General features: G+C 20.6%; 21 protein-coding genes across 66 annotated transcripts; 10 read left to right on the top strand and 11 right to left on the bottom strand.

The window, feature by feature from the left end:
• The first annotated feature begins 950 nt into the window (after positions 1-950).
• On the top strand, positions 951-7,770 carry LOC108001368 (growth arrest-specific protein 1-like). Of its 5 annotated transcripts, XM_062075700.1 has the most exons (8): positions 951-1,148; positions 1,472-1,560; positions 1,642-1,763; positions 3,322-3,488; positions 5,350-5,617; positions 6,497-6,702; positions 6,875-7,179; positions 7,436-7,770. In XM_062075700.1, the coding sequence occupies exons 5-8, from the start codon at positions 5,354-5,356 to the stop codon at positions 7,438-7,440; spliced, it is 780 nt and encodes a 259-aa protein (XP_061931684.1). In that variant the 5' UTR covers positions 951-1,148; positions 1,472-1,560; positions 1,642-1,763; positions 3,322-3,488; positions 5,350-5,353; the 3' UTR covers positions 7,441-7,770. The 5 variants fall into 5 exon arrangements, with proteins under 5 accessions (XP_061931684.1, XP_016917825.1, XP_016917824.1 ...); XM_017062336.3 differs by lacking the exon at positions 951-1,148 and having other exon boundaries at positions 1,558-1,763; positions 3,382-3,488; positions 6,887-7,179; XM_017062335.3 differs by lacking the exons at positions 951-1,148; positions 1,472-1,560 and having other exon boundaries at positions 1,570-1,763; positions 6,887-7,179.
• A 488-nt stretch (positions 7,771-8,258) lies between these two features.
• LOC108001369 (probable 26S proteasome non-ATPase regulatory subunit 3) lies at positions 8,259-11,014 on the bottom strand. Its single transcript, XM_062075696.1, has 3 exons — positions 10,862-11,014; positions 9,550-10,370; positions 8,259-9,128 (listed from the first exon to the last, which is right to left on the bottom strand). The coding sequence occupies exons 2-3, from the start codon at positions 10,360-10,362 to the stop codon at positions 8,457-8,459; spliced, it is 1,485 nt and encodes a 494-aa protein (XP_061931680.1). The 5' UTR covers positions 10,363-10,370; positions 10,862-11,014; the 3' UTR covers positions 8,259-8,456.
• A 186-nt stretch (positions 11,015-11,200) lies between these two features.
• Positions 11,201-16,224, top strand: LOC108001370 (golgin subfamily A member 2). Of its 2 annotated transcripts, none has more exons than XM_062075692.1 (12): positions 11,201-11,539; positions 11,957-12,043; positions 12,209-12,643; positions 12,726-12,921; positions 13,002-13,309; positions 13,380-13,556; positions 13,624-13,842; positions 13,998-14,183; positions 14,270-14,521; positions 14,664-14,967; positions 15,062-15,259; positions 15,882-16,224. In XM_062075692.1, exons 1-12 carry the CDS (start codon positions 11,495-11,497, stop codon positions 16,067-16,069), a joined length of 2,595 nt encoding a protein of 864 aa, XP_061931676.1. In that variant the 5' UTR covers positions 11,201-11,494; the 3' UTR covers positions 16,070-16,224. The 2 variants fall into 2 exon arrangements, with proteins under 2 accessions (XP_061931676.1, XP_061931678.1); XM_062075694.1 differs by having other exon boundaries at positions 12,726-12,903.
• Positions 16,225-17,605: 1,381 nt separating this feature from the next.
• Positions 17,606-19,374, bottom strand: LOC108001296 (uncharacterized). The gene is made up of 3 exons (XM_017062244.3): positions 18,264-19,374; positions 17,909-18,056; positions 17,606-17,820 (listed from the first exon to the last, which is right to left on the bottom strand). Exons 1-3 carry the CDS (start codon positions 18,846-18,848, stop codon positions 17,768-17,770), a joined length of 786 nt encoding a protein of 261 aa, XP_016917733.1. The 5' UTR covers positions 18,849-19,374; the 3' UTR covers positions 17,606-17,767.
• A 261-nt stretch (positions 19,375-19,635) lies between these two features.
• LOC108001274 (FACT complex subunit Ssrp1) lies at positions 19,636-25,821 on the bottom strand. 2 transcript variants are annotated; one of them, XR_009829895.1, is made up of 15 exons: positions 25,678-25,821; positions 25,154-25,339; positions 24,718-24,933; positions 24,447-24,622; positions 24,195-24,330; positions 23,996-24,099; positions 23,801-23,929; positions 23,379-23,670; positions 23,117-23,275; positions 22,379-22,519; positions 21,979-22,170; positions 21,673-21,891; positions 21,443-21,511; positions 19,902-21,307; positions 19,636-19,834 (listed from the first exon to the last, which is right to left on the bottom strand). XR_009829895.1 is itself a non-coding variant. In XM_062075695.1 (14 exons), exons 1-14 carry the CDS (start codon positions 25,726-25,728, stop codon positions 21,188-21,190), a joined length of 2,190 nt encoding a protein of 729 aa, XP_061931679.1. In that variant the 5' UTR covers positions 25,729-25,821; the 3' UTR covers positions 19,636-21,187. The 2 variants fall into 2 exon arrangements, 1 of the variants encoding a protein (XP_061931679.1); XM_062075695.1 differs by having other exon boundaries at positions 19,636-21,307.
• A 285-nt stretch (positions 25,822-26,106) lies between these two features.
• On the top strand, positions 26,107-35,305 carry LOC108001415 (uroporphyrinogen decarboxylase). Of its 3 annotated transcripts, none has more exons than XM_017062413.3 (7): positions 26,107-26,247; positions 33,532-33,834; positions 33,949-34,107; positions 34,231-34,392; positions 34,601-34,738; positions 34,822-34,995; positions 35,108-35,305. In XM_017062413.3, exons 2-7 carry the CDS (start codon positions 33,538-33,540, stop codon positions 35,246-35,248), a joined length of 1,071 nt encoding a protein of 356 aa, XP_016917902.1. In that variant the 5' UTR covers positions 26,107-26,247; positions 33,532-33,537; the 3' UTR covers positions 35,249-35,305. The 3 variants fall into 3 exon arrangements, with proteins under 3 accessions (XP_016917902.1, XP_061931681.1, XP_061931682.1); XM_062075697.1 differs by lacking the exon at positions 26,107-26,247 and adding an exon at positions 32,505-32,730; XM_062075698.1 differs by lacking the exon at positions 26,107-26,247 and adding an exon at positions 32,724-33,294.
• A 1,356-nt stretch (positions 35,306-36,661) lies between these two features.
• On the top strand, positions 36,662-43,503 carry LOC108001418 (eukaryotic translation initiation factor 5A). Of its 4 annotated transcripts, none has more exons than XR_009829901.1 (5): positions 36,662-37,838; positions 39,291-39,575; positions 39,861-39,995; positions 40,840-42,764; positions 43,110-43,503. XR_009829901.1 is itself a non-coding variant. In XM_062075715.1 (5 exons), exons 3-5 carry the CDS (start codon positions 39,300-39,302, stop codon positions 40,909-40,911), a joined length of 483 nt encoding a protein of 160 aa, XP_061931699.1. In that variant the 5' UTR covers positions 37,489-37,580; positions 37,746-37,838; positions 39,291-39,299; the 3' UTR covers positions 40,912-43,503. The 4 variants fall into 4 exon arrangements, 3 of the variants coding, with proteins under 3 accessions (XP_061931698.1, XP_061931701.1, XP_061931699.1); XM_062075715.1 differs by having other exon boundaries at positions 37,489-37,580; positions 37,746-37,838; positions 40,840-43,503; XM_062075714.1 differs by having other exon boundaries at positions 40,840-43,503.
• A 1,267-nt stretch (positions 43,504-44,770) lies between these two features.
• On the bottom strand, positions 44,771-51,232 carry LOC108001391 (F-actin-capping protein subunit beta). Its single transcript, XM_062075708.1, has 4 exons — positions 48,050-51,232; positions 47,132-47,343; positions 46,635-47,007; positions 44,771-45,095 (listed from the first exon to the last, which is right to left on the bottom strand). Exons 1-4 carry the CDS (start codon positions 48,050-48,052, stop codon positions 44,862-44,864), a joined length of 822 nt encoding a protein of 273 aa, XP_061931692.1. The 5' UTR covers positions 48,053-51,232; the 3' UTR covers positions 44,771-44,861.
• A 438-nt stretch (positions 51,233-51,670) lies between these two features.
• On the top strand, positions 51,671-56,151 carry LOC108001389 (1-acyl-sn-glycerol-3-phosphate acyltransferase gamma). 2 transcript variants are annotated; one of them, XM_017062376.3, is made up of 7 exons: positions 51,671-52,798; positions 53,464-53,730; positions 53,928-54,100; positions 54,199-54,360; positions 54,528-54,866; positions 54,926-55,145; positions 55,226-56,151. In XM_017062376.3, the coding sequence occupies exons 2-7, from the start codon at positions 53,550-53,552 to the stop codon at positions 55,309-55,311; spliced, it is 1,161 nt and encodes a 386-aa protein (XP_016917865.1). In that variant the 5' UTR covers positions 51,671-52,798; positions 53,464-53,549; the 3' UTR covers positions 55,312-56,151. The 2 variants fall into 2 exon arrangements, with proteins under 2 accessions (XP_016917865.1, XP_061931691.1); XM_062075707.1 differs by having other exon boundaries at positions 52,452-52,497.
• A 1,207-nt stretch (positions 56,152-57,358) lies between these two features.
• Positions 57,359-64,545, bottom strand: LOC108001392 (uncharacterized). 4 transcript variants are annotated; one of them, XM_028668410.2, is made up of 5 exons: positions 64,374-64,545; positions 60,561-60,713; positions 58,983-59,115; positions 58,823-58,904; positions 57,359-58,498 (listed from the first exon to the last, which is right to left on the bottom strand). In XM_028668410.2, exons 2-5 carry the CDS (start codon positions 60,657-60,659, stop codon positions 58,327-58,329), a joined length of 486 nt encoding a protein of 161 aa, XP_028524211.1. In that variant the 5' UTR covers positions 60,660-60,713; positions 64,374-64,545; the 3' UTR covers positions 57,359-58,326. The 4 variants fall into 4 exon arrangements, with proteins under 4 accessions (XP_028524211.1, XP_028524210.1, XP_061931696.1 ...); XM_028668409.2 differs by having other exon boundaries at positions 58,823-59,115; positions 64,374-64,539; XM_062075712.1 differs by having other exon boundaries at positions 58,823-59,115; positions 60,561-60,766; positions 64,374-64,534.
• LOC107996029 (odorant-binding protein 59a) lies at positions 60,775-67,269 on the top strand. Of its 2 annotated transcripts, none has more exons than XM_062075709.1 (6): positions 60,775-61,850; positions 65,744-65,982; positions 66,418-66,634; positions 66,740-66,775; positions 66,847-67,038; positions 67,162-67,269. In XM_062075709.1, the coding sequence occupies exons 1-6, from the start codon at positions 61,788-61,790 to the stop codon at positions 67,183-67,185; spliced, it is 771 nt and encodes a 256-aa protein (XP_061931693.1). In that variant the 5' UTR covers positions 60,775-61,787; the 3' UTR covers positions 67,186-67,269. The 2 variants fall into 2 exon arrangements, with proteins under 2 accessions (XP_061931693.1, XP_061931695.1); XM_062075711.1 differs by lacking the exon at positions 60,775-61,850 and adding an exon at positions 64,624-64,715.
• An 85-nt stretch (positions 67,270-67,354) lies between these two features.
• On the bottom strand, positions 67,355-72,988 carry LOC108001295 (IST1 homolog). 8 transcript variants are annotated; one of them, XR_009829900.1, is made up of 7 exons: positions 72,720-72,988; positions 72,303-72,579; positions 72,100-72,246; positions 71,899-72,027; positions 71,777-71,830; positions 71,298-71,540; positions 67,355-67,552 (listed from the first exon to the last, which is right to left on the bottom strand). XR_009829900.1 is itself a non-coding variant. In XM_017062241.3 (6 exons), the coding sequence occupies exons 1-6, from the start codon at positions 72,986-72,988 to the stop codon at positions 71,361-71,363; spliced, it is 1,056 nt and encodes a 351-aa protein (XP_016917730.1). In that variant the 3' UTR covers positions 71,269-71,360. The 8 variants fall into 8 exon arrangements, 3 of the variants coding, with proteins under 3 accessions (XP_016917730.1, XP_016917729.1, XP_016917731.1); XR_009829898.1 differs by having other exon boundaries at positions 72,085-72,246; XR_009829899.1 differs by lacking the exon at positions 67,355-67,552 and adding an exon at positions 70,545-70,856.
• LOC114577986 (uncharacterized) lies at positions 72,984-78,403 on the top strand. 3 transcript variants are annotated; one of them, XM_062075704.1, is made up of 13 exons: positions 72,984-73,121; positions 74,041-74,148; positions 74,376-74,503; positions 74,588-74,630; positions 74,790-74,931; positions 75,078-75,160; positions 75,332-75,495; positions 75,582-75,664; positions 75,786-76,022; positions 76,177-76,363; positions 76,555-76,786; positions 77,105-77,250; positions 77,704-78,403. In XM_062075704.1, exons 2-13 carry the CDS (start codon positions 74,090-74,092, stop codon positions 77,805-77,807), a joined length of 1,608 nt encoding a protein of 535 aa, XP_061931688.1. In that variant the 5' UTR covers positions 72,984-73,121; positions 74,041-74,089; the 3' UTR covers positions 77,808-78,403. The 3 variants fall into 3 exon arrangements, with proteins under 3 accessions (XP_061931688.1, XP_061931689.1, XP_061931687.1); XM_062075705.1 differs by lacking the exon at positions 72,984-73,121 and adding an exon at positions 73,272-73,402; XM_062075703.1 differs by lacking the exon at positions 72,984-73,121 and having other exon boundaries at positions 73,869-74,148.
• Positions 78,404-78,632: 229 nt separating this feature from the next.
• LOC108001394 (charged multivesicular body protein 1b) lies at positions 78,633-80,684 on the bottom strand. Of its 2 annotated transcripts, none has more exons than XM_017062381.3 (4): positions 80,284-80,684; positions 79,549-79,869; positions 79,171-79,315; positions 78,633-78,996 (listed from the first exon to the last, which is right to left on the bottom strand). In XM_017062381.3, exons 1-4 carry the CDS (start codon positions 80,303-80,305, stop codon positions 78,885-78,887), a joined length of 600 nt encoding a protein of 199 aa, XP_016917870.1. In that variant the 5' UTR covers positions 80,306-80,684; the 3' UTR covers positions 78,633-78,884. The 2 variants fall into 2 exon arrangements, with proteins under 2 accessions (XP_016917870.1, XP_016917871.1); XM_017062382.3 differs by having other exon boundaries at positions 79,549-79,836; positions 80,284-80,579.
• Positions 80,685-82,800: 2,116 nt separating this feature from the next.
• On the bottom strand, positions 82,801-91,091 carry LOC108001276 (protein phosphatase inhibitor 2-like). The gene is made up of 4 exons (XM_062075718.1): positions 90,311-91,091; positions 89,583-89,753; positions 85,813-85,892; positions 82,801-85,529 (listed from the first exon to the last, which is right to left on the bottom strand). The coding sequence occupies exons 1-4, from the start codon at positions 90,385-90,387 to the stop codon at positions 85,285-85,287; spliced, it is 573 nt and encodes a 190-aa protein (XP_061931702.1). The 5' UTR covers positions 90,388-91,091; the 3' UTR covers positions 82,801-85,284.
• Positions 91,092-91,671: 580 nt separating this feature from the next.
• On the top strand, positions 91,672-102,110 carry LOC108001395 (mitogen-activated protein kinase kinase kinase 7). Of its 2 annotated transcripts, none has more exons than XM_062075735.1 (9): positions 91,672-91,925; positions 92,734-92,959; positions 93,182-93,299; positions 93,430-93,759; positions 96,291-96,415; positions 96,532-96,821; positions 96,926-96,998; positions 100,288-100,541; positions 101,012-102,110. In XM_062075735.1, exons 1-9 carry the CDS (start codon positions 91,848-91,850, stop codon positions 101,174-101,176), a joined length of 1,659 nt encoding a protein of 552 aa, XP_061931719.1. In that variant the 5' UTR covers positions 91,672-91,847; the 3' UTR covers positions 101,177-102,110. The 2 variants fall into 2 exon arrangements, with proteins under 2 accessions (XP_061931719.1, XP_061931720.1); XM_062075736.1 differs by having other exon boundaries at positions 96,291-96,403.
• A 2,140-nt stretch (positions 102,111-104,250) lies between these two features.
• On the top strand, positions 104,251-125,243 carry LOC108001278 (uncharacterized). The gene is made up of 11 exons (XM_062075719.1): positions 104,251-104,700; positions 106,845-106,898; positions 107,691-107,778; positions 108,753-108,962; positions 109,314-109,566; positions 112,025-112,373; positions 114,511-114,867; positions 121,961-122,158; positions 122,653-123,534; positions 123,714-124,229; positions 124,381-125,243. The coding sequence occupies exons 1-11, from the start codon at positions 104,638-104,640 to the stop codon at positions 125,188-125,190; spliced, it is 3,780 nt and encodes a 1,259-aa protein (XP_061931703.1). The 5' UTR covers positions 104,251-104,637; the 3' UTR covers positions 125,191-125,243.
• A 454-nt stretch (positions 125,244-125,697) lies between these two features.
• On the bottom strand, positions 125,698-135,646 carry LOC108001294 (bestrophin-4-like). Of its 15 annotated transcripts, none has more exons than XM_062075725.1 (12): positions 131,977-132,224; positions 129,782-129,995; positions 129,387-129,513; positions 128,967-129,249; positions 128,613-128,747; positions 128,380-128,546; positions 127,860-128,029; positions 127,505-127,735; positions 127,344-127,424; positions 127,092-127,243; positions 126,857-126,982; positions 125,698-126,586 (listed from the first exon to the last, which is right to left on the bottom strand). In XM_062075725.1, the coding sequence occupies exons 4-12, from the start codon at positions 129,143-129,145 to the stop codon at positions 125,794-125,796; spliced, it is 2,034 nt and encodes a 677-aa protein (XP_061931709.1). In that variant the 5' UTR covers positions 129,146-129,249; positions 129,387-129,513; positions 129,782-129,995; positions 131,977-132,224; the 3' UTR covers positions 125,698-125,793. The 15 variants fall into 15 exon arrangements, with proteins under 15 accessions (XP_061931709.1, XP_061931716.1, XP_061931705.1 ...); XM_062075732.1 differs by lacking the exon at positions 129,782-129,995 and adding an exon at positions 130,772-130,839 and having other exon boundaries at positions 127,860-127,966; XM_062075721.1 differs by lacking the exon at positions 129,782-129,995 and adding an exon at positions 130,772-130,839.
• Positions 135,647-137,379: 1,733 nt separating this feature from the next.
• LOC108001307 (RNA polymerase II-associated protein 3) lies at positions 137,380-140,513 on the top strand. 2 transcript variants are annotated; one of them, XM_017062256.3, is made up of 9 exons: positions 137,380-137,655; positions 137,730-137,939; positions 138,008-138,139; positions 138,508-138,752; positions 138,860-139,070; positions 139,172-139,498; positions 139,663-139,929; positions 140,036-140,228; positions 140,309-140,513. In XM_017062256.3, the coding sequence occupies exons 2-9, from the start codon at positions 137,802-137,804 to the stop codon at positions 140,401-140,403; spliced, it is 1,608 nt and encodes a 535-aa protein (XP_016917745.1). In that variant the 5' UTR covers positions 137,380-137,655; positions 137,730-137,801; the 3' UTR covers positions 140,404-140,513. The 2 variants fall into 2 exon arrangements, with proteins under 2 accessions (XP_016917745.1, XP_028524245.1); XM_028668444.2 differs by lacking the exon at positions 139,663-139,929.
• On the bottom strand, positions 140,507-144,065 carry LOC108001279 (TRAF3-interacting protein 1). Its single transcript, XM_017062218.3, has 10 exons — positions 143,659-144,065; positions 143,463-143,580; positions 143,257-143,369; positions 142,241-142,516; positions 141,804-142,174; positions 141,601-141,726; positions 141,280-141,526; positions 141,065-141,184; positions 140,910-140,995; positions 140,507-140,820 (listed from the first exon to the last, which is right to left on the bottom strand). The coding sequence occupies exons 1-10, from the start codon at positions 143,791-143,793 to the stop codon at positions 140,670-140,672; spliced, it is 1,743 nt and encodes a 580-aa protein (XP_016917707.2). The 5' UTR covers positions 143,794-144,065; the 3' UTR covers positions 140,507-140,669.
• A 2,257-nt stretch (positions 144,066-146,322) lies between these two features.
• Positions 146,323-236,421, bottom strand: LOC108001314 (paired box pox-neuro protein). 4 transcript variants are annotated; one of them, XM_062075737.1, is made up of 7 exons: positions 235,791-236,421; positions 235,338-235,434; positions 177,824-177,862; positions 166,022-166,242; positions 150,493-150,739; positions 148,993-149,161; positions 147,470-148,478 (listed from the first exon to the last, which is right to left on the bottom strand). In XM_062075737.1, the coding sequence occupies exons 3-7, from the start codon at positions 177,834-177,836 to the stop codon at positions 147,962-147,964; spliced, it is 1,167 nt and encodes a 388-aa protein (XP_061931721.1). In that variant the 5' UTR covers positions 177,837-177,862; positions 235,338-235,434; positions 235,791-236,421; the 3' UTR covers positions 147,470-147,961. The 4 variants fall into 4 exon arrangements, with proteins under 4 accessions (XP_016917751.1, XP_061931721.1, XP_061931722.1 ...); XM_017062262.3 differs by lacking the exons at positions 235,338-235,434; positions 235,791-236,421 and adding an exon at positions 188,948-190,964 and having other exon boundaries at positions 146,323-148,478; XM_062075738.1 differs by lacking the exons at positions 235,338-235,434; positions 235,791-236,421 and adding an exon at positions 180,135-180,403.
• Positions 236,422-288,358: the final 51,937 nt, after the last annotated feature.

The raw sequence follows: 288,358 nt of genomic DNA on the forward strand, positions 1-288,358 counted from the left end.
TGCAACGAATTAAGAACGAATTGAAACATGTATATATCTATATTTCGTATATATTATCGTTTATATAAATATTTTTCTTTCAGAACAAATTATTTATTTATGATATTTATTTTAGTGCAAAACATTTGTGTTGTATCAGAATTTTTTAATAATCATTTCTTATGATATTCTGAATTAGGAGATATAATCTTGACATCAATCTTAATTTGATCAATTTCAAATTATCCTCATTGAAAAAGTAGTTCATTATGAATCTTAAAGAGATTTTTATAATACTTTACACTTGATAAAGTATCATAAAAAAGAATGAAAAAACATATTAGTAAATAAATTAAAAACAAATTTTTTTTATTTATTTAAAAATAAATAAATAATAATAAAAAATTAAAAAAATAATAAAAATAATAAAAAAATAATTCTTTATTTAAATGAAACTTTTAAAATCTTCAATTTTATTTGAAAATCAATTTCAAATAAATAATGACAGAAACACTTATTTAGCATTATATTTTAAATAATCTTAAATATGTTCTTGCTGATTTATTAATCCAAAAACAAATATCTTGTTATTTAATCTTCTCATTCATTTAATATAATATTCATATAATACAAATTATAAATTATAAATATTATAAACATTTATTTTTGTACAACTTCATTTGATAATAAAATCAAACAAAAATATGAATAATTTTAATTTAGAAATAATTTTTATATAAATCATATAAATATAATAAACATAAAAAATTTATGAATTATATTTCACGATTTCGTTTCTTTTTAATTTTTCTTATAAAATCACAATTGATTTAATTTATAATCAAACAATTAATTTCATTGCTGTTCACGGCTTCTCGTTTAAAAGAAGTGAAATTGAGTTGAGAATCACAGCTGTCTGGTGAATGTTTGTGGTAAGGAATAGAAGTAGTAAGGAGACTGAAAGGGAGCTCGATGGAAGGTCGACAGTGGAAGAAGAAGAAACGTAAGAAAGAACTGAACGCTTCTAAATGCTGGATTGTTCAACGTCGTTCTTCGAAGGACTTGGTTGAGGACGGGAGTGAAGAGGGTGGTGTTGGAACCAGGCTGGTGTCTCAATCAGCCAAGCAGGTTGGGGCACCTTGGACCCCTGTGGATGGAGGATAGAAGTAGTAATGGCTATGAAATATTCTCGCAATGAGAACAAATTTTCTTTGTAGACTTTTATACAATTGATTCTAAATTTGATAAATACAAAATTATTACAAAAATCTAGATAAATATTAAGATAATATTTATATTCTTATTTGCAGAAAATTTTTTATAATTTCTTGTAGAAATTTTTTTTTATTTTAATTCGCAAATTAATTTTTATTTTTGTATAAAATATAAATTATATATATAAAATAACAATTTTTATAAATTTTACATTAATTAAATATATATAAATTCTATATTAAAAATAGTCTTTACAATAATATTTTTCAAATTTTAGTTTAAATGTATCAGTAAACTTCTCAGCTTGGGCCAGTAGACCAGTAGAAGGGGAAAGAAACGACGCGCGCAGCTTCTCGACACAGCGGGGTAAGCCGTCACAACTCAATCTAAGTAGTGCCTCGGTGATCGTGTGTTTATTAGTTTCTCTTTTCCTTTCTTTCTGTCTAGTGTATTATGATTTCTTAACAAGAAATCGTAATTTTTAAATCATTGACGAATAAGCTTATATTTGGAATTTTAAATTTTATTTTTCACGGCTGTTATCATAAAACAATGTGATTGTTTATAAGGTTCGTATAGATCTTTTTATTTTAATTTTCTATCAAACGAATTTATAAACATATTTTTTTATTATTTTTTTAGATATAGCCATATTGATATTTGTTTTTTAGGCTCGATTTTTGAAAAAACTAAATTGATGTACTAGATTGAATTATTTTATTTATATACATAAATATTAAGTACAAATGAAAATAATATATAATAATGATTAAAATTTTTTATTAAATAGAATAATATTGAATTAATCAAAATATTATTTGTATCATTATTTTACATATTTTACATATTTTTTTATATTTTATATATTTGTTATATATTTACTACAAAGAATGACAATATATTAAATTTTGTAAAATAAGAAGTTTAATATTATTATAATATTATTATAATAGAATTCAATTAATAATATCAATTGACATGATTAAATATAACATATTAATTAAATATTAATCTTTTTATTTGTATTTTTATGATATTGCAAAACATTTTATAACAATATAAAATAAATTATACATAGTATAATATATAAATTGTATAATTTATATTACATTTTCAAAATTATAAATTGTGAAAATGAAAAAAATTATATAAAATAAATAAAAGATACATTTATGAGAGAATAACTAAACAATTTCAAGCAAAATGAAGTACAATCAAGATAATAATATTAATATAATCAAAATAATAGTATTAATAAATTATAAAAGATTATAATAAATTATAATTTTTTTCTCATGTTCTATATTGATATATTATTGCATATTATAATAATTATTATATATCGAATTATTATATATTATTATAAAATAATTATATTCATAGTTACTATATATATATATATATATATATATATATATATATATAATAGTATATTTAGTATTTAGTTTATTAATATAATATAATAAAAAATTAACAAATATATGTTGTAAAAATTATTTTCATTTTTTAGTTTGATTTGCTATCATGATTAATTATATAAAGCAATAAATAATAAATTAATTAATTGATATTTCAATATAAGATAGATATAATTATTATTGTATTAAATAAAATATAATATTGTATTAAATACTAAGATAAAAATAATATAAAAAATTTTTTTTTGTCGTTTTTATGTCAAATATTTTTCATATTTGATAATTTATTAAAAAGATATATATATATTTTAGATGATTATAAATTAAAAATTGCATTTCTATATAATTAAAATAATATTTAATTTCAAACACAAACAAAATTTTGTAATAAAATTTCATCAATTATTATTTTTTTATTATATTCTTTTAATAATTTTCAAATACTATTTATGAAAAATAAATACTAAACTACAAATATTATATCAGGAAGGCAGCGTTCCATTTCAAATAAATATTTGTCTTCTTCGTCAGTATTTATTTAAGTACTATTTGCTCATAATAAACTGTTTTCCTGAATCAATATCGATTTAATGTCTTAAATAAATAAAATTATCACGAAAATCATAGGCATTAATTGAACATTTTTAAATCGCAAATAAATAATATATATCATATGTAACTATTTCAACATTTCTTCTCATTACATTAGTTCGAAATAAGATTTAAATTTGAGTATAAAGTAAAGTTGATGATCACTGAGGGTCTATAGGGCTGACCATCTGTCCCTCGTTGCCACGTCTGCAACGTCTTGGTGGTCCATTTTGGGGCTGGTGCGCAACAGCATCGGCATTAACGCTGGCAATGAAGCGCTCTCAGGTAGAATCTCCCCCTCTCTTCTTTCATTGCATGCTTACGCACGTGCTTTCCTTTACCCCCACTTTTACTATACATACTCCGTTTTTCTAATATATAGTATCTAGTTAAGAACATAAAAATGGAGATTTAAAACAGAAAACATTCAATCATATTATTCCATTAATATTAACAGCGATATCTTTTTATATATAGATATTTTTTTCATTATTAATCGCAATCATTTGAATATTAATAATATATAATCAATATTAATTTTGGAAATAATTTAATTTTTTTTTTTAGTAAACGAAAATAGTTTTAAATAAATTGATAGACATTCTATATATATATATATATATATATATATATTATAAATTTATAAATATATATACATAAATTTAATATTTATTGCATTGAGGATAAATAATTAAAAATATTCATGTAAAGTTGTAAAATCTTTTTTATATCGAAAAAAAAGACTTCCAAAAAATTTATATTAAACTCAGAATTGTTTACATCGAATCATTTTAGATTTGCAAATTATTTTAAGTTTAGAAGATACCAATCTATAGTGGTATTTGTAATTCCTAAAGTTGAGCAAAATTTTTTTATTAACTTAAATGATACAGATTATTTATTTTAAGAATATCCCTTCAAATATCTGTTTAACAAGAATTTGTAAACTTACTTTTCAGTTTAATACAATGTTAAAAATTATATTTAATAATACATATTATTATAAATAATAAATAATGATTAAATAAACACATATATAAGATACAATTTTAGTTTTTCTTTTATGCAATTGTATATAAAAAATTATTAAGATATTTTATGATATTAAAAAATAAATGAATTCTTATTTACAATTAATAAACAAATAAAATATATGTGATAATAAAAAAAATAATAATAAATAATATTTTTATTTGATTTTTTATAACATATACAATTAAAAAATAATATAAAATTTTTCTATTCTTAAAAATGTTTACTCTGTGCATAATCAATTAAATAAAAAATAATATTAAAATAAGTTTATTGAATTATTTAAGATAATAAGTATATTAAATTGTTAAAAAAATAGAACTTTATATAATAGTTCATATAAAAGAAATTATATGTATATTAATATAATGAAAAATCCTCAAATCTATTTAAATCAAATCAATAATTTTTAAATATAAAATGAAATTGAATTTAAATATAAGACGAAATTAAAGTAATAATTAAATTAGAATTACAATTTTTTAATATTTTTTCTGTTTTTATTATGTATACATCGATTTTATATAAATATTATGTATAAATCGATTTTATATAAATATAAAATTAGTAAAGATAATCTTTCTTTTTTTCTATCATACATTATTTTATATATATAAAGATTATATATATTATCATATAGAGCGTTATATTAGTGAGATACTTTTAAAAGATCTATTCTAGAAATTAAAATAAATACAAAAGTTAATATATAAAAAGTACTGGCGAGACTTAATTAAGCTATAAGTAATTTAAGTTCCCATTAGATGAAGCAATGAAAATAGAATACGATAACAGTGTAACAGAAACAGAACGTTTTTTTTTTATCTAATGTAAACTATAATTACTTATAATTTAATAAATAAGCGTATTAAATAATTAATATTTTTATGTATCATTTTTGTATTTATTTTAGACTTTATATTCAATCTTTCAAATATATATTATACAAAAAAATTAACATTCTATGTACTTCTTAAAGATAAGATATATAGACACAAACAGTAAAATTTTAAATTTGAGTTAAAATTTATGTAAATTTTGAATTCAAATTTGACAATTCTTTAATTAAATCTTTACATACTTTACATTTTGAATTATTTTATAACTATTTTAGAAAGATGTCACGTTGGTTCGACCGATTGAACATACTCTTGTTGAGTATAATATTATTTAGTACAATAATGTGGAATACTGTAAAAAGTTCAATAATAAGGTGTGAAGAAGCAAAACTAAAATGTGCCTTCAGAACAGGCTGTGGCACTGCTCTACAACACTATTTTACAGGCTGTGCACCCGTTCTTGAAGATAATGATTGTTCCGAGAGCTGTCAACATGCCCTTATTGCTCTTACAAGTACCGATGAGGGCAAAGAACTTATGACGGTATATATTATTTCTGTTTAAAATATAAATAATATTTATTTTAATTAATGTCAATATATGTATATATATATATATATGTTAATTTGATGATGCACTTAATAATTATTTTAATATTTATTACATGTTACAAATTTATTGTAAATTTGATAATTTGTAATGCAAATTTATACAAAATATTATTTATAAAAAATTTATATAAAATTTATATAAAAATATTTATAAATAATATATAGAAATAACTAATATTAAAAATAAATAGCGATTCTACATGCAAAAATAACAAAAAAGAGAATAAAATTTTAAACTTTTCAAGTAAAAACTTTGAAAATTTTTCAAATACAAGCAAAATTAATTAATTTCCCATTAAACATGAATTATTGATAATTATTCTATTATGCAAAAATAATTTTGAATATAAAAAATAATTTTTTTTTTAAATTATTGTTTAAAAATAGAATTTGAAAATTTATAGATTATTTGATTTTTAAAAAAGTTTAATGAAATTCAAATAAAAATGAAAATTCGTCAACTTGATTCATAATGTATTCATTCGTGATTTTTTCAAAAATAAGTTAACTTAACAAACACTTAACAAAATTTTAATTTTTTTATTTATTTTCATATAAAAAAAATAATTCATATAAATAAATAGCTTAAATAAAACTAAAGCTATCATATTAAAAATTTTTAATTCAAATTTATTTCTTATATTAGATTGCTTATTAAAAATTCAATTATTATATTAAATTAAAATAAGTTAAGAATTTTTGAATATTTTAAAAAATAAATTACAATAAAATTATAAATTATGATTAGATAATGATGTTTGCAACATATGCAAATGCAAGTTTTTAATGAAAAATATTTTTATTTATATAGTGTGAATGTGAAAACGAATTGTGCCTACAATCAAAACAAAGAGTAGAAATATGTAGATCATCTGTAACAATGGCAATGAATAAGACAAGAGTATCTTGCAGAATAGCGACCTGGATTTGTAATGCAGATGCTCTTTGTCAAACTGCACTTGCATATTATAATAAATATTGTAAGAGTATGTTTCAAGGACGAAAATGTACTCGACGGTAAATAATATTTTAATATATAAATATAAAATGTTGATATATTCGTGAGATATTTAAATATAAATAATAAAAGATTAATAGAAAGCAAAAAATATATATAAGTTGATATATAAAAATGTCTGTTTATATGTAGTTATAAATAATTGAAATATACATGTATGATATCTTAAAGAAAATATTTTAGATGTAGAAACTCGATAAATATTTTGACAAGACAAGAAAAAGCTGCAAGATTAAATACATGTCAATGTGATGGTTTTGAAGAATATGATTGCAAAGGAATTCATAGAAATATGAATCTTCTTTGTTTTGGAAAAATACATCATGGTTATCGTGATATTAATATTGAAGATGATAGAAGAAATAAATTTTTGACACCAAATACAAGTCTTAGAGGAGATGGTGTTCAAATATTAGTGAACAGAAAATTATTTTTATTTTCCTTAATAATTTATCATTTTCTTAAAATAAAACAAGGTAAGATAATTTATTACAAATTTAAAATTTATATATATTTTTTAATTAAAAATTTAATTAATGCATAAAATTTAATTATTTATAAATACTATATTTTATAATAATACTTCTACTTCTATTGCTTATAATTTATTTTAAATTTATAATATTTTCAAAAATATTTTAAAATATAAAATTCTAATAATTATATATGTAAAAGAATTTATTTATTATATTAAATTTATTATAATGAATAATAAAAATTTTATTATTTCAGACTGAAAAAATGCAGAAAATTTCCAAAAAGCAACAGTATTCCATGAAATCAATGACCAAAGATCTTTATTAATTTTTTAATTATCATTATATGAACAATTTAATGATGGGATGGATTACTTATTATAAATAATTTAACAGTTAATTAATACATAAAATTTACTTAAATTTATTATTAAATTTGTACAAATGGAAAGAACAGAAAAAAAGTCTTTTACAGTGAAAGTATCATATAATGATTATAGCATAGTTAATGTAATTAAATAATTTGTTACAATTTAATAAATCAATTTTATTTATGGAGATATAATTGTAAATAAATATATATTAAAATAATCATCATTCTTTTCTTTTTCCCTTTTATTATTTATGTTCTTAAAAATTCTTTTCTTATAGAAAAATATTTTTTTAAAAAAGTCAAAAATAAATATTAATAATACTAAATAATGATTTATTTTTTAAAAACTATTAGTTAATATCTAATATCATTATATCTATTATAATTATATATTACATCTATAATGTTTAATTCCTTTTTTTATTAAAAAAATTAAAATAATAAACATATAATAAAATAACAAAAAGACAAACATATTTTAAATTATTTTATAAAAAGAAATTAAAATGATTACATGAAAGAAAGTAACTTCTTCAAAAATAAGAAATCTCTAGAATTTATAATTTATTTTTTAATAATTTATAACTTATTTATATAAAAGATTAATATTAAAATATTAATATAATAAAAATAAAAAATTTCATTTATTAAATTTGAAATATTTAATAAAAAAAAATGTATTTATAATTGATTCTTGAAATCCATATCATTTATAATTCTTTTTTATTTCAAAAAGTACATTTTTATAAAATTTTTGAACATTTTAAATTTTTTAATTTTATTTTTTAATTTATATTTATATCGTATAATTGTCTTGTACAACTATTAAATATGAGAAAATATAATAAGAAAAGTGTCTTTAATAAATCATTTTATTAATTAAATATATTAAAAAAAGAATAATTTAAGGAAATCCATCATCATCTTCTTCTGCCATTTCTTTAGCAAGTTCTAAATCTTGTTGTTCTCTTTCTCTACGTTCTTCAGCTGATTCAAGATCTTTGCCATATGATTTTGGAGGATACCTCATAGCTTTAACACTTTGATTATGTAAATCTAAACAGAAAGTAATTCTTTGATGAAATGCAAGTAATGGTTCTTTAGTGCAATAAATATCTGTAGTTTCTTTGCTACGCATGTATCCATTTTCTGGTTCTAAAGTAGCTTCAATTACACCATCTCTAATAGCTTTAGCAACAATAAATTCTGCATCAACACTAGAATCTAAACCAAGTTTCTTTGCAATATCAGCAGGAGAAATTCTGGAATAAGATAGTCCAATTGATCTAATTGCAGTTTTAATAACATTATGTCTCAATCTAAGAATTAAAGTAAATGTATGATCTGCCCTAAATTGTGGACCAAAGTTTTCTAAAACTTCTCCAAAACGTTGAAGATTTCCTAAACGCACAGCTTGAGTTAATTGAAAATATGGAGCTAATGCACGACGCATTGCAGCTTGTCTGAAAGTTTGACGTTCTGGAATATCTCCAAGTAGAAGTTCCACTGTAACAGCTAATTTTTGAACTGTTTGGCGAAAACCAACTGCAGTACTTTGTGGAGCCTTTCTAAGAGCCTGTAAAAAAGATATTTTCAAGTAATATTAAGTATAATAAAATTATATAATTTTTATTTTGAAATTAACATTGATGTATTATAATTTTATATTATATATTGTTATATTTATATCTAAAAAAAAATAAATATAATAAATAAATATATATAAAAAATAATATAAAAAATATATAAAAATATAATATAAAATAAGATAATATAAAATAATATAATATAATAATATAAAAAATAAGAAAATTATCTAATTTTTATTCTAAATTTTTAATTCATTAATATACTATACAGAAAGAAATTTTATTTTATTAAAATATTTTATTTATTATAAATTATTTAAACAATTATTTAAACAATAAATTAATTGTTTACATTTTAAAAAATTTCATAAAAATTTATATATCAAAAAAATTATTAATTTAATTTACCTGTACCAAATATTTGTGAGCAGCAGAATATTCTAATCTAGCTGCTTTAATACGTCCCAAATAATATAAAAATCTGGCCCATTCATTATTACTAGCAGATTCTGGGAAAGTTGATTTCAATACAAGTTTATCTGCTTGATCATATAAATTATAATGTAAATAATTCCGCAATAAACAATTAATTAAAACAGCTTGTCCTTCAAAATCATTTCTAAGTGTTGCTGTTCTTAATCTCAAATGTAATAATCCACGTATTTTATCTAATCTTCCAACTAATTCATACGCTCTTGAATAATAAAAATAACATTTGGCAGCAATCAAATCAATTGTTCGTCTATTTTGAGCAATAATTTTTTGCAATAATGTTTCCGAACATTGAACAGCTTCTTCATGTTTTCTAGCATCAATTAAACGTACAAGAACTAATAAATGAATATAAGCATCAATTTCAGGTAATGGATTCATAGTAGAAATACGAAGTTTTTGTGTTTCTTCAGATTCTATAGATTCCTCTAACCATGATAATAATGCATCACGTTCTGCACATGGTTTTGAATATAAACTTAATATTACACCACGTAAAACATTTGAATTTAATCTACGACGTGTATTTGGTAATGCACGCAAGGCTCTTAAAATAAAACGAGGTTCTTTACTCTGTACAGCTTTTTCTATTTGACGGGTATGCTCACGAATATCATATACTGTTTGAAGATCAGTATCTTTTTTTTCACAAACATCTCCATCACCATTTTGACCATCAAAAATTTCAACATCCATAGCTTCGGGATTTCTAATTGAAGGAACACCCATATTGATACCTTCAAAAAAATAAAATTTGTAATCTATAATTTATAACTATATATAATATTATGATAAAATATTATAAAATATATTATATTATAATATAATATAATATATTGAATAATAATATTAAAAAATTTGCTTTAATTTTTATGAAATTTTTAATCTAAAGTATTAAATATTTATTTTTATAATATTTATATAATATAATATTCATTATATATGGTTTTTAAGAAAATAATTTTATAAATTTTATTAAAAGTGCTAAAAATAAAAATAAAACTATTGACATAATCTAAGACAAAATGTATATAATAAAGATATTATAACCATTTTTATAACCAAATTTTTTTTTTAATAATAATATATTATAACTTAATTTTAATTAGTATTCTTTAAATAAATATTTAATATTTTATTATTTATATTGTGATATATAAATTTATATGAAATAATGTATAAATTTATATAAAAGTAATGAATATAAAATAAAATGTTAATATTTTACTTTTGTATTAATCTTTTGCACAAAAGTTGAAAATTCTCAGGAAAGTTTTACACAATTTTACGTTTTCATCGTACCAATTCACAGTTATATTACTAACTAAAATTATTAGTGAAAAACTTCAAATTTCTAGCTAGGGTTTTCTGTTACAATTATATAAAATATTTTTATTTTTAAAAACTTTTTTCTTTTTTTTATCAAAATAATTTAGAACTTTATTATTAATAATAAAAAATTTATATATTAAACACTCTTTCTTTCTTACTTCTTTCTTTTTAAATATATGATATAGTATATAAATATATAATAGTGAAATATATTTATATAATTTAAAAATACATTTTTATTATTACATTTATAAAAAACTGTATTTTTATGTCTTTAACTGTATGTCTATATTTAATATTTTTTATAAAATATTTATTTTTTTATAGATGGCGCAATTTATTAATGTTTATAATATTATACTGTTGTACATCTAAGTAAATAATTAAATCAATGGATAGAAAAGTAATTAATAGGCATGAGATAACCTTGATGATTTATAGTACAATATTTTTAATTATGTTGATGTAAATATTTGTGCTAAAACAAAATTAAGAATTTCATTTATTAATTTTTGTGTTATATTTCAACATGAATTTAAGTAAAAGTGAAAAACTTTTGGCTGCTAAAAGAAAGGTATAACATTATATACCTTTTGAAAAATTTTTAAAAATAGATAATTATATACATATCTTTATTATATTTGATTTTTATATAAAAATTTATATTTAAAATTATATTATTTTATAAATTTTTAATTTAATATTAATTTTAATACAATATTTTAATTATGTATTTATTCTTCATTTTTATGTTTATAAATATTTAAGTTATTTTAGCTCTCAAATTATTTGTATATTATTTGTTATCAATAAGTATTAATGTATTAATGATAAATATTAATGTTGCATATAATATTTATATTTTAAAACATTAAAGAATATTTTTAAGAATATTTATATATTCAAGAATATTTTCATAAATTTGAATAAATTATTAATATATGTAATATTATAATTAATTATATTTTATAATATTTTTAATTTTATATAGCTCAGGGAATTTCAATTAAGTAAAATGCAAAATAATCAAGATGGTTCCATAAAACAAAAATATACATTGGATTTATTATCTTCACAGGTAAATTAAATTTATATATTTTATTTTAATTTAGAACTTTATATATGCAATTTCTGATTATAATACAATTTCTATAATACTAATTATATATATATATATTGAATATAAAATTTGTTTAAAATATTTTTTTAAAAAATCTTATTTATTATTTTTTTGAATTTATAGTGCCAAAATGCAGAAACCAATAAATTGAATTTAGAAGTTATAAGCAATGTATTAACAATGGAAACTTCAAAAGATAATAGTCAAGAATTTCAAAAAAATGATGTAGTTATGAATTCAATGGTAACTTCAGAAAATATCATAAATTACAATGAATTAAACTGTTCTATGGAAAATACCAATTCCATGAAAGATACACAAGAAAATAATGTAATATCAAAATTAGAAGAAAAATTAAATTTAAATGAATTTCCAAAAATACAAAAAGAACATCTCTTAGAAATGGCTTCTGCAGTTGAAAATGTTTTAACAAATGAATTTGAACATATAGAAACATCACTTGATTTTGATTTAATGAATCATAATCAATTTTTAAATTCCTATTTGGAAGAACAGAAAAAAATTGTTAATGAATTGCATATAAAACTTAATAATGCTGTAAGTATATACATATAAATTTTATAAAAACTTAAAAATTTTAAGAAAATATTTTAAAAATAAAATATTTTTAATTGATTAGCATAGCAGAATTTCAGAATTAGAAACCAAGTTAAAAGAAAAAGAAATAGAATTTCAAATACAATTAGAACAAGAAATAAATCCTTTAAAAGATCAAGTTCAAATTCATACTCAGACTACTGGAATTTTAATAGCAGAAAAAACAGAACTTACATCTGCTCTTTGTCAAGCTCAACAAAGTGCAAAACAAAATTCTGGTTTATTATTTCAATTTATTAAATCTTTTTGATTTATATATAATCATGAATTTTTAATAAAAAAAATAAACATTTTTCAGATGAAGCAGAGGAAATATCAAAAAAATTAAAGAATTCACAAATTCGTATACTTGAATTAGAAAAAGAAATATTGTTTATAAAAAATAATAATGAAGAACTAAACAAAAATTTTCATCAATTGCAAAATAAATACGATTCTCTCAATGAACAATTTTTTCAATTGAAAAAAGAAAAAGAAGATTTGGATTTAGAAGGATCAGAATTAAAGCAAAAACTAAATTTGAAAAAAACAGAATTAATTGCTATTCAACAAGAACTTCAAGAAAAAACAGCATTGCTTTCATTAAGTGAACTTAGAATACAACAAGTATATAGATATATATTATATATAATATATCATTAATAATATATTAATATTAATTAATTATTTTTTATAGATGAAAGGTATGTCAATAACAGAAGAAGAAAAACATACAGCAATTCTTTTAGAGCAAGAATTGGTACAAACTAAAGAATCTTTGAAAATTGTTAATAATGAAAAAGATGAAATTAATAAACAATATCAAAATTATGTTAAACAATTAGATACCCAGCAAACAAAATTGTTAGAAAAGGTATTTTATAAAATTTGAAAATATATAAAAAATGATAAGATTTTTAAAGATTTAATATTATTTATAGATAAAAATACAAAAAAAAATTATAGAAGATTTACAATATAAAGAACAAAATCGTGTAGAAAAAATTTCAGAACTTGAGCAACAATTACAACAAGAAATAGAAAAAGTAGAGAATCTATTACCTTTACAAGATTGTAAAAATCAAATAGATAATTTACTAAAAAATATAGATGAACTTACATTGGAACAAGAAAGATTTCATATTATATTATCTGAAAAGGTATTATAATTTTATAACTTTTTTTTCTAATTTTAATGTTAAAATTTAAATAAAAATTATTTTAAATTTGTTATATAATAAAATTTTATTTTTAAATATTCATTAGGATATATAAATTTTTAAATATTTATTGAAAATGTTCTTTTTATATTTAGGATTCACAAATTGAAATCTTAACAAAAAATTTAAATGATTTACAAGAAACAAATAATCAAGAAACAGAAATAACAAAACTAGTCAGTGCTCTTGAAAGTGAACAATTAGGAGCATCTAGAGCAATTCAACAAAATCATCAATTAAAAGAACAATTGACTGATATGGAAAATGCTTTTGTTTCTTTGGTAAGTATGATATTAAACGTTATTAAAATATATTAATGATTCAATAAAATTAAAGAAATTATATAAATTTTTAATACAATTTTAAGAGTAATGCTAAATTGGATTTGACTGAACAACTTCAAGCAGAACGTTCTATAGGAAGAAAATTAAATATTCAATTAAATAATATAGAAAATGAATTGGAACAATTAAAAGCAAAATTAAAAGAAAAAGAAGCTATTCTTCAAGAATTTGAAAAAGAAAGACTTCAAAGTGCACAAATAGCAGATCAAATTCAACATTATCAAGCACAATCACATCATGTAAACACTTTTCAACAAGAACTTCAACATGCCATAGTAAATCATTTTTTTATATTTCATCAATGTCAAATATTTAATTAATTAAATTAAAAGAATTCTTAATTTAATACTTTAACTCAATATTAATTTAATAAAACATTTTTCTTACATTTATTTATAATTTTTTATTATATTTTAGATTACTATAGAAAGATTAGAAAAAGAAAAACAAGCACTTACACAGAAATTAAAAGAAAACAATTCAGAGAATTTTGTTTCAGAAGATAATTTATATTCTATAATCACAAATAATAATATTTCAAGTTTAGAAGAAAATACACATGTAGAAAGTCTAAATAAAAATAGTGTTATAGTACCAGAACCTATAAAACAACTTGAACAAAGATTTAAGGAAACAATGGAACAAGTTGCAGAGCTTACAGAAGAAAAACAGAAGCTTGAACATGTTGTTTTACAACTTCAAAGTGAAACAGAAACAATAGGTACAATAGATTTTAATTAATTATTTAGTTTTTTTATTTGATTCCAATCTTTTCATCTTTTTGAAATTTTTTTTTATTATATTTTATTTTATAGGGGAATATATAACGTTATATCAAAAACAAAGAGCAGTTTTACAAAATAGAGCAATAGAAAGAGAAAAAATATTTCGACAGTTACTTGAACAAAGAAATCAACAACAAGAACAATTGCATAAATTAAAAGTTTTGGTTAGTGATTTTCTTAGAAAGGAATATATACATTCCAATGAAACAAATCGTTTAATTGAAACAGGTATATGATAATATTAAGAAATATAAGATATAACATAGAATACCGATATATATATTATATCAAAGGTTTTAAGTATTTGATATCATTTTCCACTAAACTAATTTTTTAGCTCTTAAAAAAATATCAAATCAATACTACCACCAAATCAATATGAAATCAAAAATCATTTGATATTTCGGTATCAGTATCCATTTGAGAAAATTTCATATCTTAGCTTTCATTTCTAATATCATAATCAAAACCAAGTATTAATGCACTTATTTATTTCATTTTTTTTTTGCATGTATTTTCTTCATTAAACTGAACTGGAATCGATACTTGATTTTGTAAGATTTAGAAATAAAAGATTGATATCAAATAGGTATTGAAATGTTTATATAAAATATCAATATCTTTGTGAAAATTTTTGATTTGATACAATATTAATTTTAAAAATATCTATATCGAAAAATGATATTAAATAGTTAAATTTTTTATTGATCTTCTATTAAATACTTTATTGAATACTACATATTGAATTATTTAAATATCATTAATAATATTAATACTGATTTTATTAATCTAAATTTTATATAAAAAAATTGTGTATTAATTAAGAAAAATTAATTTAATTTTTTTCCAGAAATGAATTCCAATGATTCTCTAATTTTAGAAACAAGAAGAGAAATAATAGATTCTCAAATAGAAAATAAAAATGTTTCAGAACTTTTAGATGTTTTAACAGAGATAAAAGATTGTAAAGATTCTTGTATATTTGAATCAAATTTTCATTTATGTCCTTGGTGTTCTGGAAAATTACTTACAGTATAAGAATACTCATATATCATATATTTTTAGCATAAAATATTAATATAGAATTTTTAATTGGTAACAATTTATTGTTTGTAGAATAAAATTGTATATAAGATAAAATCTATAACAATTTGTAAATGATTGATGTGAAAAAAAAAATTCTTCAAACATAATTATTCTTTTTTAAAATATAAAAAAAAATCATTTGATCCTAAAAATATTATTTAAGAAATCATTGAAATCATACAGAATTATACAGTTCTAATAATAATATTTATACTCAGGCACAATTGCTTCTTTATAAAAAATAAAAAGAAAAAGAAAATTGTTTCATTTGAGATTTAATTTTTAAAAAAATTAAGTATAAAAATCTGTTGTGTCATTGTACAAATACGATTAAAATATGATTGATGTTAAACAATATTCTATAACTTCTTTTGATATATTATTATTAAATAATTAATTTTCAATAATTAATTTTGAATATAATATATTTACTCAAATTATACTGCATATAATATTTTAACTATATCTCTATATTTACACAATAATTTTTCAAACAAAAATCCTTAAACAAAAAAATTAAATCTATATATTTTCTTTATACATTGAATGCCGCATCACTCATATTCGTATGACAGCAAAAGTTCTCATCGGACCGCGTTACCCATATTCGGGTGATGTTTATTTGACTACTTAGAATCTAAAGATTACTAAAGAATCTTCGTAAGTATTTGGAAAGATATTCCATAGGATATATTAAAACTATTAAATTATTTATTATATATTATTTATTATTTATTATAAAAATAATAAAAAAATAATTTATTAAAAAAATTATTTTGAATATAAAATTTTAAAACATTCTATACAAAGCTGAAATTGATCCGGACAATTTGAACAAAAAGTTATTTTTTTTAAATTCCTTTGTGCGTTTGATCGGTCCGCTTGTCGTCTTTTATTTGAATAGTAATTTGCATACACATTTAATACTTATATCAGAATTATTTTTCCGAACGGCGATATTGTTGACTCCATTGAAGATTTTGACAGATCTTGTATTTTCAGATAATCCTAATAATTTTGCAGTTAATAATCCTCTAAATTCTCTAAAATCTTCTATCTTTTTTATATTTTTTTTGTTGCAATTTTGTAAACTATTAAAGCATTTACAACTGAAATCCCTAGAAAAAGTTGAATATCAAGTTTTTGATACCATTTGATGCCTTTTTTAATTGTACTAGCATAAGAAACTATTATCAATACAATTACTATTATCGATATTTCTATTGTGGATGAGAACAGTTATGATAAATGATGCGAGATATTCTTGCAGCCATTAGCGCGAGTCATTAGTAAAATATCGGTAAAAGTACTGGAGTACACTTGATACAGCGGCGCGCATAGCTTGAACGAGATTTCGTTAAAAACACCGTGGCAGTCAACGTGTTATTCATTTAAAACATTTTATAAAAAATATTTTTTCAAATAATTATTTTTTTTGTATTTTGTATTTGTTTTTTTACTTCTTTTATATCTTAATAAAAAATATAATTTTATTTTTTAAATATTTTATTTAATTAATTAATAAAATGTGAAAAAATTAATCTTATATATTTTAATATAAAAATAATTTTTTTATATTAATAATTATAAAAATAATTATAAAAATTTTAATTCTTTAAAAATTTAAATTATTAATCTTATTTAGTAAGATTAAATCCTTTGATTTTCAATAATGAAAACAGCTTTTCCTCTGCGTCTTCTTTCTAAAATGAAAAATAAAAAAGTTAATTATCTTATTAAATTTTATTTTTATAAAAATTTTTATTTTAAAAATATTTAATCATATATTACCTGCTCGTAATAAAAGCTTTTTACATTGATGTAATATTGAAGCTTTTGCTTGAATTTCATTTAAACCCAATAAATATGCTAAATTTATGAGATCATACGGATTTCTAATCATGCTAATATCATTTAAACCACTTGATATTATTATATTCTGAATAAAAAAGAAAAAAATATTTTAATTAAAAATCATATTGTAATTTACATATATATATATATAATTTTTAAGTAAACATTTTTTTTTAGTAAATAGAAGAGTAGTTAGAATTAATATCTATTGGATAAACATAATAATAATTTAATTATTAATACTATAATTATATGAAATATTAAAAAAATATTTTTATTTTCATTTGGATACCTTACTTTTTCCATAAGTATGAAAAAGATGAGAATAATGAATAATTTGCTTCCTAGATTCGACATTTAATAGATCTATCAATTGTATTTCAAAATGTATCCCTCTTTCAATTGCTTGATCATATAGTTTTTTATTGAGTTTAAAAGTTATATGATTTGATTTTAATGTTATTATGTCTACATTTAATTGAGAACATACAAATTGTAAAGCATTTTGTGTTTTTGGAGCAAAAGCATACAAATCATACTTCTTTAATGTGGAACAATGATTTAATATATGTGTTTTAGTAAAATCGGAACAAAAAAAAGTAATTCGATTAAAAATTTTTAATTTTCCATCAAATTTTTTTCTTATATTTTCTATGTCAATTGTTTTGAAAATAATATCCTGTGATATTTCACTATCGCCTTTCTTTTTTTTTCTTTTATCTGTTCCAAGAACATTTTCATCTATATCAGTATTTATTGCAATTGTTTTAAATCCATATTCATATAATTTTAATAAAATAGGATATAAATTTTGTATTTCATTTTTTGGTATGTTCACGCATAGATCATAAAATCCTGTACTTTCTCTAATATTCATTTCTATGATATATCAAATTTATATATAAATATTATAATTTATATATATTTATAAAAATTTAGTTTATTATATTTTTAATTTATTTAAAAAAAAGCTTAATTCAATTTAAATTTTTTATTTTATTATAATCATATTAATTCTTTTTAAATTCTTTAAACACTAAACACTAAATTATTATACGAAAAAATGATTAGGTGAAAAGACGAGCAAATGCGATATATTATACTATCTAAAATGGCTTAATTTCTCTGCAATAAATTTTCACAGAAAAAGAATACATGAATATCATACTACTTCCATTGACAATGCTACTAATTGAGAAGAGATGTAATATGTAGCTAAGCTTTTTCTAAAACTAAGCATAGCATCATATAATTTCTTTTACAAAAATTCGCCACAGGAGAATTAAGCCATTTTATAATAGTATAATAGTAGTTAATGTCTAAATTATTATGCTATTGTTTGAATTCGGTTTAGTAACTTTTTTAGTAGCTTTTTAATAATATTATAAACCATACTTAAGTAACTAGCATGCGACTTCATAATGAGATTTCTTTTTTCATTCCTTAAAAATATCACAAAAATTGTACATTATGAAATAACTTTTTTCCCCGATGCGTTCGAAAATAGATTGAAATCTAGAAAAAAAAATACGAAGTACAAGACAGAATTTAACTTATCATTGGGATAGAATGATTTAGGAAAATTCAAAATTTTGGGAAAAGAATTAGAAAGAGTTAACTAGCAGAACTTCGTAACTAGCGGAAAATTGCACAGAAAAAAATCATTTAATTGATCAAACATTTAATTAAATATGAAATTTTTTTATAAATTTCAAAATAATTTTATAAATAAAAATATCAAACAATAAAATTTAATTTATATTTTATAATATTGTATTTTGAATATCTCCTGCATATTCCGATAAGTAGAATGAATCCATAAGCTATCAATCCACATTTTCAGTTTTCTAAATCCTTATAAATCTGTAACAAGATCAGCCATAAAAATTCCTTTTTAAAGAAATATATTACTTATTTCTAGCTACATTACCGTCGCTACTTATATTAATAATTTTTTCCTCAATTCTCAAAGAGCAATTCTGTTCTAGATTTTTAGAATCTGACACTACATTCTGACTGATTTAATAATACTAAAAAAAATGCTAATTAGATGCTAATTAGAATTCTAATTCAATATATTCGAAAGAAGTATAAATTCATAAATTTTGATGCAGTATTTTCTAATATTATTTATTTATCCTATATCTTATATTAAAATACTTAATGTCATGAATTAAATATTTTTAAAACTCATATTTAAAATTTGTAAATATTTTTTAAAGTTACTTCTTTGTTACTAAAAAAGACATATTCTTATGTGTTTACTAAAAACATTTTTATATAATTATAAATTAAATGTGTAATAATAAATATGTATATGATGAACTTGTAAAAAAAATAAATTTTCACTTCGATTTCAAAGATTTTTAAATATATTGTATACAACAAGATTCTAAACAACTTTTTTCTATACAACTGGCAACTGGCTATTATTATATTATAAAGAATTAAAAAAAAACGTCCAATTTTAAGAACTTACAATAATCATAAGAAGCAAAAAATATCTAATCAATATAGATACAATTGATCTTTCGATATAAAATTTATTTTTATTTTTATATTTATTGATGAATTTGATATTGTAAATGAATTTCTTTACAACATATTGAATATAGAGAAATTTAAAAGAACATTAACTCAGAAAGAACATTAACTTAGAATATCATTTTATAGAAATGCAAATTTTTAATTTATTTGATATTAAACGTAAAAAACTGTTATTTTCAAGTCAATTCACATTTTTTTATTACTCGAACATAAAAATAGTTAATATGCATTTTATACATAACTCTGACAATTTTTATCTTTGGTAATTTTGTTTACTATTATCTATGAAATAACTTCTATTAATATTAATTAATATTAATAATAATTATATTAAAATTTTAATTTTAATGTTTTTCTAAATTTTTCTATTTACATTCAATGTGCCACAAAGAAAATTATTCACAATATCGAATGTTTGTTAATAAAAAATACAGAATGTTCTTTTTTGTTCTTGATAAATATTATTAACTTTTAAAATTTTATACTCTTTCTTTTTAACATCTCGTTTGTATATTATAATATTCTAAACACATTAAAAAGAATTTACATAAATGAATAGTCAACTATAAATATTCAGTATATTATTTTAGAACACATTTTAATATTTTTAAAAAAATATGTACTTGTATATAGAAAAAAATTAAAAGAAAAATTACAAAATATAATTAATTAATCACTATCTTTAAATTCTGCTTCGCTAGAAGGTGGAGTACTTTCAATAGGTTCATCATCACTACCTTCATCAGATTGTTCTTTCTTTCCTTTCTTCACTTTTTTATCATCATCTTCCTATATAATAAAATCACATATAATCGAATATAAAAAAAAGTACATATAAGTATTTATACATATAAAAATTACAAAATATATAGCAATCTTAATTAAAATAAAAATAATTTATTATAATACAAATAATGAAATTACCGCAGTACGCTTATCTCCTTTTTTTTTTTCTTTATCACTATCTTCATCCGATCCTTTCTTTTCTGATTTCTATAAAAATATTTAATCAAAATAATATGACTAATATAATGTTTATAAATTGATTTCATATAAATTGTTTATAATTTATTAATAAATAAATTATATTTATTAATAAATAAGTAAATAATTTATAAAATGTTTATAAATTTATTTTTCAATCATTAATTTACCTTATTGTCCTCATCGCTACTGCTCTCATCATCACTAATATATTCTTTACTTTTAAAACTGGTTCCTGACATAAGCTTGTTAGGAGATTCTTTTTTGTTTTCTTTTTTTTTCTTTTCTCCCTTTTCTTTTTTATCTTTCTGACCACTTGCACTAGCTTCATATTCTTTCATTGATGCAGAATAATCTTTCTTTGCTTTTGCTGCTTTTTGTTCCCATTCCTATATGCATTTTAAATAATTATTCATATATAAACTGATTTATATATAGAAAAATATGCACAAATAAATTAATAAATTTAATCTTACAGATTTATCTTTAAGTTCTCTCCACATTTCTCCACCCTTTTTTGCAATTTCTGTAACTGCAATTCCAGGATTTTCAGCTTTAATCCTTTCTCGAGCACTGTTTAACCACATCATAAATGCAGTTGGTGGTCTTTTTGGTTTATTTGTATCCTTTTCTTTTTTTTGTTTTCGAGGTTTCCTTGGTTTTTCTGACTAAATAAAATAATATATATTATTAATCATCTAAAATCATTTTAGTTCATTTCTTTAATATAAATAATTTTTTGTATTTTATCATAATATAAATATATTACAGATAAATTGCAGATTTCTCCTTAAAAAATATAAAAATAATTTAAGTAAAATATAAATATAAATATAAATATAAATATAAATATATAAATAAAAATAAAATATTTACCACAGTTTTAGCGGATTTTGATTTCTTTTCTTTCTTTTCCTTCTTTTCTTTTTTTTGACTTTTTCCAGAAACATCTGAATCATTTTCACTTTCTGAACTATTTGGATTACTATCATATTCTTCTGCTACATCACTCTCATCCTAAAATATCAATTTCATAAAGTAATATGTGTAAATTTTTAGTTTTTTTGTGGAAATAAACAAAAAATATAGCATTTAGAAGTTATTTTTTCATCGAAAATCATCGATTCTTGATTTTTTCAAAAACAAAAACTATAGCAATAAAATTTTATTTTACATTTATCTATTTTCATATTTAAAATATCTCTTATTAATAATTATATTCAATCAAATTTATCAATTTCATTGAAATTTTCAAACTTAATTTATATAAATAATATGTAAATAATATAATATAATATTTATATTATATAATTTATATAAAAATGGAATTCTAAATGAAAAAGTTTTCTTTTTTTTTTTATTTACTTTTTCATAAAAAATTACTTCCTAATTATTTCCAAATGTATATACATATATATATAAATAATAGGACATTATACTCAGTTGAATGTCATTTAGAAACCAACAATGAAATTCTCGCAAGATCATTCTAAAAATTGATTGGAATATAGTTTAAATTTAATTAGAATATAGTTTAAACCAAGCAATACTGTATGTAAATTTTTATACAGTTTCCTATATTTTTCTTTTTCTAAAATTATGATAAAATAATACTTGATTAGGATTGAAATCTTCATCAGTAGATTCTTCTTCAGAATCTTGATTTTCTTCTGCATCTCTTTCTTCTGCTTCAGCTTTAACTCTTGCTAAATAAGCATCTGGTTCATCTTCTTGATCGCTATCTCCAAAATCATTATCATAATTTAATTTATCCTATTGAGAAAATAAAAAATTTATCTTAATATAAAATTATCTAAATAAAATCTAATTCTTAGATTAATAAAAAATTATATTTATATTAAAAATGTATGCTTACACTCTTGCCTCTATTCTTCACTCTTAATTTTTTGGAAGTAATAAAATCAAAAAGTTTCCCATATTCTTCTTTTTCGATACTACTAAATGTATGAACAACACCACTAGTCAATTCAATTTCAAAATCAAATGACCTAGTAGAACCTCCACCACGGGCAAAATTAACTGATGCGATTTCTTCAAAACGAATATGAATTGGTGGTTTATGAACATAAATGAAACCTCTTTCTAAAGGATATAAATAACCTGCAGCTGCTTTAAAAGAACAACTAATTGCAAGTGTTCCAGAATGGCTAAAATTTAAAAAAAATAATCCTATAATAAATTGAAATATTTTTACATACTACATATTTACATACTTACATATATTATATATATATATATATATATATATATATATATAATTTATTTAAAAAGATTTACCTAATGAAATTTCCAGGACCAGTAAGTTTCCTATTAATAATGACTTTCATTACTTTTCCTAAAACTTCAAAAGTTGGTCCAGATAATTCTTTTGATAATTTATCCTCATATTTTTCTTTTAGTTCTTTTCTATGTAATATATAAAAAATATATTACAATATTATTAATGTAGTTTAATAAAATTTTGATACTTACTCAGAAAAAGGTAGTTCAATTGAAGTTTCTTCTTCTTGATTAAACAATAATACTAAATAATGATAACGTGTTTGACCCTGTTTAATTGGTGGATCTAAACTGACCTAAAAATAATAATAATAATAATAATATTAATAATGAATAAAGATAAAACAAAATATTAATAAAGAAAAATAAAATTGATTTTTTAAAAACTTGCCACAAAATACATTTGTCTATTATCTTTATGTGGTAATAAGAATAGCCTTAAAACAGTTGACATTGGAATTTTGTAATCAAAAGTTTTTCCATGTAATTGAAAAAATGATTGAAATATTTTTATATCATAACGACCACTAAAAATAAATATTTATTTTTTAATATATATCTTTACTATATAACTATTAAATGTTTTTTTACATATTTTAAAATTAATTTTCAATGTACATATTTATTAAATATAAATACATACCGAGGTGTAAGACACTGAATTTCTCTAAATATGGCAATGGCATCTCCACTGACACTAATAACAGATGCTTTTTCCATAACTTGTTGATGAAATGCTTCTACTGGATCTTGATCTGCACTATCACTAACCGGAATATGAAATCTCATTTCCATTAAACTTACAGGAGCGTCATCATTCTATTACAAAAATTTTAATATTATGAACTAAATCTTTATTCATTTTAAAAAAATATAAATATAATAAAAATATTAAAAATATAATAAAAATATACCTGATGAAATTCCAATGTAACTTCATTTTTACCAGTGTTACATTGCGATACATCATACAATGGAATTTCAAAGGCAGTATGATGACCAACATCAAAACTTAATACAGAACCATTAAACCTAGCTGTGCCCCAATTCCAACCTTTTAAACTAAGTTCTTTTTCTAGCATATCTTTTTTATAGTTTTGAGTAAAGAATTTTGCAATTTTTTCTTGATCCTAAAAATAAATTTTGTTTAAATAAATAAATAAATAATAATATTATATAATATATATAATAATAATTATATATTATATATATAATATATAATAATAATACATATAATAATAATAATATATTATATAATAATAATTATATAAAATATATAATATTATTATATATAATATATAAAATATATAAAATATTAAATAAGAAAAATTTAACTAAAATTTAACTTACACCTTCTTTAAATCCACGAAACCTATGTAATGTTCCATTTTTAAGAAATATTCTAAGACCCCAGGTACCAATAAACTTCTGATAATTTACCGTTTCCATATCTGTCGCTGAAATTTGTTCAACTTTTCCTGTTTTTTGATTTTTGAAAATCAAATGTTGATCTGTGAGTTTTAATCGTCCAGGAGTCTATATAAAAAAGTTAAACAATTTAATATTTTAAATCAACTTCTTTTCAATTTTAATAATTATAACTTGAACATCTAATTACAAATATTTTGATTAAAATTTTATTATTTAATATTTATTAAACTTGTATTTTTATTTATATTCAATATTATTAAAAATTTTATTATAATAATTATTAAATATAATATTTAATTCAAAATTAAAGTTCTAACCTTAAAAAAAAATTAATTATATAGTTAACAAAAATTATTATAAAATACAAATATAAAATACATGTATCAAAAATTGAAAAATATTTTTATTAATTGATAAAAATTTAAATATTATATTATATTTACCATAGCTCCTTTAACTTCTGCAATTACATCGGTATATTCTAAGAAATCCATTTTTGAGAATATTTGATATCAACTTCTTTTTTTTTTAATAATTATAACTTAAACATCTAATTATAAAATCAAACACTTAATTCTAAATTATTCTAAATTAGTTCTAAATTATTTTTTTACAATATCAAATAAGAAAATAAAATAATATATTAAAGATAAATTTTTCCTGTGATATGTATCACGTTATTTTAGAATATTTTCGATAAAGATAAATAATGGAAACTATAAAACATAATAAAATACATTTTATATATTACAAAAAACAAATTTTATTTTTTATTTTATTTTTAATATTTTTTTAATTATTAAATATTAAATTGAGATTTATGTATAATCTAAATCTTGAATATAATAATTAAAAATTCTAGATTAAATAAAATCACTGATCTCAAAGAAAGTTCTTTTTGTCAGCACAATTACCGCGTATATTCTCACATTAAGAAATTAAGGGATAGTATAAGAAATAACGGATGTTCTATTTTATTGTATTATTAAGTTTTGGATTATATTATTATAAAGGTATGTTTTTATATAACAGTAAATCAGTGATAATATAAATCAGTCATGATATTGTATTTTTTTCATGAAAATTAAAATTAAAATTAATATATTATATTAAATTTATTGTTATAATAATATTATATCATAATCAATTAAAAAAAAATCATGATTTTCTAATAATATTGTCGTGAGTTTTCTTTATTAATCGATTTTGTAATAATATTATTGCAATATTATGCGCCCATATAATTAATTTTTTAAATGATTGTAATAAACATTCATGCTTATAAAACAAAATAAATCCATAATTCATAAATAAAATTATATAGCAAATCAAAGAAAATCCTTATGAAAAAGTTATAATCATTTATTTTTTTATTTTTTTTAATTTTTAAATTTATAATTTCTAACATGAATAGTTGTTGAAATTTATTCGATATTATATTCGAGAACAGATATTATGACATATTAAAATCATATAAATGAATGAAAATGAATAAAAAACTATTATAAAAATTATCATGAAAATCATTAATATAAAAAAGTGATCTTTAAAGATCATTTATGAATTTATTATTGTTATTTTTTAGTCATATTTTTAAGTTAATCTGTTAATTCTACCATAAAACAATATAAACAATCATATTATTATTTTTTGCTTTGTTTTCAAAAATTAATACAAACTAACAAGAGAGTACAAATAATATAAAAAAATAATAGAAATAAAATATATAAGAAAAGGAAAAATATAATTAGTATGGTTTACAAAAAAGTAAAATAAAAAATATAATGCCTAAACAAGTTTGAGAAAATAAATAAAGATGAAATAAAAATAGATAAGAAAAAGAATGAAAGAATAAGCAAAAAGAAAAGAAATTTGTCTAAAAATATAGGACATAACAAAAGATAAAAAAAAGCTATAAAAAAGATAGTAAGTTAGGAATGTGTGATTGCAAAACTTAAAGAAAAATTTTAGAAAAACAAAAAAAAACAATTTATTAAAATTTTATAAAATTATTCATAAATTCATTAATATATAAAAATTATCAGAATAATGATTTTTTTAATAAAGCAAAAATCAAAAATCTATAAAAGGAAAGGATTTTTTTTATTCATTATTTCATAAAAATTTCAAACAAAAAAAATAAATAAAAAAGATTCATCAAAGAATTAATATCTAATTAGGATCAATTTGAAATGAAACAACTAAAGAAAAAAAAAAGAATAATAACATGACATTAATAACATTAATAACATGACAAAAGATAAAAACTTTTGAATCTAGATTATAATAGATAATTTAAATAAATAATTTAAATACAATTAATTCAAAAAAAAGAAGGGAAATAAAGAAAAAAAATATAAAAAATTCTGAGGATTTATTAAAAAAGAATGATAGAAAAAATTTAAAAGAAAAACAATCAATAATCAAAAAGAAATAAGAAACAAAACATAAAACAAAAATATAAAAGAAATATATAGGAATGATAGTACATAGGAATGATGAAAGAAGTAAATGATAAACAATCATAAAATCATATCAAAAACAAATCAAAAATCATAAATAAGAAAAAATTCACATCAGAACATGATATACTTAAACTATCGAAAAGTTTTAGATACATAATAAGAAAAATTCTTGAAAAAATACAACAAAAAATAAAAAAAATTAGTAATAATATTAATATATGTTGATGTTATAATATTATAATATTATAATAATTTAATAAATCAATAAACCTTCAATCAATAGCCCTTACAAATTGCTTAAAGAAAATTATGGAACAAATCATCAAACTAAACAGAAAATTACTGGACAATAATCAAAATAAGAAAACGGAGAAAAAAATATTATGATTTTCATAATATTTCATAATAAATATTAAAAATGGTTTTAAAAAATGTAGAAACATTTGCAAATTTATAAAAAATTAAGTAAAAAAAAAATAAAATATATAAAAAAATTATGAAAAAAAGAATAAAAAAATTACTATATAAAATTACTACTATATATTTATTATAAAATTATTATAATATATTATTATTATAATAATATATATATATATATATATTTTTATACATATTATATAATTATATATATTAAAAAATTAAAAAAATCAAAACACTAAAGTATACAGATGATATTTTTATGTAAGATAATTGATAATTAATAATTGATATAATAATAGGAAAGAAGATGAATCTATATAAAAAAAATATAAAATAAAATGTTTTTGTATGAAGCTTTATTTTTGAAAAAAATCAACTTTAATATTACTCAAATACATGTATACTTGATTCAACTTAACTTAATATATCTCATTGTAGCTTATTCTCTCTTAGATTTCTATTACTAGATAATAGAATATTAATTTATGTTAAATTGTATTATAGAAATTATTAAAAATATATCATTCTGTTAAATACACAATTGTGCTCTATAAGCAGAATTTCTATGAATGTTTTTTGTTATTTTGATTGATTAAACACATTGATTTTTTTCTTGTATGAAAACTTGTAATTTGTTTGGAATAAACAATTGATTTGATATGATGTTATAAATAAAAATCGAATAATGTGAGATCAAAAGAATGTAATGGTCAAGTTATTAGTCCATCACAACTAATCTAATCTTTAATAAAATCAAACAGAATTTAATAAAACAAATCAAAAAGCAAAGGAAGAAAAAGAAATTTCTAGCAAGAATAAAAAGAAAAAGAAAGAAAAAGAAAAATTATCATTGGTACTTAAAATAAGCAAAAAATTAAAAAAAAAGTATTTTAGTGATATATAATATATATATGTATATATATTATATATAAATATATAATATATATATAATATATATAATATAAAAATGAAATATGATACAATATAATATATAATATATAAAGTTTAAAACTTGAGAAAAAAATATAAAAATATAAAATACAAATGTATACATATATAATGAATTTATATATATAAATTTATAAAAGTTAAAATATAAATTATGAATTTATTAAAAAATATAAAATTTTATAAAAAATATATAAAATTATAAAAAAATATAAAGTTATATAAACAGATAAACTTATAATGAAAATATCATTTTGGTATTTTTAATACTTTGAATATAAATGTATTTAAATATAAAAAAAAGATTGAAATAATACTAAAGAATACTAAATAATGTAAATGATGTGGAAGTACATAATATAATTAAAAAAATTATAATTACAAAAGTGAATATATTTTAAATATTGATATATAAAATGTTTAAAAGATACATATAAATAATATAATAATAATGAAATAAATATATTTTTCTCGTAATGCTTTTTCTTAGCAAAATTTAAAAGGGTAATAATAAATTGAAATACTATAATACTATAATAAAGAAATCCATTATTATATATTTTATTTTCTTTTTTTCTATATTTGATTAAAAAATGTGAAAAAAATTATTGAAATTTTAACATGATTTAAATATGATTTAAATATGATTTCATTTCCTTTAACTGATATTTTTTTAATGAAAATATCTTTATATTAAAAAAAATTGCTATCTATATATATAATAATCTATATATATAAATATTTTACATGTTCACAATGTTTATTATAAATTATTTTTCTTTTTATTTTTAATTTTTCAAAAAATTTGTTTATTTTTAATAGACTTTTATGAATATGTAGAATTGATAATATATATCTCATTTTATTTGATATATATATATATATATTATTTTTTTTATTTAGAAACATTTTATTTGAAGGAAATAAAATTACTTATAAAAATTTAAATAACTTTTTCATTTTTTAAAATATAATTCTGTAGTAATGCAAGATAAAACAAAACTTTTCAAATAAAAAATATTTAATTTTTCATATTGTAAAAAAAAAATCAAGCAAATTGAATATAAAAATTAAAAGAATTTTAAAAATTTATAGGAAGATTTCAGCTCAAAAAGATTTTTTATAAAAAAATCTTTATATATAATCCATTATGTATATGTTTCGTATATAATCCATGTATACAATATATCTATTATGTATTACAATATATAATAATTCTATGTATATACTTTTATTAAAATCTGAAATTTTGATATAGATAAATAGTAAATGTAAAAAATATTCAAAGATTTTTTTGACTGATATTTTATTCATGTATTTTAACAAACAATTCACAAAAAAAATTTTAAATAAAATGAAACATTTATTTATATTCAACAAAAAATATAAAATTATATACTATTTTTTACAAAATTGAGAATATATATAAAAAAACATATTTTATAAAAATTATAATATGATTGTTGTTTACATAATGGTTTTATTATAAATATAATGTAAATTTATTAAAACTTATATTTTTTTTTATCATAATCTACAATTTTTAACAATGGTTTCTGAGAGAAAACAAACAATTCTAATAATATAATAAATCCAATATTGTTAATCGTCATACGTTATTTTTATTATAATCTTATTTTGTTATTGCTACACATTTTATCTCTAGAAATAAAAATTAATTTTCATTTCATTAAACATGATGTTATTTTAAAAATTTATATTATAATTAATATAATATAATTTTTTTATGAACTTTAATCACTTTATTATTATTTATTATTAATCTTAAAAATAAAAAGCTTTCTGCTATTAATTTTGCCATTGTACTTTTCTTTTTATAAAATTTAATAAATTGTTTTTATCAATATATTATTATTTAAATTTATTAATTTCATTTACTAATTGTGATACATTTAATTTAGAGTTAATATTAATTTGTTTTTATATTTAGTTATATTAGTTATAATTTATTTGTTTTTATAATTGTATTTATATTTAGTTATTGTTAGACAAAATTTTTTTCTTCTGACATGATTATATTATAATATATTTCTAATTATTAATTTTTTTTATAGCGAATTCTAATATTTTTTTCAATTTAATAAAAATTTTTTTTACAATATTTTATTATTAATTCTCGCGCATAAATATTTGGTTTTATTTCTTCTCTTCACTAATTATTAAAAATTAAGAATTATAATAAAAAGTAAAAATATAATATTTCAATAATAAATTCAACAATAAATTATTAAAATTTTTATACGAATTATTTGTTAAAATATATGAATAAAATAAAACATTTGCGTTTATTTTTAAATTTTATTATTTTATTTTTTATCTGTGTTTGTATTCGTTTTTTGTTTTCATTATTAACTATTAGGTGTATTTTTTTTAACTATATATCTTGAAAATTATAATTTTGAAATGTTGATAATATTTAATCTGTAACTATTTCTTTTTTTAAAATTTATTTTAATTAAATAATTTTAATAAATTTACTTCTTATGCAAGAAAAATTATTTATAAGGAAATATTTATAAAAATTTTTAAAAATTATTTATAAAGAATCCACTATTTCTTTAAATTCCACTATTACTTTCTTTTATTCTTTCAATGATCCAATTGGAAACTTCACTTTAAGAAATAATTATTGACCTTTCTTTGTTATTTATTAATTTTCGATGCATGGAAAATGAAAGTCTTAATTTTACACTTTAATAAAAAATTAGGTAGTATTAGGTAAAATCTAATATTTTTAATGTATTTGATATTTTATTTTGATGTCATAGCTTTGAGTTATCCAGTAAATAAAGTCATTAATTATAAACAAAACTCGTGGACATTTTGACACGTAAATCAAATGTATATATTCGTATATTTCAAATATTTAATTTTCATGAAAATATGTATCTTATTAAATATAAAAATCCTAATAAATAATATCTTAAAAATTATTTAGTTAAGATAGAATTTTTCCTCGACTATTTATAGTGATCGATAATATCAGCAATGATTAAATTTTAAAAATCAATTATTATATTTTTAAATAAAATAAAATAAATGGAAGTTAAATTATGAATCATGTGCGAACCAATCAGATTATAGATAGAAAGATAGAATATGATCATACTAATCTATAAGATACGATAAAAAACACTTGATTTTAAATACAAATAATTTTTACATTAAATCAATTTATATTAAAACTTGCATTTTTAGATTTTATATTTATAGATTTATAAATTTTATATTGAAAACTATAAAAAAAAATTAATACTTTTTTTATTTTCCAAAATAAATGGAATTTCTTTAGATTTTTAAGTTTAAACAAAGTTAATTTATTAAAATTATAAATGTAAATTAATAGATAATTCGAAAATTATATTCAATGTTATTTATTTAAAAATATATATATATATATATATATATATATATATATAGTTATTATGGTTGCGTTTTTAGGAAAAAAATGAAAATTTTATTAATGATTTTTAATAACAGATTTTTTTCTTAAACTTTTAAATTTCATATATATAATCTTTTTGAATTTACTTGAATTTACTTAATTTTATTTAATAAATAAATCTGTAACTTTGTAATGAATTAAATTATGTAATAATAATTAAATTTATTAAAATGAGTTTCTAATAAATTTTAGTAGATGTACGTTTTATCATCGTATCGTATCGTATTGAATGAATAATATAAAACGGATAAACGAATATTTTTATATCATGCAATGAATTTTTTTTAATTTTTTTTAATATAATGAAATTTTTTATCGTTAAGTGATCAGCATAAACAATAATATTTTATAAAAATAAATAAATTTAAAAATAATTTAAAATTTTGTACCAAAAAAATCAATAAATTTATAAATAACAGATTTATAACTATGTTCATGGTCTAGAGTAAAAGTGCAATTCATACTAGAGTATTTTATTATCATTTTTAATATATTTACATAAATGATACAAAAAAGTTTATTAAAGAATTTAAGATAAAATATTCTATTTTATATATATATATATATACATATTTTATATATATATATATATATACATATAGATATATAGATTCTATAGATATATATATCTAATAATTTTATATTTTAAAAATAAGAATTTTAAGAAAATTCGAAATAAAAAATATTTTAAAAAGTGCAAAATTCATTTCATATAAGCTTATTGTTATATTATTGTTTTTATATTTTTTTAAATACTTTTTGTAAGTATATGAAAGAAATAATTTTTTAAAAATATTTATTGAAAAAATATTATAAAAATAATATAAAAGTTATTTAAAATATATTAATTAGAAATATTTTTATAAATTTTTTATATAAAATTTTATTTCATATAAAAAATTGTTTTTCTTATATCATTTATCAAATGTATATCTGTAATAAGTAATTCTACAAATTAATATGAATCAGTTTTTTTAAAATATTAATATTTTTTTTAGATAATAATGACACAAATAAAATTTCCACCATTAAAAAATGATCTGATTTTAAAAACTATAAGAGGAGAACCTACAGAACGTATTCCTATATGGATAATGCGTCAAGCTGGGAGATATCTTCCAGAATTTCAAGAGATCAGATCAAAATATGATTTTTTCTCTATTTGTCAAACACCTACATTAGCTTGTGAAGTAACTTTACAACCTATAAAACGATTTGATTTAGATGCTGGTATTATCTTTTCTGATATCTTAGTTATTCCACAAGCAATGGGTTTAACTGTTGATATGATTCCTGGAATGGTTTGTTTCTTTATTTATATATATTTAAAAAAAGATTTTTATAATTTTATATCAAAAAAATCTTTTATTAAAAAAAATGTAAATATAATAATTAAATTTTATTATAAAATACAGGGACCAGTTTTACCCAAACCATTAAAAGATCCAACAGATTTGGTTAGATTAATTCAACCAAATGTAGAAAAGGATTTAAAATATGTAGGAGATGCTATAACTTTAACAAGATATAAACTAGAAGGAAAAGTACCCTTAATTGGATTTACAGGCGCAGCAGTGAGTAAAATAATTTTTATATGATTTATATTATGATTTTTAAAAGACCATATCATTGTAAATTCTTTATGTTTTATGTTGTAAAACAAATTTTTAGTAATATTCATATTTGTGAATTATTAGTGGACATTAATGAGCTACATGATCCAAGGTGGAGGTAGTTCAACAATGATAAGGGCACGAGAATGGTTATATAAATATCCAAATGAGTCTCATAAACTTTTACAACTTATTACAAATGTCATAATAGATTATCTTGTAATGCAAGTAAAAGCTGGAGCACAGGTATTAATTCTTTTTTATTTATTAACATAAATTTTATATTATTTAATATATTATTATTTTTAAAAATAAAAAATATGTAATTATATTCATTATAAGTTAATATAAAAATAAAACAAAATATAATAATACCTCCATAAATGATAGGTTGTGTAATCTAATTATAAACTAATTTTTAATAATAAAACATTATAAACTAATTTTTTCTTAGTTATTGCAAGTATTTGAAAGTCATAGTGATTTCCTTAATGATGAATTATTTGAAAATTATTCATTTAAATATTTAAAAGAAATTAGTGAGAAAGTCAGACAGCGTCTAAAAAAAGAAAATATTCCTGAAGTACCAATGGTAAATAAAATAAATACTACAATATATTTATAAATAAATATATTTATTTTATTTTAAATTGCTAAAAATAGAACAAATTTTAGATTGCTTTTCCTAAAGGTGCAACTATAAATTCCTTGGAACTGTTAGCAAAATCTAAAACTTATGAAGTATTAGGTTTAGATTGGACAATTGATCCTATAGAAGCAAGAAAAAAATTTGGTTCTGAAATTATTTTGCAAGGAAATTTTGATCCATGTGCACTATATGGTTCTGAGGTTTATAATATAATAATATTTATAAAATTATAATAATTTAAAATGATTAGTACATAATTATTTTTAGTTTTTATTTATTTTTATTATAAAATTAATCAATCTTTTTCTATAGCAAGAAATAATCAGTCGTGCACAAGATATGGCATTGAAATTTGGTAAAATTCGATATATAGCAAATTTGGGACATGGAATTTTACCAGATACACCAATTGCATCAGTTACTGCTTTTATCGAAGGAATTCATTCAATATAATTTATTTATTTGTGTATTTATTATAAAATTTATAATAAAATACTGTTGATATATTTATATTTTATTATATTAATTAACATATTTAGATAGTTATATTAATGTAATTATATTAAAAATAAAATATACATATCTTTAAGAAGATTTTATTTTATGAGAAATCTATCGACAAAATTGAATAATAAAATTCTTAATATTTAAAATATTTTCGATTTTGAAGAATATAGAAAATTTGTTTAATAATATTGATAATTGATTTTATGATGAATATAGAAACTATTTATATTTTATTGTATTTCATGTATTTTGCATATGGAATAGAAATATCAACAAAAAATATCTTATATAATTAAAAATTCACTTAGAATTCTTTTCTTTTTAATTTTAATTGTATATATATCATTGAGCGGAATTTTTATTTTGTTTAAATATTTTATATTGATGAATATAATATAAATATAATATAAAATAAATTCAAAAATTAAATTAATAAAAAACCATATGACGAAAAAAAATATATATATAATATATATATATTATATCATATTATATCATATTATATCATTCTAAATCAATTTTATAATGATAATAATATATATATATTATATATATTATATATATTATATTATATTATATTATATATTATATATTATATTATATATATTATATATATATATATATATATTATTATCATTATAAAATTAAATGTAACTAAAATCATTTTTTCTATTTTATATTTAAAATTTAAATAATTCCTTACATATTGCTTGTATTTAATGAAACAAATCAAACAAAACAAATTAGATGTAAATAAAACAATATAATTAAAATCTATGAGAAACAAAATTGAATTCATTATATTGTATATATTAAAATATTTTCTATAAAAAATATTATAAATATACTTAAAATCTTTTCAAATAAAATAAATCAAGATTAAATTTTAGAAAAGAACAAAAATTATTTGAATTTTTTATATTTTTATAGATTTTGACGTGCAGAATTTTAAGATAATTATTTTAATTATTAGAAGAATTATTAGAATTATTAATCTAATAGTTAAAAAATTATTTTGTATATAATATTGCTGATATTATTATTAATTAACATTAATTATTGATATTGATCATTAATTAATCAAAGTGAATTTATAATTTAAGGGAAGTTTTTCGAATCATTAATAATACACAGTATTTCTAAACTCTACTTATTCAATCAGTAATCAGTTAATGATTAAACGAGATTATGAATTTTATATAATATAATAATATAATTGATGTGTAAGTAAAAATGTGAATTTTTAAAAATTTTTTATAATATGATATTATTTGATTATTATTGGATTTTTATTTAATTTGATTGGATGCGCATAAAATTCAAATTACAATTAAAAAATTTGGTTATCATATTTATATTTTTCATGCTATCTGGATAATAAAAGCATCAATATTGCTAAATTAAATAGTTTTTTTGAATAAAAAAATTATATTATAATCTACAATTAATTTAGATTAAATCATTACCATTTTATATAAAAACAAACTTAAAATCTAATTTAAAAACTAAACTAGATACGAGAAAAAAAAATAATATTATGGCTATGATATATTGTTTATACAAATATTTATAATAATACAGTTTTCATTGAATAAATAACTATATATATTATAAGTAGTAATTATATTATATGGAATTCTTTGATTGAAAAATAACTTAAATTTAGTACACATTAATGCTTCTATTCTTCAAGCGGATTGGATAAAAATTTAACATGAAGCATGTAACTTATGAATATTCCTAAAAATACAAAACTTTGTAAATAATTTTTAAATTATTAAATTTCAACAATTAAAGCATTTTTAAATTAAATGCATTAAAATCGATAAATATACAAAAAAATTTTAATATCCAAAAAATTTATAATATTTCTAAAATTTAGCTTAAAATAAAAATGAATTCAATTTAATAAATAATTTTTTATAATATATCTTATATTTTAATATTTTAATATCGATAATTCGTCAATCAATAACTATAATATATTTATTATATATTTGATTTATTTATTATTATATTATTATTATATTTGATTATTTATCTGTTTGTTTTTTTAAACGAATTATAGTATTTAATTTAACCAAGTTTTTAGTCACTATGCAGAATAGCGCTTGCGCATTATACTAAATTTTCAATACATGAAATTTCTCATCTAACTCTACCCCCACGATATTCCCAGCCGGAATCCGTGAATCTATTCGGGTGACCCCCGTCTCCGATTAGCGGTTTGCGCAAGCGCAGCCAGATCTTCTGGTTAGAGTGTCCATTTTGATCACATGTGAGTATCTCCAGTCTGTTCTCCCTTTTTCACGGTGAATTTAGCTGATCGACTTGTGATCACTTGAACAAGTTTGTAAAACGTGCATTAAAAAGTCTTGAGAATAAAAAACAACAGTAATTAAGATCAATTTATATCCGTGATTTCTTTAATATATTCCGACAGTCGGCAATTTCGACGACGAACTACATACAATCCTTTTCGCGCCATCTTCTTAAGGAAAACGGTCAAAAAACCGTAGTAAACTCGTACTCGAAGGTAATTCTACTTTTATAAGACTGTTCAATTAATTTTTCACAAAGAAGCTTTAACATTGAGAGAACTGTCAGCCGGGTTAAATCTTTGGTTAGATTATGCTCGCACAACGTGTTCAATATCTCTTTCAGTTTTGGAAAAGTTTTTCGAAATATTTTGTGTTTTAAATTTATTTTATAAATGTTTCTTAAAATTAATTATTTATTTATTTAATGTTCGAATTTTTTTTTCGTTTTTATTTGTGATAATTTGAAAATCTTTGATTTTTTTATAATTTTAAAAACATTCTAACAATGAAACATAATATCATAATATTTCAAATAATTTTTTATAATATGTTATCAAATTTATTATTTATAATTTAAAAAATTATTATATATTAAATATGTCATTGTGATTATTTTAAAAAAGTAAAAATAAAACATTTAGTATTCTAAATATTAATATTTCAAAGCATATTGTGATATGTAGTTCTGTTTTCATTAAAAATTTATATTACATTATTTTATAATAGTTTCAGTTTTCAATTTTTCGTAAAATATATTGGAATATTATATCATATAGTAGCAAATATTTTATAAAAATTTAAAAAGATATTTAAATTCAGATATATATATATATATTTATATTTGAAATATTAATTTTAGTAATTTTTATTAATATTTTGTCATAAATTAAATTTTTTCTTAAAGATAAATTATATTTTATTCATTTTTTAATTTTTAACATTTATAAAATTTGAATGATCTTTAAATAATTATAAAATTTAATAATAATAATTATAATAATAAATTTTTAATTCTTGTTTTAAAAACAAAATATTTTGATTTTTCAAACAAATATTACCAAAAAAGAAAATTTTAATGTTAATTTTTTAATATTATATTATGAATTATAGTTTTATATATATTATTCAAAATTAATTAATTTATTAATTTATTTTATAAATATAATAATAAACTTTATCTTTTTCTTTTTTATTTTTATAAATTTTCTTATTTTTCTTTTGTTTTTTCTTTTTGAGTATAAAAGTATTAAATTTTATATAATATATTTTATTTATAAAGTTATTTTATATAATGTTATTATTAAATATAAAAATATTTAGTAAAAAGATAGTATATTATATATTTAGTATATATAACATATTAAATATATTTAGTTAAAGATTATAAATCAATGAAAAATATTATGTATTATAAAAATAATATTAAAATTTGAAACAGTGAAATATATAGAAATATTTTTTATTGTAATTTCTCTATTGATTAAAATTTAATTGATTTACTTTAATCTAATGGAATTATTAAAAAGTATTAATTTTTGAGTTTTTTTATAAATAATTATATAATTAATATCTTATTTTAAAAAAATAAAAATATTTTATTTTGCAGTTTTTATGTTTTATCTAATGTTTGAATACAATTGTCAATTTATTTTAAATTGTAATTTTAGAATAACAGAATGGCAGATATAGAAGATACTCACTTCGAAACTGGAGACTCTGGTGCTTCTGTAACATACCCAATGCAGTGTTCGGCTTTGCGTAAAAATGGGTTTGTTATGTTGAAATCTCGACCATGTAAAATCGTAGAGATGTCAACTTCTAAAACAGGAAAACATGGTCATGCCAAAGTACATCTTGTAGGCATTGATATTTTCACTTCAAAAAAGTATGAAGATATTTGTCCATCTACGCACAACATGGACGTACCATTTGTTAAACGAGAAGATTACCAGGTACTTAAAAACAGTTATATAAAATTAATTTACATTTGAATAATATTCTATATAGAATATTTTATATTATTATATATTATTATAATATATATATATATTATTTATATTTCATATTCTATTTCAGTAGAAATTTTTTGAAATAATTATTTATAGAATTATTTCATTATTTTAAATAATATAGAATTTTTTTAATAATATGAAATTTTTTTGTTTATTTTTATTTTTGATTATTTGTATGATACATTAATTTTTTTAACATGTAACATAATTGTTTTTATTTTATAGCTAGCAGACATATCTGACGATGGCTACTTATGCCTAATGGCTGATAATGGAGAACTCCGTGAAGATTTGAAGATTCCTGATGGTGAACTGGGTGCTCAATTACGTGCTGATCATGAGGCTGGTAAAGAACTTCTTGTGAGTATTTTTAGTTTTCTAAATGAATAATAGCTTTTTTTAAAATGTTTTTTGAGATAATATAACTTAAATTATATTAAATTATATTAAAATTATATCTGAATTAAATTAAATGAATATGTAATAAATTTAAAAACTCATTATAATATATATAATAATATAATATATATAATAATTAGTAAAAAATTCAAAAATAGTTATAGAAATCTATGCAAATTTATCATAGAAGTGATAAAAATAAAAAAAAACATTCATTAATAAAATATATATTTACTTTTTATATTTTTCCATTTTTTTTATATTATAAGGTATATTAAATTTCAGTATATTTTGTACATATATATATTATATATAAAATATTTATTTTGTTTTTTAATTAAAGATTTTTTTTATAAAATTTTTAGATTTTAGATTTTTATATTAAATTATATAATTATTAGAATATTAATTGTTATTTATAATTTTTCATTATAAATTTTAATTTTTTAATTGATATTAAAAACAATTTATTATTCATATTATTAAAATTTTTTTTAAAAGGAAAAGATTTTAAAACCTTCAATTTTTTAAAATAAATTTAAGTTTTCTTTAACAAAATATTTATTGTATATTATCACACAAATTTTAAGTGATTATTTAAAATTATATTGTAAAAGAAATATATCCAATCAAATTATGAAATTATAATAGAATTTTATTAAAAATTGTAAAATAATAAAAATCTTTTTATTATAAATTTTTTTATATTTAATAATTTAATATTTTTATAATTGTAATGAATAAAAATTTATGTTTATATTAATAAAAAAAATGAAAAATAAAATATAAATTTTTATTCTTTCAGTGCACTGTGCTGAAGGCATGTGGTGAAGAAGTCGTAATCGCCATTAAAACTAACACTGCCATCGATAAATAATTGTGTTCAGTCCAGACTCCACCATCACATTAAAGAAAAAACAAAACATTCAGTTAACATATTATTAAGAGAAACCTAAGATACAATACAAGATGATCAGTGGTTAATATAAGAACTTATTACCAACAACAAATAGAGAGGAAAAAGTGAGAATCACTTGAGAAAAGAATAAGAAGGGGAAAGAAATGACAAGGAAAGACAAAGAGCCAGAATACAATTTAAAAAACTGAAAGGAAGAGAAAAATGTGCGTTAGCATATATAGTTGAGTAATTAAAAACAAGTGTGAAGGAGGAGGGGATTACAAATAATGAAATAAATATAAAAATAAAAAAAATAAAAAAATGAATAAAAAGAGAATAAACCAAGAAACAGTATCAGCTTAAACTTGAAAAATGGATGTTTTTGGCGGCTTAAAATATTGGAATTAAAAAGCAGTTTTGATAGTGAGAAATTTCGAAAAAGAACTATTTCATCTTGATTTGATTTAAAAAATTTCAACATGATTAGAATTCTATTTATATTGGAATTCCAGTTACTTTTCAATAATATATAATTTTATTCAAAATATGATTTTATTGAAGATTTCAATATTTTCAAAATTTTTATTTCCTTACAATAATTCCTTTGTTCTATATATACTTCAACTGGAGCATCTTCATACAAGTTTGATTTTTTAAATTTTTTGTTATATTCAAATTTCAATTCTATTCACATGTAGAATTCCAATTATATTAGAACTCTATTCTTACGATATCCTATATTTATTAGAATTCTGTTTCTTTTTTCAATTCAAGTTTGTCACTTTTTTTATTAAAATTATATGTTTTAGAAAATCCAATTTAATCTAGAATTATCTTGTTTCGGTTTTTTATATCATTATAATCTTTGTTAGAATTCTATGCTATTGACATATTGTTAAAAATATTCATGTCTGAAAATCCCTAGAAATTATTTTTTCAAAATCCTTATTTAGAATAATCTTAGAAATTTTCATTTTTTGAAATTAAATTTTCAATTCTTTAAATTTTAGAGAGATATATTTATAATCTTAATTTGATAAAAATCATTACTATAAGTATATATAAAAATATACTTTCTAAATTCATATGAAAAATTCAAATGTTTCTTAAAATTTAAAATATAATTTTACATTTTTAATTATAAGAAATTACATTTTAATTACAAAGAATATTCAAAATTGTAAAATTTAATTTGTTTGCATAGATCTAATGAATATTTTTTAATTTCTTATAACTGTTAAGAATTTTATTTAATTCATATTGTAATACCGTTTTGTATTTAACAGTTTTTAAATTTTGATATTTTCAAATTAGAATCAATACTTCAAACTTGATAAATATTAAACTCTTGAATTCTAACACAAAATTTTAGAATTCAGTTTGAATCTCAAATTCCTTACATATAATTTAAGGATAATTTCAAATTTGAGTTCTAAAATTTTAAATTTCATGCACTTAATTTTTGATTTCTGACTAGAAATTTGAGTTATAATGTAACATTTAAGTTACATTGAATACTCGATTTCAAGATTATATACCATCTATGAAAATATAAGAAAATTTAAAAAATATAAACAATGAATGATAAGAAACAACTAAGCTACTATAATCTAAGCAAACTAATAATTTAAGATTAAGACGACCTAGATAAATGAATTAATCGATAAAAGAAACTGAAATAAAACGAATCAATCGGCCTCACGGTCGTATTTCAACCATGAGAGACGGAAATCTTTTTTTTCTGCTTCTCAATATTTGGTTTAATTAATTATACACCATTGCTGGTCGTTAATTTGAATTCTAACAATTTTTAAGATAAAGATAATTTTCAGGTACGCAACAAATTTAAATTAGTAATTTTCTAAACATGTGAAATAATATTTCGAGAATATTATTTTTAAAAATAATTTTAATACTAAAAATCTTATTTTTTAAATTAACTCTATATATATAATTGGTAAGTAGTTATTAGTATTTATGTATTAATAAATAAAATCTAAACAATTAATAAAAATTATTTCAAATATGAGATATATACTAATTTCTTAAGATATAATTATGTCAATTTAAAAATATTCTTGAAATATTATTCTTTGATTTTATTATGCACGCATTAAATTAATGTGCAAAATATTAAACTATAATACGATAAAATCTTAACATACAAAAATATATAGATATTTTTAGAAAATAACCAGCATTGGCGTATATAGGCGAATACTACACATGGATATACATATACAAATACACACTGTGGTAAAGTATATGAAAATACACAAGTATATACGAAAGTACACAATTATGAAATTCGAAATAAAACACAAACATAAAATATAGAAAATAAATGGATACCAGGAGCATTTGTTTATACGGCGCAAATCAATGGAAGATAAATGGATAAATAAATGAAAAAAAAGCCATGGGTGCTTTTGTATCAACCTTCGACAATATTTTGTTCTCATAATGGTATATTATGAAAACTCTGAATCTTAATAATTTTGCTATTTTTTTATCTTGTTAATTAACTTAATATTACACTCATTTAAGTTAATTAAAAATATCAAAATTTAATTGAAATTTTTATCATTTTCCTTCACAATTTTATATTTGTATTGTTTAAAAATTTTACTTTTCAAAAGTTTACTTATTGTATTAAAAATATTAGTACAAAAATTACCAGAAATAGTAATTATAAGAATATTAAATTTAATAACATTAAATAAACAATTCTACGTAATGACGAAGGTATTATGTAACATTTTTGTTTAAGTTCAATTATCTATCAAAATCAATCAATTTTCATTTTATAAAATTGAAAGTTAAAAAAATAAATTTTTTTAATTTAAAATAATTTGAAACTTAATGAAATTAAGTACTTAGGCAGAAAATTATTGAACAACTATTCGCAAATATTCTCTTTAATATTGTTACATTTTAAAACATTAATACTCTTATATTTTGTATTATTAATAATTATTAATGATTTAGAAAACATTACGAGTGCCATTATATATATATATATATATATATATATATATTTGGCTCATATTTATATGAATATAGCATACATACCACATACATACATATACATTGAAATATATTAAAGATGTAACACAGAACGAGAATGTGTAGTAAATATGTAACTTTTTCTTAAAAATTTATTTGTTGTAAAAATAAGATACGTTCATACAAGTATAAAACATATTTTATACTTTTTTTTTTTTTTTTTTTTTTGCTTTATATCTACATGCATTACAAACTATATATTAACATAAAAATGAATAATTCCATAAAAAATGCGAAAAAAATAAGATTATGAAGGTTTCATATGTTTGCATAGAATTATATTTGTATCAAATTCAACTGAGTATATAATGAAAAATTTATAAAATATGAAACTATGACAATGTACAGAAACTTCATAACAATACTTTATAAATTAATATTAAATATGAATATATTCAAAATAATAATAAAGTAATACAAAAAGATTGTTTAAAGAGATAATAGCATCTAAATTTGTTTAGAAGTATTTGAAAACAAAAATTTTAAGCATAAATATAATTTATGAATATTATTAAAAATCGATTATTTCAATGATTAAACATTAATTTAAAATGTTACATACCTTTAAATATATCTTATATATATATAAAGCTTAGACACTCGTAATGTCTCTTAATATTTTATTCAAAATCTCGACATAATAATTGATATTCAATTATTTATTCTTTAATTTTTCTTTAATTAATACTCCAGGAAAAATTCATCTTTACCGTTGCACCCTGTATATCACAGGAAATTGTCTTTTATATCATAATAATTGCAACAATTAGAATTTTAATTTCATTATTATGATTTCTTTGTTTTTTCTTTTTTTTTTATTGACAATCCTCACAATTGAAAGAAAGTTGATCTTCTTTATAAGATCAATTATTTGCATTTCTCCTTTGCAAAGCTGCCGCGAGATCCTGCCTAAGAGCGGCTTGTTGTCTTTGATCAGCTAATGATTGAACAGATCTTAAACCATTTACAATATCTTTTGTTTTTCCAAAATAAATTTCGTTTAGCGTATTTCGGATTTTGTTTTCCATATCTTCAACCATACGACCAATATTAGCAATATGCGGAGAATTTTCACTTATTTGAGCATCTTGTTCAACCTAAAAAAAATTTAACTATATTTAAATAATAATTTAATCTTGAATTAATTTTGATAAATATACAGATATGCGTGTGCGTGCACACAGTACCCTAAAAATATAGAAACATCCATTAACTAATTCCTGAGATAATTTCAAGCAATATTTTCTTTTGTAAAAACTTTCGTATGGCCTTATTAATGAATTGTTAATCAAAATATTAGCCAATTACGGAATGCATAGCTTAGTCAAATTACGATAGTAGCATTGGCTACATATGTCGATTGAACACGAACAAGTTTAAGCAACATGTCAAAAAAAGTGTGTTAAAATAAATAATTTTTTTATCAATAAAAAATTATATCAAATATTATATCACAAATAATAAATAAAGTATAATATTAGTTTATAATATTTTTTGTTAATAACTCATTAACAAAATCATAACAAAAATTTTTATAAAATGTTGCTTGAAATTACTTAGAAATCTCTAACGAATGTTCCTACATTTTTGAAATATACTATATATTCATTGGACATTATACAAGATATTTTGCAACACATAATACTATTAAACAGAATATAACTCTTTATAAAATATAAAAAAAAAATAAAATAAAATTTTTTAAAATAAAGTCATTTTTGAAAAAATAGATTCTTAAAATATACATAAGATTTCTTAAAATAAATAAAAAAATAAATTTAAAATAAATATTTTAAAGGTAAAAGGTTTTGTTTTGAAAATGTTTCAAATATATTAAATATATATAATTTATTAAATTATAAATATATTAAATATATATTTAATTTTTATCTACATAAAGTAAATCCTAATAATGTTTAATTTCTTTTTGTTTATACTTATGTTCGTAATATGATTTACATTTTAATTTATTTTTTAATATTTTTGATTTCTTATTAATACAAATAAATTTTTCCAAAAGCAGGATAGTTTCAATAATTCATTTTGTTTTACATATTTATTAAAAAAATTAAGGAAAATAATATGTTTTAAGAATTCTTTTAGCTCAAAATTTAATGAAAATATTTAAACATTTTATATTAAATTTTAATTGAAATTTATTTTTTCTGTATGAATATTCTGCAATCTTAAATTTAAAGATATAATATAAAGATTGACTTCTATAATAAATCTCTTTAATTATATATTAACATATGTATAATCAAGATAAATAGTAAATAATTTACAAAATTATATATATTATTATTATTGTACATACTATTAAATCATGTATGCAAATTAAGTATAATTTTTTTAGTATTTCACTAAATCCATTTAATTTATAAAAAATATGAAATATCTTGCATGGAATCTAATTATTTTATAAAATTTCTTATACAAATATATAAACGTATAATTTATTTATCACAAAATTATTACTTCTCTATTTACTTATTTAATAAATTATTTATTTATTTCTTTAATAAATTTCAGATAAATTTATCTGATAACATCTAATAAAACATCTTGTATAAATATTAATTATGAAAAACTTATAATTAAAAAGTAAAAAGAAATTACAAAAAATATTCACAAACCTGTCTAGTAAGACTTCCACCAAGATTCATTGTTCCAGATCCATGTTTATTAGTTTGTAACCAAAGCATTGCAGTAGAAGTTAATTTATAATGTGCGATTCTTCCACTAGATTTTTCTTGAACTTCTACTACATGAATTGAATCCCAACAACCTTTAATTTTCTTTGAACCATCGCCTGCTTTTTTAATCAATATTACTGCTGCAAAACCATGATCTAAATCCCAGAGATAAACAGAAGAAACTCCACCTTCAAAATAGAGCTCTCTATATTGATCAAATGCGTGATTTGCATCTATCTCTAATTTTCTAAGTCTTTCAGATGGCATTGAGCCATCTTCTAAAGGGGGATCATATGTATTACTCCAAGGGGATCTACAAAATAATTTTATAATAAATATTATATTTACAATAGAATTAATATAAGAACTATAATAAAATAAATATAATAAAGTAAATATAATGTTGCTAGAAAAACAAAGCACTTTTTTATAATTACCTGTAAGAATCTCCATCTCTATTATAATCACAAAGTAAATAATCTTTTCCAGATTCTTTATCTTTTGCAATTTTTAAAGGTTGATCAACAGAAGATAAAAGATCTTCACAAAGAGATGGCACTAGATCTATTAAATCACTTAAATTCTTTTCAATTTGTTGCGGTGGTAATCTTCTCATTAAATCCAATGCACAATCCATTTGTTGCTCCGTCTCCAAAATTAAAAATTAATTCAATTTAATTTTTATTATTTTATAATTAGAATATTTTAATTATTTTTTACAATATCAGTTATATATTGAATGAAAATAATTTGTTTTTTTTTATATATCCATAATAAAATTAAAAAATTAAATGAATCAAATGTTAAAATGAATAAAATGTTAATTTTTAAAATATAATTGATTTTATTTTTAAAATTTTATAGTTTTAATTCGATATAATTAAAAGAGCGATAGATTATAAACTTTTATTAATCACAATTAATTGCCAATAAAAAACAAAAAAATATATTTTAAATTATTAACTTTAATTCATTAATATGAACAGATTATACATAAAATATTTATATAAAAAATTATTAATATTAAAATTATAAAGATATATATAATAAATTTATATTTTCAATTTTTTAAAAATTCGGAAAATTAAAATTTCCATATATGTCAATGAATAACGCCATTTTGACATTTATTTCATTTGAGGTTAAATATAAATTTTTCTTAAATTATTATGATAATAAACATTTTTAATAAACTTTCTCAAAAGCTAATTTAAAATAATAAATTTTATATATTTTCATATATATAAATATAAATTTTATTATATTAAACATTATTTAAAAATTTTAATATTAATTTTGATTTTTATCAATAAAAAAGAATAATATTACAGTTGGTAAAAAAATATTTAACTTACCATTTTAAATTATTAGAAGATTTTATGAAAATCAATCAGAGCATTAATCAATAAAAATTATAAAATCAATGAAAAATTTATCAGAAATGTTTATTCTCTGACCTGCATTCACCGAAAACGAATATTCAAGGGGCGTGTCAAGATAACTGTTGATTGGCCAATAAGTAATACAATTCTATCAACTTAACATGAATGAAAATTATCATATATATTATATAATAAGGAAAAAATTTAAAAATTTTTAATAGAATAATAAGTATTTTGAAATAAATAATTATTAAAATAAATTAATTAAATGAAAATTAATGAGTTTGTTATATATAATATATTTAATTCTTAAAAATGTATAAACAATTGCTATTTATAGAAAGTTTCAATTAAATTTATTATTTGAAATATTTATTAATTAAATGTTTATTAAAAATGTTTCTTATAAAAATAATCTAATTTCGTAAAAATCAATATTAAATATTAAATAATAATAATATTAAATCAATATATTAAATCAATATATATTTTAATAATATTTTTATATTCTTTAAGAATATTAATGAGATAATAAGTTTGATAGTAAATAATTCAATTATAAGATGACATTAAATTGATACCGAATAGATATTAAATCTTTACAAGAAATAGGAAATTGTTTTCATTTATGTAGTCTTTAAATGATAAATATATATAAATGTGGGCTATGTATGAGAATATACGAATCAAATTGAAGCAAAGATAATGAAGAAATATGATATTATTTATGAATAAAAGATATGATAAACATGCTACTTCTTCATTCATTGATACGATGTTATATGATATTTGTAATTTTTAAATTTTAGTCAATATATATTTCCTATTTTTATTTTGATTATATTCTATTAAAAATAATTAATCAAATTCGCATTATTTTTAAAATCTTATTAAATATATTCAATGTCGTATAAGCTTAGAATATATATATAAATCAAGCTATATATATCTCAAAGAAAATGAATTGAATATTATCTTTTTTTTCGTAATATAATATTTATATTCATATATCTCATATTCAATATACTTTTTATGACATATGTTGCTTTGGACTTGTTCATAGTCGGTTACATGTAGTGAGATTTGACTACGCGCTCCGTAATTGGCTAGTGTTTTTGTTAATAAATTGTTAACAAAGACATAATGAAAGTTTTTACAAAGATAAAATGTTTGAAATTATTTCATATATATCTTCAATTTATAGATGTTATAAGATTTTTGGAATAATATAACATTTTGAATATAAGAATGATACTTTAAATTTAAGTAAGAGAAAAATGTAATATCATTTGTGAGTTTCAACAAAAGATAATTCAAAATAATGAATACTGAATAATGAATAATGAATAATGAATAAAATGAAAATAATGAATAATGAATACATTCGATATGTGAGACAAAAATGAAATTATATATTTTTCTAGGAATAATTTTTAAATAATTACTAATAATGATACAAGTATGAAAAATTTCAAAAAAATATAGTATTTTATATAATTTTATTGAAAAATCTTTAAATTTTTATTTATTAAAAGTATATAATTATATTATGATTATGTATAAATACATTTCATGATACTTTATTTCATTCTTAAATCTAAGAAATAAACTTACCAAAACTATTTTATCTTAATCAATAATTATAATAATGCAATAATATAAATAAATAATTTTTTTGTAAACTATATATTGTTATTATTTTATTTAAATTTAAGTAAGAATATAAATATAGATTAAATATTATTAATATTTCAATTTTTTTGAAATTATAATTTTTAAAATATGTTATAATAAGCATATTTAAAATTTTAAAAATAAAATTTTAATCTACATTTCATTTTAAAAATTTTCACTTAATCATTTCTTATTATATATGATATAAGTTTGCATTATCTTATCAAAACTACATATTTCTTGTTTTTTATAATTCGATATTGATATAAATACACAATCAATTCTTTTTAGAACCATCATGATATATAAATTTTATTCAATAAATTCAATCTTTTCATAATGTAATATTAATACTGGAAAATTTAAAAATTAATAATTCAATATTAATTTACGAAAAATATATAAATAGTATTTTAAATACCTTAATATTAGCTATAAGAATGTGCAATAACATGGATTTTATGAAAAAAAATGTATTGTAACTTTCATACAGTTTTTTCCATTATCTCAAACAATTATCATCATATGTTATTATCATATTTGAGATGTCATATAATGTTTATTTAAAATACTTTTTCATATTTTCAATATTTAAAAAATAATCATGAATAAATATTAAAAGAAACATACTGTATGTAACATATTTATAAATAAATATAATATTTATATTTTAATTCTACTGATCTGACTTGCAATTTTCATTCTACATTTATTTTATATATTATTATCTGTAACAAAATGTTCATGTAAATATATAAGATTAATATAAATATGAATATTTTGAAATCTTGAAATATAATAACTACTCCAAATATATTGGTTTTTATAATTTTCTCTTGAGAAAATAAGGTTTCATGATTATTCTTATTTCCATTACTTTTCTTTGTAGATTTTTGAAATCTTTAATACAAATTATCTTTAACCAACATATTTTCTAATCTAACTATTATTTTTTTTTTTCAAACTTTTTTCTTTTTTGGTTTTTTCGATGGATTTGTATTTTTCTTCAAATGTTCTAAAATATTACCAAAGAAATATAAAATATTACAAGATTTGATTATCAAATTATGTTAATGAATTGAAAAAATATATAAAAAATATATCAAAGTTTATATTATATCAATTTTGTATGAATTATAGCAAGTTCTATAAACTTTTAAAAACATGTTAAACTTTGATGATAGAAATATATTAAATTTTATCATATATTTTCCAGTTTTAAATGTTGTTTCAAGTTTCAAATTCATATTTTTTTATAATTCTAAGATTATTATTATATAATATATATATAACAATACAATATATTTTATATAATGAATATGTAATAATATAATATATTTATATAATAATTTATGCATATTTATGATATTCATAACAAAGAAAAAAAATAAAAAGTAAAAAAATAAGACTTGCAACTACACATATTTCCTTTTTAATATGCAAAAATAGATTTTAAATAAGAAAAACGTACAAAATAGAAAAAAAAAATTAAAATAAATTAATTAGTAGTAGTGCTAAATTTTAATGTTAGTTGTAATTTAATTATTATCTTATATATATATATTGGTAATATGTTGAAATTGAAAAAATAAATAATTATAAATAATATTGCATATTTATTCTTAAAAATATTTTTGAATTAAAATATTTAAAAGACTAATTTAAATTTTACAGAATTTACTATAATTTGTAATCAATTTAAATGATTATTTGTAGTATTCATTTATAAAAAGAGAAAAATATTACATTTGTTCAATATATTGGTTTTCTAATAGAAAGTAATTAAAATCATCTATATATATATGTATACAATATATATATATATATATATATATATATAATAATATATAATAATAATAATAATAATAATAATAATAATAATATAAGATAATATAATATATATTATCTCAATAATTGCAATGTAAATTTCTATATTTATGTAATATAATATATTTACATAATATAATAGTATTTATATAATATAATAACAATATATTTTATTTATAATCAGTACAAATAATTTTTTCATAATTTATATTATTCTTTTCTTTTTTTCCATAGTTTTGTATAAATTTTAATTTATGAAACAATATTGTTTAAAATATTTTGAAATTTAATATTTTCTATATTATATTTTCTATGTATATATATACTTCGTATATATGATAATCAAAATACTTAATATTAAATTTGTTATTATTTACCCAAAATCAAAAATAATAATTTATTTATCAAAAATAAACATTTCATAACATTTCGTTACATAGAAATATCTGGACACTGTTACCAAATTCATTATGAATTGTATCCTAAATAAGCTGCATATTTATATTTTTAAAGAGTATTTTTATTTAGAATGTTTGAAATTTAGTAAATTTTTATTTAAAAAAGTATATGTATATATATATAATATGTATTATATATTCATATCGTTTTTAGAGATTACTATATTATAGATATATTCATTCACTTTTTAGCAATTGCGAAATAAGGAACATTAAGTCTGAATGAAATAGAGAGACATGTATATTATTTTTTTATCATTATATAATGCATATAATTCAAATTTATTATATTTAAATAATTTAAATATGGAATTTGATATTATTTTTATTAGAAGAATCTTATAAATTTGAATACAATGATCTAATAATTATAAAATAAAGAACATAAAAGTTTTATTTTTCTAATTTTTCATATATTACTCTCTTATTAGTAGACATTATCGATGATAAGGAAAAAATAACGTAAGTATTCCTTTCGTTAAATCAGTTCCAGGAAATGGTGGGGATAACTTTACTTTTGTTAACGAGGATTTCTCATACAGAAAAGAAATATATTTATTAATAGATAATATTATAATTCTCTATATCAATAATTTCGCATAAATATTAATGATGTTATTAATAAATTCAATAATTAAAAATTGAAGTTCCTCCGATTAATTACTTTTCGCTACGTTTTCACTTCGTGACTTTAACAAATATATTATATCTACCTGGATTTCTATAATAATACGAATAAAATTTTAAAAATAATTTAAGTTCGGTGAGTTGAATTATAAAAATCTGTTAAACAATTTAAATATTTTTTTCTAAAATTAATTGAAATTATAATTTTATTTTATAAACTATATATTATAAGTTTTTATAAAAAATTTTTATTGTATTTTTTATTGAATAAATATTTTTTTTATCTTCAATAATATTAAATTATGCAATTGTATAGTATTTAAATTAAAATAATTTTCTAATATTTCTTAAAATAATTTTATTTTGTAAAAATATTTATATTATAAATAATTAATTAAATAGAAATTTTAATTATTATTTAATTTAAAAATAATTTATTTTAAATAAATTATTTTAATTATTATTTAATTTAAAAATAATTTATTTTAAATAAATTATGATTTTTTAAAATATATTCTATTAAATAATATATAATTAAACTTTTTAATGTTCATAAGATTTAAAATAGTTTTTTTTAAAGATTATTGTATATAAGTAATTATATTTGATAAAATAAAATTTTAAATTTCTACATTTCTTTTTTCAATTTAAGTATATATATATATATATATATAATAAGAATTAAAGAATTAGAAGGATTAAGAAAATTAAAATAATAATTTATTAATCACAATTGAATTATTATTAATATTTAAATTTTATTATATAAATTTACATACATTATTAATTCTTTTATTACAGATTTTAAAATTTGGTATTTATGAAAAATATTTATATATGTATGCTTTATCCTTAAAATTAAATTCATATCCAAAAAATTGTGGAAGATGGGATTATTATCAGTGTTGAAGCAATCCACCGTGATTCATCTGATATTTGCCATAACATTTTTTACTACGGGTTTGATAACCAATTTCTTCCAGTGTCTTTTGTACTTTGGTCTCAGACCTTTTTCCAGATATTGTTATCGCAAGATTAATTATTATTTTTGCTATTCTTTTTATAGTCGTAAGTTGTTATTTTGAGATTCTATTCTTATTTTAAATTTTTTGATTTTTATTTTAATTTAATTATATTTTAATATATAATTCTTTAAAACTATTTTTTTTATAAATTTTTGATATTTTAATTATTAAAAAAATTAAGAAAAAGAATTTTTCTAATATTATATTAAATTTAGTATTAAATTAGTATTAAATTTTCAGAGTTGGTTTTTTTAATAGAATGGTGGTCTGGATCAGATTTTATATTGTATATGGATAGAAATGATCTTGAAAAACATTTTGGAGAAGAACATGGATATATATTAATGAATCATAGTTATGAAGTAGATTGGCTTATTGGTTGGGTTCTGTGTGAACGTAAAGGAATACTTGGTGTTAGTTACATATATATGAATCATAAATAATTCTTTATAAAAAGAGTAAATAAAAAGATAAGTTACATTTTATTGTTATAAAATTTTGTATATTTCAGAATTGCAAAGCATATGTAAAAAAATCATTACAATATATTCCAACATTAGGTTGGGGATGGAAATTTTCTGAATATATTTTTTTGGAAAGAAATTGGGAGAAAGATAAAGAAATAATTCGTTCTCAAATTCGTGAATTTGGAAATTATCCAGATAATATATCGGTAATTAAAATTTTTTGTTTAACATTTAAATTTTAATTTAATTATTTTTTAATTGTGACATTTTTATTGTAATTTTTAGTATAATATATTTATTATATTATCATAACTTAATTTTGGAGCTTTCAGTTTTATATAAATTAATTTAAATTTTTTATTTGAAATGATAGTTACTTTTATGTCCTGAGGGAACACGGATCACACCACAAAAATTAGAAGCTAGTCAAAAGTTTGCCCAAAAAGAAGGTCTTCCGATATTAAAATACCATTTAACACCACGAACAAAAGGTTTTACAGCAAGCATACCATATATGCGGGATAAAATACCTGCAATTTATAATATGCAAGTGCAATTCAAATCAAATGATTCTGTGAAACCAACAATAACAAATTTGCTATTAGGAAAACGGATTTTAGGGCACATATATATGCAGAGGATACCTATGAAAGAAATACCAGAAGATCAAGAAGCTGCTGCAGAATGGTTACATAAACTTTATGAGAAAAAAGTATGATTTTATTTAAAATTAATAAAATTGGTTATAAAATTTATCTTATTTTCTTTTAGGATCGTATGGCAGAAAGTTTTGAAAAAACAGGTGATTTTTTTGCAACTAGTGGAGTAGCCAAAGTAGATAAAATTACATTAAAGAGAAGATATTATTCACTCATTAATACAATTTGCTGGACAATGATAGTAGTAGTACCAATGATTTATTATTTGATTAATCTTTTTCTATCTGGTTCGACTATTTATTTTTCGATTGGAATTGGTACTATTCTTTTATGTAAGAATATTTTAATATGATATAGTTTTGTGCAATTATTTCCATTGTTAATATTAATATTTAACTTCAAATTTTTTCAGTTTACATACTTATGCAAAAAACGATAGGAATATCCAAAATAAGTAGTAGTTCATCATATGGAACTGGTGATAAAAAATTGAAGTAAGAAAAGAGCAAAAAATTATATTACTTTCTTTTTTTCTTTTTTTTAAGTGAAAAGATAGATAGCATGCGCGCGTGCGCGAAAGAAACAAAGAGAGAGAGAGAGAGATTACATTACAAAATTACAATATAAAAAAATGTTTGTAATACTTGCAAGAAGATATATAGAAAAAAAACTATGTGTGTGTGTGTGCGCGCGCGCGCGTGTGTATTATAAACATATAAAATTTTTAAACTATATTATAATTTTTAATTATATTAATTTATTGGATTAATTTTAATTAATATTTTAGGAATATATACGTATGTAATATTAGATAAAAGCTTTAAATATCAAACAATTTGTAGTTAATTAATTATATATATATATTCAGTTTTTCTATATGAATTGTTAGTTAGTTAATATATGTAATATAATATATAATCTTTGTTTTATATCTCTGTGTGTGTGTGGGCGCGCGCGCGTCTTTCTCTTTCCTCTTCTTTCAAAGTTTTAAGTTTTCATTTGCTATTATATATTTAATACTTTCTATTTTTGTTTTTTTGTTCCAATTATATAGATCATATGCCTCTTACATTATCATGAATAATAGATTTCTTTACATACATAAGATTTATATTAAGAATTATATTTGTAATATTGCAAAAATCATAATTATCGAAAAAAATATAGTATTTAAAATGCAAAAAAAAAAAATATATATGATTTTGCAATAAATTTTTTCAAAAATTTAATGGTTTAAATGAAAAATTCAATGAAGCATATGTTAATTCAAAAATATTTAAATATTTTAAGAAAAAAATTTTGATTACAATAATTATAAAATATTTTTTAAGTACTAAATTTGTTTTTTACTCTTTTACTTTCTTTTTTTAATATTATAAAAATTTAATTTCTGAGAAGTAAATAAAATTTATTTTATATAAAAATTTAAGATAATAAATATAATAAATATAATAAAGATAATAAGATAATAAAATAGATATAAGATATAAAAAAAGATAATATAAAAAAGTTTCAATTAAAAAAAAATTAATTGAAGATAAATAAAATATGAAAATAATTGTTTTAAAAAAATTGAAATTTTTTATTAGCATAAGTCAACGTATAATATTTCGAAAGAAATTAAATTTCTAAAAATATAATTTTAAAACTTTATTTTAAATAACATATTTTTTATACGAATAATTCCACTATGCATAAATATTAAAAATAATCAACTTTATTAATTCTAGAAGACATATATGCATAGCGGACATTTTTATTTATAACAAATTTTTATTGTTTAAATTGAAAATAAATTTTTATATAAAATATTATTTATACATATTGATCTGCTTGCTCTAAAAATAGTTGCGATCATAACATTGTAGTGACATCAAAAAATGATATTATCTTTGCTAATATGATTTCAAATTACGCTTAATTCTAATGAAAGAATTTTTCATAATTTCTTCTCTTATTTTTTTATAAAATTTTAAATAATAATAAATAGTCATTACTTCAATTTCGCAAGATCTAATATTTGTTAACGAAGAGTTAAAAATATATTTTATCTTTTATTCAAATTTTTTTGAAAACGGTTATACACATATATGTACGAATGTTATATATATATATATATATATATATATATATATATATATATATATATATATATATACACGTTATAAAAGTCCGAATTCAGTCATATTCCGATTTTATATGTAATATCACTTATTATTTATGTTACACCAATTGAAGAATTTATTTCATGTTTCAAATATTGTTTTTGTTACCATTGATGTAAATTTATTTTATTTCTTTTTTTTCCTATAATAATATCGTATAAAATTGATATTTTTTTTTTTATTTATAATAGAAAATTATTTTAATTTTAAATTTATTGATTTAAAATTTATTAATAACAAATCTATTAATATCAATTTCAATAAATTTTTTTTATTGAAACTCTATTTAATTAAACTCTATTGAATTCTATTTAATTAAATAATATTTGGAAAAATTATTTATATAATATATAGATTAAAATCAATTATTTTAAAAAGTATTGAAATTAATACATTTATTATATTATATTACATTTATATGTGTTTATAAATATATAACATATTTAATATATTTGAAAAAAGAGAAATAGTATTTAGTTTTATATAAAAAGATTTCATTTAATCTTAAGATTAAATTTATATATCGTTTTATATATAAGGTGCAATCACATATCAAGCTGACAGAAAATTGATTTTTTCTGAAAAAATAGCAAGAAATATAGAATAAAATTATGTACAAAAACAAATACATCGTTTTCGATAATATTGTTAATAATAAAATATTTCTAATAAAATATTATTTCAATTTCAATTGCATTTAGAATCTCTGGATTATGATGTAAATATTATATAAACAAGATAGACATTGCATTTCGTACTTAAAGTCATATTTTAATCATAATTTCATGCATAATAGATATATATGCATGATTATATATATATGATTAAATTTTAAATCAAAAAATTTTATTTTTTTCTTATTTTTTTACGAAAACTAATATATGTTATAAAAATTTTTTCAATGAAATTAATTTCATTTAATTGGATCGAATATAACAGATTTCGAGATTTGATTTCATGTATAAAAATATATATACGTATACATACACACACGCGCACGCGCGTGAACGCGCGGATATATATATTTTCTTAATAATCTTCTTGATATTAACATATTTATCTTTAACTTTGATTTTTGTTTTTTTTGTATAGTTGTTGCTATTGCCAAATAAATGATTTAATCTATAAATTGTTTTTTTTAATTTCTACAATATTCAATTTTTAGTTTCCATTATACATAAAGTTATAGAGAAAAAATTCTTCAATTATTCAGTTCTTTTTAATCTTATTTTATTGATTTATTGATTTTATTAATTTTTATTAGAAGCGAATTGTTTTATTTATATTATAAAATATATAAAATTTAAGATCTTGAAGTATTATATAATTGAAAAGAATGAATAATTTCTTAATTTTTTCTCTTTTGTATATTACTTTCATGATGTATTTCAGTATATCCTTTAAAAGGTGTAGCTAAATATCGAATTTTCTTTAATTTTCCTTTCGCATCATAATAACCATATTGTCCTTTTATTGTACCATTACGATGTTTTTCTTCCAATCTATATTGTCTATTATTTCTGAAAGAAATATATAATATCTATATGATATATTTTTAATTAAATACATCTAAGCAAAATTTTTATAATTTTATGTATATTTACACATGTTACACATATATTTGCACATATACTCATATATACAAAATGCATTATTTGTAATAAATAAATTAATTTTTACAAATAATAATTAGAAATTTATTAAATGATAATTATCTAATCATAATTATAATCATTTATATTATTCATTTATATAATTTAATAATCAATCATAATTAAAATAAATCAATTTTATTAATTTAATTGTATTGTGAACAAAATTCAGTTAAAATTCGAATTACAAACCCATATCCAGTATCAAATCCAAAAATATATGTTTGTGGTCCATCATAGCCTTCTATTTGAAATTGTATTCGATCTCTATGTTCTAAAAATTTCCAAGGATCAATATTTTCTTCTTTTTTTATTTTTATATATTTATTTATTGTAGTTTTAACATCTTTACTTGTTTCTAATAATTGTTCATTATTTTTCTTTAGTATTGGTTTTATATTGTCATTTAACAATAGTTGATTTTCTTTGTAAAATTGCTGATCTTTGGCCCGTGAAACATTGGTCATCATTATACTCATTAACAGCTAAATATATTTATAAAAAATATATTTTTATAAAAATATTACGTAATTATTTTTTTTAAATAATATAATACTTATTACTAATTTTTAAATAATATAATACTTATTACTAATTTTTTTAATTTATTACACATGCTTCATTTATTATTCATGCTTCTGATTTTTAACTAAAAAAAAAGAAATTCTAATTATCAATTAATTTTTATTTGTTTTAAGATAAATTTTAAATGTTTTTGTTATTCATTATTTTTTTTATTGAATTATACTTATTATTATATAATAAATTTCAACAAATATATATAAGTTGAACAAAATTTCTGTTTTATTATACTAATAAAAATAATAACAAATTTTTAAAGAAAATCATAAACTTTTATTTTAAAATTTAAAAAATTTACAATCTAAAAAGAAAATTTAAATTTATAATAAATAATTTAATTTATTTATTGATTATATAAAGTTTTCAAGTTTCCAATTTCTGAAAAAAAAATTATAAATGAAAACAAGAAAAAAATATTTTAAAATAGTGTTTTATAAAATTATAAATAAATATTGAATATAAGATAAAATATTCATTTAATAATGGATTTTCATAGAATATGAAAGATTAATAATATTTATATTATTTTTATTTATATATTTTTTTTGTTTTAAAATAATTTATTGATGATGATGATAATTTATAATTTATTATAAATGATCATAATAATTTAATAAATTATTATATTAATAACAGTGTAAAATTAACATATGTATTAAAATTCTCAAAATGTTTTAAAAAAAAGAATTATCACAATAAGTTATTTTGAAATAAATTATTATATTTTATAATAATTTATATTTTATATTTTATAATAATAATTTTTTTTTATTTTTTCTTTTATTTTATATATATATATATATTTTAATAATATAATAATAATAATATATACATGTAACATATTTTATTTAATTTAATATAGTTGCAAAACGAATATTAATTAAAAAATATAAATATTAATAATAATAAAATATTAATTCGCAAAAAATGTTATAAAAATTATATTTTGTTTTTTATATTTATATTTATAAAAATAGAAATTTTGTATATATTTTGTATGAATATTTCAAATTTTCAGTATATACGATATAGTATATTTATATTTTTTTTATTTTACATAATTCTTTTTGCATGTTTTTTTACGATTTAAAAAAATATAAAAAGAGATAAAACTTTTTAATATATTTATAGCACAATTTATACCACAATTTTATATACAATATTTTTTTTTATTTTTTGTTATTTTTAGATTTATATTATATTCTTATAATTTATTTATATGAAAAAATTAAAAATATCAAATAACTCTTTATCTTTCATTAAAATTAAATTATTCAAAGATTATTCAAAGATTTAATAATGGATTTTGTAATTTTTGTGAAAATAATAGAAATAAATTTTTACTTACAAATAATTTAAAACACATTTTGTGTTTCTGATGATAGAAGAACAACAATTCTCTGTTAAATTTGTCAGTAATCTTTCTTGTTTTCCCAATCACTTTCATATTCCCTTTCTCTTCTATTATTCTCCCCTCCAATTTTTTTTTAAGATTTTTATACTATTGAATTTTTTAAATAGCAGTAAATTATATGAACTTTCTTTCTTTTCTGTCTATATTTTATTTATTGAAATTAATCTTATATTATCCGATTAAATAAATTTTTGTTATTTAAATTTATTTATTTGAATATCGATTTATCCAATTCTTATTATTTAAATGAAAAATTTCTATTATAATTATAATTACAATGATAAACAAGAACAAAAAATCAATTTTGTATTTATTTTGATTTTTTAATGATAAATATATTATACACATAAATTTTAATTATTATTATATTATTTTAATATTTATTCTCCATATTCAACTTCAATCAATTAATCAATTAAGATAAACAACTTTTTTTCGTATATATAACTATTACTTTGTCTTTTTAATTAGAGATATTTATAAGTTATATATATAATTAATATTTATTATAACAAATATTTATAAAAAATTATTTTTAGTACTACATTGAATTTTTTTCTTGGATTATTTAGATTATTCTGTAGATTTTTAAATAAATAAAAAAATATATATTTTATTTATTTGAAATTTTATTTCAATCAAATTTTTATAATGTTTTTAATGAAATTAGTTATTATATGAATACTTTCAAAATCTATATTTACTTTGCAATAAATTTAAATAACTTAAATTCTAAAGATTATTTCTTTTATTATTTTTAGAGTTTTTTAATTTTTATACTTTTAAATACTATTTAATTTTTTAAATATGTAAAAAATAAATAAATATTTTTATCATAAATGTAATGTATTATTAGTTATTATTTAAAAATACATTTTTCTGATTACAAAAATAATTTTAAAAAAACAATGAAAAATATGATATTTTCTTCAATTAAATTACACAATTTATATTTGAGTGGAAGGAAGTAATTCAGGATATGTCATGTCATTGAAATGCACATTGAATTCAAATTTTTTTTAATAGTAGAATAACATAACATGCAATTATTGTCATCACTTTTTCCTGTTAATTTCGTATATATGTTTGATTTTAAGCGAATATGGTTTCAATAATTGTAAGATAATTTAATAGAATATTGACTGTATATATAGAAAAATTATGGAAAATTTTGTTTTCTTTATTTTCTACTGCATTATTTTACTTTTTCTTCATAAGGGAATAGTAAGTTATTTTTATAAATTAAAAATTTATTTTATATATATGTATGAAATTATTAAATAAGTAATTGTTATATATATAAAATTATGAACTAAAATTTTACTTAAAATTAATTTTAGAATATATATAAATATTTTATGTATATTTATTATTTTTGAAACGTTCATTTATATTTTTCATTAAATATTAAAAAAAAAATAATTACAATATATCTAGTATAGAATGAGTAAGAGTTTATTCAATATATTCTTTTTTATATAAATATTTTAATTAATATACATTCATAATTTCAATAATTCAATTTCAGAGACAGATTTATATATATGTATATATAATTTTATGATAAATAATTTATGATCATTATATTTATATGGATCAATTTATCGATTAGTTTCTTTCCTATCAATCTTAATAAACTTGAAATATTATTTTGATTTTAATATTCTAACTTTTTTTAGACATAATCAATCTGTTTTAATTTTCAAATTATTCGTAAAAAACTTTTGATATCAATGAATTAAAATCTATAACCTAAATGAGGGATCTCAATAAGCAAATTCACATTAAATAATATATAAATATGCAGTAGAATGAGTTGTAATTTCGGTTTCGTTGAAGATAGAGAAAAATCTTAAACGGAAAAATTGAGTTGATAAGGAATATTTTTCTAATAGAAGATATTCACTTTTTTTTATTATATATGATATATATCAAAATAATGCAACTCTAATAAAAAGATATTTAAATATGTCACAGTTATAGATTTTTCGTATTGTTTTTTAATATTTTTTATCACAGTTGATTATATATTACATTAGAATAAGTCATTTTAATTCATTTTTTTAAATTTTAAAGAGAATTTTTATGAATAATTATGTATTTTTCAACAAAATTTTAATTATATTTTAAATCTTAAATTTTTTGAGTATTTTATATTAATTTTTTAAAAATTATAAAATATTATAAAATAAATGTTAAAAAGCAATTGATTTATGCGAAAAAGCATAATTTCATTAAAAATAGTTACATTTTTCTAGTGTGTTATTGCATGTTAAAAAAAATAGTACCTACATCTTGAGTATATAAATACAAATGAATATATAAATCTTATCAAACCATACAATTTTTCTTTATCTTTGATGAAATAAGCAAAAAAAGATTATTCCAGTTATATGTTTTATCGTGTATATATAATTATATGTCATTTAATTTATATTTTTGTAATTAATGATGATTTTCTCTGATAATTCTTTGATACTAAATATATAAAATATTCCAAAATGTGTAAATACTGGTTAATTGAAAATTTCTAAAGTAATTTTAAGCAATATTTTTCTTACAGAAATTTTTGTTACAGCATTAATAAATTATTAATAAAAAAATATGTCAATCACAGAGCGCGTACGGAACTGTGATGGTAATGTAATGTACCGTCAATAGAGCAAATAAGTCTAAGAACTATATATCGATAAAGACATATTTATTCGTTATTCAAAATGAATAATGTCAAATTATGATAAAAACAATATAAAATTTTTCTAATAAATAAATGATAAATAATATATATTTGAAATAAAAAAAATAAACATTTTATTACAAATTATATTAAATTAAAAAATAACTTGGTCAAATAGATGAAATCAATTATTCACTAAAAATTCAACTTAAACTTTGATATTTTTCTTTAACATTGACAGTATACTGATATTCTTTCTTAATATTAAATTAATTCTTGATAAATTTGCGCTAAATACTACTGAAAAACTGAATATAGGTCAAAACATCATTAAAAAATAACACATAAAGATAATATATCTTCAAATTAACATATTTATCATTCACTTCACTGCACAGTTATCAACATTGATAAATTGTAATCATTTATAATCTAATTAAATTTAATTTTTTTCCGCATTATTATACTTTAATAGTAAACACTTTTATTTAAATCTTTGCAATCATGAAATTAAATAGATAATGAATGCATTCGCGAATTGAAATCTTTGGCTGAAATTGAATAGATGAAAAGATGAGACGATGTTTTTTCTTTTTGATAATATGAACTATATTATAAGTACAATATGTGATCATATCTAGTGATCAAAACATGACGAAATCTTTAACAAATTCTAAATTTATATTAAAATGTAAAAGAGTAATATTAATTGGGACATATTTTTTCTCCGATGATAAATTTGGATAATCTGTAAGGCATTTCATAATCAATGACATCTGTGAATCAGCCTCTTGATAATATTTATTTGATCAATTATTTTTTAGTTTATTTTTTAATTTATAGATTATAACGTATCGTTTATTTTTTTATTCTAAATATATATTATTTATCGTTTATTTGTTAGAAAAATTTTTATTCTTTTTATATCAGAATTTGATATTATTTATTTTCATTAATAAATAACAATTAATTAGTTAATTAGTTATTTTGTTAGTTTCATTATTTTTAAATAAGATATAATTCGATATAATTTTTTGTCAATAAAAAAATATTTGTTATATTCAACTTACTTTTTTATTTGTGTTACTTTAACTTATTTGTATTTAAACTGATGCACATAACGAACACTATCATCATAGTTCAACTAGTCTATTTGCTCCGTAATTAACCAATATTTTTTGTTAATAACTTGTTAAGAATGTCGTAACGAAAAGTTTTTGCAAAGGTTGCAAAATATTGCTTGAAATCTTCAATTATATGTACATATATAATATATATGTAGAATGATACGAGTTATATAATTCAAATTCCACTTTTTGTCTTTTTACAGCTTATTTCTTATCCAAAGTTCATTAAAAGTCATAAAAAAATCATATTAATATTATATATGCACACTTATGATAATTTGTGACGTAAAAACATTTTTTTTTAATATATAATATGTTATACTTAGATTTAATTAATATAGAAAAATAGAAAGAATGACTTAAAATAAATAGAATAAAAAAAATAAGTTGATATTATTGTTATTCAATTAGATAATATTGTTCAATATGTAATTTTTAATAAATATATATAGATTCTTATAGATTTTAATATGCTGAATATAAATTTGCAAATCATTTTTTCTCTAAAATTCACAAGTTTGAAAAAAATTTCAATTTTGAAAAATTTTTTGTAGAACCTACAATTTTTGAATAATAATTATTCAGTTATTCTTAATACCATATGATTCTTGATAATTATATGATTCTACTTTCTCAAATAAATTAAAGTTAAAAGTTGAAATGCATCTGTTTTTATTAATATTTCTTTAATTTGAAATAAGCAAATTTTTTTGCTAAGAAATCATCAAGCAATATTATAAAAATATTTTTGTTTTAAATATAGAAATAAAATAATTTGGTATTAATTAAAATTAAAAATTCAGTGACGATAATAATTTATTCGATGATGTTAGTTTCGCTGTGATGTCGATATATTATACAGATTAATAAATAATTTATAAAAATGAATATTAAAATATTATCTACAATTCTTATCTGCAATTCTATAATTTTATTAGAATATTTAAAATTACTTTTCGAATAATAATCTTGTATCATTTTTACATACAATTTTCACTGTGATATGAAATATAAAATATATGATAATATGTGAATGATGATATTTTTTGAAATTATAAAAAAAAATATAGATAAGAATTCAAAAATATTTATGCGATCGAAATACCTATCGAGATTAATTTTTAAAATTATATGCATATATATGTAATTTCTAAATCGTTTCTATCAAAACATCACTTGTTCATTCTTCTTTCTATTTTTATATAATTTACACTTATAATTTACACAAATTTCTATTTGTATAAAATTATACTATATTAATTATAATAATATTTACATTAAAAAATTGATTTAAATTCAAAAATTTATCTCAGTCTTTAAGATGTCATTCTGGAAATCAAGAAATGAACGAACAATTTCAAAAAGTGTTGAAAACTTGTAAAAATCGCCATATCGATTTAAATACAATTAATTCGAATGATTCTATATCTACAGAAAACAATGATATAGGAAGTGACTTTATTTTCGATGAAAATGTATACGACAAAAATATTTTTTATAAAAAAAACAATAATCATTCATATAATGAATTTACAAATAATCAAAAATACAGGTATGTGATTTAATAATTTAAATTTATAAAAATTAATCTTTTTTTGAATGAAAATTACAAATCATATAACATAATAAATACATAATAAAAAAAAATATAATTTATTTTATAAGACAAATTAATATAAAAATATTAATATAAAAAATCATTTTATTTTAAACATTTGTATCTTTAGAAAATTATTATATATAACATTAATTTTTTTTTAATATTTCTTTTATTATATTTAGAGTAGAACTTAATGTAAAATGTTATATAATTATAATATATTATATTGTATTATATTATATTATTATTATAATATTATATATTATATATTATATTATATTATATTATGTCATTATAAATATATCATATTTATTAATTATATATATTTAATTTTCTATTGTATTTCTATTATAACATTCATACATTGTAATTTATTTGTTGGCATAGAAATTCTGACAAAAATAGCGATACAAATATTTATTCATCTGATCAATTAATTAAAGCAAATACAAGATATTTACAAAATATAAAACATATTCATGAAATGAATAATCGAAATTTCTGGAATTCTAAAAATTTGCCCAATAGAAAAAGTGATTTTAATAATAAAGATATGAATAACGGAGATATGTATTTCAATAATGATACTAATCAAGAACAAGATGTAAGAATTATAAATTATTCAAATTAAATATTTTAATTTTTAATAATAATTTAATTTTTACATATAAGATTACTTTATTTTAATATTTTATCTAATTTGTTACAGTGTATTATACAATGTTTTTTTAATGAATTAAATGTCGTAAGTATTATTGAATTTAAAATAAAAAACTTATCTTATTTAATTAATTATAGCTATATGTTAAATAATAGGTTGATCAAAAAGGATTTCCAGAAAGAAATTCAGTAATTTCATTAATGAGTCAAAATATTCAAGATCCAGAATTAAAGGATTTTGTTGAAGAATCAATTATAGAATGTTTTCATTATCTTGAATCAAATAAACGAGAAAAATGTGAATTCTCACAAAATTTAATAAAATGTTTAAGTGAAAAAGGAGAGCAAGTAAGTTTTAATTTATTAAAATTTATATTAATTTGTATTATATTTTTATAATTTTAATTTTATGAAAAATAATTTTATAAATCGCTATATATATAATTTTGTAAATCATATATTTTATTTCAGAAATGCGAAGATTGGGAAAATTAAAAAATATATTTTTATAAAATTATTTTAAAAATGTCTAAATATTTATATAATTAAATATGCAAAATAGTAAAATTTGAAAAAATACTTGAAAATATCTTAACATTTTCATATATCTAAAAATTTGATATTAGATCTAATTAATTATTAAATTTAATTAATTAAAATATTATTTTATTCATATAATACTTTTATTTACTATAATATTTTATTTTATTATTTTACACTTTTCTTAGAACGAATTTTTAATTATTTATTTCTTCTTTTCCAAAAGTCAGACTTGGATAACTTTTGATTAGTCAGTCCTATTGTTGTCAGCTATACAACTCCCACTTTTAATTAATCGATTTTTCCATTATGAGCAAAATAACTATTAAACAATAAAACAAAATATGTGAAATATGATTGTAGATGATTGAAAAAATATTATCTAATAATAGTAATTCACAAGGAATTTTTTAAAGAAGTTTTGTATGGAAAGAGTCATCCTTATAACTTTTCTTTTCAAATAGAATTTCAAATAGACAAAGAGAAATGAAACACAATTGCGTGAATTCATTTCTGTTTTAAATTATAATATTACAATATAATATTATAAAAAATATAATAATATAAAATTATCTCAATAAATCATTTATATACAAATTGCAAATTAATGATATATGTTGACAAAATTTATTATATTAATCCATAATAGTCATCTGTTTCCACATTAGACTTAGATTTTGCAGACAAAACATTGATATTAATAAAATTAAAGAATAAACAACAAAAATTGAACAGATTTTATTTATATAATCTATTGTCAAATTGAAGATACAAGCACAACAGAATTTGCATAGTATAATGGTAAAAAGAACAGAAATGAGCAGATTCTTTTTCAATTAATGAAACAACATAATTAACATTTAAAATCTATTTTATCTATAAAATATGTTATTGATAAAATTAATATTCATTTTAGTAAAAAAAAAATTGAATTCATAAAATGATTTTTATTAATATTTATAATATTTTTATTCTAAATATTCTAAATATTTTTATTCTAAATATTTGTGTCTCAGAAAAGATAACAAATAAATAGATGCTAATTACGTGTTTTTATTTAAAATTGAAATTGAAATTGCAAGATTTGCTTGATTTTTATTCTTTTTCTACCATTAGAATTTTATATTATTTTCAATTTAATAAAAGATTATATTATAAGTTATTTGCTTTAATAAATTTTGTTATATTTTGTCAATTAATTTGCTAATATTGCTATAATTGCTATAATTTGAATATATAACACATTTTATAATTTGTAACCATTCCATTTATAAAACTTACAATAAACATTCAACTAAATAGAAATAATTTTTATCAAAATTTTAATATTATTACAATATACATAATTTAAATATATATATTATTATAATATTCATAAATTATTTTATTTTTTATTATTTTATTATTTTTTAATTTATTATTTTTAAATCTTGTTGCCTTGATATTGATATTGATATTTTATAATTCATAATGTAATAATATTTAATATTATATTAAATATCTTATATTGAATATATAAATATTATATAATAATATTATCATTCATATCTATGAAATGTTATAACATTATTGAATGATATTAAAAATATAATATCATTTATAATTTTTGTATTTTGTAAAATATTTCATTTCATAACATTGCAAAACATTAGGACAATAAATTCATTGTAAAATATTTGTTTAGTATTTTATATTTCTCTATGGAATTCTTTTTCATAAATATTTAGTATTAATACATATATACATATATATACATTGTACAAATTTTTGTATTTATTTTAGATTCTACAATAGATCTTTTAAAGATTCACAAATATATATTTATTCACAAAAATATTCCGGCGCTAATATTATATATGCTTAAGTTTAACGATTTTTCGAAGTATTTTATTGTATTTTATTGTATTTTATAAATATGAGCAATATATTTAAGGAATTTGATATAATAAAATAATATTAAAAATGAAACAAAATCACAATTATTTTTTTTTTTACAAAAATATTTGAATATTTTAAAAATTTATAGTACAATAATTAAAATAAATAGTAATTTTAATGGATAGTAATTAATAATTAATTTTTAATAAAAATTAAATGTTAGTTTTAATAAAAAATAATTTTTATTAACAATATATTTTATATTTTATTCTTTAGTTTTTGTTATTTTTTAAAATCCATTCAACAATAGCTTAAATAATGTTATAGATTTAAAATATAAATAGGTTTTTATTATATTTGAACGTGTATGAAAGATACAACTCTATATATGAGATATTGATGTATATAATATAACCGAATTTTTCCACATATGAGAAAATTTTGTATGAAAATTTTCCGATCTTATTATATTATATAATTACAACATTAATCTATATGCATAAAATAATTTTAAATTATAGTTTTTCATTCATAATCAATTTTTATCATTAAAGTATTACGATGTATTTGCTTAGGCATGATATAAGAATAGATATATTGATGAAAAATTAAATAATTTTGAAAATTTCACAAAATTTGCTTTTTTGCAATAAGATTTCGTACAGCCACCTCGTTATTTCATATGTGGCAATCGTGTTATTATACAATGTTCATGATGAAATAAGTTTTTTATGTTTAAAATATTTTTTCGAGGAATTTTACTACCATTAAGAGTAATTCATAATATTATTCAGGTTATATCTATGCTTTCATCATTATTCATTTTCATTTTTATTGAATTTCTTTATTATTTGATACATAAAAAATAAATAACTTTGACAAGTACATTCAAAATAAAAATATTATAAAATTATAAGTTTCTTTTTTTTCTATTTTTATCTAAAAACAAAAAGTATTCATTTTTTTTTATTTATTTACGTTGTTGATTAAAAATTTAAAAAATTTTTAATTTTAAAAATTTTTAAATTAAAAAAAATTTTTTTGTTTATATAATTTTTTTTAATTGTATAAACAATTAATAAATATTTTATTAGATGATAAACTTTGTGAAAAGAAATAATTTTTATTTGAAAATATTTTTTGTATTTCTTATATAAACACTAAATTTTTAAGAATTGATTTCATCCTTTAAAATGATTTTGGACAATAAAAAAAATTGTATATAAGTTATATATGTTATATAATAGTTATATAAGTATTATATATTATGAAACTTTTAAATTTCCAAATCGGAAAATATTTTTTCTTATAAGAAGATATTAAAATCAATATTTAATTTTTATAAAAAATTATTATTTTAGTTATTTTATTATAAATTTTTAAAGTTTGCAATTTTTAATATACAAATATTTCTGTGATGGGGAAAATAATTATGATTTTATTTACTTTTTAGTATTATTTTATTATGTTAAATTAATTAAATTATTTACATTTCTGATACTTTATTGAAAGAAATAAAATTTCCTTTTATTTTTTTTTGTAATATTAATATAATAATTTGACATAAATATAGATTGTTGAAGTAAAATATATCTACATATTTTTGTGAATAACTATATTCATCCCTCATTTATCTTATCTTCTCATTATAAAATAAAAAATGATTATGTAGTAAATTTTATTCTTATGAAAATAATTTTTGAAATATAATTGAATTGTATTGTTATCATATTTTATTTACATTTTTCCTAAAAATTCAACTGAATATATATTTATGATATTTATTTTTTAAATATATATTGGATAATGCATATATTATACTTTAAAGATTATTTATAATTTATATTGATTTATACAGATATATTTATATTTGTTGATCTAAGAAATAAAATCTCTCGATTTATTGATTGTTACCTTAATTATTGAATTAATCTCTTATTATCCAATTCTTTTAATTAATCATTTTTTCTTATCAAATTGGACGATTGAGAGACTATTATATATTAATTATTAAGTTTTTTATAATATTGATGAAATTGAATCTATTAATAACATTTTGAAAAAATATTGCAAATAATAATATATATGTATCTTTATATATATATTAATTAATAGAAAATTATTTAAATTTTAATATTATACATTAATATAGCATTAAAATAATAATAATTATTTTTATTTATACCTACATTATATTGTTGTTGTATTATAATATATATATATTTGTAATGCATCTTAAAACAACTAAGAAATTACTTTCTTTTCTTTAAGTCTTCAAAGCGTTTCATTAAATCATCAAAATCAATATCTTCACTAGTAGATGGATTATTTGATGGTAAATTATTTTCCGATGGCACAGTTGGTAAATCTGGAAGCTGAAAATCATTCATCGGCATTTTCGATCGCGGTTGAGGTTTTGGTTTCTGGTCAGACTGTAATAGGAAATCATAAATAAAAGTATTATATAAATACATAACAAATATTTTTAATATATTAAAAAGTGATAATAATAAACAACAATAAAATAAATCCATAAAATCAGAAAAAATCATAAAAAATAAAAATAAAATATTAATAAACTTAAAATAATATACTATTGATTATTTTTTTAAATTTATTTTAATTTATTTTTCATTATTTTATTTGATAATTATTTTTATTAAATTACCTGTTTATTTAAATCAGGTGGAAATGATTCATATGATAGAGGTTGATTATTTTCCTTAAAATATAAAAATTTTATTAATCATGAAATAATTTCATTCATAGAATTCATATTATATCACTCACAGATTTGTTTCCATTAGAATTATCTAAAGGAATGTTGTACAAAACATTACTTGGATTATAAGGAACATTTTGATCTTTACTTTCTAAAGTTGTTGGAGTTACAAATCCTATAGTTCCTTTTTCTGAATTCTAAAAGAAATAATTTAAATAAAAATATGAGTAAAAAATCAAAAAAATATTACATACAATTAAATTAAATACAGGATTTGGTAATAAAGGAGGTTGAGGAAAACCAATAAATCCAACTGGCTGTGGTACAGTTATGCCTCCAGAAGCTATGTCTAAATTGTTTCTTTCTGTATTATTTTCAACATCTATTAATAAAGCATCTTGACCTTCTATCATTACCTATAATGTCACAATAAGAAATGATTTTGATAATGCTTTTACATTATAATTTCTACCTGTGGATCTGGTTCATATTCAACATTATAATTTTTTGCAATTTCTATAAGATATTTTTCTACAAGAAGCTTAGATGGTGATTGCACACTCATTTTATGTTTCAATTTTTCAGAAATAGTTTGTATTGCCTCTTCTCTACATGCTTCTGTATATTGTTTTCCATATTTTGATGTTAAGATATCAGCAATTACTTTAATTTCTTGAACATCAGTTTGTATTCTAGGAGCAGCCCAAATTATCGTAGAAATAGCCTCTGCTAAACCTTCATCTAAATTTCTATAACAATGAATATTAACAACATTTATAATTTTTTATATTTTAAAATATAAAAATTTAAAAAATATCAATTATCATTTATATTTTTTTAAGATGATTAAAAATTTAGAAAATTTATTCATCACTTGAATCATTATTACTTCATTTGTTGAATAAGTCCAAAACGTGCAAGTAAAAGATCACAATACATTTCAAGCAATTCCATTGCTTCAACCATATAATCTTCTCTAATAATATGTTCAACGCGTATTTTTGCCCTTTCAATTTTTCCTGCAGCAAGATAATCAGCTATTTCTTTTCGTGCTTTCTGGGCAAGTTCAGTTTTTTTTTTTTCAAGCAATTTAAGCCGATTTATTGTTAAACGTAAATGTGTTTTTAATTTGGTATAATTTGGTCCACTCGAAAACATTTCTTTAATTAAATTTGTTACAAATGAAAAAGAAATTCAAATAATTTTTCATGCCTTTATATAGCAATATAATAGAGGTTATTCGAAAACTGATCAGTGACAGTTCATAAGATCAAATACATGATTCTAATAGGTGAATATATGTATAATGTCGAAGTATTATAAATTATATATTTATTCTTATTTATAATTTTAAATAAAATAATATATATAATATTTTGTAATAAAAATTGAAACAAATATACAAACAAAAAATAATAAAATAATTCAATATGATCTTAAAATAAGACACAGTTATAGACACCTATTAACATATTTTCATGACTCATATTTTACACATTTTTTAATGAGTTATTTAATATAAGTGTACAAATAAAGAATAAGGCGCTATTTTTAAATACTTCAATTTTTTTTGTAAGAAAATATATTTTTACACAGCTAATAATTCAATTACATTAATATTATAAATATAATAAGTAAATTATATATGTATATATATATATATATATATATATATATATATATATGTAGTAGTATATATCTTAGTATAAAAAATAATTATATAAAAATAGTTTTAAAGAATTATAAAAATAATTATAATTATAATTTAAAAATATTAATTTAAAGAAACTTATAAAATTTAAAGAAACTTCTAAATAAAAAAAAAAGATTATTTTAAAATAAATTAAAAAATTCAAAATATTAATATTATTTTACATTAAAATAAATCAAATATAAATAAATTTTTTTATTTAATTAATAAAATTATATTTATTTTTAAAATATTATTTAAATATAAATATATTGTGATATATATATGTATATGTGTATATGTGTGTGTATATATATATATAATATAATATAATATAATTGTATAATATTCAATATCCTAAGGGGGGGCGCTTCAATAAATCGATTAATCGATTTTTTAACAATGTTCGTTTCCGTTGAATATAGAAACAAAAATTAACTGGTGTTGATTCGCATTTTATTTCTGAATTGTTATTTAATTTTTCAATGTTTTATTCAACTGAACTTCTTTCTCTTCGAAGGAAAGGTAAATTGGCGCGATGTTGGTTAGCTGCAACTTTTAGTGAAAAAATGTTTAAAAAAACTTGTAAACCGGCATTAATTAAAAAAATTAATGTATCCTATATTTGGTAAGATACTTTCTTTACCCTTGTTTTAAAATTTAAAAATGTTATATTAATAATTATGTATTAAATATTATTTTTTATTATTTATTGTTACAATAATAAAATTATATTATTTTTATTTATTATTTATAAATAAATATATATATATATATTTATTTATAATAAGTATATATATATATATTATTATATATATTATATGTATAATTATTTGTTTATTGTTATATTTTTAGCAATGAAATTTTATCAACAGTTGAAATACGGAATGACAAAAGTTATGGTAGATTCAGTCTTTATCTTTCTTCCCAATTAATGTATGGTGCTACGAAAATACTTTTTTATCAAACAAAATACTTTCAAGGTCATAAATTTTTCAAATTTTATAAATTACTATTTCGTCTTATTTTTAAAAATAAATTTATTTTTTATTTTTTCTATATTATAGATTATCTATTTGAAGTAAATTGGAAATTACATGAAATAAATAGGTAAATTTATTTTTAAATTAAATTAGTTAATTAATTTAAAATTTTTAAGCATTTTTTTTGGAAATTTAAAAATGTTTGATTATAATATTTGTAATATTTTTAAAATCTGTATAACTCGAATTATTGATAAAAAAAAATTTCAAATATTATTTTTCTTAGATATAAAGAAGAGTTAAACGCAGTAATGTCATTAGAATTACCGGAAATTCCTCCTATAAGCGAAGTCTTCCGAAATTTAGAAATGTCATCAAATTTGCATTTAATTATCGAAGAACCATATTCTTCTGCCATAGAAAATTTGGTAAAATAAATGAAATGTTTTTGTAACAAAAAAACAAACCATGCGTATATTATTTATGATAATAAAATTTTCTTTTATATTTATTTTATATAACTAAGTCAATAATATTTATATTATACAATTGTATCTATATTATTTAATTATAGATACAAAGTGAAATGAATTTTGGGGCATTACCAACTCATGAAATGGAAAAATTTATATTACCTGAAGTGGAAGAATTATCTCTGTTAGTATTATATTTTTATTATACTTTTTAATATAATCGTTAATTATATAAATAATTATATAATATTAAAAAATTATTAGAATATATGTTTAAAAAAATTATAGTTAATGAAAAATTATATTTCTAAATTGATTATTAATATCTTTAAAATTATTTATAATTATTATTTAGAAATGAAATACGAAGATTTCATTGGGATCAGTCATTAGAAATTCCTAACGAATCCATACAAGTTCCTTTATTAGATGTTAATAAATTTGAAATTGAAACTGAGAAAGAAACACGATTAGCATCTGCTGGAAGAGATCAACCCGAATCATTTTTTATTTTTGAAAGTTATTAATATTTATTAATGTATTTGATTATTTCATTTATAAATATTTTTGATATATTAATAGTTTTTATAAATATTATTTTTTAGATCATCACATTAAAAAAAGTATTCCCGTAACTCCTAAAAAAAGAACAAAATCTCCAATAGAAATTCCAATAAAAAGAAGAAAAGTATGCATATAAAAAAATATTATAATAATAAATGAAAAAATATTAAATATTATTAATTTTTTTGTCTAATATTTTTTCAAATCGTATAAATTTAATTTTATACATAAGTTTTTCTTTATAGATAACTTCTGCAGAAGAATTAGCTGCAATTGAACTATTCCCGGCATCAATAACTGAAATTATACATGCACCTGATTTACCATCTGAATTGCAAAAAGAAGTTTTTCCTGAGTTTCAAAATATTGAATTGAATAAAATAAAAACAACAAAAAAAAAAAAAACATATTTAGATAAACAAACTAAATTAACGGATACTATTATGCGAAGATATATTGAAAATGTTTATGCTCATACTCTAGTGAGTTACTTTGAATAAAATATTGAAAAATATGGAATAAATTGACTATTTTTTAAAATAAATATCAGAAATTATTAATTGACATAATTTAATTAATATATTAATATCAAAATTAAAATTTATTTTGTATATAAAATTTTTATATATTTTTTAGAAAGAGTTTCGATTTACAACTATTTTACCATCAGCAAAGCATTATTTGAAACAACCTTCAATGAAAATTAATAATAGATCGTGGGGAAAAACATTAATTGAATTTTTTAATCAGTATTTTAAAAAGCCTTTAATAGTTCAAAATGAATTTCAAGATATGCTTGACTTTAAAATGAAAGAAACAATAGGTAAGTAAATATTTTTAATTAATTATAATTGTTGATTATGAAATAATGAGAAAATAAATAAATACAAATAAAATACAATTATTCATAAATGAAATTATTATTGATATATGGTGATTTTTAAGATAAAAACATATATATTTATTTATTTATTACATTAACACAAATTGATTTTTGAAATTTTAATTTTATAGTTGAAGAAACTATTCGTGCAGATGATTCAAATCGATTACGAGATCAAATAACTGAATTATCAAGTAAAATTATGATTGCTACAACTGAAACGATTGATGTATCTAAGACATTAGATAAAATATTTCCAATAGAAAATATTGAAGTGAAAGAATTTGAAGAGCAAACAAAAGAAATAAAAGAATCTGAAGCAGTTTTAATTTCTGAGATTACAAGTTTTGAAGAGAAAATTAGGTAAAATTCTTTGTTCATTTAGTTTTGCAAATATTTTAATTTTAATTTTAAAACATATTTTATAGAATATAAATTTCTAAATTTTTTAAAAAAGAACTCAAACTAGAGATTATATTAAAAAATATATTAAATCTTGATTAAAAAAAAATGAAATTCTTTTTTCTTCTAATTTTTCTTTGAGAAAAAATAAATTTCTTCTTTAAGAAAAAATAAATTTTAATTATGCAAATTATAGTTTTATTAGAGAGATAATTACTTATTATATATATTATAACAGTAGATAATCAAACATTTTATAAACATATATTTTTGTTATAGTTCAAAAACATATTTGACTAAAAGAGAATTATTGGCATTAATGGTTATACATTGGAATGAAGGAATATTAATAAAATTTCATGATTTAATTTCACCAGAAAGTTATAATAAAATTGATGCTGCATGCGCTTTTCAATATTGTTTAGGTAAATTTCAATAATTGTTATAATTATAATATTCAATTAATTAAATATATAATTTATTACAATAGAATATATACATGTAGGAATTTATTTTACAGAGAAATAAAAAAATAATTTATTTAACCTAAAAATCTTGATTTTAATAAAAATTTGTGTATGCAGAATATAAAAACAATTTTTTTTATTCCTATTTAAAATGATATTCAAAATGAAAAGATAGTCAAACTTTAAAAATTAATTTCATTTTTATAAAGTGATTAATAAAAAATATTCCATAAATCAAATTCTAATGTAATTTATATACAAGAATATTATGTTTTATATAATTTTTTATTAAAATCAGGATTTTTGAATTAAATAATAATAATAATGATAAATATAAATATAATAATTTATTTTTTATATTTATTTTATATTAATTTTGTTTGTAAAATTAATTTTATTTTAAATATTTAGAATTTCATGCAGAAAAAATTGTAATATTGAAACAGGCTGAACCTTTTGACACAATTTGGATAGAAAAGTATCCTTATTATGCTTTACAAAATGATGAAAACTAAAACTATAAAAATTATAATTAATTATAATTAATTGAATAGAAATATAATATCAAATAATATATTTATTATATAAATTTATTTTTATAAATTAAATTATAAATCTATTATAAATAATAGATTTTATGTATGATAAATAGAAAATTTCTTTCATAGAAAATTATATTCTTATTTATGTTTTAAAAAGTTTTTATTGTTTATAATTAAAATTACAATATTTTGCAAAATTATATATAGTTATATATTCTTTAAAATAATATTTTTTTTTATTATAGCTTAAAATCTTTTAATTAAATAAATTTTGAATATATAAGTGTATATTAAAGTATAACTTTTTAACAACTTTATTGTTTATATTTTAAATATTTTTAAATTATAAATATACATTTTTAGAGAAATATATATATAAATAAAATAGTTACATATAATATTATTGCAATTTATAGATTTTAGAAAATTATTAATTTTAAAACTGTAATAATTTTCAATTAGTATAAAGTTTAATAATATTGTAATTTTAATGTTAAATAAATATATATATATTTATCAAACAATATATGTTTCATATATAAATAAATAAAAATATTTAATAGATTTAATCTTCATTTCATTTTTTTATATCATTATTAAATAATTTTTTTCAAAATAAATGAATAAAAAAAATATATATATTTTAAATAATAAAATATATAAATAAATATATCTGTAAAAAATTTATATATTTTTATATATTTTTTTTTAACTTTTTATGTATTAATTTGTATAAATGAATTATAGTATTAATAATCTTTGTATGTAAAACAATTTGAAGAATAAATGATTTATGGATTATATTAAAAAAATCATATTTTGTCTCAAAAATAAATTCAATAGTACAAATTATTCAATTATTATAATTATTTTCAAGTTAATTATTATGAAAAAAATATTAATAATATACAATGAGTAATTACCAAGAATATAGGCACTAATGGTATACAATTACTTTTAATACCTACAAGTTCTCAGAATATAAAGTTAATAAATTACTGTAAATAATAGTAAATAAGCATATTTCCGTTTGATTTTATATCTAATATACTATTCACGAAGTCTTGCTAATCGCTGTGTGAGTTCATCTTGTTCTTGACTGATAGTAGAAGTACCTATATTACCTAATTGTCCAGATGGTAATTCCATATTTAATTCCAGACTGAAAAAAATAATATGTATTAAAAAATGTATATTATTAATATATAGAAAAAATTAAATTAAAACTAATAATAATAATAATAATATTGTTTCTTTATATTTATATATGTATAAAATTCTATTTTATAATTATATAATCTTTGATAAAATAATTTTAAAATTAATCAATATTTACCCAGCTTCATCTGCAACTTGTTGTAATAAAGAATCAACATCATTTTGGGGAACATTGGTTGTTGTAGTTTGAGACATAGTATTCTCCATATATGAACTTTGTACATCTAAATCTTCAAATTGACTTTCAAATTTATCCATTAAACCTAAAATAGAAATTATATTTTAATTTTCAATTTAAATTTTTTAATTTTAATTTTTAATTTTCAATTAATATTCATCATCAATAAAAAAAATTATTGCTATCAAAAATGCTATTTATGATATTTATCTTATCAAATACTATAAAATGTTATAAATATTAATCATTAATTACATATATATATATATATATAAAATATTTATCTTTCATATATAATATAGATAATTTTTTTATTACCTGATATTTTTTCTAAATTCATTGATTTCATTGCTGCATCCATAGCTTTAACTACTCCAGCCATTGACTGAGTAACTTTTCGTGTAGTTAAAGCTGTTTGTACTCTACTAGCTACTGCATCAACTCTTGCACTCATTCGCAAATAATTAAGTGCTTGATTACGTTGACGAATTGCATTTTCTGCATGAATACGTGCACCTTCCATATTACCTTTTTGAATAGCTTTTTTTATTTTTGCTTTTTCTACTTTTTCTTCTTTCTCACATTTCTTTGAATTTCTCTCTAATTCTTTTACAGCAAATTTAAGATTAAATAAATTTCCTTAATATTAATTTAGGAAAATATTTTCATATTTTCATTTCGATATATTGTTAATAAAATGTTATATATACAAAAACATTATATGTAATATTTATTGTCATAAAAATGATATTTTATATATAATTTTAAAAAAATAATAACTTTTATTAAGTTTTTAAATAAATTTATTAAAATTATAATAAAATTATTATGCTTTACTTTTAAAATTTAAAACAAAAATTTATAACAAATAAAATATAATTAATAAAAACAAAAAAAATTAATATATTATAAAATTTCTCAAATAACAAATTAATATAATACTTATAAAAAAACAAATATAATTATAATTGAAAAAGTACTAAAGTTTTTATGAAAATAAATATGAAATTTGAAAAAATATAAAAAGCGCAAAAAATTTTTAAGAAAGGATACTTTCCATCTGAGAGACGGACATGATTGACTGTTCAGCACCCGTTATGATGAAATTTATAAAATAAATAATTTAAATAATAATATTAATCTGAAAGATACAAGAAATGAAAATATTAATTACTGTATAATAGTGTCACTCAAATTTCAATTTATTTGATATGACAATCATCAATATTAATTGTTTCTGATGAAAATATTGTTTCTTTAGCTGTGACAAATTTTTATCAATTTAACAGATGTGATTAAATTACTATATTATTATTATTAATCTTTTAATAAATGACATAGGTACTTACTTTATATACTATGATATTTATAGATAGGAAAGTACAAAATATTTTTCTGAATATAAACTACTATACCGATTGAGAACATTTTAAAATTCAAATCATATCATGGATGAATTATATAGAACAAACATAACATGTAATAATTTTTTGTATCATAAAAATTGATATTATGTATAATTTAATTTTATGTATTACATGTAACATTATTGATTCAATGTAAAATACTATTAACATTAATAACATTAATAAAATTAAAATTTAATTTGATAAAACTTTATTTCTAAGAATATAAGATTTAAAAAATTTTTTTATAAATTGATAAAAAGATTATAAAAATCACAATCTTAATATTAGAATCAAAATACGGAATCAAAAATTATATATATTTAATTTTTGTTATATTAATTTTTTTCATAATTTCATTAATTTTTATTATATTAATTTTTTTTTCTTAATCAATGAAAAGAGTTCATTTTCTTTCTTTCACAATGAATCTATATATATATTGTAGATAATTGTAATTGTAATATAATGTCTGTAATAAACTGATATTCGCAATGATATTTTGGGGAATATATACACTTTGTATTTATCCATAGGAAACTTAGGATTCCACGAATCTGAAAAAAAAAAAATGAATAATAACTTGAAATTCGATTACATTCAACTGAAATTTACTTACTGTTTATAATATATACATATCGCTACTACAGAAACAAAAAGACTCTTCATTGATTGCAGAATGACAAAACATAAAGCATTTAAAACATTTTTAATTATACTTAACTTTTGATTTCATGTAACATTAAAATTTTAATATTTTAAATTTATTTGTTAAATTCTATTAATTTATCAAAAAAACTTCAAAACTTTATTTCAAAAAATAAAATTTAATTTTTAATTTTACTATTACTAAAATTATAAATAAAATAATATAAATATCGATTTTAATAAATTTAACTGAACGTAAAAGGTATAAAAAAATATTTTGCTTTTTTCGAGATTGATATTTCAGAACATAGAATATGATATTTCATGATATTTATAGAACATGTATTTCAGAATTCATATGTAAGATTTTCATTTTATCATGTACATGAAATACAAATAGGAATGAAATTTGAAATATTTCGAATTATTTCGAATCTATAATGTGACAAAAAATTTGAATCATTTCAAACAACTTTTTAAAACTTTTGAAAATTATGAAAATTTTAATAATATTTTAGAAATTGACTTATCTATTTGTATATATAAATATAATAATAAATAAATTAATTTTCAAATTAATAATTTATAATATTATTAATTTAAAAAGATTGGAAAATTATTTTAAAATAAAACAAATAATTATTTTATTTAGTTTTTTTATATAAAAATTTAATTTTTACTATTTTTGTATGTATTTCATGCATTGTATACATATATTGTAGGAAATATGGTATGAATTAATTGTTATATGTATTAATTAATTATTTTTAAAATTAATTAAAAAAAACAATATTTTATTTTTTTATTATTTTTGAATATATATATTAATATTCTTGTATAATATATTACATTATATATATATGTAAGTAATTTTTTATAATTCAATGGTTTCGTTATACTAATAAAATTTATTGCTAAAGTTGTTGCAGAAAGTTCAATTTAAATAATTATAATGTAACAAATTTTGAATTGGGAAACAATATATTGTTATCTACAGTTTATAAGTATGAATTAAATTTATATAAAAAAATGTACATAAATAAATAAAAATTATTAAATTTTTTTCATATTAATGTAATTTCATGTATATATAAAAATTTTATATCTTATTTTATAATGTGTATCAAATAAATTCATTAATAATAATGGAAAAGAATTTATTCAAATGTTTTTAAACCTTTAAAATATATTGAATTAGATTAATCTAACTTATAGAAAATTTCATTTTAAATTAATTGATATAATTGTTAATAATCCTTATAATTTGTTACAATATTAGAAAAAACATTATTAAATATTTGTTTAAATAGAAAGTATTTTTTAAAAAACTTTAGAGATTTAATAAAAAATAAAAAATAAATAATAAGTAATTATAAAAATAAAAATTCTATATTATATATCATTAAATCTCTATATTATGTTAGATATAAGTATTTATATAATACATAAATATTTTCCTTGAAAATATTAAATACTCAACATAACACAGGAATATTAAATTTTCTTAACAATAATATAACAAATGCATTATATTTTTATTGCTTAATACAATAATAGTTTTTTTTTTTTACATTTTATATCCATATTGTAAAACTAGATTAAAATAAAATAATTATTTATCTTCATCCTTGATTTACTTATCTATTAAATTCTCTTTTATCTCTTCTCTAATTTTAAAGTTGTATATTTGAGTTTTCCATCTAAATTGAGTATAGCAGTTTGTTGATTAGTGCAATCAAATTAAGAATCGAACATTTATATGTTTTATAAATCTATTGAAATTTTTTGATATATTTATATATCATTAAATGAAAATCATTTATGCAAATTTATAATGTTTGTTATTTCAAAATCTTCTTTGAATTTTATTTCTTTCTTTAAATTATTTTTGAGACTAGTACCAATGACTAGTTTTTTAAAAATATTTGATGTAGTATTCGATTCATGATTTTATTGCATTTTATATTTAAGTATTAATGACATTAAATTCGTTGTCAACACATATATTTACATTCTGAAATAATCAGACATTAATTTTATATATTTTTTAAGCTAAAACTAATTAATTTTCAATTTAAGTATTCTTTTTTAATCTATAAAAATATCTATTATATGTCATAGAAAATATTTTTGAACAAAAAATAAATTTGATTGTTCAAATAATAATTATTTTGTTATTAAATTATCATATTAGAAAAAATATATAAAATTAATGTCAGATTTATTAAATTGTAATGTATAAATGTAATTACATAAAAATTTTGAAATTACTTATTTCAAATATTTCAAATATTTATATATTTTAATATTTATATATTATAATAGTGTGTGTGTGTGTGTGTGTGTGTGTGTGTGTGTGTGTGTGTGTGTGTGTGTGTGTGTGTGTGTGTATATGTATATGTATATATAATATATAATATATAAAACAAAAATTAATAGAAATTTTAATTAGAGGTAAAACTAATTCAAAACTAAGAGGTAAAAGGTAATTCATTTTAAAAATAATATCAATATTTAATCATAAATTTAAGAGGCTTGAGATATTTATGTGACAAGGAACATATTTATAGTTTGTAGTTTAGCAATTTTTAAATTAAGATAATAATTAAGATAATAAGATTCATAAATTTTTGGAAATTTCAAAATTAAACAAGTCTGTTGCAAAAGTATTTTTTCAAATTAAAATTTAATTATTATTCTATTAATTATATTATTTTATTATTAATTTCTTATTCATGTATATATGAAAATATTTTCATACTTTATTTTAAATAAAAATATAAAGTTATTGATTGAGAATTAAAATATTATATGAAAAAAATAAAATTTAAGAATTGTTGTTAAAATATAAAAATATATAATTTTATATATATATGAGATTATTTTTGTATATTATAAAATATAATTAGTAAAATGAAAAAATCTTATTATGATAATTTAATAGAATAATTTACTATATGTGTATGAAGATTTTATATTATACATATTTTGTATTTAAAAATTTTAATTTCTCATATTTTGCTTTATTATATTATATATAATTTCATAAAATATAGTAAAATTATATTATCATTTGTTATCAATCATAACAAATAATTGTCATTAATTATTAATGAATAAAAAAATTATTCATTAAGAACTGCTTATTTTCTAGCTAATATAACATTTTAAACATATTTATTTGGATAATAATTTTGTAATTAATAATTATATTTTGCTATTTCAATAAGCAATAAATTAAAAAATCTAAAAAGTTAATAATTTACAATTTGTAAAAAAAAAACTTTGCTTATATTTAATCTTAATTAATTATTGAAAAATTAATTATTTAATGCATAATTTTTCTAAAAAATTAAAAAATAAAATCGCTATAGGAAAATATATATGAAAATAAATAATCTAATTTATGTATTAAAATATTAATAACTAATAATTATTATTAAATAATATATAAATAATTAATAATTAAATTATTTCTTTTTGATAATATAATAAAAGTTAATAATCAATAAAACTAATATTATAATTTTATTCAACCAGTTAAAAAAATTTATTTTTATTTTTGAAATCATATGATTTTGTATTTATTATGTTATACTATTCTAGGAAAACTAAGTACTGATTTGAACCAAATATATAATTAGTCGATATTTAATTATTAAAGCGTTGAAAATAATTAATTATATACTTATTTAATTATTAATTATTTATTCATATATTTGCAATTAATTACGCAATTAACTAATTATAAATCCACTATAAATTCGTTGTGTAATTAATTACATTAATAAATATATAAATCATTGGAAAATCGATCAATTAGAAAAATTTATTGACTTAACTATTTAGATAATCTAAAATGGACATTATATTTGATTAGTTAGTTCTTAATTTTATATTATAGTAAATAAATTTAACATCAATTAAGAATGTTAGGTAACTGAATTCTAAATTTTAATCAAGTAATTTATAACATTGTTTAAAAGTGTCTTTTACTATATCATTTTCCTTTTTTCACATTACAAGATGACATACACTTGAATTTAACATTAAAATTAATTTGCTCTTCAGAAGGAAGACAAATATTGTCATCTTTTTGTGTGCCTTCTTCATTTTCTTCATTATCTTCCTTGTCTTCATCTTCATCTTCTTCATCTTGTTCAAGTAATTGTTTTCTAGCCATTTGAACTACTTGCCACTCTTGATAATGACGCTTTCTCTTTGCTTCAAATGCTTTACGTTTTTCTAAAATTTTTGTACATATATTGAAATTATTTTGTTAATTATTTTAATAAATTTTTTCTTTTTAATTAATTAAAATTATTTATTTTTTTATAATGTGTTTAATATTATTATATTAATACAAATTAAGATTAATTATAATTTCAATAAAGTAACTATATCAATAATAAATATTTATAAACAAATTTTAAATATATATATTATCTTATAATTGATAATAATTAAAATACAAATTTTATATATATATATAAATGTATATAAAAATATATAATTTATTATTCTTTACCTCTTTCTTCAAGAGTTTCAGTTTCTTCTTCATCTTCACTTGATTCTTCGAATATTTTTGGTTTACTGCTCTCTGCCAATCTGTAAAAAATAATAAAACAATAAAAAAATGTAATCTATCAAAATTTAAAATAAGTAAAATTTAATTCATAAATAATTATTTATGAATTTTAATCCATTTAATTATTTTTTTATTAATAAAAAAAATTTATTTTGTTATTTTATTTATTTTGTTATTATTAACAAAGTTATTTCAATCTTTTTGGTAAAATATATTTATGATGAATTATGATGAATAATTATATAATATAATATAAATAAAAATTTATTATAATATAAGTTATTATAAAAATTTTTATAATAAAAGTTTATATTCTTTTTTCTTAAGATAATTTAAAAATATATAAACAAAAATAATTATCATTATATATAATAAATAAGTCATAATTATCTATAAAATTTGAATATATTATATGCACTTCCCAAAATAATGAAGCTTATGCAATATGAATATTATAATATATTATAGTAAAATATTATATGTATAAATATTATTATTTATATATATAAATTATATAAATATTAATATTTAAAAATTTATATTTGCTTTTCATTCTATATTTTTAAAATTTTAATTTTAATTTATTTTTCTATATCAACATAAAACTATTCATAAATAATCATTTTGAAATCAATAATATAATACTATAATATCTTATATTATTTTTTTAACAATTTTTTTTTATTAATAATAGATTCGTATTTCTTAAGTACATATATTTTTTGCTAGTATGTAACATTCCGAAGTAAAGATATATATAATTATAAATAATTTTAATTTTTTTAATTTTCTTATAATAATTTGTTATTTATCATACATAAAATAATATAAAATTAAAAAAATTTATTAATATAAATATATAAGAAGTGAAATTATATAAATAAATAATAAATGATAGATTTGTTAAAATTAAAAAAAAATAAATTTAAAATTTTTTTTGTATTTTGTTTTTTATATCAGAATTGATTTGTAGGCAAAAATTATTCATTATATCATTTTTTTATTATAATAATTTAATAACAAAAATATATTATTAAGAAGAAAATTTATTGAGAATTCAGTAAATTTGATTAATAATTATATGCATTTATATGTTATTAAAAAATTTTATTTATCTAAAACAAAATAGTATAAAAGCTATACTATTTTCAAATTCTTCTTTATATTTATATAATATATTAAATATAATTTTACTAATAATATTCTCTTAAAAATATTATTTTGATATATATCATTACAAATACAAATTTTATTATACGAATAAACAAAATATTATATAATTAATATTTATGAATTACTATTTAATATAATAATTTTAATATAATATTTAAAATATAAAAAATATTTCGATATACAAATAAAAAATTAAAAAAATTAATAAAGTTTTGTTATCTTATAAACTGTAGATTTATTTTCGATAGTAAAAAACTAATTAATATTTTAATATATTTCTTGTAAATATATATTGTTTTTTATATATCAAATTCATTTAAATGTTTAAATAATATAGAATAGAAATATTTTTTTCAAAAAATGAAAAAAAATTTAAATTTAAATAAATGAAAAAGAAAATAAGTTAATATCAAAATAATAAAGAAATTATTGTATATGTTATTGTATATTAATTATATGCAATTTTTATATAATTTATATAAATTTTTATTATTCATTAAAATTGATTAACTGACAACTTTAAATAATAATATTAAATTATATATTTATAATATTTTTTTAATATTTATAATATTTTTTATTTATAATATTTTTTCGAAATTTTTTATATAATTTTTCTAAATTATAGAATTATAGAATTCCATATATATATACAAGAAGTAAATTTTCTATATTAATTAGTTTTACATTATCATGCATTTTAAATAGATATATATCTGATTTCATATTTTATTATATTAATTGAAAAATTATTTTAAAATTTCTTTAGAATATTAAAATAAAATACACATACCACACACGCACACAATATGTACGTACGCACGCACGCACACGACATTTTTTTTTATTTTTAAAATATTTAAATTTATATTAAATTTAAATTTAATAATTTTAATTTTATTAAATTTAAAAAATTCATATAAACTGTAAAAATTAATGCCAAAAATGTATGACATATAAAAAGTATTTAAATATATGTTCATTCAATTTTGACAATTAAGAATATTCAAAAATAATATTAAAATTATATCTCATGTAATTTTTGACTTCGGGATGTTACATACCTTCCAAAACACTTTGTATATTTCTTGGTGCATATATATTCGATTAAAACTGTTTGATCATAGTATTTGCAAATATAGTAAACCATCTTAAAAATTGATCCTGTTTACCCGAATTTTGGAAATTTAAATAACATTTTTCTGAGGAATTGAAGCAATTTTCCACACAAGTACCTCTTTTTGTGTAGAATTACTGAAAATAATAAAGGTATCAAGAGACAACTCTGAGAAGCAAAAATAGCAAATGTATATTTTGAAGAGCACTAAAACTTACCAATGAAGATTTATTCCAATAAAAAGAATAAATCAACATCAAATTTCTACATACATTTGCATACCCTCATTTTATTCTTAATATTCAACTCCAACATCAATAGTTCAGGATTATGTATGTAACAATGTTATACCCTACATGGCGATGCTGCTGCTTAGTAGAGAATAGTTGCATAATTTAAATTTGATAGCTTCCTCATTTAAGCCAATCCTGGTATAAAATTCTAAACAGATAGTATAAATTAGACTGATTGAACTTAAAAAGAAGTATATTTTAAAATTTAAAAAAAAATGCAAAAAAAATGAAATTATAAATAACAATTAAATTATAGTTTATTCTATGGCTTATTTTAATAAAATTTATATATTTTTAAATATTTTTCTAAACAATTTTTATAGCTTAAGAAAAAAGAAAATATAAATTCATTGATTTATTTTTAATTTATTTAATTAATTTTAACATTTATTATTTGAAGCATTGTAAATTTTATTTTAATATATTCTTACCTACAATAAAATAACTAAATTTTTGTTGGATACTGCATGAATTAATAAAAAATATTATTGAAACACATTATTTTTTTTAAATTAAATGATTTTTTAATTTTTGAAATTTTATATGATATGTAATCTATTATATTAATGTAATTATTGTTATTAAATATTGTTATTAAATTATAATTAAACTTTAATTATTTTTTAAAAATACTCATATACATGTATACATATTATGCGCGCGCGCGTGTGTGTGTGTACACACGTATTTTTATATATATACACATTATACATAATATTGTATAATGCATATATTAAATTGATATATTATTTAAATTATAAATAGTAGTTTTTCTGATTGCTATTAATATTAATTCTATTTAATTGTTAACAATGTAATGATGTTTTTTATGTTATATAATTATATGTAACATTGTAATTTAAATTTTTTTAAATTGATGTAAAATTATAAAGTTTATAGATGATAATAAATCTTTTAATGATGCAATAAAGATATTATTTATAAAAATAATTGGATGTAAATATGTAAATAATATTCTTTGATTGCTGTTATTAAAATTAATTGTAGTTAATTGTTAAAAATGATATTTTTGAAAAATAATATAAAAACATTATTTATAAAAATAATTAGAAATATAGAGCAAAAACTTTTTTTAATGAATATAATGAATGACTATAAATACTTACTTGGCAGCAATTGTAGCAGAATCTAATTCATCAAATTCAAATTCACCAGGCAGACCTTCATAGCTGTATGGAGTTTTTGGTTCATCAATCTTGATATGGCCATAATCTTTTCCTGGTGGATGCAATGTTGCAATTATATTCATTTCATCCCATTTTGTTTCTTTGTTTGATCTATAATAAATATAAAATAAAAAATTATTTTTTAATAGTCATAATGTTAAAATATAAATTAGATAAATATAAAATTAATATAATGCATTGCTAATTATGTAATAATATTTGATAAAATATTGATTATAATTTAAATTTTCAGTTTAATACAATATTGTAAAAAAAAAAATATATAATAAAGAGAAAAAATTCATTAATATTATGTAATATATAAATTATCATTCATTTTATATATATGTAAAATTTATTTAATAATATTATTATGATAATTTTAAATAAAAATAAATTAATGAAAAGAAACTAATTTATAATTAAAATATTAATTAATCATAACACGACTTGAATAAATCAAACGTAAAAATAATAAAAAAAATAGATTAATTAACATAACCTTAAAATATTAAGTTTAATCTATTGTCATCTCTTTTTCTCTTTCTATATCTTTCATTCATGCAATTTTTAAGTAAAAAAATAACCTCCGTTTTAAACATATTTGTACTTATATAAATTAAATTATGATTTTAATGAAACCAATTTAAATATGTAAAATCATTTACCTAGGTAAATCCGGTTTATCAAAGCTAGATGATTTTAAAATTCCTTTGGGGGGCCGTTTCGAAAGATTTTCTGCCATTTTGAAAAGAAATTGATTCACAGTTGATAATTATAAAACATCTCGAATATTTATAAAATCAAATTTTATTAACGTTTTCACTTAAATTAGAAGTGATTGCACAATTGTTTATTAGCGACAAAAATTTATTAGCTTAACAATTTTGAGAATAAATTAAAATTATGAACTGTGATTGGTGCCATGTCACACAAATCCTTATACAGGACAGAATTTATTACTTACGCAGTATTACCACTTATGCTATACTTTGTAATATTCTATTGTTTTCGAATTAATTAAAATTAAAATTAAAATTAATTTTTTTAATAAATAAAATTATTATATTATATATATTTTTGTATTATATTATATATATATAATTTTTTTAATATTATAAATCGTTTATAAAATATAAGTTATATATACATAAGTAGTATAAAAGATTTTATGTAATAATATATTAAATTAAGATTCAATTAATAAACAGTAAGTATTAATAATAGTATCTCATTATATTACTAATAAATGATTTTATATTTTTGAATAATTTTTGTTTCATTTTATATAATAATTTTTAAAGATATTATTATTATTATATTATTTCTTTTTTAATTATTATAATTTTGTAAATGAATTATAGATAATAAAATTAAATATTACAATATGTGTATTATAATGCAATTTTATATACGATTACAATTTTAAAATATATTTAAAAAATAAATACGAAAATGAAAATAAATTCTTTTTCTCTTAGATCATAGATCTTAAATCAATAGAATGTAATATGAAATGTAAAAAATCAAATTTTATGTAAATAAATAAAAGTTGAAAAATTCGTTATTTAAAAATATAAATTTTTTAAATTATTTAAATTATAATAATTTTGTATTGTATATTATTTTATATATCTAATTTAATGAATTAAGTTATAATATGTATGTATATATATGTATGATATGTGTGTATATATATATATATATATATATTATATAATATAAAAAAAAATTATGATTGAATAGCATATTTTATAAAAAAAATTTAAGCAAGATATTTATTATAATAAATATTTTTATTTAATATTTTATGTAATCTATATAATAATATATATATATATATACATAATATTTGTAAAATATATATATACATAAATATTTGTTTATTTTTATAATTTCTTCAAGATTTTAATTATTTATTTTGACTAAATGAAAAAGATTCATTTCTTATATTTCTTAATATAAATTTAATTATATTTGCTATTTTTTTTTTATAAACATGGATCGTATTTTAATAAATCGATACATCGAATTACGAATATCGATTGATGAATGTAATTTTCTTGTTACATATGTCTTCTAAATATTAATAAAATGGAAAATATCAAAGGAGCTTGAGTTCAAGTTTAAATAAATACTCAGTTATAATAAATACGTTCGATAATTAAATGTACCCTGAAATTAATGTGATGTTAACTGTGTGTGATGGCGGATAAAGAGTTAGTAAGCCATCAGCAGCAGTTTGTAGAAGAAATTAATTATGATGAAATTGAAACCGAGCAGGTATCATAATTATATATTATAGTATTTTTTTCGATTATTTGAAGAAATAAGATTTTTCTTTTTAATTATTATTTAATAAAATATTTGTACAATATTTATATTTTTAACTATATATAATTTAAGGGATTTATTTTTATTAATTATCTAAATTAGTTTGAAACCTAACCTAAATAATATTTAATTATTTTTTTCTAAATTTTTGATATTGAAATTTATTTTGATATTTTACATAATGCAAATTATGATTTAGATAATAATTTTTTAATATCTATTTAACATATCAGTGACTTCAGAAAAAAATAAAAACATTTTTGTTTTAATAGGTTTTATATATATATCATTTTTTTTTAAATTTAAATTGAATATAAAATTAATTTAATAAAATTTAAAAAAATATTTGCAAAAATTAGTAAAAAATTATTAAATTATTAAAATAAAATTAATATAAATATTAGTAAATTATAATTTTTTGATTTTTTTTATTATTTTATAATTTATTTATATATTATGTATTTTATAACTTGTTTTTTTATAAAATTATATATTATATATTACACACATATATATATATATATATATATATGTATGTATTAATTTACTATTTTTTGTTATTTTATTTTTAAAAAAAATTATTTAAAAATATAAAAAAATAAATTAATAATAATATTATTATACTATATTTTATATTATAATTAATAATAAATTCTATAAAATTTAAAAAAATATACAATAATAATTAATCAAATATTATAATTTAAATTAATATTAATAATTATTAAATCAATAAATCTATTATTTATTTTTAAAGGTAGTGGGAAAAGGTTCTTTTGGAGTAGTATGGAAAGGAAAATGGAAAGGTCAATATGTTGCTATAAAATATATAAATTCTGAAGGTGAAAAAAAAGCCTTTACTATAGAAGTTAGGCAATTATCTAGAGTTATACATCCTAATATTGTAAAACTTTATGGTGCATGTACAAAAAATCCAGTTTGTCTAGTTATGGAATATGCAGAAGGCGGCTCTTTATATAATGGTATTAATTTTTTTTTAATATCAGAAAATTTTAATTTCCTAATTTCTTAACAAAATATTTTTAAATTATTTCTTTTTATTTTAATTATATATAAAAAATTTCATTATTTTATAAAAAAATATAAATAATAAGATTATTTTTTATTTCATATTATTAAATAATAATTATATTTATCTTTATTATGAGTTTTAAATAATAATATTATTTATTCATATGTTATAGTTTTACATTGTAATCCTCAACCACAATATACTGCAGGTCATGCAATGAGTTGGGCTTTGCAATGTGCACGTGGTGTTGCATATCTTCACAATATGAAACCAAAACCTTTAATTCATAGGTAAGATAAATTAACTTTTCTAAATATATTTTTCTTTTTTATTAAAAATATAGTTACATATATTTTATTCAAGTGATATCTATAACATTAAAATTTTATTTATTTTTTATTATTATTTATATATTTACAGAGATTTAAAACCACCAAATCTGTTGTTGGTAATGGGTGGACAAACTCTTAAAATTTGTGATTTTGGTACTGCTTGTGATTTAAATACTTATATGACTAATAACAAAGGTTCTGCTGCTTGGATGGCTCCAGAAGTATTTGAGGGTTCCAGATACACAGAAAAGTGTGATGTATTTAGTTGGGGTGTTATTTTGTGGGAAATATTATCAAGGAAGAAACCATTTGATGAAATTGGTGGTTCAGCTTATAGAATAATGTGGGCAGTACATATAGGACAAAGACCTCCTTTAATTGAAGGTTGTCCAAAACCTCTTGAGGATCTTATGACTAGGTATTTATTATTTATTTATGCTGTTATAATTAATAATATTCAAATAATTTAAAAATATCAAGTAATCTAAGAAATTAAAATTAATAATTTATATTATATTTCATAAAACCATTTTAATCATGATATATATTGCTAATTATATGATATAAACATTTTTGACTAATAAAAAATACATTTTGCAGATACATGCTTTTAAAAAATATATCAAATTTATTGGAGTTTGTAATTAATCGAATATTAACATATAAATTTAATTTTTTGTGCTAAATTTTTTTACAATGTCATATTTATTTGTTTAGTTTGTTATTAAATATATTTATAAAATAATAAAATACATATATAAATGTTAAAATACATATATATGTTATAAATTAATAGATTTTTAATTTTAAATTTAATTTTCTATAATTTATGTATTTTAATTTATTTAGTATATATTTAAATATATTTATAAATTTACTAAAAAATTGAATATTCATATTTTTATAAATATTAATTTTATTTATTTTTAAAATTAAGAAATATTCATTTTATCTGATTAATAATTAATAATTATATTTATAGGGAAATTTCTTTTCAGGCATAAAAATATTTAATATATTTTTATATAATATTTAGAATTATTCAATAGTTTTATATTTATTTAATATTGCTTATATTTTATTTACAAATAATATTTTTCTATATGCTATATAATATTTTGAAGAAATATTATAAAATTTAGAAATGAATATATTTCCTTCATTAGTATAAATATTCTATACAAATATTTTTTACTGAAAAACTGATATTATTTAATAATTAATTTTTCAATAATTTTTTTATATATTCACAATATAAATCATGAAATATTATTATTTTACAGGTTGAAATTTAATATGGTAATTATACATATAGTGTCTTCAAATATACATATATCTTTGGCTATTTCTTCTCGTTAATAGAAAAGTATTTATTTGAAAGTGTTTAAGTGTGATAATTTGTGTAATGTTTGTTAGTCTTCTTCAATAATTAATGGTCTTGATAGGAGTACAATATTCAATTAAAATTGATTGTTCATCAATTAAAAATTGTTTATTTCATAAATCATCTATTAAATTATCTAAATTGAATAAATAAATTTATGTTTAACTATTTAATATTAAAAAAATAGGAAATATAGTTTAATTCATAAATATCTGATCTAATATTAATAGTGGTTGATTATTCATCCTAAAATTTTTAATTTATTATATCTAAGATTAAGGAAAATAAATATAATAATTAGTTAAAATTTAATTAAGGTATAAAGAAGAAATATAGGTTTGTTAGAGGTTATGAGTTTCATGTTGATTGTTTGCAATGTTGTTATTTTTTTAGAATAGGAGGAATATTAAAGATGATTGATTGGTGGTTGATTGTTTGGTGTTAGGATAATTTTAACAGTTTCATAATTCTTCATTCTGAGATTGTTCTGTATTTCTAATTAGGGTTTTTCTAAATTTCTTCTTATGAATTTTAGGTTTTGACCTAAGTGAAGATTGGGGCACATAGTTCATCATAAAATTTTCTTTAAAGAAATTAAGATTTTAGCAACTATGGATTCTCCTTTGGGACAACAATCCACTCTTTCATCCCCTTCGATGGTTAGGCACTGGGAGCAAATTTTAGTGGTAAGTGAAATTGTCTTCAATGATATTTGTCCATTAAGGTTTCCATTGTACCAACTGGCAAGATTACTTTCCCTTTCGTTTTTTCACTTGATCATTCAATGAATAGAAGGAATGATTTGTTTCTCAAATTATTGTTGATGGCAGTTGCAGAATTTTCTTGCAAGAAATTGCTCCCAGTTATTTTCATCATAAATTTTTGATAGTAGATTGTGGAAGGGAAAGTGTTGAATTTAGGAATGAAGGTAGGAAAATTGAAAATATTCGAATTTATATTAGCTATGAAATATTGACTTATTTAGTAATTATAAAAAAGAAAATTATAATTGTTATATTTGATTTTAATGATAATAAAATAGAAAATATATAAAAGAAGATTATATATATATATATATATATATATATATATATATATATATATATATATATATATACAAAGAATTTTTAGTATTTTAAGTATCTTCTTTTAAACATTAATCATAATCAATATGAATTTTAAAATTTTTTCATTAAAATTTAAAAAAATAAAATTTTTTCAAATTTATTATTATTATATATTTTTTCAAAATAATCAATTTCAAATCAGCATTAAAGCACATATTTAGAGAATAAAGAATTTTTTTTTTAGAGAATAAAGAGAATAAAAAATTTTTTTTTATTTATTTTTTATCATTCTACTAAATTATTTTATATATTATTTATTATATTTATAATTTATTTATTATTATATTTATAATAATATATTATAATTTATATTATATATTACATATGTAATTTTACTCAACAGGTTTTTCTACGTCTTTTTTTCAATCATCCTTTTATTTTAAACAAATATTTATGTTTTATTTTTACTTAATAAAAAGAATTGAATGATTGTTTTAGATGTTGGCATAAATCTCCTGAAGAAAGACCATCAATGGACGAAGTTGTAGAAATAATGACGATTTTATCGCAATTTTTTAATGAACATTTGGAACCTGTGGAATATTCCCGAAGTTCGTATAAATGTACTAAATATAAATGTTATATAATTATTATAAAAAAGTGACTTTAAATTCAAAATATAGGCAATTAATAACATATAAAAAATTTTAAATGAAATTTTTATATATTCATGTTATAGATATTGAATCAGAGAAAATTAATGAAAATCATATTTCTAAAGATGATACTTTAGATGTAACTGATAGTATGAATTCTGAAATAAATGGATATGCTGCAAATGGTACTATTAAAATTAATGTACCTGTTTCCAAAGAAAATTCAGAAATTTTAAATGGAAGAAACAATTCATCGAATTCCTTCTACGATTTCAAGAATTCATCTTCTAAAAATAATATTTCATCAAATATTGTATCCAACAAAAAATTTCAAATCAAAGATTTTCCACAACTTTATGTTGAATGCGATCCGGTCAGTATTTTTAAAATATAATGATTATTTATATATTGTTTTTTATATAAAAAAAATATATTATATATTTAAAAATTTTTAATAACATTTTAATTTAATTATAGAATGCTTGGGAATTGCCAAATTCGGACCCTTCATTGGAATCTTCTATTCTGAAAATAAAGAATACTACTCAAAGTAAGTTTATTATTTTTATAATATATTTAAATTATAAACTCTATTATAATTAATTTTGTTTTTTTTTTATGAAAAAAGAATTGTGAAAGAATTGTTTTATGAATATATTACTTGAATGCATGCGCGAAAATAAAATACGTATTTATAAGTAGATATTATTTATATTAATTAAGATTAAGAAGATATAACGAAAAATTTTTTTTTTACTTTTATAATATTTATATTTTTATTTTATTTTGTTAATTAATTTCTTTTTTCTTATTATATGCATATAACAAAATAATTGAAATGCTATTTGTTGACGATTTCATCGTTATTCTATAACTGCAGAAGGATACTCGTTTAGGCGAGAGCTTTGAATTGTGACTCATCACGATAGTTCTCTAATCCCAAAATAACGTTCTTCCTATCTTCCATAAAATCTTCCTTTTAACGCGGAATGTGATGTGCTTAGAAAGACTCATTATCGTCGCTTAACAATCCTTATTAAATAATTAACATTTATATATATATTTTAAATTATTTAATTCATGTAAAGTACATTTTTATTCATGTTAAATTTTTAATTAAATGTAATGTTGAATATAAATAATGAATGAATATAAAATATAATTTGAACATATGAGATTAATTAAAGTTATTAAATATTAAACATTAAATATTAGATACTAAATATATATAAACATATTTTTAATTTATGATAATAAAAATTACAATTAAATATATATATATACATATTTAATATTATATATGTATTACATATGTATATGTATTTAAGCGTAACTTTGTATCGTTCAATATATATATATATCATGTTTTCTAATAGATTATTATTAAAATTGATTATTATAAAAATTATTTGTATTTGTATTTATAATGTGTACATATGTTATAACAATTTTTATTTCATCTAAGAGATTATTTGTACTTGCATTTATAATATGTACATGTGTTATAAATATTGCTTTCTCTTAAGGAAAATGTAAGAACGAAGTCATAGAAAGAAGTTAAAACGTTGCACCTTGGCACGTTGTGATTTCACTGTGACGAATTCTTTGAGAGTTCGTCGATCGGCGAAATCTACCCTGGCAAAGGGCCCGCGAAAACAGTCACATTGTGCGAGTATACTAAATTTAACAGACGACTAATCTGAGGAACCTGTTCTTGATTGACACCTATCGACGATAAAAGCTGCATCTTATAAAATCCAAGTAAATAAAAATACATCATGCTCTTTCTACTATCAGATAGATGATACATATAATATGTATAAAATTATAAGGTAATAATAATAATAACAAAAAAAAAAATTATTCAAATACTTCCAAACATGGAATATTTTAAATAATATTATGAATAATAAGTTAAAAAAAAAATTATAAATTATAAGATAAATTATATTTCAACATTTTTATTAAAAAAATTTATCATATTTTAGCATTTCTAACTATTATTTTTCTTCATTAAATATTATTTATTTTGTTATAACTTTCAAAACTCAAACATATATGTATCTAAAATAATGTAAGATAGATTGTTGTTTCTCTTAAATGGATACTTTCTTAATTATTTATCGCATATCAACATGAAAATTAGATTTCCCGAAAATGAATTAAGAGCCAAAGAACTATAAGTTCTTGGCTCGTACTTGCACGTTTTGTCTGGTGGGGGATACCTCGAAGCAGGTGTGGTTGACTCACCAGGCCCAATATAGATGCACGTTTGTTTAGTGCTCTCCCGACACACCATCGACCAAGAACGACGATCTTTTCTCTTTTTCTTTTTTCTTATTTTTATTATTGAGAAAAATTTTTTTTTTAAATCTTGTCTTTCTACTTTATTTTTTGTTTTACAAGTGAATTTGATTAATTGCTTTCGGATCAAAAGTGACATTCATGATAATTTTTAATCGAAGAATGACATCTTTCATGTGAACGATATTTGATTCTATTATGAACGGAGCCTCGACAGGCTCTAGTATTTGGAAATGTGTGAAGAATATCCAAACATTGTCACCACGGACACCTTAAAGCGGTGCTGGGTTTTGTTACGTTAGTTCTACTTTTCTCTTTTTTTTTTTGTTTTCCTTTTCATTAATAAGAGAATGAGATATCTCAGAACAGGAAAATTTTAAATGAATGAATTTTTATTATTTTATATGATATTCATAATTGAAAAATAACATTGATTCAATCCTTTTTAATTAATTTATTTAGAAAAAAATGTGATATGTATAAACAAATAGTGTATAAAGTACAATTACAATTACGAATTACAATTTTATATGTGTGCAATTTTTTTTTATTTATATTATTACAATATATTTAGAAATTGATTATGCTTAAATGTGAAGTAATTATTATGTAACTAATATTTTTTATTTAAGATATAATAATTAAAAAGTGATAAATTAAATAAAATTTAATTCATATTGAATGTAATTCATATGAATAGAATATTTGGAGTAATATATAAATATAAAAGATAATTCTAAAAATTATAACAAACATCAAAAAATTTTGGTATCCAAAATGTTCATTGATTTTTGTGTCCATTTTTCAAATTGTAAGCAACTTTTTTGTTTATGGAATGAAACAAGATATTTCTCTTTATTTTGTTTTGTCCGCAAAATTAAATTATTTATAAATTAAAAAATAAATTTAATGGACATTTTTGCAAACCAATTTTTGTTTTTGTTTTAGTTTCTAGAATCATATTAAATTTTCATATTAAATTTATTAAATTTTCTATTTACATTATTTGAACAATTTATATTTCAATTAAAATTTAAAATTAAAATTCTTAAAATAAATATAACAGTTTTAAAATTAATTTAAAATGGATTTAATTTAAAAATGGATATGAAAAATTAACAATTTTATTATTATTATACAACAAAATACATAAATAAATCAAATAAAGAATTAAATTTATATTTTTCTCACTTTCTCTAAAACATATTTAATTTCAATTATTTATTTGTTATTAATAATCATTTATATCAATAAATAAAATTTAATTAAATCATTTTTCAAAGTATTGAACAATTTATTATATTATAAAATTATTTCATTATAAGATTTCAATTATTTTAATTTAATCAAAATTAAATTTTGAAAAATTATTAATTTTTTGTAAATGAATGGTTTTATTATTATGATTTATTAATCTTTTACGAAAATATTATTTGATTGATTAAAAATAAAATAATTTATTTGTAACAATTTGTAATAAATAATTAATTTAATTGCTTAGGGATTAATTTTCAGTAATAATTTTTTATTAACAGGTAATAGTACTACTGATAAAGATTTAGATAATGTTTACCGACTTTTGGATGCGGATTTGAGACCATTGACACCTGATCAAACTTGCGAAAGATCAAAAGAAATTTTTGAGGAACACAAACAACTTGCGCAAGAATATTTGAAAGTTCAAACGGAAATAGCGCTCTTGGGTCAACATAAAAATGAAATGCTTAAAAATTTGACGATAGATAGTTTAAGACAGCAAGAAGAACTTAGAAAACTAGAAGATGAAAAAGTAAGTTAATACAACTAGAGTATTTTTATTTAATGAAATTTATTTATTTTTTATTTGAACAAAAAAATTGAAAAGAAAAGATAAAAATTTTTGTAATAAATTTAATATTAACAATTTCATAGAGAAAAAAGAAAATTATTTTTTAATTCAGCGGTTCTTAACTACAAATTTTCACGAAATCTTAATGAGAAAAAGCATATGATTTGAAATTTGAAATCTTAAAATTTTTGTATATTATATATTTAAATTTTGAATTGAATTTTGGGGATCGGCGATAATAAAAAATTATTTAAATTATTTGAAAATCCATGATAGACAAAAATTAAAAACTGTTATTCTAATTTTTTAAATACTATATCTTTTAAATAATTCTTTATAATTTAATTTCTATAGAATTTAAATTTTTCTTTATATAGTGTTTTTGGAAATTAAATATAATAAATTAATTATTATTTTTTTTTCAATTATAGGAATCTCTAATAAAGCTATATCGAAATTTGAAACGACAGTTAGAAATCATGAAAAATCAGAGAATGAACAATGTTCTTTTAAGCAATGCTCAAATGGATCCGACAGTTTCTGGAAACAATGGATGGTTTGTGGTACCTTGTCAAAATCCTTCAAGACATTCTTGAATATTTAAATTAGTTTTCTCCTGCAAGTTTTCTCCTCATCAAATCACAATTTTGTCATAATTTTCTTTTTTTTTATAGCAGATGAAATATAGCATTTTTGTAAATATAAAAAACATGAGAATTCTTTAACTAGGCTTTATTTCATGAAAATCTAAAAATTAATTGAGTGATGCAATTTCTTAAGTATAATTGTACATAAAAGCATTATTTTTTTGCATTTCGAAAACGTTTATTAAGATTTCTATATTTCTATATAATAAATAATGCTATATTATATATAATATAATAAGTAATATTTTTTCAAATAAATATTACAAAGAATTTGATAAAATTAAGTTTGATAAAATAAGTTTTACATATATTTTATTTTCATTGTTCATATAAAAATATAGATTTTAAAAAAAATTTTTAAAATTTGATAAATTTTAGAAAAAATTGTGATTTATTTTAGTCTGCTATATGTAATTATTTCAACATTATAACAAAATGAATCTGATTTAACAACAGTTGTATAAAAATATCAAAAATTATATTAAAGAATATTTTTATTTTTATATGATTGATGATTATAGAATCAATAATTAGTTAATCGCACTGCCTGCGATTTTGTTATTATTATATTTATTTATGTAAAAATTAACATCAATATGATTAAAAATATATCTTTGTCATTTAATTTATATTTGTATACAAAATATCAATCATATTTTTAGAGGATTGATTCTAGAAAAAACAAACGTAATAAATTGGTATATAAAAATGTCAGTTTATTTATTAAATTATAAATAGTTGATGTTTATGTTAAATGAAACATTAGAAAATAAAATGAAATAATTTTATTTCCATTAAATCACCATCTCATTCTGTTTTGCTTTATTTAATGTAAATTGCTTATAATTTAATAAATTTTAACTGACAATTTTTTATAATAATATCTGTGTTGTTTTTATTTTTATATAATCAACTTTATAAATATATTCTGCATCATAATTTATGTATAATATATATTATATATATTATATATATTATATATATTTAATTGGTATTACAATTAATTTTTACAATTAGTAAAGTATTTGTAAAACATCATTATAAAGAATATTAAATATTATAGTTAATTAAACATTCAACATTGTTTATAATGAAATTTTTATTTTTACATTGTTAAGAATTAGAATTATTTTTACATTGTTAAGAATTAGAATTATTTTTACAGTGTTAAGAATTTTAAAATCGAGTTATAATTTAAAATCGATTTTTCATTGAAAAATTTGATTTTTATATTAAAACTTATGTATTTATTTATTATATATATATGATATTGTATTTTTATTTCATATGTTTCATGACTCAGAAGTTTTAATCAACAGTAACTTTAAAAAATATACTATTATTTGAAATTGCATATGAAACAATCTCTAATTTTTTCTTTTCATTATAATTTTTATATTTATTGTTTAATATTTCACTAATATTTTTTTTAATGTTTAATATTGATATTTAAAGAAAATGTTTTATTATGGAAAATTTAAAAAATTATAATATTGAATAATATTTAATAATATTTAATTATTATTTTATAAATATATTTTAATTAAATTAATTAATTAAATATTTTTTATGATTACAAATATAATAATGATTACAAATTTATGATTACAAATATAATAAATTCTATTTAATTAAGCATGATTTCTTTATAATAAAGAACATAAAAATTCATAATATGTGACCAAAGAAAAAAATGTTTATTAAGAATTATATAATTATAATTATTTAACGATTTTTAGATTTCGATGGTTTGTATATCAGCAAATCTTGTACTTTACTACTTTGAAAACTTATATCTTGTTATAATGCTTTAATGTTAATTTAACTTTGTTAATTTGAAGAAGATGATAATTAATTAAAGATAAGAATAAAGATAAATAATTAAACATTGAAAAATTTTAAAAATAAGCGTAAAATTAATAATTTTTATACCCTAAACTAAAAGGAATGAATTACATTTATTAATTAGTTAAAGTTACAAAATATATATATATATATTTAATCACATTGCATATATTTGATTACTATATATATAACGGAAACAATTTTCTCAAACTTTAAATATGTTTTTTTTAGAAAGTAGATTTTCTTCATAATTTTTTTTCAAACACGATATATATTCTATTCACAATTAATAATTCTTATTTTTATTATTTTTTTAATTCATTTTATGTTTTTATGCATCTATAAACAAATCTAAAAAGATTATTTCAAATAAACATATTCCTCTTAAGTAGGGATTTTTATTATAAAGACTTAAATTTATTTTTGAATGGAAATATTAACTCCTTAAGCAGGAAGAGAGTAATCATTATAAACTCATAAATAGTATTTGGCATTTTTTAAAAAAAAGATATACTTTGCTGAGTTATTCTTGAAATATATATGGTATATTAGCCTATTGTAAATATATTTTTTTAAATTTAATGATTAAATTTTTATCGAAATTGGATATATATACTCTCCTCGCTTAAGGGATTAAAATATATACATCATTATGTATTATTATACAAAAATGTATTTGTATTATTATACAAAATATATTAATATATTTATGATTATATTTTTAAAAATGTTTTAAAAAATATTTAGATCAACTACCAAAATGTACATAAAAGATAAATGTACATAAAAACTGTGCAAAAATATTTAGATTTATTTATTAAAATAATTGAAGTTTATATTAATGAAGCAAGATAAATGAAATAAAATGAAATAATTTTATTTCCATCAAATCATCGTTTTATTCTTAAAATCGCCTCATTTCATTTAATAATTCAATTGATATTTTTATATATCATTTTATATGTGTTCTGATATAGATATTCATTTTTTTCAAAAATGTTCTATAAATATACTAATATTTTAGTTCTATAAAAGTGTTCTATAAATATGCTAATATTTTAGACATATTTTCTAGTATTTAATTTTACGGCGATTTTTATTTATTTCAACACGAATTTGACGAAATTATTTTTATTTATTTTATCATGTTTGATTTAATCTCTTCTCGATTATTTTATCCTTATATTTTATTGTGAATTTCTTAAAAATTATGATATTTTGTGATATCTTATGATAGATCTTAAAGATTGAAGATAGAAAATTACAGAGATCGAAGGAAAAAGTGAAGGAAAAATGGATGGACCATAATAAAAACAAGAAAAAATTTCGATAACGCAGAAAAACAGAACGCGTGCAATGCGCACGCATCTATCGTGACCACTGTAAATATATGTATGTATAGGAGGGGTTGTAAAAGGAAGTGAAAGCGGAAGCTCAGTTAAATAGGAAGGGTGCAGTCGTTACAGACGTCTGGTCGATCTTATTTTCTTGCATCGAATCTTCCCTTTAAGCTTTTCGTTTATTCTCATTTCCACTTTCAATTTTTCCTCTTTCAACGATCTTTTATGATGGCTTTAAATGCGAACGAAAAGAGCTATATCTTGGATGCGAGAAATAACTACGAAGATGTAAGTAAAATTGTGATTCTTATTCATTATTAATGGATTATTGTTCTTTTTGATCCTTTTGAAAAATATGGTGATATACGTAATAGATTCTATGACATACATTATTTCTATCGCAATATAACAATTACATAAAATAATTATGAACGAAAAAGAAGAAAATGGATATAACTTGATTATAAAGAACATTAGATTTCGCATTAATTCCGTTTATTTGAAATAGTTCGCGCGAATTTTTGGTTTGTAATTGTTACTTAGTGAATGTATATAAGAGTATAATCTAATTATTTTCATCATTTTAGAAAAAATTAGATCAGAAAATTAATTGAAAAAATTATTATAATAATTATCATAGAGCCATCATTGTTATGACAATGGTTTTAAGAAGAGTAAAGAAAGTTTGAAATTGATGTTTGTTTTATTAATCATAAAATTTGTAAAATTTGTATCGTATTTAATTTCCAAGCATTGTATTTAAATTTGTATTAATTTAAAATTTTTTTAAATTTTTTACAATAACAATAATTTAAATTTCAATAATATTTTGTAATTTATTTGGTAAAATTAAATATAAGTGAAATAATAATTTTATAAAAATGAAAACGAAAATAAGAATTTTTATGAATTTTTAATAAATAAATTTTTTATATCGTCATTATATAAAAAAATAAAAAATAAATGTATTTTTTGATTCGAAAATATTCATATACTATCGTAAAGGAAAAAAATCTATAATTCATCGAATATGTATACATCTATGCATTTTATTTCGATGTATCTTTTCCATTTGTTTTTGCTATATTCAAATTATTTTTTTCAATATATAAATTATTATTTTCCTTATAATTATTCTGATAGTATTTTTCAAATATTACTCATTCAAAAGAATTTAGAACATTTCATAAAGAATTCTTTATAACATGGATTATGCAACTATTTTAATAAAAATTTTCACATTATAATTTTCACATATTTTGATGAAAACAAATAAAAAAAATCGAAAATAAAAATTGTATTTTAAATAAAACTAAAATATAAAAATAAATATTTTTCTATTACAAAAATATATATTTATGTTAATATTAAAAGAATTTTCATTTTCATTGTAATAAATATTAAATATGTATAAATAATACTACAATATTAAGCATATTATATCTTTTATTTTAAATAAATATATTAATATATTAATATGATAATATATTATTAAATAAAATTAATACTTAATAATTTTCTTTATTTATGAGAACTTTTCTAATAAATATATTAAAATATTTTGTTTTTATTAAATTTTTATTATATAGATTTTAAAATATTTGTTTTATAAGAATATTTTTTAAAAGAAGTTCTTAATAATAAAAATTTTTTTAATAAAAATTTCACAAATATGAAATATACAATAAAAAATAATTAATAATTCGAATAAAATTTTTTTTAAAAAGTAAAAGAAAAAATACTTTTTTTAAAAAGTATTTATTTAAATCAATGTTAAATTAAATTATGATCTTATTTAAATCATATAATGGAAAATATGAGGATAACAGAAAATTATGATGAAAAGGTGAAACAAATATAAAATTAAAATCAAATCAAATAAAGACATAAGAAAAGATCTGTTTCATATTTAAATTGAAAATTGAAAATCAAAAAACTATTTTTTTTAAAAATATATTTAAAATTAAAATTAGTGTATTTGTATAGTTTTCTAATTTTCTAATTAATTATAATATAATTTAATAAATATATTTAATATTAATTTATTTATTTAATAGCTTTATAATTCTGTAATTGTAAAATGATAAGTTTTTGAATTAATATATAATATATTAATTCAATCTATAGAATTATTGAATGCTTATCGTAAATATATTTTATTAATAAAAATAAGGACATTTTTAGGACGTTTGTATTATATTTTGAAAATTTATTCGAATTGTTTATTACATATAAGTGTATTAAATAATTTTATATTTTCATTTATAGTTTTATTATAAGAAAAAAATTATATTTTTAAGATGCTGTTAAAAAATATTTTTTTAAATAAAAATATTATTTAATATAATTAGAAAAATTTTACACATTTTCAAATTCTATTGTGATTATTTTATTATTTAAAATTAATTTTTAATAATATTGATTATAAACAGGGAGGTAGTCTTGGTTCAGAGGAATCTTATGATGATATGAGACAACTTGTTGGGGTAAGAAACATATAAATAATTAATTAAAATTTATGTTTAATTAAGTTTAATTATATATCAAATTTTACATTAAGTTAATTTATTATTTCGTGTATTATATGTAGTTTAATATTATAAGAATCAATGTGATATATAATTAATGACTATAAATAATATAAAGAATAAAAAATAATTAATTTCATTAGATATATTAATCATTAATTAAAATTGAAAAACTAATTAATAAATTTTAATAATGTTAAATAAAATTTAAGAGCAATATTTCCATAATTTGAATTTCTATTATGCAAATATTTCAAACATTGTAATATTTTTTTATCAAAATATTTATAATTTATAATTTATAATATATAATGTTTTTATAAATCAGAAATATATTATATATATATTATTTTATATATCATATGATATAAATAATATAATATAATGGTATAATATAATTGAAATATAAAATTAAATATTTTCATTGAATAAATAAACTATATTCATAATAAATTATTATGAATATATAAATAATAAACATTATTGTTAATATTTTATAGAAAAAATTAACAAGTTTTAATATTTGAGAAATTTTTTATAAACCATTTTTATTATTTTAAATTATAAAAATTTTATTACATTGAATGAAAATTTATAGATTGTTTCTTTTACTAAATTTTCCCTTATCAAAAGATCTTTAATATATAGTTAATTTATCAAGTTATTTTTTTATTCACTTTTCATTATTTTGTTCTTTTTTTAATTTGTTTCCTTTTTTTTTGTGAATATAAATGTAATATGATTTTATAGGAAAAGAAGGAAGAATCCGGAAAATTTACTAGCCTACCTTTGGCCAGTTTTAATTTCATCAATTCCATTATTGGCAGTGGTGTTATTGGTAATTTGTATATGTAATATATATAATATATATTTTTTACACACACATACACAAAACCTTGATAAATAAAAAGATTCTTTAAATATCGAATTATTGAATAGTAAAATATAAATAAAATATAATTTGTTTTTATATATAAATATATTCATATAATAAATTTATCATGATAATTGTAATTGAATATAATATAATTATGCATATATAATTTATTTTTATTTATACAATTTGTATAAGTAATTATAATTCCTTAGGTCAAACTTTTTTTTCTTGGACTTACTTTTAATTAAGAATTTTTTTATGTGAAATTTTTATCATTTTTATCTAATTTTGAATTTTCAATTTCTTTAATATATTATTCGAGAATATATTATTATTGTGTTTAGATTAAAAACTAAATTTATTTTATATAAAAAGAAAAAATATAAATATATATTTATACGAAAAAAATTATGAAACTTTGCAGCTGTTATTAAAAATCTTAAATTCAATTTTTTAACTTGTTAAATTTAAAACTTTCTTTAAATTTAGAAATTCATATTAATTATTAATTAAAAAATTTTTAATATTTTAAATATTAGTTTTATTTTTTCAAAAAGAAGCTGTTCAATATTTTCAATCATTTCATATAATCGAAATTCATTTTTAATTATTTATTTACGTAACAATCGTGTTCATTTAGTTAAAATATAGAACAAAAATGATTTTTTTTTTATGAAAAAACTTTTAATGAAAATCTATACGATAACAAAATTATTTCGTTAAAAATAAATTTGCAAATAATATTCATTTGTATAAAGATTATTTCAAGATTTTCTTGATATATTATATTGTAGAATTATGACAATAATAGAATATATACTATGAAAAACATTGGATTTACTTTTAAAAACAAGATAAAAATTATTTCGGTATTTGAGAAACAAATATTTCTAATTGTTCAAAAAAACGACGAAATATTAATTAATATTTTCCAGGTATACCTTATGCTCTTCATCAAGCTGGATTTGGACTTGGAATAATATTATTAATACTGATAGCAGGTTTAACTGATTATTCTTTAATTTTAATGGTTAGAAGTGGCAATATATGTGGTGAAATGAGCTATCAGGGTTTAATGAGAGCCAGTTTCGGTCGTACGGGGTTTTATATTCTTACAAGTCTGCAATTTATTTATCCTTTTATAGGTATATCAGTTTTTATAACTTTCTTGCATAGGTATATCAAATCTTTTTTTTTCAATTTTTAGAATTCTATAATATTAAATATATTCTATAGAATATTATTTAATCAAAAAATTAAATTTATTATAAAATTGAATAAATATTAAAATTTAATGAAAAAAGAAAAATCATTTGAATAAAAAATATTCAAATATTCAAAATTGATTTAATATAATAAAATTAATAAAACAAAATATATCAAAAAGTATTTATTTTTATTTGTATATATTTGAAGAATTTTAAATGTAATGAATGAAGTTCTTATATATAAGAGTCATCATTCATACAGTAATTTATTTGTCTTTTCCTTTTCAGCAATGGTCTCTTATAATGTTGTCGTTGGTGACACAGTAACGAAAGTGTTAATAAGAATAACAGGCATAAGCGAAACGAGCATTTTCGCTCATCGTCAAGTGGTTGTTTTCTTTGCTACTGCTTGTATCACTATACCGCTGTGTCTTTATAGAAATGTAGCTCGTCTGGCCAAGATCTCTTTTCTTTCATTAGTCTGTGTTGGTTTTATTCTTTTGGCGATTTTAATTCGGATGGATACGATGTCAACAGTTGTGTAAGTGATATTATTTTTTCTTTAATCTTATTTTTTTATAAATTATTTTACACCAAATTAATTAAATCAAAATTTTTTAATTTGATGTCTTGAATTTTTGCTTAAATTGAAATATAATATACTTCAAATTGAAATTAAAAAATTATCACTTTGCTATTTTCATGTACATGTATTTATTTGGAAATTATAGGCTTTCGAATTTTGTGATTTTTGTGAAAATATATTGAATTTTTGTCTACGAGAAATTATTCATTGGATTTATTCATTTTTTTTTAATGGAAAAATTATAAATATATTTCATTTCGATTACAAATTATTTTTTTAATGTTAAAAACCATAAACATTTTATTTTTTAATTTTCAGCTTAAAATTACATTTAAAAAAAATCGAAAAAAATATTATCAAATTTTTTGAAATTTTTTTGAATGAAGTAGTGAAATTTCTTCTTAATATTTTTTAAATTATATAGAGTAATGAACTAGAAGAGAATGCGTTCTATCTCATGTAAAATAAATTGCGCAGTGCCCTGTAGAATCGAATTATATCTTTACTATTCTATATCTATTATTTTATTAAGGTTTATAAAATCGAATAATTTTATTAATATCTCAGTATTATATGTTTCTTAATTTATTTTATAGAAATTTAAAGAAAAATTATATAAAATTTTTTCTTCTTAAATATTATATTTAAAGTTGTTTTGTTTTGTTTTGTTTTGTTTACAGGTTTATGTTTACATAATACTTAAGATATCATTACATTGTGCGAATATTTCAAATAATATTATTATAAATTATAAATTATAAAGATATTTTAAAGTTAATGACATATGAATCAGACGTTCCTTTTTGTTATTTTGGAAAGTATCATTTATCCTGAATTTAACAACATTTGCCCAATTTAAAAATTTTTTTAATAATAGTTATATAACAAGCATTATTTTTAAAAATTGAATCCATTAGATTCAATTAGGTTTTCATTAATTGCGATTACATTTTTTTCTAACAAGTTCTTACAATAATTCATGAGAAAAAGAAATATCATTTTATATATACATAATTATATTGTTAGAATCACATTTAAATTATTATATTTATAATAAATAAATAACTATCATTTTCATTTTATATATATATATATATAATATAGAAAAGATTTAAGTTCATTAATTTACTCATATTAATTTCCGAAAATTTATATCAATATAGTTGCTATTCATTTATTTCAAAAACGATTAAAAAATCTAAAAAATATTTTTAGAAAATATTTTTTAAAAAAATAATATATATATTTTTAATAAAGCTATTACACAATATAAAAATAGAAAAAAATTCATAAATTGCATCATAATACTGGTGATTGACATTTTTTGCAATGGCATACAGTAAAAAATTACATTAACTACTTAATAAATTATTATTTATTACATGTAAAAAAACTTGTAATGTGTATAAATATAAGTGGCGACAAAAATTGCAAGAAAGTTAAAAATAATGGAAATGCTAGAAGCGTCATATCGTGACAAAATCAAATCAATAAGTCATATAACTATCAACAATATTATTATAACAATCAATAATATTCATAACTATTCGTAATTATTTATTTATGATAAAAATAAAGAGATAGTAACGCAACTGGAAATAAAAATCTTTGTTTTTTATTAGTGATAATAAACATAATTGAGAATAAGTCATAAATAGATCTGCGAGCTTGAAGTCTAACGTGGTTGAAAGCTACAATACAAAAATTAAGGATAAAGATTTTTGTTTGATCATAAAAATGCATTACATCGCTTTATTAAACTTATATCATATATAATATTATCATCTCTTCTCTATTCATTTTTTATTTCCTTCCTCGCCACATTACTGTTTTTTAACTCACTATTCCATTAATTGAAATAATAGCAAAATAAGATTAACTATTTCAAAAATTTTCGAGCATTATGATAGAATTTTTTCCGTGACGTCAAACAGAAAATTAAATATTAATTTTATAAAAATTTGTTTATAATTTTCAAATATTAAAAAAATAATTTTTCAATTCGAAAAAATATATAAAAAGATTATTTTTTTATTTTTAAAATGAAAAAAAAATGAAACTTGTTAAATTCATTGTTAAAATTAAATAAAAATTCAAATGAGATTATTTTTTATGAAAATCACAAAATTCATATGCCTATAATTTTTAAACAAATATGATAACAATGAAATGAAATTTAAACTTTTTAATGTATTTCATATAAAATACATGTGATTGAATATATATATATATAAGAATTATGCTTTACATGATCCGTATGTAATAGATATATATAATGTATTTTACATAAAATTATTAAACATATATTATACATATATAATATAAAATAATATTATATATGATTTTTCTTTTTTTTTGTTCTTTTTTATAATAAAAGTAAAGTAATTAAAAGTAATGTCAATTTAATTTTCAGGCCAAATCAAGAAGATAGTTGGCGAATCGCAAATTTTCGCGGCATAGTTCCATCTGTTGGAATTATGGCATTTGCCTTTATGTGTCATCATAATACATTTCTTATTTATGAATCTATAGAAAGGGCTACTCAACAAAAATGGGATATTGTCACTCATTGGTCATTATTTACATCCTTTTTGATCGCTGCAGCTTTTGGAATTATTGGATATGCTACATTTACCTCATATGTTCAAGGTGATCTTATGGAAAATTATTGTTGGGATGATGATCTGATGAATTTCGCTAGACTTATGTTTAGCGGTACTATTCTTCTAACGTTTCCTATTGAATGTTTCGTCACAAGAGAGGTAAGTTATTTTAATTTTTTTAATATATTATTCTTAGAGAAAAAAATCGATAATAAACTTTCCTTTAGAGTTCTAACAAGAGATTTCCAATTTGATTATTGATTTGATTTGATTATAAATTTAATATATTTTGAAATTTTGGGAATATATAGTATATATATATATATATATATATATATATATATATATATATATATAGAGTGTATATTACACAATTTTTTTTCCTGTTCAAATTCATTTTAAGAGATCCATGAAAATTTGGCTATTTTTTGATATTTGTGTTGGAACTCGCGATCTATAAGAGATAGAAAAAGACTTTTCATATAAAAATAATTTTTTTTAATGAAAACTTTTTACATTTAATAAAAAATTTATCAATTATTTATATAATTCAAAAAAGTTATAATTATATAAACAAAAAATTTATAATTTTTTTTAAGAAAGTTAATATTAAAACTATTATTAATGAATATAGAAATATATGTCTAATGCAAAATAAAATATATGTTAAATGCAGAATCTCGAAGTGTTTTGTAGAATTCGTTATTAATCAGCAACATTACAAAGAATTTTATATCTCATAATTAATATTTTAAATATTCACAATCTCGAATGACATATATGAAAAAACTTTGTATGAAAATTTTCTAATTTTATAGTATTTTACGATGTAGATTTATGTACATGAAATTAAATTACAATGTCTTATTGTAATCAATTTTTATTAAATATATATTTAATTAAATATATATTTGCTACGCATAATATAAAAATGGATATATCGATGAAAAATCAAATAATTTTGCTTTTTTATAATAAAATTTCATATAACTATATGAAATTATATACGATATTATGAAGTTATATACGATATTATCATACATATATAATAAATTTCTATGTTTTAAATATTGGAGTATATAATGTAACAAATTTCTATATAAATATTTCTAGTTAAATATTTCTTTATTTCTTTATTGTGAAGAATAATTTATATATCATATATATTTTTAAAATTATCTAATTATAATCTATTGATTTACATGATTCTTACATAATATCATTTATTTCATGAGAAAATAAAAATTTGGTTATAATTATATTAAAGACAAAAAGTTTTAATAAAGATAATCTTTTAATAAGATAAACAGTTTTTTTATTTCTTTCATTTTCATTTATTTCAGTATATAATATAAATTATCTTATCTTATATTAATAAATGTTAATAGAACATTGATTGTATTTATAAAATAAAAAAAAAATATTTGTTTTGTTATTTCATAATTATTGAAATTTTTAAAGAGAAACTTTTAAAATTTTAAGTGAAAAATAAATAAAAAAAATTTTTAATTTTTTGTTTATAACTTTTTCTAATTTCTAATTATATAATAAATAATTAATAAATCTTTAATCTTTATTAAAAACAATTTTTTTTCCTATCTTATAGTTTGCAAATTATAATATAAAATTTTCAATTTTATTCTGTTACAATGAATTTAGATTTAGCAAAAAAAAAAATTACATTTTATGTATATATATATATATATATTTCCAAAATTTTTTAATTTCTTGAATTTTTAGAAATCTTTTTTTGTAAATATAGAACTTACTTAATTGAGTTTAATATTAAAAATTTCCAAATTTTTTCTTGAACAATTCATAACTTTATAATATAATATAACTTTATAATAAAAATTATTTAAGAATTACTAGGATAATAAACTAATTTTCTTTCTAATATTTAAATAATTAAAAGTATCCAGTAAAAGTTTTTAATAAAACATTCATAATATAATTTATTACTAGTGATATATGGAACATATTATATTGTTTTTTAGAATTAATAAGAAATATTTAGAATTACAATTAAGAAAATATTTTATTTTTTCAAAAATTGATTTTTTATTTAGTATTTTCTTAAATAATATTGTTTTAATTATAATTTTAAATATAAAAAATTGTATAAATTTTTTTTTTAAAAATTAAAATATTAAAGAAAACATGAGTTTCAAGGCTTCTTATCATTATTAATTAACCTTAAATAATAAATAAAAATAAATTAAAAATTTAAAATTAAAAATTAATATGAAAAAAAATTAATTATTAAAATTTATAAAATTTGTTAAATTAATTTCAGGTAATATTGACAGCTATCAAAGGAACTGATGAACTTGAAGATCATACAACTTATGTACCTAATTCTGATCGGAAATATCTGATAATCACTCTGACAATAGTAGTGGTCGCTTATTTAATCTCTATGTCCACTGATTGTCTTGGAGTGGTCCTCGAATTAAATGGCATTCTTGCCGCTGTACCATTAGCTTATGTTCTTCCTGGTCTTTGCTATCTGAAACTCGAAGAAGGATCAGTGTTTTCATCAAAGAAACTTCCAGCTTTGGGATTGATGACCGCTGGTATGTTCGCTGCAACCTCCGGCTTATTATTGTTGATCTTGAACAGAGATACTTCTGGTTCCTGTGTACATGGAAAGGTAATGCCGTATTGTATCGAGATTTCGAATAGCACAAGTTTTAATTCGACCATTAAGGATATTATCAATTTGACATAATTCAAAGATTTTTGAATTGATAGAGAAATTTTCATAAATTAGAAATGAGTTTAGAGTTGGTAGAAGTAATAGCATTATATATATATAATGATACGCATTGTTCATAATATATTATCGAATATAAAAGATTATTTGTTTTTATTATTGATTATTGAAAAATGGTTTTAAATTTACAATGGAAAATAAAGATTTCTAAGTTGAAGATTGTATATTAAAGTTATTTTTTTTCTTGTTTAATAGATTTATAAATATTATATAATATACACATATATAATTTGGAAAGTAGATTTTAAAAGTAGATAATATTTACAGATAATATTTTTGTATAAAAAAATATATATTCAGAATCATAAGAGAAAAAAAAATATTTTTTTTAATAAAATGATATATTAATTTTTTGTTCTTTAAATAAATAACTTGTACATTTTTCTTTATTCTATATATTTAAAGAGTTATACATCTATATTTTTTTTATAAGAATGTCAAAAAATAATGAAATTAAATCTAAATAAAATAAGAATTATTATCTTCAATATTAACAATTTTTCACATTATTTTTTATATATTATATGCTAATTTTGTTTTTCATACAATATTCACTTATTTTAAAAGAAAAAATTAAATATAGATTCAAAGGTATCGACATTACAGTTTAAAATTCAAAATATTTTTTTATTTCGCTATATTCCTTCTACCAACTTGAAAAATGAGATTTATAATTCATGAAAGAAAATTATACAAATATAATAGAAACTTTTATTTCTCTGTTTGATTTTCGTTTTTTATATTTTTTATAAAAAGCCAAGATAAAAAAACTTATTCTCGAAAAAAATGATGACATTGAGAAAGATAATATTTATGTTCATTTGTTTGATTATATTAATAATCGAAAAATCAAAAATCTTTTCTTTCGATTTTAATATTTATATGTGTATATTATAGTAATGAAAATATGGAGAAATTAGGGAAGAATAAATTATAAGCAAAAATTGAATAAGCGAGAACATGTTATGAATGAAAGTTTATAATATATAATATATATATTTTGAAAATCAAAAGAAACAAATATTTGTTAAATTTTTTAGTATTTTATCTTGTTGAATGCGTGAATTTAAATATTTTTAAAATCAAAGACTAAAGACAATATTATAATATACTTATGAATTACATTATATAATTTTTTTCAGTATTGTATATATGCTTCTAAAAAATCATTAGCTTTTTTCAATTAATTTTACTAATAAAATCAAAATAACTTACGTAATATATATGTATAAATTTTTCAGTTATATTAAGAAATTATATATTTTATAATTTTTTAAAATTTTTCTTTATATTTATTAAATATATATATGATTTTCAAATCAAAATAGCTTCTCAATTTAGTGATAATATAATGGAGTGATAAAATAAATGGAGAATATAGGATAAAAATATTACAATTTATTGTTTTTTTTAATTGTTAAATATTTTATTTACAAAATATTGAAAAATTATTTAAATTTTATTAGAATTTTATATATCTGGATGAAAAATTTATACATATAAAATACATAAAATTATTCCTATGAATAATAATTAATAAATGGCGATATGAAATTTTATTACAATCAGGAATTGAATAAGTTTAATAAGTTATTTAAGATTATTTAATTCAAACAATCAAGATAATAAGAAACAAGAAAGATAATTAATTGCAATGCTATATTTTATTGCTTGCAATGAAACATGTTATTTAGTGATGGCAATGTAAAATATTCTAACACAATAGATTTTCTACTTAAATTTACAAAAGCATATAATATTTATTAAATATAGCTGCCAATAAATTATTACTCATAAAGTCATAAAACTATTTTTTAATTATTTTTAATTAATTTCTTTACAGTGAGAGATATTGATAAAATTATTTTTTTTTGATGGAATAAAAAAAATAAAGAATTTTAAAGAAAAAGATAGAAAAATAAGATGAAAAGAATATAGAAAAAGTATAATATTTGATGAATAGCAAGAAATATTGAATAGTAAATAAGAATTTCATTCTTTCTTTTTGATGATGATATTTTGAATTGATATATATGAATAAATAATGAAATTAACCGAAAATATCGAAAAGAGACATTATTTCTATTGAATGCAACTTTATGCAATTAGATAATATATTGATTTTCGATAAGAACAATACTCATTATAATTAAATAATATTAAGCTGTTATGACACTATTTTTCGAATCTTTACGATAAGAGCATATTATTAAATGAAAAAAATAGCATACCAAGATTTTGTATAAGGAAGAAAAAATTAATAATAACAATATAATAAAATAGCTTTTTATTCGACATTATTGAAATTATTTTGAAAATTATTTAGAACGTATATGCATCTTCGATTTCGATGATTCTTGAACATGTTGTAATCAACTCTTTTCTATAATATATATTATATATATATATATATATATATATATATATATATAATAGTCAAAATTTTTCAATATTTGAAACATTTGTAAAATTTGACAATTAAATAAATATAAAAAAGTTCTTTTAAATATTGATTTCTACAACATATTTTAAAATTATATAAATCAAAAATACGTCTGCTTTCTAAATAATTATCATTATTTTATATTGCGAATTGATATAATTTATAGCAAATTCTTTGATCAAATTAAACATTTTTTTCTATTTTGTTCATTTATTTACAATTTATTTGCATTAACATTTAAAGTGTATTTAAAAGTTTAAATATATTAAAAATCTTCTTTTAATATGAACTATTATTTGATTTCTGAAAAAATTTTAAGTCTAATCGAATAAATATATATAAAATATTTTATAGGATTAGTGCAATTAAAAAAAAAATTATTTAAAAATCTAAAATAAAATATAATATTACGATATTTTACTTAAAAATTTCCTATTTTTATATAAAATTCTTCTAATTGCTATAAAATAAATATTATAAAATATAATATTTTAAAATATGTTAATTTGTTTAATAAAATTTATAAACGGTATTTTATTTTAGATATAAAAATATTTAATTTTTCAATTGCATTAAATCCTAAGAAATGCAACATATTAGGCCTAATAAGTATTGATTAATATCTATAAATGAAAATTAATTTGTAGAGAAGGATATATATAACAGACCATAATAACGAAAGTATTTAATATGAAAACAAATAAGGAAATCAATTATTTAAATTACGCTCCAGTTGAAATTTTTATGATATAAGAATTCATGTAAAATATACCGGGTATCCGTAAATTTATATATAACATTTATCTATGTATATCTATATGTATTTATCTTTATGCTATCTATATATATATTACATGTATAAAAGAAAGTATTATATGTAAATATAAATGAAATCATTGTCTTTTAAAATTAACATTACAGTTTCTTAGAGTAATATTATATTATTCATCGTAATCTTAATCTTTCATATATTTTTTTCATAAAAAAATAAAATATTTTTCTTTTAACAAAATATATTAAAAAATCAATCTAATATATTATAAATCAATCTGATTTGTTTATCTTTTTTATAGTAATAAATTCTTAAAAAATATAATGTTTTCGTTTATATTAATATACCAGATCAAGTGAAAACGAATTAATTAAATAATTAAAGATGATTATAATTCTATACAAATTATTTATTTATTTGTTTATATTATTTATTGATAAATAAATTGTTTTTAAAATAAGATTCAATTTTTATTAATAATTCATAATAATATATATTTATATATATACTTGTGAAAATATATAATTTTAGAAAAACAAGAATATAAGAAAGTATATAAATACACACATATTCAAATATTTATATAATATTTAAAAATTCTTTAAACTTATAAAATCTTTTAATAAATAATATAATATATAGAATTGCAAAAATATAATATATAGAATAATGTGAAGCTTAATAAAATTTTCAATATCGTTTTTATTTAGAAAAATCTAATTTTAAGAAGTTAATTTCATAAAAAAATTCATAAGTTTATTTATATATTTATATATTTTTTATGTATATATTTTTATACATATTATATTATTTTTTTCCTTTTTTATTATTTTATATTTTTTATTATAATTAATTCTTTCAATTTTATATAACTTTTGAAATTTTCTAAAAAACTAGTAAAACTATAAAACTTGATAAAGAAATATACTAAAAAAATGCAAATACTGTAATTAAAAATATAATATCTGTTATATTTGTATAAATAGTATCAATTTATTCAAAAAAAAAATACTATAATGCACAAGAAACTGATATATATTTTACGGATACTCAGTATTTTTTTATATAATCAAAAAATTATAAGAATTGAATATATAAAAATTGAATAATAGTATATAGAACACACGAAACAATAATAACAAAAAAAGAGAGAGCAGTCATTATTGACAATCGTATTATAGACCAATTATAAAATGTAAAACAAAAAATAATAATTTGAATTTACCAAATAAATTCTATTGAAAATATGAAAAAAATATATAAAAAATTAACATTTTTAAAAAAAATAAAGTTCCTAATTCTCTTAATAATTATAGCTGTCTTTTGATTATAATCATTATAAAATTATATATTTTTTTACATTGATTCACAGTAAGAAATAAATTTTTACACGGATATTTTTTGCTTATTTACAGTTATAGAAATAAATCAAATTATATATAATAATCAAAAATTAAAAATTTTATTTATTAAAAAAATTTAAATCCATTTTTAATTAGAATTTTTTTAAATATTGTAATCAATTATGCATTATAATTTAAAAGTTTTATATATGTTTTTTTTATAAAACTAAAATTAAAAAAAAAATTCTTTTATTTCTCTAAGAAATTTTTTCTAAGATTTAAATATTTTTTAATAATATGAAGAATGCACAAAGTTTCATTCAATAAGTTATATATATATAGATTTTTTCTGATATAAGAATAAAGTGCAATAATTTAATCTGTCAAATATAGAATATTTTTTGTATATTTTTTGTATATTTTTCTTTGGAAATTGTGACGAAATTTTCAAAAAATAAGTGCTTTATTTAAAAAAAAAATAGAAATTTACTATTATTTACATGATTAAAATTTATATATGTATATATATAGATATATTATATAATTTAACAGGTTATGAATAATATTATTAATATAACATTAATATTATTAATACAATTAAAACTGTTCTATTATTCACTGCAAATTATTTATCTTTGAGCAAATGGAAATTTCTTTTAAAATTAAAATAAGTAATTAATAACAGACATAATATTAAAAAATTAAATAAACAATTGTAATAAAATTTTCAAATGTTATCTGCTTCGAAATCATTTTTGTACTATTATAATCATTTAATTATAGCTATATGATTTAAAAATGTAAAAAATTAATTTAATTTTTTTCAAAATTTATTTTAAAAAATGATAAAAGAAGAATATATATTGAATAATATATTGAATGAAAGTTTTAATAATTAAATTTTACTAAAAATATTATTTTGAAAATCATACCTTTTGATTTGTCTTTAATTAATATAGTATATATGTATATATATATATATTATATATATATGTAATTTATATAATACATAATTTTAATTAAAGATATTTGTTTTTTATTATTATTATGTATATAAATTGAATTTAAACAAAGTATATTCACAAAATTATATAATTTTATTTAAATTCAAATATATTTATTTTTCTCAAATATAATTTCTTTTTTTTTCATATTACGTTATACGTTTTATATAAAATATGTTTTAAAATTTTATAATAATAATTTTATTCGTATAATTTTTAATATAAATACATGTTAATTGTATCTACAAATTATAAAGAAATATAATATTAGAAAATATGAAAAAAAAGATAAAGAGAGAGACAAAGTTTCTAATTTAATTTTTATTTCTATAATAGATGCGTTAAAATTATTGCCAGAAAATTTAAGAATATATATAACTATATTTACTCTGTGATATATATATGGATCATATATTTATATGTTTCGTTGAAACATACTTTAAATATTTTATTGTAATATTGTTAGATTTGAAAAATAAATTCGAATAATAAAAAAATGAAAAATATATAAAATCAAAATAGAATATATTTTCTTACCTTTCCTTCCTTGATTTAAATTCTTATTTTTATTTTGCATATTTTATTATTCTATTTCATAAAACTTTATTTTAATAAAAATAAATTAATAAAGATAGATTTATATATTTTTCTATACATGCATTTATTAAAAAGCACATATATGTGCATAATATCGTGATATAAAATAACGTGATAAATTGTATTTAAAATACAATTATATATATATATACTTTACAAATATATATACTTTCAACGTTTCTTATTAATAGATAATAATCAAATATATGTCTATTTATATAATATTTATAAAAACATGAAGTGTAGTAATAAAAATAAAGTATATTTGTTATATTACTTTTCTGAATGAGGAAAGAATGAGTCATTAATATAATAAGAGTTTATTATATATAATAATATGTACATAGAGGTTAAGAGAAAGAGAAAAAATAAAACATTGTGAAAATGATAATTTAAAAATGATAAAATATAAAAGAATAAATAAAAAAATTCATTTTAATAATATATTTTTTGATTTGTATATTTTTAAAATATAATATAAAATCATTACATTATAAATCCAATGTTACATTATAAATTTAATGTTATAATTTTATTTTCAATAATGTTCATTTATATTGTAAAATATTTTAAAACTTAAGATAATTTATTATTATGAATTACTTATAATATTATTATTTTATGTTATATTTTTATATGGATCATATCATTTTTTTTTATATTATATTATTGATTTTGTAGTGTTTTAATAATGTTAATTTTTCAAAATTTTAATTATTAATTAATAATTTTATATAATATTCATATTATTGTGTTTAAATAGATTTTAATTTCAAATAACAACGTGTTAAAAATATCTTCAATTTCTTAGGTGGGGAGTTCGAGTCATAGTTTGATTTCCAAATGCATTAGAATGGAAGTTTCGAAAAACGAGCAGATAGTTGATACATATGAGAAAATTTATGGAGATGAATGTCGAATCTGTTTGAAAAAAGCTGTTGAAATTTGTGAACTTTTTAGAAATGGGGACACTATTCCTCGTAAACTTATGGCTGTTGCCTCAGTACAGGTTAGTTTATAACTTTTTGATAATAATATAATAAAAAATATTTTTTAATATTTTTTTTTCTTTTGTTTGTATTTTTAATATTAATATTGTCTATCTTTTATGTTTTTAAAGAAGTTTTTAGGATCGATGTGATTTATATTAACAATAAATAATTGAAGGCACCAACAGTTAGAAGTGAATTTTAAATTTTGAAAAATACAAAATAATACATTATAATATTTTTAATAAATTAAAAATTATGAATTTGTATTTCCTCAATTGTGTTACTATCCAATTATTTGTATACTAATAAAGAAATCTATTATTATAATTACAACAGTGTTTGGTTTTATTTATTATTTTATAAACTCAAATATAAATAATATAATTACTTTAAAAATTATGTACATATATTTACATTTATAAATTATGTAATAAACTATTGATAGCTTTGAATATCATATACTGATATATTTTATTAATTGATATGAAAAAGATATATGTATTTGTTCTAGGTTAAAGAAGGAGATGGTTTACCACCAATAATCTGTTTGTCTTGTAATCAACGTTTGGATGCATCTTATAATTTTAAATGTCAAATACAAAATTCAGATACGAAACTTCGTCAAATCTTAAAACTAAAATCCTCTTCTAATGATTCTGTTACCAGCACCAGTATAGTTACAGCAATAATTGCTGATGTAATATCTAGTGTAATATCATCTGAGAAAGAAAATATAGAAAAGCAAGAAGTTTGTCCTACAAATTTCTGTCCTGAAAATTTTTGTTTTATAAAAGATGAAACTTCTTTTTGTCTTAATACACAGGAAAATTTATTTTGTCATGATAAAGAATTAGAAAATCAATCACAAAATTTTCAAAATGACACAGAGCAACGAAAAAATTTAGAAAATGTAAATGTTTATAAAAATTTATTAGATGATAATTCTGTAAGACAAATTAATTCAATGAAACAAGAATTTTCTCTATTAGATGGTCATCTAGTACAAAATAAAGATGTTTTAAAAGAAGAAGTAAATATTGAAGAAAATCAACAAATGTTAGAAGAAATATCGAAGATGGATAATATTCAAGATGATGAAGAAAAACCATTAATTTCACGTACAACTAGATTACGTTGTAGTCAATGTATCAAATCATTTCATACAAAAGTGGCTTTACAGAGACATGCCATTGTACATAAACATAAAACTAAATTACGTTATGTTTGTTATGTTTGTGATAAACAATATTCTACTCTTACAAAAGTAAAAAATCATGTTGCAATTTGTCATGAAATTCATGACAGGAAAGAAAATATTCAACATAAGAGAATTAAATATGAGCAAAGCAAAACAATTACAAATGTACAAGATAAGAGAATTAATAATGTCCAAGTAAATATTTTAATTTAATTATATAGAAATAAAATTAATTTCAAATTTATTTTCAATAACAATATTAAAATTATTAATATTAAAATAATTTATAAATTTTATAAATTTTAATTAAAAAATATATTTTTTATTATTTATTACACTATATATAATTTAATATAATTTATATCAAATTTCAGGATAAAAAAATAAAAGTGCAAAAAAATGATGATTTTTCTAAGGAGCAAAGAAAAAGCCTAAAATTTACATGTGAAGTTTGTTCAAAACAATTTACTTATCAAAAATCCTTTATTACACATGCTAAAACTCATCCAGAATATAAATTAGAAGAATCAGATGATTCATCTCAATATTCATCCAAAGGAAGATCTACAGAAACTGTTAAAGAAGAAGAAGAGAATGAAGAAGAAGATGAAGAAGATGAGGAAGATGAAAATCTTCCTGTTGAAAGTTTGCAATGCACTCAGTGTGGAAAATTGTTTGCAACAAAAAGGAATCTTAAAAGGCATGTTTCTACACATAGTGGATTAAAATATACTTGTGAAACATGTGGTAAAGGATTTTCAAGAGTAGATAAATTAAAAGATCATGAGCAATCAAAACATAAATCTGAATTATTTGAAAATTCTGATTTTGATGATAAAGAAGATATGGACAATGTAAATAAAGGAGATTGTTTAGAAGAAAGAAAAAAGGTAAATATAAACATTTTTAGAATATAAAATAGATAAATATATATTTAAAAATTTTATATTTATTAATTATTAATTATTTTATATTTTAAATTTCAAAGTAATAATTTCTTCATTTTAAAATAATTTCTTAAAAATTTTAATGTTATTTCAGGATCGTCATAATAGACCTCACAAATGTGCAATTTGTCCTAAATCTTTTGCGCAGGCTCAATCACTAGCAAATCATATAGAACGTCATAAACGTGTCAAAGAAACGCAAAAAAGATTTCTTTGTGAAGTTTGTAGCAAGTGCTTTGCACAAAGTGGTTCTTTGGTAGCTCATATGCGTACTCATACAGGAGTTAAACCATATGTTTGTAACATATGCAGTAGAGCTTTTACAAAGAGCACATATTTACAATTACATTTGCGTACTCATAGTGGAGAAAAACCTTATATATGTCAATATTGTAGCCGGGCTTTTGCACGTGCTAATACATTAGCACGGCATATAACAATGCACACAGGAGAAGCAAAATATCATTGTCAAATTTGTACAAAGTCATTTAGAAGATTGACCTCATTAAATGAACACACTTATACACATACTGGACAGAGACCATATGCATGTAAAATTTGTACAAAGAGATATAATAATGCTGGATCACTTTATGCACATAGAAAAAAATGCAAAGCACAGCAATTATCTACTCCGGGATTTGCAGTTTCTGAAGAAAATTCTGTATCACAACCAGATTTAGATGTTCCTCAAGTTTTGATTTATTCTCACAGGAAATTAGTAGAAGATGCAACTGTTGGACAAGTTACACCTACACCACAATATATGATAGCAAACGTACATAATCAGAAGAATACAACATCAAATATGATTCAATCTTTTTCAGTAGATGATCCAAATGTTTATGCAATTAATTCGAAGCAATTTAAAAATCCTTATTATACAATTTATCCAAATATGTAAAATAATAACTTGTGCGGGACATGATTGATTAAAAAATATCTTTTTTAGAGCGACTTATATATCCTTTTTGTAAAGCAAATATATATATAAATATAATAAAATATTTAAGGTAAGTATTGGAATAGGTGAGTAAATACATATATAAAATAAGATAAAAGTACATATAAAAATTTTTTTAAAAGAATCTCAAAAAATATTATTTTTAATTACAAATATAATTAATTAATTAATTTTTAACTGTATTTTTGAAGGATATTTAATTTATATATATTTTTATTTATTATATATATCTTGTAAAAAATTTTAAAATATATTATAATTTAAATTATAAGATAAAATTTAATTTTTATCGATAATAATTAAAAAATTTAATTATATATTTTTAATTATTATATAATATATAATATAATATAATATATTTATATAATATTATATAAATTTAATTATATAAAGAATTAATTTTTTCCAAGAACAATAATAACATTGAAATAGTGATGAAACGTAGTATTACTTTTATAATATTTTATAATAATAAATACTTTTACATAATATTATACATTCTTTAACAAATATTACATATATATATAATTGCAATTTTAAAATTTATTCTTCTTTACATGAAGAGCTTGTATCATCATCAGATATATTATTTTTTAGATTTTGTGGAATTTCTTCTAACTTCAAATTTGGTGAGCTTCTTGAACATGGCAATGATTTTTCAATCATTGATATGTTATCTGTTGTAATTTTTTTATTCATTTTCACAATTTTTTTCCATTGAATACCTTTTTTTTTACCTAATCTCATTGATCTATGTCTTTTTACAAGAAATTTGGGATTCTTATTTTTTGGCACTGTTGCTCTTATCGAAGTTGATAAAGGTGTTTCTGGCAGTGTTAAATGATACATTGTATGATGGCATTGTATTTGACATGTATCTGAATGAGAGCTATCATTGGGATTTGTATTAATATTATCAGACGAATATACATTTTCGAAATTAAATCGTTTTTCTTCTTGAGAACATTCTGAAGCTTCAAATGAAAATGATTGCACAATATTTGATGTTTCTTTCCATGGATTTATTTTGGTTGTGTATACGATAGGTGTATCTATAATTTCTTTCGTAAATTTTGATAAATTGGATGTACTTGACCAAGGTTGTATAACAACTTTCGGACTTTTTGTTAACATAAAAAGTGGTTTTCGGTTTGTATCGATTCGTGATATCGAATGCTTTCCTAGGGATGAAAATTTCTTCATGGTTTCTGTTATAATTTTTTTCCGTTGTTCTGTTTGATTAACTTGGACCGGTTCTTGAATATCAAATTGTAAAATTGTTTCAGAATAAGTTTGATCAATTGTCGTAGGTGTTTCAGAGTGTTGGCTAATCTGGCTGAAACAAACGAGTCTAATTTAAGAAAATTTAATTTCAAAAACAATTCTTTTTTTTATAAGTTCTTTTTTTCTCTCTATCTTGCAATTTAATACACTTTTAATATATTATTTAATATAATTTTTTATTTAATCTTTTATTATTTGTATTTTTTTTTTGCATATATGTTATTCTAAACAATAATTTTTATTTTTTAAAATAATACTTTAAAAAAATAAAGTAAAAAAAATAAGTAAAATAGTTATGTAAAAATTGGCATAATAATTTTACCGTTTTTCACATAATGGACTATCATTAGCTAAACTTATAGTTGATGTGTGATGTGAGGATTTTATATCTTCTTCTTCTTCTTCTATAACATCTGGTAGAAACATGGTTTGTTTTTCCTCAGGAACTCTAGATATTAATGAATATTAATTTTAAAATTATTTTCTTACTTGTTAATATTTTAAATACATTCATTTACAATTTTCATATATAATATAATATAATTTACAATACTAACGTCATATTTGCTACACTACCACGATAAGTTTTCTTTTTATAAGCTGCTGCTGCTTCAGTATATGGTAAGATTAGATTTTCAGCATCAAAATAAATATCTTTAACTAATGGTGGACATCTATTCATAAGAGTATCTACTCCCAGATATGATACCTAAAATACGTTAATTAATATTAAATATAAAAAATGAAAAAATAAAATTATATAATTTAAATATATTAAAAAAAATATAGATAAAAAAGTTCAATTATACTTTGGCATGACGATCAATTATCCAATTTAATTCAAAATCTTCATCATCATCACCAAAAGGATTAATTAATTGTTCTGCTACCTATTAAAGTATTATATTATATTTTATTATTATTTTAATAATTATTATTATATTTTTATGATAGTAAAAATTAAAAATACCTTTAATAAACCCATAAAAAAGAAAAATTGTAGAATTGTAAAAATAGGTATATAAATGTCAATTTGTAGTTGAAATTGTTTTTCTTTGCCCTCGATGTATTGGCGAGCAATTAAAGCTACTCCAAAAAAACTATATGTTGCTAATGTTACCACTTGAGTATAAACTAATGGAATTGATATCCAATCGAAACTCCATAAGAGGCCACATTTTGTACGAAATTCATTAAATTCCTATTATAATTATTATTTAATTTTACTTATTAATGTAATTTATTAATGGATTATATGTAATCATGGATTAATATGTAAAGTTTTATAATTACACATTCTTTTTATGTCATAAAATATGATATACCTCCATAATTAATTTCAATCCCTGAGGATCAGGAATCCTATGATTTTGGCGCGCCTCTTTCAGAAGATTAATAAACCATGTACAAGGGATCCAATAAGTGTTGAATTCTAAACTTGGAACCGCCAAAAACAAATCTAATTCAAGTGATGTCATAAAACCTACAAAGTGATCTATTTAATGAAGTATTTAGTCAATCAATGTAATATTAATAATTAAATGTCAATATCAAAAATTAATTTTATTTAAAAATTTTTATATTTTTATGGATATAAACAAATTTATTATATACAATTTTATATATATTTTATTAAAAAAAATTATCTTTATCAAAATAAGTTTTTAATTTAAATTTATTTTATTCTTATTCTTGTAAAAATTTTTTATTATTTTCATATCATAAGTTTTAGTTAGTCTTTCTTCAAAATAAATAAATTTATATATATATATATATATATATATATATATATATTTTGGGAATATATATGAGTTAAAATTATATTCAGCTGAAAGAAAACTTTACCAGAATCAACGACGTGATCAAGTGTTGGAAATCGTTTTTTTACTGCTGAACTGATCGAACGTAACACAAGTATCAAGGAAAGATTCAAATAACGCATCAGAGCTCTTCGAAGAGTACGACCGTATTCATCATTTCCAGTAATATATAACGCAATTAAATGCATAAGTCTATCAATATAATAATCGTTAATATTAAGTTTTGTATTTTATTAAATATTTATTTTTATAACTTACTTATCAGGCCAGGGTATTGCTTGATATTGTTGCCACCATCTTTGAGCAACATAAGATACATAGAATCCAAGAACAAAACTTAATGGAATTAAATTAATAAAATTGTCACAGTAAATAACGATCTGTTCGAATTCTCTAAATATAAAATAATTAATAATTAATACTTAATTTTTTAAACGTTTTCTTTTTTATTTTATAAATAATTTATAATGAGATAAATATTATTTCTATTTTATTATTTTATTATTAATTTTTTTGCATTAATATAAATATATAATACAAAGCTTAATCATAGAAACATTAATTATAGTTTAACTTATTATTCTACTGTTTAGTAAAAATTGAATTGCGAACCTTTTTTGTGTAGAATTTAATATATGACGGTAAACAGCAGAAAGTCCAGCAAATAAAATTAGAAATAAAAGTAATTCTCTATAGATAAGTTTGTAGAGTGAACCTCTCCACATAAAAAGGAGTCTGGTGAATCCACCTCTGGTAGAGTTTGCAACTTGATACTGATATGAAACAGTCATTCTTCTTTTATTCAATATTTATCAGGTTCGTAATGGAAGAATTTTGTCGTAACAATAGTAATTTCTTTCTTTTCATTATTACTGTAAACTTCATCTTTATAAACCTGATAAAAATTATTTCTATAATACTTATATATAATTATGTAATAATATGAATACTTTCTTCAAATATTGGATTTTTTGCATGGAATTTTTGCATAAATTTTATATCATTTTCGTAACATTTTAAATTAATAAATACCTTAAATATTGTGAAATAAATATATGATGAAATAAAACATCTTTCTAATGAAATAATAATTTCAATTATTTTGTTTACAACTTTTTTTCCATAAAAGAATTATTAATTCAAAATCCATTGTAGATTTCTGTAAGTAGATGAAATGTTTAATATAATATAAATAATTTTATTTAACATAATATTTTATAATTTTAAATAAAAATTTAAAAAATCAAATATCATATTATTATTGAAAATTAATTATTTTAATTTACTAAAATATTTCAATTTAAAAATAAAAATTATAAATATTTGATTATTAATCCTAATCAAGTAGAAAAAGAGGCTCTATACTTGAAAATACAAATTAGATAAGTATGAATAAAAATATTGAAGAAGAAAAAAAATTATATTACTATATAATATTGTTAATATTGTTAATATACAAGAATTGTTGAATAGATATCGAATATAGAATTCGATAAAGAATATCGAATAGTTTGGGATTTGTGCCAGTAGATATGTAACAGTGTTGTTAAATATAACTTCGAACATCAGAATAATTGTCGTTTTGAGTAAACATAATATTTATACCACAATTGCATCTTAATATTATTTATTGATAGATTGCTATTAAAAATTTTTCTTGGATTAATAAATTATTATCATATAATACATTTTAGAAGATTTTTCAATTAAAAAGAATAATAAATTACTATCATAAAGAATCTTTAGTGAAGATTTTATAAATGATTAATGTAATAATTTATAATTAATGTATAATTAATTAATAAAAAAGACTATACATATTTTAGCAATATATATTTTTCTGATTTTTTTAATATTGTAATTTCTTATGACAAAAAATTTAAAATATTAAATAAATCTAATTCAACATTAATATTATTTATTAAGTGATTCTTAAATTTTCAATAGTTCATAATTTGAACTATTTATTAAATATTGATTATATCCTATTTGTTAAATCTTGATTATAAAGTTTAAAAACAAACTTAAATATTTTCTTTTACAATAAAACTTTTCTAATAGTTTATATACTTTGAGTTACTTTTTAAATTTTTTATGTGCTAATAAAATAAAATTCTTCTCTACATTAAAAATCTTTGAAAAATGAGGATAAATAATAAATATATTAATATATGAGAAATTTTACTTTCTAATTGTTAGATTCATATTATAACTAACAGAAATGTTACATAAAAATTTATTTTTATACAATTACATATCTATTAACAGTAAATATTTAATTTAATAAAAAATATTTTAAACGAATAATATTTTTAACGAAAAATTATATTCTTATTATCATTATTTAATAAAAAAATATCTGATTTATGAATTTTTTAATTGAATTTTTTCTGTGGAATCATTAATGTTGTAATCACTTGTTCTGTGTTGTTTTTAATGACACGTGTCTAACAGATCATCTGATGGCCGCTCGATTTTCCTCGATCTAAAAATATGTTGTTCAAAAGAAGCATACGACATTGGCCAAACTACAAAATGCTTTTGTTTTAATATAATTTTTAAATAAATTAAGTTATTAATTAAAACTAATTCAAAGCGATTTATTTTCTATTAATTATTTATTATCTATTTAGATAACTTAATAGAAATATATAATTAATATATCAACATTCAGAATTCAAAAATATATATGTATTATAAAAAGAATATATATGACAGATGAAGTGAGTGAAAAGAGAGTCAAATTTATAACAATTTTTGTAGATATATTGATAAATAGTTATGGAATTTTATTAGAATTCATAAGTACTTTTAAAGTTTGTAATTAATTTTATTTCTTTAATATGTTGTTGAAAAAATATGATATGAATTTATTTTTTAGTAATTTTTTTAAATTTTCTATAACTTAAAAAATTATATTTTAAAAAGATATATTTTTGTATAGAATTATATGTTATAGTAAATATTTCTTAAAATTATTTACACGAAAATATAATTTTTGCTCTTTGGATTATATATTCAAATTAATAATATTTAAATAATTTAAAAATATAAATATTATATATTGATTTATTTCAAAAATATATATTAAAAATATATATTTTCTCATTATTATTATAATATATTATTATATATTTCATATATAAAATACTTTGCAAAAATTATATATTTATGTATTATATAATTATATAATACAATTTATAATCTAATATAAATATTTATAATAATATTTAATAGCATTTAATTGTAATTAAAATCTTTATCAACAGACAAATTAATTGTTATGAATTAAATTCTTGTATAAGAAAGAAATTAATTATTTTAATCAAAACTTAATTCAGTACTTAATGTAGTAACATTGATAATAAAGTTTTTCATGTTCATACAAATCAATTCTAACGTTTTTTAATTTTTTTATTGAAAATATTTGTATAAAATAATTTAACTAAAAATAATCATTTATTAATTTAAATGTTTTCTATTTCTTGTAGAAAATATTTTAAATTAATCTATTTTAAGAGTTGCATAAAATATTTTCATAGATTTGTTTCCAACTATTCAATTATTTAAAATTTGAATTTTATACACGTGGCATGTGAAAAATAAATGCACTTTTTAATACTTTATTAAATATATATTCGATGAATATCTAATTTATTTATCACATATATATTATATTGATTGAATTAAAAAAAATTTTTAATAAAATTTGTTTATGGTTATACAACAACACAAAAGTTTTATAATTATATTTTAGAATGTAATTTATTATCACACTAGTGATTTGAAAGAAACTTTTTATCGAAAAAAGCTTCAATATAAAAAACGTTTGGTCAGTTATATGCATCCAAGGCTAGTTAGCGCTAAACTGATTCGCTAAGAAAATCGTCATAATATTAACATTGAAGCTAGTCAATTCTGATCCGATGGCAGATACCCAAATCTAAAAGAGGTCGAATGTCAAGCTCTATTAAGTAATTATTATTCGATTTATTAATTTAATATTATTTTGTTAGTTCTATTATTATTTATTTTTTATTTTTAAAAAAAATATATTTACTTTTAATTCAATTATTCAAAAATGTTTCATGATATATATTAGAAATATCATTAATAGATTGTATTTTCATTAAAATTTTGTTTTGTTTGAAATAGATTATTAGTTAATAATTTACAGTTAATAATTGTGATTAATGTTAAGATAAAGAATTTGTATAAATATAGATGTTCCTAATTTATATTTAAATATAAATATTTATAATAATATTATATAGCATTTAATTGTAATTAAAATCTTTATTATTAATTTTTATTATACTAAATACTAAATTAATACTAAATTAATGTATATTTATAATAATTTTTTTAAAATCATCATATAAAAAATTTAATTTATATAAATTTGTTGAAAATTTGTTGTTTCTATATAAATTATTTTATTCTTATACATGTATAAGACATATCTAATACGTATATATATTTTGTAATTAATTAAATTGCTGTCAAAAATTTTATTTAAAAGTTATGTTGTTTAAACCATATACGATGTACAAAAGTATAAGATTTTATTCCATAAATATACAGATTAATAGATATGATAAATCTAATGCTTTTTTATATTACAAAAATTTAAAGATTATTCCCTTACTATTTTTGTCATATGCAACGATATTGGCTCAAACGATTACAATTAATAGCAGTTGGAATTAAAATTGAATTTTATTGAATAAAATTAATAAAAACGTAATTATTTTATAGGCTTTCATGGCTCAAATTTAACTCATACTTAAAAATTTGACACTCACACATTTTAACTGCTTATAAATAATACTAACGTGATGAAATAAAATACTTGATATATCAATGAAAAAAAGTTGTTCACATTTTATATATCATGATAGTTCTAAAACGAACTAATTTTATGTATGTAAGAGAGAAAAAAAAGAGAGAAATGAAGAATAAGAGAGATAAAAAAAATTCCATAATAACATTGCTATAAATAATCCATAAATAATAACATTGCTCCACAATATCGTTTAGAAATAATATTTTCATAAAATTTTTATATTATACTATAAATATTTATTATGTTTTTAAATAATATAAATAATATAATAATATAATAATATATAATATAATATATAATATAATAATATAAAAATAAATATAAATAATTAAATAAAAAATACATTTTTTTATTTTTTTTTTAATAAAATAAGAATTTTTAATAAAATAAGATTTTGAATATTAATTTTTGCTTCTCTAACATTCAAATTCAAATTTGTACTATCAAAAATATTTAAAATATTATCTTATATTTCAGATAAGCATTAAATAATTGATTTTCTATTCTTTTTCTATTTCTTTTTTATTTTTAACGAACGTTGTCGAATGTTGTTTTTAATTATTGAGAAAGCCTTATCATAATGAATAGTTCACTCTCTAAAAATCTTAAATTCTTAAAATCCTCAATTTATATGAATAGACATTAGACATTTTTTATTGACATTGAATAAAAGAATACAATTTCTATCAAAATTATTCAAATTCTTTGTTTTAATTCATACGTTAAATAATTCGTGTATTAAATAAATTTTATATATGATTTGATATATCTATTAATTATATTTGTGTTAAGACTAATTATAGTTGTACTAAGACTTAGAAGACAAAATTTAAAAATGTCGCATTTTACTGTACAAAAAGAATAAAGTGTAATATGTTATAAAATTATTGTCTTTATCGAATAATTATTTTTTTTAAGCAAAGGAAATAATTTTTAAAAGAAAATAATTGCATCAATATAAATGTTTAACTATTAACTCTATCTGCGATAACTTTTTTCAATCATTATTAATTAATTTTTTTAATATATGTTAAATATTATATATAAAAATTAATATTAATTAATAACAATTCAAGGAATTTTATTAATCTTGATTTCATTTTTTATTTTTATTGTTATTCTGCCAAATAATTTTACAAAAAATTGATTGTTTCTCAGATTTTTATTATTTTAAGATGTATTGTATATTTCATTTGCTATATCACTTAAAATTTCTAAAATTAAACATCAAAATTTTGCATTCTGTTGAAAACAAAGCAAATGACGCGTAATAAAATACTTTAAAACTTTAGGCCATTTATATGATGTTTGCAATTAAAGAATGTAAATTACAAAAATATTTTGCATAATTGTTTTACATTTATACCATAGACAAGATATAATATATGATAGATTAAATATTTAATTGAACTTCTTATTTCATAATCTGAAATATTAAATTTATAGAAAAAAAAGAGTTCTTAAATATATTTTTAGAATGATGAGTATAGAAATTATATTTAATTTAACTGTTGAACTATACAAGTTGATAGAAAGATAAAGAAAACAGATAAAAATAATTACAAAAATAATATAAAAAAAATGTAATTATATATATTTTTTACATTTTTATATATATTATGTTATATAAATTAGAAAATTTTTACACCATATGATTTTTCTATATCTATTTTATTAACTAATTAAACAAAAATTTACGCTTTTTTTATAAAATAATAAAAACATTGTTTATTTTTTAAATTTATTTTATTTAAAATTTTGTCTAAATATAAATTTATTAAAACTATTTTTATCTAATAGAAAATAAGAATATTCTTCCGAAGCATAAATTTTCATTAACAAATTTAAGAAAAAAAAGGAGAGAAAATAAATATAAAATTCTATTATATATCTATTCTATTTGGATTTTCATTAATTTTTGAAATATTAATAAAAATTTTAATCAAAAACCTTAACTTAAAGTAACTAAAACTTAAAGTATACAGATAATACTATTCGAAACAGCAATCGTAGTCGTCAAATATCAAGTAGCTAATGATGTAATAACGATTTATTTAACACATTGCAGCGATACAATGACTTATTATAACGTAACCGTATAATGATTGCTTAATATCAGAAAAAATACATATCACAACTAAAAATTTTCTATTTCTATATAATAATATATAGAAATTAGAATCTTAAGTCTTTAACATAACAAATCTTATAATTTTATCTGCTTTTAAGCAAACAAAAAGTAATCAAAAAATTTTTTTTTTGATTACTGAAATCAAAAATAAAAAAAATAATAGTAGTAAAAAATAAATTAATTATCAGTATTGCCAATTATCCATGACTTACTTATTATTTTTCTTCTCTTCCAAACTTTTCAAATTTCAATCAATCAGAAACAAAAATTTTTTGTAGAAGTACAGCCAATTAGTTCTTAATCATTTGTTTGAATACCAAGTATTTATGAAATTTAATTTTATTTAAAATTATGAAAATAATCATTTGGTGAAAATTTATACAGAAATCTTTTTCCATTATTGCCAGACTCTTAACGTTATTTCCTGTTAAAAGAACAAAGAATATAAGGTGATACTGTTTTAAGGAATTATTTTTATATCAATTTAATTCAATTTAATATTTTTATATCATTTTTGTAAATTATTTAGAGAATATTTACAATCATAATTTTTAAAATTTTAATCTGGCTGAAATGTAACGTGATCTTAAGATGTAGAATTATATTTTCTAATAATCTTAATAAATCTTAAAAATCTTAATAATCAATATCACAGAATACATAATACATACATATGTATGTACTCGTGCGTGTGTGTGTACATTCACATTTGTATAATGATACTGAATCTAAAATGAAAAAAAAAGCATTCTCTATTTTTTATATATTACTAGGTTTTATATTATACTATATATTATTAGGTATTTTATATTATTATATTATTTTATATTATATATTATTATATTATTTTATATTATTTTTTAGATATTATTAATAATAATATGTTTGTATAGTTAAAATTAATTGATTGAAAGTCAGCATTGAAAAAAAATTTATTTTTGCATTGCTAATATTTTTTTATATCATATTTGTTAAATTATTGTATTTAATATATTATACATATAATAATAAATAATATTTGTTATATATAAATAATATGTTAATTAATGTTATTAATTAAATGTTATTATTATAAAATTTGTTTTATAATATATTATTCGAATTTTATTTTACTTTATTATTATTATTTTTAATAAATGATTTTCTAAGTGTTATTATCAAATAATATAAATCATATAATATATATAAATATATCAAATAATATATATTATTACAAATCAAGTGATTTTTTTCTTGCCAGATTGCCATTTAATTAAATTAAAAAAAAAGATGAGTATTAAACTAATAATTATAACAAATATAATTAATCTTGTAAAAGAACTTTTCAAAATTTTTGGTATATATACCAACTTAAGATAGATAAATTTGAGTTAAAAGTTCATAAGATAATTAATCTTTTATACTAATATCTTTTATACTAAGATCTTTTATACTAAATAATCTGTGATATATACAAGATATTGAATATTATAGTTTATTTAGTGATATAATTCAATATAATTTTTTATCTATAAAAAAATATTTGTTACATTTAACATACTTATTTTTTCCAACATATATTATTTAGCTTGTTCGTGCTCAATAGTATGTAACCAATGTTATTATCACAATTCGATTATGTTATGTGCTCTGTGATTGGCCAATATTTTTTGTTAACAAAGTCATAACGAAAAATTTTGTAAAGGAAAATGATGCTTGAAATTATCTTAAGAATTTATAATTAATAGATGTTTTCACATTTTTGAGTCACCTATTCTTATTTTTTTATACTAATTCTTATCTCGTTCGTATATATATTAGATCTATCCTTTGATAGTAGTACAGATTATAACATATTAAATGATATAAGAAATATTAATTCGATATATTACAACATGCGATACAATATTTCATAAGATGTCACGTCTATACTGTTTCTTTGTGTTATAAATGATACAATGTAAACAATGAATAAGTTAGTTCATTTTTTTAGATAATGAGGGCTCTTAAGCACAATTCTTAATATATTGAACAAGAAAATACATTAAATATTAAATCTACTCTAATGTTATTTATGGCATAATATTTAAAAACAGATTTCGAAATTTGTTGGAAGTGTTATATATGATAATTTTAACATTATTAAAATTATTTATTAACAATTAAAGTTCTAACATTAATTTACAAAAAAAAATATTTTTGTATACAATAATAAGAAAATAAGAAAATTAAGAAAATTTTTTGATTAAAAATATGATATAATAAATTTAATATAATGAATTATGTGAAATTTTTACGATATTAATATATGTTTATGATATATAAAAATATATAGTGCGAATAAAGTAAAAATTTTATTTTAAATCAAATATTTCAGTAAACTAATATATAAATGATGAAATCATTATTCATTTTTTAGGAAGTGCAAAAATTAACCTAAATTTATAACTGATATTTTAACTTCATCGTAATAATTATAATATAATAAAAAATGGATAAATCAATTTTAATGCAAAAACAAGTGAAGAATAATGCAGAAGATTTACAAAAAGAATTTCTTGATATGAAGAATTGGGAAGAACAAATGAAACGTAAAGATGATGAATTGAGAAAAGAACGAAATTGTCAAGTAAAAATTTTTTTGTTGAAGTAAGAATAAGAATATTTATAATATATATATAAGAATATTTTTTGTAGGTCACTTTACCACCAATTAGAACCAAACATAAAAATAAAATAAAAAAAATTTCAAAAAAAATAAATGAAATTGATACTAAATCGAAAAAAATAAAATCTTATGACTATTCTGCTTGGGATAAATTTGATGTAGTAAGTTTTATTATTATATTGTAAGAATTAAATTAATTTTGAATGTTATTATTAAATTTTATTTTAAAACAATTATTATAACTTTCTTTGATAATTTTTGAGAATTAAATATGTTTTTCTAAGTTTTTTTCTAAGTTTTAATAAAAATTAAGTTCTGAATTTCAATTTTTTAAATATAAATATTTAAAAACATTATAAATGATATTTAAATATTAATGATTTTTTATTATGAATTTTTAATTAAAAATAAAATTAAAATTGTGATTCTTGGAATTTATCAAATTTTATCAATGTGCGAAAAATATAAAATTTTGTATACAAAAAAAATAAAATTTTATATTTTTAATATTATTTATATTATTTTAAAGGATAAAGCATGCAAGGAAATAGACGAGGAAGAATATTCAGATGAATCCGAAGATGAATCAATATCTAAAGAACAATTAGAAAAAGCACATCAAGAAGCAATGAAATATAAAAATGAAGGCAATATTTTTGTGCAACAAAAAAAATGGTCTAAAGCAATTGGTTGTTATAGTAATGCTATAAAAATATTTCCATATGATGCAATATTTTATGCAAACCGGGGACTTTGTCAATTAAAATTAGACAAGTACATATATATTTATATTCTAATTATATTTTGCATATTAAATTAAAAACAATAAAATGATATAGTTAGATATTATATTTTTATAAAGATATTATATTTTTCTGCAGTTTCTATTCTGCTGAATCTGATTGCTGTACTGCAATACAATTGGATGAAACTTATATAAAAGCTTATCATAGAAGGGCAATAGCTAGAATGAATTTAAAGCATTACAAGGAAGCTAAATTAGATTTAGAAAAAATTTTAAAATTAGAACCTTTTAATAAGGAAGCTAAATTATTATTTAATCAAATTGAAAACAAAATTAAATATTTAAAGGTAATTAATAAATAAAAATCATTTAATTAAATTTATTTATTTAAGATAAAAAAATTAAAAAATTAAAATTAAAAAATTAAATTAAAAAATATTTCATACAGACAAGCATTGAAGTAGAAGAAGATACAAAAGAATTATCTAAAAGTACAACATTTGAAAAAAAAATTGTTGAAAAAATGTGGAATAAAACTACATTAAATGTACAAACAGCAAATATTAAAAATACTGAAATTAATTATATGGAAGATGATAAAAATATTAAAGATATTATAAACAATAAAAATAAAATAAAAGATAAGAAAGATGATAATGTGCATGATATAGATATAAAAAATAAAAGGGATCCACGTATTCCAGATTGGTTACCAGAAAAAGATAATGTTATTGTTATAGAACCAATTGAAAAACCCCCACATTTACACTCAAAGGTAAAATTATTAATTAAAAAATATATATAGATATATTAAATATTTATTATACTAAATATAATAATACTATACTAATAGTTATTAATATTTATTATATTATATATTATATTTAATTATAAATATAATATTTATTATATTTATAATATTATATTAAATTTATACAGAAATCATTGATAAAAATACCTATTCAAGAAATAGAATTTGTTATTAATTATAATTATATTAATGACAAAACAATATGCATTGAAAATGATCAACAGAAAAAAGAATTTGATAAAGATAATAATCTTATGAAAAATAATAGTTGTGTTAAAACTTTTAAATCTTTAGAAGATATTAATACTGTACCTCCAATTCCTAAAACAGCCGTACAATTTATAATGAATTGGAAAACAAATAAATCACCAGAATTTAGATATAAATATTTAAAGGTAGAAAAATATATTTAAAGATTATAATTTTTTAGTAAATAAAATATTGTAATTATAATTTATAAATTAGTGAATTATTTAATAAAATTATTAAATCAAATTTCAGCAATTACCAAAAGAAAGTTTACCTAAAATATTTCAAGATTCAATGGAATCTGATATTTTTTGTCAAATAATAGAAATTTTAAAAATAGAATTTATAAAAAGGAAAGATTTAATATTCCATTATCTAAAAGATCTTAGTCAAGTTAAACGATTTAGAACATTTATCATGTTTATTAGTGACAGTGATAAGAAAAGTATGTATTATTGCTTAAAATCTAAAATGGTATAAAACATTGGTAATATTTTTTTTCAATGGATTTTTGTTAATCTTTAGGTTTAAAAATGCTTTTCGAATATTGCAAGATAATTGAAAATATATCTCAAGATGAAATTTCAATTTTAGAAGATAAATACGAAGTTAAAAAATAAGTTGAAAATTTATTAATAGAAATATTTATGAATGATATTATAAGATTAAGTTATATATTTTGTACAAATGTTTTTATTCTAATAAGTAATAAATAAACGCATGAAAATTATAAGAGTTTTTATGTATTATTTACATATTATATTACATTTTGTACATATTTTTATATACGTACAATAATTAACTTAATAAAAGAATGTATAAATAATATAAACTTAAAAAAAGAAATTATGTTAAAATTGATAAAATATTATTATTCTAATGAAAATTAAATATGACCATTTAATAATGTTTGTATTCTTTGATCGTTTTTTATAACTTGTGATTTTGCTTGACATATTTTATTCAATTGTATTTTCATATTATGATCAATTTCTTTTAATGTTTCTTTCATAGGTTCTATTAATTCTTGTGTTTTCCTAAAAAGAATTATTAATATTATATACATATATAATCTTAAACGATATATTTTTTTATTAAATTTTATATATAAAATTTATATGCTTACATTTTTTCAATTTTTAATTGTTCATTTACTTGTTGATATTGATTTTTCCATTCTAATAATTCTTTTTGCATAATTTCTACATCTTCCTGTAAATAATAATTTATATTACAAATATATTATAATAAATAATAAATTAATAATAAATAATAAATTACCTGAAAATAATCTAATAACTTTCCAAGTGGATTTGTTGCACGAGTTAAAGTTTGTATCGTATTTCGTAATTTATCAATTTCCTTTGTTATTATGTCACGCTTTGAACTTATATCCCATGCCTAAAAACAAATTTATATTTCATATATTAAAGACATAATAACATAAAAAAAAATTTTATGTTAAAATAATATAACAATAATTAAATTATACTTACAATATTTGTTTTTTTAGGCATTACATCTACACTATCATTATTAACTAATTCTTTTTGTGTTTCTAATATTTGAGCAACAAGATGCCCATGTTCTTGTGTTAATTGATCATTAACTTTAAAATTTGTACTGTTTTCTAAAGAATCGCTACCATTTCCTTTAGTTTCCATAACTACCATATCTTCAGCATCATCATCTTCTTTGAAATCAGAATTTTCTACAATAACATTAATACTTCCCATAGGTGTCCTAAAAGAAAATATTAATAATTTATACTTCATATAAATATTTTTTATAAAAAGCTTTGTAAAAATGATTCTAACAGTATCTCTTCATTAACAATTAACTCTGTTTTTCCTCGAATTTTGGGTGCTGCAGGTCTAGCACTAATTGGTCTTGAACTAGATGGACGTAAAAAAGTTCTTGGTCTAGAAGTTGATTGTGAAATACTAAAAGTATTTATTATTAAATATTATAAATATTTTAATTTAATTTTTTATAAGATAAAGTATTAGATAACTAATACCTAACATCTTTATTTTCTGATTGAATCCTTTGAATTTGTGATTGATCAGATTTTTTAATATTTTGTATAGAAATTTCATTATCTGTATTTTGTAATTTATTTGTATCTTCATCTATTTTATTATTTTTTACAATTGATGTAGATTTCAATTCAGAATTTGATATATTAACTATTTGATTTTGTAATTCATTATTTTCAGCATGTATTGTCTGCTTTGATTTATTTTCAGATTCTTTTTGCTTTTCATCTATTTTTTTGTCTAATTGTAAAGGAGTTATTTCAGATAAGCATGTAGAGGATATATTTTGTTTAGATTTAGCAGATAAAGATCTTTTTTTATGTCCAGATGGAGAAATTTTCTCTTGCATTAACTAAAAAATATATATTTAATTATAATTTTTCATCTTTATATTCAAAATATAAATATATTAATTTACCTCAACTTGTATTGTTTCTATATTGTTTTTAATATTTTTTTGAGATTCTTGATTTTCTGCTTTATATGTTTCTTCATGTTTTGTTATATTATTTTCATTAAAACCTTTTTTTTTTTGTTCTGTAGATTTTTCTTTTGTTGATGTAGTTTTTTTTTGTAATGTTTCCTTTGATGATGATCTTTTTTCATTTCTTGTTATAGACGATTTATTTTTTGAACTAGATTTACTTTTTCCAAAATTTTTCTTATATTGTTCAATAGCTTCCACACTACTTATCTGTTTAATTTATAAAATTAAATAGTTTTAATTTCAAGAATAGAAAATTTTGAATGTTTTTACGAATTGATATATTAATTTAATAAATAAATTTCAAATAAAATTATCATTTTATTAATTTTATTTTTATTAGAAAGAATACAAATCTATGTATATTTAGAAATGCTTTATTTTAAAATTGGCTATCAAATTGGCTTTTCTCATTACTCATATTTAAAAACCATATTTATTATATTTATAGTTATTATTATAACTTCAGTCATTGTAATTTCGGTTATCCAATTGATTTATATTTTATTTTCACATTTCATGAATTCATAGAATGCTCAAGCTCATTGTATGTATCGATATTGAATATCAATTTACATCCGAATTAATATCCTAGTTATACATACATCTCAATATATTTGTATATGATATCATTACAAGAAAAAATGGAAATTGTCACTTTTTATTGGCTAACACAGTGAGAAAAGGCAATATGCCAACCAATATGGTAACCTATAAAATAAGCATTTTTAAATATTTTTGACTTAATAGTGAAATATTATTTTTGATTTTTGATTCCTGACGTTAAAAGTGTAACTTTTGTAATCTTAAATTCTCTTAATAAATAAAAAAAATCCTAAAAATTTTATAAATATTCTATGAACTCTATGAACTAAAGTTTTAACATTAAAATATCATTAATTTTTCTATTAATTTCTTTTTTATATTTATAAATATTTGATTAATATTACCTTTTTATCTAAAGCTTTTCCAATTGCTTGCAATAATTCATTTGTTTTAGTTGGTTCTTGACCTGAAATTATCTTACTGGCTCTTACAGTTAAATTAATTCCAGTAATTAACTCTGAAATTATTGTATGATATATTTATTTGAAATGAATTTGAATACTAATAATATCATATTTTTATATTATATTTAAAAAAAATTATAACTTACTGACAACATCGATCAATTTTGTTAAATAAGCTAGTTTCGCCTCTTTGTTTTTTATATTTTCTGAATTTAGCTCTTCCTCTGAATACAAACCATTTAAAAAACCAGTTTCATTTATGATCTATGATACCATTTATTTATTAGTTACAAAATTTTTTATATTATGTTTTATTTAGAACATAAGTAAGAAATACGTTACTGCTGATATAATATCATGAAGAAACCGAAATGGTGGTTTTCTTAATAATTTTTCAGTAAGTGGTGGTTTTCTAAAATACTTTCCGAGTAAATCTTGAGTTTTTTTAATTGTTTCCGGTTTTATGTCATCTACCATTGTTAATTATAAATAAAATATATCATTATAATAGACATTTCTTATCCTTACTGAAGTTTGTGTTGTATTAAATGGTTGCTTGGCGACCATGTAATACAATATAAATAATATATGTCTAGTACTACATATATCGTTAACGAACTGTTGCTAATGCAATCATATTATAACACAAATCAAAATTAGATATTAACAAAGTAAAAAATTAATTAGTTACTCTAAATAAAAATTTTATTTAAAAAAGCTTGAATATTTTATTACTTACTATAGTTGATTACTATAGTATTACTTTGTATAACCTCGATCATTTGATGTTATAATTAATTATGATTATTTCGTGTTTTGAATAAAAAATTATTAAAATAATTTTATTTTTAATTTTAATTATTAAAAATTTTGTTCATTTCTGGAAGAAGTAAATATGACGCGGGACATGCTACTTTAAAAATTTAATTTATAATATAAAAAAAATAAAAAAAATATCTATATTAATATATATGTAGTTAATTAATTTTATTATTATTTATAAAGTTTATTTCATTGAAATTATAAAATTAATTAACAAAATTATTTTTAATTAATGACGAAAAATTTAATAGTTGATTAAATATCAATTTTTAAATAAATTTTTTTAGTAAATTTTAATAAGTAATAAAATAAATTTTAAATTATGTATAATATATATATATATAATAATAGTTTTCCAGATTTTTAATAATATTTTATTTAAAAATTGTTAAATAATATTTTTTTTATATATTTTTATATATTTTTTATATAATTTTCAAAGAAAGATTATAAAAATTAGTTTTTGTATTAAAAATAATTACTTAATTCTTTCTTCTTAAATAATTATTTAGAATTTTTATTTTAGCAAAATTGAAATTTTTATTCCGATTGCTAATAATTTTAGAATCGTTTTCTATACTGAATCGGTAACATCGCATGTTAATACGAAAATGGTAAAAAAATTTGATGATTACTGAATTCTTAAAAAGTAATGAATATTAATTTATATTCTATATTTCATCTATAAGTATAATTAATAGAATAATATGAATTGCTTATTTATAATGTTGTAAATTTTATTATTAATCATTTTCATAATTGTGCAATTATTAAAATTCAAAGATAAATATGTAACATTGGAATTATATATATTAATTTTTTTCTTGAAATTTAAAATAGCAGGATTTGAAATGAAAAACTCTAAAAAGAGAATAAATTTGTTTAATAATAATTTTAAATTATTTTTTTATATTATTCGAATTTAATGTAATCTTTAATCTATTTGTTTTAAACATTGCTATTCAATAAATAAAAATTAGTTTTAGATTTGTATTTTTAAAATTTTTTTTATTATCATTAGCATTATTATAATTCGAGGAATAGTGACTCGTTAAAATATCAGAATTTGTGAATAAGTATTGTTCAAAAGAAGACGAATAAATAGATAATATCGATGTGTTAGTATTTTATGATGCATTAATTAATCTGCGATGTATTTTAGTATTTATTTTAGTATTTTATGATGCATTAATTAATTTGCGATGAAAAGATGAATAAAAATTTTTATAATATTGTAAATGCAAAAGAAAAAAGATCGTCCATAAAATGCGATTCTTTATTTATTATTTAATTTCATTTTCTTTTTACAGAGACCATCATCTCTGTCATATTTTATAAAATATACACGTATTAATGTTCACATATGAAACATTTAAGTCTAAAATCATTTATGATTTTATTATTTGTATACTGACTATTCTATATGTTGATATATGTTTTTATTGTCACTGCTTTATTGAACTTTAATTGCACTTCCTATCAAGTTTTCGGGTTATATGTTAATCATGATTTCTAATGAGCTTGGCTTTTGTTTTAATATGTTTTGCTGATTTTTTTTTTATCAAAATTAAAATTATTTCACGACGTTCCATGAAAGATTCTTTTCGAAAATCATATTGAAATGAATTTACGTTATTCAAATGAATTATTTAGTTCCGCTAAGATGGATGTTGATTAAAATTATTAAATAAATTTTTCAGTAACATAATTCTTTGTAATGCAAGCATCATTTTAATATTTATACTCAAAAAATTATTTTAAAAATTATTTCTTTGAAATTAGTAATTTATCTATATTGAGTAAAAAAATTTAATGAAATAGAAAATTTAATTCGTTAATTGAATAATCCATAATATAAGATTATAAAATATATATTACAAATCATATTATAATATTATAAACTATAATATATGATCATAAATATATAGATATTGTAGACATAAAAATATTAGAAAGAAAATTTTATCTAAATTGAACATTTTTATTTAATTAATTTAGTTATATTTAATATTTACCATATTAATATTATATTAATAATTATTAATATTCGAAATATTCGAAAAAAATATTTAATTAAAATTATAATTAATTATATTCATAATTAAAATTTTGATTAATATTGTTAAAATATGAATTCGAATAGATTGAAATTTTTTATTCTAACATGATAAATAAAAATAAGCATTTTTGTTAAGGTTACTAATCATTTTATTTTATTGGAATATGTCAAAGTGTCTTTGATCAAATAAAAATTAAATATCATACATAATAATATGGCATCGTCCTGCTCACAAAATGAAATTATACCACACACAAATTACACGATAAAAAAATTTTAATATTCAGAAATCACAAAATTGGTTTTGCTGAAAATCATAAATTGTAAAATTTAATATTCATAAGTTTCATCGCGATGTTATTATCCATATGTATGTTGACAATATTTATTTATTTTAAAAGAAATAAATCATCGAGATATCAGATATGAAAGAATGAATAAAAATAATTTAATTATAAATTAGTTTAACAGACTTATGTTTAATCTACGATATTGCAGTCAACAATATATAATCGACGATTCATGCTAATGTTACATACAATTTATACTTTTCTTCGTGTCGATAATATAATGACGATCGTTTTAATTTTCGAGATTTTCGAACATTGATAAAATCTCTTTTTTTGTTTTTATTTTTTTAGAAATTAGTATTCAACTTTGCTATTTTTTTCTTTTTAATAAATTATATTACATTTTATCTTATATGTTTTACATTGATCATTTTGAATTTTTAATTAGTAAATGCATTTTAATCCTTTTGAAACAATGTGTTAATTAATTACTTAATAAATAAATTTCGTAAAAATTAATCAAATACTAGTTTTTTTTAAAAGATTAAAGAATTATTTTGAAAAAAGTATTTTAAATAAAATATATTATTCTGAATTTGTTTAATTTTTTAATCAAATTTAAGATTTCATTTATATTTTTGGAAAAAGATAATATTTGTTTATTCTTTTCATAATTCTGTAAATATTTTTTAATGCAATCTAAAAGATAATTAAAATGTACACGTATGAATATTTTTCAGTATTTAAAAATATCATTCATTGATTCTTTCATCGAATAAATTAGATTGATCAGTGAGTTTATATTTGATATTAAGTAGAATCATATTTTTATCCTTAATATTTATTATTAATATTTATTATTAATTAATATTTATATCCAATAATCAAATATTTTATTAAAATAAAATTATAAATTTCATTTTCATATTTGTAAATTTTATTTATAACTTTTTGCTACAGAAAAAAAAATTTTGTAATAATTTTATTTAAATTATTGAAAAATTATCTCATTGTAAAACATATTTATATATACTGTGATTTTTTCATTTAAAATATATGATTGTTATATTAATAAACAAATTAGCGTTAAAAAAAAGACATTTCTTATTTTATTTAACAAGTTACTCAGAAATTATTACAATAAATTATTAAGGATTATTATGTTAAATCAATAAATATTTTAATTTTTTATATCATTAAATTCTAAAAGTGTCACGAATAGCCACTGATACCAAATATAAACCTAGTTAATCATATTCATTAATCATTCTTTTAATTATATAATTTTCTCTTTTCTAGTTCCCTTTATATCTTAAAACAATTCCATGTTCATTTTCAGCATCTTTTACACATATTCATACATATCCACCTTATTTATTTTTGTATCGAAAATTCTCACAAATCCAGACGATCATCTTTTTAGCCTCTATCACCAGATCCTGAAATTTTCTTCTCCCTTCCCAATCACAATCCTTCAGATTTCCTTATTCAAGATAATTCCACAAGGTTGAACTACATCGAGATTCGTTAATTTCGGCCTCTTCGAGGTGCTTTTGCCCTCATCTTTTTTCAAAAGTTCCTCTATCGAATAAGGATTTCTCTTTCTCTGGGGTTGCGTCGGTCTTTCCTCGACCGCCATTTCTTTGGCCATAGTGTTCTGCTCATTTCCGGTTTTCAAAATTCGCGGTGACATTATCTTCTGCTTATCACTGGTCGCCGGAGATGAGCTCTGTCGATTATCGAGATTTATAGATGAACCGGATGTATTATGTCTCACGAATGCACTATGATCGCTACCGATTTTTTGGCCAAGTTCTAGAATAATAGATGAATTTTGAAATGATTTGTAATGATCCTGGGATTCCGTGTTTTCTTCTAGATCGCTTTTGTCCAAGGAATCATCACTGCCTGCCATTGAACTCGAACTGGATTTCAAATCAACTTGATTTGTTGGTCCATTTTGCTCCGAGAGACGTTCTACATCTAACGATCTACAATACATAAATTTTTAATTGTTTATTTAATATATTTTAATTATTTGACAGATTAATTTTTAATTGGGTAGTATAAATTTTCTGCTTTTTTAAATAAAAAGATTACAGATATAATAAAATTAATTAAATTAATTTTTGCATAGATTTTTTTATATTAATGTTTTTAAATATAAACTTATTTATTAATTTATCTTATTTATTTTTTTTCTACTTTATTTATATTTTATTTATATATTGTATTTAAATATTGTATTTTATATATTTAATAATTAAATAATTTTGAATATGTTTCTTATTTTTAGAAACTATAAAAAATTTTCATTATTTGAATGAATGAAATGGAGGAAAAATATAAATACTTGATTATAATTTCTTTTATTTATAGCTATCAATTATTATTATATTCCAAATGGCATAAATGATATTTGTATTATTTATTATTATTTGAAAAATTAAGAAAACTAATTAAAAAAAAGATAATTATTTAAGGAAAAAATTAAGTTATATTTACGTAAATGATTGCATTCCATGATGCAAATGCAATGTTGTTGCTTGATAAAGAGATGAGTAAAAGCTTGGATTCCAAGATGGCGTGCTGGTATTACCAGAAGTCGTAGAAATATGTAATGGTCCCAATGTTCCTGGATAAAACAACTGATAATCCGTCCTCATAAGTGCGTCTACAAATAAAAATAAAAATAAAAATTATTGCTAATATAATATAATGATAATAAATATTGATAATAAATATAATTAAAAACATAATTTAACAAACAATATATTTTATTAATATTTAATGTTTTCCTGAATTAAAAATATCGTTAAGTTGAAATTCTGAATTGTATTACTTTTATTTCTCATAAAATCATTATGTTATACATACATTATATGAAATATTTACAAAATTTATTGCAATCATGATTATTTTTTTATCTTCATTTGTTATTTTAAATTAAATCAATATACAATATTTATATTCATAAATAATTTTTTGAAATAAATGAGAAAAATAGAGAAAAAATGATTTACTTTTATAATAAGTGACAATTATAATTATAATATTATATAAAATATTATAAATTTTATATTATATTATATATAATATAATATTATATAAAATTATTATATTATATAAGCAATTTATACAAATAATATTAGTTAATATTTAAACAAATAGGAATACAGATTTAAATATTTAAAATTTCAAATATAAACGAATTAACAATCGAAATTTTTAAATTTATTTTATAATTAATATTAAATATAATAAATTAAATTTAATATAATATATTAAAATTTTAATATTTTTAGTTATTAATATTTTTTAGAATATTTAAAATATTAAAATTACTAAAAAAATTTAATTAAATCTAATTAAAAAATAATATAGTTAGCACAAGATATCGTGTCATACAATACGACGGATTCTATGATTGAACAATATATAAATATTATGCTTATAGTTTTATATCAATTAAAAAAGAAAAAAAAATCGTAGCTTTATAAACAATTTACGGAATAAACAAGATAAATTTTGAGGCAAATCAAATTCTTATAACTTGCATGTTAGTTATCAGGATACAGCATGTTCAAGTCAATTGCCGACAGGGTATTTTATAATTTCTTTTCTCTTTTTATTTTCCCCTATTCTTCTTTTTTCCTTTCTTTTTTTTTCTCTCTTTTCAATTGTTACAATTCTATAATGCATTTCCTTTTTTTTTTCATTTTTTAATATATTTATTTTAATATTGATTTGATTTGATTTATTATATATATATATATATATAATTCCAATCGTAATTTTGAGATATAAACAGATGTTTAAGGAATCATTTAATCGACAATATTTACGACGCGATGTAATTTTCCTAATAATAGCACTATAAAAATAAATTAATTTTGATATAGATTTTTGATTGAAAACTAAGATTCCTGATTCGAGTTTGTGAAATGAATTAAAAATTTATTATCAATTAAAAAAAGATTTTATTTCATAACAATAAAAATTTACCTCTGTTAGCGACACTTGAAGAAATTTGCGAGGTATAGTTGCTCTGAGAACTACCCTCAATTCCCGTATGATCGGTATGAAGTCCACCGCCTCGAAGAATTCGATTTACCGAAGAAACAGAAGGTAAACTTTGAGGATCACAAGCTCCTTGTCGCGCAAGTTGTTCTCGAATTTCCCAAGCGAACATTGTCGGTTGTTCTTGTTTCATTCGTAAAATTTTCTTTACAACTGTAGGTGTGGCCACTTGCTAAAATAATAATCATAAATTTTAATATAAAAATTTTTGAATAAAGATTCGAATTAAATTCTAATAAAGAATCATATCGGACACAGATCTTGGAAAATTTCAATATAGAAAATTAACAAGGTATCTGGAAATAATTAGTATATATTATTATATTATTAATGTATTAATTTATATATTATTATATAATAATCAATTTTACCAATCTACTAAAATCTAAATATATTGACATATTCTAATTAAGAAAGTTAAATTTTATAAAATGTATATAGATAGGAATAATGTAGTAAAGTTATATAGATTTTGATGCTTTGAAAAAAATTTAATATAATAAGATTTAAAATTAATTTGATATCTTTGAAATTTAATTGTGCTGTTTATTGAGATATAAAATAATTTTATCGATTCAATGTCGATTCTATCTTTTATTCTATGATTTTTTATTGATAATGAGAACGATGATAAGAATTCAATAATAAAATGTATAAATGAATCAGTTTGACTTTTTTGTCATAAATATAGAATTATTAGAGTAAAAAAATTATACGCTAAAAAAATTTACGTTAAAAATATCATATATTATAAATATTTATTGCAGTTTTATTTTCCTTTTCTATTGTGATTTTTCTTTATAATATTTTTAATATTTTTTACATTTCATTTTTGCAAATAAAATTTTTGCTTTTTAATTCTAATTTTGAGAATTTTTTTTTTATACTTTCTTAAAAGTTAATAATAAAAAGTTTTATTTTAATTTTTTGAATATACTTTAAATATATTTTATTCTAATTTGCATATACAACAAATTCATTTATATAATTGATTTTTATTTTATTATTTATATTTTTTCTAATATAGAAAATAGATAAATAACAAATAATCAATTATTTAATTTCATTTTCTATATGCAAATAAATTTTCAAGACTAAAAAATGTAAAGAATTATTTATAATCAAAAAATTTGAAATTTATTTATTTTCACTAATATCCTATTGCTATTAATTTAAATTCAGTAGTAATCTTAATTTTAATTTGATTTTGATATAAATCTATTTATATTAATTATTATTCCTTATTTTTTAATATATTATATGATAAAAAGAAATTTGTTTATTAATCATATTTAGTATCTATTTTATAAGTATGCAAATAATGTTGCACTTACAAAAAATTATTTCTGATTCACACTTATAAAATTTACAATTCCATGACGAGCAATAGTTTTATGATTGATCATTATTAATGATTAGCCTTTGATATTTTTCCTTCCAACCTGGGAATCGTCATTATCTTATCGACAAATTAACGCGAAAGTGGTCATACTATTGTTGAAAGGGGCAGCAGCGGGCCATATGTCGTTCACAGGTGAAACACGTTAGTTGTGCCAGTGAATCAGATATCAAGTAAGGTCCCAAAGATAGGTAGATAATGCGTACCATACTTTATTACAGTTTAGCCCCGGTTTATCATGGAGAGGGGTCATCTGTTCCTCGCAAATGCGTCCTATTTCTTTTTGACGGTCCTTTCGAGTGGGCTCAGTGGTGCTCAATCTGGCCAACGTTCATTTAACTTGCTAATGAACTTATACTCGGGCCCTGGATAATTTTATGCAGGATGGAACTAATGCGATGGAAATGTTATTCGTCGTACACAGATTTTCAAGATCGCCGATTTCTCTAGGGTGCCCACCATGCCACCGATATGGTACAATGAAGAAGATGGGAAGGTATTTTCTCGTAAGATATTTTGTATAAATTTAATTATTTTATAATTTTTTTCTTGGAATTTTAATTATTATATTATATTTTTGTAAATTGTTACTATTGTTATATCTAATTATAGAGATAGTCTGACGTTTTTTTAACAAAAAATATTTTGATTATTAATAACGATTAATAATTAAATTTTTATTCAATCAATGTAACTGTGATATTGCAATGATATTGTTATAATTGCAATGATTATAATTTTTGAGTATAAATAATTAGATTAATGATTAATTATTAAAATATGTTTTGTTGTTATTATTTGCACATTTATAATATTAAATAGAATTTTAATAAAAGTTAATAAAAGTCCTGAATTATCATAGTATTTTTAAATAATAGATATGATAGGTAAATAATATTAGTTGAATAATATATTTAAATAATTGATCATACTTAAATAAAAATTGAAATCGATATCTAATATTGTTCTTGGATAAAAATTAATATTATATAGTTTATTTAGATACATAGAACTTAACGTTATTTTGATTATTGATTTTAATTATTTATTGTATGATTTATGGATGTTGATAATAATGCTTTCATTTAGAATATTTTTTTGATTAATAATTATATATAATGTATATTTTAACTTCCTATTTTTTTTATTATTATTTATATAAATTTATAATGTGTTTTGATCATGCAATTAATATTAATTTTATTTATAAAGAAAAATGATTTAACTGGAAAATACGAAATGTGAATATGTAATTTAAAAAAGGAAATATCATTTGTTAGTTACTAAATTATATCTTTCGTTAATAAACTATCTAAAGTATGAAACGTAAGAGCATTAGATTTTAATTTAAAAACAATAATTTTCATTTCGTTTAAAGATGATCTATGATTTATACTCTAATGATTTATAAAATATCTTTATAAATAAACTACTAATAAGTACGAAATAAAAATACTTGTGTTATATTATAATTTAAATAAATATAAATAAAAACTTATAGATTCAAGAATAATTAGAATAACTTTCTATATTATGATATATTCTCATTAAAGTTTTTTTAAAAATTTTTATTTCATAAGATGTTTATCATTTATTCGTATAAAATGAATAAAAATGATTAAAAATCAAATATTTAAAATTATAAAATAGATATATAAAAATAAAATATTAAAAAGTTATTAAATATGTGAAATAATATTAAAAAATTGGAAAACAGATTACTAAAATTATTTAAAAATAATGAGACATAAATATAGAATTAAAATGTTTTAAAACTACTATATATAAACAAAAATTAAGATATTCTATCAAACACTGATTAGATGTAGAAATTAAAAAAAAAAATTAATCAGTATAAAATATTTAGATAAACATGAAATATTCAAAGTTGTAAAAAAATTATGAATTATATAATATTTAATTTCAAATTAAATTTCTAAATTAATTAAATACTAAATACCTAAAATCAGTTATTAAAGATAAATTAGAGTTTCATTTCAATTATCTATTAATCAATTAATTTTTTAAAGAATAAAAGAAAAAATATGAAATAATAAATTATTATATATAAATAAATTAAATATATTATATAAATAATTTTTAAATTATATTAATAATTATAAATTATTATAAATTATTATAAATTTAAGTAAATTATTGTATTATTAAAAAAACTCAAATCATTATTTATCACTATAAGTAATAATAAGTTTTTTTTAAAATATAAAAAACATGAAAATATTTCACGAAACAATGAAATTTAATCATTTTCATAAACAGCAGTTTAAAACCTGAATATAAAATATTTCATTGCATTATAAAAAATTATTAAATGTTAAAAATTTTCTTAAAAAATTTCTATAATTACAAATATTTAATAATTACAAATAATTAGAAATAAATAAATAAAATAATAATTAATTATCAAAAATTCAATTATAATATTCCTAATCCAATTATAATATTCAGTAAATATGAAAAAGATTTTGTTCTATACTTTAATTAATACTTTCTTATTTTTTAACAATTTATATAGAAAAAAAAGTAAAAAGAAAAAAAAATAGTTAAATTAATTCTTTCTAAAACTTAATATAAAAAAAAAATTAAGAAATATTTAAAATTATTCAAAAATTTTCAAATCATTACTAAATAATCCGTTTATCTTTAATAAAATATTGAAACAAAGTTTAAAATTCATTCAATAAGGAAACATCGAACAATAAATTAATAAATAGAAGAATGATTAATATTCCAATAAACGGATCACCTTTTAAAAAGGCAAAATGATTCGAAGCTATCGGTTCTAAGCAAGAAGGGCACATTCTGAAGACCGATATGTCCATGAATGATACCAATATGGGAGCACCACTGGTAGATAGATCGTTTAAGGGTGCAACCGTCGAGCCGTCCGCCTAATAGTTTCAGAAGTTAGGACAAGCATCGCGTGCTCCCGAGAGCATCTCAGATTCTAATCTGACACTTCCGTCGTCATTGCCACAATTACGCCGATCCACGATATACATGTCCTAATGCTTACCCTCTCGCGTTGTACCGCATACCCTCGAGCGACCAACGTTATATTGTATGGTTCCTGGCAATCGACGATGTCTTTCGTGTGCATGCCACATTACACCATACCTACACACTATATCACAAAGGAAATTGACTACATGCACATCTGGCGCTAAACCTTAGATAACGTAAACTATCGAACAGGTTGACCAACTCTGTAATTACCATTCGAAGAGCTTGTGCTTCTGATATATTGGTTGTTTCAATTGTCTCCGATGATAAGATGTGAAAAGATCTGAAATCAATAATGTCCTTTTTTTTTCGAAACGAATCTATTCTCATTGATTTCTTCTTTGGCATTTTTTGATGTTAACGTTTCTTGATTTCCTTTTTTGAAAAGTAAACGTGTGGATATTATAATGTTAAAAATATGGTAATGGAATTCGGAAAGTTTCATTTGAATATTTATATTTAAAGATTGGTAACAAATTATAAAAAAAATATTTTTAAATAAAAACATGGTCATAATTACAATATTTGCATAATTATTTGTCATTGTCATGTATTTAGATAAATAATGATATACAATATTTTTAAAATAATATATAATATAATATATGTAATATATTTATATTATATAAAAATATAATATATATATAACATATTTTTTATTATTTAAATAAATAATTATTTAATTATTTAATTATTTATAATAAAAATTTACTTATTTAATTATTTATTATTTTTAAAAAATAAGTAATTATAAATAAATAAATAATAATTCAGATATGATGTTTAATTTTGTGGATATATTACAAACTATTAATTTACTTAAATTTATCGAAAATATATATATGTATACATATATTTACTGATTTTAATTACCACGAAATAATTATTTTGAATTAATTATATTATTTTGAGTAATTTTTTCGTATTTTTTCTATTTTTTTTATATTTTTATATTTTTATACTTAATAATAAAGTTTATGTTTATGTTTTATTTCATTAAGAACGTACAGAAGTAAATAATAAATTTGTGATATTCAAACATAAATAAACATCTAGAAAATAACAATAACAAATAAAATAATAATCTAGAAAATTCAAATTTTATATTTCGTACACAAAAAAAAACAAAAAAATATTGTTTCAAAATAGTATAAGTTAGAACAAATTTTTTAGATTTCAATTAAATTTCTATTTCAATTAAATAACTAATGATTGGTTGTCTTATAATAGTCCGATTTGAAAAAATTAATCCAATGCAAATTATTAAATTAGCTAACTTTAAATAAATTTTTATTTAATTTTTTGAAATGAAATGAAATTTAGAATTAACACATGAAATCAAATAAAAATTTATTTTTGGATAAAAGTTTATATTGAATTTGATCTTTATTTTAATAATTAAATTGCTATAAACTACGACCGACTATCAATTATCTAACAGCAATAATATAATTGAAACTAAAATTTAATTTAATTTAAACTATTTCGAAGAAATGTTTTTGTTAATTACATTTTCTAACAATAATCTAATCTAAATATAACTTAATCTAGTTTAACTATTTTGAAGAATCATTTTGTTAATAACTTTTTAGTAAAGAATTGCTAATTAAGATCTTTGCAACATTGCATTATAATCTTGACAATATATATATTAGATATATATTATATTATAATATATATATATTATATATATTATATTATTATAATATATATTAAAAAATTTTATTATATATTAAAAAAAATCATTAAAATAAGAAGTTGGTATCTTTTTCTAAAAATTTATTGCTTGTTTTATTTTATGAAATATGTAATTACTATATTGTTATATTATAATATTTATTGCTATTCAGACATGAAATTTTTCATGGTATTTATATATAAAATAAATTCAAACAAACAATGTATAATTTTCTTTTTAAATATATTTAAATATATTTGAATATTTATTTTTCTCAAAATCATTGATTGAGTATTTTTTCTTATTATTCTTTCTTATTATAAAACTTCCTAGGAAATATTTTAAAGAGATTTACCATAAATAGTTGTCTTATTGCGCATCATGAAACGATTTCTTATGCTTGATTAATATATTGAAAGTTTTTGCAAATAATTCGAAAATTAAAATCGATCGCCAATTATATATATATCTAAGAAAAAATTGCTCAAAGTGTTGTCCTTATACTTACAACAATATTTATACATAATATATTTTAAGATTATTGAAATCAGTGAATATAATTTTTTCAACAATTTGACCATTATTTATAGCAGTATTTAATAATTAATATTTCATGATTTATGAAAGAAAGAAACTTGAACGCGTGTGATTGCTCCGTGTTTGTTTTCGTTTTTCCACAACATTTTGCCGGCTATTACTGAATCATGCAGAGAAATAAATACCCATCCGTCAAAAAACTCTGGGGACGATTGTAACCACCGTATTTGCGCGAGATCCTAATTACCAGATAAACGGAAATGCTTGTGATTGACGAACAGGAATTGTGGAGAAAAAAACGTGTGTCCGCATGCGACAATATTTATGACGCATTTTTCGAGAAAAGTCTGTTGAATGTATCAAATCATCTCACGAAATTAAGTATTCATTAGAGTGAGTATACGTGATAGAAAAGACAAGTGTTCTACATTATTATTTTAAATTTAATATTTATTATATTACTTTATAAAAATGTTTTGAATATTATGAATAAAAGAGATTTTATATATATATATAATTAAATAAAGAGATTTTATATATATATATATAAAATCTAATTATTTATATATATATATATAAATAATTAGATTTTCATATAATTGAAAATTAATGTTGTAAAAAGAATATTGGCAATATTAAGATAACATTGTTATATATTGAGATTTTATTTTTAATTAAAATATAAATAAGAAAATAAAATCATAATAATTAATAATTTTTTTTACTTTTAATTACATTGATAAATTAATTGATAAATAATTGATAAATTAAATAAAATTGATAAAATAATTGGTAAATTAATTAATGCACAAAAATAAATAAAAAAGAAAAAAATGTGTTAAACATAAAACGAAACAAATTTAAGTGTTTAATGTGATGTTAAATTAATATAATTTTAATTACTATTTATATCCATGTTATTCGAATTAAAAAGTAATATTGTCAATCAATTAATATATATTAAATATGGAGAAGAATATTAATTTTATATGTTTGCAATTTATTAGTAAATTGATAAAAGATTTAATATTACATCTAATAAAATATTTGAAATAAATATTTTAATTTTTACTTTATTCATTAAATATTACTAAATTCTATCAAAAAATGATTCCTTAGTTTACAATGTATAAACTTGCAAATATATATGAAAAATATTAATATTAAATATTTTATAAAATAAAAAAGCATGAATTAAAGTTTTAGTATTGAAAAAATAAATTTTATAAATAAATAGCTAATTTTATAAATAAAATAAATAGCTCTTGAAATTTGAATATAAAAAAATTTAAATATATAAAACAAAATGCGAATATTAATATTTCATTTTCTGAAAATTAATAAATTGCTATATGTATAAAATTAATTTGTGCGTGAAATTTTAAATGTTTTAAATATTTATATATATATATTTAATAATCAAATATTTCAAACTATAAATATATAATATTTAAATATTTAAATATTTTAAATATTAATATATCGAATTAATATATAAGATATTAATTTGTTGAACACCTTTGCAAAATCAATTTTAAAGAGATCAAAACAAACGTTGATAAAAGTTGATATAAACAAAAATATTAATTAAGGTTTATTTATTTATTTATTTATTTATTTATTTATTTAATTATAACAATTGAAGTTTATTAATTAAGAGTAAACTTTGTCTTGTTACATCGCTATATCGTGTTCTATTTTCATCTCGTTTTAACATTAATAAATTAATAAACACTTATAATAAATTATATATTAAATTGCAGATTTTTATGCAATAAACAAATTTGCATAAACAAATTCAAATATTTAAATTAATATATAAAAAATGTATCTTATTATACAAAATATATGTTAAATAATAGTATTTGCAAAATATTTATAATTTTTATTTATTTTAATTATATATTTTATGTAAATTATATAAAACTATATAAAAGTTTTTTGATTAATTGCTATTATTTATTTAAAAAAATTGAATTGAAAGAAAGATCTTCCACAAGATTTTATGTAATGTTTTATTCTTTTGTTTTTTCTAAAGAGCAAATAAACTATCAGAATTTTTCTAATTTTTGCAATATTATATTTGCAAATTAGAAATTTTATTTATGATATTATATTATATTATATTATATTATATTATATATATTATATGTTTATTTATAATATTTAATTAATCTTAAAAATAAAATTAATATCGAAAGAAAATTATGTAACATATTTATGTCATTTATATAAAATATGTAAAATATATGTAATATGAAAAAAAAAAAAATATATATATATATATATATGTATAACAATCTGTAATATTTATATATTAATAGTAAATTTAAAATATATAAAATAGATATTTCTTTTATACTAATTTTTACGTTCTTTTTGATTTTTAGAATTGAAAAATACTCTGAAAAAGTATCTCATGAATATATTAATATTCTCTAAATTAATAATAAATATTAAATATTTTATTTTCATTACATTAAACATATTAAAAAAATATATTTTATATAATAAAATATAAATATAAAAGAATAAAATGCGAATATTAATTATATATTTATTAATGTAAATATTATAAAATTCATACAAAGTACATATATTTAAAATATTAAAACTATTATCCAATATCGTTCAAATATGTTTTGTGAGTAAATATATTTTGCGACCTCTAAAAAATATTTTGATTCGATATTTTCACAAGATATTTTAATACTTTTACAAACTACACATATCAAATTACTCATTTAAATATGTAGATAAAAAAAATATGAAATAAAAAAGAAAGAAATTGTAAGCAGAGCAAAAACTTGAAAACAAAAAAAAAAAAAGTGAAGAATTTCACATGGTAAAATTTTCGACTCCCTTTACTTTGAAACGTATAATTTCACATATATATCTTTAAACATTATTACGCATCGTTCATCCAATCTCGATGCTTTGCAAATACGATATTCGGTAATTTTCATTATACCCCGTAATGGCATACGTATCACGATGAAAGGAAGAAGGTACGTATCTCATGTCGGTGAATTAATTCCTTGGATGCATTTCTTCGCCAGAAAACGCGGTAATTCCAAGAAAGAATCGTACACGATTCTTTTTCTTTTTCTTCCTTCAAAATGAACAGTAATCAAAAATTTCGTGGATCGTCGTCAATACAACGTATATTAAAAGTAGGAAGATTGAAACGCTGTGTAAATACACAGATAAAGAGGATGAGAATTTTGAGGGAAAGGTTTTTAATCGCGAGATCACGATTTTCTTCGCGTTCCACTTTATTATCAAGAATTTCAATAGGGCGTACATTTTTCATGAGACAATTTTCTCTGCCGTGATGTGACGCCATTATCTGACGCATATCGCGCTGCTTCGAGCACGTACATACACATACACAAGCCACGGAGATAACGAGCACGAGACGAAAATACCGGAACACGGTTCGAAAATGGTGTACTGTATATACGCGGGAACACATGTAGATCGACGGATAGTTGGACAATTAATTCGCAAATTAACCGGTCGATTGGAAAATAATCGGCTCTGGGTAACGACCGTGACGGATTTCCTGGAACGCGTTTGTGACGACCACCATAGATGAATATAATCAAGATCGGTGATATGTAATTTCCCTCGTAATTCGTAATTTGCGAATAAAAGTACTGACACGTTTATCGATGAATTAATGTCGGTATATGATCGGTCAGTATATATATCTAATATCTTTTCTTATCTTTTCTAATATTTTTCTTTGTTGTTGCAGAATGAGTATAATAATACTTTAATCTTTTTATTTTTTATTTTTGTTTCATGTATTAATTTTTTAATATTTAATATTTAATCCATGTTCTGTACGAATAATATAAATAAATATTAGAAAGTTTATATTAATATTGTATATAAAATATATAATTTATCGTATTAAGGATTTAAATAGAATAATTCATTGTCATATATCGAGTATCGAGTATATACATTTATAATTTTATAGTCATTTTTAAAACATTCTGTTGTTTATCATTTTATTTATTTAGAATATAGATATAACTTAGAACACGATTGTAAATGGTAGTTAATAGAATGGTTTTAGCTTAATAATATAAAAATAATTAAATCACTTTCTCTCAATATTAAAATTATAATTTATATTACATGTAAAAAATTTTATTCCAGACATTATTATTAAAAACTACTATCATCGAAACTAATATTTAAAAATTTATAATCTAATTATGAAATATATATATATAATAACTGAATCAATAAGTTTGAAAAATAAAGAAAAATTGATTTTGATAATAAATATTAATAATAATTGGAATTATTTCTTATAAAATATATAATATATATAAATATATATAATAAAATTCATAAAATTTATATTAAACAAAATAATAATACAAAATTTTATGAAATGTTAATTAAATTTTATTGTTTTATTTATTAAAATTGTTTCATATTTAATCTTGTATATGTTTTTTCAATTCTTTTTATTATATTTTAAATAAAAAAATTTTTTTTAAATTTAAATTCCATTTATATTTCACTTAAAGTTTAACACGAGACAAGTCCGATTTATCGGTGACTCAAACTCCTTTCAATGCTAAGATTACATCTATCCATCGATTCTTTTTAAAGACACGATTTAATAAAATGTCAATCTATAGTTCTCAAGAGATAGTCCATATTTATTTTTCGTTATTTGGCAAAAGTTTTCGACAACTTTTAATGCACGATCGGCAAAAGTAAAGTTAAAAGTAAGATTCGGTAGAAGGCAATCAGATTAAAGTTACCGCATAATTAAGAGTTTCATTATATGATTACCAGTATTATACGATATTACTGGTATTTCAACTTTTTTATTAATTTAATGAATAAAGATATCAGGTTAATTGAGAGTTAAGATACACAATATATTTATCAAGATATAACGAAGAAAATTCTGACAACATTTAAATAATATTATGGCAATGTTTTAATTGTCGAATTAAATTTTCTTTTCGACGAAAGTTAATAGTACGATAAGTTACGTACGAAGATAAGTACGATAAGTGTAAATAAATTGCATGAATAAGTTTAAAAATATTTTGCAAATTTTTATTTTTGAGAGGATGAAAAGATAAGATTATAAAATTGTGTCAAATAAAAATATAATATAATTATATAAGGTGTGATGGTGAATACAAAGGATTAGGGAGTAATAGGATTAGGGATGCATAAAATCGAAAATAAGGAATAAGAAATTATAATTTGTTTGAATAAATATAAAAAAACTGATTTTTAAAATTTGACAAATACATGTGTAGGTAATTTTAACAAAGAATAAAATAATTTTACATCTCTTACTTTGCATTAAATATATAAACATGCGGAGCAAATTTTTTTATCGTGAATTCTAACATTTAAATTTTTAAAAATCATGATGAAAAGAGATGCAAATATAAAGAAGAAAGAAAAAAATATCGCAATGTAACACACACACACACACACAAATATCATATTTTTATATCTTTCCAAAAAAGAGACTAACTTTCACAAATATTGAAATCATTAATAGTAATAGGTACTCATTTGTTGCAACAATAACATGCATAAAATTGTTTTCTAAAAATTTTCGATTTTCAAGAAAACAATTTTGGATTGAATTATATAAAATTTGAATTAAATTATTTGAAATAATATGCGATATATGTTTCTTTCTTAATCCGAGGATACGAATATATTTAAAAGTAAAATTCTTGAGAATAGATATTTTTATTTTACAAGTGCATATTGCGTTCATCATGTGATATTAACTTTATTATTAAAAAATTATCCTCAACGCAATGTCCATTTATGAAAAATTTTATTTTCAAATATTATATGTATTCATAAACTCTCATCGAGATCAAAGAAACGAACTATTCTTGCAAAATCGATTCTTTTTCTTCTTCTCGTTTTTTCAAAGAAATCGATTCAGGAGGAAATTCAGGAAGACGCAATGAAAACTTCAAAAACTGCAATATCCGACAGCTCGACTATTTTGGCGTCTTCAGTTAGCAAAACGAACATGGCACGATAATGACTGCTGATGACGATCATTTACACGCATCTGTAATCGTCGTTGAGCATAGTCAGAATTTAAATACGCTCTTTCAGGTTTGCACGGGAAGCGAGAAGATGAACGACGAGTGCGCAATTCAACGGCGAAAGGTCGATGTACACCAGGCATGGCCATTATTAAAATAAATTCATTAAGCCGAAGATCGCGCGAGTTCCCGCACGGGCGCGTTGTAAGAAATTCATCGTGTGTGTGGTAGCGTGCAATTATATTGTCATTAGTGACGTCACGCGTGTAATACAACGCGGCTTCCTCTTATTTTTTCTCTTCCTTTTTCATTTTCTTTTTCCATTCTCTCGGTATTCTGCGGCCCGGTGTCGCTCGCACGGGATACCATCATAGAGGATCTATTCAGTATGGTGATAATATAGCACCACCGTGTGGCTCTTGATTATTGAACGCGTGTAACGTACGAGATATCATATGTATGGTCGGTGAAGCGTCGAAACTCGTTAACTCGCCTCTTCTCTTCGGCATGCTATTTCGCGGTGTTAGAAATGACGAAGAGATGAAGGAACTTGAGGTGGCAGTATTTATATTCTTGGATTCATTTTATTTATCTAGAATTTTTCGGAAACTGGATTTTTTAAAGACTTTTAAAAGTTCTGTCAAATAATTCTGGATCACTTAATAATACTTTCAATTCTTATGGATTTTTTAATTAATTATTATTTAAAAAATTTTTTCAATAACAATTTAAATTCGAAACGAATAAATTTATAATGAATTTGTATAATATATTAATAAATACATAAATTTTTAAAAAGTTTGCATTAGTTTAATGTTTTGAATGAACGAATCTTTTGAGAAATCCCATTGTGGTGTTTCACGATAACATTTAGCAATATACAAACATTAGCAATATATCGTAGATAACAAAAATTCAATTCTTCGCATATAAACGGTTCGATAATTACAACTGTGATCTTGTCCATATATATCATTATCCGTTTTATCATTGTAAATAGATCAATTCTTTTACCGGAAAAGCTCATTATTAAAAAAAGAAGAGGAAAGAAAGAGGAGAAAAAAATTCAATAAAGGTGTTTAATTTTCGTAAATCGATTGAGTTGCCGTCGACGCCGTAAATAATGAATTTGAAATTCAAATCGGATATGCATTAAGAGAGTAGCATGAGGATAGTGTTCGCGTACGGTATGAATTCATTTTTCGCGCGTAAAAACGGGTCTTAAAGGATCGCTAAGTGCATCTAATTCGGCTCGTTTTCGGTCGACGCGATCAAACTTTACGATCGCTTCCACGATTCCTTTGGCCATCATTTCCTTCTTCTCCTCGTGCTGTTCAATCTCTCTCTCTCTTTCTCTCTCCCACCTCTCTCCGTCCTCCCACGAGATTCGAAACACAACGTCCCGATAATACCGCGCGCGACATCAAGGTGCGAGCGCAGAAGAAAACCGACCGTGCAAACCCATGAAATTATGCAAATGTCCTCCGCTGCAAGGTGTTTGGATAATTGCACGCGTTGTCGGCTCCGTATAGCCCTTACTTAAAATCACATCAGCGCAATGCTCCCGGCCGGCGATTTTTACGCCCGCGTCTCCTCTCATCAGTGTCACCGCCCCATAACGCACACACATCCTTTCGACTGTTTATTACGCTTTTTGCTCCATGTTTTCCTTCTCTCTTACCTCCCTTTCCTCCCTTTTTTTTATTCTTCTTTTCTTCTTTTCTTTTGTGTAACATCCGTAATAATTTTATTTGTAATACCAATACTAGAGATGATCGAAACGAGTCGTAGTTAGGTTAGGTCAGATAAAATAGCGTTGGATTGAATAAAGATATATGTGTTGGTTTATGATTACATTGTTTTCAATTTAGAGTGTAATTATCGATAATTATTTTTGAAAGCTCGTTATGGTAGAGTTGATAGTGCAGAAATAATAATTGATGCGAATATTTTTAAGGAAGATTAATCGAGAAATTCTTGTCGGCAGATATAAAATAAATTATGAAACGTTTTGGAATCTGTTTAAATGATAGGATAAAGGATATAGATGAATATAATTTGATTGTTACACATTTGAATAACAGAATAAATTATGCAGTTTTGAAACAGATATAATCAAATCATAATTGATACATAAATATTATTTAATTTTCGAGTATTTAATTTATATTTTATATAATAAGCGATATTTATTTCAAATAAAAATATGAAATAAAAATTAAAATGATATATTTTCGAATTAAATATTAAATATCTTGATCTAAATTGTTTGTGTATTTGTATCATTATTAATTAAATAATATTAATTAATTGAATAATCTTAGATTTATTATAAACTTAAACACAATATTCATATTTTGCAAGATATTAAAAAAAATATTTAAAAAATAATAAATTACTATTATAAAGTGATCCGCTAATATTCTAACTCGATCGAAAATAAGATTTTTAGCCATTACCGTTAGAAGAAGTAGCAATTAATTACAGTTTCAAGAAATTTTCTTCGAGATTTAATAGCTTAAAGATGTATATAAATTTTGTGTTATGTAATTTAATATTTTACAAATAAAAATAATAAATTACATAATTGTTGTATTGAAATTATATAAATTATCAATATAGATAGAAGTATTAAGCGATTAAATCGTTTCAACCTATCATAAATAGAAAAGATACAATGATAGATATAAAGATTTTCAAATTCTTTTGTGTTCTTTATTCGTTGTTTGAAATCGTTGTTAAAATACTTACTTTCGTTTTACTTCCTCCGATGCTTCCTGGTCGAATGCTTCCCGTTTCGTAAAATCTCGTAAGAATCTTCGAGACACATCCATGAGACACTAAGAGTTGTCGAGAAATATCACAAGGTCTAACACCAACCAAAGCGAGTTGCACGATTCTTTGTCGAACGCAATCGGGCAATGGCCTCCCGTTAACAAACACACCACCCAATTGATTAACTCCCGCTTGACCTGTAACAGAACATAATTAAATTCTTTTATTTAACATTAAGTTCAAATTTCTTTGATCATTCGTACATATTGTTTTCATATCACTGAAACGTATTGATTAAACTTAAGATTTTATTCCTTTTTTCATTTTCAAAAATAGAAAATGATAAATAATTTGTTTATAAAAAATAACAAAATATTCGAATATTCAATTATCCAAATTATTCGATTATTTGAATATCAGAATATATATCATGCGTAAAATAGAATTATGATAAAAGTAATGTGACAGAAAGATTTGAAGATCATATAAATAATAAACAAAATTATTAAAAGAATTAAAAAAATTTGTAATGAAGGGAACAACGAAGAACACGATATTTCTTCAAATATAATTCTTATGCATTGTGAAATGTTCACAGTATTAGAAATAGTCATCAGATGGTATGAAGCATAACAAAAAAGTATTGCCGTGGAATTACTAATTTTGAAAAGAATATGCGTATTTAATAGTTCAGAAAAAGTAGGAGAATAAAGATGATCAAAGCATATGTATATAACATATGCAAATATAATATATAAATATAAATAAATAAATAGAAAATTATATATAAAAATTGTACTTTTTCATATGAAATAATGTGATTACTTATACACTATCGTTCGATTATTAGTTCAAATAATTGAAGTTTTATTATATTATGACTAATTAATTATCAAAAAGTTTGATTTCTAATTCAAGTTTTTTTTTTATAATTCAAAATTCTTAAGTTAATTTTTTTAAAGAGACTTTTTCATTTCTTTTTTGCTAATTTTGATATTTTTTAAATATTAAAATAATATTTTATTCTACACAAATTTTTTCTATAAATCATTTGTTGAACAAATGAAATTAAATTAAAGTAGATGGAAGAAAAGAATCGAAGATATGCCAAGAAATGCCAGGTGTTTCTTTTTTCTTTTTCTTCAACACATGGAATAACAATAATCCGCTAATAGCGTGAACAAGGTTTTGGGTGGAGCATTAGGCAGATGCATTTTTTCCTGGTCTCTAATAATATTGGCGAGTCGAACTTCCCTTGACAGAGATAAAAGAATAGACAGAGAAAAGAATCGTCATTCCTGCATGCGTTTTCGATGGAAAAGAGGACGTATAATTATCCGTTGTTCCGTCACCGGATATCGAGGCCAAGAAGCAGAAAAAAGAACAACGATGATGTTCATCGAAATTGTTTTCCGCTAATTTTCAAACGCCCTCTTCGATTCTCTCGAATTACCGTTTTTATCAATTTTTCACGCATACAACGCGAAATAAAATTACTGAGAATACACTTGCTTCGTTGCTTTGTAAATGGACACCTGTCATTTTGCACTGTTTTCTTGGATACTTGTAGTGTCTAAGTACTTGCACGTAAAGATAACCATATATTAGATTTTTGATATCATTGATATGCATCAAAAACTGAATTGTTTATTCTATATTATTTGTTTTTTAATTGTTGCAAAGTGTGCTTTTTTTCGAGCTAAAGCGTATAATAATTTTATTAATGACATTTCAATTATAAATTATTATCATTAATTTATCGTAATGTATACATATATTAAATTTTAAAAAGCAACAAAAATTGTTTTTATATAATTTTCTTTTCTATAGATTATATAAACATATATGATATAAATATAATATGTGTGTAATAATATTTTAAGAAACTTATATTTTAAATACTTTATATTCTTTAGATAATTTAATAATAATTTAATAATTTTGATAAAAATATAAGAAATATATTTATAATATAATATATATAATAATATATATAATATATATATATATAATATATATAATATATATAATGTATAATAAATATAAATAATCAGAATTATTATTTAAATCGATATATACAATATTAATATATCTACAATTTATTATAAATTTACATTATATTTTTGCGAATTATTAAAGTTTTCTGACATTATCTATTTTATTACATTTCTTTTCTTCCTTTTCATAATATGGTTAGAATTAAAATTATTAGATACTATTTGCCAGACAATCCTATAAATAAACAATTATAAACTTATTCGTACATTACAAAGAAATTCATCTTAATCAATAATTTTAATTTTTCTTAAAATTATAATATAAGTATAGAAAATATAAGAATATAGAATATAGCAAGTTATTTACAAAACAATTTTTTTTATCGATGAAAAATATTTTTGAGAAAATGAAATCAATTTTTAAAGAGCTTGCTAAAAAATATTGCTGCATATAGATATATTTCATTATACTTTATATATATTGCATATACTACATAATACAATATACATAATATAAAAAATTTTATTAAAAATATAACAAACCTTTTATTTAAAAATTTTTTTTTATTTTTTATAAAAAATACTTTTATAGAATAAAATAGAATATATATAAAATATATATATAGTATATGACAATATCTTTTAGCGGAACATCACTTTAGAGAAATGAAAAATTATTTTTTAAAAATTATTTTTCCTTTCAATATAACTTTATAATAATACGAAGAGCAAAATTATAAATTTATATGCATTATTATGAAAAATATCTCTATGAAATATATCTATAAAATTTAATAATATATCTATGAAATTTCAAAATTAAAAAAATGCTGAATTCTTTAGAAATTGATTTTTTTTTATTTCCTCAAAGAGATTTTTTATTAATAAAAAAAAATTGCTCCAATATATAATTCATTATATCTTATATATTATTGTGAAATATTTTTTCTGGTATTGATAATATTGCAGTTATTTTGTCTATTAAGTTGTGTTTTCTATTATTAAATCAAATTTTATAAATTTCTAGCCATCTTTTCAAGTAAAACAAAATATTTTATAATTTTTTGAAAAAGCAATATAACAAATTAATATCAAATTAAAAAAATCATTAAAATGCTAACAATATATTATATATATATTATAATATCATCTCAATGTTATTATTCAAAATATTTTTTTAACATTAATTCATTATTTTTTTCAAGAGATTGTAAAATATCTTGTTTTTGTAATGATGACTATGTTGATGATTTGTGAAACAAATCATTCTCTATGTTGTTTACGAATCACATATAATACGATTATTAAATTTAAACTAATAATAAAGATTTAAATTATTAATTATATGATTCAGTAGAAAAGATATAACATAGAAAAGATGACGTAATATTGTCGAAAAATAAGAAACTCTATAAATTTTTTATCCATAGTAATCCATAGTAATATAAACTTTTGATAAAATCAAAATTTTTAGTTAAGATGAATTTCTATGTAACATGTACTTTTGTGACTATATGACGTTATGATTATATATCTAACAGTTAATCTATTTCATTGGAATGAATGCATTAATTTCCTTTACGAGTGTCCACATTAAAGTTCATACACAATTAAGCTCATACTCATTCGATTAATTTTTAAAACACATCTGCTGTGGAATATATTACAAAATAAGATATTACATTGAAACAACGTCATTTAAAACAGGAAGTAAAGCAGTTACTAATAATAATCGTTTGCAACAAACGAACGAACCTTGATGACTTTTAATGTCGATAGAAATAGCTAGATTAACGAATTCCGACGAGTCTTTTGTAATTCCTTAATCTCCGTTGATTTTCAATTTTTTTTTATTATTTAATTTCTTTTCTTTTCCCATATAAGCCATTTTATTGTTAGATACGGATAGCTACGGATAGAAGAATCAAGCCAATTCAATTAATAAAATTATCCGCAATTGATCACATTCGAATTGAGAGAGAAGGAATTATCATAATTCATTTCTCAACTGAAAATTTTCGAGAATCTTTTCGAGATTTCACAATAATTTAAAGTTTATGATTTTCGACATCGGAATGATTATTTCGCATAAAATTTTGCTATTTATCGTTTTATCTTTATTTTTAAAGTAAAGATAAGCTTTACATAGAATTTTTGGATAATTTGAATCAAATGAATATTTTGAAATATATAAATACATATAAATATTCATAAAAATATTCATAAACAAAAATAAAGTAAAATAAACAAATAATGATAAAAGAATTATTATATAAATGAAAATTATTATATATTCTTTTTATTTATTTAATCCAATTATTAAATTATATATTTATTCGATACTAAAATCGATATAGATAACATTTTTTTAAATAAAAGATAAAATGTATTTTTTATATTCTTATTTTATATTCTTATTTTAATTATTTTTTATATTTTTCAAATATACATAAATGATTGAAATGTCTTTTTAAATATAATCTTATGTTATAATAAAAAAAAAAATTATCGAGTATTAACCGGTTTAATGTAATACAAAGTTACAATGAATTACAATTATACAAAATTATACAAATATGAATTACAATATTTACATTATTTTTAATAATACAAATACGATAACAAAATTCTTACAAAAACAATTATATTCATATTAATCTAATTTATTCTTAATTTCAAAGTTTTTTAAATATATTTTATTTGTCAAATTTCAAGAATTTCTTTTCTTAATATAAAAATGTAGAAGAATCAAGTAACTAACTTCCATTTGAGGAATCATAAAATCATAAATGCTCAGAATAAAAAAATTGATCAATCACTAGTTTTTATATTCACGTGTTAAAAATCGTACAATATGTGACCGAATCGTATTAAAGCATATAAAATAAAATCTGAGTTATGACGCTTTCAGTAACCTCATTTTTGAAATGGTCGAAACGAAGGAAAAAGTCGAAAGATTTCGAGATATTAAATTCATAAATCAATGGTGATGCAATGAAAACATCCTATTTTCTGATCATTTTCCATAGCCATTGATTAACAGTTTAATTAATTATTTATTCAAAATCAAAATCTTATGAAAATTTCTGCAATTTCTCTTGAATGACTCAATGATGTACCTATTCTGAATTTTTTATACACATAAAATATAAATTATTAATTTAATTAATATTAATCTTAACAATCTTAATTAAATTTTAATCTTAATTAAAATAATTAATTAATAATTTAAAAATATTAATCTTAAATTTTTTTAAGAGTGCAATATATATAAATGAAATTTTCTTATTCTTATGAAAATTTGAAGATATTTAGTAGGAAGAAAATTTTTTTGAAATTTAAAAATATTTTTTAATTTTTTTAGGATTTGTAGAAAGTTCGTTATTTACTATCATTTTTGTAATTTTATCAGATACTTTTTTTCTACACAAAATTAAAAACAAAAAAAATATTAATTAGAAATATAAAATAAAATTTTCAAATTTATAACTATAAAAATTATTATTACAATTTATAACTATAAACTATAAAAATTATAATAATAATTATTTTTATCTGTTTTTAATTTTCAATTCTAATATAGAAACATAATGTTTCTAGTATTTGTAATTTTTTATATCATAAAACAATTTTTATTTAAGCTTTTGATTAAAAATTATTTCTTTATACTGATTAGAACGAAAATGAATAAATTAAGGTTGGCGAAATAATATTTTCAGAAAATATTTTTCATATTTATTTTTAAAAAAAGATTATTGTAATAATAATTTTTTTAATAATAATTTAAATAAATAAATAAAAACTTAATTTTTTATCTTAGGAATATAATGAATTATATTATAATGAATTAATATTTCTTTTTTAAAAAATAATTGATTATCTAATAATTAGAAAAATGTACGATAATCGAATCCTTTATATAATATTTATTTGAAATATTTTTTCTATTCTGTACAATTAAAAAAATATAATTAAAAAATTAATATACAGAATAATTTTTTTCTTTCTATAAAAAAGAAAAGAATTTATATATAGAATATATAGAATATTCTTTATTATAATTGTTTAAATGTTATAAAATTTTAATGTAAGTTACTTAAACAAAAAAATAATTTGCTATTTTATTTAAACACTTCCCTCTTCCTTTTTGTTTGCCTCTTCTCAATGTTTTATCTCCAAAATTTTTAAAATTATATCGATATTTGCAGAAGAAGAAAAGAAGAAAACAACTTGTAATATTTTATATAGAAAATATTATATAGAAAAGATCAAATAATTTGGAATAATTTTTAATGAAATTATAAATGTTCTTAAATATATATTTATAAAATATAGATATTAAATTAAGTATAATTTTTTTATAAAATTTTGTTTCAGAATATACAAATATTAATAAGCTTTTAATGAAATTGTAGGATATAATTTATTTATTTCTTTTCTTTTTAAAATAATAAATTTTATTCATTAATAAGTTGCTAAATTTATTAATAATGATTAAAATTTTTTTTTTATAAAAACATTTAATAATATTTATATTCTAAATTAAAATATTTCTGCATCTTAAAGAATCTTAAAAATTTCTTATTTTAGTAATAAAATTAGATAATCTATATAATATCATATAATTATGTTTCTAATATTTTTTTGTAGTTATACAATTTTTATTACAAAGATTTTTCATTAATTAGTATTCTAAATATTAATAAGTAGTAAGAAAATTGCGTAAAACTATGAAAGTTTGAAATTTTGGAATTTGCAGATAATTTGAATTACACTATCAATCGGTTTTTAAAACAAGAAAAAATCTCTCATCCAATGTATTGAGTTCTTTACAGTTATATAAATTGCACGTTCATCGATTTTCTCATCGAATGATTCAGATCGGTAATTACGATGAATGAAAATGGAAGAAAAAAAAAGGAATTGAAAAGAAGAGAGGGAGCAGAAAACAAAAAAAAAAAGGAGAAGAAAATTTGAAAAGAATTCTTTGATAATAAAAAAAAAAGAAAATACGTATTTACGATGAAGATTCACAGAAGGATGATTTAAAGCGATCTCTTAACAGCGACAACAAACTTTTCGGCACGTTATTACGAGGAAATGATATTAAAAAAAAAAGGGAAGAAATTCTCGCGTGTCGATCCCTCGTTATTCATCGACGATATTCGACACCGGTGTAACGATTTATTCTGCTTTATCGGCAATTATTATTTCACTTCCTTAAAAATCCTGTCGCATGTGTCTCTTTATCTCTATCTCTCTCTTTTTACTCCTTCTTTTTTACAACAAGTTTTCTTTTTTTTTTTTTCTTCACCTTGCTTTAATTTTGGCGCTACACGGTAAAAAGAGTGTCGCTTCCTGTTCCAAGCTTGAAGATCAGGCCGAAATTATACGCGGTCGAAACAGCGACAGACCGACACTCCCGCGGGCCAAATTATTATTACGGCAAAAACCGAGCAGGAAGTTCTCTTTATCTTTTATAAAAATCTCACGCGAAATTGTGCGAATAAATGTCGGATTCCTTTCTTTCTCCTTGCTCTCTCATCTCTGCAAAGGTACAAATTTATCGAGCGTGAAGATCGTTCAACAGGTTTATAACAGAGGAAAAAATGATGAAATTTAATATTCGAGTAGTAGTTTTTTTTCTAATATTTTTTTTGTATAATAAAAAAGAAAAAATGTTTATAAATTTTTAGATATTTCTTTATGACTATTCTTGTTCTAAGAAATTTTTTAATGAAATTATATAATAAAAATTATATATTATAATCTAAATATATAAATAATATTAAATATATAAATATATAAATAAATATATAAATAATATTATTATATTCATATTATTATTATATTAATAATAAATTAATTTTTTTAATAGCTGTTAATGTTTCTTTATGTTTATATTAATATCAAAATTTGCTTTTAGATTTAATTTAAAAAAATTTTTATCTAATTTTATAGAAGGTAGAAGAGGATTTTTAGAATTATCTTAGAATTTTTTTGATGATTATTTAATTTTTGTATTTATGGTTTTAGCATTATTTGTTTGACAAATATTTAATTTGCAGATTTTTCATTTTTATGATATTTAAATCGTTTTAATTCAAAAAATTATCATCTCTTTCTAAGGATTAAAAAAAAAAAAAGAAAAATTCTAAAGAATTAAAAAATATTTTAGCAAAAAATTTTTCCATTTTTACAATTTTACAATTTATGAAAAATATCCAAAAAATATATGTAATTATTTAAAAATATAAAATAGTTCAAAAATATTTTAAATATCAATGTCATATGAATGAGAATAAAAAAATTAAAAAATAATTTTTCCCTCATAAATTCCAAACCAACCAAAATTCTAAAAAAAATTTGAAAAACGAGATCTAATTATCATTTACTTATATAACAATAAAATCTCAGATCGAAGTTGATAAGATTGAGATGAAATAACGAAGCGTGACTAATTGTAAGAGAGAAGAAGCAAAGAATGAAATAAAAGGAAAAAAAAATGTTGCCAATATATATCGATATAAAAACACTATGTAGATTATAAATTAAAAAAGGTAAAAAGATATTTATGCGACGGCTAGGGATTATATCTTTAGATATATAATAATAGTTAGTTTAGAATTTGTGAATTAATGCGGTCATGTGTTGATTGGTATCGCGCTTTCTATTTAAGTTCTAATCAAACTATACACTTGCTTACCTGTAATTCATCTATCAATTTATCTACGTTAACAGAATTTTTATCTCTTTCTTTTTTTTTCTTTTTTGCGAATGAATAACATCATATAAGATCATTCTCATGTAATCATTTTTCTGTCTGATGATGATTCTAAATTTCACGTGTTTGTAATTGAAAATATAAGAACGATATTTATATTTCTTTTAATATTTCAATTCGAGAAATATAATTTTGAAAGTTAATTGAATTGGTAAAAGTAACTTTTTGATTTAATTTTTTTTAATGTTTCATTGAGAATTTTATCATGAATTCTCCGTTTACTAAGGATTGAGAATAGAAAATGAAATCCAATATAACAATGGATAATGTTATAGAGATCAAAATTTATTAAAGAAGAAAAAATTTATTTATTTGAAGAGGAATAGGAAATTTTTAATCATTTTTTTCTTATTGAATCTGAACAAATATTTAATATCTCTTTAAATGTATTAAAGAAGATATATTATTGGATATTAGAAAAGATTTATTTTTCTATTTTTTTTGGAATAAATGAAGATAATGTAATGAAAATTTAATTTTATGAATTTTTATTTTATGATTGTATAATATTTTATTCAATTTATAAAAGTTTATGTTCATATGAGAGAATTTATTTTAGAAAATATTTTTTCTAAAATAAATTTATGATATAATATATAAAATATTATAATTTTGAAAATAATTCTGTAAGTATAATAATTATTTAATGTTTTAATTCATTTATAATTTATAAGGATGGAACATTAAAATAAATTTGATCATTTTTATCGATTCCATTAAAATTAATTTTATCAAAATATTTAAAAAAACTATTAACATTATTTAATTTTTAGCATAATAATAAATAATAAAAGCGAATGATCTATTAACTAATCACATTTTTACAAAAATTATAATTTTAATTTTAGAAAAATAAAATGTCAATTTTCAAAAGTTTTTGAACAAGTATTCAATAATTAAAATCATAGTTAAAATATGATTATATGATTATATTCAATGATAATGAAAATTTAAAGTAAATCACTTAATTTATTCATTATAATTTTATAGTTTTGTAAATATTCTGAGAATATAAAATGTAATATGAAATAATATTAAAATAAGTTTTAATGCTACATTGTTAATTCGGAATATTGAAGATGAAGAAATATTCTATATTCCAAAGACTACCTTATTTAGATTAATGAAATGATTAATCAATTTATAAATAAAATAATAGGCCACGATAGACTTCTATTCTATTTCTATTAAAGATCTATTATAAAAATATTCATATAACTGGAATGATGCTCAATAATTAAAACAATAGGAGTTAAATAATGAAATATTCATAATTTTGTTTGCATAATATAAATATATTTTATATAAACAATTTCAATATAAAAAAGTAACATTTCAGTTAAGAAAACATAATTCTCAATTAATTTTAGTTAATTCTGAATTCTTAGAAATTTGATATATTATATAGTCTCATATATATTTTATATATTAACAATCTTAAATATTTATCATGAAAAATAAAGCAATATTAAGCAGAAGTTGGGAAATAAATGAGATCAGACAGTACAATGTGATTAAACTCGTTTAATAACAGGTCCATAAGATCTTGGATCTCGATTCGTATAAAATTCTTCGTTAATTACTGTCAAACTGGCTTCCAAATCGTAATTTAGTCGACGCCTCGAGGGATCAATCGGTTCATGGAGAACATCGAAGAATGTACGAAGGAGATGAACGAAAGAATTTGAGCAAATGGAAGCATTGGTGAGAAGAAGTAAGAAAAAGTGTAAAAGAAATGGCGCGGGCGTGCGTGCACATAAAAAGAAGAACGAGAAGGAATAAATTTAATTTTTACAGGTGATCGGTTGGAATTCATCTTTTGATCTTGCCGACGGTAAATGACGTCGGATTAAGTGTCTAAGAAATGATAAGAGGATAACCTACTGTATCGTACATATGATATTGTATTAGTGTTAATATGTATGTCAATTATAAACACTTAGATTTTGAATTTATTCATCAATATTTGACAATATTGAATTTTTAAATTTTGAATGATGGCGCCAAATTCTGTGAATTTTGAGTAAGAAGTTACATTCATAGACAAATGTTTATTTTTGATTAGTAATAAGTAATTATAAAATATTTATAAAAAAATATCACTTTTTAATCTCGATGATTATTATGTTTAATATGTTGTCATTATGTATAATAATATTGTAAAAATTTTACGTGATAATCGTTGTTTATTAAAAAATTTTTAATAAAAATAGTTTAGATTAAGTCAGTTATTAAAAATTATTAACCTAATTTAACTCAACCTAATAATTCGTGAAAAATCATGAAATCAGAAATCAGAAATAAATAAATTTTTATTTTTATTAGTAATTGTGTAATATTAATTTTAAATTTAATTTCACATCAAATTAAAATTAAATAAAAATTCATTTAACTATCAGCCTAATTAATTTGCATTGAGTTTGTTTTTTTAATTTAACCATGGTGAGTCGTTAATTGTTTGTTACAATAAAGTTGATTATAAGTAATCTGATTTAATTTAATCTAAATTGTCTCAAAGAAACATTTTTTACAATGATCTTCAAATAAAATCTTTACAACATTATAGATTTATGACTTTGATACCATATTAAAAATCATCAAAATTAGAGTATGATATCTTTTCGTAAATAATTATCAAATAATTTATACAATAATTTATATTTTATTATTGTATATGATTATTATACATTTCAAATTTTCTCTAAAAATATTATTAAATAAATAATTTTCATATTTATCGAGCTATTATGGAGGATGAAATTCTAATAATATCCAAGAAGGAAAAAGATTTTTTAGAGATAAATAAGATTTCAATAAAACTGAAAGAAGATCATGTCTACGAGCAAAATATAATTATCAATAGAAAAGAAAATTAATGTAAGAACATCGATAGAGAAATTCTATCGATATATAAAATTAATCTATCTATATATAAAATTAAATAAGAATAAATTTTTTCAAATATTTTTAAAAATAGAAGCCAAATTTTGAACTCACCTGTATGCGGCATATTGATCCAAGAATTTCAGTGATAATCTGTAACAAAAACAAGAGCGATTCATTAACAATTGTAGATCATTTGGAATCATCGATTGATTTTTTACAGCATACAATTATTGCAAACACATATTCATTCATTTTATAACGATACCCATATTTTGTACATATATATCAGAACTTGCATATATATGTGTATCGCAGTTTATAGCAACATAGCCTTTAGTGTTAATGAATTTAAATGTATTCAAAGGGCGCGCTTGACGCTTGACATGGCAACCCTTAAATATGCAACCGCACCACGCGGCAAAATATTATCGCCGGCGTACCGTGACTCTCATTCCGTGAAAATAACGTAATCGCTGGTGAAATCAAGCTCACCTCGATATTCGTAATCAGTGCACGTATCGACGATTTTGATTTTGGGTTGACAAAAGTGTAAAAAGTGTGTTTAATTTGATGATAACAGAACCGATGAACGATTCGTATCAAATTAATTTTTTTTAATATTTAAGATGAGGTGAAAATAATGAAATTTTTTATGAGAAAAAATTGTTTAAAATTTAAATATAATTATATAACCGGAAATTTATGTAAATTATTTGTAATAATATTTATAATAATTATTATAATGTAACAATATTTATAATAATTAAATAAAAAATTCATTCCTTTTTATTTGTAACAATTTTATTTGTATTGTATAAATTATAAATTATAAAAATATATTAAAAATGTATTTATTTTCAATAAATTTTATATTATTATAAATATGGCTTTTTGTGAAAAAGAAGTAAAAAATTTTTTGAATGAATGAAAAAGAAATTCTTTCATTAGAGACAATTGTTATTTTTTTAATATAACGAATAATCAAAATCGTTATTTTTATAGATTTTTTGATGGAATAGAATTTTTGTTGTAGTGTTATATTTTTTTCAATTTTTTAAAATTGGAAATTTATTATTTTTTTAAATTGGAATTTATTAAAATTTAATTTATTCATTCATTTCTGAAAAATAAGAAAATTAATTATATTATATTCAATTTGAAATTAATATCTATTATAATATACTTTATATAATATAATATATAATATATAATTTATAAATATATATAAATATAATTTTAAATTATTCTCTTTCTTTATCTTTTTTTCATTTATTTCATGTTATAAAAATATATATATATATTAATTATATACTATATATTAATCGGAAAAATGAAAAAAGAATGTAGATTATATATTGCTTGTTTTATTTCAAAAAAAGAAAAATATTTTTCACTTTTAGCCTATATTCTATATCTGTAAAATTATCTTAGATAGATCTCTTCGTTTTGTAATTTTTATAATCTTAGAAGAAAGACTTGTTCAATATTAACGAATGGTTTTTATTTCTTTCATCGGATATTGACACTTTTTTACTTAATATAACATAATATAATATACTTATTTATTAAATATATAGGAGTAATAAAAATTAGCATTAGTTAATATTGATTCTTCTTTACATTATAATTCTATAATTATTATATAATTATATAATATATATAATATATTTAATATATAATTATATATAATATAATATATTAATATAATTATTAATTATTCTGTAATTATAAATATCATCATATATCAATGTATAGAATAATGAAAATTTCTTTCCTTTTTTTCTTCTTATTCTTCAATTATAAAATTCGACAGAACTTTTCATTTTTTTCATTGATTAAAGTATTTTGACTTTAAAAATTTAAAATTATTACAAGTTTTAAGTTATTAATATATTTTATAGAATTTAGATAAGAGAAAAATTGAGAAAAGAGTTAAAATTTTGTTGTCTTTGAAAATTCTTTCATCAAAAATTTACCAAAAGAATTATTATATATTTTATATTATATGTAATATTTATTTCAAATTAATAACCAACAAAACAAATATAGTAGAAATTCGTATCCAAATACTTGATCAATAGTGTGCAATAAATTAAAAATTTTTTTAGTGCAATGTTTTTTAACTTTTTATAAGATATAATATCTTTTTAATATAATAGAATAATAATAATCTCATAATAATAATCTCATAATAAAATAAACGATAAACGATTTTCTTCTTGTAATTATATAAATATACTTTTGATGAAACTAAAAAAAAAAAAGAATAAAAAACAATGTATATGATATAAATCAATATATCAATAAAATTAATTAAATGAAAATGATAACATAATAAGAAACATCTATTAAAAAATTGTAACAAATGTAATTATGCATGCATATTCTTATGATGAATATTCAATAGTTTTTTAATATTTACCGCGTTGCGTTATTTCTATTTATTGTATTCCTAGATAATTATATTGAAATAAGCAACTATTAATTTTCACTTTTACAGAACATTCTATATAAATAATAATAAGTAAAAATAACTGTGAAAATTTCCCAAAAAACACTTTGCGACCGCATTGGTTGCGAATCACACAAGTTGGGAATCCATGTTTCAATATTATGATGTAAATCCGAAGAACAATTTCTCCATGGATCTCGAAAGGAGAATAAATGGGTAGGTGTGTCTTTCTCGAACAGCTTGAGAACTCTAAAGAGATCGAGCGGTAGCGGAAAACTACGTGGAATGCGTGCGTAGCATGGCGGGTGGCGTGTACTTTGTGATGCAAATTAATGCGCGATTACCAAACCACCCCTACCCTTGCCGGTTCTGACCGCCCTCCCTCCCCCCTTGCTTCATCGTCGTTACCCTCGCCTCGTTCGTGTCGAGGTCTCCGGTATCGGAGCAAATGGGCACACGTTTGTGTGTTGGTGAGCGGGGCAGACGACGGAGTTTCAGGTGTATTCTTGGCTACGTGCAATGAGCACCAAGCTCACCCCGGTCACTCGATGCCTACCCACGCATTAAGTCTGCTTACACGCTCGCTACCCTAATCTGATGTAACTATTACACGTTACGCGGCTACACGGTCGTGCTATCGACGGAATTATTTTTCTTCTTCGTCTTCATCGTCCCCTTTTGCTGTATTTCGTAGTTTTAGGGGGAGCTGATTGATTCGTCGTCGAAATTCGCGGAGAGATATCGTTTCGAAAGATGTCGAAGAGTTGATGATAAATGCGGATATCGATTCAATCGTATCAATTTGATATGAAGAGAGAATATATTTAATTGATTATTAATAGAATGAATCGTGAATGTCAGCGATTATGAGTTTCGTAATGTTTCTTTCGTTTAAATAATTGTGTCGAGATTTGAGGTTTTCTTTTTTTTTCTGTTTGCTTTTTTGGGCTATTGTTTTTCTTGTCTATGTGAATGCATTTTGTTTTTTAAATATTTTTTAGTGATTTTTTAACGAGTTTGCCATTGTTTTCCTTGTTTTCTTTTTTTTATTTTCGATTTTATTTTTCATTTTTTCTCTTTCTCAATATTTAATTTATCATTACATTTGGATCGAACGATTTAAAAAACAAGAATAATAAGATTTCAAATAAAATTTTTCACTAGTCCCTTATATTTTTTCAATACCATTGTCTCAAATTAAAATTGTTATGTAAGAAAAGAAGAAAAATAAGGCATAGTTGAAATGATCGTATCGGAGAAAATTCGAGATTCGCAAGAAATCGAGAATGTTGTATACGATCCGGTGTATCGCAAGAAAACGAGTTGAACATTTTTGTTCTGCATCCGTGCAAAGACCTGGAAAATTGACGGTGCAAAGTTATTACGGCGTCGACGATCACCATCGAAAAAACTCGATCCTACTTATATGGCGTTTGTAAAGTTCGCGTATACCAAATACCATCACGAAACGATTTCAAGGTGTCAAGCATTACTCGTTGAAACAGCAGCCTCACGAAACCTAGTTAGGTATTTTATTTGTATAATGATACGTGTACGAGGAGAAGAGACAAGAAGGAATTTATTAATTTAATTAGAATTTTCTTGTAAAAATTTTATTAAAATCTTTTTCTTTATATTTAATTAAATTATTATATATTTTATAAGATATTATTTCTTTCAGAACAAATTAATTTTTCAAGATTTTATTGGAAATATTGTTTATAGTAGAGATAACAATTCATAAGATTAAAAAAATATACTTTTCAACAGATATTTACATATTTTATATTTGTATTTTAAATTTAATTTTTCTCATTTCCTACAAACTTTTAAATTTATTTAATCGCTATTATAAGATTTTGAGATATCTCTCAGAATTTTAAGTAATATTAATAATATTAATTTTATTTTTAATTAGAAATTTTTAATTAAGTCTTATCATTATAATTTGGTTCAGATTTATAACGTTTTATTGAGATATGTTATTAAATATATTGAAAATTCAAAATTGAAAATTCTATTAAAAAAAATCATTAATCAATAGTAATATATAATCACATATATTCTCCTTAATTAATAATCTTATTAAAAAAGGAATCATAATTCTAACAATTATCTTTAGATTTGTAAAAATAAAATCGCTTTCTTAACGGAGGATTTTCTTTCAGAGGCGGTTATATTTGATTCGAAAAGATGATCGGAAATTCTTCGTGGTAAGTTTCTCATCGAACAGAGGACTCGGTACAATAAAATATCTCGGTAATGAGGATTGAACGATTATTATAAATCAAACAGGACCGGCAAACGCGGATCCTTCCCCGCATTTCTCGCGCGCCACGTGTTTTGTCGATGTTATTCTCTCGTGAACACGTGTCCCGCTTTTATTTCTTTCTCTCCATCTTATATTCTCCTCCTCCCTGCGGTACGTGCAAAAGTGACGTACGAACCGAACGCTTGGACTTTCCGACACGCTGGATTTTTCTACCTGTTCGCAAGGGGGCCGTTGCGAACAATTTCTTTTGGCCGCGCTATGATACCGATGTTTCAATTACGCTGCTTGGCCGAAACTCGTGCCTAAAGTCTTGATGGATGTCACGGGTAAAAAGAAGATGAATAGCCAAAGGCGTGTAAAAATTCTAAAAACGATGAAAAGAGTAATACTAGGCCGAGGAATAGTTTTATCGTTATATTATATAGTTTATTATATTATCGTTTATTATATAGTTTTATCTCGCGATATAAAAAAAATATATAATGATAAAAGTAAATAATCATTTAAATAAAATGTTGTGCGATGTTGTTTTAATTGTATTTGTATTTAATTGCATTGATAATTGTAAATAATCGCAATTTAAAGTTAGAATAAGGAGTGTGATGGATATATATGTATTTCTTACGTATATTTATCTTATAATTAATTCATCAAAAAAATTTCATTGGAAATTGATAAAAATTTCCAATTCTGGTTTTTTTCAAATTCTTCTTTATTATTATATCCAGTTATTTATTTATAATTTTATTAAATCTGGATAATTATTTTAAGGATCAAATTTTCAAGATCAAAATAGAGAATCGAAAAATTGTTCAACTTTTTAATATTTTGACTTTTATGAAATTTTTCATTTTCGGAATACTTCTTGCAAAGTAAAATAATAATATTTATGAATAAAAATTTTTTCCATTTTTCTTTTCGAAAAGTGACATTTTTGATTACTTAAAATATTTAATAAAGATAGGTTTAGGAAATTATTGGTTTAAAATTATAAAAATAAAATTATAATTAATATATCTATTATTATGTAAAATTCTTGAAAAGATTCATTTTAACATTCTCAAAAATTTTTTTTAGAAATTTATAGGATTTTTTACTAAAAAATTAAAATATTTTAATTAAAATTAAAAAATTGTTGCTTTTCGATATAATTGAAGAATAATAATTATTAATATTTTAATTTTAATATATACTAAAATCGATAACTTTCAATGTAGGGATATAATAATATTATTAATTGTGATTCTTTAATTAATTTTATTGTTTTATATTATTTGAAAATTGATTTTTAATTAAATAAAAACAATATAATGCATTGATTGTGTAAATATTAAATATATAAAATTAAATATACAGAAACTACGATTATATTTACTAAAAAACTTACGAATAATGTATAATTGTGGTGACATCAATGCCAGCATAAGACACTAATCGAACTCCGAAATTTAAAAGAATTTCTTTGAATCCATGCAAATTTCTTACGCATTTAATTTAATTTAATTGATACTATGTTTTCTAGGATAAAAAATTGTATCAAATTTTTCATAAAGAATTCTTCATTTCATTCACTGTTTCATATCGAGTCACGAACATAAAAACAAACCTTTCTAACGTTACGATATGCATATAATCCAACAAAGAAGAAAATTCTAAAAAGAAATTTCTTCAAAGTGATTTCTAAGGGATAAAATACATTAAAATCATTATTTTTCATAAAACATTTATTATATTTAAATTTTTAGTATTTTGGTTTGAAATTTTTATATTTTTGTCTTTGATTAAATCGTCACATTACATGTGAAATATATTAATTATACTTTGAAAGAAAAGAATAAATTAAATTATCGAATGCTGATATGAATAACTGATTAATATCTTAATTAACAGTATTCTGTAATATTTTATGTTCAATAAAAGATTTTAACGGTATTTTAACGGATTTTCATTTTCAAGTAGGGAAACTGCAAAAATTTTACTGCTTCAACAATTAGAAAACGAGAAAGCGGAATCTATACCATTGTCCATTTGAGTTTCTAACGTATAATTTTTTATAATGCATTCAATTTTTTTCCAAATAAATAGACCATCATTGTGGAATAAAATAATAAATATTCTTCAAAAATAGATTTCAATATATCATGTAATTTTGACATCAAATTATTCAAGATTTATATTTATATAATCTTAATCTAATGTATCAGAGAGATTTAAACAAATTAAAATAAATAATAGAAAATTCAAAATATTTCCATAAACAAATATCATTTGAAGATAATATATTATATTTAAATATAAGTGTCAAACATGATTATGTCTATTTTTCATTCATTAATTTTTTAGATATATATATATATGTAATTTGAGTTACATGTTACATTATATACTATTATTTCAATATATTATTTTAATAATATTAATAATAATTAGATAAAAAAATGCTGTTTATTCGATGTACTATTATTTAAATTATTACTTCCTTTCCTTTCAAAAAAAATACTTATCTCAAAACAGTACAGTAACAATTGTATGAATTTATATTGAAATACATTTGAAATCTTGTATCATATGAATAAAAATAAAAATATTTATTTCTATATATATAATTCAAGAATTTTTACGTTTCCATGTTTCACTATACTATTTCAAAGAAAAATTCATTCACAAAACTTCCACAAAAATCATACGAAAAAATAAAAATATTTATCTCTATTTATTCAAGAATCTATTTTTTTCAATTCTCCTTTGTATTGAAATTTCCTTACGTATGGTCCAAAAGTTCTTGCGTGTTCATGCTTCTCATCAATTTTGTATTTATAGCTGTATTTTACTTTGAAACTTCGCAATAGTACGCAATTTCCTTCGTTATATCTTTTTTTTTACCCCGATTTCGTCCACTCGTAGAAAAGATTCGATTTGAGAACCACAGGCGGTAAATCGCCGGTAAGGTCACGCTTTTACGTGTAAGCCCTAAGCGAAATCTAGTTTTTGTTTATTCATTAGGTTACCCCGCGCTTTAAGTGGTACGTGGAGAAGGCTTGCCCTGACATAGCCAACGTTACACTAGAATGGGAGAAGGGTGGCAAGGGAACGGGGGTGGACCGCCGTATCTCCGATATGCCACCAGCCATAAAAATCTGAATATATTAGACCTACATGCACACGACATCTCGCTCGGATCGTGAACACGTTACCCACGATAATCTATGCTCGTTTCTAGCACACTTTAACACGTTTCTGCGTATACACTGGCCATGGCTACCGTAGCCATTGGCTGACTTCTTCTTTTATCTGCCTTTTCAAAATTTTACTTTACTCCCCTTTTTGCTTCTATGTTTTGCTCCTAACGTTTGAAAAATCATAACATTGACTTTCTTTTTTTAAAAATAAAATAATTGGATGCTTCAATGTTTCAAATATAATTTTCAATGAATTGGTATACCTAAGGATCGGGTTGATTCTAATTGTTTTCAGTCAGAATAATATTGTTGACCCTTTCTTTGTATCAAGATTCAAACAAATCAAAAATACTTAAACATGATTTTTAATAAATAATTTGCAATAAAAGATTAATAAATTTAAGGATCAAGAGAAGACTCGACATTAGTTCTTTCAAGTTTTAATTATTAATATAGTTGGATTATAGTAAATTTTTTTCTTACTATATATTTTTTTTTACTATATACATATTGAATATTATAAAATTAAATAATCTTTCGTCAGTCCAATCCAGAGCTTATAATAACGAATGATACCAATCGAGAATTAATTTTAACATAATTATTTATATAATTATCAGAAAAATGCTTGTTATTAATATTTTGTAAATTTTTGTTGATACCATGAAAAATATTCATATCATGTTCCTAAATTCTCTAAATAAATAAAATAGCATCTTTACAATTGTAACAAACACATCTTTTCGAGGCTATGTCATTCAAGGTTAACCTGGAAAGCGAACAGCATAAGCTTGTCGCTTATCGGCAACGTCGGCTACAACCACGGATTTAGCGGAATCTTTACTTTTTTTCTTTTCTCCCGTTCGAATATATCGAAGCGTCGAGCACACCAAGAGACCTGGTGAGCTTTCGAGAGCGCGGCGGAGCAGCAACGAGCAAAAAGGGTGGACGAGGGATTGGAGGGGGGTAATTAGAATAATTCGGGCCGCTGTGGTTCACGCCACACGGACGAATTTGCATTTTAAATGAAGCAATGGCGTGTCAGAGGCCTCCGGTGTGCCGGCCAAGCAGAGCGGCAGAACTTTGTGTTTTATAAGGAACTTTAATATTTATCGCATATATTCAAACCGAATAAACGTGTATACATATATATATATATATATATACATACATATATATATACATAAAATACACACATACAAAAAAGTAAGCACGTATACATAGGAACATGTGTCACGTTATATACATGTAAGATGTATATTCACGGTTTTCTTCTTTAGACGCAATCACGGGTAGTTCGATCGTTCATACTCGCGTTCTTCCTTTCCTTCTTTTCGTCGATCGAAAGAACCGGCATACGGTTAGGTTGCTCTGTAAGCCGAGAACCCTAACGGTGGATCGTTATCGCGTAATTAGCGCCGCTGATTTTCGTGTTATGTCATTGACACGACCGCGCGATGATACCCTTCATTTTTGGTTATCGAGAAACGCCGATGGGAAGAGTAGAAATTGCTCGATGATCAGTGAAGGAAGTGGAGGCACGGTCACACACGTGTTCTTTTCCTTCTTTTTTTTTTTCTTGTTCTTTTTTGTCGTTCGTGAGAATTCGATGATGATGATATTTTTGCTTTGATTCGAATAATTAAATTTAAATTCGAATTAAATATTTTACAATGTTTTAGGATGTTTTAGAAAGTTTGAAAATGTATCGATGATTATATGTAAGAATAATTACACGATTCGGATATTTTTTGATTCAAATATACGAATAATTAATGATGATTGCAATAATGATTTCAGAACTCTGATTTCAGAAGATATATTTGATTTGATTCGAATTGAAATTGAATTCGATTGAAAATGTTTTGGAATTTTAAAGATTTGATATCGATGAATGAAAAGATAGTGTTATTTATTCTTAAGTTTTTAAAGTTTTTAAATTTAAAGTTTTTTCTATTTTTCTTTTACTATTGTCTCTAAATTTTATTTTGAATTTTTTTAAGATTGGCGAAGACACGAAAAATTTTATGAATGTGAATATTGATTGAGTAAATTCAAATAATCAATTGATTATTGGAATATGGATTGAAATTTTATATCTAAATTATTTTTATTTCGAGAATTACATTTTATTCGATTTTATTTCTTAGAATATTTTATGAATGTATAAAGAGATATTTGAATCGATATTGTAGATCAACGAAGATTCTGTATAATTTCATAATTTTGTTAAAATGATATATTATAAATAAATTTTCATTCCTTATATTTTTAGAAAATAATCGGAGCTTTTTATATTATTTATATATTATAACTTTTAATTTGATTAATTTAATTTAGCATATGAAAGATTATTATTTTTCTATTTATATAAAAGAATATTATAAATAACTAATTTAATGTTATTTGAATATATTGTTTAAATACAAATCTATATGCTTTAAAAATTATAAAAAAGGAATAATTGAGAAATTCATAAAAAGATATCGGTTTATTTATCTTTTTAGTTATGAACATAAAATTTTCTATTAATCATTAAACAATTTTTTTAATCACAAATTTTTTTTAATATTTAAGAATAATTACATTACAAAAGTAAATTCTTATACCGTTTATAAACTCACTGAGTTTATCTAAATGAATGGATCTATTCGAATAATTTCATACTCATTAAAATATTTTAACTTAAAACTCTAATAAGTTATGCAAATTATCATTATATAAACGTATTAAACTTTTATTAAACAAATAATATTTTGATTTATTACAGATTACATCTAATTATCCAAAGAAAATTTCAAATATTTTCTTTAAAAATATTTTCTTTAAAAATATGAATAATAATTAATATAATATCAAAATTATAATAAATATTTAACATATAATATTTCTCAATGCTATTTAATTGCATCTTGTCTATAATCAGAAATGAAATTTTAATTTTTTACAAACAAAAGAAAAATTAAAACAATTAGATTTCTTCCTTTAATTTAAATTATATATATATATATATATATATATATATATATATAATATATAAATATAATATATATTATATATATTATAATTTATTATATAGAATAATAATTATATTGAATAAATTGTTAACATACTATCATACTAAAAAGATACTATTATTGTATTTAAATTGATAAATAAAATAAAATCTACTAAAATCTAATCTAATAAATATATATATATATACATTTGCATGTACATGAATATATATAAATTTTAAGATATTATATAGATATAAATTTAAAAAAACATCACAATTGCTATATTCTTACAAAAAAAAATATAATAAAAATCATTCTTAATATATTACATACCTGTTGATATTTGGCTCAGCAAGAATTACCTCTTCCACTTCTCATCCGAAAGGATAGATGTATTTCCTCTAAATGATCGATGTTTCCTTCGTTAAAATCTTTTCCAGAAGTTCTTTTAATCTTCCACTGTTTTGATACTTTCAGACACCATAATTCTCGCCATAATTCAGACACCGTGATCTTCCGTGACACTTTTCGCAGAAAGCGCAATTCCGCTTTCACAAGTGTTCGGATATGTTGTGTTCTAGGAGAAATCAGACTTTATAATGATACACCTACGATATGTGACAGCCACGAGGAGTTTCTCTCCGATCGAATACCGTGTAGAAAGACCGACACGTTCGATTGTCTCGTTAATGACTCGCGATTAACCCGATCAGTTCGTAGGACTGTTAAATGTCATCCTCGAGTTGGCTTCGAGGCACCATCATGTCGCTTCCTTTCTGTTTGTACAATTAACACTCATCGTTTCTCATTACGTCTATATTTGTCTATCAAACGAAATATCTGAATATTCAAAAATTTAATTCAGTCTATCAAAATCTTCAGTTTATATATTTTTGTATTTTTTTAATTTACAATATATATATATATATAAGAATTAAAAGATTTATATATAATCTCGATTTCTCTTTCTCTCTCGTGAGACTTGAATGAAAACACGATGACAATTCATTCATCAATCATTCACTGAGAAGAATCAACAAGATTTTTAATATCAATGAGTCACTTTTCCTCACAAGTTTCCTCAATTTCTGATTTTAATCTCCCTTTTCCATTCACCTCTCACTATACCTCGTTTCACTTCGATTCTTCTTCGATCCTCTCTTCTGTTGACCTAAATCAATTCTTTTTTTTTTCAACAGATTCAACTTTCCCGCCAATTATATCAAAGTCATTCAATGATCAGTAACCACCGAACAGTATTTCGAATTGATAATAATTCCGAAATAATATCTTCCTAATAAATATCGATGAAGAAACTTCTTTCGATCGATCGAAGTTTGACGAGTGAAAGCTCGGCTCGCACGTTGCTAGTCGCCGGCGCTCCAGTGGTACCGCTTCTCCTCTGTCTTCCTGGACCTCCTCCAGGCGCTGGGCACCTCGTGCGCGCGTGCAGCTACTCCTGGTAGCCGTCGGAGTGGCAGGTCCGCGCGACGAGGGCAAACGCGCGGTGGACGACTGCGGTTGGCCGGCGAGCGTGCGGCGAAAAGGACAGGCGGAAGGAGGGAGCAGGAGGGACTATTGAACTGTAGGAAAGAAGCGAAACGAAGGCGGGACGAAGAAGGAAGCATAGAGGGAGGGAGGTGTATACGGGAGAGACAGTGGTAGGAGGAAGAGGGGAATAGAAGAAATTTTTGGCGAGAAGAGATGAGGAAAGATGAAATAGGAGCGAAGAGGGAAGGAGGATAAGGGTTCGAAGAGCGAGACGAAGAAGGACGAAAAAGGAGAAAGAAGAGGCGGATGACCAGGACAAAATGATGTGGACCACGCGGAGGACACGACGTGTCTGAAGTGGGCTCGGCTCGGGAACCGGGGGTTACGGGCTTTGCTTTCGATTTGGTCCCCCGTACCCTGTGCCACGAGCGGTCCACGCTTCGGTCGTGGTGCCTGTTCATGCAGAAACGCCTACGTATGGGTGAATATTGTGGCGCGAGGGAGTTGAACGTAGGGTTTTGATGGCGATGAAAGAAGATGGAACAAGGGTTTATAGAGGGGAGAAGGTGACGGTAGCGTATCGTCGCGTGCTGAACGCGTTCGGTCGGGTCTGCCCCTGTGGCCCACCTTGCCCACGGCCGTGGCCCCGTGGTGAACGTAAAGTCCCCTTCGTCTCTCTGTTCCGGCCCGTTACCATCCTTCCTTTCTTTCTTTCTTCGGTTGTACTAAAGCTTCTCTCTCATCGACACCCACTCTGTCGTTTCGCGAGCGTTACCGTTTCCACGCGAACCATTCAGTCGCTGGGCTCGAAGGAAGAGGGAAGATTGGACGGAGACAGAGATACGGGGGTGGGCGGGCTGAGTGGCTCTTCTCCACAGTTACCTTTCCTCCTCCACCGAGTTTCTACTGGCGATCCTCCACTCCTACTACGCTCGGCTGCGCTACTTACACGAGGTGTGATTGAGTTGAGCTGACGTTTGGGTAGGTTCATGAGGAGGAGCGGCTTGTCGGGTCAGGGTTGACTTCGCACGACTTCGCCGATTGGGGTGGTGACTATGAGTGTGGGATGATTCTATTTATACGTTGAATTCGTTCCTTGTGAATTTAGATCGGTATATATATATTAGAAGTTTCGTTTCTTCGAGATTTGAAAATTAGTGTGGATTTGTTAATTATGATAAGTCGAAACTTCATTTTTTAGATTCGTAAAACTTTAATCTCAAAAGTTTTGAAAATTTTGAAAATTCTTAAAACCTGAATTTGTTCTTATTCTTTTTCCTTTCTCTTCTTTTTCTTCTAAGAAATAAAATAGGTAAGTACCTATCTATTTTATCAAATATTAAAATCTTGAAAAATTTCTATTTTGGCAATTCTTTAATTTCAGAAATCTGTAATGAATTAATAATAAAGTCATTTTTTTTACTATATAAAATATTACATTTCTAATTTTTATTTTTATGGATAAATTATTATAATGAACTGATAAAATTATATTAATTTTAAAATAAATTAAAATCTAAATACAAACTTAATCGAATTATTATGTTAATGAAAATAAATTCATAACATTTTTGTAAGATATTTTATTATTATAAGAAGAATTATTACTTATTATTATTAATTTCGAGATTTTCAAATTATATGATAATAAAGTTTTCATAATTTTTGAGTTTCGTAGAATTTCGAAGATTTTATTTCTAAATGAAGTTTCGAATGTTTTATTTCTTGAAATATTTGTTATTGATTCTGTTAAAGAAGAACAAGTTGTACATATACAGATATATATAATTATTTAATGTATTTATTATGTCTAACAAAATTTACATATATTTAGAAATATTATTATACCATTTGATATTTTTGAAATATGTTTCGATTAAATACATTAAAAAATAAATAAAAATTTATTGAAAATTAATAGAATTATTAAGAACGTTCGAAATTCTATTTTGAATAATTAAAGAAATCATGCGTCAAAATTTGCGCGGAATTTTATTTTGTACTCGTAAATAATTGCACGTACCGAAACAAAACTTTGGAAGCCAGTGAAATTGACTGCAATTTGATGATCAATTAATTTTTTTGTTTCTTACAGAGATAATTACTTTCGTGTATTTATTCTTGACTGTTTTAATCCATTCCTAGTCGTCGTTTCATACTTTTCAATGGTATTTTATATACATTTCCGTTCATAAATTAAAAAATATTTTTTCATAATTTTTTAACGAATTTATTATATTTCAATGAATTTATTTAAAAAAAAAGAAATCGTTTGAACTATAGAATTAATTTTATTTTTAAGCATTTAAATTATATCAAATATTATATTTGAATTTTTATTTTATTTTTTATAAATATTTATGATTATTGATATGCAGATTATTTAAGTATATGGTTTTCATTTGCTCAACAAAGAATCACATAAAACGAATTTTTCATAATTAAAAAAAGTTCTACGCTTTTATAAGAATCTATATAATGTTTTTATAATTTGAATTAACGATTCTCAATCTTTTTATATATGTATATTGTTGAAATCAAAATTTGTAATAGGATTTTAAAATCGAGATAAATTTTCTTTTTTTTTTTTCTAATTTCGTTTTGGAAAAAATTTATTACAGAAAAATAAAATTGAAATATATAAGAATTAAGATTGTATATGTTAACATTGGAAATAAACTTTTGGATAATAAAATTATTATATGGTAAATATATTATAGCAAATTATTATCTAATTCCTTATTATAATTAAAATTATTATTCAAGAATCGCTAATTTGAATAAAATAAGAATTTTCTAATAATTTTTAAGATTTTTTAAAATTTTTCTTAAGTGTTCCAATGAATTTATACATTTCCATGATAATTATGTATATATATTATATATATATATTTCTTCTAGCTTGTAGTATATTGCAACATGTCTAAAGTTTTTTAACTTTTAAAAACTTTTCTTTACACAATTTATTTTTATTATTTATCGTGTTCAATGAAATCAAATATTAAGTTAATAATTTCATAAGTTAAATTAATGATATTAAAAGGAATTAAAAAGGATTTATAAGAAACTTGCATTTATGAATCTCGAAATTTCAGAATTGTTCATTGTTATTTCAGAAATGTTTCGTGAATTCTTTGCAATTGAATATAATACACGCAAAATTTCTAGAATAGCGTTACACAGATTTTATAAATTATTTATTTAATTATATATTTTTTTTTATTATAAAGGAATTTTTTTTCATTATTTGATATATCTAAAATTTAAAACATTGTAATAGGAAAAATACAGCATTTAAAATACCAATTTATTTAAAATGAATAAAAACTTATTGTATATGTAGATTTATTGAGAATAAATAAAATTACATAAAAATGTAAGGAAATTAATAAATTATTATATTTCAAATTGTGAATAAAATATTAAAAAATATAAAATATCTGAAATTTTAGATTTAATTAAAAAATTATATAAAATAATGATTTTATTAAAGATATTGTAAGTAATATTTTATTAAATTAAATAATATTAGTATTATTTATTTATTAAAATTATTTTCTTTTATAATTTAATGAAATACATAAACACAATCTATAATATTAAATAAACTATAATATTAAATAAATATTGATTTTTAGTTAATATTATTTATAATAATTCACAAACATAACTTTCAATATTATAATCATTATATTTGCGTTTTATGAAATTTATTCTTATCCTTTTTTATCATAAATATACTTTATATTGCAAAATATTTTTCTCAATAAATTTTCCTATAATTTTAAAATATTCCAAAGTATTTTTATTTTCAATATTCCGAATTGAAACTTAAAATCTCATGTTATATTTTATGTCACGGAATATTTGCAAAATCCAAAAGATACTATAAAATTAAAATGTAAATGACTAGATTAAATGATTTACTTTAAAGTTGATCATATTTTAATTATGATTTTGAATGATTGAATACTTGCTGAAAAAATTTTTCCAAATTTTTACAATTGTTACATAAATTTATATACATCTAATGTATATCATAGAATACTAATATAATTCATCCCGAAAACATTTTTTGTGAATCTCTTAAAAATAAAAAATAAAAGTTCAACAAAGAAGGACGATCATCCGAAATTAGAAATTGTGTAATATTCCCTATTTGAGGAAGATATAATATAATCGTTCCAGTCATGGCACGCGAGTATCACATATAATATTTTACAACGAAGATTCTCTTGTGCGTTCCAGGAAAAATCGGAGAAGTTTGATCGCGAGCCATCCCTTTGGAGTCCTTGGTCCGGCATTTTGCTCGGTTTCTTGCGCAACAGAACCAATGAACAGTACCTTCTACTCGACAATTATATAGGTCCTGGAACATTCTTTGGACGAAACGTGGAATTAAACCGATGGGTTAAATGATCCACGCGTGTCCGCGAATCGTCGTTTCGTGAACGATCACGAAGGTCGTGGCTATTTGAGAAAAAGGAATCCATCCGTCACTCGGAAGAGGAAGAATGATAATTTGTGAGAGCACGCGTGAATATTGGACGGCCGATTTTTTGCGCGATTTTTTCCCGTTTTTTGCTCTGCCTCTTCCTAGTCGTGGTTCAGTAAAACGTCAATTTTCTGGATTTATGATTTAGTGAATTCTTGGTTATTTGGATGAGAAAGAAGAAGTTCTGAAAAGGAGACGATTGAAAGATTTAAGGAATAAAACGATTGTAATTGATTGAAGTTATTAGATAGATATAATTAATTTTATTAACGATTTTGAATCGTATTCTTTTTTTTCGAATAATTTTTTGTTAATATTATGACACCGCAGTGATTATGTGAGAAACAAGTGATAACTTTATTTTTATTGATTTCTAATGCACAATTTATATTTTTTAATTTGATGATTCAGAAAATATATTAATTGATTAAAAAATACAAATTGAATGATTTTACGATAAACATTGTTTTATTAAATATAATATAATATACATAATATATCTATTTCAATTACATAAAAATAAAAATATTCCTTATATTATATATAATATCTATTTATTTATTTTGTGGATTTCCTACATGAATAATAATAAAATCATAGTGGTACAATTCTAATCGATAGAAAATTATATAAACTATAATTTCACATTATAAATTTATTTTAATATATTAGTTTCAAATTAAAGATAATTCAATATCGAAACTAAACAAACTCGAAACTAAAAAAACTCTTTCCCAGTTTAATTAACATTTCTAAAAATGATCTTCTTAAAATAATTCCCATGTGATTTATACGATTATGATTCTCAGCTCTCTATATATTTATTCATATATTATATCTATATATTCATATATTATGTAGAATTGTATAAATATAGAAATTATATAATTATTATCTTTAAGTGAATAATATATTAATTTTTAAGTGTGTTTCATTTAATATCCAAATGCGTGGGATAATATACATTTAAAACGCGGGATAGAAATTCAAGTAAGATGAAAGCAAAAATCCTTTTGCCGGCGGGTTAATTTAAAAGCTGGTCGATTAGTTTATTAAACCGGTACCGAGCAAGATGTCAAAGTCTGAATTCCACGGCGTCAAACAGGACGCGTAAAAGCCTTGGGGCACGTTTTCAAGAGCAGCAGGACACCGCAAATTTACAACCGGCGGTAATTAAACCTGTTCGATGCGTTCGGATAAAAGAAGAGGAGAGGCATCGTGCACCTTCTACACACGTGCATACAATAAGTCACCCTGTTCGAAAACGGAACGGTTATATATACCTATGGCTCGTTCACGACCAATGGCGGTCGCTACCGTTTCACAAGCCGCCAAAAGAGGATGGTCTCATCTGCCTCGAAGGGACGATTTAGGAAGATAAAAATCGAAGCGCTCGGTGTGGCGATTCTCCTATGCCATTCCGTGGTTTTCTTCTATCTGCTCGGTTATCGCGACAACTTTGGTTCCCTCGTCCCCCGCCCCGTGATACGAATCGATCTTGGTTGAGCTTTTACGAAAACGTGCCGGCCTCTAAATTATTCTACAGGAACAGGTGCATGGTGGAAGGACAAGTCTGTGACATTTTTACTTGTGTAATAATATATTACAGGTCGCTGTTAAAAATTGTAAAGGGAGAGGAATGGAAAATGAAGTTGAAGTTGTTATAATTTCATATTTGATAATTATTTGGAATAGAGTTTAGAGAGATTGTTTAATTAAGATATGTCTTTGACTTGAATTGATGCATAATTTTACGATATATAATAGGATAAATAGGATATTATGAGGAAGAGATTGCAATTTTTTAATTATAATTATGGAATTTTCAATAGCTTATATGTATGATATAAATTAATATAGATTCGACAATAAAAAAATCATAAAATTTTGAAAAATATTTTTGTAATAATTTATATAAATATGATATATTTAAATATCCATTTAAATCTTATGTATAATGTAGAGATATATATAGTCATATTATGCAAAGATAAAAAATAATATTTAAATAATTATTAATCATAGTAAATAAAATATAATAACTATAATTATCGGATAACTATTAGAAGAATTAATTAAAATTTATTTTTAAAAACTAATAAACAATTACAAAATTGATGAATATTAAATCTTACAATAAAATTATTATTTTATTAAATTTAAGATGAGGAAGATAAAATGAAAAATTGTTTAAATAATGATATTTAACTGATAGATATATCGACAAATTACATATATAATTATGTTGCATTCTTAAATATTTAATAAGTTTTTCATAAGAAATTTGTTAATAGATTGAACTGTAATAGATGATGATAAATATTTCTTTTAATTTTCAAATAGTCGTTAAATTGTAAATCGAAATATGCAAATATGAATAAAGGAAAAAATGATGGATGATGGAATTAATAATCTATTCAGATGAATAATTTCTTTATAGAGATTAGAATTGTAATGAAATGATGATATAAATTTTCAACATATATGTAATTTTAAAAGTGCGTTTCAAAAAAAAAAATATTATTATATACTATTATTATATACTAATCTCATTCTTATTTTCATTTGATATTGCAAATTGAAATTTTTTTAACTTACAAAAAAAATATGTCATAAATAATTATATGAAACAAATTATATATATTATTTACATATTAAAATACTTGCATATGTTTTAAATTCAAGAATACATATTTTAAAAATCCTAATTTATTTATTTTTAAAATATAAAAATAATATTTATTATTTTTATATTATATTATATATATATAATGTTATTACAAAAAATAAATTATTATTACAAAAATTCTTTATTGATTCGTTCTCCAATGATTTTACAAATCGTTCTATTCTAAGAAAATTAAGTTTCATGAAGCCTAACGATGTTCATCATTCTTTTCCGATGTATGGACTTGTTTAATGGATCGATGACTCGATGACAAATAAGAGAGCAAGCAAAACACCCTAGGCGCCTGTAACGACCCCCTATAGTGTGATTGTGGAGAACTCTCGACTTTCGAGCGTGCCATAACCGCAAAAGTCGCCCTCTCATCCTCTTTCTTCTCCCCCAATTTCGTTCGTTTGCCAAAGCAGGTTGCGCTTGTTCACGGATCATCGCCGGTTAACCGGTGTTTCCAACCGCATTGCGGTTTCTACAAATGGTATACCATACACTGTTTGAAGAACACGATGTTGAAATTTAGGGTTTGGATATTCAGCATCTGGCGCAAAGGTGGGATTGTAAGTAGTTTTTACTCGCGAAAGATTTTTTTTGCAACAGTTAACAAGGGAACATTGAACGTTTCGTCAATGTTTTCAATGGTTGATTTTTGTAGTTCGAAAAAAGTTTGAGAAAAAAGATTGGGAAGATTAAGTTATTGTTATTCTGGAAAAATTGCGGTGCTTTTTATTTCTTTAATTATAACCTGTAATTTTAATTTATAATTTTATCGACTTGATTAAAAATAAAAATCAAAGTTTTTACAAGTTATTCGATTAATTATTATTAGTTATGTTATGATTTGATTAAAGATTTATTATGAATTTAAGAAATATCTACATATATATACTTATTTTTTTAAAATCTGTAAAAATTATTTCTTTGTGTATGGTAAATTAATATATTCGGACGATTGGAATGTCCAGAGCTAAAAGTTGTACAAATATACAAAAATATCAATTAAGATTTGTTTTAAATTATAAATAATTGAAAATTGTATTAGATAAAGCAAGAATGAAGCGATTCTAATTTTATTATAGCGACGTTTGACTGTCATAAAATATTCTTAAACCTTATATGTATACTTCCTTCAATTTTATAAAAATTTAATATAAATAAAATATATTTAGAAATTTTCTATATAATCGAACTATCCTATCTTTGATATTATTAATTAATTTTGTCTATTTTTGTATTTCTAACATACAATTAATCGCAAAAGTATTGATGCATTTTATGCGAATTAATAAGTTATCAGAATTGATGATAATCCCATTTTATATGAAACATTGTAAATATATAGATATTAGCATAATATCTATATCTATATATATATATATATATTGATAATGATAAAAAATAGAGCAAAATATTAAAATATAAAATATTCAACTTTTAATACTCTATTATTTTGTTATAAAAAGTATTTCCAATCGAAATTGTATATAAAAATGAAAAAATGATAAAAATTTGAGGATTAATTTAACATACTCAAGGAAATTTTTCATCGAAAAATAAATTGCTCTACATATAAGCAAATTTGGATATTTTAAGAAATTTTCAAATTGTATTATCTTAAAACTACTTTTTAAAATTTTTAAAATTTAAGAAATAGTTTATTTTCGAAATAAAGTATATCTGTAAATAAAGTATTTCACATGGAAAGTATAAATAAGTATATCTGCAATTAAATGATTTATTTAACATTTTACAAAATAAATTATTTATTATTTATAATTATTATTCGATTTCGATAAAAATAACTGGTTTTTTAATATACAGTTAAATATCAAATGTTTATATTATTTTTGCTTTTAATTAACGTTATTACACCCTATGATAATATTATATTATATTTACTGCTCAATATATATATTTTGAAAGTTGTTTCAAAAACGAGTTCTTCATTTAAAAATATAATTTATTTCTTCGAATAATCAATTCTTTAATTTATTATTTTCTCAAAAATATATTTTCTCTCAAATTCTTTTATTAACTAACCAAAATAAAGAACGTAAATTGAAATTATTTAACAAATAATATAAAATATTATTTAAAATAATTAATTTTTAATTATATTTAAATAAATAAAATTTGATTTACATATTATACTCTATATACAAAATTTTTATTAAAATTAATTTTTTAAAATGTATAAATTTCTTTATAAATAGCGTGATTTTATGATTGATAATATATATCAATTCGTTATTATTGATATTATCCATATTTATTAACGGATAATTTGTCAGTTCCCTTAATCGTCAAAACGTTTTCCAAATTCGTAATGTTTCCCACGTAAGCACAGTGTCGTTGAAACTGGGGTAAAAATTGCGTGGCGTCTTCTTATCAGATCGTGCGCAACGTTAGCCAGAGGGGTAGGCTCGTAATAACAACGGAACAACCCCTAACGAGGAGAGGATCAGATGGTTCGAATAGATTAATCTATGCCCTTGTGCGAGCCGCCGGGGAAGATTACGACAGAATGCCTGTGTCTTACCCTTTGTAACTGTGTTTCATCGCGGAAATAAGAACAGGTGAACAATTCTAAACGATCATCTTTATTGGTGTAATTCTGAGTTTATTTTTAATATTATTTTTTAATTTTTGATTAGATATAATTTTTTCAATAAATTTTTTTTAACATGCAACACAAAATTTTTAATTTGAAACTATAGTTGTAACAAATATGTAGTCCAAGATTTATAAATAAAAAAAATATAAACACTTTGATTTTTATTATAAGGAAAAGTTTATCATGATGAGTTATTATTAGTTATTTTTGTATACATTTTTAAATAATAAAAATCTTAATTGCTAAAATGCTACAGCAAAAAAAAAAAATTTAAAATCGTATAATTATTTTCTAATAATGAAAAAAATTTATTTTTAATTTTGTTTGTAAAAGATAAAGATCTTTATCTGCAAAAGATAGAGATCTTTTTTCTCTGATCAAATAAAAAATTAATTTTTGAAATAATATATGTCTTTTAAAATATAAATTTTGTTCATTTTTAAATATATTTTTGCACTCATGATTCCTATTTTTATTATATTATCAATTTTAATATCTTTAATATCTTTCCTCTCATATCATAAATTTAAAATAATATATCAAATTAGAATATCAAAATGAATATGTAAAACGATGTTCAATATATATATATATATATGTTCAATATAATATATATTCAATATATTCAATATATATAATAGATAAGCAAATTAAAAATGATTACAAAATGATCATTTTTTTTACTAAAAAATTATTATATTTTTTTATAATAAGAAATTTGTTAAAAACAAGAATTATACTATAAATTACAGAACAAAAATTTATAAAATTAATGGATATGATAAATTTTAAGTTATAAAAATATGTAAAAGAATTTATTGATCAAATTTAGATTTTACAGACTTTATCCAAAAAAATTACTTATAATTTTCATTTTTATTATTTATTTTATTATTTAATAATAATTTTTATTATACATAATATATAAATAAAAGAAAATATAAAAATTATTTTTATTAGCTAGACTAAATTTTATTTTTATTAATTACTATATACATATTAGTAATTTATGTTTTCTCTCTTTGCTTTGATTACAGTTTGCTTTAATAGCCTATTTTATATATATTTTTATCACATTATTTATTTTTAGATGATTTTATCAAATCTCTTTTTAAAATCAATTTTTTTTATATTTAAATCAGCTAATTGTAACTAATGATTTATATACAAATATTTTAAGCAAATTTTTAATTGAATTGAGATCGGAAAAATTATCTGAGCATAAAAATATTAAATAAAAAAATAATAAGATATTATGAATCATATAAATATATAAAATATGTTAATAATTGATAAAATTAAATTTTGATCAGACTATTAAATTTTACTAAAAACATAAAAAATATTGAAAATTATAAGTGGATCCATTTTTTTTCCAAAGATTGTACAAAATGTCTCAATTTTTTTGGTCAAACGTTACCAATTTATGTAATGTTTTATTAAAATATAAACAAAAATATGAAATAATAACTAATTGGTAGCATTGATCAATATCATATAGAAATAGATTATCAATTTATTTTGTAATTCCATTCCAAAATATTGTTCGTTATTATATATGCAGAAAAGAAATTTAAAGAAAATAAATTGCATTATTAATTTCATAATTTTTTTTAATTTCAATAAATTTAATTTCATTACCTATAGAAAGCAACTTCTGTTTACTATTAAAAATTAGAAATAGTAAAGAAATATTTCATTTCATCCTAGTATCCAATTCAAAAGAGGTGGTCAATTTGCAAACGATTTGTTCAAGGAGGAGCAGGGTGAAGGATGAGCGCACGCGTGAAGAAGTATGCTACTCGTAGATGCACCCATAAAAAAAGAAAAGAACAAATTAAACACCAACAGCGGAACGAGAAGAGGACTCGACGTGCAAATAAAACCGGTTAGAACTATTAACTACCCAAGAAAAGGGAGTAGAAGAAGAGCAAAACAAGAAGAGAAAGAAAAATAACGCTAGTTAAGTTATAATGAGAAAGAAGAGGATAGAAAAGGGGATAGTCTTTCTCGCAAGACTATTTCCTTCGATGCAATTTCATCGACGGCAATTTCGTCGAAAGCATGCAGCTGCTTCTTCTTCTTTTTCGTGTAACCATCCACGATATTAGAAACCCCGGTTTCCTATTATCTTTTAGGCTTAGGAATCGTTGTCCTTTTTTTCTCTTTCTCTTTCCTCGACAAAATTTCACGGGATTCTGCCGTGATCGAACATTAATTTTGCGAACGAACTGACCGCTTTCAAAGTGGAAAAGGGTACGGCGAGGAATTTAGAAAGCGTGGCGTGTGCACGATCCGCGATCCACGCGAGCAAAAAATAAATCCGGTCGCGCAAGGTGTTCGCACGATTTTGATGAAACAATCAGGGCGGTGCCGATTATCATACGTAAGTTAGTTGGAGATTCCGAAACAAGTCCGGGCTACATCTTAATCTGTTCTAAAGCTTTATCATCGTGCAGCTTGCTTTTATTGCGATCCATCGACGTCCTTGTTGATCTTTAGAAACGAGAATTGGAAACGACGGATCGAATTGATTTAATAGATAAAGAAATAAGGATGATTTATTAAAAGAATCAAAGAATGCGCTCAAATATTTTGATGACATCTGTTTAGAATATGATTTGACATTAGTTTATTCTTTATATTTTCTTGATTTGTTGAATATATATATATATATATATATATATATATATGTTTTCTATGGTATAGAACATAAGTTTAATTTGAATATAGGGAATAATTAGAAAATGATGTCGTCATTTCAATTAATTATGTTTTGTAGCATTGCAAATACAAGGTTTTATATCTATTCATTGGAGAAAGTTTTTTAGAACTTTATTGATTATGTAAGAGGAAGTATGAAAATCTTAAGATATTACGGTGAAAATGATGTAAAAGATTGAGAAACACTAATAAAAAACATAATAATATTTGATAATATTAAATGCAATTATCTTTAAATTATTTATTGTACTAAAAATATATTTCAGAATTTAGAAAAGAATATAATTTCATATAAGTTCATGAATTTTTTTATACTAAAGTTTACTCTTTATTATTTATTTAAAACTTATTCTTTTCAATTACAATTATTTATCAATTTCAATTACTTTTATCTTACTTATCTTGAAATATCGAGAAATCTGAAATTTTATCATTTTCTTTGTGCCATTCATCAATTCAACAAAAAAAATTAGATTATTTTAAATCTTTAAAAAGTTGTCTTTATATAATGGATAGAAAAACGTATAAAAAAGCTTCTAATACTTCATCATATTCTCGAAATGAAAAAAGTAAGATATATTTCAACTAAAAAGCGCAATATATTTTTATTCATCGTTAGATGATGCAGCTGGTCCATCGCAAGTGTACCATTCATACACGATTCGCCATTTTTACATTATTTTCAAGAATAAAAAACTACCTTAAATACAAACTACTAAATACTATGGTCGTCCACACAGTCTTCTATAATATCTCAAGATCGCTCCATCGTTGATCGTTTATAGCTGCCTCCAGCGCGAGAAGGGTTAAACCTGGCAACAAACTTTCCAACCAACTCGATATAACTATCATTAAATATTCATCAAAGGAATACTTGCAGCCTCCAACCTGGTCATACTCCACGATACAATTTTCCCAGCTTAAACGCCCTATCGACAGCCGCAAATCCGGCTCGAAACTGCGCGAAGGATTAGCCCCCGAGCTGGATGGATACGGAAAGGAGGATTAAATCGTTACTTCGAGCTCATGCTTTTCCGCTTGCTTACCCCGTCAGCCAGTCAAGTTTAGTATCCCACGTCGATGGCCCGAAGGCGGCTCTTGATTCCCAGAGTGTAAGCTTTAGGATCGATGACCAGTCGCCTTCCATCCTCCTCATTTCTTCGTCTTTCGCTCTCTTCCTCCCTCGTCCACGAGAATGATAATATCGCGTAGCCCAACTGGCCGATGACACCCTCGCTGATATAGCGAACGATTCTGATTGGCCGGTAAAGGGTGGTTAATATTAGAGGGTTTCACCGATTGGCGGTTGTTTGGAACGCCCAGGAAGGATGCGCAGCTGCCAGGACATGCGTAATCCGAAAGCTGATCGACGTTCAGATGTGGAGACCCAGCGACGAGTAACGACCATTACCATGTCGCTTCCATCGTTTCCTTCTATGACAGGATATGGGTGTTGGTATGGATGGGTGGATGGAAGGGTCACTTTCGACGACTATGATCACCGTTTTCTATCGACCTTTTTCGAATTGTCGAGGAGGGTTGATGAGGTTTCCAAGATGAAAATAATTAGTAGGTGGATCGGATTTTTTAATTTGAGCATCTTGGTAAAAAAGAGTATATTGTACATAATAATAATTTTTAATCATGAAAAAAAACAAATTTGATTAATGAAGAGTTTGTTCGTAACAATTCGATATAAATTTTGACGAATCATTGATATTTCATCTATTTTAAGAATATTTTATAATTATATACAATTATTGTTCTTTTTTGTATTTCTATCTGTTCTATTTTGTTTCAAAGCAGAAAGTGTTCTATTAATTTTTTTTTAGTAAAATTTTATATAATTTTTTTTAATAAAATTTATATAATTTTACAAATTTTATTGCTATTTTACATTAATTTTAAAAAAATCATAAAAATATAAAAATACTCATTTTATATTTTTGATTAGTTACTTTTCTTCGTAACTGAAATATAAAACAAAAGTTTATAAGGAAATAGGATTTAAAAGAAACACTTCTGGCAATAGAATTAAAATATTACATTATTATATATTATTAACAAAGAATTTTTTTTGAATATTGAATATAGAAATTGAATATAGAATATAGAATAATGGTAGAATTGATGATACAGTATTGAAAATATTTAAAATAATTAGATGTTTTGAATTTTTTAATTTAATAAAAGATTTCTAGATAATTCAGGCTTGAAAATTTATTTTTATTTTAAAACTGTTCTTCTGAATTATATATAAAAATATAGTTATATAAAATTAAAAACAAAAATTACGAAAAAAGTTACGAAAAATTATGCTGTAATAGAAAAACGAGGACAAAAGTCTCTAAAATGAAATTGCAAATATCTTAATTTTATTCGTACCAAGATTTTTTAGAGTTTTGAGTTGAAACATGTATGAAATGGATTCTTTTACATGAATTTTTTTAAAAATAAATATTGTATTGAATAGCAATTACAATAATTAATTAATATTTTATTAATATAAATTTTATATTTATAAAAAATATAAAAGTAAGAAATAAAAATGTAAACAATTAAAATAAATAAATAAAATCTTTATTTCGTTAAATCTATAAATAAATAATTAAAAAATATAATTAAAAAAAATAATAAATTAAATAATTTTTATTTAGATAAATAAAATTTTTAAAATTATAAAAAAATTATTTAGAATCATTAATTTTTATTTAATATTATAAAAAAACAATACAATGTGTTTTTTCTTTATTTCAACAAAAGCAAAAATAAAATAGTATCGTATTTAAGAGTGATATCTGATAACTATACCAAGATTTTGCATGTTGATTTTTAGATCTTCAAAGACTTTTAAAAATGATCGAGATAATCTCTTCTCTGTTACACATTCTAATTAAATCTGATTAAGACTATTGTAAAGATTGCAAAAAATAATAACGTATTTCTTACATTGTAAGGACAATATAAATCTCACGTAATAAATATTTCCACGAATTCTTTATCTTCATCATTTTTCTTCTTTTTAAAAATACGTATCTTGTTCATGGTCGCCATTTATTCCTGTTTCCGGTAAAAAAATAAAAAATTTCTTGTTAATTAATAAAAAATTGATTAAATTAAAATTGATATAAAATTTGATCCACGAACAAAATAATTTTTACATTTTATTATTAATTATATATATTATAATATAAATATAATAAAAGTATAAAAAAATTATAACAAAACAATTATTTCACTAAAATATATAAAATAAATAATATTTATATCTATATTTTTTATTAGAATTTCTTTTACTATAAAAATTTTTTATCATTTTTTACTTCTTCAAATTTATACATTAATATGATTAAAAATGATTTTATTTCGTAATTTTTGTTAATTATTAGTTAAATTTCGTTAACTGATATAATTGAAAGTGACTCTCATATATAGATGGTAAAAATCAGGAAAATCGAAAGAATCGATGGATCATGGTTTCGTTTCATCAGGCTTTTCTGACTTATACGCGGGCCAAGACAAATGTCAGAGTGACATGCCAACCAACTATAAACCTCCTTGCGAATTAACGCTCATTATCGTGTAGCTTAATTGAGGCGAGCATCGAGATTGAAACACGACGAGGTTTGCGCAATGGAATTCCGTTGGTACCAGACACCCATGATATTTCTCGACGAATGTGCTCAATTCCAATGATTGAAAATTAATAATAAAGGGAAAGTGTGACAAATGCAAATTTTTCTCTGTGATCATTCCATGATAGATGAGAAATTATTTATTTTTCTTAAAAATGATATTAGAGTAACATTATATAATATTATATAACATCATATAACATTAAAATAATATTAATAATTCTTGATAATTACGTTTAATTAAGGAATAAAGAAATAGCAACAAAGGAAAAATTGCAATAAATGATTATTTATTTTTATCTTATATTTTAAAAATTATACCAATGAAATATCATTAATATGATATTTATAGTAACAGAAATAATAATTTATTAAAAAGTATGTAATATATTATAATAGTAATTATAATAGTACTTTATTTTTTTCTTCAATATTATTAGATACCTGTAGTATTTTTTATATTATATATATAATTTAATTTTACTTTAATTTAACTTTTTATATTAGCAAAAAGAAAACATTTATAGAGCATAATTGAAATATTATATTGCAAATTTTTTAATATTACTTTGTAATATTCAATCACATTGTTTATTGCTTTTTTTATTAGTTTCCATTTTTTTATTATATAATTGACTGCATTCGCTTGACTTAAAATATTAGTTAAATTAAATATATTCATCTCTTTATTATAATAATTAAAAATGAATGAAAATTTTCATTCACCAATAACAAATTATTTTTAAGAATATTAATTTATTAAACATTAATACATTTCATGTATGCTTTGTTTTAAGCATATATGTATTTTAAGCACTATAATAATTTATTATAACAATTTTGCATAGAATTAAATGCATTTGCTTTAGAGTTTGAAATGGAAGAAAAGTTATGCTTCTACAACTTAAATAGTTTGTAATTTTGCGGGGGGTTCATTTCTTTGCTTGTAATTAAAAATACATTAACACGTTCACTACTTAATGTTAAGATTTATCGATATATTTTGCACGTAATGTATATTCATTTTTTAACTTCATTATATTTAGCGTATACTGTAATTTCTTTTCAGTATAATTTTGCAATATAAATTTGTAACTTATATATATATATTTAATATGAAAAAAAATTGAAAAATTTTTTATGTTAACTAAACTGTTTAGGCGGATTAATTTAAAAATTTCATTTGTTTATGAACAAAATATTGATAATAAACATCATAATTATAAATAAAAAATATTGTTTTCCAAATTATTTAAAAATTTCGGCATTATATATATTCGGCAAATATGTTATGGATTAATTACTACTCTAATAAATTAACATATTAGTATGCTATGCATCTTAAAAAAGTAATAAAAAAGTAAAAAACCAGTCTGATTTGATTTAACAACTTATTAAAAAGAAAAAAATATTATCAGTAATAGTATAAGTCAGTAATAATAGTAGTATTTATAATTAATAGTTAAATAGTTAAATAGTTGTCTTTTCTAATATTATCAATTCCATAAAATAATTATATAATTTGAAATTCATATATTCATGATTCTATATTTCTAAAATTTTATTTGTTGCTATATTTTTAATTGAAAAAAATTTTTGATTTTATAAATCATCAATATTAATAAATTTATATATGAAATTGTATTTTTTTATTACAGATATCAATTTAAAATTTATTTGTTAAATAATTTAAAATATTTAATATTTTGAAATATAAATTTTAAAGATAAGTTTTTTAAGGATGGAAAAAAATGTCATTCTCAATTTTCTGAATAAAATAGCAAATTAATTTTTTATATTATATATTTTTTGTATATAGAATTATCATCGAACTTAACGTATATTTAATAACGTATATTTGAAATATTTTTTTTTCTTCTATGTAATTAAAGAACTATAACAGAAGATATAAAAGGCTATGAAAAAAAATTTATAATGCATATATTCAATGGCGGATTTTTTTAGCTTTTATGTAGAGTATTTTATTATAATATCTCAATTATATAAAAGAAAAACAGTCTATTTTAATTAAAAGTTGTTAAGTTCGACGATAATTAACTGACGATGAGTAAAAAAGTATGAGTAATAAAAACTTAATGTACCGTTTTATTTTAAGAAAATTAAATATAAATATCCATTATCAGGAATTTCATTCCAAAATTTATTTAAAATGCACTTTAAAATATTAGCTTTTTTAAATCATTTGATTGAGAAAGTTTCGACAATAGTGTTTTGAAAAAAAAAATTTTATACGGAATATTCAATATCTTATGTATCACTGATTTGTGAATGAGAGATATTTTATTTTGAATACCTCATATATTGTAATGCATTTTTGCATAAATATTATTTATTGAATACGTTATTGTTTATTATTCTTAATTTTTTTTCATAGACTTCTTATGATTTTCTTATTATTTTATTTCAGTTAAAATAAATGTCTAATAGATATATGAAACCAGCAGAAAGGGTAGTTTAGTTTCCAGGATTTCACGTTCGAGGAAAGCCTGGCTTGAGGCACGATGGTGCAAACCGTGAATTTCGATAATCACCAACAATTGCTTTATTATCTCGAGCAGGTGCCAATAATGGGCGTTGCTTGGACTCCTGATACCTTGCAACTTCGTTATACAAACATTTGAAATAATTTTTTAACCTTCCCTTCTTTGTCATAAATTGTTAGTGGTAAAGTTCGTAACCTCATAGTCAGGTGTATTTATTTCGAACAAAAGAACAGATTTTCATAATGATCAATCGAATTCTTCAATATCTGCAAAATGAAAAATCTTTGTAAAAGCATTAATAATATAGAATTATATATATAATATTTTTTATCATTGTTATATTTAAGGATACTGTAAAAATATTTAAGTATATAAATTAAAAATTTTTAATTTTTATGATAAACAATTTAAAGTAATAATAATAAAAAAAATTATTACATTGAAAAAAAGATAAATTTTTTAATATATTTCTATTAAGTTTTTGTATTTTTGTATGTAAAAATGATATTAATTAAATAAATATGAAAATTAAATTAAAAAAGTAAATTTAACAAAATTTTTTTTTGGCTAAAAGATATAAATAAGATATAAATAAAAATGATGAGATTGAAGTCTCATTAAATCAAATTAATTCTTTTTACCACATGTTTCATATTCTAAACGGAAATTTATTTACCAATTAATCATATAAATTTTCGTATTTCATTGTGAATTCTATTATTTTGTATAATTTCTTATAGTTTGAATAAATTTTAAACGCCAATTAAAAATCAATCAATCGATCCTCTTTATCGAGTCGACTTTTCGTTCTTCTCTTTTTTTTCTTTTCATCTTCACCATATCTCGTCTTTTACCTCGTGCCCACAACGACATATTTCGGGTTTAGAACTGGAATCGTGAAAAAAAAAAGAAAAAAAACGAGGAAGACAGCCCCCGTCTCCAATTATCGACCCTACGCCAGAAAACGCCAGTAAAAACAATCGCGCGACGTTTCTTCTCGCGGCTAACCTCACGTCGAATACCCTCGTTAGGGATACCGTCGAAATTGCTGAAAGGTCGAACGAAACGCATTTACCGCGTAAAATTATATCGTTGTTACCTCGTTGCTTGCTGCCAAGGTGTCAAAATACACGTGGTGAGAACATACTTCGCCTAGGGATACATCAGGAAAAAAGAGGATAAATCGTCTTTCATCGTCGAGACGATTCTTAGAAATTATTGTTAACTTTAGAATCGGATTTTCTATGAATCTTTTTAACATGTATGTAGATACATAATATAAAAATTGCAATAAGGAAAATGAAGAAACGTAAATTGTCTTCTTTCTTGCATGTGAAAGAATTGTTTATTTATAAGGGATCGAAGGAATATAATGATGAGATAATGTTTTGTTTTTTTAAAGTCATTATTAAACTATATGGATTTTTTGAATTTTTTAATATATTTTATATTTATGTATGAAAATTACGATAAAAAAGATGAAAGAAATGTGATATGTATTATATGATGATACTTGTTACGAATAATTTTTATATATGTAATGTGAAAGTTGTTGTGAAGAAAGGTGAAAGAAACATAAAATTTTCTTTTCTCTTTAATGTGGAGCATATTTTTTTATAGAAGAGTTAAAAATTAAGAAATTAAAGATGGAAGAGATAATTTCTCGTATTATTGTAAATCTCAAAATCTCAAAATTTTGTAAATTTTCTGCAAATCTTTTTATATTATAATATTAAAGAAAAAATATAAAAGGAACATAAAATTTTTTTTGAAAATATTTATTTAGAGAAATATGAAAATCGAAAAAGTAGAATAAAATATATCTAGATGATTGAATATAAATGAATCTTTAATTGTTAATAAAAAATATTTTGATCCAGTTTTTAATAAAAATGTTTTTAATAAAACATTGAATAGAATGTACTAGAAAGGAAGCATTTAAGAATGAAAGGAAAATAGAAAGATTATTATTATATGAATGGAAGCAAATGTAGATTATTAAGTGTGAAGTAATTTTATTTCAATAAAATATTTTTAAATCTTTTGGTAATCCAAATTATATGTAAATAAAAAATATCATTAAAATATAATAAATAATCATACAATTTTTGAGATCGTTTTATATAATGGCATATATTAGAAAATTGAAATTCATGTATAAATATATAAACTTTAAAAACATACGGATAAAGTAAAATATTCTTCTTCCTTGAATAATATAAAAATAAAATATAATATAAAAATTAGGAGAAATAGATTATTTATTTATTTTATTATTTATTTATTTATCTTAAACAATTTATAGTTATTAAGATAAATGAAACTTTTCATTTCAAAAAAATTTTTCATTTTAAAAAATTGCCAGTTTTATATATATATATATATATATCATACAAACACATACATAAGAACACAGATAAAAATGATTTAACGAACTCGATTATTTGAATTTCCTCGCGATAGTTCTAAGTTCTTATACTTGAACTGGTAATCATAATCTGGCAAGAGAGATCTACGGAGTTAATGAGTCGTGGAAAATGTTCTCTACATGGAATAAAGATTAAGCATGAGGAAGTTGGTAAAACAACACTCTTTTAATTGTGTTAGTCGAAGAAGGAACTCTCGTAACGCAGCACGTATTGCATTCGTTTTATCTGTCCTCCATCTATTTTGTTTCAGTTGTATATAGGCGTGTTATCCACGCGCGAATCTGTCTTTCTTGGAGAACGAGACCAAAAAGAGTCAAGAGATACATAAGTCAGTTTTTGTTGGCCGTATCTAATGATAGGTAATTTAGCATCTTTTCGGCAATCACCGGCAGAGTTCTTAATGACTTTTGACCGAGCTGCAATAATTTTTCAGGGAATACCGGTTGACAGAGCGCGACAGAAGTATCTTTTTTGAGCAGCTGCGTCCTACAATCCCGAATATATATTATTATTGAAATTTAACCAAAGTAAATATAACTTAGATAATTTCTATCCTTTGTTGTGGAATTATATTTCATCTCAATAATCATATATCTCGATAATAATCAATGCATATTCAATTAATTATTAAGCGAACTGTTTATTTATGTCGATAATAATTATTTGCAAAAAATATGATTTATTATATTTTTTTTATAAATAATGCTTCTATAAATCTTTATATCATGAAATCATCTTTTAATTTAATTGTGACGTAATAATTTCATTATGAAATATATTGATGTTATATGTTATATGTTATTAATAAAATATAATTAAATATAAATTATATTATAAAAATATTATAAAAATATAAATAAAATGATTTTTTTATAATGTAATATATATAATGGCTTTTCAAGAAAAATTCAATATAGCATATTTCTTAGAAAAACTAAAGTTTATACTTATAAACTAGAATTTACAAAAATATATATAAAATACTAAATAAAAATTTTTCCTTATCTTTGAGTGAATTCTTTATTAATTACTAGATTATTAAGTATGATATTATTTTACGATAATAAGATATTTTTAGAGAATATAATTTGGATATAATTGGATAATTGGATAAAAAATGATAGTAGTGCATATAAAAAATAATATAAATTTTTTTCATTTGAAACTTTATTTTTGAATAAATTAATTTTAAAAATTTTGAGATTGGCTAATTCTCGAATAAACAGAATTAGTAATAGATTATTTTATATGAAAAATGTAGAACAAAATTTTGTACATAATTATTTTTTTTCTATATATAGAAACGTTTAATCTCAAAATTTTTTCAAAAATAAGTACTTAAAATAAGTACTATTTTTTTTAAAAAATAAAATTTATTCTTTTCGATAATTTTTTTGAATAATTTATAAATTATTTGTATTTGATCGAAAATTTTATTTGTACATAACAAATTTTTAAATTTAATTTATTCAAAAATGAAATCTCAAACGAAAATTTTTATTTCTTTTTTAAATATAATTTATATGTAGAATTATTATTTGCTCAATTACATCACTAGTTACATGAAATATTTTATACACATTTTGAGTAATATTTCGTATGATTAATTATAGATAAAAGATGTATACATATATATATATATTTCTTAATATAATATGTTTACAAAAAAAAATTTCAAATCTATTATCTAATATAAACTTAGCTATATCTTTGAAGTTTACTATATTTTTTTTGTGTAATTCTATTCTATCATACTGTGAAATCAATCTTTAACAAATTGATGAACATATATCAATGAACATATTCAAGAAAATTCAATACTATTCACATTTCTTGCAAAAATCATCGCTATATTATATTGCAAGTAATATGTTCTCAAAAAGAAAAAAAAGGTGAGAAAAAAGAAAAAATTAATTACAAATAACCATAAAAACTACCACGAAAATTGCATATACCTTTGGAGAAACAAAAACAAAGAATGGAATCTACCATATGGACCACGGTATCGCTTGGCAGGCTGAATTAATGAGCACCAAGCGGTACTCGAGCAAAACTGAAATTCAGATTACATAGTCGAGTAATAATGATTAATGTTTTCTAAAAAGTAATTACAACTTTGCAATAAGAGAAAAAGGGATGATTTTCGTATGTTGGAGAAGTCGTCTTGCTACCGAATATCAACGCAAATGCATGTTATTGTCTTTATATAGATTCAATACGAAAATGGAAAAAGAATAAGAGAAAAAAAGAATTTTTGACAAGTGGGGTGGGTCTGGTTGTCCATCTGGATGACATTCTGTCGCGACGAATCGCAGATTTTACGATAAGGGTAAAAACGGTACGGCAAATGAAATTTCTGCCAACCGTGGGCGTGCCTTGGCGAATCGAGACCTGCTGGACGCAGCCAGACTCGATCTACCCCAATTATCTATCTAACCGCATTATCTCGTTCCTCTTCTTCCGCGCAGAAATTCATTAAAGAATTGCATTGATGGTGTTACGAGGTATCTTATCTTAAAATTTTCGAAAAGATATGAAACTTTTATTTTTATTCTTAACATGTATTTATTGTGTTAAATTTTATTTATATTTATAAGAAGACAACGTTTTCTTGTATTCTTGTATTTCTTGTTAAGATAAGAACAATGGATAAAACAAAAAAGAAATGAATATATATTAAGTTTGAATCAAATGTATTTTATATATTTATATAATTTTATATAAATATATAATTTTATATAATTTTATATAATTTTATATAATTATCAATATAATTTTATATAATTTTGTATAAATATTAATTTATAATATCAAAAATTTTATTATATCAAATAATAAGAGAGATATAAAAGATAAAAAATAAAAAGAAAATTTTTTTTATTAAAAAACGCATTTTTATTTCATTGCGCATTCTTATTTTATTAAGAAATACGAAAAAAAAATATAACAAGAAAAGTGAAAAAAAATATAACAAGGCTTTGAAAAGAAAAATTCCATCAAATATATAAAAATACTTTTACATCTTTTTAATAAAATAAAATTGTAAATATTTATTTATCAAATAAAATAATACATATTTAAATAATTTATTTTTTAAATATGCTATTATATATGCTAATTGTTCAAAAAATCGAAAATTATGTATAAATTATATTACATTAAGTTTTATCTAAATTTTATTAAACACAAAATATTTAATCAAAATTTATATAGTTATATACTATTTAATTAAAAATTTATATAATTTTAAAAATTTATATAATTAATTTTTTTGTAAATATTTGAAAATTAAAAGAATCTATTATATATTATATATAAAATTATTGAAATTAAAAATATATTATTATTTTAATTACATAATTATTTAAATAATATTATTTAAATAATTAGAAGCAATAATATAACAAATAAAAAGCAAAATAACAATTTTATTTTAATAATTAATTTGAAGGAGTTTATATCAATAATATAAATCTTCAATTCAATCTTAATTCAATCTTATAAAAAATATAATAAATAAATAAAATAATATCAAGAAATATAAAGAAATAATTAAATTGTCAAATTATATAAATTAATATATTTTGATATTAAATCATCTTTTTTATTCATAATTTATTTAAAAATTGTGTTTAATAATTAATATCAATTAATATCAATATAATCAATATATTAATATCAATAATAATAATAAAAATTTTAAATTTTAATAAAAAATTCCTTTTATTAAACAAATTTTTATTAAAATAAATAATAAATAAAATTTTGTTGAGTAAATAAAAAATATTTATATAAAGAATAAAAAAATATATTTAAAAATATATTTAAATATAATTACATTTAAGAAATAAAGATGTAACACAATAAAGATGTAATAAAATAATGAAATGTACAATAAAGATGTAAATAATGTTTTAAAGATGAACAATAAAGATGTAAATAATGTTTTAAAGATTTAGATGGAAAATTGTGCAAATAGTAAGACAAGCAAAATTCATAAAGACAAGCAAAAAAGTATAATTAATTTTAATGTGTATGTTCATTGTATTATGTTCATGTATTATGTTCATTATAGAATGTCATGTCACATACAGGATGATTCATAACTAGTGATACAATTTTAGTATAAATAACCAATTGTTCTTTAAAATTTTTCAAATTTGTTTTATTCAAAAACAAGTGTCAAATAAAAGAATTTTATTTTTTTTTTAATTTATTCTTTTTTTTTTTATAAAATCACTCTATATCCTATTATGTATTATCTGTATATGTGACACCACATGTCTTTCATTGATATTATTTTGAAATGATGAAATTTTATGATTGATTGAATGAAGATCATTATGTATATTAGAAAGAATAATTAATTATATTTGCTTATTACATTTTTATGTTTTATTTATTTTTTAATATAAAATTAATATAATAAAAACGTTTCTTTTTGGTAGCAAACCTGTTAAATAAATGAAATTTAAGTTAATTAAATTAAAATTAAATTTAAATAATAATAATCGAATTAAAAGATATTACTTTGATCCTTCATTCTCGTCATAAAACGCGTAAAGGAATGAATTTTATTATCCAAACCTGGATATCCTGTCAAACATCTTGTATATCAAAGGGAGGAAAAAGTCGAGATAAGATGAAAGAAGGCGTTTAGCATCTGCCTCTAATAACGTAGGCTCGAAAACGCGAAACTACACTGACGGACGTTCCACGAGTAACAAATGAACGCCGATTCGTATTTTATCGCTTTATTGCAACAGAGCTATGGAACGCGGCATCCACGTAATTAATACGTTAATGCAATAACTCCGTGGCTCTCATTTGTAGTTTAAACATGAATTGCAGCTACGTTGGAACTCTTAAGTGTTATCAAGCATGCCGCTTTACAGCCATTCCTTCTACCTGAACGTTCTAATATGATACCGTTGCATCATAAAGGTTCGTTTACATTGACAGGCAAAAGGTTTAAGATATTTTCCTTTTTTTTTGTTTATAACTATTATTTTGTAAAAAAAAATTCAATAGAATTATATTAGCAAAATAATAGAATTATATTAGTGAAATTTTCAATTTTTTTTTAAATTAATGATTTTTTAATTCTCTTCAAAATAATCTCTTGCCAAATATATATATTTGTTCCAATAGTGTTTCTATTATTTAAAACAGTGTTGGAAATCTTATGAAATTTTGTTTAGGATTTTTACTGTTTCGAATTTTATGGTTTTATGTAATTCAAATGTTTTTTTAAATAATTTCGTTAACTTTATAGAATTATCTCCATATATTTCCTGTAAGAATTTTATTTTTTGTTTTTGAATTTCATGAAAAACTTTCCATTGATGATATTGTTTTTTAAAAAAATCACAGAAGATGTAAAATTGAAATGACAATAAAAAAATCTATTTTAAAAATCTATTCAAAAAATTTATTTATCTACTGTTCATTCCTACCTTATCTGCTTCATTTTAATTAATTTTTGCCTATTTATAGAAAAGAATATGGAAGTACTTATAGAAAAGATAATGCCGAAATTTATTTTTTAAATTTGGCTTTAATTTAATTTTTATACATTCTTCTTTCATATCTAAGAAATACTAAGAATTTAAGAAAGATTTCATATCTAATAATATCAATAAAAATCATTTAATTATCATATTAAGCTATATTAAATTATCAAGGAAATTATCTTATAATTTAAAACTTTATCTTTATTTGAAAAAATAAAATTTTTCTACTCAAAAGTTTATATGTGAATATAATATATAATATAATATAATATAATATAATATAATATATAAATTTTATATAATTATTCTATATAATTATAATAATTTTAATAATATTAATAATATATGTATAATTAATATTAATAATAATAATATTAATAATATATATTCTATATAATATAATATAAATATATTCTAAATAATATTATTATATAGAATATAATAATATATAATATTAATATTATATAAAAATTCTGGTTCTTTTGAATAGAATTTTTATTTATGAATATATTCACTATAATATTTAATAAACTTATCATTATATATTATATATTATTATATATTATATATTATTATTATTTTTATTATTATTATTAATATATATTGATATAATATATTTATATTATTAGTTATTATTAGTCATATTATTAATTATTTACAAATTATTTATAAATTATTGCAAATAATTTTGTATAAAATAATAATAATAAAATAATAATATGCTTTATAAAGATTTATAACTATAATACATATAGATTAAGAGAAAAAAAAAATTATTCAATTAATATAAATTAGAAATTTCTCTTTTTATTACATATAAAGTTCCAATAAGTAGTAGTAATAATTTAATGTTATAAATATTTTATATTTTTAAACAATCAAAAAATTTTATATTATAAAACTTTTTATTAAATAAATAAAATATAAAAAACTTAAATACTATACTGCTATACTAAGTTAATATTATAATATCATCTATAATTGAAGAAATAAAAAAAAATGATATATAAAGAATCAAAGAAAAATTTCTTGATTTTACAAAAATTAAACAATTAAACTATTATAAATATTATATTATATTATAAAAGATTAAATATATTTAAAATCTATTTATCTCTAATTTCATATCATTTTTTTCTTTTTTATGAATATATTATTAATTATAAAATCAGATATTTTAATATTGATTTTATTTTGGAGTTCCAATTTATCAAGCCGAATATTATCATCTTTTCATATATATTAGCTACAAAAGTAAGATTATTTGGTATTTGGTGTACATATTTTATATAAAATTTATATATATTAATATAAATTAGTATAAATATGTATTTATATAATATATAAAGTGGATATATCAATGAAAAGAAATAAAATTCAAAATTTTATAATATTTTAATTTCAAAATATTTTTAATTAATATTTAACTTTTATTATAATTACTTTTATAATAAATATTTAACTTATATTTTATTCTATTAATTATGATATTTCAATAATTTGCAAAATAAATATAGATAAAAATATAGATATACGAATATGAATAATTTTGTATTGAAAATAGGAATGAAATATTTAGGAAACTCGACAGCCATTTTTTTACATTTTTTATAATTTTATAACCAACTATTATATGAATTGTCTGATAGTTTTTATATTTATATAACTATTGATTGAAAAGTTATTTTTATTTAATACATTAATCACATAACAATGTAAGATATTTTTATATTTTAGATATAATATTAATTATTAATATTTTAAACATTTTTAGATATTTATTTTTTTGTTTAACCTCATTCAATTGAAATTATTATATTTGAAATTTAGATGATACCATTAAAATATTCATGTTCAAAATTTCATGCAAAATTTATATTTTCAACAACGTTCCTAACATTTTTTTCCACTTACTAAATTCATATTGATAAGATATATAAATATTTTAGTCATTTGCCATGACTAAAAATGATAATCTAATATCTAATATCTATAATCTAATTTATAATCTATTATAAATTTCAATTCTTGATTTGGGCACGAACAAAATATGAATATTTGTAATATTTTGATTTTTATTTCAATATTTAGTTATTTTATTATTCTAAAGATCTCTTAATAATTAGTCAAAAACTTAATATATATTGAAATAAATAATACTGGCAAATAATCTTAAAATTTTAAAAAAATTCTTAATCTCAGAATATTAAAAAAAAAAAAATAATGAAAAAATGAAATAAAGAATACAAAAGTGTCAATAAAAAACAGTTCAAAATAGCAATTGACAGTAGAAGAAAATTAAAGGAATCAAATTAAAACTTTAAAAAAACATATTTCACATGTAACTTAATTCAAATTATAGAGGGTTAAAAGTTTAAGATTGAAAATTGCAAAAGCACCGAAACTTTCACCTTGTAACTCGTTTACCTTATCTTAGCTTTCCTTGAATCAGGCCGTCACACCTGGTTCTCGTCAACATGATTATTTTCTTTTGCGTCGATCAACCGACGATAACTGTGGTCCAATACATAATCAATGTTCGCATAATATGATAATCGATTCAAACACTGCATAATAATATAGATGATTATTCAGATGCTTGTGTATTTCGTAATGTGGATTAGCTCGAGGCGATGCAAACAAAATTTCATGATTACATGAAAGAGGTGAGTAATGAAATTACAATAATATAACCAAAATTGTGATAACCAGTTAAATGATGATAATAGCAAAACTCGTTATATCCATATATATTATTACCTGACACAATTTTAAGACACGGTCTAAAAAGATAATTGAAAGAATACACGTCGCGAATGAATTTTATCAAAATATAAAATATTTTATAACATATTTTTTTATCGGAGAATGTTTGATATAATTATATGTAAAAATTTAAAATCATATTTCAGGAAGATTAAGTAAATATAATTCAAATAATTAATCAAGTGTAAATCAATTGGTCAATGAAAATGAATTAAGAATTATGTGAAAATCAAATGTGAATTAAGTAGAAATAAATTAAATTTTAACAAAGGAAGCGAAAACTGAATCAAATAAATCAGATGATGAATAAAGCAAATCGAATATACATGAATCAAGTCAAAATGAATGTGAATCAAATAAAAATAAATCAACTATGAAAATAAATAAATATGAATCAATGAAAATTAATCAAATAAAAATAACTTAAATAATCAAATGAAAAAGAGCAAATATAAAGTAATTTAAAAATAAAACTAAATTATGAATCAAATGGAAAATTGAAAAAATATCACTGAAAATAATCTTTGGATACGACGACAAAATCATTAACAACAAAATATTAAATAAAAGTTATTTTATTATTCGACAAATATTACTATTTATTTTATTTAATATATAATTTCAATTACAATGGAAATTAAAAATTCATTTGAAATCACACAATAACATAAAAAATGGATTATTAAATAAATCATCTTACACAAAAATCAATCATTTTAATCTCAATATTGCATTGCACCCAAAACTTGTGAATAAATCGCTTGTTACAAAGCATCTATTAAGATATTGAACGTCTTCTTTGAACCTGTTGCAAGAACAGCCTATTGCGATAAATAATTGAAGGGGACCACGAAGTTGTTGCAGAGTATTGCTTTCTAAACCGAATCTGCAAGTTAATTGACATATACTAAATTTCTACTCAGACGGCAATTGCCTTCCTAATAATGCGGCCTAAGGCAAATAAAGGAGGATATCAAAGGTGGGCAAAAGATATACGCGTAGATCTTGCTTGGACTCGTGAGAGGCATACCTTGTAATCACGATTCTCAATTGGTGTAGAAGGCGTTTGCTCGTTTCTTAATATATTTTTGTAATCCTGTTGCACCTGTTGGTCAACGAAGGACAAAAGGAACCAGCTAATTATAGAGCAATCAATTACGAAAGCCTGACACACGAGCTGCCGAACACTTCGTCTCGTCTTCGTCAGTCTGTTCACGTGATATCTATTGATCGATCTTCAATTATTGGTTAATTTCTTAATTGCTGGAATCACTTAAACATCAACGATGCGTTTTCTCTTAATTTGTATCGAGATCGAGATATGATATCGAGGCGATACAGTGATTTTAAAAGAGGGACGAAGAATGAGAAATGCAGAATCAGATTGGAATTAAAAGATATGAGCAAGTTGCAGGATATGGTTAATATTTAATTATCGGATTCCGATTTTTGAATGTCAATTAGTCTACATTTTGTTTTTATATTTTTGTGTTTTATCTTTTATATATATATATATCAATCATATCTTATATCCTGTATTTTTATCCTATGCTTTATTTAAGAAATATTTTGTAATACACGTTTCATATTTTATATTGCATGTTCTACGTCCTATAATTTAAGATCTATATCCCAGCTTCTGTTTTTTATATTAAGTATATATTTTACGTTCTCTGTATCTTAATACATTCTTTTATCATAATATATTCTATGTTCTACATCTAATGACCTAATACTAATGATTCTTGTATTCTGTATCCTGATTTTTATATTTTATTTCATTCGTGTAAGGGAAAGATGGCATGAAAGAATATTTTTGTTTGAATAAAATATAAAAAAACAAAAAGATTCTACTTTTAATTGATAACATTAAAAAAATTATTTAGTTATAAACATAGTACTATTAATTTCTTTTTACATTTACATATCTTTTTTTCCGTTTTTAAAAAAGTGAATTTTGTACTTTTCGTAAATTAATTATTAATATTGACAGTGAATTTTATGAAAGAAACAGTATGATTAAAGAGAATAATACTAATAATATTTCATTAATTATTATTTCTTCAGATATCAAAATCATAATATTATCGATTTATTTTATCATTAATATAAATATTATGCTATTATCAACATAATATTCTTTCATTTTTCCTTTTTAAACTTTTTTGAGTCCTGATTTTATGTGGCATATTCGAATTAAAAAAGTAAGAAAAAAATATTCAAAAAAAAAAAAGATTTTTTAACATACAATAAATTAGAATTGTATCAGAATTAAAATAAAATTTTGGAAACAACAATTATGAAAGTGATATTCCTTTCATAAATTTTGCAAGTAAATGGAAAAACCTAATCTAAAAATTAATATAATATTAAATGAAAAATATTGAAATATTTATATTATTGTTCTTGAATAAATAACTATTTAGTAGTTCGAAAGAAATTAATTATTAATATTTCGCAAAAATATTTTGAAAAATTATCAAAAATTTCATTTTTGATATAAAAAAAAAATTTAATTTCGTTAAAATTACCATATCATATCATATGATAACGATTTAAAATTAGATACGAATGCATATGCACAAATATAATTACAAAATAAAAAAATAATCATCTTAAGCCGATTTTTCATTTTTAAGAAATTTATAATGTCTTTTTCAATATTCCTTTTATGTCATCTATTTGAGTGCTGTTTCACATATCTTATATCCTATGCGAATGTCATATCCTATGTTTTATTTTATATTTTATATAAAATATTTTATATTCGATTTCTTACATATTATGTTTTGCATGCTATTATATTTTTCATTTTACGTTCTAACCTAATTAAATTATATTTTATGTTATTTCTTTTAGATTGACATTTTCATGATTCAAAATATTAAATATAATATATCAAATTACATCTTTTATCGATATTATATATCGCTATATTTCAAGAACCAATTATATAGAATGATAAAAAAAAAGGTCCGATACTAATAAGGCTTGTAATTCTTACTGAGAGAAATAAAAAATACCTAATCAACCTCAATCAAAATGTCTCTTAAATAAGTCCTAAAAGTAATCTTTGTAAAATCAATTTTTATTATTTAATAGAGTTCCATAACTGATTCTCTTCGCATTGAATTTATACAGTTATTTGCCATTTCCACAATGGAAGAATAATAAATGGAAAACATTAACAGTATGAGAATAATAGCTGAATTGCTAATTGAACTGGATAAATATTGAAGACTTATGCTGTATGCATATGCATATATTCGCAACGCAGTAATCATTATTAATATTAATATGTAATAATTTTGTACTTACAATTTTAAATTAATATTTTTTTTTATGTATCGAGAGCGAAGTATATATATACATATATATATATATATATATATATATATATATATATATATATATATGTATTTATGATTTGCAATTAAATAATATTGATATATATATATCGAATTAAATAATAAATATTGATATTACAAAAAAAATTATTTTTTGAAACTTACGTTGATTAGATATTTTTTTACTCTTCCCGATGAGTATTATAAGTTTTATAGGTATCGGCTCTCTTTTTTTTTATTACCCTGTATTGCATCCTGCCCAACCATCATTTCGAATCATAAAAAACGGAAACTATCAATCTACAATTTCTCAGAAACATACAACCAACGTATCTCGTTACACCGCATTACTTTATTACACCTGAAGGGAACACATCCGTACATCTATATACCCAAAAGTAATAATTCACGGTAAATCAAACAAACTTTTAAATTCCCGTTTTTCCACCAGTCTAACAACACGTAACATTTGGCCGTATGATCACTTGGCCGCATGAGCGTGCAGAATTCCCGACGATTGGTTTTCGGCGACGAGGAAGGACGGTATAGCGCGAGGACAAGCGGGTAAGGTAAGTAGCAACGGTGCAGTCTCTTAGCTCGTTAAAAGGAACCGCCGTGGCGGCGCAATATCTCATTACATTTTTACCACGCCGCGTAATAGCCTCTCGATTTACACTCCCGGTACCGAGGTGTACTCTTGTTGCCGCCCGTTAGGTGGCAACCAATCGAGCAACCGATGAACGAAGGTAAACCTTTCGTCCGAAGCGAAGCGCTAACCAGTAACCAGTCACTTCCACAGTAATTACGGGGCTGGCTCGCGTTCGCGTTTTATAGGCGAACCCTGGGCGACCGAGACGAGACCAGACGAGACGACTTACTTCACTCGATTATTGCATTACCCATGCATAGCCTTAGTCAATACCAGTCTCACAAACTTTCTCTCTCTCTCTTTCTCTTTTTCTCTGTGCACTGTGCTTACGTTACGTCTTTCCTTGTCCGTGCTCTTATTACTGTTTCCTTTAGCCGTTTCACAGTATTGTCGATCGTATTTGTGGACGTTATTTTTTTGCTGTTGAGGCAGATGGTTTAGGAATTTGTTTTCTGACGACGATTGAAAAAAATTTGTTTTACGTAGAAATATAATATAATGAGGGGAATATATAATATAGTGAGGGGAAGAAATTGAAGAAATCATAATTGTTATGATTAAATAAGAGTCTGATAATTGGGGATGTTTTAATATTGATAATTTTTTAATATTGTATAGAGTAGAAGAATGATTGATTTTTGAAATAAAGAAAAATTAATTTTATAAATATAATTAGAATTTTGCTTGTTATCATAATTAATTGTAATTTCTTATTTTAATTTATATTTTAATTATATACAATATTATATTTTAGTTATTGTTTTAAATAAATAAAGTTTTCTTTAAAATCTAGAAAGTTTTTTTAATTTTTAATAATGGAATCTTTAATATTCGAAGATTTACTATTCGAATATTATATTTTGTTATTTTTTATATTAGTTTAATACGGATTTAAATTTTCATAATTAATAAGAAGATTGCGATGAAAGTAAAAATTGCGATAAAGTAAAAATATGATCTCATTTTAATCTATGGCATTGAGGAAAAAAAAATGAAAATGATTATTAAAAAATAAATAGAATATAATCAATATTCAATATTTTAAAAAGTTCATATGATATGCAGTAAAGATATGGATTCCATAAATAATTAAAAAAAATATTTCATTTATCATATTCATTATATCTTATAATTATTTTTGCATTATTTTTTTAAATATAATAATAGTTACAAGAATGTGCAAGTATTGTAATATGTATAATATGTAAATATTCTATTAATAGATTTATTTTAATTAGAATTATAATATCTTTTTATTATTTTGAATACTAAAAGTTCTACAATATTTAAAAAAACAAATGTACTTAATGAAAAAACATATGAAGAATTTTTATACAATTTATTTTTTTATACAATTTTTATCAAACCAAAAATTCTTTTGACCAATATTATTATATTATGTAGAATAAAAGATATGATAAGTATTATTCAATATTTTTAATAATATTATTTAAATATTATTTAATATTAATTAAATATTATTTTAATTAAATATTAATTTAATATTATTTAAATATAGTGTAAAAAATAATATTCAATATTTATTACAATTATTTTAATATTAATGAAATATCTATTCCTATAATAGAAAAATTTTCATTTTTATATTATAGGGCTTCTGTTATTTGAATTAGTAGGCAGATAAAATCCTTTTTTGGATATTCGAATACAAGATGCCTTGTAAATAATTTTCAATTTCATCCTTCTATTTTTTTAATGCCGATGATTATGGATTTTCCAATATTATATAGATATTTTTGCATATTTTTTACTATTCTCACCGCTTTCTAATTTCTTAAGTAATTTCCAATTTCGTGTCAATAGTTAACATTAAACACGTTTACGTTTCGATTTTATTGTATATACCATGTGAACATGTCCAACATCAATTTTAAATTAAATTTGCGTCTCTTTAAAATTAAAATTAAAAAACGATTGTTTACCATTATTGAGAATATAGATAGTGCATAATTCAGATAATAGAATGTTCGATTACTAGAACATTCGAATATTATCGATAATGAAGATTCGAATAACGGATTAATTATAATACTATTTCAACTTATTTTTATCTCATTGGAACTCACAGCACGGAAATTTTTTTTAAAAAGATTTCACAGTTTATCATAAGTAGAAAAAGTTCCATATTTGAAATCTTTATCTTTTTTTTATATAGAGGGCGTGCGCGCTAAATGTAAAACCATCGCGCACTTAGCATATTTCCACGATGCGCAACGTCACGCAATCCCCGATAATACTAAATACCACCGGCTACTAACGCCCCGTATACCCTCTGCTCTGTAAAGTAGCCGGTTCGCGTGTGCCCGAAAGACGGATTTACTCGGCGCGGGGATCAGAGGTAATTCGTTATCCCGAGGGTAGATACGCTTAACACGGCCGACAAAAAGGTACACGCCGGAATATCCAAGAGGTGGCGAACCGTGCAGCTGGCAGGAGGAGAAAGAAACGGGTTTGCGATCTGTCAGCCAGGATGTCCACCGCTAATTAAGAAATCGAAGTTCTCTGAGTGTACGAGGTGGAGAACGAGTGGGATATATAAGTAGACACATGGAGGAAAAAGGAATTGTTGTGAAAAAGGGATAGGAAATGAATTAAAAGCGGGACAAGAAAGGAAATAAACTGAGAGGTAAGGAGGAAGAATCGGAAGAGTGAATAACGAGGATCGTTGGGACGCTCGATCAGGGACGTTGGGCCCTTGATCACTGGTTAATTAGTTTCAGTACAGAGGACTAAGAAGAATTATGGATTAGGATGAAACAAAACAAAATTATTTTTTTTTCGTTTCATAAAGAACAAAATCTTTTTATGCTATTTATAATTTCTAATAACGAATAAAAATTATGTAGTAATATTTAGACTTAAATTTGAATTTGAGCAAATTTTTATAATTTAAAAATGATTATTTTTATTGGTTTTATAAATTTTTGTTCAATAATTTATAATAATTTATTTTTATTTTTATCAAATAATATTTTTTATTATATTTGATTTAAATTTAAAACAAAAAGAAATATTATCATTTTATTATAATTTTTAATTTAAAATTGAAGATTGTTCTTTGTTCATTTTTAAATATTAATAATTTTATCATGCAAAATTAAGAAAATATTATAATTGAAAATAAAAAAAAGAATGAGATCATTCTATCTTATATCGCTCGTCTATAGTCTATTTTTATTTGCAATTTTTGTAATAATTTTAATTTTAATTATTTGTAATATTTAGCAAATTCAATTTAAATATTGTTAAGCTTGAAATATATATTATGTTTACGTTAGATGAAGCGAATGAACAGAGATAGAATGAACGATATGACAGTGTGACAAAGAGTAGTTTTGCTCTATTTATGTTTAGCTTTATTTAACGCGAACTACAATTATTTATAATTTAATAAATAAACCTCAATCAATATTTTTATATTTGTTTTAACTCACTTAGAATCAACCCTTTATAAATATAATAACAGCCTGTATATAATAGATGTACAATTTAATCTGATATTTGAAGATCGAAGATTTCATTGTACACATCTTTAATTTGAGTGTCATAATTTAAGCAATTTTTAAAAATTCTTTTGCAAAATACTTGCAGGACCTGTTTCCCTTTTCCACTTCATTTTATTTCTTTTTCCACCTTTTACCATCCACGGGATCGAATTTACTGTCATAGGTGCGCCGATACTTTCGCGCTAATTACCGCGAGAAATGCTGCTTTATGACCGTGCTTTATAGGCGATGATTTTTAACGGGGAAATATAAATGGCCACTTGCTTTGCATTCTTTTGTTTTCTTACCGCCTTTTGATGATTCTTTGGATTTACGCTTTTAACGGTACCGGAAGCGATGCTCTGTTAATTTTCTTTTCCCGTAAGCTATCGTTTTGAAAATATTTTTATTATCGCGATTTAATTTTATTATTCGAATTTTCACGTTTTATTTTCTTAATTATTTCCTACTTAAATGAGATTATACGCCGATTATACAAAATATATCTATATCATCTGTACTTCTTTATATGTGAAATTTTAATAGAAAATCGATTTATGATCATGTAAAATTATTAAAAAGTAAAATTGAGGTTCAATACAAATTAGATACAAAGATTTGGTTAAGAAGAAAAATCCTAATATATGATAAATATTATATATAAACTTTTTCATTTTTGTCATTCACAAATTGTTTAAATAGATTGACGAGAATAAAGAATTATATAATTTATTTGAGATTCAATATTTACTATGATCTTAAATAAAAATTTCTGGAAACTACATGGAAAATATTGTATAAAGATCATAAATATATACTATTACATTATGTTATATAGAGAGAAGACTAAAAAGAATTGATATATTTTTGAAAAAAAATTATATAAATAAAAGAAACTAAATAATATTTTAATGATTTTTTTGCATATTTATATTCAATATTTTATTCTTTAATAAAAACAAATATAAATTTTTTAAATTTAAATAAAAAATATATTTAAATAATGAAAAATGTTTGAAAACATCTCAATCTCTAAGAAAGTTGATACATAATTCTATGATATGTAAAAATAAAATAGTTTACTTCACATATTTTACAATTTTTGTTCGAATGCTTACAGCACATTGTGCGTGGCATCATTTGGAATATATTTGACATTAAATCCAATGCTCATTTGATTTCAAACGTGATATAAAGAATTGCAAAAAATCTTTTTAATATATACATATAATACATAATAAATTGCATGTTCATATTCATTTATATTATGTATACAATATCAATGTCATTATCAAAATATATAATGTTAACATTAATACATATAACGTAATAAAGAAAATAATTAAAATTTGCTATAATAATTAAAATTAATAAGTATTTTGCAAGTAATTTTTCTTTTTCATTAATAAATATTGTAAATCATTCTCAAATTATCATTAAATCATTCTCAATATTTGTAATATAATGAAATTTAGATAAAAAATTATTTTTGTTATTTTTATATTTAATTATGCATCTAGATAATGTTATTTTATCGATTTTGTATTTTTTTATCATTATTCTTATTAGTTTATTTTCATTAATAATTTCCAATATATAGCATTTTAATGATAGATGATTGATTTGATAATCCATTTAAACTTCCATTAGACTTCCATTTAAACGACATTTATTAAAATATACAATTTTCTATCATAATTTGTTTACTAGAGAATATCTATTACAAATTATATAAAGTTAAATTCTTTTAGATATAAGAAGATATAATGTATGTATCAAATTTCTCTTCATTGTATATCTTACACCTTTTCAAACTTAGAATTAATAATAAATTATAATAAATAATAATAAACAATAATAAAACAATAATTTTAATCTTACAATTTTTAATTTTAAATTGAAAGCAACAAGATGTATTGACACGTATGTGTAATTTTGAATGTGTAATATTAATTTTCATGTAAAATTAATGATATTTCATAAAAAATTAATATCCAATGATAAAAATTTTATATAAATAAAGTAAAAAAAAATATTTAATAAATATTTTAATATTATATTTTAATATTTTAATATAAATAATATTTAATAAAATAGTTTTAAATTAATAAATTTTAAAATTACTTAAAACAATATAATAGCCTAATGTGATCTACATGGATCATTCTATACTGAAGCGCACTTCTTTTTTATATTTAAATGGAAAATATAAAAATGTATCAAATCTCCAATGTATCAATTCTTCCTAATCTCTCTTACAATTATATAATGGATATTTAAATATCTAATAAATTTTAAATATGAAAAAAAGGAAAAAAATATAAAAAATATTTTGTTTAAAAAAAATGTATGTTTGAATCCGTAGCTGATTATAAACCGTCCTAAGGAAAATCGCATTTTAGTAATTTTTAGTAGTACAATTCTTATCATAAAATGATAGTAATATCTAATCAGTTTGATTCACCTATTTGATCTTGTTCATTCGTTAGTAATTAAATACCATTAAAAAAACTTCTCTTTAATAATAAGGGAATATTTTTCAGTTTTTCTTATAACACGAATAGGTTAAATCTTTCTCAGTTTATGTTTCGCGTCAAATTATAAACGATGCGTTAATTACGCATTACATGTTCTATATTTGCGGACAAGGGAACAAGGGTGATTCGAGAGATTGGAATAATAATTATTTTTAGGGAAAAATCTTTATTTAGCTCACGATCGATGGTGAGATTCATAGCAAATATCAAACGATATGCGATAACATGCGCTTGCACGGATAGTTAATTGTACTAATCTATCTAATTTATTCCAGTGTTTCTCATTTTTTTTTGAACACCATCTTTATTTTATGATAGATATATAACTTGCGACTATTTTTCCTTTTTCATAATCAAATAAAAATGCATTTTTAATACGATTAATGGAAATGAATCAAAGTTTAGAGAGTTATGAAAATTAAATTGAAGATCTAGCATGATATGTAAAATGCATTGACATGTATTTTGAAAGTTTGGAAGCATAAATTGCAAATAGAAACATTAAATATCACGTTTTAAATTTATTTATATTACAATCAAAGCTTGAAAAATAATAAAATAACATGTATAGAAGTATATATTATTTTTGAAAAATCGCTTCTAGAGAAACAAAATATAAAAATTGGTATACAAAAATATAATTTAAGGTTTATTTAATAAATTATCAATAAATTTATTAAATAAGCAATTGAAATTTGGATGAGATTACTTTATTTTTGTTGCATTATTGCATTCTGTTTCTTTCATTTCATCTAAAATGAAACAATTACATTACTTAAACAGTTACAATTTAAATTTGATTATAATTTTAATAAATAAGTTTCATGCGAAATTTTTACAAATTTTTATATTTGTTTTGATTTTTGAAACTAATCCTCAAAAAATATCCCAAAACAAATATATTAACATTCTATTATTATAACAGAAACAAAAACTATAACAAAATCTTAAATAAATAAAAGTTTTGGTTCATTAAAAGAATTATTTTCTTTTTGATTTTCTCTAAATAAATTTTGAATATTTTATAGTTTTTCTTTACAATATTTACAATTTTTTTTAAAATATTAGTTATCAACCAATGTTAATTATTAATTAACAATATTAGAAATAATTATTTTCATAATATTTACAAAAGATTTTTTTTTCTAATATTACATATATTTATTTTCTAATATTAATATTATATATTACATATTATATTATATATTAATATTACATATATGAATCTTTATTCGAAGGAATATAATTGCTAAATCAACTGATTCGTAGCAGTAAAAAACTTAATCTAATCAATTATCATGATTTAATTATCATTATTATTAGCAATAGAAATATAATCGATTAAATTGACTTAATTATTATATGGTAAATATTAATATATATATACGTATTTTTTTAAAAAATTAAAAGTTAAAAAGTTGAAAGATATCAAAATTCATGGTTTATTATCACAATATTTTTCAACCTTCTTGCAAAGCACGATTTCTTTTTAATAATAATCTGGAATTCTTTTCCTTTTCATAATTACATAAAAAATTTATTTTTTAAAATGAAATAAAAATAATCTCTTTTGAAATATGAATTAAGATTATATTTAATGGAATATAAAATAAATTAAATTAAAAATAAATCTTTAATGCATTTTCTCTTCATGACAAATGTAACTATATTACAATAATATATGCTCTATAGCTTATATATATTAAGATTGAAAAATTTGAAAATCTTGATCGACAAGTTGGGAATCCATGGACTATCCCATGCTTATACGTGTGGCTTTGGGGGAAAATTGTTATCGATTATATACGCAAAACGGCGCGCGTCAGCCAACGCGTATACCTGTATATATATATCATGTTCAACGACGAATTAACGATAGCGATAGTAATGGTAATACGGTATTACCGGAATGATCCGTTCCACGGTAATTCGTCGACGCGATGGAAAGAAGACATAGAGCCCGTTGTCACGTGAACGGGGAAGGAAGGAAAGGGAGGGGAGAACCAAGCTCGGTAGGGTTTCGAACACGTTTAATTTCGTCGTGATGGTAACAAAGTAATTATAGGCATTTACTGGTCGTGATACAACATTGTAAACATCCTCGATCTCGCTAGTACAGATTATGAGAGGCGGACGAACGTTAAGTGTCCCGATGTAGCTATTTGGGTGGATTTGCTTTCGGGCTTGCTTCCAGTTGTTTTGAGTTGCAACCGATTTATAATTGGGATTGTGTTATTTTTTTCTTTTTCTTCTTTTTGCCTTTATCGGGGTGAAATTATTGAGGTGTGTGCAAGATACAGCAACATAGTTATTTTTAAATGTAAATTAGAACAAGACAATTTTTTCGTGAAAAAATTATGTATTTTTTTTTTAGATAAGAAGGTTTTTTTTATATAATTAAAATGATTTTATATTATTAGATCTTTGTGCGAATAATATCTGATAATTGAGTTTCGAGATTTATGGATTTTGTTAGGATTCAAGTTTTATTTTAAAGGAAAATAGTAAATTTCAAAATTGATGAACAAATGATTAACAAAGTAAAAAGAATCATATTATTATATTGTAAATCTTATATGATAATTTAATATTAATAATATTTTATATTAAAAGTTTTTACCTATGTTAATAATATCCTCTCTTTTTAAAAATTTAAAAGTGAATGTTGATATTTTTCTTTTTTTTTAAATTTTGTTAATAATATTAATAACAATTGTATAAATTATTAAATGAATAAAAATTAAGAATTATTGTATTCTATTTTCAATTTATTGTTGTTCGTATATAAATAGCATTATTGTCAATTTTCAATGATGATATTTAATGGACATCAAAATTAGAATTAAATTTCATTAAATATTATTTATATTTTTCAAAAAAATAATTTCTATTTCTTTAGAAAAATAAAGAATTGGATCATCTCTTTCGAAATAATGTTTAAAAAATTACGTACTAATTACAAATCGAACTCGATTTCAAAAAAATACAAAAGATACATTTACGAGACTGACAATCATAATAATTAGCATCTATGAAAAAATCGCTGATGATCACGTATGAAGGAAACGATCGTTTAAATCGTTCAGTTTGATATCCATGGTGAGAATACATGGTTGATTTTTCAGGTTGCTCATTAATATTGATGGCTTATTTTGTGCCAACTTGCATACACGAATGCCAAACATGACACGTGCAAGAAAATAAACCTGAAATGCATCTGATATCTGATAATTAGACTGTAAATTTTTAGCAAAAGAAATTCCGATATTTAACTAATATGTAATATATAAAAAAATATTAAAATATGTGATATTTACAAAATGTAGATATTTACAAAATATTAATAATTCTACTTTATATAAATTTATTTAATATAATCAATTAATTTTAATAAATAAATAATATATATATTTCTTAAAACTGTATAGAATAAATTAAAAAACAATTATAATATTTGTATTTATTATTAAAACATTAATAAATATCTAAAAAATATATACGTAATTATTAATATGTTAATTATATTTTTATATTGTTATATTTCATAAAATATACGATATAGATATGATAATTTGAACATAAAAAAGTTTGAGAAGCAAAAATTTATTAAAAATATCTACATATTTATCTACATATTTATTAAAAATATGTATTGTAAAAAAATGGAGATACAGATTAAGAGATTATAATTATGGATTATGAAAATATTATCGACTAATGTATAATATAGAAAAAGTATAAAAAATTAATCAATTTAATTATTTTATCATTTTTTCATTAAATAAGAAAAATTTAAGAATAATTGTAACAAAAAAATATTAAAAATATTTGGAAAATTAAAAATTTACTAATTATATATCATTTTTTATTAGATTAAGTATATCATTATAAAATACAAAAATATTTTATAAATAAGAAGATTAAAGAAAAAAATTGCAATTTACAAATAATGTAACTTATAAACAAATCAATTAAAATTTTTTAATAATGTAGTTTACTTAAAAACGAAAAAAAAATAGAGACTCCTTATTATTATAATAATATTTCAAAATTTCTTTATTTTATTTATAAATTATATTGTTTATAAAATGCAATTTCTTCTTTAATTTTTAAAACATGAAAAAAAGTAATATGAAAAATATTATGTTTGCATAAAAATCCACAGTTTATTGATAATCAACATTTGAAAAATATTTCGAATCGCATCATGGACTTATTTACATTAATATTACTTTATCATTTTATGACGGGAACGAATCGTTCATTTGTGTCGTCTCTCTTTGTCATTTTATTGGTCATTCTGTCGCTAAGGAACTAAGGAAGTAATAAAAATAATAAATATCGAGACGAATATATTTTTCTTGGATTTATTTTAAGATTGTTGATAAATAATAAAAAATGTTAAATAATTATTGATAAGGAAAGCTTTTATGTCTATTACGTTTCAATGAAACATAAATTGATTAGTTTTTTTTTATTATAAATTTTATTTTGAAATTCAATTTGCAATTCAATCATTAAAATAAAACATTCGATGTAAAGTTTTTATTTATATTTATATTTATATTGATCATTATTAATAATGCCAATTATAATCATTATTAATAGATATACCTATTTATAATTAGCAATTGATATGTTAAACAAAAAATATATTAAAATAAATTTAAAGCAGGATTTGAAAATATATAATTTAATAATAATAATCTAATATAATTTAATAATAATAATAATTTTTTTATAAAGTATATTTTTAATAAAATATAAAACAGAAATATAAATTTTATTTCATAATTATAATATATATTTATTTTATTCTAAGAATATTAATATAAATTGTAATATATTTATTTGTATATTATAAATCTTGAAAATATATTTTTATATATAATAATATGTATAGCTTTTCATTAGAACTCAGTAATCAAATAATTATTTTTTTATCAAAAAGTTATTGATATTGACAAGAGTTATTGACAAGAAAAATTTTTCTTATTCAAAAAATGAAAAAAAAAAAATAAAAATCAAACGAAAAAAATATATAAAAACAATTTTCTCTGAAAAAATTAAAAATATTTTTTCTTTTTAATTAATATCTAATATTAAATTATTTTTTTCTATTCTATTAAAAAAGTGTGAATATTACAAACAAAATTCTTCCTAACTTCCAAATATTCATTAAATCTTTAAATTCACAAAAATAAATATTCAAAATATTCACATCTCAAATTGATTTTCAATATTTAATAATCCTTTTTAATCAATATTCAATCACAAACTCTTTCTAGATTAGTTATTCTATTTCCTATTAAAAAAAAAAAAAAAAAAAGAAAAGAAAAACATAACTAACAATATAATAACAAAAAAATTTTCTTTAATTTTCAAATACTTATTAATCATCTTCCTAAAAACAAATATATATTTGAAATTATTTTAGTCAATTTTAAATACAATTAAATATAATTTCTTTTAATTAATTAATAAATATTCAACATCAAATATTTATTATTTTACATTCTTAAAAAAAACATAAATAAAATTATTCTTAACTTCAAAATATTTATTTTAAATTAACGACTTCTTTCTAATTTTTTATTTCTTGAGAAATAAAAAATCAAATTATATTTTCCAAATATTTTATAGAAAATAAAAATATATTGCAAAATTTATATTTAAATTTATAAATTGAGAATATATCAGTAATACAAGAAAATTTTAGATAAAATTTTAGATTTATTCCTTATTCTCTAATTTATACATTAATTATAAATTATATTAATTTATACAAAATGAAAACAAACAGATAGTAAATAGATTTAATAAATTTACTTACTTAATATAAAATTTTGTGCAAATATTACTTTTCTTTAATGGTTTCTTGAAAATTGAAATACGTCTAATTTACTTTCTTTTTTATGACAAATTCACAACTGTAAAAATATATTTCATTTTAATTTAATTATTTATAGAATATTTAAAAATTATTATAAATTGATAATTTTTTACAATTCAAAAACAAGAAATTCTTTTATTAGAATCCGAAATTTATCTTCTTATTAATATTAAACTTTTGAAGATTTTATGCAATTACTAATTATCATTGTTTTCTAAATACTAATTTTTTATCTCAAGATTAAAATAAAAAAAAATATTTATATAATAAAATAAATCTCTAGATTTCTATTTTTCGAAATTACAATATTTCTATATATATTTTATTCTAAATAAGAAATTGAAAATTATAAAATTTCTCAAGAAATTTTCAAAAATAATTGTTATTTCATACCTAATTTTCAAAACGCGCACAATTTCACAATCAGTCTACGAAGCGTAAAATCATTTTTCCCTTTATGCTAATCAGCGGTATCTGTTCTCCGATGCGGTGTATACTCAGTTGGCGCATGTGACGCGCGCTGGTTTTACCGGCGAGACGAAAAGAAGACATCAATCCTCCTCTCGTGGCTCGAATCCGCGCCATCGGTGAGCGCACAGGTTCCGCTCGTTTTCTTTCTGTTTGGTCGGGCATTCGTAACGAGCGGGAGCGCGCGACAGTAAAATGGTGCCACTCTACCGGTCCGTCCCTCTTCTCATTTATTTCTTCACCGTTTGCGTTCCCTTCTTCTTGTCCTCGCCTTAACGCCTCTGCTCCTTGGCAAGCTCGCGCGTAACAGCGCGCCGCGCCGCCCGGTTTTATGCATCGGCCGCTCTTTGGTTAAGAAGCTTTTTGTTCCCTTCCCGCTCGTCGTTATGGATGCCCGTGTATGAGTTATGTTAATTGATTGTATGATAACCGGAGATTTTAATTGGAATGTAACCAGTCATCCAATCGTGTTGACCTGCTGACGTTTTCGCGAGAAAATTTGCGTGTCAGTGAATTGTATGAATTCTGATTGATTTCTTAAAATATAAATTAACAGGCTGTAAATTGTGAGAGGATTTTATGGATCATTGAAGTGGATATTTTTGATTATAAATTAATTTTCTGGAAAATTTCTTTTTTACGCTTATTTACTTCAATATACTGTAATATGACTATAATATTGTATTGTTCCATTATTGATAGATTGGATCAGAAAATAATTTAACGATTATTATTATTTTATTAAATTTAACAATAATATTATTGTATAAAGTAAAAAGAAAGTATATCGAAATATTATGGATATATAGTATGTTAATCTATTCGTGAAACAGTTTTGAAGATTCTAAAGATTAAAATAATCACAAAAGTTGATATATAAAAATATTGCTCGAAGCGATACAGTAAGAAAATTCTGACACATATTTTGCTTCATTTAAGTGAAATTCAATTGTGTAAAACTTAATAAAAAAATTTCAATAATATTTCTAAATACCAATGTTTATATTTGTTTTAACTCTGGAAGGTGTTCCACAATGTTCCACTTCCAAGGTGAGCCACAAATATATAAACGTATGTAGACATATACATATATATATACATATAATATATCCCAAAAATCGTAAAACGGTTTTCTGAAATATTTCAATATTTTTCTTTATAAAAATTTTTGTTTTATTAATTCTAAAAAAATTCTTAAAACTTAATTATATAAAAGATATTCTTAATAGGTTTTATCATAAGAATAATTTAATAATTTTAATAATATCTTAATTTTATAATTAGATATCATAAATTTTATATTTATTAAAAATTTTTTTAAAAATTTTATCAAAATTTTAACGAGATTATGATAAATAACTCAATTATAAAATATATAATTATATAAGGAAGAGATAATATAAAAAGGACACATTTTGAAAAGGATATTATAAATTTCTTAAAGATTTCTTAAAGATTTCTTAAAAATTCAAGTCCAATACGATAATTTTTTTATTATTATTTTTTTATTTTGTAATGACATTCGTGCATATGCATTTACATCCACTTTTAAAGTCGGATTGGCGGATCAAGCATTCAATATTAATAAAATGACAATATTGTGATTTTGATTTTGATAATGAAATAATAATTAATGAAATAATAATAATAAAATATTTTTTTATTATCTCTGTCATATTTTTAATTCAATACAATTATTTATAAAAGAGATAAAATATAAAATATTTTTTAAAAAATAAAAAAAGATAATATACAAAGTTAACAATATCACATATACTTATAGCTAAATAGTTGATCTTTCCTATATTAATAATTATCAATAATTAGAAGTAAAATAATCTTTTAATTTTTTTTACCTTATTTTTTTTATCTTATTTAAAACAAAAATATCTTTTTGTCCTAATACATGTAATCATGTATATATTTATGATTTAATGAAGATTTTAATCTAATAAATGTATAAATTTATTAGACTTTAGTTTTTTAATATCCAAAGAAATTATCAAATCCCAATACGGAATACATTTTGCAATGCACTTTGCAAAATTGTCGATTAAATTTATAAACTCGCATCATGAATTTTTCAAATGTTATTATCGTAACAGTCATGTCGAGGAGCGAAATTCTCCTGAGGATATGAAACAAGATAGCGAGGAAAATGAGGTAACACGAAAAGAAGATTTAATTTGGTGATTTTTGCACCTGTTGCCTTCACGTTACAAAGGAGAAGGTAGAAAGATACGCGTCTTACCACGGGAAGAATCTGGACAACTGTGATCGAATTATCGCGTGTTCTGCAATAAATCCAAGCCACGTTATTCAATTACGTCCGATTTTAATTGCTTTTAATTAGTGTTGATTGCGAAACATTCACCGTGACAGAAATAATCGTAAAACGGTTTTATTTTTTTCTTACGTGCTGACGCAACAAGAATCTTGAACTCGGCCCACGTTCGAATTGTCGTATCTCGCGTTGAACACGGTATGTATGTGTGTTTCATATAAATATAAATTGTAATTTCTTTTAAAAAATTGAAAAACATTGATGGTGAAAATTTTTTATACATCATAATTTTCTAATCGATTTAAAATTTTTTGTAATTTTAAAAACAAATTAAATGCTGTTCTTTGAAGGATATAAATTAGAATTTTTACTTGTGTATTAATTTTAGTTTTTAAATTTAACTTTTTTTAGAAGTTTTTATTTTAAGAAAAATAATTTAATTACATTATTTAATTTTTGATTTTTTTTATTATAATATATTCTGTATTCTATTTTTGTGTGTTTTATTTATTTATTGTTTGGAAAAGCGAAAATACATCTAAAATAATCTTTTTTTTCTTTAGATTTAATAACATGAATAGGACAATTCAATTGAATATTTATTAAATTATTAATATTTAAAATTTTTTTATTTTAAATAAAAATTTCTAAAATGAAATTTAAAAAATAATATAATTAATATAAAAATAAAATTTTAAGTTATATTTTTAAAAAAATCAACATTTAATACTTAATCGTTAATTCAACATTTCTTTCATTAATAACTGCTTTTTTAAAACTCTTATATAAAATTCAATATATTGAATTTTTGTTTATTAAACTTTTTTCGAAAACTTTAACAAATCTTAATCTTTAATTACATAATATATAAGATTATAATATATAATATATAAGATCTTTAAGTATTTTAAAAGTTAAAATACTTAAAATTAAATATTTTATAATTTTATTCTTAATTAATATACATATGATGCAACAATAGTAAGTATTTCAATAATTCTTAATTAGGTTAATACTTATAATTTTACAGTATCTCAGAATTATCTCAGAATTAAAGAGTTAATGTATCAATATATTTTAATTTTTAATTTCACTATAATTATTAATTAATAGATTTTAAATTATGTTAATTTATGGATTTCACTATATTTTCATAAATAAAAGCCTAATAGATTTAATCTCATTATTTACAGTGATTCAACGAACAAAAAAAATATTCTAAAAATATTTAATATGCAAAAAAAGAAATAAAATGTACGTTTGTATAAACTTTTTATTATACAAATATTAATTCATTTGTTTTTAAAACTATAGAAAATTTTAAGTTGATTAGAAAAATAAAAACTATAATATAGCAAATATTCTTCACTATTGTCGTTTTTTCATTTTCTTAAAGTATTATCAACATAGGATCGCAAAAACATTGAAAGATTTTTCGAGACATACGAAACATTATGCAAATACTTCATTGAAAAAAAAAGAACTCAAATACATACTCACATATTTGCAAACGTGTATTCTGGCCAATTGCTTTAAATGCAGGTTTGCTTTCTTTATTTTATTATTATTATTTTTTTTCATCCTTTCAAGTTGCACGCACGGTTGAATCGGCAGGTGATTCACTATACTTTGGTTGTCAGCGTTTAATTTCTAATTGCAATTCCCGAAGACAAGAGAAGAAAATGAAAAAGATAGTCTCTAAACAGATAACAGTGGCACAAAATAAAGAAACTGCCAGCATGCTTCATCAGCTTCATTAAACAGTCAACCTTTGAAACAAAAAAAGAAAGGAAAAGAAATGGAGAAGAGAGGCGAAGATAGATTTTAATCATAGTTAATTGCATGTTAGCAATGTCTTGTTATCGATGGAATTAGCTTAAAAAATAGAAATTATAAGCGAACATATTAATTTCATGAATTTCATGAATATTACCATAGCTTTTTATGAAAAATATTATCTTTCTTTTATATTATATCATTCTTTTTCTAAGGTTATTGTATTAATGAGATTTCTAAAATTTTTATACAAAATTATAAATTATATATGAGGCATAAAATTCATAATATTAATATTAATATTAATAAAATAATAAAATTACATACGAAAAAAAAGAAATTTTTTTATTTGAATTTTTCGTTTGAATTTTTTCGTATGTTTTACAGTATATACTTTTTATTTTTAACTATGTATTGTGTGCTGTATTGTGAATTAAAGTTTTTGCTAAGCTTAATATATAATGAAAAAATGAAGAATGTCAAAATTATTACATATGAAATATTTCAAATTATAAATCGAAAATGATGTAGATTAAAATAAAAAATAAAATTTTATATTAAAGTATTTAAATTTATGATATATATTATTTCATATTTAATATTATTTTTTATATTTTTTTTATATTATTTTTGCTAAATATATCAAAATATTTTTTAATATTATTCATCAATATTATTTAATATTCATATATTTTGAATAAATATAATCGAAAAATAAAAGACAACTTTTTCTTTTAATATCTTTTTTTTTTAAGTAATTTTGAACAAAATTTAGAGAGAAAAAAAAGAGAAAAACAGTATTGAATCATTGTTTACTTACTACTCGTTCTTCGTCTCAATTAGGCAGCAAAATCACCACTCTGTCCCAATCATTTCCATTTTTTGTCAGTCTTCATCCAATCGCACGAAACAATATAATTACAATTATTTTATTGTCAAATATAATTATATTTTTCCTGTTTTTCGTATCTTCATCTCATCGCGTAAACTTTGATCTCTAATTCCAATTCACAATTTAAAAATTTTTTTCAAACAAAAAAGAATACGAAAAAGCATCAAACTAAAACGAAAAGAAAAACGAAACAAAAAAGAATAAGAAAAGGAAAAAAAACAAACAAAAATGAAACGAAAACAGAAATTGAAGAAAGAAAAAAGGAAAAGAAGGATGATAGTACTCTTAAATATCTCAATTTGGCCTAAAGAAGCCTAAAGTGAAATTATCTCATACGCCCTTAAGGAGCAGCTTAATTGTCGTTAATTGCATTTTAGTCACTTGATTCACGTGCATATAGACCGATCATTCGTATATTGGATGAGATCCACCGATCTACCTATGGTAGTTTGATAGGTATGTTGTCGGATTCTCTGGCTTTTTATTTCACCATGGTGACATGCGGATAACATCGATTTCTCTGCGTGTTTTTCTCTTTGATCCGCGGCTCCCTTAAGGCCATCATCCAGATTCCAATTTCATTGCGCTACCAACACGCTTTCTGCACGATATCTCGGTGATCATCGTGCTTTCATTAAACAATATTGCTTTTATTACGTGTAGCTGAGCATTTGTTTATCTTCCACTCTGTATATACATATATTTATTTCTCTTTTTTAAAAATAATTGGTTATTTTGTTTATTCGTTTATATATGTATTGATTTTCTGTTTTTTAAAATAATTAATTATAATATATTTGAATATTTTGCTTGTTTCATTTCATTAGAACATATACAGATTAAAGTTGCATTATCTTTTTGTTCAACATAAGTTAATTATAATATTTTGATTAAAAAATTTAATAAAATATTTATTAAAAAGAAAATTTAAATAAGAACAATAATTATATTATCTATAAAATATTGTTTCTCAAAAATTATTGTGAATTTATTATGAATGAATATATATTACACACACACACATATATATATATATATATATTGAAATAAATTATTAAATATTTCATTCATCGATGCATTTATTATATTATGTAATAATAATAATATTGAATTCGAAATAGATATCTAATTGAACAAAAAAATCTTTAATATTTTGAATTTTGTTCTATTTTTTTAATTTCATTTTTTAGTTTATTTGATTTTACAATTTTTCAATGAATAATTTTAAATTAATTAACTTTAAACAATTCTGTAATGTATTAAAAGTCATTATTTTAATTGTTGTAACAATATAATTTTTTATTTATATTTTGCATTTTCAATAATATGATCAAATAATTGTGGCCATATACATACTTATAGATGTAGATATAAAGAAATATCAATGCGAGACGATGGATTTATACGGTTTAAGTTAATTGCACGAATTGTATTGAGAATGATCGAGGAATTTAATTTAATTAGCGAAACAACAGCGTGGCTGATGGTATCATTGGGACAATTGGAACTGTGGAACTTGGGATGGAAGTATATATAATGAGTCCCTTTTGTTAATGTGACGAGAAGTATCGGTTGAGGCAAGGGAAGATGGAGTTCTTGAAATTGCGGCCTCTTTTTAAGGACGACTTTTTTAAAGACATTAGTCTATGTGAGCGTCTTTTTGCTTAGCGATTCGATCGTTTGATCGAATGAAGGATAGTGTTTGTGATAAGAATTGTGAAGAGAATTTCGGAATAAGCTTGATTAAAATATGGATTGATATGTGTCTAATTTAAAATCTTCTTACCTTTTCTTAAAAAAATTTTCGAAAGCTGGATCATCGTTCTTTAATTGTTTATTTGCTATCAAGTTTAGAATTTTACTGTTAAAAAATTTTATATGTATTAAATAAAAATTAAATATAAATCTCATATAAATAAATTATATATAGACTACAAATACAATAATAATAATAAATAATGGGTATATTGAAAAAATTCATAACTTCATAAATTCATATTTATAAGAAGATTAAATTAAAAGTATTATATTAAGAACAATTTTTAGTAGCTATATAAACAAATTTATAAAAATACTATGAATATAATAAAAATTATTATACTTCCTTTTGTTTTCAAAATTTATTGTATAATATCCATTTACAATGTTATATTTGTGAAACTGAAACACGAGATCGTAAACACATAATTCGAAAATAAAGTTAATACATTATCACGTTGACACGGAGTTAATAGTGCCTCGAAGCTGTGCCAGATGCGGCAATGTCACACTCCATAGGTTAGGCTCCATGACGCACCATGGGGTCCCATCGCGGTTTGTTTGCACCCCGTTCTTTTGGGATTCTAAACTATCATCGTGTCTCAGTTTCGAAATCTGATCTCATTATTACGTGTCATCTGCTTTCACATGGTGACCACAAACATCTCATACTATTATAATTGCATTATAAGAAAAAAAAGATATTTATTTAATAATTGATAAAAAAATTAAGTTTTTCGATAAAATTATTCATATTTGTCTATTCATTGATGATCCTATATTTGATCAATATCTTGATTTCCAAGAAATATCAAATATTTATTTAATTTATTCAATTTATTTTATTTATTATTTAAAATCTCTATTCAAAAATCTATGTATTATCGTTAAATTAATAAGATGTTAATAATTCTAAATTTTTTTAAAATTTTTGAAAACATAAAACATTGACAAAATTTTATGTATTATGAAAAATTAAATTCAATTCAACTTTCCTTCTTTAATTCCAGTTTAGATAAATTATTTATTTAAGGAACATTTGATGACAAGTTTTTTGATAATTATTATAATTGATAAATATTTTTCTAATTCTTTTGCATTAAGATTCCTTTAATTCGATCATATTAATAAATATATTAATATATTTTTATATTCGTTGTTTTTTTCTAATTTTGGAATTGTTGAAAAATAAAAGAAATATTAATCAAAATACAAAACAAGATCTTTATTACATTCACATTTCTGATAATAAATTGTTGTTTGATTTATCTGCTTTTAATTCTTATAATATTTTTATAATTTTTTATATTAATACAATAAAATGTTTATTTTAATTAATCACTATTTAGATATAATTTTATGTATCTCTATCAATATACTTGTATTAATTTAACATTTTATACAAAATGTTAATATATTCATAAATTAACTTTTGAAAGATAATTCAATTTTAGAAATTGAAATAACCATAGAAATTATAGATGTAAAAATAGATGGAATTAGTATATTATATTAGTATATAATTATATTTTGAAAAAAATATCAAATAAACAGAAATTTAAATTCTATTTTAAAGATACAATTTAACTATTTCGTATTTCTTTTTAAATTTTTAAAAATATCGATTAATTTTCCAGAAACTAAAAGGAAAGAGGCACGTAATTCATCTATCCTAAATCATACTCAAATCATATAAATGATATTCAAAAGAACAACATTATCCACTAATTGATTCGATTTCTCTCAATTCTTTTCATATAAAAAAACAATCGAATATCCATCGAATGTTCTATATTACCACGCTTTTCAATCTTCACGGTCCTAAATCCGGTTTCAACGTCCGTGTCTGCCCGCTATCTCGTTGCTTCTCGTAAAAATCGGGTTTCCGTTCTTTCGGGGAGAAGCCGAGGGACATTTTCGCCCAAAATGAATCGTGTTCCTAAGGCGTTTCGTAAGAATTTCGCGTCCGCGGCAGGATTCCAACGACTGGTTTTACGTCGAAACTGCAAATGGATCGGGAGCTGAAATATGTCGGCCCAATTTGCCGGTGTCTGCTGCCTCTGGGCCCTCGAAGCGGTGTCTTCTTACTCTCTCGTTAGTCGCCTCGAGCTCTCGCCTCGTTCTCTCTTTTCATTCCCTTTCCCTTGCCTTTGCTATCTCTTTCTCACCGATCGGTCCTGGTGTTCGCGTTAACGGAGATATATGCGGCATTGCGAGTGAATTCGGCCTGATTGGCCGTGCACAGGTGCTCGACCGTGTACACCTGAGCAGAAAGGATCGTTTGTCGTCGGCATGGAGAGCCGCGAGTCATACCTGGAAAATCTTCGATTGATATTGGAACGAGATTTCATAGTTATGATAATTGTTTGTTGTCGATGATGTATGATATATGATTGAAAATGTATGTGAGGGTGGTCTAATTTGCATTAATTAAATCTCTTCATTAAAAGCTTTATATTTTACTTCGATACTGTTAATATTAAATGTAATTTCATAAAATTTTTAATTGCAATAGATATATTAATGTATGAAATCGTTTTAAAATTTTTTTTCATTTTTTTTTTACGAAAGATAAATATTTTTAAAGATTTTTCTCTATCTTGAAATTTTTATGATTTCATTTTTCTAGAAGAGTAATCGAAATAAATTGTACATATATTTTTTTTGTTTCAATTAATTTTATCATTTATAAAATTTTAACTCTTATATAAGGGAAAGCGAATTTTATTTTTTCTAAAGTTTTTAAACATTTATTCAAAGTCAAATCAAACTTTTTAATCCGAAAAAATCAATATAAATATCTTAAAATTTTATAATGGATTATAAAATTGGATAATAATATGGATAATAAAATTTTATAATTAACTTTTTATACAAATTTATACAAACAAACTAAAAAATTAGAATTAATGTGATAGAATTAATGTGAAAGAATGAATTTTTTAAAATATTCATAATTTTATATGCTTAGATTTGTGCGAAAAAAATTTTAAAAATATATACATTATTTATTTTTTTGAACTAATAAATTTTAAAAATATTTTATTTATAAAATTACATATACATACATATTAAATTATTAATATAATAATAATTATTAATATTATATAATATTATTAAAGTTAATATATTAATTTGTATAAAAATCATATAAAATATTTTTTTAATTTATATTGAGACAAATTACGCGTAAAGTTATTTTTCACAATCACTTTTCACAATAATTTTCATTTTTAATCGAAAAGTCCTAGAATAATAATGCTATTTGAAAATATGAATATAAAGATAATATATTACACATTAATAAAAACAAATGATGTAGTTATCTTAAATGTTAAAATGCAATTTCAAATATTAAAAAATAATATAGTAAATAATATATAATACAAAGTTTGTAAAGAAAAAATATTAAAAAGTTATGTAAATGTTAAAATGTTTAAAAAAATTCTAGAAAATTCATTTCTTTTTTATTGCCAGCTTAAGGAACTGAAAATGTTTCTTTTATAAATTCCAATTATCGCTGATAGGCTGTAGCACTTAACAATAAAAATTTGATGAAAGACGATATTAATCACAGGGACGAAATATAAATACTTTCTCCTATAGATTATATTTTAATATTTAGAATTTTTTAAATTTTATTTTTTCAAAATAACTTTATATATATATTATATTTCGAAGAATCGTTCAATATCAATTAATACTGATTTTTATTTTTCTCATTAAATATTAACATTTTCTTTTAATAACATGAAAACAATAAACGTAATATGTTATATGATATTAGATTTAAAGAAAAGTGTTAATTCTAAGGAAGAAATGAAAATTAGTATATGTATATATGTGAGATAATTAATTAATATATAATATATAATTAATATATTAATATATTTTAAATATATTTTTTAATTAAATTATTTTATTATATTCTCATTAATATATTATTATCTTACAATATATTAATATATATAGGATCTGGATTGATTTTAGAGATCAAAAGAAACGCGAAAGTTAATATACAAAAATGTCAATGAGGCTTATTTATTAAGTTATAATCAATTTAAATTTAAGTTAAAAAAAAAAATAAAGTAAAATGAAGATAAAGTGAGAAACTTTATTTTTCTCATACCATAGTCTCAATTCGTCTTTGCTTCTTTTTATCTAAATTTAAATTGTTTATAATTTAATAAATATCAGTTAATATTACTTGATTACATTTTTGATATTTTTTAATACCATATTTTGTATTTTGATTTCTGGAATCTTCGATTTTTCGAAGATATTCCACAAATATAGAATATTTCTCGACTCATCATCAATCGATTCAGAAATTTTGATTCTCTGTGCAAAAATAAAAAATTTGTTTTTGAGAAAATCAAAGTCGAATGCACAATGTATATGTAGTGTAGAAATATAATTGATCTCGATTTATCATTTATTCTGCTTTATTGACGCTATAATTTTTTAATATTTAACAATTTCTCAACACAGTAAATATAAATATATAAATATAATTTTGACTCAGAGCTTATAATTATTCTGCTTCTCATTTATATCAAAAACGATATCCAAATCGTTGCTATTCCGATTATATTATTGTGCATGATAATGCACAATATTATATTTTTAAAGTGTAAGGATTAATAATAATAAAATTTTTTATTCAATATTTTATCATTGGCTCATCAATATTTTTATTAAAAATTTTATGGATAGAGCAAAATTATCAAATAATAATTTAATCAATAATTTATCAAAAGATATTTAATATTCACAATAAATACTTATTATCATTCAGAAAATCCAAATAGTATTTTACAAATATATTTTCAACAAATAGCATTTTGTTATTTGATGACACCATATATTTTTATTTTTTGATCTTATATCTGCATTTTTTATATATTAAAATTATTTCTAAATTATTAGAAGATGTTTTATTTGAAACGATAAAGAACATCTTTTAACACGATGAGATTTCTCTATATTTCAAACAATGAATAAAGGATTTTTTAAATAAAATCCCTTTTGAATATCGGATAGGTCGTAGACTTATTAATTATCACGATCATATTTATCACTGCTTGATTTTTACTTTTGAAATCATTTATAATATATTCTGAAGAAATTAGAAATAGGAATCAAAAAAATTTTATTTGCATTTGAAATTGTAAAAACTGAAAATTCTTTCAAAGTGATTGTAATAATTAAGTTTGAAGAGTTAAATTGTATATATGATTATAAAAACAATATTTTCAATAATTTATGAATCAATAGAATTACAATTATTTATTTCCTTATATTGATAATGAGATAATGAATGAAATACCATCAATCGATCTCATTATATTTTTAAATACAAGAAAGAATCAAAAGAGAATATTGGATAGGTTGCAATTGACTTCATATATAATTGGAAAAATATTCTATTTTAGTTTTTTCAAAACGAAGCTTCGAATGAATAAATTTTTTTTTTCACTTATTTTTATAATTAGATATAGAATCATCTCCCAATCGGTTGAGTCAAGAGACACACTACATATTAAGATTTCATATTTTATTTGTAAAGTCTGATAAACTATTTCCAATGTTATTTAAAGAAATCAATTTTTTATGAAGTGACATCAAATTATTCAATTATTCTATTTGATTTTATAATTTTAAAAGAATAGATCTATAAGATTATTAAATTAATTAGATAACTTATACTTTTTTACTTTTATTATTACTCTCTTTTATTTTTATATTTTTTACATTATATTTTTTGTTCTAATTTTTTTACTATTATTAGCTGGAAAATTTTTTGGAAAAATTCTAAGATGTTTAATGTTTAATTAGAAAATATATAAAAAGCTAAAAGAAACTAAATATTCTAATATCTATGAAATTTTAATGCTTAAAATTGGACGTATAGAAAAAAATTGACGACTTTATTTTTAGATATTACTGATAAGATATTAAAAAATTTTCTTTGAAAAATCATCAGATTCAATCAACGAATTTAAAAAATTTTTATTATGAACACTAATATTAATATTATAATACTCATATATAAAATACAAAAATAATTAAATAAATATTTACCAAAGAATAATAATAACTATATATTTTAAATTAAAAATTGATAGATATATATAATCTATAATTCGATATATAATAAGCGCAACGAAATTAATTAATTCATTAGCTATGCAAGTATGACTGAAATATGAAAGAATATCGATGTTTATTTTACTTGTTTTATTTTATTTGATAGCATTTTAATTATCAGAAATATAACTAATGTTTGGCATTAAATGTTATTCGTGTTAGAAAGATTTTTTTTTAAGAAAGAGAAAAACAAAGAAAGTGGAATAAAATATAAAATGTAAAATGAAAAATAAATAAATAAAATAACAATTTTTAAAAGAAAAACATTCATTTATATAATAAAATTTCACAAATTAAGTATTTTATACGAGAGAGAATATTGCGTGTTTAGAAAATAAAAATTGCATATAACGTTTAACATATTTATTTATAATTTTTAAATTGTCAAAAATAAACTCACAAATATAACATCTTCGACTATTTCGATGACTCTATTTGTGATTATTGTAAACTATATGTAATTATTAATAAAAAAAATTAACTTTCGTTATATCTGGTACTTTGATTAAAATTTTATATCAAAGTTTCATGTTAATTTAAAATAATTATTACGATAATTTTGATTTTATTGCTTTATTTCGATATTTAATATTTTAACATATAAATAAAGCGAGAATGAAAAGAATAAAGTATTATATTTTATAAATAATATATATTAAAATAATATATTTTTCTATTTATTTGAAACAAAGACAATATAGCACTTGATTTGGATTTAATTAATTAATTTAATATTAATTAGTTTAGATAATTTAATTAGTTTGATTTTATTGATTTTTACGAATAGTTATCTATATTGATTTGAAATGTTGCAATATGCCTTCTTGCGATATCTTCATAATTCTTCAATAAATGATATTATGAATAAAGAAATGAAACAGTGTAATGTAATATTTTTTTAATTTATTTTAACGCTATTTTTTAATACTTTATATTTTTTAAAGTTTAATTAAAAAATATAAAATATTAAAAACATTTTAAAAACGAAAATTTTATGTAAGATATTTTATATAATTTATAAATGTAACGATTATTTTCTAAAAATGATAAAATATATTCCATATATATTCAATATTATACCTACTAGTTTAATATTATTTATTAGTTTAATTTATTAATATTTAATCAATATTTATTTAATATTATTAAATACTATTCTAATAATTTGGATAATATTATAATGTGATTATACATCGGAATAAATATATCAATTTATTTAATAATTCTATTTCCATATTATATTTAATAATTCTTAAATATTTAATAGTATTAAATTAATATTAATTTATTAGTTTATTAGTATTTATTAGTAAAATTTAATTAATTGTCTATTAGTGATTAATAATATTAAATTATTAGAACTTAATATCAATAAATATTTATTTCAATGTTTAGTTTAGAATATTATATTAATATCACTAATTTATTCGTCAATAATTCAATTCAAACTGTATTGCAAAACTTATTTAATAAACAATATATATTATTTAAATAATATATACAAAATATCTCATAAATGATAATACAACTACAAAAGAAGTGAACAAAATAAATTGGAAATACAGAATACAATTTGAGGCTTTATTTTCAGAATAAATAAATAAAAAATTTTCTAATTTTTCAAATATAAATAAAATTAGTTAATTGCTGATTATATAAATGAATCGATAAACAATTATCTTTATTAAAAAATGAAAAAATGTTTAATAAAATTTTATCCCTTAAGTCCTAAATTTTTGTAAATATTGAGATTGAATATATAATCAAGAATTATATAATTTTCAAATTCAATATTTTCGAAAACTAATTTTCATATGAGTAATATTATATCCTTTCTATTTCTCTTGATAATTCATTCATATCTAATCGAAAAATAATCAATTTCACTTATACTTGAAAATTCTTTGAACTTGCAGTTTATAATAAAAAAATTTTACAAAATATTTTTGACTTATTTTTTCATATAGAATCTTCACAATTTCTTCACAATAATATCATTATCCGCGAACAATCCTGTATAAATAACATTACAATCGAAAACATTTAAACCGCTATCCAATTCATCACGATCTAGATACAATAATTTACCATCTCGATAATTATTATTCCTCGAGTTAATTTTCCAAGTCGTGCGTATAAAAGTCATTAATTGTTTTTACGGATGTCGTCCAAGCAACGAACGGTCAACCACCAAATTTAGATCGCCCCCTCGTGTCAACGTAGTCGCGATCGTAAATCGATGTCGAGTGACAGTTGCCATAAAGTCGCCAAAGTTCTCCCTTGGACGGTGAATTTTTCTGGCACGGGCTAGAAAGATGGACAGTCGGCCATTCGATGTGACTTCATAAATCTCGCGGCGCATGATCGAAATTTATTACGAATTAAAAGTCGACGGCCGGGGCAATATCAATTAAATCCGCTGGCCGGCTGGATTCGAAGGACCGCCGCCGCATCATGGGGATTCGTCCTTCCACAAGGCAAAAAATCCAGCCATTCCGTGCGACAGCCAAGGAAAAGAAGTACTTCGAAGTTCTGGCTAGCGAAAGATTCGAACTAATCATGCTGAAAATCGCAAATTAATTATAAGGATAATCATAAGGATAATTTTTAAATAATTTCTTCCTTTTAAAGATTTGCTTTTCCATATGAAATTGATACTTTAACATATTATTAACGATTTTTAATTATTAAAAAAGAATTCATTATTTTTAATATATGGAATAAAATTTTTATTTGAAGAAAATATTATTGTATCATTATCTTGTCATTATTTATTTTTAATAACAGTATTGAGTATTATAGAAATTATTTTAAAAAAATTGTAATATAAAATTTCTATAGATCTTTATTAAACTGAAATTTATTTTAATTTATTTTGTAATTTTTAAAGAAACAAAAAAGTTATAATAATTATAATTTTAATATATTAATGAAAATTTAAAATATTCTTGTTTTTTATTATGACATAATAAAAGAAAGTGAAATGATAAATTGATAAACGATATAAATAAAATTTTTCAAAAATTTATAGAAAATTAATGAATATTTATTAGAAAACTAGAAAATATAATTTACATGTTATTATTGTAAAATAAAATAAATTATTTGTCTGTTATTGTGATTTTTTATTATATTTAATATTATATTAAGCTTATATATTAAAAATTTATCTATACAAACATAATATTTTAATAGCTTTTCATAATTATTTTTCTCAAAAATAAAAGTATCTTTTATTGCTATTGGAACTTATTAATCAAATTTTGTATTTATTTAAAAAAAGTAAAAGAAACAAAATTTTTATAAAATCCATTTATCGTTATAAAATATAAAATATAGTATATTTATATTTTATATGAAATTAAATTTCATATTTTATATGAAATTTTTAAAATTTTTTTTTATGATTTATTTATTACAATTTTGAAACATCTATACCGAAAAAATAGAATGGATATTTCATATTTATATCTTTTTCTTATAATAGGAAACTGATACAATAGTAAATTCTTTCAAACTTAAAAGCATTCTTTTTATTTTTTTCAATCTTTTCGAATATTCAATCTACAATAATATAACAATTATATAAACATAGAAAGATTAATGCATCAAACAAATCACATTCAAACATAAAAATTTCAAGAAAAGAAAAATGAAAATGTTTCAAAATTAATTAATAAAAAATTTCATTTATTAATTCTATTCTGAAAAAAAAACTTTTTTCTAATATTCTTTTCTAAAAACATTGGATTAACATTAACTTTATCGATCGAAATTTCCTCTAAATTTTTCTCCAGCATCGATCGAATTTCTCCTTATCGGATTCGAATCCGTCGCTAGCCGCAAACCGCAAAGTGCATCGGCCTTTTTGCTTCCGCTTATTTCTTGGATTTCGTTGGCCTTTCGTTAGAGAGATCGTTCGCCGTGGAAGAGAAGAAGGAGAATGGAGGGACGCGAAGGATCCAGTGCCTTCAATCATTCGAGTAATTATTCGCCAGAAGCAGTTTTGCCCAATTATTTGTGGTGTGCAACGGATGCTCTTTCTCTTTCTTTCCTCTCGTTTCGAGCATCCTCACCTTGTTCTCTCTCTTCGATCCTCATCGTCGTTACCTTCTGAAGCGGGGCCACGATTGAGGAATTAAAATTGTTCGAGCTCGCTCACGGTGCCCCGAATGTTTTCAACGGAAGAAAAGAAAAAACGATCATTGCTCGTGCGACGTCCACGGAGAAAAAGAAAGAAATCATTTTTGACGTAGTTCACAGTTATATGCTATCGTTCCATTTTCGTTAGAAGTGGCTGATATGTATGTATCGTAATTCTTATATCGGAAATAATTCCTTTAAGTTCTGCGGGGGTAACATTTTTCGCGAGAATCAGGGTACGAAAGAATTCTCTGCCGTTTTTGATTGTCGTTTCGTAAAAAGACGTGAACTCGATGCACGTAAACATGATTTTGTTTACGATTTTATTTGCCTTTCCTTCCATTTAAATTTGTCGTAGTTGATTTTTAAGAGTGATTATTTGTGGTCTAGGAAGAAAAGTTTACAGGAATTGTTTTCGGAGTTACAGATTAAAGAGAACATGGAATTTGATAAAAAATTATAAATGATAAAAAGTAGTTGTTTAAAATAAAAATTCAAATGAAATATTTTAAATAAATTTTAAAAATTTGAAATGAAAATATTTGCGAACTTTAAAATTTTATTTGTAAAATAAGTTATTTCCAAATGATGAAACGAATTCAGAAATTTAGGAAAGAAAATTTTATAATTATTAATATGATTGCATTTTTTTCCTCGTTATAATTTTGTTAATTTTTCATCCTTTGAATTTTTTTTCATCATTTGCACAAATTTGTATTAGATACAAATTTGTCTTATTCCCAAAAGAAGAATAATGAGATGAGTAAAGAATTAATTAATACTTAAGAAAACATTAAAATTATCAATTTTTTGTATTTAATTTTGAAAATTTTTCTTCATTATTTATATCTGTATGAAAATAATAAGTAATTATGAAGTAGAAAGCATACGTTTCAAATATTTTCTCATGAAAAAGGAGTATTCTTCACATACTTCGGTTTGCAACTTCCAATTCTTCTGCACTTTGATTAAGCTATTTTTATTGCGTGGATGATGAATGTCGATCATTCCAACACGTCATATATGCGTTTTGCCGAAACTGCAATTTTGTGCCGGAAACAACCCGGGCCGCGAAAACCGTCCAATTAAAGCACGAAAGGAAAGCCGACCCTTTAATTGGATACTTAAAACGTTTCTACCCGGTTTACAACACGCACATATGTGTGATCTTTTATTTCATTCAACAATCGAGTTTCTCTCAGGTATCAACGAAATATATAGAAAGAGAAAGAAAAAAAGGATTGAAGATTTGTGCGAGAACTTGGATTTTTTCTTCCAGCGGCATCGAATTGTATTTTCATAAAAAAAAAAAATCACTTAAATTTGTGTTAAACTTGTAGAATTAGTTAATGAATTGAACATATTAGTAAGGATATGAAAAGAATTTGAATAAAAAAATTTTCGAATAATGGAATACAAGATTTTTTTAGATAAATTTTTAGGAAATAATTTATTTATAATAATAAAATAATGTAAAAATGATTTTTCTTATAAAAATTAGAAATTTCGTATTTTTTTTTTTAGCTATTAATCGAATTGTATAAATTTTTTAATATACAATATGCATTTTAAATAATTTTCAATTTTATTCTACTGTTTTTTAATGCCAAAAATTATAAATTTCTTAATATTATATAAATAATTTTTGCCAATTTTATATTATTTTGACTAATTTTTAATTTCTTAAATATTTCCGATTTCATTTTAATATTTAAGATTAAATACATGTTTATATTTGGATATTAAAAATTTATCGTTGAGAATATGAATATTCTATACTTTGAATAATACAATAATTGATTAACAGAATTTTCGAATATTTGGATAATGAAAATTCTATTATAGTTGAAACTTCTCGAAACTTAAAAAGTTTCAATTTTTTCGTTTTGAAATTCTGGAAAGTTAGGTAAAGAATAATTTATAATTTATATGATGAAACAAGCGATGAAAATATTATGAAAGTATGAATTCATTTTTATTTGAGCAATAATATTATAAATAAACTTATAATATTATAGAATTAAACAAATAATCGAAGAATTAAATACAATTTCATCTTTCATATTACAATTTGTATGAAGAAAGACGTATATATTAATTCTTTGCAAGTGAAAAAGCTATTACTTATCATAAGCATAAATTTAAAAATATATGAAGAAAAGTCAAAAAATTAAAATTTTTAATAGTTTTTGATAAGATATATAAAGATAAATAAATACGTATTTACTTCTTAAGGAAAAAAAAAGAAAACAAAAAAAAGGAGAATATAAACTTTCCTAAAGTTTTGAATTTGAATTTCGTAAATCTAAAAATCATTTCTACTTATTACTTATTATACGATTAATCAACGATATGGTCAGTTAACACGGAAAAATAAAATAGTATAATATTATATAATATATCATGATTGCAAACGTTCGCTTGTTTTGTTATTTATTATAGTTTGAGATTTAGAAATTTAATTTAATTTTTAGGCTGAACTATATATATAGATATTCAAATTTTCTTTCGTTTAAGAATTATAATTTGAAAGTTATAATAAATATTAAATATTCCATAATATATTGAAGATATAATACAAAACAAAATTCAAAACAAAAAAAAATTCATTCATAGAAATTTGAATAAAAAATAAAAACAAGAATCTATCTTTTTTTAAAAGAGTTAATTAATATTTATTTATTTATTTAAAGTAATATTTAAAATAAAATTTTGATTCAAGAAAAAAATTTTTTAAAATTTATATTTTAATTCTTAAATGATTCTTAAATTAAGATGCATTACTCTTGAAAATAAACTTCACGAACTATATTAAACGAATCATGTTATTAACTATATCTATATATTTTTCACCAAAGAAATAATAAAAACTATCTATTGATTAACATTTTAAAATCTAAATTGTTTTGTAAGCCGTTATCTAAAGATAGTGAAATTAATTATATATATTTCATTATATTGAAATTAAAATAATATAATATTAAAATTAATTTATAAATTATCTATAATTTTAACAAATATTACTTTGATATATTATTGATTGTTAAAGTCAAATATATATCATGCAATTTTATTATTGCATGTAATTTTATCGATGGAGCAAGTTGACTAGCTTTATATCGTTCAAGATTACAAGATCGCATAAATTAAATCTGAATTGAAATGAATGAAATAAATAATTGAAAAGTTAAATGATTTGATTTATAAATTATCTAATGTACATGATGAAATTTAATTTAAAAATTCTCAAAAGTCTTATTATTAATTCTTATTTAAAAAAAAATAAATAGTTTCGAATGTTTAAACAAATGAAAATAAGAATAGTGAATTTTTAGAGAAAAAACTTATTAATTAAAAAAAGGATTTAATTCAAAACTATATTTAATGCATTTTTAAAATGAATGTTGCATCCCTGTAAAAACTAAAATAATCTAAAAAATTAACGATAAAACAAATAGGAAATTATTTGAATAATTATACATAAAAATTTTAGATATACGATCACGAATAATTTCCTATTGTTTCCTTTGCGCAATACGATTTAAAAAATGCAATGAGGACCGTTCACCCTTATATAACTAGGTATTCATTCTATAAAGTGAAAAGAAGAGCCAAGAAGAGGGGAAATATAAGAGAGAGAGAAAATGGGATATTCATTTTATTTTTTTGATATAGAAAGTCTCAGAATAGTATTAAATAGAAAAATCAAACAAAAAAATATAATTATATAGAATATATTGCATAAACATAAATGTTATAGACTTTATAGGAAATCATTTTGATTCTTTCATTTTTTCTAAATAAAAACAAAATGGGATTAATATAAATTCGAATAGTATTACTTTCAAGAAAAATAAGTTATGAAATTATGTTAAGACATTAGAAAGGTTTTAATGTAAAAGTATATATAGTAGATAAATAGTATAATAAAACATTCACAATTAGACGAACAATTTATTTTATTTTAGAAACGAACAAAAACCACATGTAAATTATGCTTTCTAAATCCATACAATAATGCTGGATTTATAATTAGCATAATAAGCTAGGCATAATTGTATCTCTACTGATTCGCTTTTAAAATCTTTGAAAAATTTTAATTATATTGTTAACTATCAAATATCTTATATTTCTATTAATTTGCTATTTCTCATCATAATTAAAAACACGAATACTTCAAATCTTCATTAATATACTAAAATTATGATTATTATACTTATAACTTATCTTTATTATAACTTATCTTTTTCGTTTCTTTAAAATGAAAAAATAAATTAAAATAAATTTCACTTGAATAAGAAACTTTCCATTACAACCAAAAAATATAAAATATCCATTAAATAAAAAAAAGATCACCAATTACTATGGAAAATGTTTTAATCATAATATTTAAAATATTTACAATCATTGTCAAAATTATCAATGTTATATACAAGTAAAAATCTTCGTGTCTCGTATTTCTATCCTATCTCATATATCCTTTCCTATGCGAAAAATGTCGATCGCGATAATAGCCGCGTTTATCCGCGGTTTTATCGTTTACTTTCAGCCCAGAACCGTTCCCCATGAAAATCATCCAATTACGAACTGGGTGGTATCTCTGATCTCTTTTTGGATGCTCCGGTTATTCGAAATGGGACGGAAGGAGGTAGCAGTTCGATTATTCGAGCGACAAAGAGGAAGGGAGGAGAGGCATGCTCCCCAAAAACTGGTGTGAACGGTTGACAACTTACACAGTGTTATCTGGTAGTAGCAGAATGCACCGGTAATCCACCGCTAAGCCTTTGCTGATCCGGGATCCACGTGCCACGTGACGAGGTACGATACACCTCGACGGCTTACCACCCTTAATGAGAGGGTGACAGCCGCGGAGAAAGGTAGATAGCACGGATTGAGATCATTACGGTTCTCTGACGATCGTTTTTTAGATGATTTTCTTTTTAGATGAAAGAGATTTTTTTTTTTGAAAAAGAGAATGATTGAGAATTTTGATATGATCTTTTTGGATTGAAATTAGAAACGTTCAATAGATTGTAAATCGAGTCGTTAAAGAATACTTTGAATATTTTTGAGCGTTTTGATTTATTTTTGTTTTCGTTTTTGGCGAAAACAGGCGAAAACAGACGAAAACACGAAAAAAGATCAAGATTTGGATTGGAAATAGAATTGTTTTGAATCATAGATAGATAGAATATAAATTAAATGTCAAGGAATATTTTTGAATATTTTTATATTTTTGAATACTTTTGATTTGAATAAAATGTACAAGAGTTTTGATTTGAAGAAAAAAGTTGATGATTTGAGTTGGATGTGAATGTTTAATATTGTAGATAGAATAAAAATTAATTGTCAAGAATGATTATTTGTTTTGTATATTTTCGAATGTAGGATGAAAGTTTTTTTTTCTGTAACAAACAAATGAACAGTAAAACAGTCCTTTCTTATTTAAAATGAAAAAATTTTAAATTTAAGTTAAAAGATTCTAATATATGTAATATGAAATAATAATATAGATTAAATAAAAAAATTCAATTTAAAATTAACATATGAATATTTCAATATTATTAGGTTTAAAATATATTCAATATATTTAACTTTAAAATTGAACATTTTTATTTTATTTTAAAATTATTGTCTAAAAATAGAATATTTTTATATATATTTTATTATATTTGTATCGAAAATCGAATACTAAGAATACTAAGAAAAAAAAATTTATCTAATATTGTGCAAGTTACTCAATTTCTATTAAAATCGAATAACGTGTAAAAAACAATTACCGTTAGATAATTTACATGAACTGCATGTGATACAATCGCGTATTTACTAGCATTCAATGACGTTGAATGAATAATCGTGACAATGAAATGAACGTGACCCTAAAGTCGAGTGTGTTCATTGATGACAACAAAATCAGGGGTCACGTAAAGAGGGTGACTATTCTAATGCATGAATGAATGATAACCTTGACGCGTGCAGATCTACCCTACTTATAGGAAACAGTTTTAATATGTTTACACACTCGAAGATAATCAATTTTAATACAATAAGTTCAATTATATTTTTCAGCATTATTTTTTAAATGTTTTTAAAATATGTTAAAAGAAATAATAAATAGTTAATCAAAATTGAATAAATTATAATATGATGATATGATTAATAATTTAAAATTGTATGATTTTTTGCTAAAATTATTATTACATGATAATATTCAAAATATGTATTACGAATTTTGGTTTTTAATAGACAAATTAAATTAAGTAAAAAAAAATCATAAATATTAACAAGGAACATATAATCAGAAAAAATATATATAACTATTTAATTTATTTTAAGAATTTATAACATTATATAATTACATTATATATTACATAATTATATTATATAATTTAAGAATTATACACTATTATTTTATATATTTTATTGACCAAAAATTTGATAACATCTTTTTCCTTTTCATATTATATTCTTTTTATTTTCTTATTATATTAATTTCAAATTAATGTTACATATATCAATATTATTTTTACTTATTTCAATATATATTTATATATTAAAATATCTTAAATTTATATTCAAGTTTTGATAATTATGTAATTAACTCATATACAGAATTTAAATTAAATAAAAAAGTTGTAATTAATAATTTTTTTTGGAATAATATTCTATTTGTAAAGGATTAAATTTTAATAATTATCTATTTTATTCATAAGTTTTCTGAATTCAGAAAAATATACTATTATATTATACATTTTTTGAAGAATTTTTTTTGAAGAACCTAAGAAGAAAAGAAATCAATATTGTTTTTCTATAAATACAAAATATTACATTACATAATTTTAAAATAAAATCATTAACATTTTTCTTGACCAATTACATTACTTGATTTTGAGCACATTTTTTTCTTAAGATCTTTTTGAGAACCCTATATTTTTCATACAGAAAATCTACTTTAATGCAATCAAATGCCATATTAAAATGATGAAACATTTGGAATAAAACTGTTATCTAAATTTCATATAAAGATACCAATATATCATTACAAGAAACAATTTTAGTCCATTTTAACTACATCGATACTAATTTTCAGAAAAATGAATATCATTCAATTAATTTAATTTTATATAATGACAATTTTAGTTCCCCTCAAGGAAATCAAGTCCTAATATCTTCATAGACATAGATGTATTTGTTTATCTATACATAGAGAGATAGAAAACTCCCATGATACCTAAATATTTTATACGTAATACTCTCTCAGGTCCTAAATATAGGTTCGAAAAGATACATTTATAAAGCCACAAATATTTTAAAATTCGATGTTTGTATGATGAATACAATAATGCTTATATTTTGTTTGTACCTTTCATGGTATATTTTTGTAAGATAAATTATTTTTTATTATTAATTATTATATTATGAATTTTTATAAAATTAAAATAACTTCAGATATTTTAAGTAATATTTTGAAAATATATATTCAAAATATATTTTAACTTGCATAATATTTGCAAAATTTTAGTAATTTTATTATAAAAAAATTTACATTGAATTTATTATAATAAAATTACGAAGAAAAATTTTCTTATGATTATTTGCTAAATTGCTATTGTTTATTTAAAAAATTGAACTGATAAAACTTTATTTACAAAATATTATATATATTATATATTTACAAAATATTATATATATTGGAATCTTTTTTACTTCTATAAATTATTCAAAATTTTTTTTGTTTTCAATGTTGTATAATATATAATCTAATCTAACCAAAAATTTCATTTAAAAACTTCAGTTCAATTAATGTACAAGTGAATGTTAGAAGAAAAATATATAACATATATAATATTTATTTATATCAAATATATAAAACATGTAAACATATATGTAAAATATGTATTTACATAAAAATCTAATCTCTTTTCTTTCACAATTCAGAGATTCATAACAAATATAAATCCCGTTAAATATTAGTAAATGCTATAAGATTCAATTTTATAATATAATTAATTCTAATATTAATTAAAATATAAAAAATATTATTTTATATAATATTATTAAATTATAAAATTTTTTTATATGATTCCTTGCTATTAATATAAATTGCTATTGTTTATTTAAAAAATTATATATAAAATTGTTAAATATAAAATTTATTAAATAACACATTTTTTGGAAATAAAAATAAAAATTAATAACAGAATTATTGAATTATTGTATTATTTTTTCTATACTTATATTTTATATTTTAATAATTATTATTTAATCTTTGAAAAATTTGAAATTTTACAGAAATATAAATTATTTATTAATAATTATAATAATATACTATTATAACTATAGAATTTCTGTAGTGTTATAAGTTTATTTCTTTTTTTATGAAATATGTTGTAATTTTTTTTAAATTCGAATTATTAAGCTTTTCTTTTAAATAGAATTTTTTTTAAAGAAACTTTTATAAAATATATAGTCCTTCTTTAATTTCTACTTTATTATATGAATTAGAAAGCAATGAAATAATTAATATATATAATAATATATAATAAAATGTTATTTCGTTTATTGAAAAATAAATTCAGAAAACTACTCAATTCGTTCAAAATTTACATCTATATTCTTTTCTCACATGAACATTATTTTCTTAAATATTTATCTCATTGAATTAACTTTTAAAATGAATTTCATTATTGCAAAATAACAATCGGAATATGATTTAAAAAAACATCCTATTTCATTCATTTTCATGATCTCATTTTCAATCTCAACAACAATCTTCTGCAACAACGTTCCAAGAAAGCGAAATCAACCCTTCAGAAATCTTCCTATATCAGCAACATTGCATCCAACGTAATTACGACTCATTAAACCGAGGCAAAATCCAATCCAACAGACACGCAAAATCCTTGACGCGAGTTTCTCGATGATTCTTATTTGTCGGTCGTTGTTCTCCATAAAGAAAAAAAATATATATATATGAAAAGCAACCAAGTAGAAGAAGCAAGAAGAAATCACGCAGATGAGGAAGAAAAACAGAAGGAAAGAAGCTACGTGTTGCATCCCAAAAAGTCTCGAGTTGCAACACTTTCTTATTGCATGGCCCCTTTACTCGTTGCATCCTTTTTCTTTTTCCTGTTTCGAGAAATCCTCCTGATTCCAAGGATTCGTTCGCGATCTTCGATGGCATGCGTGCCATTGGTGCAGGATCGCCGCAACAAAATTACACAAATGCTGGAACGAACGGTGATAATAGGCCCCGCAAAACTCCATTGAAAAAAAGTCGGATAAGAATGGAGGAAAGGAAAACGAAGAACGAGAAGGAAAAAATTGAAGATTAAAATGAGAAAAGAAATAGAGGAAGAAGAATCATCGAGAGGGTACACTTTCTTGGTCAAAGTATCGTATTGATTGAGCCATTTCCCTCGTGCACATACGAGAATCAATCTTAAGTCAACGAAAACTACGACAACGTAGAAATCAGGCGGGATTAGTCGCGGCGGGTGAATGAACCAGAAAAGCAAAAGCGCAACGAGTAAATGTTTGCGCACAGCTGTGTCCATTACATACGAACCGTGTGTTCGCACAGGTGTCGCTTGTACGTACATCAGCCTAAGGCGAAAGTGCACCCTTTCCGCGGGCGAACCTTGTGATTTTCGAATTGCCAAGTGGATCGTCTCTCGTCGCTTTCGAGTGTATATTTGGTAACGAGTCTTGCTAGTTGTGTATAAGGACATGGATTTTTAAGTATTAATGGATGAAGACGGAATAAGGACGAGATTCGGGCAGATGGTGTTGAAGAACAAACTGGTTGGATCAAATTCTTATAATTTTGATCGAATGAACAAGATTGATTTTTGATGGATCGCTCAAATTCGTGTTGTTTATGGAATTTTTTTTTTCAATATTGAAGACATCTGGTGCGAAATGAATTATGCAAGTTTAGTGATTGGTGAAAATTATATATAATAAAATATTTTAAGATTTCGAAAAAAGTAGATCATTTCATTGTATAGATTAATTGAAGGATGCTGAAAAAAATAGTATAAATAGAAAATCAATTTATTGTTTATTTGACAAAATTATTGAGAATAATATAAATAAAATTAATATGAATTTTAATAAAAATTGTTTGAGATGTTTAAGAATTTGAAAATGTATAAAAAAATATTGTTAAATAAATATGAATTTTATATATAATTTTATATATATCATTATATATTTTATAGTTATTTTATTTTTAGAAGAGTTATAAATTACAAGAAATTATATATAAGATTATATTTCTTAAAATATTTTTATTCTCAACCATGAATTGGCTTCAATATAACTTTTTTAATTTTTCGAATATACAAAAGAATATTACGAATATTTATGCGAATTATAAAATTTACTTTAAAATATATGATATGTATTTAATTGTTCTCAACTATATTGTATATTCATTGTAAAAAATATTATGTAAGAGATCCTGTGAATATTTTTATCCCATTATGGAAATGATAATTTAAATGATCAAAATTATAATTTATGATAATTTGTGAATACGATATGATTACCACTCAATATATAAATTTTATTTACTAGAAGAAGGATATTAATTGATTATCAAAATAATTTTAAAAAAAGAAGATTATTTTTCGAGAATTTAGGAAATCCACTCATAAAAATAGAGAAACAAAATCACTTGTTACAAATATCAACGATACAATATAAAGTAAAAAGTATATGAAATATTTATACACAGAGATAAATTATTCCGATTATATTAAATTCAAGAATAAAAAGAAAATGTATCAAAATATTATACAAAAAATAAAAATAAAAAAATATATAATAATTTATATAAATTTTATTTGCAAGAAATAATATGTAATACAAATATATATATATATATAATAATAATAATAAAAATATGTTTTTTACTAGCTTTTATGAACCTTTGATTTTCATTTTATTATAATAAGGAAATTTAACTTTTAAATTTTATTAATATGCGAAACATTTTTGGCTTTAAGATCTTTTGCATATAATCAAATTGAGAGATATACCAGAATTAAAAATACTTTTATGATTTTAAATGATAGATGGCTGTAATAAAGCAACTTGCAATATGTTCAAAAAATCACAATTCCGCAATATGTTTTATTATTATATGATTTATTAATATTTATTCAATATATTATTATATAAATTAATTCAGTTTTGATAATTATTCTTTAATATTTGTTTAATTCTTCCATTATTTCATAACAATTAAATTTTATTTGAAAATGTCAAATAAAATATTTTACTGTTTATAATAATAATATGATAATAGTAAAATATAATAATAATAATAATAAAAATAAATAATATAATAATAATTAAATAGTAACTAAAATAGTTACTATTTTATTAAATCTTATTATTATATATCCAATAATCATAATTTTCTATGAAATTACAAATTATCACACGGAAGTGACTTCGTAGCGAGAGTGTTCTTCATAGTTCAGTAAAAAGGTTGGCTTAGTGAAACTAAGGAAAAGTTGTTAATTATGTTGTAATAAATACTAGATCTACTTTTCTTTCGAAATCTAATAAACTTAATTAACTTTTTTAATAAATTTATAATTTAAACGAATTAATTAAATTATTAGAAAAGAATCATACTGGATGTGTAAAGACAAATTTTAAAATTATGAAAGATTAAAGTGATTAATAATTTCTTATTAATATAAATTTTAAAAAATAATGAATCACACATTAAAGCAAAAAATTTATGATATATATAATTTTAGATGATATAATTTTAGAAATACTTTCAACATAATATAAACTTGTAAATTTTTTTAATTCATACGTATATTATTCATTAAATAAATTTAAAAAAATTATTTTATTTAATTTATTAAAGTATATTTTATTTAAAAATATATCATTATTATAAATAATTATATATTTATAATTATTATAAATGCGTTAAAATATATTAATATATTATATATTAATATATTAATATATAATAATATAAAATAATTATTATAATTATTAAAATAAAATGTTGATTTTTAAACATTTCTATTTATATTCAAACTATATCATAGACATTGTTATATATCGAATAATATTTATATTTTATTTTATTCATAATAATAAAAGTAAAACAAAAAATTTTAATTATGATTTAATGACTTAACTATTAAAAAATTAATTGTATTAAATATGTATAAGAATAATACTTAAATATCTATTAAATAATAATTTGAAAATTTAAGAGAAAATTAATTATTTATTATTATATATGTATATTTATTTCAAAATATTTTAAAAGTTTCAAAATATTCAATTAACTCTTATTTCTTCAATAATGATTTATTATATTCTTAACGTATTCAAATTACATAAATATTCATTTTGTTTTGTTCATCTTTTTTCTATTTCCATTTGATGAAAATCATTTAATAAATACTGCGATAATGTAAAAAACACTCACATTTTGCTTGTTATTAATTTATCTTATTTCATTTAAACAATTCATTCATTATTCATTAAAACATGCATGGAACTTTAAATATTTCAATGTATCTTACATAAAAATGCTAAATAGGAAATTTTATCTAACAATTACGTGGATACAAAGATATCTAAATTTCTTTGTCTATTCAATAGAAATTCGATAAATATCATTAATCTATTTTGTATATTAAATAGAAGAACAAATGAACGATCGAAAAGAGAAACGACACTCCATGGAATAAGGCACGTGTGTGTGACCGTATCATTAGGACCACCCTTCGCGGCCGAGCCAGGGAGCATTTTTTGGAAGCGTAATGACACTTCGTGCGCGAACCATTTAGGTGGATCCCCGGTAAATTGTTCCGGCCCCCAGGTACCGGCCACGCAGACCCTTTAAACGACAAGAAACCTGAGCGCAACCTTCGAAATTGTACGCTCTAAACAAAAGCGATTGCGCTACCTGGACGCGATGTTTCATTCTTTTGCTTTCGCCTGTGAGCGATGGAAATTCGTGATTGAAAAAAGGAAAAGAAAATAGAAAAAGGAGAAAATGGAAGAGAATGATAAAGAATGTGAAAAGTGAAAATGAATGATTAAAAAAAAAAATTTTTTTTCCTTTTTTTTTTTTTTGCTTCCTTCTTAATTAATTCTCTTTGTAATAATTTTAAGAAAATTTTTTAAGATTTTTTATTCTTAAGTTCCCTTTCAATTTTTTCGTCTTTTTTCTTTTCTCCTTTATATTTTTTTAAAATTTTCTTTATATCATTCTATATTTAAACAAAAATTTGCTTTCTATATTAAAATTTGATATGTAAAATAATTAAATATAAAACATTTGTTTAAAAATTATTTCATGTAAAAATTTTATTGAAGAAATATTATTTATTAAATAATAAAAAAATTCAATGTATTAAAAAAATTAATAATTTATACACGATATATGAATGTTATCATTAGTTCTGTCAAATTAAAACTTCTCTAATTTATTTTTGTCCCGTACGAAAATTTTCAAGAAATTAATCATAACTGAATGATTATTCATGTAACACGTGTATGTAATTAAAGAGAAGTTATGAAAACTGACAAATGAAACGCCAAAGCAATTTATAAAATTGCAATTAAGACGAAAGAAAAGATAGTTTGAAAAAGATTAATTGCTTGTTTTGCGTCAATTAATCTTGACAATATACCAACTTAATAACGTAATGACATCAGAAAAAATGTCTAATAATTATGCATATATATAATTAAAAATAAAACTAAAAAATTTTTTTAATTTTTTAAAATTTCGATTAAAATTCTAACAATTTTTGTGATATATAATAAGAGAAGAAATCTTCTTCTTCTTTTTTCTTTTCATTCATTCTTGTTACTTGTTGCTTTTGTTATGTTTTTTTTTTACTTTTCTTTAGATGTATAATTTTTCTTCATGTCTTTTATTGAACCTCCATTTATATTTTTTATATTCACTATTCTTTATAAGAAAATTTATCTTAATACTTACTAATTTTTTGCTTTATTTTGTTTATTGTTATATTCTTTTTGTTCAATTTTTTTGATGTATATATATATATACAATTTAAAAAAAAAAGATTTAAAAAAATATTAAACAGAAAAGAAATAAGGAAACTTTGTTTCCTAGAATCTAGGATGTCGCAACGTTTCATGTTTCACGTTGATTTTAATAAGTAGGCCGATCCGGCGTTTAAAAGAAGCCACAAAATAGGCAAAGTTAATAGGCAATTTTTAGACTTAACCATAGTCTACGCACATCACACATAATCATTGTCGAGACCCTGAGTTTATTTCGCTGATGGAACTCGATTACGGAAAAATCAAAACCATTTGCCGAGAAACGAATTGATTCGAAGGACGTGACTGAACAGAAATTTACGTAAACACTAACGTATTTCCGTATAGGAGAAACAGAAAAAATAAGGCATAAAATATTTTCTATACAATATATTTTTAATTTTTAAAAAATTAAAGTTAATAAATTTAAAGAAAAAATAAATTTTTCATGTTACATTTGATCCATCAACAATTTATTTTACTTAAATCATTAATCATTTTGATTTTATTTTTGGTAATTGTAAGTAATATGCATATATTGACAAATTATTAAAAAATAAAATAATCGTTTACAAATTTCTTTATATTTTTTATCTTTAATTGGTGCTTAAATAAGAGTATTCGAAAAAGAAGTTATTGATATATGATAATAAATAATATATAAGCTATGTGATAATATTTTGTTATTTCTCTGTTATTTTTGGTTATATATTTATATCAATAAGTGAAAAATATAAATAAATTTGTAATGAATTTGTTTTTTAATTTTTATCAATAAGTATATATAATTTCTAACAATATCTTTTTAATATAAACATAATAATAAATTAAGAAACAAAAAATTCCCAAAGAAAAAATTATTTTAATATTTTTATCTATTTCTAGACTAATTTAAATTATTAATTCATACAACGAATTAATTCAACTTTCACAATTAAAGATTTGAGATTATTAAAATTTTAATTTTATTAAAATTTAAATATATTGTATAATCTCTCTTATCTTTAATTGAAATATCGCATAATCTAGCTTTTTTAATGAAAATATCTTTTTCTTTTTAATCAAAATGTAATATACGTAATATATATTTAATATATGCATAATATAAATATAAGTTTATTTTAATGGAAATATTCTTAAATAAACAATATTTTTTAAATTATTATTGATATTATATCAAATAAATGTATAATAAATAAATGGCAATAGAAAATCTCCCTATAATTTTTATTTTTGCTGTTGTTTGTAACAATGTATCAATATTAATTGGTACATTAGAATACTATTCTTAAGTTCTTGAATTATATAATATTAAGCCTGTAACTTTCTTTCTACATAAGTATAATATAATTTTATTTATTAACTAAAAATTATATTAGAAATCCCTCAAAAAATTTTTTTTTTCACCTCTCTCTCTCTCGTAGATCTTAAATCATAAGTTGGGAATCACTGAACTAGAAGAACCTATAATCACAAACGATCGGCCAAAAAGTAATCACCGATTTCCTCCGATTTTCCTTCCTTAGTTTTTCTTGTACTTATAAACTCGAAGCATTGTAACCGTGACACGTAACATGGAAAAAGAGACATATCAAGAAGAGAATCATATGAGGCTGCGAGACTAACATAGCAGAGCGAACGACAATGTCGGTTCGATGATATTTCGCGAACAAATCCACATTGTAACTCGTGCAAGAAGTAGTCTAACCAATCTTTATACCGGCTTGACACGATTCATGTCCTTGGAAGACGAAATACCGCGATAATCCTCGACGTCGTTTCAATTAACAATGACAAGAAAAAGTATTCTATTTATATGGAAACTGGACTTTGTTGATAAGTAGACTTTCAATTTTCTGAGATGAAGTAAAATGATCAAATAAATGAAGTAAACTTCTCCAAGTGGAGAATCTTTGAATCTTTTTTATATTTTTATAATTATTTTCATAATAGCTGTTTATATCTTATAAAAGAGACATATAAAAATTAAAAAAAAACATTATTTAATATTAAAATTAAATCATTTATAAAATTATTATTTAAATAAAATATATTTAAAGAAAAGATTTCAATATTTCTCATAAAATATAGGTTAGATTATTTTTTGTAACATAAAAAAAAAAGATTGTCACAATGTAAATTATAATACATAAAAATATAAAGTGAAATTACTGATAATTGTAAATTTAATATGAAAATATTTACTATAAAGACTTCAATTAATTTTCCATTATATATACATTATAATATTATATTTAAGACTGATAAAGATTTTGTACATATTTTTTCTTATATATTTATTTTTCTATTTTTCTTAAATTTATTAGAATGTTTTAAATAAGCAAATAAATTTATTTTTATTTGTAAAAATGTTTCAATAAATTTCTAAATATAATAGTTAATGCTAATAGAAATCATGACATTTTAGTTTTTAATTTGAATAAGAAAAATTAATAATTTAATTTTAATAATTTAATTCATAATAAAATTAATAATTAATCACAAGTTAAACTAGATTTTATCAATATTAATTACTTGATTTTTAAAACATTAAGCATTATAAATTATGAAATTTTTTGAAAAAAAATAGTTATCTTTTGACTCAATTAAGAACTTTACAATTAAGAAAGAAATAGATTTATTAACTTAATATAAAAAAATATTGGAAAAGAAATATATTTTCAAGTAATCATTAATAATCATTAAATTGATAAATTTTTATTTCAATTTTTGGTGAATTTTTCAAATTTGCAGCTGTTTCCAATTTATAATTATATACTTATTTTTTGTTGAAAATAAACTAATAATAATTTATTTATTATAATTCTGTTAGATGAAAGAGAGATACAAATCCTATATTCTTATTGTACAAAATATTTTAGAAATTTGTAAATTTCTAAAAAAAATGTTTGGATATTTTCACGTAATTTATAACTTTATATGATGTGAAATCTTTTTTTAGATATCTATATTATTAAGATATTTATATCATAATAATTAAATCTTTCAAAAATAGATCTGCTTTTACAAGATCTCATATTTACAAGATCAATTATAAAAAACATTATAATAAATATCCTTAGAATATACATATTATTTGAAATATTTTCAAATATGCAAATAATGCATTAAAAATAACGATGATCATAACTCACTATTTAAAAATGACACCCTTGATCAGGAGATATATATACACATGTCTCTATCAAGATCTTTTGGCACATGCACTAAAGGGGGCACGTGTTTCATACGTTCCTCACTGTCTTGTTCAACCCTCTTCCTTTCGTCCATCGAACGATTTATGAACGCCATCGGGTATATAGGGCTCATAGAAAGTCAATGCAAAATTTCGGGGCGCCGCCTACCTTCGCTCTCAGCTCTGCACCACAGAATTGAGCTCGAATGCAACACCGTAGGCTTCTCGACACACCACCATGCGTGTTCCCTTTATTATTATTATTTTTTTCTTCTTCCTCATCCGCTGTTTCCCCGGTGGACACACCATGGTGAACGAGCGAAGAGAAAATGGAAGGGGAAGGGTTCGATCTCTGCCTTCGAGGGGACAGTTGCCTGGGCCCAGTTCACCTGCTCTTAAAAATCTAAGCACGCGAAATCACGAATGCCTATTAGCCACCTCTTGTGTCTCGGTCTTGTGTCTCGAATAGTCATCTGCTAAAATGTAGCGATGGGCACAAGATTGCCTCTACAACGAAGAAAATTACGCTCCCTTTGCTCTTCGACTTGCGACACCAGCCGCCGATTGATAGAGATCGAACCATTTGGGTGTCGTAATATCGAGTAATTAGACCCAACGATCGAATTTTGAAAAGTGAAATCGATATTTAGGGATTAGATGCTTCTCTGTGAATCGTTTTTTTCTTTTTTTTTTTTGGTTTGAATTTGAGAAAAGAAAAGGGTGTGATTATTGATGGCAAATTAGAAAAGGTTTGATTGAATATTTTTTTAATTGATTTTAAATGAAATTTCGTAATTGTAGTAAGTATTTGTGAAAATTTGTAATTTGATTTTATGTAGATATAAATTGAAATGATATTATTATGCCTTAACTTATTAACTTAACTAAAGGACAGTTCTTAAAAATCAATTTAAATCAAGTTATAATTTTTTAAGTAAATAATCAAATATGCCATTATGTTATGATTATTTCTGTTATAACTATTTGCAAATATTTTATTCTTCTAAAAATTGAAAAATCCGTAATTTTCTATGAACAAAAATTACTTTTGTCTAATGTTAAAATTCTTAATAAAATTCTTCTTCTTCATATGATATAAAATTTCTTAAGAAAATACTTCCAGAATACAGTTAATACAAATTTTTTAGAAATCCAAAAATTAAAAATTTCTTAAATCAAATCAATTTCATAAACTAATATTAAAGTTTTAATATAATATGAAATATAAAAAAATTAATTCAAAAAAAAATTTTTTTAATTTTTTCTTAACAAATATTTGACAAAATTCCGATTGTAACTCAATATCGTTCAAATCTACGCGTGTAAGGATTTCAACGCCCATCGCTACTCGCGTGTAAAGAACGCACGAGAAGATGCGAAAGTCGTCAGTTTCGGAGGAAGAAAATGCAACATCATTCGTAATCACAGGCGTGCGTCCATTTTTTCCCTACTAGCATATTTTGGAGTCTTGAAATTGCAGTCCAATTTCCATGATGGCGGGTACTTATACCGCGTCGCTCTAAATGTAAATTTTTCTAGTCTGTCGTATTAAAATTTTTGCATCCCCTGCGTGGTATTATAAACTGAAACTGGTAATATCATAGGTGAACGGAATATAATAATAATAAATAAACGAAGAATTTAAAATGTTATTTATGCTGAGATTAGATCTCCTTGAATGATTTAATATAATTTTATTTTAATAATATATATCTTTATAGTCTTCATGATTGAAAATTCAATCATGTTACTTTTATTTTATATATTTATTATTATATATTCTATAAAATATTAATTTTAAATTAAAATCAATTGTGAAGATTAATTTAATTTAATTTAATTTTAATTGTTATTAAACTATCAAGCAAGGATATATCATCATCGAAATGAAATATAATAAAAAAGTATAAGTGTTAATTATAATCAATAAAACGAATTCATTTCTACGAATAATTGTATTTCAACATATAAACAAATTAAATCATCAAAATTAATTACATTCGGATTATCGTTCACTTACAAAAAAGTCCTGTAAAATACAAACGTTCAAAAACGTCGCATCGATTAATCAACAAAACAGATTCTTTTCATATCATTTTGTAATTGTATATACTCGGATTCATTTTGTACGGTCTTGTCTGTAAGAAAAGAACAAAAAGGAAAATAAATAACTGACACGGCAATCACCGAGTACGAAACGAAAGAATATTTATGTCTTCATGAACGGCTAACCGACGGTTATTACGAAGAATGGAAGGAAAAAAAGTCGTCTTGTTTCCTTTGAACGAACTGTGAGCGCATCGCTAATAATCGGTCTCGGTCCTTGACGCGACGTTAAAAATTAGTTTATAAAAAGAAACGATTCTGAGGATGGCAGGGTACGCGTTAGTGAACACCCGGTATAAAGTTGTCCCCTGTATACGACATCATATTTCAGCATTAAGTGGCCCGATGCTCGGAATATTAGTGAAATAATACTTGTTCTGCGGGCGATAATATACGATGCACGACACTGCATGATTAAAAATCGCGATATTCCAGCTGCTGTGTAATATAGGCAGATTTAAAAACTCGGCCACGAAATACCGGTATTTTAGAGACACTTCTTTGCATCGTAATCAGATTGTCATTGCATGCTTCGCATAATAAATATTTTTATCATTCACACTCGAGGGATACGTATTGTTATATTGTTATTTGATTTATGGACATTTCCTTTAAATTTATACTCTTTACGAATAATTTACACTTTTTGGGCCCATATGTAAAAATAGATTTTTAAATAATTTCATTAATAACAGAAATTAAAATTCTTATTTGAAAAGTTTTTCTTAATATTTAGTAAGTTATTCCTGATATTTTAAAATTGAAATGTTATTATAACTTTGATCTTGTATAATACGTTAATTTTATTATCATTTCATTATCAAATTTAATTTCTATTTTATTAATACTTATCACTTTCTCGCGAATAAAGCTATAAGAAAGAATTAATAATTGTATTATTTCTGTGAATTGATATTAAATTTTCAATTTTTTTCTTAATAAAATTTCATATCATTATGTTAATAATTGATATGATTAATAATTGAAAAAATATAAAAAGGTTTCAATTTTAATTCTGCATCTTACACGCTTTTCAAGAGAAGCTTGAAGACAAAAGACAAAGCTTAATACATTAAAATCTTTTCACAATTAAATTATTATTATTAATAAAAATTTTTAAGTTTTTTATCAGAAGTTACCAACAATAATCGATATTATAAATTATTATAAACAATAAAATACCAATTGTTTTATTCTCATATTCACAAGATAAATTAAAAATCAACTCAACTATAAACTTTTGCCAATAATCCATCCAATCATCATGCAATAGTTTCGCAATTCTCTGCAAATCAGATGCAATCCAACCACTGTTCCACGTTTGATAAATCATGTATTCCGTGGCTATTGGTGATAAATCAACGTCGATCGACAAATTCGCACGCATCGGATACTTAAAATTCCGAGGCGACGTCATTTACGACGCTTCTAGTGATGGCGGCTGTTCCGCGACTTCCTTCGCGAATTCTGCGCACGCGCCGCGTCATATCAATTATTCCCGGGGTTGGGCCTAAGAGCTGCGAAACAATTTCTCCACTCGGAAGATCGATAATGGTCGGGATGAGGGGCGAACAAGTGGAAGATGGCGCAAGGCCTTAACCACCGGCGCGCGCGATCATCTTTCTTGTATCGTGACACGTACATTATAATGCCCCGTCTGAAAATCGCAATCAAACGATATTTAGTCCCCGAAGGAGATATAATATGCGCGCGGGGCCCAACGATGATCATAGGCTAACGTACATTTAGGCAGATGCGACAGAAATTGAGCGTCTCCTCTTCGTCCCCTTCTGTTCTTTCTTTTCAACTCTATTCATCTTTCTTCTTCTTTCGACTTATTTTTCGTCCTTCTTCTGTCTTTCCTTCTCTCTTTATCTCGTATTAAGTATTCCTTCTTTCTTGTTTATCTCTTTATCGATCAAAGTATATATAGTATCTACTATATACTAGTTTATTATCATATTAATTTGATATTTTGATTTCTTTTCTTTTTTTTCCCCAGCCTATTTAATTATAAATTTCATTGAATTTATTTTATTTTATTTCAATTTCATTTTTGGCTCTCTTTTCTCTCTCTTTTTTATGAAGTTATGTCGTTTAAATTAATTTCAAATATCTCTTCTCAAAATTATTTTGATTTTTTTTTTCTCTTTTTTTTTCACCTTGAATACTTTTTTTTCTTGTTTCTCTTTTTTATACATTTATATTTTTGAATTTATTTGAATTATATTTGTTTGAATTGATTTCTTATATTTATATGTTTATGTTTTTTATCAAGTTGAATTGTTTGAATTGTTATATTATGTCTCTCGTTTAAAAAATGACTCAAACAAAAAGAAATCCAAAAAAATTTTAAATGAAACAAACATTTTAAAGAAAATAATAAATTCATACCGATAAAGAATTTCAAAGATTTATCTATAATACATTATACAAATGATTAGCATTATGATTAGAATTAAAATAATATTTCACATATCAACAAGTTAAAATTAATTTTCTCAAAATATAGATATTTTTAATAAATTCTAATAACTGCACTAATTTGCACAAATTTTAAAACTGGATATTCTTATTTCATACATGTATAAACAATTACACGTTATAATTACACATTATTATATGTATATTTATTTCAATATAATATATTATTTAAAGTATATTTAATATATGTGTAGTACACATTTTTCATAGATTTAATTAAATATACATGATTTAATTATATGTTGCTTTTCAATTGCACGAAAGAAAAGAATTGTTAACTAAACCTAAACATTTTACTCTTTTTACATTAAAACGTAAAATTAATTGATTAAATTTTTAGTTAAAATAAATAATATTTCAATTTAACTTTAACCTGCAATCCTGAAAATTAATTATAATTAATGAACTAAAATAAGTAAAATATAAGTACAATAAACATTGATCAATCTGAATTAATTAGGCGATAAATCTGTTCGAATAAGTTTTCTTTCAATAATTGGTCAGAAAAGATAAATTTGTTAATACGTCATAAAATAATTAAAAGTTAAACAATTTTCGAATATAATTTTTTATTACATAAAAAAGTATAATAGAAACAAAAATACATTAATAATTGTTAGATACATTAATTTAAATATATATTTGTTCGAACAATTAATTAATATTAAACATTAATATTAAATGTGTATTAAAAATTTTACAGATTAGAATATACATTTACATATATACATATATGTATTCGAAATCTCAATGTCTTTTCTCTGAAATCTCAACATCTCTTCCTCTGCATTTTTTCGATGTTTCTCCTTTCGTTTTTTACCGACCCTCTTCTTGATCGCCATCGCCGATAGTGATTTCGGAATCTTCCGGTGTTATCTGACGCAACGCAGGACGTGTCGCGTGGCCGCCACACGACACAATGTTCGAACGGTCGTGTGGTCTATCGATCGATCGAGAGGCGGTCGGTATCTCCATCCAAGATCGTATGACGCGCCGCCGCTGTGAACTGGGTTACAGAACGCATTAATGCGCGACTCGATTACAAGGCAGCTCTCGATTGATTCGGCCTGGCCGCTGGCCCGCCGCAATTTGCCAGATTAAACGTTTAAACCCGGTGTGCCGGGCATCGAGCGATTCCTGAATTCGTAATTTCACCGTGTATCTCTTTAGGGAGAAGAGAGAGGCCATCTCAGGCTCGCGTCATGATACCAGAATTCATTTCGAATCAATGGAGACATGCTTTTCTCTTCTCGATTCGAAGCGATGATGAAAGAAAAAACGAGTAGGTATAGTAATTTTATCGGAAACTTAGTTTCTTTTTTTCTAGATATTAATATTTTATTTTGGAATGGAATAGATGGTGTGAATTATTAATTATGTTTTAAATACGAAAGAATTTAATTTAATATGTAATCAATTTTTTTTGAAAACACATTTTTTTTATACTATAAAATGGCGAATACTGTTAGAATTTAGAATTTCTGTATAATATGAATTAATATTAATATTATATGAAGAAATAAAACAATTTTTTACTCATTTGATGCTAAATAGCCTCTATTGTCTATTGTCTATAATATATGATACATTTGTTTTTAATAAATATTAATTATATAATTTGATATTAAAATTTAGAAATTTAAAAAGTAGTAAATTTATAAAAGGAATTAATAAATTTGATTTCTGAATATCGTATCTATTACTATGATAAAACTTTATATTATTTTCTCTCATCTATTCATCATTGACATGTCTAATATTAATTTTTTACAACTTTTTAAAAAGAATTTTTTTCTGTATATTCCTAAACTAGTACCTACTTATACGTTTTATCAATTATTCGTAATTACCAATCCAATATCAATAATTTTTTAAAAAGAAGATTGTTTAATCATTTTAATAATAATAGGTTATAAGTGATATTCGTTCTCCTATTGATTGCACAATCTTAATACTATGTGCATCTTGATAGTATTACCGATCGTTAGAATGTGTTAACTCATCATCTTCCCCCAACTATTCTACATAATTTTTCCAAAATTTTAGGTTTACAAGCCCATCACGCGTTACCTAAATTCTCCGAGTATCCCTGCTGCTCCACTCCGCTTAAAGCTCAATTTAAAATCAATCACACGCGGTACTGGCGATACATGTGACAACATAAAAAACATTATGTGATTCAATTACGCCACGCTTTCAGATCTTATCAGTCTCTTTATCGCACGGTCGTGGCGATTAATGAACGGCTAAATGAGGCCTCGTTAGCACCGAGCGAAAGATTATTTAAACCCTTCTTTGTTACTGTACAAATCCTTCCAGGAAAGAGAAGGAGAGTAAGAAAAAACAGATGGGAAGAAAAAGTATTGAACCCGATCTCGTGTCATCGATTATCGACAGGATATTGCATTATGCTAACGAGATCGTCCCTTTGGTATTCTTTCCTTTCGTTGATCATTGATCCATGTCGTGTTCTCGATATCAATGATCGCGATTTTACGAGCGACAAAGTAGATGGTTAATTAAACCACCTTGCAAGTGACGATATCCCATACTCCTCTTATCTCACTTTCTCTTTGCACAGGATATCATAATTTTCGTAAAATTAAAATAACGTTGAATTATATCTATACAAGAAGTTCACCATCTGTTTTCGTTTCAATATACATATATATATATATATATAACAAACTTCACTCGCTGAGATAACATCTTGCTTTATAGCACCATAATTTAGAACGACTAGATGCAGTCTTATGATGATGCTGGATCGGTTAGAATGTAAAAATTCGAATAATTAATGAGCTGGTTTGATTACAAATATATATATTTTTTTTTATACGTTCTTTTTATAAATTTCTCTTTTTTATGTTTGTATGTACTACAAAGATAAGTATAGAATGTGTATTGATACGAAACATCGAAGTAAGATTTTCTTTTACTTTATATAGAATGTTTGGATAAAATGAATAAAAAGACGTAAAGAATGATTAAAAAATTAAAACAAATATAAAAATTTGTATTGCAAAAATTTCTGTTAAAACTTATTTTTCAAGTTATAAACAATTTAATTTTTATATTAGACGAAATGAAAAAGTTTTATTTTATATTCTATCTTTTTATTGAGTACAATACCAAATTAAATAATTTGAAAAATGTCTTTAAAGGATATTTTTGCAATTTTTATCTTTTTTCTAATAATCTTTTTTCTCTTATTTTTAAAATCAAATTTTCTATTCTTTTTATTTCAATAGAATATAAATGATTATAATTAAGACAATAAATTAAATAAATGTATGCCAATGCATTTATATTTATAATATTTGGAAAAATAAAAATTAATTGATTTAATAATTGATATTTATAGTCGTTGTTACTGTCCATATTTAAAAATAATTAATATATGAAGAAAATTGTATTATTTTTTGTAAACAATATAATGATTCATATAATTTTTAAGTACATTTTTTTTCATTTCAAGAATTTCAAATAGAATTTTAATAGAATGCTATAAAATTTTTTTATATATTGTTTATATATTATGGAAATATATTTCAAAACAAATTCAAACATATGTCATCATTCAATGACTTTCAAGATCAAGAGTGAAAAATAATTCAATCTTTTTATTATTGTTTTAATTATTATTTATATTATTATTTTAATATTGTTTATTTATCTTCTTGATAAATTTATAACGTTTGAAATATTATATGTTCAAATATTATTGTCCTAATATTATTTATCACAAAATTCATTATGTTTGGTCTTTTAAAATCTTTTAATCTTTTGAAATTTTTTATATGAAATTATGAATTTTTATTTGTGGAGATACAATGGAGACCAGGAAATCTGATATATATGAAATTTTGCGATTTTTTTTAAAAATCTATTAAAAATATTTATAATATATATATATATATATATATATATATATATATATTATATATATCGTTTATCAATATTATATATATATATATATAATATTGATAAACGATTTAAAAATAGAAAAGTGAAAGATTATGTCATTATGTCATGAATAAAACTAAACTAAAAATATTACTATTTGAATTTAAACAATTAAGAATGGTAATTACATTGAATATTTTATATGATTTTATTAATCTATAAAAATATAATTCATTACGACAGTATTATAAAATAAATGAATACTTGTTTTATTCTTGATTTTGTATGATCTTGAATATTTATATACATTATATATATATTGCTTTTTTTAGTGCTTTTATAAAATAATATTTTATAAAATAACTTTAAAGATTAACAACATAATAAGATTAACAAAAAGTTATATGAATCATTGAATCATGAATTATAAAATATATGTTATTTAAAAAATATATAATACAACTTTTTTTGTATTATATCGAAAAAATATTGGATAATAATAACACCTTATATAACGTGATCTTCATCGCGCTTTATACGACTAATTTATACAATTGATTTCTGCAAGCGTATAAATTATAGATTAAAGCAGCTTGATCCGGCTTTTATTAATTTATTTCAATTCGTTTAAGAATTCATAAGATGTCAACATTCGTTTAATAAGATTTAAGGATGATATCCACATTCATAATAATTTGCACGTGGAATAAAATTGATTTCGAAATGTGCGTATGAAATAGTATGAGTTTTCGAGTATGACAAAATTAATCGGTGTATGAATATTAACACCTCTCTTGCGCAACACGAATCACCTGTAGTTCATGCGCTCCCTTCGTCGTAATATCTTATCGCAGATACTCATCTGATATTCGTTATTATTAATTATAACGAAAATTATTTGTCAGATCAGACAGTAAAATTTGTTATCAGCGTAATTAGTATCGACTAAATGCTATTGATCGACTGTATACGATAATTATTTTGTTAAAATCTATTTGGAATTCGAGATAAATTTTTATACATCATTGAGATAATAATTAAGGATGTCATAACATATCTTTGTGATTATCATTATTTATATTAGTGTAAATTTTTTTGATTTAATTAATAATTAATAAAAATTATATTAAACGGATAATGTTTGGTATATATTTATATATAAATTTAGTTATATATATTGTGAGAATTTTGAAAAATTCTGAAAGTCAAAAGAAACAAGAAAAAATTGTATACAAAAATGTTGATTGCGACTTATTTATAAATTATAAACAGTTTAAGTTCTTATTAGATAAAATAAAATATCTCTGTCTCCGTCTTGCTTCATTTAATGTAAATTTCAATTATTTATTACTTAATAAATAATTGATATTTTTATATAATTTTTGTGTTTGTTTCTTTAGAACTGACTCTCTAAAAATATCTTATGAATATATTAATATAGAATGAATTTTGAAAAATGAGATTTACAAAATAAGAGATTTGAAAAGTTATTTTCAAAAAAATTTTTTCAAGAAAAATAAATGTCAAAAAACTAATAAAATAGATTATGAATTTTATGAGGATAAAAATTTAAATAAATTCAAAATATTTCCATAAAAAAACAACAATTTTTAATAAAAAAAGGAAAAAGTAAAAACTATTAAAAATAAAAATTAAAAATTTCTATAATAAAAAAAAATATTATAAAAATAATTTTTCATACATAGTAATAAATAATGTATTTTAGAAAATATAAAAATTTCTATTTCGAATAAAAATTAAAAAATAATCGAAATAATTCTTTTTGATATCTATTATTTTTCATTCTTGATTAAAGTAATCAAGAATCGTGAAAATAACATTTTGATAATTTATATTTTGATTTTATCAAAATTGGAGTGTTTCAAATAAGACTAACATAAACGAAGTTTCCTGGTAATTCTTAATTTTGAATTATTTGATTATTTTTGGAATTGAATTCTTTATTATTTGTATTAAAAAATTTAATCATCTCATCGATGTAAAATGTTTATGATCTTACATCTAAAATATATAACAAATTCATCAAATATAATGAATCTTCAATTACTTTCCTAATTAAATTCATCTTTTTAATTAAATTTTTATTTTACAATTTTTTCATAATTTTCAAAATAACACTTATAGAAAATTAAATATATAAGATAAAATAAAAATTAAATACAAAAATTAAAAGATTTATCTTTTTTAAATACTTATTTAGAAATTCTAAAATTTTAATATTCTTCCAAAAATTTTCAGTTGAATAAATTTTCAAATAAATTAAAATTTTAAGAATAATTTTCTATTCTCAATTCTCAAAAAAATTATATGTATTTATGAAACTAATCTAACAATATATCAATCTAATAATATATCAATATTATTATAACAAAGATATAAAAAAGATTATTCTTTACAATAAATAAGATAAATTGTAAGATAAAAAAAAAGATATTTCGAATGTACTTATAAATGGAAAATTGACTTTTAAAATTTTAATTTAACATTTGACTCAAAAACAAGAAACAGTAAAGAATCCATGGCCGCTTATGGGAAGATTAATCAAACAATCTGAAATCGATCGATCCTGAAGGTGTCGATGTGCTAATAGATTGCGCAGCTCGCGCGTGAACGACATTATGGCAATGTGAGTTTTTATTAACAGGTTCAGCCGATGTATACGAGGGGGAGGAGGATAAATTTCGAGAGAGCATCGAGGCCTTCGAAAAAGACGAAAAAGGTGAAGAGAGAAGCATGGATCAGCTGCTGGTTCGCCTCCTTTTGGACCGCCTCGAACCTGATTCCATTCTTTTCCTTCTTTTCTTTTCATTTTTTTTCCAACGAATCGATTTTTTGTTCAAAATTTTTTGCCGGCATGGCGCGTGCTATAAAGACGCAAGAACGAAACATCTTCCTATTCTTCTTCTTCGACGTATGAAATATCGATGGCAATTAGCCGCAGCAGGTTGATTTAAGACCAGCCTCAATGGAGAGTTTAATCTCGATGGGCAAACCCTCTTAATCTGGTACGCATAAACCATCATTGGCTGCTGGTCTAATTAAGAAATTGCATTACATTGTATCATGAAATACCGAATTTTTATATAAAAAATTCCTATTGAATATTTTTGAAAAATATTTTCGAAAATTATTTGATCAAAGTAGGCACTATTTCGCAATATTCTTTTAACAAAGTTTTAACGAAAACTATACTCTTTTCGAAGAAGTCTTGGTTTTTAGAAGTATATGATAATTCTTTGTCTCTTCAAAGACTTGGATTATAAAGGTTTTCTGACAGAAATCCGTTGCAAAAATATTTAAGGAATTGCGAAAATGAAAATTTCGTAATTTTGAAAATTTCTGTAAATTAATAACTAATTTAAAACAAGAAAAGAATACAAATTTGCAGTTTAATGAATATTTTGAAAAAAGTCCGCTTAGAAAAGAATAAAATTATCAAAATTCATTGAAAAAAACATCATTTCTGCAATACAGAATATAATAAGATACTAATTTTCAGTCAAAGAATAAAAGAATAAATTAATTAACGAACATATTCATGTTACGATACGATGTAACAAAAGATTCGTTATCATCCCAATTGATGCTTGATTAATTTCGAGAGTAAATCGATTTTATGTCATTTCACCAACACATTCGAACATTTCGAGGTAATCCACACGTGTCGTTGCATGTTGGAAATTAAGATTAAAGACGTCTCTCATTTTCGCGGGTTCCCCTAATGACGCTAGCCGGATTACTTGATGTTTGCTACCGTTGTAAGCATCCGGGGGTTTTACCAGGTTAATTACAAAATTACTCCCTTAGGATTTTAACCGGCCGCGAGAGGAACTGGGGAACAAAAACGGCCAAGAATCGAGACCAGGGTTCGTTAACGTTAAATCACGTTGAATAACGTGAATCAACGATCGCGGTCTAATGGCTGTGTAAAAATTATCCGATAATAAAGGTATTTTGTTAAACGAATTTATAAATTGTTGGCGATAATTTGTTGGATTGTAATTGGAAAGGTTTTTATTTTTGAAAGAAAGTTAAAACCGGTTAAACGTGGATACTATGAAGTTTCGTGAATGTTTTTTGAGAAATATATCGAGGTGAAAGTTGATAAAAAAATGAAATTTCATATGATTTATATAATCGTTCATGTAAACGTGATTTTTTAAAAAAGTATTCGAAAGGTATTCTAAAGATATTTTGAATTTATTTTAATATATATTTTTGATTAAATTATTTAAATAAGATTATTGGAAAAAAAATAAATATAAAAATAGAAAAAAATAACATCTTAAAAATTATAATCATTTATAATGATAATAATGATATATTGATTACTATTACAATCTCAATTAAGAGAAATTTATTACTATCCAATTAAAAGGAAAATTTTTTAAAATCGAAACAGACAGATTTCACAAATTAACATGACTCATCAAGTGAAATGCAAGAATTTTAACAATGCAAATATATGTTTCATTTCTTTTCTCATAAGTCATAATTACCGTGAATATATAACTAACTATGGTTAAGCCACAATCTTTATAAATTACTTTTACTTAAAGCTCAACGATGCCATTTGACATAGAAGTCATGTATTCATCTCTTTTTTTATTGAAGTAATTTATATCTATATGAAAACATAGTTTTATAAATATATATAGAATGTTCCACTATAAGTGTTGAAAAATTTAAAAAGTGAATCTTTAATTCAAAATAAATAAATAAATAAATATAATGTGTGTGTATACATATATATATATATATAAAAAGTAAGTATACAGTTCAAAATAATGAAATTTTGAAATATTATTATAATTTAATAATGAGACACATCAAATTTACTTTATTTTCATTATTATTTATTTTCTTTTCTTTCCTTAAGTGAACTATATTTATTAAGTGAACTATATTGCTTAAAAATTTGGTTATATTTTTTCCAAACTAATTGTTTAATTAATTGCAATTTCTTTTTTAATCTTCTTATTTATGTTAATTTTTATAGACTATTTTATTGTAATAGAATTGACAAAATAAAAAAAATGATTAGATAATATTTATTAATGAATTTTGTAACTTTTAAAGTATTTTTTGGATTTTTTAACAATTTTTGTGCAATTATTAAATTTTGTTGCAATTTTTAAATTGTTTTTAATTAATAAAGAAATAAAATAAATTAATTTTTTGTATTTTTTACATTGCACATTATTCATAATTATAAATAATCTCATGTATTCCATGTTCCTTTTGTAACACGATATTTTTAAATAAAATTTTATCTTTTTTATATTCAAATTACAATATTTATATTGAATATTTTATAAAATATAATTATACGAATAATTATTATGCGTATATTTTTACAACTTTTTAGTTGTAAATATTTTAACGATAGATATAATTATCGTAATTTTTTTTGTAAATTATTCTATATATTTTTAAAAATATTAATTAATATATTACATATATTAATTATGTTAATAAACAAAATTGTTTTTAAAATTTATCATTGTACGAATTTGTTTTTAAAATTATCATTGTACTTTTTACATCCAATATATAAATATTCATAATTTATATTTTTATAACTTTCTAAAATTTTTCAGGAATCAACCATCATACTATCATCTTCAACAATCAATAATTATTTATTCGATAATAATTTATTGATGATAATTACTGGTTACTATTTTTCTTATCAAAATAAAAAAGAGCAAAAAAAAAAAGAATTCAGATCTAAAAGGGTTAATTATTTTCTAATTCACGAAATGATATTATTTTTCGTTTCTTCTCCAAGATATCTTTCAATTTCGAATCACGTGTTCTCATATCGACTACGTAAACAAAGTTGGATTCGAAGGAACCTAGTTTCATTGGTATTAATGTCGAAAATTATATAGGGCCGTGGTGTGTTCTATCGGAATGAGGGTGAACTCATCTTCAGGCAGCTATTTTCGATCGATATCGTTCGTTCGTTGGAAGGAACAGATTGTCCAGACTAGACGCTGTTAATTTGCGAAAATTCATCGAATCACTGCAATTTCAATGACGTGGCTTGACTATTATTATTAAGCGCGCGTGTATCGTTCACTGGCTAATTGTTCTAACGATATACGTGACTAGAATTTGCACGAAGATTTTAATCATCGATAATTATTTTTTTCTTTTTTTTATCTTTCGAAAAAATTTGTTACATTCATTTGATGTTATTTTAAAGACTTAATATCAGAGAAAATCATAAAAGAAATAATATGGAAAAAAATCATCTAGATTTTGTTACACAAATAATAAAAATCTCTAACAAAAAGTATTCGATCATTTTTTAAAATAAAACAATTTTTCAAATTGGATAAAATAACTTCAGTTTTTTTGAAAAATTAGACTAATCAGTTTATTAGGTAATATGTAAAAAAATTTTTGAAAAAATTACTATTCAAAATCAAAATCACGAAGAAAATAATAAAGATCTATAATTTTTCTATCTATCACTTGCAATGAAAAATGATAGTATGATTTGTAGATTTATTTTAGTTGTATACATAGTGAAAATTCCATAGAAATCGGTTGGTATAAAAACGAATGACAGAAAAATGTAGAAAAGAGATTTTAAAAGATAATTAAATACTTTCCATTTAAAATTGTATAAGGAAAAGTAAAATAAAGCGTAATATTAATGTTTCTCTTAAAAAAAAAAAGGTGCGAATGAAAAGATTTTGTATGAACGCTTATGGAATCATTTTTCGATTGCTTGCACATTTCCGTGAAGACATTTTCTTGTGTAACAGAGCGCAAAAAATTTGAAGTGTAGAAGTTTCTAGCAATGGCGCAATAACTATTGTTTTAACGTAAGTATTGAAGATATTATATAATTCTTACGCTATATTATAATTGATTTTTTGTTTTAAACTAAAGTGTAAATATTTTTATTAATTTTTTTTTAAATATTAAATGAGTGTGTTTGTGTCTGAGTAAAACGAGATATTTAATAAAGGAAAAAAGAAAGAAAAGTATTTCTTGATATATATACATATATCATTTAAAAATACACATATATATATATATATATATTTTAAATCCATGATTTAAATGATAATTTCATTATTAGGTCATGAAGATTATAATAATACAAAAAAAAATTATTTATTTGCAATTATTATTCATAAAAATTCTATTTTTTGATTTTTTTAATCATAATATTTCGCTTAAATATTAAATTTTTAATTATATTTACTTTTGATATTTATATATATATTTATATTTATATATATAATATTTTTTTATAATAGTTTATTAATAATTTATTATATAAAGTTATTAATAGTTTATTAATAGTTTATTATATAATAATATTATATAATATAGTTTATTATATAATAATATTATATAATATAGTTTATTATATAATAATATTATATAATATAGTTTATTATATAATAATGTTTTAATAATTTATTAGAATTAATAATTTAATAATTTTTCATAAAAAAACTTCTTTTAATAAATTTTAAATAATTTTAAAAGAATCTATTTTATTCTTTACTATTTTAACAGAGAACAATATTTCAATATCTTCCAAAAATCTTTTAGTTTTCTTCGTAACTTATTATTTTTTTTAATACTAATCTATTTTGTCATAATAAAAAGTTCACTTAAAAGACTCTTATATAGAATAAATGTTGTTTATGCCTTCCGGTTTTTTTTTATTAATATAGAGATAAACGTTTCATTTTATTCAATTTTCTTTTATTTACCATTAAATTGATAAATTTTATAGATTTGCTTTATTTTGTATGAAACAGAATTTTACCTGATTACTTACAAATTTTTCGATTTATTTCATTATTATAATATAAAAGATATATTCATTATTATAATAAAAGGATATTATAATAACATATGGTTCTCAAAATAATAGAACGATTTAGAAATATAGTACAATCTTTAAAAATTCAAAACGAAATTAAAAACGAATAATGGATCAAAAAATAAACGGATACAACTACGATGATTTTTAGTTCCAGAAAATAATTCTGTTATTTATTATAATACTGATATAAAAATTGACATTATTTAATATATATATAAATTATTATGATCAAAATATTTATAAATATATTTATAAATATATTTATAGTATAAATGTACAAGTTATTATGTATATTCCTAATTTCAAAAAATAAATTATTTTTTGATTTATGTGAGTTATCCCTTTTGCATATAATGATCTTTTGTTTTTTTCCCCATTTTATATGGAAGAAAATCAAGTAAATAAAATCTACAAATTAAAAAAAAAACTGATATAAAAATATTTATTTTATATATTTTTATTTTAAATGTTAATAAAAATTCAATGTTAATATAATTATAAATGTTAATATATTATAAAATAATATATATATAAATAAACATATATAAAAGTTAAGATGGAATTTGTGTATCATATTAATTTATATAGTTTTACAGACTGGTGATTTTATATTAGTTTCAAGTGTTACCGAACGTGGCGCAACAAGTCAATTTCAAAGTCAAAGTGTTCCAGTGATAATTGCATGTTAGGAAGTATTAGTTCTTGGTACTGTGTTGAGTTAAGCTATTGTTTTTTGCAAAGATTAACCGCTAATAATGGAAGAGAAAAAGTAAAAACCGCGTAAAATGAGACCATAAAATGGAACTGCATATAAAAAGTCTTCGTAAATGGAGGGATTATTTACCGTGTAAAAACAAACTCGCGCAAAAGAAATATTGCACAAAATTGTCTAAAATCAAGGGATAGATATACTTTTGCCAAGAACATCTGAATACTTTCAATAATTACAAATAAAAATTTTTAATCCATCATTTTGATAGATTTGATATTTGTGTTAATAAAAATATTTAAAGTACGAGATTTTTATTTCATTATAATATTTATAATGATGTTATTAAATTGAATTTTTTTATATATTAAATAATTTTTAAATATTAAAAATAATTTTTATAAATTATAAATATAAAATTATTCATAAATAAATTTTCTTCATAATTGTAGTAATTTATATATATTTTCTATATTTAATACTTACTTTATATTTTACAAAAATCATAAAACCAGTATTTCTTTTGGTCTTTAACCTATAAATGTCCTATTTATGTCCTAATTTAACCTATATATATTAAATATTAAAACAATCAATTGAAATAATATATAGTACAGTAAATATAAAAAGTAAATATACAAAGTGTTTAAATAAAACGAATAGAAAATTTAAAAGATAATTCTAGAAAACAATTCTAAAAAACTAAAATAAACACAAAAGTGTATTCAAAAATATCAATTAAAGTTTATTTTCCAAGTTATAAGAGATTTAAATTTACAATAGATCAAATGAGATATAAATTGAAACATGAAAGATAGAAAGATGTGAAAGTGAACCGTCTCATTTAAATTTTATAAAAAAATTTTAATAAAATAAAATTAAATTATAATATTTTTGCATATTAATTCTTATGTTTATTTTATTTTAATTTCTAGAATTACTTTTTAATTTTCTATTTATTTCATTAGAATATTTTTTGTATAGAATAATAATCTTTTGCAAAATTATGGTATTCGAATATTAATAAACACTATAACTATCATCATAATATATTTTTTTTAACCAAGATTTAAAAAATTAAAAAAAAATTATTCATGACAAATAACTTAAAAAAATGTCAAAAATTTGCCATCAGTAATT

The sequence above is a fragment of the Apis cerana genome, linkage group LG5 (assembly GCF_029169275.1).
Source record: "Apis cerana isolate GH-2021 linkage group LG5, AcerK_1.0, whole genome shotgun sequence".
Lineage (NCBI taxonomy): Eukaryota > Metazoa > Arthropoda > Insecta > Hymenoptera > Apidae > Apis > Apis cerana.

Coding starts and splice junctions, on each gene's coding strand:
- LOC108001418 (XM_062075714.1), top strand. CDS start 39,300: ATGGCAGATATAGAAGATACTCACTTCGAAACTGGAGACTCTGGTGCT. Junction 39,576..39,860: donor TTAAACGAGAAGATTACCAG/GTACTTAAAAAC, acceptor TTTATTTTATAG/CTAGCAGACATATCTGACGA. Junction 39,996..40,839: donor AGGCTGGTAAAGAACTTCTT/GTGAGTATTTTT, acceptor TTATTCTTTCAG/TGCACTGTGCTGAAGGCATG.
- LOC108001307 (XM_017062256.3), top strand. CDS start 137,802: ATGGATAAATCAATTTTAATGCAAAAACAAGTGAAGAATAATGCAGAA. Junction 138,753..138,859: donor TGTCAATTAAAATTAGACAA/GTACATATATAT, acceptor ATTTTTCTGCAG/TTTCTATTCTGCTGAATCTG. Junction 139,071..139,171: donor ACAAAATTAAATATTTAAAG/GTAATTAATAAA, acceptor TATTTCATACAG/ACAAGCATTGAAGTAGAAGA.
- LOC108001294 (XM_062075720.1), bottom strand. CDS start 129,145: ATGACTGTTTCATATCAGTATCAAGTTGCAAACTCTACCAGAGGTGGA. Junction 128,748..128,966: donor TTAAATTCTACACAAAAAAG/GTTCGCAATTCA, acceptor TTTTATATTTAG/AGAATTCGAACAGATCGTTA. Junction 128,030..128,379: donor TGATCACGTCGTTGATTCTG/GTAAAGTTTTCT, acceptor TTCATTAAATAG/ATCACTTTGTAGGTTTTATG.
- LOC108001389 (XM_017062376.3), top strand. CDS start 53,550: ATGGGATTATTATCAGTGTTGAAGCAATCCACCGTGATTCATCTGATA. Junction 54,361..54,527: donor ATTATCCAGATAATATATCG/GTAATTAAAATT, acceptor TTGAAATGATAG/TTACTTTTATGTCCTGAGGG. Junction 54,867..54,925: donor ATAAACTTTATGAGAAAAAA/GTATGATTTTAT, acceptor ATTTTCTTTTAG/GATCGTATGGCAGAAAGTTT.
- LOC108001369 (XM_062075696.1), bottom strand. CDS start 10,362: ATGGGTGTTCCTTCAATTAGAAATCCCGAAGCTATGGATGTTGAAATT. Junction 9,129..9,549: donor CTCACAAATATTTGGTACAG/GTAAATTAAATT, acceptor TCTTTTTTACAG/GCTCTTAGAAAGGCTCCACA.
- LOC108001278 (XM_062075719.1), top strand. CDS start 104,638: ATGATGGCTTTAAATGCGAACGAAAAGAGCTATATCTTGGATGCGAGA. Junction 123,535..123,713: donor AGAGAATTAATAATGTCCAA/GTAAATATTTTA, acceptor ATCAAATTTCAG/GATAAAAAAATAAAAGTGCA. Junction 124,230..124,380: donor GTTTAGAAGAAAGAAAAAAG/GTAAATATAAAC, acceptor ATGTTATTTCAG/GATCGTCATAATAGACCTCA.
- LOC108001295 (XM_017062240.3), bottom strand. CDS start 72,988: ATGTTTTCGAGTGGACCAAATTATACCAAATTAAAAACACATTTACGT. Junction 72,580..72,719: donor GGACTTATTCAACAAATGAA/GTAATAATGATT, acceptor TCATTGTTATAG/AAATTTAGATGAAGGTTTAG. Junction 72,247..72,302: donor AATATGAACCAGATCCACAG/GTAGAAATTATA, acceptor GTGACATTATAG/GTAATGATAGAAGGTCAAGA.
- LOC108001296 (XM_017062244.3), bottom strand. CDS start 18,848: ATGAATATTAGAGAAAGTACAGGATTTTATGATCTATGCGTGAACATA. Junction 18,057..18,263: donor ATACTTATGGAAAAAGTAAG/GTATCCAAATGA, acceptor TTTTTTATTCAG/AATATAATAATATCAAGTGG. Junction 17,821..17,908: donor AAAGCTTTTATTACGAGCAG/GTAATATATGAT, acceptor TTTTCATTTTAG/AAAGAAGACGCAGAGGAAAA.
- LOC107996029 (XM_062075709.1), top strand. CDS start 61,788: ATGGAAAATTTTGTTTTCTTTATTTTCTACTGCATTATTTTACTTTTT. Junction 66,635..66,739: donor ATACTAATCAAGAACAAGAT/GTAAGAATTATA, acceptor AATTTGTTACAG/TGTATTATACAATGTTTTTT. Junction 67,039..67,161: donor TAAGTGAAAAAGGAGAGCAA/GTAAGTTTTAAT, acceptor ATTTTATTTCAG/AAATGCGAAGATTGGGAAAA.
- LOC114577986 (XM_062075703.1), top strand. CDS start 74,006: ATGTTTTATTCAACTGAACTTCTTTCTCTTCGAAGGAAAGGTAAATTG. Junction 74,631..74,789: donor AAATTACATGAAATAAATAG/GTAAATTTATTT, acceptor TATTTTTCTTAG/ATATAAAGAAGAGTTAAACG. Junction 75,496..75,581: donor ATCATTTTTTATTTTTGAAA/GTTATTAATATT, acceptor ATTATTTTTTAG/ATCATCACATTAAAAAAAGT.
- LOC108001276 (XM_062075718.1), bottom strand. CDS start 90,387: ATGGCAGAAAATCTTTCGAAACGGCCCCCCAAAGGAATTTTAAAATCA. Junction 85,893..89,582: donor TCTGCTACAATTGCTGCCAA/GTAAGTATTTAT, acceptor TATTTTTTACAG/ATTGGCAGAGAGCAGTAAAC. Junction 85,530..85,812: donor TGAAACTCTTGAAGAAAGAG/GTAAAGAATAAT, acceptor CAAAAATTTTAG/AAAAACGTAAAGCATTTGAA.
- LOC108001395 (XM_062075735.1), top strand. CDS start 91,848: ATGGCGGATAAAGAGTTAGTAAGCCATCAGCAGCAGTTTGTAGAAGAA. Junction 93,760..96,290: donor CTTGAGGATCTTATGACTAG/GTATTTATTATT, acceptor TGATTGTTTTAG/ATGTTGGCATAAATCTCCTG. Junction 96,416..96,531: donor TTCCCGAAGTTCGTATAAAT/GTACTAAATATA, acceptor TTCATGTTATAG/ATATTGAATCAGAGAAAATT.
- LOC108001368 (XM_062075700.1), top strand. CDS start 5,354: ATGTCACGTTGGTTCGACCGATTGAACATACTCTTGTTGAGTATAATA. Junction 5,618..6,496: donor AGGGCAAAGAACTTATGACG/GTATATATTATT, acceptor TTATTTATATAG/TGTGAATGTGAAAACGAATT. Junction 6,703..6,874: donor GGACGAAAATGTACTCGACG/GTAAATAATATT, acceptor GATATCTTAAAG/AAAATATTTTAGATGTAGAA.
- LOC108001314 (XM_017062262.3), bottom strand. Junction 150,740..166,021: donor TCGGAGGAAGTAAAACGAAA/GTAAGTATTTTA, acceptor TTATTATTTTAG/CAAGTGGCCACACCTACAGT. Junction 149,162..150,492: donor TTCAAGTGTCGCTAACAGAG/GTAAATTTTTAT, acceptor TTTTATTTGTAG/ACGCACTTATGAGGACGGAT.
- LOC108001392 (XM_028668409.2), bottom strand. CDS start 60,659: ATGAAAGTGATTGGGAAAACAAGAAAGATTACTGACAAATTTAACAGA. Junction 59,116..60,560: donor AAATGTGTTTTAAATTATTT/GTAAGTAAAAAT, acceptor AAATATATTTAG/CTGTTAATGAGTATAATGAT. Junction 58,499..58,822: donor GGATTTGATACTGGATATGG/GTTTGTAATTCG, acceptor TATTTCTTTCAG/AAATAATAGACAATATAGAT.
- LOC108001274 (XM_062075695.1), bottom strand. CDS start 25,728: ATGGATTTCTTAGAATATACCGATGTAATTGCAGAAGTTAAAGGAGCT. Junction 24,100..24,194: donor ATAGACAAATGTATTTTGTG/GCAAGTTTTTAA, acceptor TATTATTTTTAG/GTCAGTTTAGATCCACCAAT. Junction 22,171..22,378: donor CAAAATCCGCTAAAACTGTG/GTAAATATTTTA, acceptor TATTTTATTTAG/TCAGAAAAACCAAGGAAACC.
- LOC108001394 (XM_017062381.3), bottom strand. CDS start 80,305: ATGTCCGTCTCTCAGATGGAAA. Junction 79,870..80,283: donor GTCCGTCTCTCAGATGGAAA/GTATCCTTTCTT, acceptor ATTAATATTAAG/GAAATTTATTTAATCTTAAA. Junction 78,997..79,170: donor CAAGTTGCAGATGAAGCTGG/GTAAATATTGAT, acceptor TATTTTTTTCAG/TCTGGAATTAAATATGGAAT.
- LOC108001279 (XM_017062218.3), bottom strand. CDS start 143,793: ATGGTAGATGACATAAAACCGGAAACAATTAAAAAAACTCAAGATTTA. Junction 143,370..143,462: donor AAAATTGATCGATGTTGTCA/GTAAGTTATAAT, acceptor CAATAATTTCAG/AGTTAATTACTGGAATTAAT. Junction 140,821..140,909: donor CAATTAAAAATTGAAAAAAT/GTAAGCATATAA, acceptor AATTCTTTTTAG/GAAAACACAAGAATTAATAG.
- LOC108001415 (XM_017062413.3), top strand. CDS start 33,538: ATGACACAAATAAAATTTCCACCATTAAAAAATGATCTGATTTTAAAA. Junction 34,393..34,600: donor AAGTAAAAGCTGGAGCACAG/GTATTAATTCTT, acceptor ATTTTTTCTTAG/TTATTGCAAGTATTTGAAAG. Junction 34,739..34,821: donor ATATTCCTGAAGTACCAATG/GTAAATAAAATA, acceptor AACAAATTTTAG/ATTGCTTTTCCTAAAGGTGC.
- LOC108001391 (XM_062075708.1), bottom strand. Junction 47,008..47,131: donor AGAGATGGAGATTCTTACAG/GTAATTATAAAA, acceptor ATTATTTTGTAG/ATCCCCTTGGAGTAATACAT. Junction 45,096..46,634: donor GTGGAAGTCTTACTAGACAG/GTTTGTGAATAT, acceptor AATTTTTTTTAG/GTTGAACAAGATGCTCAAAT.
- LOC108001370 (XM_062075692.1), top strand. CDS start 11,495: ATGAATTTAAGTAAAAGTGAAAAACTTTTGGCTGCTAAAAGAAAG. Junction 11,540..11,956: donor TTTTGGCTGCTAAAAGAAAG/GTATAACATTAT, acceptor AATTTTATATAG/CTCAGGGAATTTCAATTAAG. Junction 15,260..15,881: donor AAATCGTTTAATTGAAACAG/GTATATGATAAT, acceptor ATTTTTTTCCAG/AAATGAATTCCAATGATTCT.